This window comes from Rhodnius prolixus, unplaced genomic scaffold (assembly GCF_049639745.1).
Source record: "Rhodnius prolixus isolate KJV_2025 unplaced genomic scaffold, Rpr scaffold_5, whole genome shotgun sequence".
Classification (NCBI taxonomy): domain Eukaryota; kingdom Metazoa; phylum Arthropoda; class Insecta; order Hemiptera; family Reduviidae; genus Rhodnius; species Rhodnius prolixus.
This window is the reverse complement of record NW_027411624.1, coordinates 11,574,926-11,800,846: the sequence shown is the minus strand read 5'-3', so window position 1 is coordinate 11,800,846 and position 225,921 is coordinate 11,574,926. Positions and strand designations below refer to the sequence as shown.

The following is a 225,921-nucleotide window of genomic DNA, read 5'->3' as shown; positions in this document are numbered from 1 at the left end:
AACAGAATTTAAGGTTTTCATTCTAGACTAAACGACGGGTAAATAAAATGTTCCCTCTTAGTTTTTCTTTCTTCAATCAAATTTCTCAATTTTTAAAAAATGTTTTTGGCAGTAGAAACTTTTTGATTTTACTTATTATTTAATTCATTATGATGTTATAGATTATTATTATTTTTAATAGATTTATTGATTTTGAATTGAGTAATTTTTTTTTTTGAAAACTTTTATTAAAAATGTAATAAAAATCTGTAATAAATGCAATAATTGACACTACATTCAAATAAAATTAAGAAAATTCAAATTACAGGCATAAAAAATCAGGACATTTAAATTGGTAAAAACTGAAAAACTGCAGTAAAGAGCGATTTATCAACAAAGAAAATAACTAATCAGACATCATAGTTCACAGTCTTCGACTAGAACTAGGTATGTAGATTCATGTCTCTAATATCATGATTGACTTTTACGTTAGTTTTAATTATTTTTGCTGGCTCCGGCCTTACCATCTGGCAAGCATGGCACGCATTGACAAAGTTCTCTATTCAATTTCCACTTTCCCATAAAATTTTCGTTTCTTTTAATAAATTGATTAAAGATATCATTTCTGGCCTGATAGACTTGTACTGAAGAGTTCGATAGTACCTAGCTCTTTTTGTGATTTGAAACATTATCAACAATTGTTTAAAACTAATAAAAACAGAATATATGTCAAAACGATGATAAGATTTGCTTACTTGCTTACAACGTGCTTGCATGTCTGATCAAGTAATGAATGTTTACTATATCTTGGAGGTAGAGAATCCTTGATCTCCTAGTGCTACCCATTTTAAAATTTTAGGCTTGATGTAAAATAAAAATTAATCTAATTGATGAGGTGAATTTCCAAACAAAAGTTCAACATTCCCCACTTTATCATGGAATTTGATTCAACAAGACATGCCCTACTAAAAGTAGTCTAGATCAGAATAAGTTATAAATAAACCTTAAATGAACATATTAAATGATAATTTTCTTTCCAAACTAAACCGCCTATACATGCATTATTTCAACTGTTCACTAATATAATGCCCTTATTACAGCGATCATACGCCAGCCTGTACTTGCACTTTTAGGGAGCTTAATTTTATTGCTAATTTCAAAACCCTAAATAAATAAATACACTTAATTAAACCTCTGGTAGTCCACAATAAAAGCGTTTCACAACTCCAGAACGTTTCGTAGAACTACTCCTCTGCTCCTGCCAGCGCTCAACATCTGAGACTTCTTCAATATTATTATTATTTTATTATTATTATGCATTATTTATATTTTCTTTCATTATTATAGTTTTATTTATTATTATACAATGCAAAATCCTGAAACTAAATAGCTCCCGAATTGCCAGTAATAAGAAAGAAAATAGAAATATAACAAGGTGATAGATTCGTAAAAAGTAGTTGCAATTAAGAGCTAGTTTTAACAAAATTAAAAATGGAAATATTTGCAAATTGCAGAAACATAAATACGAAAAACTAAATGGTTTTAAAAGAGACAGATCTTAACAATTATTTAAATAAGGAATATTCAAAAATTTCCTCATTTATCTTTCATAAGGAGTTCACTAAAAACAATTGATAAATGGCGTAAATTTATGTGTTAGTTGGTCAAACCAGAAAGTTCTGCAGTGAGTGGGCGCTTATAAAATAAAATAAATTGGAAGAAAATATATTTTTCCTACAGAATACATATTTATGAAGTGTTTCAATTTTTAAAACAGTATTGGCAAAATCAAAGTAAGTAGTAACAAAAATGTGACTAGTAAATTTCTTCAGCGTTTTCGATTCCTATTCTGCTTATCGATTTCAAACTAGTGATAGGCTTTATCATATCAGAGTAAAAGGCGATTATTGTAAAAAAAGTATGTACTTTTTTTAATATCTTTTGAAAATTTGGATTTTATTAGGGTAATTTGTACTAAGACTACGGTTATTATTGGTTATGAGTTATTTTTTAAGTTAGTGATTGAAAGCGTATAAGATATACGCATATAATGCCCATAACAGTTCAACAAGTAGAAACGTATAACTACAAAAGCAAAGAAGATTTTCAAGAATACATTAAGGATAATCGTCGGCCTTTATTGATTCCAAATGTGGACATAGGTGAATGCTGTAAGAAATGGACCGTGGATTACTTGGCTAAGGTCTTGGGAAAGAACGAAGTTAGAGTCCATGTAAGCCCTGTTGGGCATATGAGTTTCTTGAACAAAAATTTTACATATAAAACATTACCTTTTGAAGAATTCATTAGAAGAGCTGCTGAAGAACGAAATACTAAGTGGTTCATTTGTGAAAATGAATGCTACTACCTTCGCTCTATAGGCTCAGATAAGCGAGGAAAAGACGTAGCAGACGTTAATAAACAGTTTCCTCAGATTTCTTCTGACATCAAATTTCCTAAATTGTTTGATGACGGAGACTTTTTTTCTAGTGTGTTTAGAATCGGGTCATGTGGTGTACAAATATGGACACATTATGATGTTATGGATAATATGTTAATACAGATTGTAGGTGAGAAAAGAGTAGTTCTGTTTAGTCCAAGTGATACTCAACATATGTATCTAAACGGTGATAAATCTGAAGTAATTGACATTGATAATCCTGATCCAAAACAATTTCCAGATTTTCTCAAAGCAATTCAATATGAATGCATCCTTAAACCTGGTGATGTATTATATATTCCTGCACTTTGGCACCATAATACTGTTGCAAAATCGTTTGGAATTGGTGTTAATGTTTTCTGGAAGAATCTCCCACATGAACTCTATGACAAGACGGATGTTTATGGAAATAAAGATCTTGTACCAGCAGCAAAGGTATTAAATATAATAAATAGGAACATATTACAATTTTACTTATTACTAAATTAAAAATTTGTTTCCCAGTTTCACTCTTAGTCTCTATCTTTTTCTTATTTTAGTTTTCAACCTAGCGATCTAAATCTGAAAGCTTATGAGTATTAAAAGACGTACTTCTAATATTATGTTTTATGTTAATTTAGATTTTGATTATCATCCCAATAGGTAGATTAACCAGTTTCTGTAGCCCTGGGATGTTCATCCCCGATATCTTCCCGTCCTCATGAAGGCATTTCATCCACTAGTAATCTATATGAGGTTTACTAGTCTATTTGCAAGAACCAAAAACTAACAACAGCTGTAATTCGAAAATTCTTATTATCTGTCTTAAAAATTCGTTTTTACCATTTATGGAAAGGAGCAACATCTGAAACAATTACAAGATAGTTCTTACGGACAAAAGAAACCATCCATTGAAAACACTCTTGTTGCCCCTTGTTGCACGTTTCAGTTGCCAGTGTACCTCTTACCCTGCTTCTTGCTGTGTCCTCTATTAGTATTGATTTGCTGAGAGAGATCTATGATCTCAAATCAAGTCCGCCTAGAGTTGAATTATTGTATTTAAGAGTAACCTTTGTCATGTTTGTGAACTCGTGTTTTTAACTCGTTTAATAATGGTAGAAAGTGAGATTAATGCCTTGCAGAACAGCAGAAAGTGAAAGATTTGGATGGAGTGCTTTTGCTGAAGGGCATGTTTGAGTGCAATGTGTTGTATGTGTGCGGGTGGACATGAAGGTTTCGTTTTTAAAATTGGAGGAAGTGATATTCATCTTTCCCATTTAGACCGGGCTGGTAGCTTCTTGTCTGTTGTTGATGATTCCATCAGAGGAGATGACGTAGTTTTGATGATTTTTTTTTGTTTACTTAAGTGTGACTTTTCTTGGCCAACATCTTTCCTTCGTTCCTGTTTTCATCTTTTAAGTATCTGTGGATTTCCAATGAGATACTGAAGAGAATGCAAATCTACTCTCTTTGCGTTTCTCCATATTGCCGCTCAGCTGATCATGTTAATTACAATGCACCAAACGATTCTAAAAGCTTCAAAGTGCGGTTTTGAAAAGTTCAGCAAAGTACGTTATGAAAATATTTGTTAAGAAAGTTGTAGTAACTTACAATGTATTATTCGGATACACCCTATAATATTTATGAATTAATAACAAAACTGTAATAATGTTCTTAATAATAATTTTTTTTTTTTCAGGCATTAACAGAAATTAATAAAGCTGTAATTTCTTTAAAATCGTTGCCACCTGTTTACAAAGAATTTTATATTCAACGTGCTATATCGGTTCTAGAGAGAGCTAAGCAATAAATTCTATATATTGCGTAATTAAATGTATGTTTAAAAAACAAAAGACGCTTCCAAAATTCATACACTCAGGGAGTTTAAAAAATCGTGAAACTGTTATAAAAGTATTAAATATGATGTATAGGCGATAAGTAATGTTAGTTTAAATAAAAATGTACTTTTGTTTAAGAGGAAGTCGCTGAGAGAGTAGTTAATGCGATTTTCTAATTATACTGGCGTTATCAATATAAAAGTCTATGTCGTAAACGTTTTGGTATTGGAAGAAATAATTAATAATCGTTAGTGTGGAAGTACTAGCAATAATCCATTGTTGTGAAACAGTACTTAAATAATACTCAAACACTTGCCCTCAAATTAGCTACTGAAATTTGGAACAGGAGTGACTTAAAATTGAGCTTTAAAATTGATATTTTTATTTAAGAAAATAAATGTAAATAATTTTTCGAAAACCTAAAAATATTTAATGGAAAACTTTTTTCTAACATCATACTTAACAAATAAAGAATTAATTAAAGAGGATGTATTTCTAATCTTCACAGATATCTTTCGAGAATAAATCATTTTTAAATTATAATTAAAGAGGGCAAATTACATTGTGGGGACATAGCTTTTATTAGAATTTTATTCTTGTATTGATTTAATCTGTTCAAAAATATGTATAAAAGAAATTATTTACTCCAAGAATTACAGATAATCTTTTGTTTCCGAGTTCAAAATCATTACGAAATAACATAATTTAATAAATTTTACAAGGGATTTATCTTCCACCTTCTGATTATTAAACTTATTCCTAATTTTGTTAATGTATGTGTTTGTTAACTGTTAAAAAAGAATAAACAGAGAATTTTCTTCCAAATTACAATAAGATTTTTTGTTACCTTAAGTTGCCATCTTTTTTTTAAATGAATATTCGTGATTCGTGTTTATTTTAAGCGAACAAAATTAAATGAGAAATATATGTTTTTAATTATATTTTATTGAAAAAGCTGTTTGTTATAGTATAAACAATTATAGAAGTTTATTATGGACAGACCTACATACAGAATTATTGAGAAATACGTGAAAATGAAACTTGTTCTGGGTGTTGATAGCTTAAATGACTATGACTCAATCAGTTATCTTCATGAATGTCGTTAAGTCACTCAATCGGTATCTCGCAAACTTACATAAGATTACATCTTAACTTAAATGTGTATGGAGGAATAATTTCCACTAGAAAATTTTTCTACTCCTGAGAAAAACAAAAGTCCAATCTTTCACTGAAATTTATATCAACATATGGTACTCTAATTGAGTGCACTTCGTAGCTCAATAGCCCGAAAAAAAAATTAAATAAATAAAAGTCATCTTACTTTAGGAGCCAGCCAATTTAGAGTAGCCGGAAATTAACATAAGTACAGGCACCCTTCAACCCCAGGCATTGCATCCCATCTTTTGAGCCTAAACCCTTTGTAGAGAAAATTCTCTCTAAGAGGAGACCAAGTACTAACTCTGGCGGGTAATCTTCCAGATCTGAGGCAAGCGAAGATTCGTCAGAGCAATTATAACAGGAAGGCTTAGTTCTATGATTCCTGGAAACCTCCCAGAAACTGAGATTTTATACAGAATTGTCAATAACTACAAAATCTAGTGACAAAGAGAACATTACTGCTGCATCGGCTTGCCAAAAACTGGTTAAATTAGATTCTCAAATTTTTAAAATACTTTATTTGTGGGTACTAGCGATTTGGCTGTTCTGCTTAAATCACTTGTTCAGCGAGACCTCTCTCCTTCAATGATAGTACACCCTCTTTCCAAAACAGTTGTACATTAAGTTAAAACGATGGACCTATCTTTGACACTTATCCACAGAAGAAATAGTTAGCTCTACAAGATCAGCGAATAGGGGAAAGAGAATTCAGAAGTACGAGTTTATTCAGATTGAAAAAACAAAAATTTAGAAACAATATTTTGTTAACAATGTAACCAAAAAGCTGATACTTGAATTCATATTTCACACAACATGTCATGAAACTGATTTAAATTGTCCAGCTGATTTTAATTAATCATCATGGACAGTAATACTTTCTCTAGAATTGGTCTTTATACTCAAAAATTTCTATCATAAAAGAAGAAAAAATAAGGAATATAATAAACATTAATTAGCAAGTCGAAAATCGGCTCTCTGGCAGAAATCAGAGTTCACAACGCAATACATAGTTGGAAATATTGTTGATTTGCTGCACATTCGCCTTGGCACGTAACAAAAATGCTCTTCCGTCTTAGCATTTTTCTCTTTCTTTAGATGGTACCAACTTTTGATTTGTTCATCTGGATCATAAAAGTAAGAACCACTAATAATCTTACATCCTAAGTTGTAATAACTTATTTTTTTGAAAAAAAAAATAGTTTAATTCTTTATAGTGAGATGGAAATCGAGAAAGAGACCAAAAAAAGTGTGTCGGAATGAAGAAAGAGAGGTTGCTCGAAGCGCAGTAGAGATATGCTTTCTGTACTTGAAAACTAATCAGTTTTGTATGGGATTTGCACCTTGGCACATGCATGATTGTGAGGGCGGCCGTGAATGAATAGGTCTTTTTACGTTATAACATAAAATCAATATATGCGTAAGAACTCAATTGAGTTCTTGACTGAGCATCTAAACAAATAAACAAATATTAAAATAAAATATATTTTAAATTAGAACTAGATTTACAAGAGAAAACTGCCAATTTGCAGCCAGGAGATGTAATTTGGTTAAATAAGGAGTTTCCGATTTCCAAAAAAATCTCTTCCAATATATATATATTACATCCATATTTTTATAAAAATACATAAGATTAATTTTTCAAAACACACTTGGGTACAATAACTTGTGTGCTTATTATAGAATATTCTCCAGAAAAAACTAAAAGATCCTCAATTATAATTGAGCAGTGGATTCGATAATTTATTTTTTTAGTTTACTCATACATGATTTTTTCCTGACAAAAACAATATAGTATTATAATTAAAAGGATTTGTTTTGCAAAAAAAAAAAAAAAAAAATACAAAAAATAAAAAGAAAAAGTCAACGGGTGGGCGGTCAACAGTTAGAATGTAGAGTGTATATACGGATGAGGCCACCTGCTGTACTTAGTACAGCTCATGGCCAAATCGAGACACGCGATCACAAATAATATTTCCAAATTAATATTTCCAACATTCTTTTAGAAATAATTTTTTTAGAAGATAGCAAAGTTTTTTAATAACTAATTTTACAAAACCAAATAGATACAAGCAAACCCCCAGCTACCATTGCAAACAATCACACGATTTGCATGGTACAATACATAGAAATACTGAAAGGTTAAATATTTTACTAACGTTAAAATAAAAAAAAAATCTATTATTCAGCTTATACTGTTAGTTGGCTGACTTGGGTAGTTGTTTTGACATTGGTAGCCAGGTCTACGGTTTCGGGTTTAGACGCTGTTTTGGTTGAAGTTCTGACTTCATTAATTAAACTGGCATTAATGGTTGAGATTTAGGAGCAGATATTTCAGGTGATGTTGATGATTAATTAGAAGCTAATGTTGCTGTTTGAGGCTCAGCTGGAGCTATTTTGCCTGATGTTTTGACAACAGATGAAGTTTAACGAGCAGCAGAAGATTCTTCAGTAGAAAGTTTTTCATCGGAAGGCTGGGCTGGGTTTACAGGTTGAGGAATAACTGAAGAAATTTCAGTTTTGAGAATGGAAGCTTGTGCTGACGAAGCTGATGGAGGTACTTCAGTGGACGTCTTTCGACTGGTAGGTTGTAACAAGGTTGCTGAAGATACAAGAATATAAGCCTGTTCTGGACTAGGACATCCAACAAGAGTTTGTTCGTCCATAGTATATCCTCCACTACTAAGCAACTGGGAAAGGCGAGTAAAACAACCCACAACGTTATTCTGAAAGAATACATTTTTTTTAAACTTTACTTTCAAATTTAAAGGAAAAGAAGACAACATTTACATAGTCGGCATATAATTCACAATCATGATACATTATAGACATTATACCCAGATATTTCTAGAATTTTCAGCATTATCTGCAGTGACCTCCAGATCTATCCTTGTTTAGGCTACATCAAGAAAGAACCCCCAACCTAACCTATACACCAAAGTCTCCCCATTATGTACAAAACCTAGATTGTATTGATTTATTATCAATTTCTCAAAGACAACAATTTCAACTACAAGTGTTCTTATAGTCCAATTCGAATTGCCCGGTTACAAAATTAAAAATTAAACAAATTTAATGAAGCTTGCTTAGAAATCTGGATCATTTATGACAATTTTCATCTAGGTCTCTCTAACATTTATTATATTATCATGAAAACCGACGCTGTAAACATTTTAAAACCCTAATCTTCAGTTCAATCTTTCTGAAGATAGCTGGGCTTTATCATGGTCAATGTTCACTAAAACTGTTTATAGTGCTTCCTAAAACTGTTAGGCTATCTTTTTATTATTAAATCTTAGGTCATTATCATCACAATCATTTCATCAAAGATCCGCTTCAGCGGATATGACGGAAAGTAGCATCAATTACAGAAGAATTTTTACAAATACGACTTGATACTACAAATACAAAGGGGGGAAAAAAGTAATAGCAATCATATTCTTTTTTAACTCAGCTTAACATCGTCTCCAGGATAATAAGTTTCTGAATAATACATTCGTCGTTATTACGTTATATCTCGTAACTACAAATTTTATTTTATTTTTGAAACTCGTAAAGAGCAGAGATCTCTTAACGAGCGACTACTATTCATTTTTTATCAGAAGTTTTAAAATTTAATATTTTTTCAAATATTTACCTTGATTGGACGATAAAGTATGAACTCCGTATCTCTGTTGGCAAGATAAAGTTGCATGGTAGCTTGCAAACCTGGCAGTCTGGATTTAATGCTATTTATGGCCGTCTGCACCAACGAAGAAAGAACTTCTGGTTTTGCCCAAACTTGTTCCTTTAACGTTTCTTTAGGTTTCCACTCTTCACTCTGATTGTAATCAAATTTATTATTCACGTTAGCAATTTAACCTTCTCTTACTACAATCACTATTATGCTCACAGTTAATTTTTTTAATTAAGATATTTTTATTTATTTTGCTAGTCTTAACATTATAAACAGAAGTTTGTGAACCTAATCAAGAGCTAAAACAAATTCATCTATTAGGTTTCTGAGTTTTTAAGTTATGAAGTTAAAACAATAGGCATTCCCTGTTCCTTGTTACATTACAAAATGCCCCTCAATTGAAAAAAAAACTCTCCAGGCAGGAAGTAGTTCTATTTAGTTTTCAATCAAAAAGTGCAATTTAGCTACTCTTTGCTAGGATACTACTCTAACAATGCCGGATGGGAACTGCGATTGAAGGACTAAGGAAACACGTACATAGCATGGACCTTACAATTGCCAATATATATATACTCGTATTTGGTACGAAAGAAGAGGAAACATCACTGCAAGAATTGTGTTAGTAAGAAGGGCTTGAATGGCTAAAAGTGCGACGGAAAAAACTAATGATTTCATTTCTTACGAAATTTACTAGACTCCTAAACTTTATCAAATGTTATGACTGGAGAAGGATTAACTAAAATAAATTCAGTTTCTTCTCATTGGCAATTTAAACAATCGTTTCCTGTCTCGAAAAGATTTCTGAAATTTTTTGGCATATACTATGAATTAAAAAATTGCATACATTTACGATTGTGTTGATTATTAAACAGTTACGTCATTGTCTAGAAAAATTAATGTCAAAATTCAAATAGGCCAAGAAATTAAAAATATTGTTTAGGGAATAATTTGATTTTTTTTTGTTTCGCAAATAATTTTTAGAATGCGAACGACCTGAGCAAAAGTTGGATTAGGAAATGAGCAGAGGACATTAGGTAAACAACGTCGGCAATGTAGCCATCTCCATCTTTGCGAATCAATTCCAAGTTGCTGAGTAGTACTAAAAAAACAATTAGTTAAAAATACCTTTTCTAAAGTTGGTAAAAAGTTAGGCAACAAGTGATGAGTTGCATGAAGTATAAATGCTTCGCACGATGCCTTAAGACCCCTGTCTACATCCTTTCTTGAATCTAACCATTGTTCACGTACTTCAAGAGAACCCTCAAGTAAGAACTCAAGTATTGCATTATTTGAACTTAGAGAAAACAGACGAGTGCGCTTATTTAACAGCTGGAATGCTAAAAAAGAAAAGAAAAAGTTTGACAAATAAAGTAGCAAATAAAAAAACCTCAAATGTTAATAAAATTAAATTTAAAAACAAGTCCTTACCAGCATTTTTCATTTTAGAGAAATCTAATGCCATCTCCTTGACAGTGAAATCAACTTGAAATGGAGCTATCTGTTCTCTAAGAATGAGTAAGTGCTTAATTTGAAACATTTCACCATCCAACGGGGACTGAAATTAAAATAACATTGACTGATCTAGAAAAAAACTGAACTATACTTTTTAAAAGCAACTAACAAACATTTTTACAGATGAAGTTACCACCTTAGTGCTGGATATAATAGTGGATGCATGCTTTACACTTTCCATACAAAGAGTTAGCGCTTCTTGTGAAATGCCTTGAAATGTGGGTCTCTCTACACATCTGTATAATCGGCTAAGACACAATAACGTTCTTCTAACTGGTGGATACCACATCCCATGTAAATCCGCCGGAGAACCTTAAAATTTAAATAAATTTGTGTAAGAAAAATGAATTTTCTGTAATTTCCTCTTTCTTACTAAGATTGCCTTTGTCTCTGAAACATCCCAGTGGAATACAAATACATAGACAATTATTACAGAGCATTTATACAGAGGCAGATATCTAATTGAATCACAGTTCAATTTTCTTTTTTTTAAATTAAAAGTCTGAAGATTATCGACTATTAAATTTTTTTTTATAACTAGATTGGGTCAATCAATAGTAATTGATCAACTTCATTTACAGCTGCTCAAATAAATTTATAAAAGGAGAGGTAAGGGCACAAATCTTAATAATATTTTAAAGGTGAAGGGATTTCTCATTGGTAGCGCGGCAAACCAGCAAGCTTGATATCCCAAGTATTTTAATCCATCTCTTAGAAGCATTTACAGTTCACTGTTCGGTGTTCGACATGTTTTCTGTAGTGAAAACACTATCCTGAAGCTTTATCTAAGATATTACTTAATTATTAAGATATTAAAACTCAGTTAAACTTACTTGTAGGTGGTGGGGGAGGGCTAGTGAATTTGGCCACTTCTTGAGACGTTCGAGAACTTCCTACGGAAGTTAAAGAAGATCTAGAATCAGACCTAGTGAGCGCGGATACCTCTTGTTCATGCAAAGACTGAGCTATACTCTGAAAAATCAAATATGTGATAGCCCAATCATACATCCTATGTCTATATATAATTTGAATTATACATATTTTAATTCAAAATAAATAAGTGTATTTTAAAAAAATCTAAGTGGCCTTATCTAAGGTAGATTTTATGTAGTGCAAAACAATTTAATATTACACACAAATATTTATTATTATCATATTACCTGCATCATGTGCAATTTTTCTGGATACGCAAGATCTCCTGGCGAAGGTTTATATTCTGCCACATCACTTCGTAAGTACATATGTGCTCTGAACACTAATCTTTCTTGAACATCTTCTAAAAGTTGTTCGGCTACGGTTCCAAATGCACCTAATGCCTCTCCTAGAACACAGAGCAGAGCAGAGAAAAGAAATTCTTTAGCAGAGTATTTTTTTGGTGATACTCAGGAGTACCAATTAATTTCCAGATTTCTTTTTAAATTTTGAAGTGTTGAAATATCACTTACATAAACTGCAGAATATTTTGAATCCTTGTACGTTATATTAAAATCTTTAATTTTAGTTTGATTAAAATCTAAATGTAAAACTCAATAAATACTTTGTATAAATTAATGAAGAAACTCACTGTTGTTATTAACCTGTTCTTGGATCATTTCAAGTTTAAGAATTGAACACAGTTCTGCTAAAGTTTCAAGATGTTTCATATGAATTACAAGTGGTCTTGTCGTGTCATAAAGGCTCGTACATAAAGTCTCCAAGTATTTACTGTGAAGTTTAGCATAAAAATAATGAATATGTACACAAATATAATATAAAACAAATTCTTTTTAATTGATATTCAAAATAATTTGCTTCAAATGCGATTATGAAAGTTAATTGTCACTAGAAAAAACAGAACTTCCTCCCAAAATTGAAGTAGGATTAGGATTAGTTGAACTTGGTGATGTTAGTTGTGGCGGTTATGAGGTCTTATAAAAGGAAGTTTTGACGAGAATTGGTGGACAGCATATTTTGGCCCTGAAGCGCAGAAGAGGAGAAAATAATTTGAAAAGAATGTGATTGTGGGAAATAACTACAAAAACTCGATACAGTTTTCACTAACTTAAATATGTCGGTTTGGGTAGAGAAAAACTGTTTGTAAAGCCTGTGTTCATCTAAGGATAGGTGAACTAAAAATGCGCAAGCTGATCGCATTAGAGAACAATGGTCCAAAGCTGTAGTAATTCCGCTAGCAGAAGTAGGTACAAGGCTTTCCATTGTTTTGGTAACACTTGGCCCAATTAATGATTGCCTTACACTCACATATGTTTCTTGGCATTCCGTTAATATACTTTCATACCTGTAAAAATGAAAGTTAAAATGAGTAAATTGAAGATTAAAAAAAACTTCCTTTAGAAAATGAACCAAAAAAATACCCACATGAGTGATGAGGAAATTCTAGCTTCAAGGATAGCAATAAGAGGTTGAAGATTATAACGAGCAACTTGGAATTTCGCATAATGGCTAGCAGAATTGGCTGAAGCATGCGCTGCAGCCAATGTCAATCCTGAGGCTATATAGTTCCGCACGAGGCTTAATAGTCGTCGTAAACACTGTTCAAAGCGAGATAAATAGCTGTAGCTTTCCTTAAAAGTACTCTGAAATCATTTAACAGTAAAGATGAAACATTATATCGTGCTTTTATTTCAAGCACATAAATAATTCTTATTCTCATTAAATTCAAACACAATAAAATCAATTTATTTCAATTCCTTTTTATGATAAGGATTAAACTTACATGAGATCGATGATAATTTATATGTTCATTAAGTTGGTCAAAAACCGATTCTAAGTTTGAACTGTGAACATTCAACGAGGAATTATCTAAAGATTGAGTAAACCTATCCAACGATTTAAAATGATTTAGCCTTTCTTTAATATCATCTCTAACGTTTATTAACTTCATCTGCAAATAGAACAGCAAATAGAAAAGAATGTAATTATAAGAAAATATAAATCATCATCGTAACAATACTTACTTGATCTGCTAAGAGTTCTTCACTAACTTGATGAAGTGAATTTGTCTTATTTGAGACTTTTTGATATTCTTGTCCTAAATCTTTCAGATGTTTTAAACATATTTCTACCTAAAACACCGTATAAAAATACAGATTTTTTAAAAGATATAAAATTAATTCCTGAAATGATAAATTAATTACCTGAATTAAAAGACCTCCACATTCTTCTTTCTGACTTTCTAAATGTTTCAGATATTTCTTATAATGATCATCTTCCCGATCCAGCCATTCACTCTCTTTTTGGGCGTACCATTGTAAGAACTAACAATAAAAACATTCAGTAAATTTTATACGATTATTTAAAGATAAGGCAAGTTTGCACAAACAAAATATTTAATTCCCAACTAACCTCCCTGGAGTTATTTACTTTTGCTGGAATTTCTTGAATATTTTCACAAGTAATTCCTTCTTCAGATTTGGTAACAGGAAGCTAAAAATTAAGTAAAAATAAAATGTAAAATTAATAGAAAAAACAAAACCAGTGCAACAATTAATTGTGACATACTTTATAGAATGGTCCTATCTCTTTGATTTCTTGACATAAATCAAGGACAATATTCCTTTGTGAATTAGTTAAAGGAGCTAGAGGTTCAACTGGGCGCTCCCAATTAAAAATCAAATTATTATTTGATACTTCCCTAGTACTTCCATCACTCATGTTCAAAGGAGTAATTAAACTTATCACTATCAGTTTGATTTGAAGTAACCTCCACTTCTGTTATGTAGGCTCAGTGTTGCCAGTTACATTCATGCCGACGTGTGAAGTTTTTATAAAATTGTGATTAGTTCGAAGCAATTGATTTGATAAATAAATTCGGATTTCTTTAAAGTCCACTTATTAAATAAAATTAAACTGTAATTCTTGTTAATAAAAGATTCCAGTTTTTGATAAAGAACATCCACCAAAACATTTATCTAAACTTGAACTTTGCTAGCATATTCAAAAAGAAGTATTTCTACTTAAAGTACATACAATCTCTTGAAATTGAATCGGCTCCTAATTTAAAATATTTTCTCAATTAACTTTGACTCTCTGAAAGTTGAATCGGCCATAAATCCATAATAATTACTCAAATATTATTTGTGTGGAGAGGAATGAAACATTAAAGAAAAGATCAACAATTTCTACAAAAAAAAAAGGCGATCTTTTTATTTAAGAAAATTTGATCTAAAGATGACTAATCGTTTCACATGAATTGAAGTAGGAAGTAATGAAATTATTTTTTTTTACGGAGCCGCTTTCAGATCTGTTACCATTAAGATTATAAATACATTAGAAATTTGTTTTGGCAATTTGAAAATAAGTCCTCTATAAATTTAAGAAGATAAGATTCTAATCTGGTTTGGCAAAAAAAGCCTCCTTTACAAGTCACTACTTCGAGGCTCTGGATGTTGTCTGGGCTGAGTCTATGCTTACAATTGCTCGCAGTTTGACGCTCCTTCTAGGATTATCGAGTAATAGTAATGATGTCCAGCAATTGTGATGGTTTACTTATACATGTCAAAAAGACTGTCTTCGTGTTTTAATTAAAGGTGAACCTTTGTGGACAGGAATGATAGTCTATTCCAGAAGCACCTTTTATTAATAAAATAAAAACTAAAAAAAAGATCAAGAAAGGAAAACAAAATAATGAGGTCAATTTAAAGTTTCAACTTTTTACGTTAAAAATAAAGGCATCAGCTGAATTGGGTTTCGAGAAATTCGAAATACCCTGCATGAAATTCACATTTCAGCTTACGCGCCTGTTGTACGAACTCAGAATTTCAGTTCTCTTTTTAAAATTAATTACTCTAAAAATGGTAATCTAATGCCTTTTATTCAGAAGTGCTTTTATTAGAATTTATCTATGAATATGTTTTACATAAATAAATAGCTCTACTTTCGTACCATATTTAGAGAAAATCGTAACAAATCGCTACAGATAGTTACCAAACCTGAAAGTTTTGAGAAGCACGGTATTTCTAGTTTTTGAGAGATGTTTTATTCATGCATTTTATTACCAAAACCCACTTTTTTTTTGGATTATTGCACCTCAAAACATGATTTTCTGAACAAACTCGGGATAAAAATTGCATATGTTCGCAACACATTCTAAAACGAAGTGTAAGGAGAGTCCGCTTTCGAAAAAAGAGAGTAGAGTATTATTTAAATTTTATATATTTCCATCTATATTTACAAAAAAAAAAAAAAAAAATCATAGTTAAAAAAATAATATATAATAAAGTTTACCAAGAAATATTTTAACCAAATAATACTAACCATATTTCAAATATAATAAGTCATTTCTTCTTAAAAAAATTCCTAATTGATTGTTGTTTATTTTTTGGTGGAGTCTTTTTGGGTGATGATTTTTTATTATTGGATGGAGTCTTTTTGGGTGATTTTTTATTATTGGATAGAGTCTTTTTGGGTGATGATTTTTTCATAACATTATTTTTATTATTTTCCGCTTTTTGATCATCTTTTGAATTTCTATTATCATTTGTTTCAGGTTTATTAGTGTTTGTTTCTGATTTGTTGTCCTTAGTTTCTTTTTTATTTTCACTTGGAGCTTCATCATCAGTGCAGCTTTCGAATACATCTTCTTTTATAGTCACTGAAATTTTTTTTTTAGTTTAAGTATAAACTGTTGAACGTAAAATGAAAAATGCAAACTGATGATTATATTGAATGAATAATTACTTACAAATAAATCCGTCTTTATCTGTGAATGTCCTATCGACTTGCTTCTTCACTCTTTTTCTACCTTTTTCTACTGGTGTGGGAGGTATTATTTCGTCTTCACTCTCAACAAGTGCTGGTATAGGTTCTGGTTCTGGAGATGGTGATCTTTCTTCATCAAATTCTATTTTTGAAATAGGACAAAAGCTAAAATTAACATAGAAAACCTTTTTTTAAAAAAATTCATAAGGATTATGTCGCCTTGAATCTGTGCGTTATGTACTTTGCAAAGCATATCTGTAAAATTATGTACAGATTAGCGGTACTGAGGAATTCAAGGGAAACTCAATTAAATCGTGCAATAAGTGCTTTAGACAACTGTATTGGCTTGCTCATACACAAGACTCAAGCCTTCAGACGAAACCATTACTACAAAAATAGCGAGTCAAACTGTCAGCCCTCGAAGTGTTTTCTACAATCTCACAATATCCTAACTTAAAATTCGTAGCTTTATTTATTAGAACAAATACCTTCAACACAGGAGTAAATAAAGAATAATTAACGAAGTTAAAGTTAACAATGAGTTTTTTTTTAGTCATGAAATAAAACTTGTGTCAATTCATTTAAGTATTCTACAATTAATTTGATGTTCGCAATTCATCCTTTTGTGGCAGATTTCCATGAATTAGACTCCTAAATAAATATACTATGTCAAAAAAATGCATAATCTAATATCTAAGTCTTAGTTTTGGCCTATTAATTGTTCAAAGGATGTAATTTTAAAAGAATCATGTTTAATCACATTTATCACAAGAATTCCCATTGTTTGTCAATTGAGGCATTTAATCTTTATTTAATAACTTCATTAAATATTTGAATAAGATCCCAAAATAATAAATCCCATAAGAAAAATCTACTTTCGCACACAAATTATAACATCGCCCAATCTTTCAAAAATGCAATGCCGTGAAAAAATAAAAAAAAATAACGTAATTTATTTATAGGGCTATATATTAGTAGGCTAGGAGTCCACAGCAACCCATCTGTCGCCCATGTTCTATGAATTTAGACAACCTGCCTGGAAATATCTTTACAGACTTTTACTATTAATATTATTATTTTTACAGTTGAACTACCTCCGTATTAAAACTCACTTTTTAAATTATTATTCCAAATTACTGAGTATAAAACTACAATATAATACACGAGTACTCACCACTGCTGCTGCTCTCTGAATCACTAGCAACCATTATTCTTTTCCTTCTTTTATTGGCAGATTCATATTCTTTATCGTGTTTCTTTCTTTTCTTGGTATTCTCTCTCTTTTTGGAAACAGGGGTCAGCTTTATAATGCCGTCGTCTTCCTATAATATACAAAAACAAAGCTCAGTTAGTAGTAATGCGAACCTCACGCCGACTACAGATTGCCGTCAGTTAGGTCAGCAGCAATTGTACCACTCACTATGGACGTGACTGGCTTTTTTTTTTGGCAAAGACCTACTATCACGCTCGCCAAAGGATAACAATGTGGCTGGCAATGGTGGTCAACCAATCTGACCTTTGTTTGCCAGTTAGGACTGTTGGAAGGAGATATTACCGATGCTGTCTGTAGCCAAAATTTGGGAAAAGCAAGATTCTAGGGAACAGTCAGGATGAAACTAGCGTAGATTCGGTCAAATAAAAAACCGAGATGAGAAAGAGATAATCGGGCAAAACAGTGCGTTCAGAGGATAGATATTGAGAAAATTGAAGTTGTACTGGATTACAGCGACTCCATTGTAGCATAGAAGAGGCAAGTGCTATACTTTTAAAAGATAAAGTGCGAAGAATAAGTAACTTGTCATTGTCTCACTGAACTTGTGCTACTATTCGCAGAGAAGAGGATCCACTCGAAAGGAAACACAATTTACTATGTGGAACTCTAAGCACCAAAAAGCTGAAGTTCAAACATGAGTCCTGCTTGATTTGGATCAATTAGACGGCAAGCTTTACATTACACATAGATTCGTTTTTTGTTATTCACTTATTCAGCATTGAAATTTTTGAAAAATAATAGAATAATAGCACTTGCAAACTAAGGCTCTATCCTTGCGTTGTAGGAGAGCGAGGTATCGTGCGTGAAACCAAAAGGTTACTCATGCAATCCAGCTAAAGTGGCAATGGAAATAGAAAGGAAAAATGACAAAAACGCTAATGACCGCTGAAATAGATTCCCTACCAAAATAATTATTAATAATAGCTCGGAATCCTCCGTGAAGTAAAAAAAAGATCGGGTACCCACGTCCTCAGATGCAGAAACGCCTTAATTAAAAAAAATATCAAATTTAATAAATGAATTCTCATACATACTTGTGAATTATCTTTATCATCACTACTTAATCTTTTGTTGTTTGTGCCCAAAATATTTTCCTTAGCTTCCTCTATTTCTTTGTCTACGACCACATCTTTAGGTGATTGTTTTTTTGAAATAGCTGCCGACGCTGCTTGTTTATTAAAAAACATCCCAATACTTTGACACTTATTTGGAGCATTTTTCTGAGTAAAAATTTCAATTAAACAATTTAAAAGGGGCAAAAATTATAAAAAGAAATGGGACAAAATAAGTTAATACTTACGATTTTTTTATTTTTAGCTCCTTGTTTTACAGGGCTGTTTTTCGTATTTTTAACAGGGGAAATGTTCTGTTGTACAACTGCTGCACTTTTCTTAAAATAAATTACAGAATTTAAGTAATAGTTTAGCTTTATTCGACTAATCACAAAATATTTTACTCGGATCATATTGTCAAAACTGCAATAGGTAATAAATCTGATTATCTTACTTCCTGTAATGGTTTTGTACTTTCTAGCTTTGATTCCGTGTTCTTCTGAAAGTTACTAGTGTTAACCGTCTTCTCTAACTTATTTTGCGTGCCCTATAAATAATATTCAAAAAAACTGAATTAAATACGAATATTAGATAAAATAAGTGAAGGGTACAGAACTTTAAAGTAATTAAGGACAAAAATAAATTGAACTTAAATAAAATACACTACAATTTTATGTTGTCCTTTTGAACTGGTATCATTTACTGAATCTGCTGGAACGATTGAATCTTCAGATTTTCTTTGTTTTTTAACTATATCTCCTACATTCTTTTGAATTGAACATAATCTAAAAATTGCATGAGTTCAATTAAAAACACTCTTTTTAAGAATTTGTAAAAAAAAAATAATCTATTTTCGGACGATATTTTATTGAAAGAGAAACCAGACTGATAAGTGTTCAATATAATAATTTTTTTATTGTTAACCAAATTTTAAGTTAACTACGAAGATTTTATAAAATAAGAACTATTATTTTAGAAGGGAAATGTTTACAAAAAAGCGTGAAGTAAAGTTTTAAGAAACTGTATATGTCTACTTGTAGATTCATTCATGCAAGTTTTTTAAGTTTCTGACTGGTTTCGGCTATTTAACACATGCAAGCTACGACGAATAAAATCGACGATATTATCCACTACTGTTGGCAAAATTACATATCACTAATAACATTCAATTAATAATCTCTCAGCACTTACTTTCTATCCTCCTCAGTCAATTCATAAGTACAATCCGCATTATACAAGTCTTTAGTATCAAAATTATTATTTCTCTGGACACTATATACATGTTCACAGCTCACTTTTTTAAGAGATTGTTTAACTGAATCTAGATGCGCTTTATTCACTAAACAGAATTTCTTTCCAGATTCACATTTTTCTTCCCCAGAAATAAGATAGGTCACTAAAAGCTTTTTGTCATATTCTTTCTTTGTAGTAAAAGCGTGCAATAATCTGAAAAACTAATACTGTTGTAGAAAAATATATAGTAAATTGTTCTGTATGTTTATTTTAAACTATACGTACTGCTTTGCCGTATTAATGTGGACTTTAAGAGCTTTAGAAAGCCATTTGTAAGTGACCTGTAACATCATATTTAATTTTTTAAGTTTAGAAGGTGTGTAATATATAATTTGTTAAATAATGAATTAAATAATTACAATTTTATCTTCAACTAAAACAAAATCTTCAATTGATTGGAGATGATCTTCTAAAACTCCGTTCATTTTAAAAAGCCCAGAATAATATTAGAATTGAGTCAACTTAATAAACAATGCAAACTTAACTTTTCAAAACACCTCCCATTGAGCCACAACCACAACACAGTTTCCCTCCTAATGATAATATTCTGCTAGTGTTTCATGCGGTACGTACTTTAAGTAAAACAGCTGTTTATGAATAGGCCGCCATATTTTAAGTACTTCCATCATTATTCCTGTGTTGTTTAAAACACAATTGACAGAGAATATTCGATAAATTATTGGTTGTTAAATAAAACTATTCCTGTGGTATACATTAATTAGGATATAAAGAAATTTTCTAGGTAAGTTTTATCATATGGAGGCGCGTATTTCAGAGCACTAATGATCCGGTCGGTGTGAAAGCAAGCAGCGTGAAAGTCAGCAATCGTGTGTTGGCCTCTGTGCCATTCACCGTTGGTGTAGTTCTGAAACAATTTTTTTAAATTTTTTTTATTTCAAGTGTAGATTTCTAAGCCATTAAACATAAAAATTTAAAATGGCAAGAGGGCAGCAGAAAATTCAATCACAAGCGAAAGCCGCAGAAAGAGCTGCTAAACAGAAAAAACAGCAGGGACATAACGCTAATTCGCAGAAGAAAGCTGCACAAAAGGCTCTAGTTTTCGCTTGTGCCGTTTGCAAGGTAAATTGTTAAAATTATTATTTAATTTTAAAGATATTTATTAAATTGACTTTACAGTAACCATTTTAAGTTATAACGTTTTCATATTTCTAATGGTAATTGCATCCCATTCGAGTATTTTAACCACATTGTAATTTGATATTCCATTTAATTGCAATGTTCCAATAAAGTATCGCGATATTCCAAATGTCACAATGAGCCATTCATTGATATTTAAATATTAATTCGAACAAAAAGTTCTCTGATTTCTGGGTGTTACCATTAATTTTAAAAGTGAATGCGAAAATTAATCCATTCATTATCCATTTTATCACTATTTCATTTTCCTGATCCACGCTCCATTACCCTCTCATACGCAAAAACTTAAAAACTATTATCTATATCTATTAGTCGTAAGTTCACTAATGAGGGAAGTATTCGTTAACTACTGATAACAGAAAATCCGGAAAGATATTTTAGTTTACCTGCACAGAAATTAGAGAAATACATTAATTCGCTTGTATTTTAAAAATTGAAAAAGTTATTGTCTGATTAAAAACATATGTTGAACAAGTTTTGTTTAAATTGTTTTTTCTCTTTCTCTTTTTATTCAAGTGTAAGAAATCCCCCACTTAAATTTACTCATCTTCAACCATATGATCCCCTCGGCACTTTTTCTGATTCTGTACACTTCAATCAGCCTAGAGGTTTTTGATAGTGTTTTGTTTTTAACAATATTACTTAACGATTTGGTAGCTATTTTTATTTACTCTTACCCTTCGGACCAGTGAAAGTAGTGCAATCGTGACAAATTTTCCAGATAGAGTTTAACTTTGTATGAGTGAAGATGTATGCTAGCACAAAAACGAGATAATGCAGGGAGTTCATTTTGTTCGTTTAAGTGTTCCATTCGATTTTCATTTTACTAAGTAAATAATTTTTTATACGTTCTTGTGCAAAAAAAGAAAAAAAAAATCAGCATCCTATATGCAGAGGCAAATCTCTTTCTCCTGCTATTTTCCAAAGATTTAACGCCCAGGAATTTCGCCGAGAAAAAAAGTAACTTTAGATTGCTCGGGCCAAATAAGCAAAATAAAAAGTCGTGTCGAATGATAAGTGGAGAAACATTTCTTTATTCATTCGTGCTATTTCCTCACTTAAATTTCATTAACCTTGCGAAGGACGTAGCTTTAAGAAACGATCTTGAACTAGTAGTTCGTATTTCTCTGTCTCCTGATTCGTGCTTCCTTTATTTTGGGTGAAGAAATGTAAATAGGGAAGTTTCCAGTCCCATTTTCTCCCCTATCTCCGTAAGTGAGATAAGAAGGGAGCTGGTTCTTCAAAGAGGATAAAAAAGTAATGGGTCCTTCTTTGTGCTGAATTAATCTCAATGAGACAGTAATTCTTTCAGTGCATTGTTATAAATTATGGCTACCGATGTATTTTGAGAAGGTGGAAAAGGGTCTTTCTTTATTAAAATAATATTTGGTATTCAAACTTCTGCTGTTAATTTTCTTGAAAATTTGTTGAGTCCAATTTTTCTCTTTACTCAGAAATTTAATATATCCGACAATTCCTCTCCTTACCTGTCACCTACTTTTCTAGAATCACTTAATAAAATAAATACTTGAAAGGTGCCGCCGAATCTCGTCTAGGATGTGTCCAGATTTTCTCAACGAATTGCAGTTTTCAAGATATTCATATTCACTTACACTTTTGCTTTGAGGTTACCCACCAGAAAATATTCACCTCTTTGAATACGAATAATTAAATGATTAGGATACAATGTGGGTCTCCATAGAGGTGAAGTACCAACAGATATTTTTAGAAGGGTCTTTATGTAACCCGATACCTCAGATGACTAATATATTCTCATTTTTTCAATGTTCTTAATCAAGCGGTTTTAAGTGTTTATTTAGAAACAATTGTTTAAATTATTTTCTTTTTTGTTGCAGGCGCAAATGCCAGATCCAAAAACGTATAAACAACATTTTGAAAATAAACATCCAAAAAATCCAATGCCCAAGGAACTTGAAAATGAAATTGCTGAATGACTCTTAAAAATCGCCTATTTTTCCGTTCCATTTTTTTGGCAATATAATGATATATTCCTTAATAGCATTTCCTCTGCAGATGTTTTTAAAAGAGCAAATTTATGACCTTAACATTTTATTTTTTCTATTTTTTTTATAAATATAAAAAAATAGATTTTTTTTTTATGTAATATTGTTTTTGAATTACGTTTTATTTTTTGTTCGTTTGAAGAAACTATGTAATTCATTGTTCAATTAAAGTGTACAATGAATTTATAAGGATGTGTTCATTCCAGTTACTAAGAAAAAAAAAAAAAAATCATAAGAAAAGTGTTGCGTTGATTCTCTTTCATTAGCAGTACGTTTTTTGTTTTAATTCTATTTTCTTGAATAGAATTATTATTTTTATTATTACAATTTGTTGGTTCTTTTATTTATTGAATGCACATCAAATTTTTTGAAACTTTTATAAGTCATATATTTTCGCGCACATAAAGAGTAATCCATTAAAAACCTTCCAGAAAAAATTCCTGATCTGGTATTTTGCATATTTTGTACTTTAGAAAATGTTAATTACGTTTGTTTATAATTTTTTCAATTGTAATTTAGTAAAAATAAATAAATCAATCAATTTTCCAACATAATTGTAAAAGTTCGGATTTTTTTTTATCAATGAGACAATTGTGAAAACTTACGAGGTTGTTGACAAAAGTTGTGCATTCCCATTTTGAAATACCCGTTTCTATTTTTTTTTTTTGCTATCATTTTCTTTGTTTAAATTGAGATAGATTTTTTTTATAAATATATTTAATTTCAGTGATTATGAATCTACGAGTAGTTTTTAGGGAATTTTCAGAATTTATCATCATCTTACACTTTTTAATACTTGATATATATAAATCTAGATTTTTATGGCCTAATTAATTCATTTTGAACAGATCCAGTAAATACCATGCAGTATTGTAAATATCCTTAACATATATTAATTACTGTATAAATAAATATGTACTATAAATAATTATTGCTTCTTTATTATGACCTTTTTTTTTCGTTAGTGTGAAGACCGATTTGACAGACATTTAGGTAAGTAGATTAATGATGTATTTTACCCTATTGACATATTAATTGAAATTGATTAAAATAATTAATTAATATCAATAAATATTCTGATCCTTTATACTGTTGAGTCTCAAAGAGGAATTCGCCTAAGGGGAGATTCTGCCTTTTAAGACAAATAAAAAGTAAGTTTAGTTAAAAATTAGTTTGGTTAAAACCTTTAAATAAGCATACATTGAGTGTTGTATGTATTTATTGACAATATTAAATTAAATTTTCAACGTAATTACATTGAAAGATGAAATTTAGAATTAAGACAATACTTTATTACTCCAAATATAATTAAACGTTTTCTCAGGTTTCTTTACAAACATGGCCACAATAAAAGAATTAAGTATGTATGAAATTAAAATACACAATATACAATTAATAAATTAAAAAAAATCACACACGTTTCTCTTGATTGAAAGAAAATTTAATATTCTATCTTTTAGAAGAGCGCGGGGACAATTTTTTCTTACCAAAAACCCCTTCCTCCTATCAAAAATAGATCACAGTAAAATTTATGGAGGATTTCATGGCCTTTACTCAAGTATGGTAAATAAAAAATATTAATTCTACTTAAAGTAATAATAAAATAAAAAATACAATAATAAGATTATTGCCTTGATCATGTGGCTAGTCCTTCAATTCTATGCATTTTCAAAAAAAATTGGTAAGTTTGCAGAAAATGGAGAAGTAACCACATCGGCAGTAAGGTAGACACTTAAACGTTTGAAACGGACATTATAGTAGTACATGCTATCCTAGACAATTTTTAATATAATGATCACAGTTCAAACGTCTCTTACATACAAAATTGGGGTTAACCCCTTTGTGCTATCTTAATTTTTTTTTTCTTAATCAATTTTTTCTTGCCATTTTAAGAACAATTTCACATGAATTTTCAAAAAAAATTAAAGTAAAAATAGGAAAACAAATTAGAACCGGAATAAATAATTTAGTGCGAGACGAGGCAGCTGTCAAAAATTTTAAAGGTAGATTTTTAACTTCGTAGACTGTTTGTTACTCATTTATAATTTCATTGTCGACCCTGCTATTTCTAACACCAGATTTTCCTGTCCACGGGTATACATCGGGGCAAGGTTGGCATGTTCTCATATATCTTACTCCAGATTTGTGCCATAGGTTACAAACTTTTGGATTGTTGCATTTCTTCGGCCTCTCGTTCTGAAAATTAAAAAAAATATATATAAAGAGTAATAAAGTTATGAAGAGTACATATTCAAGTTTACGCAAAAAAGTGTAACGAATTTTTATCCAATAAGTGCGTTTGAGAAAAAGTAAAGAACAAATGTTCTTTATATCAGACAAATTCTTAGCTATTATCATATCTTTTTTGAGTTTATTTCAGTCATTACATACTTGTGAAATAAAAGTTTATTCTGCAATGCTTAATTTTTATAAGAGATTCAAAAAAATAGACCTTAAGATTTTATGTCTAGGAAGTCATTAAAAAAATACTATCTACCAAGGCATACAAGCAATAAGTTTGTTTACTTATATTTGTTTAAAAGTTTATAATTTATTGCAGCAAAAAGATAATGTAATTGTTAAAATACAAGAAGTACGTAGAATCGAATAAAATCAGAGATCAAATTTAACTGAAACAAACGCTATTCGGTTTTTTATTTATAAATCAATTAATTCTTCGGAGGAAGTAATAATATACTTAAAACAAAGAAAGGTAACAAAAAAATTGTACTCACTTGATAATTACACTGGAATGGTGCGAAATTATTAAGCCTTGAAATGGGTGTTGGGTCACGGATCCATTGAATTGCTTGCCAGTTTGTTACGAGCCAAACTTCAGGCATTTTATTAATTGTATCCAGAAAAGCGATAAACCCTTCCTTATGGTGAGGCTGTGTAAACCAAGCAGCATGGTAGAACAAACCAAATGGTGATCTAGAAGAAGAAATAATTTATTGCGATTAATTGTGTAAATAGTAAAAATTATTTCTAATTTAGAAATAATAATAAGCCAATAAATGGCAAAACAAGGCATTTTTTAACTTTAACAGAGACAACATTTTTCTTTAATATACTGTTACACTGTGTATTAAACTGAACTTTGTAATCTGTAATTATCACATAATCTTGAAACGGTACTTAAAATAATTATACTTAAAAAAAGAATTCTCGAAGGCATTGCTAAACTGATGAAAAAAACGATACAGATAAGAATTATGGCTTGAAAATAAAACGTTTAAGACTATTATTGAAGTAATGAAGTTTCAAATCCGCTAAAAAAATGTCAGAAATGTGTTAAATAACATATCTCCGATCACCCACATACTTTAGTAATATTTTTTCAATGAGATTGATGAAAAAGGTTTAGGTTGAGAATAGTTGATTTGAAGTACAAACAGTTTTTCCATTAAAACTTTATTATTTATACATACCGGCAGAAAAATTATAGGTTTTCTTACCTATTGGTTGTAAAGTGCCTCTCAAAGTTTTTGATTAACATTTTGTATACTCCTTCTGAAGTTGGAGGATTAGAACAGGCATCTCCCATTGAGCATCTTCCGCCATTTAAATCTTGCCACATTACCATAGGCATTTCCCAGACACCTGCCAAAAGATAATTACAAAATTAATTTTTATCTAGAGAATCATATTCTATGACTTAGACGAGAATTTGTGAGTCAGTCTTCAGCTTATTAAATATATTTAAAATATTTACCTGGATAAGATCTAGTCGGACATGGAGGTATCATACAATCATGAAATAGTTTATAGTCAAGAGTGTAGGGCCACGATGGCGGGCGATTTTCATAAACAGGCATTGAAGAATCGTAAGTGAAATTTGAATCATACAACATCTTAAACATTTTATTTCCCCCAATCTGAAAAAAAAGAGGAAGTATGATACCATGTCAGGTATTTTGGAATGGAAGTATATTTTTTTTTAATGAAACATTTACTGTTGATGGTAGCCTACCCAAAAGCTCTTAAACATATGTAGGTGGGGTCCCAAAGGAGTGCGAAAGCATGCAGGATTCAGAATTTTTTTATAAAAATGTTAGCATATCTACGGCAGTGGATATCAAGATAGGTATTAGATTTACCGAGTTTGGGATCGTTGCTCATTATGTCTGTACTGAATTACACTAATTTAAATGGCACGGTCATGTAACGAACGTAGAAGACAGAAGACCGAGAAAGAAAATGAAAGTGGAGCATAGAAGGAAGCATATCGCGAGAAATCGGATAGTTTTTCTAGAGAGGCATTTTAAAAAATAAGCACCGAGATGTGCTAATGAGAGTAAACTGATGATAAAAAGAAAAGCAACTGAAATTTTAATTTTCTATTTTTTAAGGCGTCCAACATCTTAAGTATGCGGAGCTTTTTTTCAGTGCACTGCCGGCCATCGGACAGTGAAAATAAATATTTAAAATTTTAAATGTTTTTTTATTTTAAGTTAAACTATAGAATAATGCTTACAGCAAGGAAAGGGGCTCTCATTCCTCTAACGTCTTCCATACGAACTCCACCATAAGCTGCAATAATCTCTCTTTGTCCAGCAATTTCCCTAGTCCATTTCCTCTGGGTGAATTGTTCTCCAAAACTGTGTCTAATTACATAAGTATTAAGTGACAAACACAATAGATAAAAATAAATAGGAAAAGAAGTAGAAAAAATTATTTTTATAATTCAGTACCTCGCAGGTACACAACACTAAGTTCATTTTTTCAAAATTAATTTTTTTAATGTTTCTAATACAATATTTCTTTTTTTATTACCCAACCATCACTTATGGTGCATCTATGTTACTTATTATCGACCAAAGATTTAAGCAAAATAACTCCCGTGTGCTTATAGGTAAGAAAAAACCTCGAAAAAACTCTTTCAGTTGCTCTCTTGTAAAAAATTTAAAATTGGACATAGTGTTGTGTACCTCCGGGGTACTGAATTATTTTCAATTATTTCAAAGAAACTAAGATGGACAAAATATTTCTTATTTGAATAACATCAATTTCTTACGACACAGAATGTGAGGCTATTTCATGGCCAGCTGAGTAGAGATTTTGAACCTGGCTATAATCCGTCCACTCGTGGGATACATAAAATGTAGCAGATATTGGACATCCATTAGGATTTGTTCGTCCTTTTTCAAAAAGATCAGCATAGAGACCTTTGTTTAAATCATTGACAGAGTCATCGAATGTCAACAGAACAATCTGAGGTGTTTCTTCGAGTCTAAGATCACCTAAAAATTAAAAAAGAAAAGAAAAGTTGTTCTCATCATTAACGCGTATTAATATTTAAGAAAACAGCATCTTTCTTATTCTAGCATAAAAGTATAACAAACTCAATTATCTGCAATTTCTGTATACTGTAAGTAATACAGCCTTTATAGAAGCTTTTCGGACGTGTATACATATTTGTAATTATGTTTTTCAACTGGAAAATGATTAGAAAGTGTGACACTCTTTTGCAAGAAATTTTCAAGACTAACACGTCACAAGATTAATCCAGATGCGCGTATTACTTGCGTTTTATTTTTTCAGAAACATTTGCTTGAGATAATTACAAAGCAAAAACAAAAAAAATTAATAATTTCTCAATAATTTAATAATTTATGAGAAGTCAAAGGAATTATATTACTACTGCTTTAATTCATGATGTTAATTAGACTAAAAAATAAATTGTTCCTTGTATAAACACACAAATCAATGAAAAGGAGCTTTAAACCAAGGCACTCTCGGGTCAGATATTTCTTTGGCTAACAAGTGAAATGTCGAAGTTACAAAGAACACTAAATTAAGTGTTTTCTTTATGGACACTAATGCTTTTATGGCAAAAAGGCAAAGAGTCAGCTAGAGTTGCTCTTGGTTTGTGTCTTGCTTCACTGAAAAATTCTGCCTAAAAGCTGCACTAGCACAGTTAAACGACAATAAATACTAGAATTATTGGTTACATAAATCAGGTCAGAAAAAGACGATTAACAGGCCTATTCCAATAAAAAAAATGCTTAAAATGATACTTCACAAATAATTTCTTTCACAAATGTTTAAACACTGAAAGTTTTGTGCAATTACTTTTTATATCGGTTTATAACTTGTTCATATTTTGGAAAGAAAATTGAAAACTGAAAATTGTTTTTTATTAAAAAGAAACCTCTCATTGGGTTCTAACTTAATATATTCAACCAACCCATTATTAGTATTAAATTTTACCTGGAATATCTTTTCCACCACAGCTACAATCAGGAAGTAAACAAACATCTTTTCTACATTTTGCCGCTGTTTTGTCGACTTGAGGAGTTGGGTAAACATTTTCAGACCTGTAGATAAAAATTTAGACTGTAAATAATTTTTATATCATTTCACGCATGTACTTTAGTTAAGATTTATTAGCGAGGGGATCGTGAACGATTGAATTAATCTGAAAGACCATATTATTAAGAAGTGGACCAAGTAGTAACAATAAAAAAAGCTTGGTTACCACCAAGTACACGTTCTATCATTGAGAAAAACTTCATGAACAAAAGTAATCTTTTAAATTTAAAGAAATTCTATTTTATTTATAATAATTATTTATCAATATTACTTTTTTTAAATATATATGTATACTATGATCATTTCTCTACTTATTAATTAATATTTGAAGGTTTAATTTCTCTAATATATATTTTTTTCTTCATTGCTCAGTAAATGGTTTAAATCTCTAGAGGTGACTAGAGTTATAAAAAGTACTATCAAAAGATGGAAAGATTTGTTTACCTTCTTGGTGGGTACTTATAGATGTCTATGAATTCTGCTGCTTTCCCAACTACTGTTGTCGAAGGTTTAAGGGTAGGCCTGTTTCGTCTATAAAATTATAATTTCTTCGCTTGTATTTTTTTTTTTTTTTTAAAAAAGAAGAAAGTCTTTCAATTAAAAATAAAAAAGATCTTACGGTGCAGTGGGGGTTCCTCTGTTTGGCGGTTCAGCTTCGTTCGGTGATATGGTGTAGGTTTGACTGCCTCTGTGTCTTGAATTCGTTCTGCAAATCAGTTACATTTGCATTGGACAAATGGATGAAAGAATAGTCATTTCAATAACATATACTACGAACATGCATGATCAGCAAGCACACAATGATTGAACAAAAGCTTAAAGCATTACATGATCAGTTTAGCATTATTCTGTTAATAGCCATGCATCATATAGAGTGGTTAAGGTAGTAGATGGTTATTGGAAGCACATGCCACATTTGTCGGCCTTGTTTTTTTTCTTTTTTATCAAAATAAAAAAGAAAACCCTGCTTAAAAAAAAAAAAATCCTATTAAAATGTGGATATTTTGATCATGCAACATTTTCTGAAAGTGGAAGCAATGGCAGTGAAGTGACAACAAGGTGATTTCAGATATAAAAATTATTCCCTACCTGGTTATACCAGGGGTCGACTGGGTGTCAAATGTTGTTGGTCGGACCCTGTTTGTAAAAATCAATCAATTATTATGATGCTCTTCGGTGATATGTATTGGTTTAATTTAAATTAAATAAATTATAAAGAAAGATACAAAAAAAAAAGACTGTACATATATGCATACCTCTGTGATTTATCATCGCTAACTGGATCACTTTTAATAATTGTTTGCGGAGTGTCTAGTGTCTTACGTTGATCGGTGTAGGTGCGTGCGTGTGGGGCAGAAAGCTGAATGCTAGAAGTGGTGACAGGAAAGATTGCATTCTGATTTGTCACTTGTTCATTTAGGAATAGTTCACTTCTGAGTGTACTGTTTCTGCTAATGTACTTTTTAGGAGGTTTAGTGTCTGTAAAAGCGCTTGTTCTGGAAGTCGTGCGATCATTGTCGACAACAATTCTAAACCACTGATCACCTTTCTCATTACCACGAGAAGCTTCTAGGGCAGACTGCCTAGATGGAATTCTCTGGAATGCATCATCATTATCATTGGTCAATCGGATTACCTGCGGTCGTCTGTAAAATTCTTCTCTTTGATATTCACCTTTTCTTCTAAATTCTTCAACATTTCTAACTAGAGATTCTCCTCTAAGCTGAGAGTTCTGTCTAGTTCTTTTTGCTTCTTCCGTTTGCCTTCTTCTTGCTTCTTCTGCAGCTCTTCTTTCTGCTTCAATTAATTCTAATCTTCTAGATCTTTCTTCTTCTTTTTGCTTTCTCACAACCTCTTCTTTGGCTTTTCTTAACGCTTCTTCAATTTGCCTCTGTCTAGCTTCTACTCTAGCTTTCCACTCTGCTTCTTCAATCTGCTTCTTCCGAGCTTCTTCTTTGGCTTTCCTTTCTTCTTCTTCAAGCTGTCTTCGTCTGGCTTCTTCTGCAACCTTTCTTTCAGCTTCTTCAATTTCTTTTCTACGGGCTAATTCTTTGGCTTCCCTTTCTTCTTCTTCTATTTGTTTTCTTCTTGCTTCCTCTTTGGCTTTTCTTTCTGCTTCTTCTACTTGTTTTCTTCTTGCTTCTTCTTTGGCTTTTCTTTCCGCTTCTTCAATTTGTTTTCTCCGTGCTTCTTCTTTGGCTTTCCTTTCTGCCGCTTCAAGTTGTCTCCTTCTCGCTTCTTCTTTGGATTTCCTATCTGCTTCTTCTAATTGTCTCCTTCTAGCTTCTTCTTTGGCAATTCTCTCTTCTTCTTCCTTCTGTTTACGCCTCGCTTCTTCCCGCGAATTTCTTGCAGCTGCTTCAATTTGCACTCTTTTTGCTTCATCTCTTGCTCTTTTTTCAGCTTCTAATCTTGTGATTCGCTGATTTTTATCACTATTTACAAATCTGTTTTCTTGATCTTTAATATGTTGAAGATATTGAAGTTTTATCCTTCTTTCTAATTCTTCATTAGCTTTATAACTTACTGTACTTTGTTCATTTGTGATTCTTTTTGAATTATCATCTCTAGATTTTGGTTGCAACGGCCCTAAACGAGAAGTATATATAAGTTTTTGATCTATTTCATCATCTTCATCTATTTCATAAGGATTTTCTTGGTACTTGGTCGATCCTCTCAATTCTCCTCTTGATCGGAAAGGTCGTCTATCTTGTGATCTGTCAATAAGCCATCTACGATCTGGCAACGCTTCTGATGCTCTAATTGGGGTTGGTTTATCAGTTGCTTCAGTTATAGTCTGTGGTAGGACTCTAATGCGCATTGGACTTGGTGATATGTTCAAGGTCAATAAATCTTCCCTTGACTCTTGGGCGAATTGTCTCTGTGTACTTAGAGTTGTAGATTCAGGCAGTCTAAAAGGAGATGGTGTCTGTATTAATCGTTCAGCAGTTGGATCAAGAGTGTCTGTAGTTGTTGTTGAGGAAGCAGTAGTAGTAACTGTTTCAGTGTCTATTCTTGTTTCTGTTTCAGATGCTGAGGGGGAATCCTGTTGTGAAAAACCGGCCGACAGTTGGACTATACGGCTTCTATTGCTTCCATCACTCGCCTTCACCCCGGATCTGTATGCAAGTATTTACATAGAATTGGGAGTTACAATAATCATTATTTTTTCCTTCATGGGATTATTGTAAGTAGGTAAACAAGAAGCCAACATAGATATAAAAGGGCCACAAAGCCGACAAAACATAATTATAAACAAATATTTTACCACCATTACCTCACATGCAGGTGTGTCTGTAACACCTTTAGGGGGACATTAAATTGGTGATTGACTATACAAGTGTGAGTAAAGGGAACACAAGTGCAATATTTATTTCACTTTTGGTTTTTGTCTTTTTTTCAAAATCAGTCAATTTAAATTTTGAAAACATATACGATTCAGCTAGAACATACTGAAATTACATAATATATATAATCAGGTACCTGGTAGATGGCTTCGTTTGGATTGTCTGCCTATACGGTAGATCATCATTGGTCTGTAAAATGACCTCAATTGTTAGAATTTTATAATATTTATGATAAAAGTTAATTTTTATTTACTGGTACAACTTAAAGACTTCTACCCTATGATTACGAGAGGATTCTATCGGTAAACGATCATTGAGATATCAGCCAACGAGAACAATTGGCTCGATGGTTTAGAATATAGTTTGAAGTTCCAACTTTGGTATGGGTATTAGTTTGACCAATTATTGTTTGATTATTAGAAAGAACATTCAAACAAAGAAAATAAAACCTTTTATAATAATAAATGAAAGAAATGAATCCTCAAATAAGCGTAAATATTTTTATATTATTTACTTTAAAATATAAAATAAACGTTAACAACCAATAATCCGAAAAACTAATCTATAGCTAAATTTAAGTTGAAACAATAATAATCAAAAACTTTATGGAAGAATTTTACGCAATTTATCATAAATCAGATCGTTGCCTCTATAGATAAGTGGTTAAATTTAAAAATACGAGATTCAGAAAGAAGAGGTAACGATTTTAACATAGATGCCAAAAAAATATGGAGATAAGTGCTAGAGCAATGGTTGAGTCTCTGTTATATGGCCATTTAACCTGGAACCAGAACAAAGTGTGTGGATTTTGAGACGTTTTATCAATTGGGTTATACGTAGGTGATAGGCAGAGCAAAATTCAGTGTGCGGTATTTTATTTTTATGACGGGTAACAGAAATTAAGAATTATTTAAAAAACCATGCCCTCTTTTGGTGTCCCTTTTAAATGACATCACTCGAAAGATTCTTTGTAAAACCTTCAATTTAAGGGTGGAGTACACCATAAAAAACAAAAAATAACGCATGTAAACTGTGCTGCATAATCACCACCAAAAATAATTTAAATAATAATGGTACTTAGATCGTATTTTTATTTTAGTAAAACTAAAATATTAAATATTATTCAATAAATATCTTTGAAGAACGGTAAAAAAAATCGAGTAAGCAGCAAATGTACAATTCGCGAAAATTATCTAAGTGCTTAAAACGATTTTATGTATATTAAATTTTAGTTTATTTTCTTCAGTCTGAATAAAATGGATGCTGCCCACAATCCAACAGCAAACTGTCGTTTTGTCAAATGAAAATGACCAAATAATTCTAACAAAGAATTAAGAAGAAGACACTAAAATATTCAACACAACCTTAAAAAATGTGTACTAAGAAGTTTTTTAATAAAATAAACAGTTATCTCTGACAGTTTTTTAATCAAATCGAATAGATTAAATTATTGCGAAACAGGACCTATTAAAATTATCATTACTCTATTTTATCTAAAACAATATCTTTTTCTTGCAAGAATTAACTTTTATAAACAAATCAAAGATTCAAAAAAAATAAAATAATAGAAATATCACTTACCTGAATACTATAGGTATCATATTCTTGAGGTGTCACCGACTGATACAAATCTTGTGCCTGAGTATTGTATTTTGATTTTGAAAATGTTGAACCTCTCTGAAGTGGCTCCTGTTGTACTATTTCTATTTGTGGTTTCTTCTCTTTGTATGTTGGAGTGCGATAATTTGTTTGAGTGTTGTACTGATTAAAATCACCTGCATTTAAATAGGTTTTAAAAGGATTAGATTTTTTAAAAAAAATGAATTCAATTATGATTATTGTGATTAAAAATTAATCTAGGAATTAATTATTTTATGGAACATTTCTTTAGGAGTTCTATAGAAAATAAAACTGGACTAATCGTAACCAATAATTAAATAATTCGATTTAAATTTTGGCTTTTCACTTTCTCTTCGGCAACATTTGGATGTGGATATAGGCTTTTAGGTCAAATTTTCTGTATTGAGCTTTTATCAGGAACAGTTTGAGAAAGTATTTTGAGATGAAAAACATTTCTTTCTGAGTAGAATGTCTCTCTTACATAACCTTTCAGTTAAAAGAAGGAAGACAGCTGAAGTATTTGGGTGTAAGTTTATTCATATTTTGGCCAATTTAGCCTTTTAATGGTTTACAAGAATTGTGAAACAGTATTTAAGGAAGTGGAAACTCACCAATTTCCTTGTAAAGTTCGTCATCGTACAGACTATAGAATGGCGAGTCGTACTGTGAAGGTACATATCTCGATGTGTTGTATCCCCTAGATGGAACAGTATTCTGCTGCTGGTCAACATACGATTGTTGTGCCGGTGTTACACTTGCCCTATAAATTTTACTTGGTAGAATCTAAAATTCTTAAGAATTTTAAGGATTTTTAAGAAAATCCTTTTGTCAGCACAGTCTTACCTCAATCTAGTCAGCGTCCTCTGAGTATGTGCCTTGTCTTTATATTCCTGTCTCAGATCAGTCTCCCCTGGCTTGTTCAGTCTTTGTCTCAGTTTTTTCCTTAAATCTGGTGGGGAAGGTGATGTAGTAAAAGGAGTTGGTTGGGAAGTGTTAGGAGTTATTGTATGTCTATAGTTTATTGGGAAATGTGTCGATTTATGATTAATTAATGGACGAATATTCTGCGATTGCGCACGTTCTGTTGTACTTACATGTTCTGAATATGGTTTTCTTGTAGTTATTGTATCATAACAACGTTTTCTAGGTGGACATCTTGTAACCAGACCAGAAGAATGGAATATTAATTGCGGGGTAGTTTGATCAACAACTATGCGCAATTTAGGCTTTTGAGTACTTTGAGTTTGTGTACTCTGATTAGACGAATCTTCTTCTTTTTTTTCTTCTTCTTTTAGTTCTTCCTCCTCCTCAGTTTCATCATCCTCTAAAGAATCTTCAAGATCTTCTTCACTATCGTAATAATCTTCTTCACTTTCATCTTCATACTCTTCGTTGTCTAATTCTTGCAGCCTTTTTGGCACTTTAGGTGGAAGAAGAAGAGATCTGTTGTCGTAATCTTCATAATCATCATAGTAATCTTCATCACTTGCCTTATTAGATGCTGGTGTGATTGCACTTGTTGTAATTGTACTTTTTGGTGCGGTAGATGATGTAGTTTGTTGATTTGAATGGTAAGGATTTTTGGTAACTGCATAATTAGCATGATACAAGTGAGAAGATCTCGTTGTAGGATTTCTTTCAGTAGTTATGGTTGGGTCGATAGCCATATTTCTTAAATCCGCTAAAAATCTATCAAAATTAAAATCATGATTCGCGAATGGATTATGATCTTCATATGTTGAATCACTGTAGAAGCTTTCAGGTGGTTCTAGAATTTTTGATGAAGGTTCATCTGAAATAGATTTACTTTCTTTACGTTCGGTGGTTTGTTTGGAAGTGCTCTTTTCATCTTCGCTGCCTCGGTAATCCTCGCTTTTTGCTTCTTCATTTTCAACCGTTTTTCCCTCATTTTTGTCTTCTTCTTCCTCTTCTTCATCATCGTCCTCTTCCTCAGCACCATTGTTGCTTTCATCTTTCTGAACTTCATTTTTTTCTTCGCTAGAATGTTTGCTGGAACTTTCTGGAAGCTTTCCTTGAATACTTCTATTACTCGCTGGGTTACGGCTAGTTGTTACTTGATATTTTGGCGAAGCTGTGAAGTAAATATGACCTGGCCTTTTTCTATAAATTATCCGAGGTCTACTTGTTGTTGAAAAACGTTTCTGATACTCCAACTGTTGTAAAGTGGCAGTAGAAGGTGACGGTTTGGGTATATGAAGTTGGTGATTAATGGTTCTTGCATCTGATGGGTTAAATTTAAATTTAACAGGCTGCTGTGGTCGCCTATGATATATCGGTGCATGTTGTATAGTCGGTGGTTGAACAATAGGAGTTGGTGGTGGTACAGGAAGTCTATACAGGACTTTAGGCTGATATGAGGACCAGGACAGCGGTTGTCCATCGAACTTCGGCTGTCGAGAATCTTGATACTGGCTATAATCCCAAACATTCCATCAAAAAGATAATTAACTATTTATTCTTTTTTGATTTCAGGATTATTTACAATGGACGTAAAATAATAGTGTAAAACACAAAAAGGCTTTTCGAAGACTGCAGATACCGGAAATTAGCATTTTGGTTTTGTTAGTAATATATTTATTTACATGTTGTTAGTTTTTTGATGCTTATTTACAAATTTAGCCTCAATTTTGTGCCACCATCATAACCTTAAAGAAATTTTAGTTTTTATTTTTGCTACGTTGAATACTGGAATCCATTAAATCGAAATATGGCGTGTTATGTATATTCTAGGTGGCGACAAGACACTCATAAATATCCAAATCCATAAAATGTAATTTGAAATTAATAATAACTGAGAATAACATTCGATGTGTTTTGTTTTTTCTTGAAATTCTTTTTCTATGTTATATCACAAATATAGGATTTTTCTATCTGGAAAGGCGATGATGATGACGATTATATATTTATTTTTGCTTAAAGTTTGGGGAAATAAATCGTGCCCATTTTATTTACATAGTGAAAATCGGCGGGGGTTCAAGGATGGAATTATTGGCAAACATTTCATTCTCTGTTAGTTATATGATCGGCATGTTAAGTGCGTAAAACTTCGCGTACATCGCATCATTTTTCTTTTCGTCAAAAGTACCTCAGTAAGGTGTGACGTTTCTTTCTCGGGCCGTTTGTCAGAAAGTTGTGATCAGATTTGTCCAGTCTGATGTCTCCAGACGTCCATCTGCCCAAGTGTCAGCGTACACACACATACAGTAATATTTTTAAAATGCAACTCATTATAAGCTACAATTTTTTGTGGATTCTCTTAGAATGTTGTTCATAATATCATGTATATTAATATTTTTTTTGAAGAAATATATATGAAATTATTAATCAACATTTGGAGATTACTTAAAAGTTTTTTGCTTCAAAAATCAAAAACATTTACCTCGTATACTGTTGCTGAGTTCCAAAGGAGATTACGGATAGCTTTTCTCTTCCTCCAGTTGGTACCTGAAACATCTCAATATAAAAAATGCATCTATTCAGCTTACTCAAGGTTATCAGGGTTGGCAGAAGCATGTTCGAATTTTGTTTTAAACCAAAAGTTATGTGAGAAAGAATATTACTTTATTTTCTCTCACTGATATAACAGAATGAACAGTATAGTTCAAACAGAAGTCATTGGAAGATTAAACTCGAAATAACGATTAAACAACAATTTTGGGCGACACCTTAAAACTCAGGTGTAATCAGATCAATATCCGTCAATGTGAGATAACGGTACTAAACGGAAATTGCAGCTTTTTAAAAGATTTTCTAGTGTCTTTTTTATGAGTGTGTGATATATATATATATAGAGAGAGAAAGAGAGAGAGAGAGAGAGAATTAGAATGTACGGATAAATTTCAGGCTCGAGTCTGGACTTATTATTGGCAATTATTAGTTATAATGAGTCAGTCCTAATATTGTTATTTTTCTCTTTGCTTTCTTATTTCTTTGTTTAAGTAGGCATCAATGCTTCTTTATTCATCACTATAAGAGTAATTTACAATGAAACATACTAATGTATATACTATATGTGATGTTTTCTTATTTTATCTTTGTAGGGCAAATAAAGAAATTATTTTAAAAAGTAGTTGTTCCAAAGAATCTAAGTTAATCACGAAGTCTTAAAGAAAAATATTAATAATATATAAATAATAGATAAAATAAAAAATAGTGTTAGCCAACCCTGATATTTATCGATTAAATATAATGTGCTACTAATTTCTCCTTTCAAAATGGTTGTTCAGCTAAAAGCCAGAACAGACTAAAACTAAAAATAATATTTCATAAATAAAATTAAAGCGTCACCATTACATCAACTAACTGACAGTATATTTTGAATGAATGATCATTTTGAATGGACCAGAGGTTGAGTACCATGCTGACTTTATGTGGCCTTTTTATAGGGTAAGTCATACCCTGAAAACATCATCTTCAGATGGCTGTCCAACTGATGGTATGTCTAATACCTGTGTAGACTGGACCGGACGAAAGAGAACTCATCTGGTTGAGATGCAATCGCTAGTTTTGGCTGATACTCTGGTCATGGTTACCAGAAGAGACCCAAAACAATAGGCGGGCATAATAAATCTTTTTTGGCTGCGATGCTTGGTTGGAACAATGCCTGGGAAACAGAACCTCTCGCGTATCGAAATGTCTCAATATTTTAATTTTATATTTTTCTGATAATAATGGAATGATGAGGATATTTTCTAGAATCAATTAATGGGTGTGAAATAATTAAGAGAGAAATAATGGAGAAAAGCCACTGAAGAAAAGCAAGGTGTGACGTTTCTTTCTCGGGCCGTTTGTCAGAAAGTTGTGATCAGATTTGTCCAGTCTGATGTCTCCAGACGTCCATCTGCCAAGTGTCAGCGTACACTTACATACAGTAATATTTTTAAAATGCAACTCATTATAAGCTACAATTCCATGCACTTCACAGACTAATTCCAAATACGACACGAAAATGGCGACTCTTTAATTTTATTCTTTAAACAATTGTTTACTAATTTTTTCTTGAAGGATCTATCCTTTACTTCTTAATTTTAGAAATAAATTGATGAATAAAAGTTGTATAAACGTTGATATTTCTCTCTGAATTTTGAGGATTTCTTTTTTTCTCAAACTGTACGAATAATTAAATACCGGAATAGCATTGGAATGAGTAGAAATGGCATCTCTGTCGCTAGCTACTTGTCCAATGGTGGAAGGTTGTCCTCTATACACCCTCTGTTGTCTATCTGATTCCAGTTCTTCTGCAGGTCCCAATTGTTCTTCTTCCGTATAAAGATCATGCTAATAAGAAAAACAATAATATATTAAAAAACGATGCAGAAACACAAAACAAAGAAATGAATAGATAAAAGTGTGAGAATATTCCAAATATATATTTTGCAGTTAACAGAAAAAAATTTCAATTATTATACAATAATGTTTTCCCAAAATATTCTGTTATACAAATGAATGTTAAACAAATGAACCTTACGCTCACCAGTCAATAGATTGATCTGCCAAGTTATCATCTTGAAATAAAGAACTTAAATTATTTCTATTTTATAAATGTTATTTATTGCTATATCCAAACACAAAAATTGTTTAAATGTAAAAAATCTATAAAATAATAAGAAAGAAAGCGTTTATACATGGGTCTCACACAATAAATAGCTAGTATGTATAATAGTATACCATATTGCCAACTCAACGTAGCATCCCATTTATTTATGAAAAACTAGAAAACTTTAGCTCTGTTAACGAACTAAAAAATTCCACCAACCGCTATATAACTGCAAGTGGTATGTGCATTACCTTAGTTGCAACTGGTTCTCTCTGTTGTTGCAATAGTCTAGAGGACTGTCCTCTAGATCTGATCTCTGGTTCACGTTGTTGTACTTGTTGCTGTTGAACCTGCTGCTGTTGTTGAACTTGAGCTGTTGTTCCCGGGGCACAGCCAACATTTCTCGGCCAGTCGCAGGTCTGTAATTCATGGCTGAAACATTGTTTTATTCCTTTAATTAGAACAAAAAAGAAAGAATAAAACAAAAAAATAGTGTATACAAATTTGATTAAGTATAATCAAATTATTCTTACAGTTAATACGTGTGTCTCACGCAAACTGAGCCAAAAAGTCATCAGTCTCATAAAATAAGTAATTAATAAAATACAAATCTTAAATATTTTCTTATGAAATGTTTACTTCATTTGAAATACAGCCCTAGTTTAGATTTGTTTGCAATCGCACTGAATGTATTACACTTAAAATAAATGTTTGGAGATTGAAACGTCTCTAATGCAAATTACTTCGAATAATTTGTTTTATGAGTCTGTTTTTGGCTTTGTTTACATTGCACTGAACAAAATTTAACAAGAAATAACTTATTACTAACTTAATTATTGTCTTTTGGTGTAACATGAACAAGAGAGAGAATACCATTTATACACCACAAACTTTGATATACAAAAACATACCTATACATCAATCCTCCAGTACAGGACTCAAGAAGTGCACCGCCAAAAACGCACACATAATACTGTGTACAATCTGTCGGATGTGCATAATACCCAAACTCTTCTGGGCAATCGAAATCTATAGCTTGTGTAGGAGCTGGTGGCGGAGCTCTACTGCGTCTGGAGCTATCTCTTGCACTCTCTGCACCTGCAACTGAATATTTCAAAAAAATTCAGTATAAATTTACACTATTTTCGCTGTAAATAAATAATTTATTGAGTAATCAATTTTTTTTTCAAACGAGTCGATAAGATTACCTCTAAGGATGTGAGGTATATTAATAAAGCTTAACGCACTATCATGATTAAAAACATCATGCGATAAACGATGATAGTGCCAGATATGTATGTATTATTCGTCCAATGATAAACATGTCAGACAACATACGAGTACCTACCTGGTATACAAATTCTGATTTTGCAAATTCATCTTTCTACCTACTTTTTTTTTTATAAATAATTTTAAACACAAAGGAAGAAACTCAGTGCAAAAAAATTGAGGATTGTTTACATTAACCTAATCGGTAACCAAACCACAGAAGGTTAAAAAGAAAGTAACCTGTTGAAACAGAACTTGCCTTAAATATCTCCTTAACAAAAACTTACAGTTTAAAAAGTTAAGTATAAGGGTTGATTAAACGCCAAAAGGTACACAAATCAGCAAGTACCCAACATTTCATTCAAGCTTAGTTGATATAATTTAAGTAATTTTGCTGCATTAACTTTTCCTTCACATTTTTTAGAATTTATTAGATGTCACAGACCCTTATGCTGGCCAGTTCGTTTATAATATTATTTGGTTATAATTATGATAAAATGTATATTATATCTTCGTTTTTAAATAGGTACTTTATTTTAACTCTATTCCAAATTATTCTTCTGATTTATCTTTAATATGCCCTTTATTCTGAAGTTGCCACATCTTATACATGCATGTTAAAGTAGAAAAAGACAAAGTTAGAGTCGGCTACTGTTTAAATTTGAATCACGGAGGATTTAAAACAATATTTCAGTCTTGAATTCGTCTTACCGAAATATTCGTGAGCACAAATAACACACAGTTAATAACAAGTAGATTATTCAACAACAATTATTCATTTCTCAATTGTAATTTAATTTAGTCCCCCTAATTTTACTTATAGTAAAATACTGGAATAATTAGCTGTCCTAAAAATATGCATATCTTATTCATTTTACATTACATGTATACAACATTGTGGGATGAATACCTAGATTGAGAATGTAATTGAAGAAAACTATATTATTTGCGATAAAGCCAGATAATTATTACCTATTATTATAAACGTTTGACTACTACATAAAATGACAATTACTTTAATCGAAGAATAAACTTAAACAGACGATTTTTATTAAAAATAAAATAATCGAAATCATTGATGTATGTTGGTGTAGGCATTTTTTTAAAAAAGTTTTTAAATTTTGTAGCCTCGTAATTTTTTTAATTTTTTATACCGTTTTCTTTTTAACATGTAATTGATTATTATAGATTAATAGATATTAAAGTCAATCTACAGTGCTACTTGAACAAATATTTTGTAGATGAAAATGGCCAGCATAAGGGTCTGTGACATCTAATAAATTCTAAAAAATGTGAAGGAAAAGTTAATGCAGCAAAATTACTTAAATTATATCAACTAAGCTTGAATGAAATGTTGGGTACTTGCTGATTTGTGTACCTTTTGGCGTTTAATCAACCCTTATACTTAACTTTTTAAACTGTAAGTTTTTGTTAAGGAGATTTTTGTACCTTTTGGATAGATTTTCCTTTTTGTCTATTTGGAATGTTACATATCTGCTTTACAGATTTTTTTAAAATTTGGAATAAGCAATTCTATCATTATAACCTGATAAGGTGTTAAGTAGGAACCGTAACTACCACTGGAGAGATCTTTTTAAAGAATGATTATAGTTGCGGTCCCCAAACCATCCTCAATAACAATTTTTTTGAGAAAGCCTTTTTATATAAAATAGGAAGGTATTTGTACGTAAAAAGCAAATTTAAACTGCGATTTCAGGCCTTCCTTTTAAGAGGAGTAAGAAAAATAAACGGGCGATTACAGTACTTCTCCCTAAAAGGCAAAGATTTTGAATCGAACAACAATTCATTAATGTAAATAGGTTCACCCATTGATAATTTTAACGATTGCAGTACTTCCTCTTAGTAGGTGTAAGAGCATGATGGCACTTCACAGCCATGTAGAGGAGCTTTAATCACTTCTTCGTGCTAAATTTTATCAAAATCGGACAAAGCGTTATAGAAATATTGGTAATAATAGTTTTAGAAACGGCTTTACTTGGGTGGGGCAAACTCCCCTCCATATGAGGCATAGCGACGAGACTTTTAAAGTGCAAATCTGTACAAAATTTCGATTCGAATGACACTTCATTCATGAAAATCAGTTCACGTGTCGATAATTTGAAACGATTGCTATACTTCCCCTTAACTAGTGTAAGAGCAGATCGTCGCTTTAATGTTACGTAGGGGAGCCCTAACCCTATCATCCTACCAAATTTTATCAAAATCGGGCTAAGATTTACAGAGTAATTAGTAATAATAATTTTGGAGGGGGCCTTACATTAAGGGGGCTAACTCCTCTCTTGTTTAATGTACAGCGTCGAGACCCCCAAAAGGCACATCTACATAAAATTCCGAATCGAATGACACCTCATTCATGAAAATCGGTTCGCGCGTTTAGGCGCTACGCAGTTTACAAAAAAGGTAACAACAACAACAACAACAAGAAGAAGAAGAAGAAGAACAACAACAACAATTTCTGAAAAAGCCGTTTTTGCTCATTTTCAGCAACTTTTTTCTCGAAACCTATAAGATCTGGGTTGTTGCAAAAAAATTACAGTCATAAAGGAGGGTTTGCCCTTTATTTTAAAGAAAATTTGGGAATTTTATCTTTAGTAGAAAAAGAGAAAAAAATTGTCAAAGTTGGGTGTTTTTCAACGTTACGCTTTTTCGTGCAGTTTTTGACGATCAACCCTTATACAACTGTCCTACCGGACAGTTTTAATAACAACGCAATAAACATTTGATGAGAAACACATGTGTAAATTAAAGCAGCTACTCCTTATTCTGTCAGTAACACACTCTTTAAACTTTTCACTTAATACATATTTAAGTACGAATTAGTTGCTAGTTTTGGTTTAAGGTTGAACTGAAGTTCTTGGAGGAGTGACAGGGAAATTATAGGTGATAATATTTTTGGGTAGTTAAACTACACTTGTAGAAAGAGCTTCAAAGTTTTTGGCGAACTTGCATGTCCTTGCTCAGAAGGTGACTGAAATGCATTGAAAACTACAAAAGGATGAATTAGGTAAGACAATAAGGCTTTTTTAATTTAAGTGATTGCCGTCACTCAATTTTTTAAAAGAGAGATTGTGGAAGTATTAAAATGACGAAGAATATTTTAAAATGAATGACTAAAAAATTAGGCAGGAATGTAAGAAATGTATTCTAGTATGAGTTTGAGTTAATGGGCGTACAACTCAAAAATCGAATTACAATGAATTCTTAAGTAACTTAATTTCTTCCAGTTGAACATTCCAATCAAACTATCCGTAAATTTTACATTACGCAGGTTTAGCATTGAACTACAGTGACATTTCATTTTACCAGACATCTTATCCGCCAATTTAAGAGATCTCTAATTTAAAATACCAAAACGAAGAGCTACTGTTAATTAACTATACCTCAAATTCATTTATAACTTCAAATAAGGAATAAGAACTGCACTAACGAAATTCCATACACTTAATAAGAAACAATACCTTAGTTACATAAAAGTTTGCTAGTCACGTTAATTAAGCCACTTTCAAAAGTAATCTATTATAGTGCAGAACTGACTCAATGAATGTCAGATCTTTGCAAAAATAATTTTTAAATGTCAATCAATGACTGTACTAGCTAGTCATTATATTTTACCCGTTAATTTGATTACATTCTCTAACCAGTTAATGATGAGGAAGTAATGCACTCACTCTGCAGACAAATTTTTGTGTACTGATTATTGGCAAGGAAAGGTACTTATTTTTCATGGACGCGAAAAGTGGTTTTTAGCAATGTGATCTCAAAATTACAAAATTGTAGGAAGATCGATCTTGATACGCGGGAGTCGTAAGAAGAGCTGGCTGAGCCCTAGATAAAAAAAGAAGTAAAAATTGCTGAGATGTTTGAATTTAAGATTAGTCATTCGATAATATACCTGCCTTTGCACTGAACCTAAACTATGAGTAAAAAGAGTTATTTTACTCAGAAGACATTCATAAAACTCAAGATTCAAACCCAGCAATACTTGGCCTGCAGTCAAGGCGAATGAAGCATATGTTAAACCGTTGAGCTGATAGTCCCTAGAATTTTAAAACAACATTCTTAGAGTTCCAGTTTTAAATGAAATCGGTCCTTTTGAAGTAATTATAGAATAAATTTCCAAGGAACTTGCCATTTTAGTACTAAAGCTGCTAAACATGTGTGTGAAGTAGCAGCCATTTGCAAATAAAATTAGAAAATGGTGGATTGAACAACATATCAAATTTTCCTTAAATTATTTTTCAATAAAATTAAGCTATTTCTAACTTTTTCCCCTCTAGGCAACATTAAAAGCATAAATAATTTATGTAAATAATTATTTTCGGTGTTTTAGGGAAGAAAATTTTCAATAACTTAATTCGATAATTCGTGAAATACTTATGGGGTAAAAATGAATTAGAAAAATTTTAATAGCATTTTTCATATAAATAATGAGAAATAAAGAATTGATCAATTAAGTGGCGTAGGCGGTCTGTTGGACCAATAAGAGGGCTGGTAGTTACACCTCCATCAAATAGGACACGCCCTGACTAATGAGAACATATGTACATTTTGCTAGTAAACAAACTGGCTGTTTTGGTATTTTCATTTTTATTACTCGTATATGCAAAATGGAGGTAGCACAATATTTGTATTTAGTTTAGCTAAACTTAAAGTTTAGTTTATTTAGAGTTAAAGCGTATTTATTATAAATGGCGCACAATCTCCATCGCATAGAATATTCTCATTCTAATCGTAAATTATTTTACGTTCAGAGCGTAGAAACGTTTGGTTGCTGAACTCTTAAAACGCTTCTTAATTCCACTGATTGTTATTGCATTTTTTTTTAACCATTATTAAACAACAAAACAGTTTTAGGTCTAAAAATATAAGTGTATTTCTCTTAAAATTGTTAGAAAATTTCAATATATTACGTAAAAGGACCCGTCACTAATAAGGAAGAGGTACTTTTTATTTATTTATTAAACTCCAGCGGCACGTTGTGACTGCAGGGTGAACATGAACATACGAAAGAAATGGCAACAGATGGTAAGTATTATGCTGACAGAGTAATATGTGTTTAGCGTGATGTCTCGCAGTCTTGCTAACTTTTGTTATTGTTAAAGAAGATAGACAAAAAATCAAGATTAAGGAAAGAAATAGCCAAGTCGTGGGAACATGTCTCCGCCATAACAATGACGTAATTTTTAAACAAATTTACAAAATTAATAATAAAAAAAAAATGGTAGTATAGTTACGGAACAAATATTGTCAGATAAGATTTGATGGATCTTGTGTGTGGTCTACCAGTATTTTTTGTTTTATGTGTTGCGAATTTTAGTACATTTTTTCCAACAAGAATTATATTCAATGAACAGTGTACGAACATAATATGACACAACATTTTTACACATCCGATCATCATATTTAAAATTTCTTTCAGGATCTACTAGTGGCTCTCTAGAATATCATTAATTGAAGTCCGTAAAATGTGCTGTGTAAACAAACAATTAACTGGGTTTTATTGAGGATACACTAGCAATTATTTTAATGCCTTGTTCTTTTATTGAAATAAAATCATATTTGATGTGAACATTCACACGTCTTTCTGTTACGTTCATGAGTTAAGAGAAAATTTAGAAGACATTATTTTAGAAAACAATGTCACGAAAATGAAAAAGAACATTTTCTAAAAATAACTTCCTTGATGAAGGGCACCTCAAAACGGATATTTCGGGTCAAAACACAAAGCCTATTAAGATGATAATACTATCCTCTTACATACTAAGGTAAGAGTAAATATTGTAGGTAAATTTAACTGCATTCAAGAACAAAAAGTAAAATAAAAATAATAAAGCCAGAATGAAAGAACCGAACATTGCACGAAGAATGAAAACATGAATGAATTTAACATGCAAAAAAATCAGAAAAAACAACTTACCCATTATACAAAAGGACAGCTTTTCTTATAATAATTGTTCAATTAGGTCTTTTATATCAATCATTTACGGTGAACTATGAACGTTAAATACAGCAGAAAAAACACCAATAACATTAAGTCAATTTATACAGTGCATTTTGCTTGGATAAAACTTAAACAAATAACAACTTGTAAATAAGGTACTTCATTACTTAAAAGTCTAAAAAAAGAACCTTCTAATAGTTTAGTTCACATAAATATCAACAGATGTCGCAAACAGCCACTTGCATTGTGCTGCTATCTTTAGAACAATTATAGCACTAGTACTAAAAATACTGTCACTTATATGACTTTGAGCAGACCAATTTATTTAATAATTTATTTATGTTCCAGACACTTGTTTCATTATGAGGAAATTATTTTTCCAAATAATTAGAAGGTTTACAGACTGCTCAATGATTTTTTTTTTTTTTGGAATGTGTAACGTTTATATAATAACGTTAAAAAATAATGTTTAATATTGAGTTCAACTAACATAGGTTTTTACGAACAGTTTGTCTAATGACATGAAATTGTGCGAACCTAAATTTGATTGAATTGATGATATGTGCTACTCAAATATACACGGCTAAAGGATGTCTATGTCAGTTGGATGATCATCTAACTTGGTCCCTGACTACTTATAGCTTTAAGTTAAGACAAAGATCTCTTAGAATAAAGTGGCCAGAACTTAAATGTTTTTTTTTTTTAATTAACCTTTTGACTCTTATTAAATAATAATTCTATTCGAAAGATGTATAAAGCTTTTTCAAATTGTGAACTTTCATAATGAATTATATTAGAAAAATGCATACTTAATAATTTCGTTTAAAATGAATAATTAAAAAAAAAATCAATGACCTAATGATAAATTGCTTGCATCATCTAGTAATTATAAATACTATCAATCATTTACACACAAACATGACCAACACAGCGTAGAGACCAGGTCATCTTCAGGACTTTGGATCAGTTTACAAAAATTATATACGAGTACTTTAGATTTGTAGTTAGGAATTTTTATGACTGGAATCGGCAATCATTTTTCCCCTTTTTTTTGATCATTAATTGAATCACCAAAGCTAAAAACAATATTCCTTTTTGTACTCAACCAATACACCTACAGTGACCACTTTTTTTCTAGCAAAATTGTTTCAAGGCAGACCAGAGGAGGGTGCTTAGATATAGGGCTTGACTCTACTGTGTTATTTCGGTGCAATGTACAGTTGCACAAAGTGCTAATAAGAATGCATATGTTTTAAAATTCGTAGATGGGTAGAAACTTTGTGATTGTTATAATAAAAGATTGTGTAAATATTCAAAAGTTCACATCCTCTCCCAAAATATGCAATATATATATTGATGCTATTAATACTTTGCAAGATATTGTTACTGCTCCGTTATTGAATAAATAATTTCTTATTAAAGAAACATATATATATATATATACTTTTAAATGGAGAGGAAAGTTGCACTGGACGGCCTTGCAGCCTGTTCTACATCTGGTTGGTTCAGTTAATTTGTGAAATAAAAAAAATTGTTAAAAAGAAAGGAAAATAAAAAAAAAAGACATTATACGTTTGAAAAATAAATCGTTGCGACGTACCGGATTATACAATATACCAACAAATTTTTGTGGATAAAAAAGTTGTCAGAAAAAGTGAAAAAATAATTGTATGTGAACAAAAACTTGACTTTTTTCCGAAAATTCTAACCATTATTTATTTTTTTAAATTCCGCATTTTTGAAACTAATAACTCATTTCAGATAATATAAACTTTTTAAAAGCATATAGATTATGCTGTAATAAACTTTTTAAAAAAGCTTTCGCAGATCTGTAATTTTACTAGGTCTTTATGAAAGAGTTTGTTTTACTAGTTACTAAAATCAAAAGAGATAACCACTTCATGCTGGAATGTTCTGTCTATAATACGTTAAGAACGGAGATTCTTAAGCAGAACTAAGCTCAAATAGCTCTGTGCTATTCACTAATTTATTTAATACTGACACCAAAGAAAAATTAAACAATTTAATATATTTCATTTCTGGTGCTCTAGATGAGAGATACAAAATTTGTAGGAATTATAATTAACATCTGCAAGTAAATTCACCTAATTACACCGCCGAATATGTTAGTCTCAAACAATATTTCAGTTGTCATTAATTCTGTTAGTTATTAAGATGTAATTTTATGAGGGTTTAATTTTGTTTATCTTACTCTTATACTTCTTTGTTTTTTTCTAAGTTGGGAAGAAATGGGTAAAGTCTATTTCTTCTCAAAAATGTTATTATTAGCAGAGGCCAAACTGTTGCTATAGAAATGTATATTTTTTTTATAAGCAATAATACAGATAATAAATAATTTTACTAGATCTAGACAATTTATAAACTCGGAAGTATGAATTCAACCTGTTGGCGTACTTTTGAACATATTTTCAGTATATTGACTTTGAACCTCTTTAAAACAAAAACCATGCGGATACTGAATTTCAAGCGTTCAGACTAAGCGTTTTTTTTTCTATCTTTTCACCTTCTAATACAAGAAACTATGACTTAGGGTACGTTTACAACGGAGCTGTGAGTATAGATGATAGCTGATAGAGTAAAATATAATCGCTGATTAGTGTGCACAACGGAGCTGTGATACACGCAACATGTCCGAGTAGTGAAGAAGAGTTTTTATGTTCAGCAGCAACAAAATGGAATATTTTAAAGAAAAAACGCTTTAGAAAATATCATGTTCATCCCATAAATAAAAAACGAAGTACTTTGGGCGAATTTCACTATTTATATAAGGAACTTAGAAATTATCCGGATCGTTTTTTTGAATATGTGAGGATGGGTCCACCCACATTCGACTATATTTTAGAAAAAATAAGGTCAAAATTAGGAAAACTTTGGAAAAATTGCCATGGAAATCCTATAACCATAGAAGAAAAACTAGTGATTACTCTTAGGTAATGATTTTATTGAAAAAAAAAAACAACAAATAAATACACATGAAAATAAATGTAAGCACGATTTAAAAAACAAAATATTGTTTAAAAGTAAATAATAAAATAACCAAAAATAATGAGTAAAGACAGCACTAAATAATTTTTCGACGTCCATTTTGAAGCTCCGATACTGGAGTTCAGCTAGCAGAAAAATGAAAAATTCAATTCTATCATCTATGCTCGTTTATAGCAGTGAGTATGAGCCACTAGTCGAAGCTTCGTTGTGCACGCTCACATAAGAATGTACTAGGTTATTCTGTAAGCGCTGATGCATCACTCCTATCATCTCCGCTATCATCTATGCTCACAGCTCCGTTGTAAACGTACCCTTAGTCAGTTTATATTTTAAGATTCTTAGAGTTAAAAGAAATGGTAATTTGTACTGATGCTTATGACTATAAAGATGCAATTACAAGCTTTTGCGTTGTTGGCACACTCATAGCATTCCACCTTAGTTCATAACGGTTTGTTTTTGCTTGCTATCTTCTATCTCTCTCTGTTCGCTCAGAAAACAATTTGGCAACTATGACATGCTTTGGAATTAACAGTTATCGTAGTTATTTTATGCATCGACTGTTTTCGACTGCAACAATTATATCCTTACTTGGTTACTTTACATTGTTGGGAATTTTTAGAATCTATCTTTTGCTGATTTCATTCGTCATATCTTGCAAGTTTATTGTATCTCTGACCGTTTTCGGATTTTAATCCATAATCATTATGGATTAATCAGTTTCGTGTAGAGAATTGACTTTATGTTGCCTCAACGCACTGCACTTGCTAACGCAGCTTGTACTTGACTTTCGACCCAACAGTTTCCCCTCCTTACCACAAACATATAGGACTTTTATTCTCTCCACAGTAACAATACTAACCAGTTGACCTATATTATGAATACTTCATAGATAATTAAATTCATTGAATGTATAAAATGTGAGATGGAAAAAGTTGAAGTCGAATTCTTGGAACTAAATTGATTTAATCAGCCCTTGATGGTAGATGTAAGTTTGAAACCGGTCAAAGTTACAATAAATATGCGTGCTACAACGCCAAAAAAGATCAGCGATATTACTCAACACTGCGGGCTTAACCGAATTTATGTTTATGGAGTGATGAAACGCCGCTTTTTGAGGCCTTTTGGAAAACTCCATTATGGTAGAGAAAAAAAAGGAATTGAGGCACCTCTTGTCAGTAAAAGTAAAGTAATCGCCTATTTTTTCAGGCGGGGCTTAACGTCCAACTACCATTTAGGTGTCGTGGACGGAGGCGACTAGCAAACATACTTTATTGTAAATTTCTTTGATTAACCATTAAATAAAAATCCAAGGCCTAAGACTGGGGGAATCGAACCCAGTACCACAATACATATTAGCTTTATAGGTCTCGCCTCTAACCGCTCAGCTAACGTGGTGCCTCACTTCTTATCAGTATATAACTCCCTTTAAAATACTTGTCTATGTTCTTCAGTCAAATATTCACTTCAGTTTGCCATTTTCTCATCCATCATTACCACATCCACTACATTCTTCTCTAGTAAGAATCCGGTTCTTGTATCCAGAGAGTGTATCCAATCTATTGAGACATAACACAAGAAGATCCTTTAATAATGTGAATTATATTTTAATTATCTTTTGGCACTAATAATCTATAATTAAACTGTTCCTCTTTTTTATGACGTTTCAATAAAATTGTTCATGACTTTCTAAATGATGAATTTAAATTCAAATGAAAGACAAGAGCTAATGGAGAAATTTTATACATTTAAAATCCATTTTTTTTTTTCTACGTAACCGGAAGTAGTAGGTAAGTATAAATTATTTTAAAATGTAATAAGATTTATTACATGGTTACTTTTACATATTCATAGTTTAATCTGTTACATTTAAATTTAATGAAAGACTTGATCGTGAGTCACGCATAGATTTGCGCGCAGGTTTTTATAGTTAGATTATAAACTATATAATATATAAGCTGTATAGTACATAAACGGTATAATGGTAATATATAAACTGTAAGGTGGAGAAAGTTTAGATTAGTTTTAATGAAGAAATAAATAATTATTGCCCGATTTTCAAGAGTTAGAAATAACCTTGGTTGATTTTTGTTTTTTAAAACTGACAAACAATTCATAAGAACTTATTTAATTCTCCCTTTTACCCAGAGAATGTCGTGGAGTCAAAGAAGTATTAAGGTTATTTATTTATTTATTTATTTGAACTTAAAACCATTCAGGTATTGTGACTTCTGACTAAAGCTTTTTTTGATGATGTCCTACGTCATTACCACTTAACAGAAACTTTGCAGTTTAGAAATAAAAATTGAATAAATGACACAAGGTACACAAAAATCGGCTAGTACCTAACTTTACATTCATATTTCAGACATTTAGAAACGTTCGAAAAAGCTTATAAGTTAAATTCAAATTTTATAATAATTGAAATATTTTTTAAGTAATTTTACAGCACTAAATTTTCATTAATATTTTTAAGAATTTATTTCATGAAAAAGATCTTTATACTGGCCATTTTCAATGAAGAGTAGTAATCATCAATTAACTTTGATGGTTTAATAGGAGGTACCAAACGATGAAACACGAATTTAAAACACGTTCTCTGCATTTACTGCAAATATTAAGAAATTACCGTACATTAACGAAATTATTTCTAATCTTTAAGCTATAATCAACCCTGTATCTAACTTTTTAAACTTTAAATTATTGTTAAGAAGATTTCTGTACATCTTGGATAGATTTTTTATCCTTATAGTTCTTTAGCTGAAAAATTATATACATCTAATGATATTTAATATAAATATTTGGATATCAGGAATAATTAGGGCTAACATTGGCCAGGAATGAACAGAAAGAATATTTTAATTAATGCCCTGTGTTCCATACAAACCAAACACATATTAATTGAAATGAATTTATTCGATTTATACGAGTAAAAGGTAAAAATCTAAAGATGCAATAGTTTAGGGAGATATTAACTGCTAAACTCTTCATAGTTTCAAAATACCATAAATTTAGGTTTTAATATCTTTCACCGAATTCATCAGATTTACTACGAAATCTTAAACACTTATAGACTTAGCTAGTCCGTATGCACAAGTAAGATGAATTTTAACGATGAATTAGTTTAGGTGAAAATAGTAGTTTAAATTTTAACAATTCCAGTAATGATTTAGTTTTGCTTTTTACATTCTTCATTATTTATGAAATATTTATTAATTTAGAGAATGTTAACATTTTTTTAGGGCCTTATTACTCTCTGAATAAAGTGGTTGATAATGACCGTCAAACTAGACAGACTATTAGCCAACAGAAAGTTGAAATGAAAAAACAAAAAAGCAATAAGAGTCAAAGCGAACTTAAAACAAGAAATTACGTAATATTTAAAATATTTTTTGTTGTAATTTCGTTATTTCCTTATTTGTGTTAAAATAACGAATGCCTTTTTTTTATTTTTTTGAAGATCTTCTTCTCCAATTACAGTGAAATCTCCCATCATCTGAGAACAATTTAAAACGTGAAAATATTGCCTCCTTGATCACATGATGTTATCTAACTAATTTCTTCCCCTGTTTTCTTACTAAATGACCAAAAATATTAAGAAAGAAGGCCGGAAATAAGGTAATATTTAAGCGAAGTAGTAAATATGAAGGATCTGGAGATTATATTACCTGAAGACTCGCTGATATTACGGTACAATGAAGCATCCGTCTTTGATTTAGAGAAATAAGCGAAGCTGCCCTTGGTCTAATCGTTTCCTACACCTTTTGTCCCATTCATTCAATAAACAAAAAAATCCTTTCTTAATGATCTATGACTAATCGAACACAGACATTTTTTGTTTTAAAGCAAACAATAGAAAGGGGAGCAACAAGATAATAAATCGCCCACCATTATAAAAGCCTCACACACAGTTGATGCTAGAAAATCAATTTAAAAAACTTAAGAGAAAAATGTTAGCCATAAAAAAATAATTTACATGCGAGATTGAAGTAGCTATAAGCAAAAAAAGTATCTAAAATAAAAATTGAATTGAAATGAATGAGGCTGGGTAGAGATGGACGTATTTTTTCCACTTCAATTCTAAAGTTTTTCGCAATATTTTCGACCTCTAATATTGACGAGCCTCAATGTAAATTACCGCCCAAATAAAAAGGTCTGCAGTATTGTTAGGAGCAGGGCGCCACGGTAGCCGAGCGGTTAGAGGCGAGACCAGTAAAGCTAATATGTATTGTCGTGCTGGATTCGATTCTCGGTCTTGGGCCTTGGATTTTATTCAATGTTTAATAAAAGAAATTTACAGTAAAGTATGTTTGCTAGTCGCCTCCGTCCACGACACCTAATTGGAAGTTGGACGTTAAGTCCCGCCTGAAAAAATAGGCGATTACTACTTTACTAATATTGTTAGGAGCTTTTAGTACGAACAAAACAGAACTGATTACCATGGTAGCTCTAAAATTTATTTCGGTAATTTCAAAATTCGACCCCCTCCCCACTGGAACGTGAGCGTGTTTGATTCAGAGCCTATAAAGCGGTTATAATTGCAGGCTATTTCTGGTTGGATTTGAACCCCCCTAGCTAAATAGAATAATTTATTTGAATAATTAACTAATATTAATTAGAATAATTAATAGAATAATTTATTTGAATAATTAACTAATATTAATTAGAATAATTAATAGAATAATTTATTTGAATAATTAACTAATATTAATTAGAATAATTAATAGAATAATTTATTTGAATAATTAACTAATATTAATTAGAATAATTAATAGAATAATTTATTTGAATAATTAACTAATATTAATTAGAATAATTAATAGAATGATTTATTTGAATAATTAACTAATATTAATTTGAATAATTAATAGAATAATTTATTTGAATAATTAACTAATATTAATTAGAATAATTAATAGAATAATTTATTTGAATAATTAACTAATATTAATTAGAATAATTAATAGAATAATTTATTTGAATAATTAACTAATATTAATTAGAATAATTAATAGAATAATTTATTTGAATAATTAACTAATATTAATTAGAATAATTAATAGAATAATTTATTTGAATAATTAACTAATATTAATTAGAATAATTAATAGAATAATTTATTTGAATACAGTCGAGCCTCCCGTAAAAAGCACTCTCACTAGCGGCCACCTCCATTTACGAACAGTTTTTGGATTTCCTCGTTTTACCCCTATAACACTTACTATATAAAAGAACCTCCGTCTAACGGACACTCTACATAACGACCGCGGACATTGAGATTTTGGGTAACAGATTATATGTTTCACCTCCCACCAACGACCACCTTATTATTAAAAGTTTGTTTGACGCGGTGATCAAAAGAATTATCCCCTCCCAAGTTTTTCTGGTGTTTCCTAAAGTTTCCTATATAAGCTCATACATCTAGTACCATTTTAATCATTTTTCAATATTACTTTGGGCGAACAATATGTCTCTCAAACGAAAGTGATTAACTCTAGAAGAGAAAATAAATGTTTTGGAAGATTTTGCAAAAACGAAATCGAGAAATGTAATTATTTACGAGTACAAATTTAAGTAAATATCATTCGCTAATATGATTGTGAATAAAGAAAGAAACTGTATTTCCCCAAAGAACTCTCTGCAGACGGCTCAGTCAAGGAGGTGTGGTGTTCAAGGACATTAACCGTTAGAGGTCCACTTTTCTCGGAGATCTACACCTTTTTATGTTACTTTTTATCACCATTTTTTGTTTCCTTAAATATAAAAAAATATATTTCACATTTTTTTTAAATTTTAAACTTTGTAATTGTCCTATTATAATCTTATAGATCTATATAAAGATATCCTAACATTATATAATGGATAATTACAGCTAAACACATGAAGGTGTCGACTATTTAGAATAGAAAGCAAGGTCATTTTGGGTCTAGCTGTAACCATTCACAACTGTTTGTGGTGTAGTTTAGTTTTTTTTAAACATTCTGGTTTTGAACTAACTAAGCACCGCCTAGAAAAAATAGGCGATTACCTTACTATATACTTTACTTTTAGTTATCATCTGAGTAAATTAATTTTGGTCGAGTAAATTTTACTTACTAAATCTTTGTTTATTGGACATTAGTTAATATTATGTATAACCATTCCAAAAATGTACTAATCAAAACTCAAGATTCCTCAAAAAAGAAATCTAATCAAAGTCGGGTCAATAACTGGTACCATCTTCTTTCACTTAATATTCCTCAGAAGAGCCTCAGAACTGAAGAGCAGTTCCTTTCAGCAGTCTTTGTCTTGTATCCAGATTGAATCCGGAAGCGACTTTCCAAAGTCTAGCCCAATTTCTCAATTCTTGCTCTCACAAGAGCTGCATTTCCTTGCTATTTTGGCCGCTAGGTCTAGGAAATCAGTGTTTCGTGCATCTTCCTTGTACTATCTCTATCATGGAGTACATCCTGACTAATTTAACCAGATTTGCTCAAGCTAATAATTAAGCTTAGATAATAAATAATTAGAACGTACAATACAGTTTCTCTATCAAACTAAAATTTTAACTTTCTCTTGGATTTTAGAGTAATTTTACTTTATTCAGTTAATTACGATATCAGCTGGCTGGAAGTCTTGACAATCTTACAAGAATTAATTAGAATAAAAGAGATTTAGTTTGTAAATTCTCTGCTTTTACTTTTACCCGAAGGTCTTATTTAATAAGTCGTAAAGGAGAACTACTTCAGAAGCTGTCTGGGTGACCTAAAGTATTGAGTTGCACGCTTGAGGGTGGTACCTATAGAAAGGAGCAGTGAAAGGCAAAAAAGTTTCATTTATCGATTATTTTTATTATTTTTTATCCACGCCCACTAAACCTAATTTATTTTAAAATTAAATTAAAGCAAAAAATAATAATGTAATTAATTAAAACTGTTCCTAATTTCTCTTAAATAATATTGTTTGTCTCATTTGGTGGATGCTCAAGGTTGCATTTTATTGCGAATTTCGTTAATGAAGGCGAAGAATATCTTTGAATAATCATCTTTACTTCATACAAAGAATGTTTTTTATGATTGGGACGAATTCCTATAACAGTCTCACATTCTAAATTGGGACTTCCCAACCTAATTAGCAATTCCTTTAGCACCGATTTTATACTTTTTGGACTAACTACTTTTTTTAAGCTTGAATAACCAAAATTTTATATTATCTCAGAGATTTACCAGATATAAAAATGTCGATCGAGAATCATTACATTACTTTTATGATTTTAAAAATAGTGAGGGAATAATGGCAAAACTAAGATTGATCTGATTTCATCCAGGATAGATTAACTTAGAAACAGCAAAGAAATATTGCGTCCGAAGTTACCTTTGTCGTTTCACTCTTTAAAAAATGCTTATTAAGACTTTGTTAAGTTCTTTTCTAAGTATATCTTGATGGGATGAAAAATTATTGCCAGTTTCAGTCATTATAAACTTTATTATGCCAAGCTATCGACCTAGGGACTAGGTCATCTTCAGGGCTAATTTACAATATACTGTTTTACATCATTAGAGGGTTGGTGCGTCTTCTGTCTTGTCTGTTCATGGACTGATGATATCTTGATGGAAAAAACGATTACTGTAAATAGTGATATTAACGCTTGGTGTCTCTAGTGATTTTAATTTAACAAAGAGATAAAGAGATTAGAGAATGAAGACTCGGAGAAGCGTTAGATGGATTCAGTTGGGTGTCTCTAGGATTAATGGAACATAATAGGAGTTGGGCAGTTCCTGTGTATAGGATACTGTTGAAAATTTTGGTAGATGTGCTGATTTGGTACTCCTGCCATTTACTATACTACTTGACCGCAGATCGAAACTCAAACTATCTACAAGACTAAGGGCTCAACAAAATATTCAAATTACAAGCGGATACAAACACTACAATCCGAAATCTTACGAAAAATCCTTAATGCACTAAAATGCATATCAAACCTTACCATTCACACCAACCTTCACAACCCTTTTGACCTTCAACGATATAATTAAGTCTCGCTATCGCTAATTTCACGACCTACTAGCTCTCCCATCCTAATCCTCTTGAGCAAAAGCTCTCCTCTTCTCACCTTCCAGACAATCCTCTTCGTCGTTTAAAGTGGAATTGACTTAGAGACGTCTTAGTTTAAGTGAATATAAAGTAAATCAAGAGTATCAACACGATTACTCAAACGAGTCAACGAAGAACAAGTGAAATGAACCAAATTACATCAATTTTTGTTACAACTTTTGTTGCAGTTATGAAAAGTACTGCAAAAAAGTGATTTAGTTGATCTTTACGGACTGAAGCTAATTATTATTCAGCCAAAATTCGTATTAAACTAGGAAATGCTGAAAACTATTCGCAAATCCATAGTACTTGGCCAGTCTGTAGACAATATATGGATTTCAGAACAATATGGACTTTAATATGTTTCCGTATTTTAATTACATTATGGGTGTAGTTTTAGAATTCCAATAAAATTAAATAATCATTTCCTACTTTTAGATGATCTCATTTTTCCCTTTCACTCGAATATAGGCTTAATTTCATCTGACAGGCTTTAAAAAGGTACGTTTTTTAAAATGTATTTTTTTAATGCATACAAATTAGTTATGTAAAATAAATAAAATTAATTCGTGTATAGGCGCAATATTTTATCTTGTTATGATATAGTTTTATGTAATACCGCACAATTTTAACTTGAAATTAGAACAGTAGAGATATTTATGGAAAGTAAATTCTCAGATCACATTATGACAGGTTGAACCATATTAACTAGGTGAACAGATTTGGCTAGTCATTTGTGAATACAAAACACAGTTGGTAATATGTTTTATTTACATTATTAAATACATTTTTCTAAATATATTCTTTGTTAACAATTTCAGAAGTTTATTTATTTAGATCTAAAGTGGTAATTGTAAGTAATCAATTTATTTTTGAACGCAATTTCGTTTCTTAAATTTGTGAATCTGGTGGTAGCTCTAATAATAATGATGATTAACTAGGCTATAGCCTTCAAGGCTTAGCCTTACCCAAACCGTTTTTTATAAAAAAAAAAACCTGTTAAACCAGTTTTTCTAAAAAATAGTTCGTTTCTTTTTTAATATACCGTTTTTCAACCCACAAATACAGCTTTTGTCGTTACATAAATTCTGAATAGTGAGCTCTAGAATAAACGAAGTACAAACGTTCAGCAACTATACGAGGGTCGTTTGAAAAGTCCGTGCAAAAATAAAAACTACTTAATTTTTTGGGGTAAACCTGTTTTAATTTTCAACATAGTCTCCTTTTAGGCTTATACACTTCGTCCAACGCTGCTCTAGTTTGTTGATCCCTTCCGAATAATAGGATTTGTCCAAGTCAGAAAAATAGCCATTCGTTTCTGCAATCACCTCCTCGTTTGAATAAAATCTTTTTCCCGCCAGCCATTTCTTCATATTGGGGAACAAATAGTAGTCCGAGGGAGCCAAATAGGGGGGATGTGAAACGAGTTAGAACCCTATTTCCATTAATTTTGCGACCACAACTGCTGAGGTGTGAGCTGGTGCGTTGTCTTGATGGAAAAGGACTTTTTTGTGGGCCAATCGTGGGCGTTTTTCTTGCAGCTCGGTTTTCAAACGGTCCAATAACGATGAATAATATGCACCTGTAATAGTTTTACCCTTTTCCAGATAGTCGATGAGGATTATTCCTTGCGAATCCCAAAAGACAGTCGCCATAATCTTTCCGGTCGAAGGAACGGTCTTCGCCTTTTTTGGCGCAGATTCCCCCTTGGTAACCATTTGTTTAGATTGTTCTTTGGTCTCAGGAGTGTAGTGATGTATCCATGTTTCATCCACAGTGACGAAACGACGCTTAAAGTCCTGCGGATTCTTCTGGAACAGCTGCAAACCGTCCTTGCAACACTTCACACGATTTCGTTTTTGGTCAAGCGTGAGCAATCGCTGCACCCATCTTGCGGATAGCTTTGTCATGTCCAAATGTTGATGCAAAATATTATGTACCCGTTCATTCGAGATGCCCACAGCACTAGCAATCTCACGCACCTTCACTCTTCTGTCATCCATCACCATATAATGGATTTTATCAATGATTTCTGGAGTAGTAACCTCAACAGGGCGTCCAGAACGTTCAGCGTCACTTGTGCCCATATGGCCACTCCGAAAATTTTGAAACCACTTATAAACTGTTCTAATCGAAGGTGCAGAGTCACCATAATGTTTATCAAGCTTCTCTTTAGTCTCCTGAGGCGTTTTGCCTTTCATAAGGAGTGTTTAATCAACACACGAAATTCTTTTTCATCCATTTTTTGAAAATCACTCGACTTCCTCGATTCAAACGAATGCCAAACACAAAGAAATAGACCGATCTGGCTGAAACTTGGTGTGTGTTCTTCCAAGAGATGCTACTAACTAAACATAACCTCGATACGCGCCAGTAGTGCTATCTCTCTGACTTTGCACGGACTTTTCAAACGACCCTCGTACATCAAAGTTAATGTGCCATTCTCAGCCACCTGGACATATGCATTTCAGCACTCTTGTGGAATAACTGCTCAAAGAATATCCTTCGGAAGTGTTTAGAAAAAGGTAAAGACTTCCCTGTAGAACATTTCGCGTCTATTTTGTGTAAAAAAAAATCTTGATTTGATTGTGCACACAAAATACGGCTCTAATAAAGAGTGCAAGGCGGTAAAACCAGACCTACCCTCTGATCTCCAAGAAAATTTCCGCTGCATCAAATAAGAATCATCCATTCTGCACAAGTGCTGGATGATCACAAATTATCGATAAGTACTAGGTACTGCCAGCTGCAGATTAGGAATCATGGCAGTTTAATCTCCTAAAATTTCCAATTTTTTGTTCAACAAATATTTTAATTGATAGCTAAAAAAAAAGGTAAATCTTCTGCAAATACTAATAACACTCAAAAATGTTAATTAATATTCCTTGGTAATAAGTACAAGGATACCTTATCTTGGAAGTTCCAATTACTAGATGCATGCATAATTAAGAAAAAATGATTTCTTATCCTTGGCAATATGCGCATTCAACTAGATAACTTAGATAAATGATTGGCGACTAAATTTAAAATAAATAAATAGCACGAAATAATAAGCGACGGCGAAGGTTATGACCGACCGGGGGGCATGAACTGTGACCGCTGTTTCCGATCTTACAGAGAGCAGGCCCAAGAATATATATATATATATATATAAATTTTTCCTTCTAAAGAATCCTCCTTTAAAAGGATTTGTTATTTAATTAATATAATAGCAGCCGCTGTGGACTATAACACCGGATTACCTTCAATTCGGCCATTCTCCTCCGGACAAGTTGTTTTTCTTTGCTAAATCCACGCCCACTTATATCTTAGTGGACTCAATATTATTAACTAGATGCGATTTCTCATATTTAAACTAATATTATATAAATCAATATTATTTTTTTTTTGTATTTGAATAGGTTTCTCCCATTTTAGAAAAATATTATTGTTACTATATGCAGTTTTCTTAATAAAAGTAAAGTCACAGCCAAATTTTTTAGGCGAGGCTTAATGTCCAACTAACAATTAGGTTTCTTGGACGAGGGCTTAAGTTCATACTTCACTATTAATATTTTTTTCTAACAAATAAAAAGTAGCCTTACGTGGGATTCGAACCTGGGATCTCCTGCTTACAAATCAATACTCTACAGCCATTAGACCGATTTCCAGCTCGTTAGTTTTGTTATTAGCATTACTTCATTCAAGGCTCATCAAGAACTGAGATCATTGGCGTCCGTAGCATTTTAGAGTGCACTACTGGCATCTGGACAAGGTTCTCTCGTTAAACACTGTCTATCACAGGACGGAGTGCTGTAAGAAGCTTCTAGCAAAGTCGTGTGTTATTCACATCAAAATGAAATACTATATCCGGGCTTGGGATTTTTGTCCTCAGGTACTTTTCAGTTATTGTTTGTAATAAAAATAGTAAGGGGTTAGCTCAGTGATTAGCGTACTGGATAGTTCTACACGGAGATTCTGGCTTCGAACTGATCCTTAGATGTTTCTTTTCCTAGAAGCTTCTTACAACACACCGTCCGGTGTTGTCTGTCAAGAATTCTGTCTGGAGGCTGGCGTTGCATTCCAGGAGCCAACTGACCTAAGATGTAGTCGTGCCTTAAATAAAAATAATCAAAAGAAGGAACGATCCTAAAGCTCCTTTAGGCTATTCGAAATAATTGTTACAAATCTTGATCTTGTTATTACCTAATAATGTATACTATTATTTTTTTAAAAAAACCTAATAGAATTTTAAAATTCCAAAGGCTAACTTGCAGAGCCAAGCCAGGGGGCAGCCTAACGAGTTCAGCAGGCAGTTGAGAAATAATTACAAAGATTTAGACTTCCAATAACAATTGGTATACATAACAGTTGTCCCGTATAAACACCTTGTTAAATAAAATAAACGTCAAGTTACTGGAACTGGTAAAATAACAAACCGCAGTAGTTATTTACCAGTAGAACATTATTTATCTTGAAAGTAGAACAGTATATTGGTATATTAGCCTGCCAACTGGGCTGGGCTGAACAGTACACATGTGTTTTTAACTTCGTAACCAGTCCGTTATGGCGGTTGAATTTAGAATGGAACTCGAAGTAGCATTTATTAGAACGCTTGTGCACACACTGAAATGAATTTCAAGAATATAAACTAACGTAATTGTTACTTAAAGTCTACACACAAAGCAATTACATGTGTAGCCTCACCTACTCTAAATGTTACACTTTACTTCCCAATCGTGATTATCTAATTTTTTTTACTGATTTTATTTTTTTTAATAAAATATACAATTTATCCAGATCCTCCTTAATTGTTAAACCTAATTACTAAGCAGTTTAGCTAGAGACTGCAGTGGATTAATTAGCTATGTCTAAAACATTAAGTTCGAATGTCGAAATGCGAGAGAACTAACAGAAAATTCTGTTATCCCGAAATCTGTTTAAGTGAATGGACATAGATGGTACCAAATTTTAGATATCTCGTTTTCACCATTAAAAGTGATCTCCAGAGTACTTAAAAAACGATAAAATCTGTAGGGAAGTTGTCCTAGAATCCCACAGGATGTACACCTAACTCCTTAATAGCATCTACCTACAGTTTTTGACTGATCTGAATGGAAATAGGTTTTACCATCCAAATCTTACAATGTAACTTTTTGACTGGAATCTCAAAAGCAAACAATTGCTATAATCTTGGCACCTGCTCACGCTAAAATTACTAATTTTTTATTTCAATAAAGAGGCGGTTCACAAAGATGAGAGAACTGCTGCAGAAGCTGCACCATATTAAAAGCTATAATTCCCTAATTTCCTTTCGCTTATATTAAAACTAGAAATAATTATTTTTGACCTCAAGAATTTAAATTGAAATTAATTATAGGTTTGACAGAATATTGTGACTAATTTATGTTTTAAATGATAAGTAGGTAATTACTTAAAATATATTTAAGAATAATGATTAAAAGACCTACTAGAAATATCATCTTGAAATTGTGACTGTAATTGGTTCTAATTTCTCTTTTTGGTTTATATATATATATATATATATATATATATATATTTGATTATATAACTTTTTATTTTATATCATTCTTATTTTATTACAGGTAGTTTTAATTTATAAAAATAATAAAAAACAAAATTATAATTATTTAGCAATTACTCGCAGCAAAGTTGTCTCGAGAACCGTGTGTATAACTGAACAAAAGAAGGGACAGTTAGAGAAGGCGAGGTATGGCCTTCGCCCAAGGACGTCTACAACCACTTGGCTGAACTTATTCTGTTAGTTTTTATACTTATTTTCCTTTCCCAACTTTTTTTGAGTTTGCAGCAAAAGGGGCTAAAAGGTAATTTTTGTAATAGAAGTAAATTGTATATTCAGTTAGACAAAAAACTTTGTCGCTACATGGTGTACATTATTTAGGTACTGTATTTCTCCATTTTCTTTCATTCTGCTCGAGAAAAATCCATTTTGAGGTCGACTTTTTCCAAAAAAGTGTTTTTTTTTTTTTTTACAAATTGGTCTCTCAATGAACCACCGTAACTAAAAATTGCAAAAAGAGTATTTTCTCAAAAATGGCTTCAATTCTTCTAAAAACTTGAGCGTAATATTGCTCATCTACAGATCTAGGACTTTTATTTCTTCTTCTTCTTCCCATGGTGCTACAGTCCTATAGGAGGATCTGGACCTAATTCAAGAGTGGAGTGCCACTCTTCCCTGTCTTCGGCTTTTAGGCGCCATCTTCTAACACCCACCTTTCGCAGATCTCTTTCTGCGTCATCCAACCATCTTATCCGGGGACGACCTCTACGTTTTCTCGGAACTCGATGATGGGGCATCCGTTCAACATAGCCGAGAGCCACCTCAGCCTGCCTTTTTTTTGATACAAGAAACTGCGTCCGAGTTCTCCGTATAGTTTCTTGAGTTTTTCATTCTTTCGGAGCCTCCATTCACCATCAATGTACACCAGGCCATAGATTTTGCCCAACACATTTATTTGAAAACTTCTTTTTTCTAGGATTTATCTATCCTGATTGAGGTCTGTAAACTGTTCGTAAGAATAAGCTATGAAGATTGGGTGTCTAATTCCTAGTTTGAAAATTTAATACAAATAAAAGATATGATTGAAACTGGCAATAATCTTTCTTCCCTACGATTTCATGAATCAGTCACCAAATAAGATGAACACTACAATGAAAGTCTTCTATTCATCTTTCTTGTGGCTTTATCCTTAAAAGACATTATCTGACCTAAATGCAGTGCTGATGTCCGGACCAGCTTTCTCGTTTCTTTATTGAGAATTGAAGATATCGTACACAAGTCTTCAGTAATGGAAGAGAAAAGACTAACTTCGCTTCTGCAGACCTTAAACTTGAATTTAATAGTAAAATTGGGCACGAAAATTCCTAAAGAATGCGTCTTGTAGATCACCTGAATCTAAAATTGTGAACTGACGTGTTACTACTGTCTTTACCTCAGTATTTCAGCAAAAAGTCCATTGATCATGAGTTCCGCTAGGAATCTATCAATCAAATTAATCAATCTATTGGGTTTTCCTATTGGCCTTCATCTAGAGGCAGTTGAGGTTGTTTCCGCCTACTATATTTTGCCCTTTCCTACAACTATAAAGGCTTCTTGCAACAGTGAGCTTTACTCACGTTAGTAAGTGATATTTGGTGTTGCTATCTCATTAAAAAATAGAATCAAAACACCGGAAATCGTAGTTTTGTAGTAAAAATTGATTCATTATCAAACAAAGCAGCCCAGCTCCAATTAAAGCTTGTAGCTAAAAATAAAACATGAAAATCCAATTCACTTTTTATAAAAACCAGTTTAGTTTCACTTTAAAGATAATGGCGTAATTTTTAAAATGTAGGCCTTAAAAATTGCAAATAAATTGAACTGTTTTTTATAGCGCTAGTTCAGTTTTTATTACCTAATAATCCATTTACTTAAACTCAGTATCGTTCCTATTTTAGAATATGCCGAAGCGGTACATACATACAAGTATACGAGGGTCGTTTGAAAAGTCCGTGCAAAAATAAAAACTACTTAATTTTTGGGGGTAAACCTTTTTTATTTTTCAACATAGTCTTCTTTTAGGCTTATACACTTCGTCCAACGCTGCTCTAGTTTGTTGATCCCTTCCGAATAATAGGATTTGTCCAAGTCTGAAAAATAGCCATTCGTTTCTGCAATCACCTCCTCGTTTGAATAAAATCTTTTTCCCGCCAGCGTTTTTCTTGCAGCTCGGTTTTCAAACGGTCCAATAACCATGAATAATATGCACCTGTAATAGTTTTACCCTTTTCCAGATAGTCGATGAGGATTATTCCTTGCGAATCCCAAAAGACAGTCGCCATAATCTTTCCGGCCGAAGGAACGGTCTTCGCCTTTTTTGGCGCAGATTCCCCCTTGGTAACCTATGGTTTAGATTGTTCTTTGGTCTCAGGAGTGTAGTGATGTATCCATGTTTCATCCACAGTGACGAAACGACGCTTAAAGTCCTGCGGATTCTTCTGGAACAGCTGCAAACCGTCCTTGCAACACTTCACACGATTTCGTTTTTGGTCAAGCGTGAGCAATCGCGGCACCCATCTTGCGGATAGCTTTGTCATGTCCAAATGTTGATGCAAAATATTATGTACCCGTTCATTCGAGATGCCCACAGCACTAGCAATCTCACACACATTCACTCTTCTGTCATCCATCACCATATCATGGATTTTATCAATGATTTCTGGCGTAGTAACCTCAACAGGGCGTCCAGAACGTTCAGCGTCACTTGTGCCCATATGGCCACTCCGAAAATTTTGAAACCACTTATAAACTGTTCTAATCGAAGGTGCAGAGTCACCATAATGTTTATCAAGCTTCTCTTTAGTCTCCTGAGGCGTTTTGCCTTTCATAAAGTAGTGTTTAATCAACACACGAAATTCTTTTTCGTCCATTTTTTGAAAATCACTCGCCTTCCTCGATTCAAACGAATACCAAACACAAAGAAATAGACCGATCTGGCTGAAACTTGGTGTGTGTTCTTCCAAGAGATGCTACTAACTAAACATAACCTCGATACGCGCCAGTAGTGCTATCTCTCTGACTTTGCACGGACTTTTCAAACGACCCTCGTATGTCGTAATTGGCGGATACTGAAATTGTGATATTCATTTGTACTTCTGTTTATTTAAGCTGGACATAATGAGACACTTAGTAGCTTATAAAGTGTGTTTTATTTAGTAAACCTCTTTCATTAAACTAATCTTATAAAGAATGACACAATTTAGGGAGCACACTTTCCAGGGACGATGTAAATAGCTAATGATTAACCAAGACAGGAATTGTTAACTGACTCTGCGAACGCTGGAAAATCATTCTTTACGAAATGAACAAGACAACTAGGGGTGCAGAACTTTTTGAAGTTTGGGGGGCCAGAATTTGTACACATGCGTTGAGATTGGTAGTTCAATGCTGGATAAGGTTCAATCCGAGCAATAATGAACGATTCGAATAGCTTATCTTATGGGGAGGAAAGAACGCTAAATTCTTCCGTGCACCTATTTTAAACAAATTTATTCAACATTTGATTGATTGCAATCTTAAAAAAGATTACCTATTCGGAGGTGACTGGATTAAGCCTACGCGAATAAAATAACCGCACAATATTACTGTCCAGAGGGAATTTAGGGAAAAACTCTGACGTATAGCCTAGGCAGAATTCTCTAAAAAATGCACGCCCTTTGAATGCATCTCACTAGTGGTGCATTTTATACTCAACATCAAATTTGCAGCCACAATCATTGCTTTTCACTAAGAGCTAAAGTACAACTGTTCTCTGCTAAAGGAGGAAGTTAAGTCAATAAACAAACAAAAAAAACAGTAAAAACAATAATGGCGTACTAGCAAAATGAAGACTTGAAAGGTCACCACATAAGTAACCATCAAAGTATTTGGTTGATTTCGTCATTGGCTCGTACAACAGAGAGAGATATACTCGTAGTAATGTACAGTTTTTAATTTTACTATAATGTTCATTGCAAAACCTAGCATCTTCTGTACGACCTTTGCCAACATAACGAACTATTCAACTCTGGATCTGTTCTACCACTGCAATTTCAAACCAAACATTCAAAAACAAAAATAACGAAGTAACCAGGAGGGAATGTGGGTTATTATTACGTATGTACATCTGCCCTCACTCTCTGTTCGCGAAAACGAAGAGGAAAACAAGGCTAATTGTTTGATTACGGTCCATTCACGTTTCTAATATTACGTTCTGGAGATTGTAGATTTTTTTTTATTTTATTTTGACTTTTAGATAATGAAGCTCTGTTGTAAAAGCATGGAATAGCTAATACAAAGTTATATACACAAACTTTAAATAACCAATAATAATTTAAATATAAGTTTACCAGCAGAGAATAAAATCCTGCCAATTTTATTTAATGCCAAGTTACTGTATCGAATTCAATAAATCGCCTTAAAAGCTGGTCATTAAGTCGTATTATTCGTTTGGAATTAAACATAAAGGGGAATTAGAAAATTAGGCTATACATGGCCATGAATATCTATGCAAAAAACCATCCATACAAAACACTTCAACACGAACTAGGCTATATTAACTCCTATAGGACTGTAGCACCATGGGAAGAAGTAGAAGAAGAAATAAAAGTCCTAGATCTGTAGATGAGCAATATTACGCTCAAGTTTTTAGAAGAATTGAAGCCATTTTTGAGAAAATACTCTTTTTGCAATTTTGAGTTACGGTGGTTCATTGAGAGACCAATGAAAATAGAAAAAGTTTTTATAAATGAAATAGCGCTTAGGCGAGAGAGATCGAGGCAATATCGTACACACAATACCCAGTTTCTGGTAACTACTGAAGACGAGTATACAAGTGGCCTAGGGCCTTTCCTGTGGGAGCCTGTGGGCTTGTATAAACGCGCTGACTTAGTTCCAGCGACGTTTTAGAAGCTAATATATCGGCCACTCTCAGTGGAATTCCAGAATGATCCGGTTTTAAAAAAGACGAAGTAGGAATTCCCAAAATATATTCTTATTCTGATGAGAAATACCCAAAAATGTTTGCTGTACAAATATTATGTTATTTTGGGAGTACGTCCTTGTGTGAGCAACTATTTCCGTCTATGAAATTAAATAAAACGGCATACAGATCAAGAATGACTGGATAAACATCTAACTGCTTTACTGAAGATTGCCTATTCTCAGTCTCTTAATCCTGATATTGGAACACTAGGAAAAATTTGTAAATATGTTGCAGGACAATAGTTTAGCTAGTACACAAGGTTATTCAGTTGATAATTGGAGAATGTCAATGCATATATCTCACTTTTTTACTTGAATTTTACCGCGTTTATTCATTATTTTTAAAAAGTATTCGGTAATTTTAATTAGACTTGGACTTTTTATTTTAGTGCGTAGTTTTTCCCCCCCATAAACGCCTAGATACACAATGAGAGAAATGATGAGATGAGAGAGCTCAGAAAACAAACATCTGTGCTATATTTATCTACGTACCAATTTTTAGATTCGCACCAATTCGGCCTGATTAGTTAATCAAACAGCATCACGCCCAAAATACACTCACCTGTAACAAGAAAACAAAAGAAGCAATTGTTATCTGTTTTTCCTTAAAACTGGAAATATTTAGACAATATTTTTATCAAAATAATAGCTATTTTCTAACAGAAAAATTTGCGGAAAAACTATTAAACAGACCAATTTCATTAAATTACAATTACGAATAGCGTTTTACGCGAAATCATGTGAATTAGTTCATTAATAAACAATTTCGTATATTATTCTAATTCTCAGGAAGGAACTGGAGAAAGTTTGGATTAGATTAAAATGCAACCAACAATACACCGTATGAATGCATGTATAGCAGATAATTATTAATATATGAAACTTGTTTTTATATAAAATATGTTAACCTTATTTTAATAAATAACGCTTGTTCTCATTAAATAAGTACCTAACTTGATCAGTAGCCCTACTACAATTTCCTAGGTTTTGAAATTGTAAGTTTCCAGTAAACTTTGAATTTTTTAAAATATGTTGATCAACAATTTACAGTTCGTAGGATATTTGAGAAGATACCCTTCCATCCAAAGAAGTCCTTAATTGAATTTGCTCTCAAAATTTTTTTAAAATACAAGTTGTAGACCTACTTTGAGTGCAATGAGTGTTCAAAGTTAAAAGAAAATTGTAGGAGGCATTTTCCAGTAAATTTAAAGAAAAAAAAAAATTAAGGAAAAATCCATTGTGTGAAGTGATACTTTCAGGTTTTTGACCGTGACTTCCTTTTGGGTCCCTTAAATGTAACCAAATACTCGTAAAGTATAAAGTTTGTGCTACCAGAGCTACCATTTTGTTTGGTAGTCATATTCAGACTATTTTCTTGACGAACTGTCCACTGCAAAGAAAAAAACATGCTGAAAAGCGAAAATGATTGACTTCAAGAAAGCAAATGGCACCTAGATTCACAAATTTTGCCAATTACATCCCTAATATTTATTTCAAAACATTTAAATCTATAATATTTCAGTAACTTATAACCTGTTTGTTTGATATAATAACAATTTAATGTCTATTTAGTCTAAAAGTAGTCGGCCTAAGTGGCTAAGAAAGGTATTTACTTTCTCAAAAAGCCTGTAGTGCAAAGATTACGGTTATGGCAACACAAACTATGGAGGAAAACTACTGAACATAGATTTCAATAAAGAAAGGTGCGTGAGTCGAGAATAGTAACTAAGAAAACGAGTATAATTTACCCATATTCTTTGCACATTATCATTATTATTAGAGAGCTTGTAGGAAAGTTAGCCGATATTTTTTAGCACTTATTATAAAGATAGAAATAAAGATCAGCTAGAAGAATGCCGTTCTAAAATATGACTAGATAATGGATTTTATTGCATCTTTTAAGTACAGTTATTCCAAATGAATTGTCACGATCTTAAGTTCTTTATATTAATTCAATATAGTGTATTTCCCATTTATCGTTTCCTATACTATTGTACAACAATTGTATAACGTTGAATGCAGTTTTTATTTAATAGTTGCATAATAATTACGTTGTTAAATAGATAATAGAAATATTATTTATTTATTCAGTATTTAGCTGAAGGGCTTTATTTATCTATCTAGTACATTAGTAAAAGTTCAATTAATGAGACTTCATTGCGGGGGTGTATAAAGATCTAATGTCTGATTAACTTTCTACGTTCAGGTGTATGAAACATGATAAGTCATCTTAATATGAAACAAGAATTCGATGTATTAACTCATAAGACTATTTTAGTTCTAATTAACTTTCTTTTTCTTTAATTCTAACATCGGCAAACAAAAGTTAAACCCTGCTAGAGGTTATTTATGATAGTTAATTTAATTGAATCGATATTCAGGCAGAGGCTTGAAAAGCCGTACTCACATTATCTTTTCAAGTGACAATATCAAGAGAAACGAAGTGATGAAAACCATACTTGCCTTGGGTATACCTAAGAACCTGTATCGGCTGATAAAAATGTCAGCAGCTAATCTAGCGGCGTCTATCTGTCTGAAAAAGGTACTCTAGATGGAGGCTTAAAACAGGGACAACTGGAGGAACAGTCTTTTACGCTTAGAGACAAACTTTCTTTGAAAAAAAAAAAAAGAAGTCTTTACAAATATAAAAACAGCCATAGATTAGGCAGTATTCTTCATATTTCTAGTTAGTTCTGGACTGTACCGTCAAAGCATAAAATCCAAGCTATGGAGCGGAAGGTACGAAAGAAAGATAGAGGAATAAATATAAGGTACATGAAGGTAACTCTAGACCTTACAAGTCAAAAGCCCTGTGGAAAGAACGTTGCAACCAACCAGTTAAATTTGTTTTGGCGACGTACCATGAACTCAGGATATAACAAAGTTATAAGATTACGGTAACAGGTACAGGTAAAGTAAGTAACTACCTATTAGGCCCCACAACAGCCGAGTGGTTATAGGCTAGACCCGCAAAGAAAAGATGTATTGCTGGTTAGTAGGTTCAATTCCAGGTTTAGGCTTTGGATGCTATTTAATGGTTAATAAAAGAACTTAATAGCAAAGTTAGTTTGTTAATTGCCTCTGTTACTTGGCAGTTGGACGTAAAGTTCACCCGAAAAAATATGCATTACTCTACTTTTAGTACTTTTAATCGCCTATTTTTTCAGGCAGGTATTATTGTCCAACTGCCAAATTAGGAATTTTACTGGGGGATATCCTGCTTACTTCATCCCGTCTGATTTGGACTACATATGAATGACGACAGATCTTTATTTGGAAACGTTCAGGTAGCACTCGTCACCATAAAACTCGAAAATTTAAATAAAATTAAGGTCCAAGACCCTAAACAAAATTTGAACCTTTCGTTTGATTTGATTATTGCAAATTTTGTATTATATTAGCACAATACTTCATCTAATAATTACTAAATGCACTTTGCACAGAGTTCGTTCAACTATATTCGATAAAAACTTGGCATTTAAAAATGAGAGAGAAATATTATGTAATATTTAAAACTTAGATGTAACTTTGTTTGAAACTTCGCTGGAAGAACTGTGCAAAAGCTTCTTGATAGAAAACAAAATCCTTGTATATCAAAGTTTTCACAATATCAGGTTTGTAATGTAATTGAATGTTAATTTTGCAAAAAAAATATACGTATAATTTGGTTGCGTAAACAATAAGTCGGATTAGGAAGAATATCTAATCGACCTTTATTCACATTCAAATTTAAATCTATCTAATCGATTCTGTTGTTTAAATTAATAATACATATTTCGTTACAGAGTTTATTTAGGAGGCATTTTCTTTTATTTTCTAATATTTTTTTTTCTCCAGATAATTTAAAAAAATACTGCGTCCTTCCAAAATGAACAGGAAGTCGAATTTTCATGGAATATAAAGTGAACTGTTCATCAAAAAGTTCCTAATATCCTGAATCAAAAGAACCATATTTAAAAGATGTTGATGCGCCTTAAATAAACAAACTAAAAACAAAGAAATGTAAGTTCCTCTACAATTTCTTAATATAATAAACGATTTTTTGTTAATTCAATTTTATTTATGTGATATTGTTCTATAAAAATTTAAGTGCATTGTTGTGTACCCAATGGGTAACATTTAAACTTCGCGATTTATATCATCGAACAGTACACTAGTTGCAGAAATATATAACTGTACAGTTTAAATGTCAAATATTTGTTCCATTTTATTAGCAATATTTTCCGTTATTTACTCTGATATCTGATCGTTTTATTTTACAAACGGCAAATAATAATTCGCTATTTCACAGCTATTGGCCAATCAGGTGTGAAATGTGGAACTCTAATACAGCACAGTATTCTCATTATATTAGCTCATTGTTTCGTCACAGCGATCATAATCATTGTCTACTTACTGATGAAGAAGTTAACGAGCTTAACTCAATAATTCTTAACCTAGGTTTAGGTAGTGCTTTTTTTCCAGTAGAAAGCACAAATACATTCCTATTTCAATACTAAATTTAAAGATAGAAATCTAAAGTGGAATCTTTTCCCAAAAAGTGATAGGCGATTCAGGGTAAGAATAGAACAAACGAAAACAAAGTGGAAGGTATCTTCCTTAACCCAGGTACTGCAGATTATGTACGTACTACTGCTGGTCTTGGGAATTGTGTAGGGTTTGTGATTCGAGGTTCAGCAGTTCACCTCTCAGCTTATACATCCTCCGTACGGTAGCGATATCGTTTTGTGCTTCTACCAGTCAGTCCTGCACACCTAAACCCCCCCGCAATGAAGGAGCTTGTAAATAGTATACCGGTGGAAAGCCTGCACACTTTCATTCTGCTTTAAGAGAAAAATTTTCTTGAAATGAGAAATTACAGAAGAAGATTCTCTGGTTCCTACCAGGCAGAATTCAGTATAACTGAAATCTGCGTAGCCAACTCACTCCACAACAATATGCGCGGTACCCTCGACTGGCCTATACGTAACATTTTTATTAACGATAGGCTATTTATCCTAAAGTGTAAAAAAAGAGATGCGTTCAAGATGCCAGTACGTTGATCCAATAATCTGTCCTAAAGAGAATTGGGTTTCTTGGCTCCAGCTATCACCAAATATTATGTTAGGCGCCACGATAGCCGAGAGGTTTTAGGCTAGACCCGCAGAGCTAAGAGGTATTGTTGGTTTAGTAGGTTCGATTCCGTAATATGAAAAATTTAAAGTAATGTATGTCAGGCGGTTATAGGCTAGACCCGCACAGCTAAGATGCATTGTTGGTTTAGTGGTTCGGTTCTACAGGTCTAGGCCTTGGATTTTATTTAATATGAGAACTTTATAGTTAAGTTTATTTGCTAATCGCCTCTGTCCGCTACATCTAAATTTATGTAGTTGAACGTAAAGTCCACCTCGAAAAAATAGGCATTACTTTACTTTTTTAAATATTACATATACAGGGTGTTCATTTTAAGACGGCTCAAATGCATTTCATGCTTAAGCGGTTGATCTGAGCAAAAAATGGTAGAGGAAAAATTTGTTGCCCGTCACCTATAGTTTCAGAATATTTGGCTTGATTTTAGATTCCTGCCCGCATACGCGGCTGACGCGCGACCAAAAGTGAGGGTTCGCAGTATTAATAAATACCAAATTTTGAAATGGCCTAGCACCTTTAATTTTGAAGATATCGAATTGCATTTTCCGGTTTCTTTCATAACTTTTTATACTCTTTAAAACTGTGTATATGAAAATGGGGGTCAACTGCTAACCCTCACTTTTGGTCGCGCGTCAGTCTCGTATGCGGGCAGGAATCTGAAATCAAGTCACATATTCTGTAACTAGAGGTGACGGACAACAAATTTTTCCTCTACCATTTTTTGCTCAGATTAACCGTTTAAACATGAAATGCATTTGAGCCGTTTTAAAATGAACACCCTGTATATGCATATTGATCTTAGCCTAAAGTAAGTAAAAATATCATCAGAAATATGTACCAGTAAGGATGTTAAGTAATGAACAATAACCGAATTATTTACTAATAATTACAAGATTTGCTGTTATTCAAGCAAATCAACTAAGAAATCATGTTACGTCAAAGTAGTGACGGTTACAGCAATATCTTTTTAAAACTGGATTGCTCAAGTTTCTTCGGTCTATTTATAATTAATTTTTTATTTTGAGGTAACTCTAAGAGAATTTATTGGCCAAAAGTATTTAGGTATTTTTATTTGTAATATTTGCTAATTAGTTAATTATGATTAATACTTAATTATAAGTAATGCATCTTATTATTAGATATCTTCATTTTAGCACATAATTATTAATGTACTTTTATCCAAAAATGAAAGATGGATGCTTTAAGATCCATCAAGTCAACCATTTTCCCGGGAAATGAGCCGAAATAAAAGTTTTTATTTATTTATTTATCAGTAATTTTGAATTAGTTTTCAAATGCGAAAGAAATTTTGAGGTCGACTGAAGAGGGTGACGCGTGAGTTGATAAGTTTTCTTAGATCTGATAATTGGAAGTAGTGAATTCGATAAAAGTGGAATGCTGAGTTTAACCCCACAAACAACGAGTTTTAATTTTCGCAAAAAAAGATACTTTTTGAAAACTGGAAAAGAATTGTTGACCCCATACAATGAGATTATACAATAATACGTGCTTTTTTTCTTGTTTTCAATAAAATAACTTCTGAGAGTTAATTAATTTATATAACGTACATAATAATAGTATTGTAGAAGTTAGAAAAACAAAGGTTATATAAGGCTAGAAAAATAGATAAGTAAAACTAGTTCATCAGGGTTATCCTGTACTTTTGTCTAGATCACATAGAGAACGTCTCTTCTATAAATTAGTATATACCAGAAGTGCCACTGCCTCACTTATATTGTGCTCGCTACAAGATTTCGAAAAGTTACAAAGGAAAAAGATTTGAAATATATTGATGAACTCATTTTGAGCAGGTTCAATGTTGTCACCACGGCAACAGGCAGGAAATCGCTAAATATTTAAATCTTGCTACCATCTCAGGTACTTTCTGGTACCAAAAATAATTTTTAGCAAATGGGTATCGGGAACAAGAAGTTCCAATGTTCTAAAATCAAGGGTCTTCCGCAGTGGAACAGTTTCACATGTTGTTAGAATATTAACCATTTATGGAAAGTACCAGTACCTTTTGAAACAATACCTATTTCATAGAAATATCACAACAATCCGTGACCATACTTTTATGGTTGGGGCTATAATAAAATTGAGCTTCATTAAATTTATATTATAACCAGTTTTTTATGAAAACAATAGCCTTGTTGTAATAATGTCAAATTACTAGTTCTGTATGCGCGCGCATGATAAAATAATCTAAAAACAAAGTAGTATGTTACCGCATAGTCTATGGTTTCTTTATTTATTCAATTATCTGGCTGAAATTGAAATTATGCAAGCTCTGGCTGATCATTATAGTCAATTTCATTTCAGATTATAGTAATGGCTTTTCATTTAATTTTTATTATTATTAAATTTTCGTAATTTTGTAATTAAGTAGCACTATCGCATAAATTCTATGAAAGAATTGAAATAAACTCCTACGTACTACAAGTCTCAACAATATCACTTGTGTCTTAGGATTTTGGAATAAAACAACTAGGACCTTTAAGAGACCAGATCTTAAAGACCTACAACATCCGACTCCAGAAAACTGCCATCAAATCTGTATAAAGTAAAGTAAAGTAATCGCCTATTTTTTTCAGGCGAGGCTTAACGTCCAACTACCAATTAGGTGTCGTGGACGGAGGCGACTAGCAAACATACTTTACTGTAAATTTCTTTTGTTAACCATTAAATAAAAATCCAAGGCCTAAGACCGGGAGAATCGAACCCAGTACCACAATACATATTAGCTTCGCAGGTCTCGCCTCCTCTAACCGCTCGGCGCCTTCAAATCTGTATATGCATTCTTTAAAGCTAACCGCGACTAGAAATACGTGCACCAAAAAACTGAACGCCATCAGCAGCTTCATGGTGGAGAGAAGTACCTAAATAAGCCAATCTAATTATTGCTGATTACCAGCAATTTTTCCAGCATCCAACTAGAAAGTCATCATTTTAAATATATTGTAATTTATTAATTATTTAAATGATAATTACGCTCACAAAAAAACAAAAAACAAAAAAAATGCAGAAAGGCCCTTAAAGTTCAAGATATATATTATCTTGGATGTGATAATTATTTATTATTCTTAATTAAGAAAACCGAAGACAGTGAATTGCAATTTTTTGACTTAAAAAATACAACCAAAAAACAAAGTTCTTTCCTACTTATTATGGCAGACACAAAACTTGTAATGTGAAAGTGATATCTTTGTTCTAACGAATATTTATCTTGTTGTTAAGAGTCACGTTAGAAAAGAAATACTAGTATCACTCATTTCTTACACACCAACACAAATACTGGAACAGTTACTGGAATACATAACAGGGTATATACTCGTATATCTCTCTGTAACTGGAGAATTCGAACTTTCTGACCAATTAGAGATTGTTTTTCTACTAACAATGCGAAAAAAAAAAAATATAAACAAAACAGGAACCCAACGTCTCGCAAAAGATTGGCCCATGAATTATTAGATGAAGAAACTTGCAGCTTTTAGAATTGTCTATAGTAATTCGATATCCATTGCAATAATAAGTAGAGAATTAAACTATGGTAATAGGAATGGTATTAGTAAGTTTTATTTTCAACAGCTTAGTAAGGAAAGAATTAATTGGCTTGTCACATTTAAGATTTCGGGTATTGACCAGTTTTCTGGTCTCCTGAGTCCCGATAAGCAGTATTTAGAAAAATTATCTGCCAGTGCCTGTATGTGAACAATCAAGCACAAAAAGGAAACCCACAGATAGCTTAATCGTTAATTTTCATTTGGGTTTTCCAACTGGAAGTCACACTTTACCAAGGGGGTTTTCGTGTATCCTTGAGTTTAAATCCTGTGGCTGAAATATATAGATCTACTTATAGCATTACTGGAATTCCAAATTTGGTAGAAACAGATTAACAGAAATTGCAAGAAAAACAGTATTTTGTTTTGTTTTTCGGATATTTGTAAATTGCGGATCGAGTTTCTGTATGGGAGCCACTACTTCTTTGGAAACCATAATGGTAGAAGTTTACCTAGTAATGTAAAGATTAGCACTGAACTGTTGAAGGCATGGTGGCTAGATGAGTTAAAGTTAGGCATAGAGTTTAGGAGGTAAAGGCTGAAAAATGTAATGCCCAGAATATGTTAGATCATTCTGGATGCTATAGGAAAAAAAAAAAAAAAAATGAACACCAGAGTATTGAAGGGGCTAAGTAAACCAGAAAGGAGGACACCAAGAATATCCAGGGTGGTAACAGGAAGTAAAGGAGATGCAGCATTTCGAAAGATGCTGTGAGCAATTTGTTATTGGCCTGTACCAAGTGTAAATCTGGAGGCTAGAGATGGAGATGTAACCGTGAAAAAGGCTAGATCAAAATTGACTGGAACTACCCATTTTTTGGTTCGGATTCCACAGATAAAAGATCAGGACATCCTTAGAATGGAAGATGCTCCAAGAGTCCGAGAAATATTGGGACTGAAATGAGATGCTTTCTACAGCAGGCCCTCTTGTGGCCTATGTGTTACTTCCAAATTGAGGTCCCCAATTCTAGATCAGATTGGAGTCACTACCAGAACGCAGAAGAAAACCTTCTAAGAGAGCAATAATTACATAAATATAAATTAATTATGTTGTAAAAAGTAAAGTAATCGCTTATTTTTTCAGGCGGAGGCTTAACGTCCAACTACCAGGTGTTGTGGACGGAGGCGGAAGCTCATAATACTTTACTAATAAACCATTTTATTCTAACAAATAAAAAATAGTCATACGCGGGATTCGAACTGGGGATCTCCCAATTACAAAGCCACGCACTTGACCACTAGACCAACACCAGCCCCAAATTATGTTGTTAAATTCTGTAATATTATTCTTAACAAAACTAAACTAAAACGACTTCATTTCTGCGGTAATATGTGGTTTGTGAGGCAAGATTTGGTTATTGGGTAATGGATAGAATTTTATGCATATATCTATTTCCACACTAATTAAAAATTCATCTGTTTTTTTTACTAAACGTCCAACTGTCATCGTTTATCTTTTTTTGGAATGAAATATTCCTTACTGTAATATGACAAATTTCAACATGGCGTAAAGATATGTTGGAAGAAATAGTACGATAGAATTTCAATTATAAAAATACAGTTAGCCACACAATTGCTTCATAATTTGCTCTGATAAGTTTGTGCAAAGTTATATATGTTTTCATTTTTATATGTTGGTTACATAAAACATAAGGTAGCAGTAAAAATTTTATTGAATTTTAAAAATGGCATTTCTTTGGATTTTTTTTAAAGAAATAGGCAACTGCCAGAACGCAACATCAATCATTCAATTGATTAAAAAATAAGAAAACAACAGCGTGAATATTGGCATACTTGGCAAAATTTTGAAAATTATCCTAAACTAAAGAACATCAATTTGAGAAAATTGCAGAAAACTGAGAATATAATTCAGTTTAATAGTTTTTTTTTCCTTGAAATTCTGAATTTTGGCTCCTAAATTGAATTTTATTAATACGAGTATTAATGACAGGAAGTCAATGTACTGAAATTATTATTTAGAGGAGTACGAGCTTCTTCTTTCAAAGTACCTTCCCCCCCTCAAAATGAATGTAAACGGGAAAGTATTTTTTAAAAAAATGATACTTATAAACGTGGATTATGTAGAAAAAGTTTAATCATTTCAATCATTAGAGCCAATTTCAAAGGAAATGCTCCTTAAAACCGCTAATGGCTGATTTTTTTTCCCACATTGTACTTACAGCTAACATACATACTAAACGCTGAATAAATGGATAAAATTTTTCATGAATAAATCTCATCAAAATTTCAGCTATTCTAGAGAGTAAAGTATTTTTTATTTATTTTATTTTTTTGGCGCATCAACAGCTGAGGTTATTAGCGCCCGGAGCTTTTTCCAGTGCACTGCCGGCCTCCGGACAGTGTTCTCTCGTTACAGGCAACACTGTCCATCACCGGACAGTGGGCTGTAAGAAGCTCCTAGGAAGAGAAAATCTAAGGGTCAGCTGCTGGATTCGAACCCGGGACCTCCGCGTGGGAGTCCAGTATGCTAACCTCATAGCTAATCCCTTCCCTAGAGTAAAGTAATCACCTATTTTTTTCAGGCGGGGCTTAACGTCCAACTACCAATTAGGTGTCGTGGACGGAGGCGACTAGCAAACATACTTAATGTTAATTCCTTTAATTAACTATTAAATAAAATCCAAGGCCTAAGTCCGGGAATCGAACCTAGTACCACAATACATATTAGCTTCGCAGGGTCTCGCCTCTAACCGCTCGGCTACCATGGCGCCCTATTCTAGGGAGATTGCATAATAAAATTTCCTGGATAAATTAATCTTATTATGTATTTGTAATTAACATTTAGCTGGTATGTAGTAGTATTGTAGATAAGATTTTAATCTTCATCTTATCTTTAGAAATAACGAGATTGTTTACAACCGAGTATTGTTGTTTTACCAACATCATTTTAACCTTGTAGAGAGTGTTGTGAACAGCATACTTAAACAGTTGCATAGTAACATCATTTGATAAACTGTCATTTAGACTCCCCATTATTTGTTCAATTGACACGAATTTTTTTTGGCCACAATTAAGTGTAATTTTTATTTAGTTTTCCTAATTCCCATTGAATCCAGAAATCTATCCTACGCAATCTATTGATAAATTTTTGTAAACATATTTACATTCTTTATCTCACTTTTTTTTAAAAGAGACAATTCGAACGACTCAGCTATCCTAGAATCACTCTTAATTAATTTAGAAAAAAAATTTAGGATCATTTTTTTGGGGTAAATTTTGATAAAACCAACTTTTTTTAAAAAAATGTTAAACTTTCTCGTTTAAATTTTGATAAAGAAAGCATGGTTTCAAAGCATGAATTCGAGTCAGCTGAGGAATCAGACTTACTGGTTAGTCCTCTTTCTTTTCTTTTGATCGATAATACCAAATCGATTTCTGAAAGGAAGTTATTTTCAGGTTTGAAGAAAAGCGAGTTGGCCCGTAGTTCCATTGAATATTTCGATTAATTTCTATCGATTAGAACAATCTGATATAACCATTAATACTTAAATATATATTAATTAATTCTATAAATAATAAATTTACATCTTCTACTGACTTAATATCAACTTTTATACTGGATTAAGAAGAACCGACCACGTCAGTAAATCATTCCAGGTATTTATGTAACAATTTTTAATCGTGTACTAGTATTTATTGTATTTAAGTTGTTGCATGGCTCACATTTATAAAACACGTGCGCGCAAGATTTGCAATAATGGTAGTTACTTTAAAAGGAATGGAATGGTACAGATAAACTGAGGCTGGAAGATGTAATCATTTAGATTTATGGCTTATAATGCACAACGGGCTTCGTCAAATTAAATTGTTTTGTTTTCCACCCTGAATGAATTATTTAAATGATAATTGTTTAGAAATAATTAATAGATTCTCTTGACAACAAAAGATCAAGATATTTGCCGCCTACTGTAGACATTTATTATTAAAATTATTCTTAAACTAAGAAGTTGAAGATTTTTTTTAAAAGTTGGTATATTTAACAGAGTGTCTTTAAATCAGTCATAAAGTACGGCAACCAGCAATACACGCGATCATTTCATGTTTGCCTAAATCATATAAATGTAATGACGTATTTCCTTTATCATAAACTTGGTGTGAACACAATAATACGACTCTCTGTTACGTAATTAAAACTTACTAAAATATTAGAGTTTGTAAATGATCAGATAGTTGCTTTCAATTTTATATATTATTATAAAAAGATTCTGCTGCAGAAGTAAATAATTCGTATTTACTTAGTTTTTCATCCGACACTAGTTTTACTGTATATCTACTCCTGAAAATAAATTCTCGAATTAGTGCTGCACGAGACCGAGACGAGGCGAGACTTAATACAAATCTCGCCTCGGTCTCGTATGACAAGTGTCTCGTCTCGGTCTCGTCGAGATATCTCGGTTTTTGATTTTTTTTTAAATATTAAAAATGAAAAAAAAAATGAACCCAACTTCTGAGGTAATCAAAATGAATAAAAAAACGACGAGATGTATATAATGTCTCGGTCTCGGTTGCTCAAGTCTCGTCTTGAGATTTGTCTCGATTCTCGTGCAGCATTATTTCGAATCCTTTTCCCACCGCAGTGGACATCTTCTAAGTGTCCTTTTATTGGTAATTGGAAGTATAGAAATCGAGATATTATTTTTTCTTATTCAAGTTTTCCCTTAATTTGAGGATATCATTTTACTGTTACGGATAAGAACATTATTATTATTCAATTTATTAATATGCTGTACCAATATTGGATAGAAAAGATGAGCTAGCACCAAGAGCACCTTGAAATAAGATAAAATGTAGTTCAAATTTGGAAAAATCATCGCCGAATTTTCTCCTTCCTGGCAACATCATCATGTAAAAGTTTTATACTCATAATAATTTTGAAGAGAGCTTGAATAATCCTAAATTATTAGAAAAAAAATAAAATTGGATTGCACGGATTTTTAGAGCTTAGTGTCCATTCAGCTTCATAATGGCGGTCAGTGATAGAGCATAAAGGAGGATAGTGATCAAACTATGTTTGATAGTTAATATCTCTATCATCTCTTAACATCTTTTTTTGGTAAATATTGGGCAACCTTTAGGGCATTCAGCTATCCTCAAAGATTGCTTAATTAGTGAGTGTGTAGGGTATACGATGTTCAAATTATCTTTCAGAAAACTGTACTCGCAGATTGTCACAGTACTAATATATGTTAGAAGATTGGTAAGTGGATAAAATTCTCTAAATAATAAACCTAATATCTCTGAAGGAGCCAAGAAAGACAGTTACTTATTAAAAAAAAGAGACTACAAGCGATAAACATCGAAATTAATTAATCCAACTAAATGACAACATACAAATAATTACTCTGATGCAATTACATTTCATACATAATTCATACTAGAATTTAATAAGTATGAAATTGCCAAACTAAGTCTTCATACTGTTTTACGCAACTTTATGAAAGTTACAATTATCCTGGAATATATCCTGTAAGTATAAACTAGTTTGAATCCTCTTACTATTATATTCAAGGTTTCATATCATAATTTTTTCCCAAAAAGTTCTTTATTTATTTGCTAAATACAATCTACAGAATCTAAAGCTCTCAACTTCCTTTTTTTTACTTGGAAACTTTAAATTTGGGTAATTTGTAATTAATCTCTTGAAGACAGACTCCTAAGGACTATATAATTCACATTTATAGAAGATTTTTGCTTAATTATTAGTTTTACTTGTCAAAACATCTTTATTTTTTTGCCTCAAGTTGACTTTCTGACCTTTTTTTTTCCAAAAACCGAGTGACGGCCTTAACCAGCTGTCTAAAATGTTCATCTGTCTTTAATTTAACAGCAATCATACTTTATTACATGTTATCTGTTTGAATATTTGGCCTTTTTATTAGTGTATAAAAATGTCGTGAATGTATGAAGATGCATCATTCTATCAGATAAGAGGGTGGGAGAAATCTTTGTAGTGAAAATGCCATAGCTGTTGCTTCAGAGCAGAGATATTTATGCACTTTCAAAAAAAATTATAGGAAAGGAATCCACATTAACTTCTGCACGCTCCTAACCAGCAACATGTGCGGATAATTAGAGGATAGCGAGAATAACAAAGAAAAAATTATTATTATTCGAGATGCCCTACGGCACAGAATCTAGATCCCTAACCTACCTAATAGGAAACCTTAACTCTCACATTGTATCTTTAGACTGGTTTATCTTGAATCTACCATTGCTCTTTATACTAGTAGGTTCTTAAATCCATCAGAGACAGGTTTATAAAAAACTTGTCCCTCTGTGTTACCTCCTCCACTTCAAATACCCTCAATCTGTATTCAAATAAAGTGACTCTGGACTCTGTTACATTCTTCATCAACACATGTTGACACTCCACATGTTGAACAAGTGGCAAGCCACCAGTGGTTATGTCCAGTAATAAATTTGATGACCTCGGAATAATCCAGAGGCTTAACATTCTTTATAAAAATTCTTCGATTGAGAGCAAGAATTTAGTTGGGGCCAACTCATGACAATGTCTTGTACTTAATTAAGTTCTATACGAGACGTCACCAAAAGATGCACCAGAAGATTATTGCATTTTTAGCTAACAGTTTCAAGAGAATTACTTGTTACTAATTAAACAGAAATTGCTGAATAAAAGCAGGTATAATTCTAATGATATTACGTCACATTTGCCCGCGTATTTTTTTAAATTTATTTTTTTTAGGCAAGAAACTTTAACCTCTGACCTGGACGTAGCAAAAGGTACAATATTGGCTTCTTTTTCTTTCTTATTTCTTCGCTTTTTACTCTTTCAAAGCTTCAATATTCGTGCTGGACCTTCTCCTGCAATCCATCTTGACGAAGAAGCTTTTTTCCTAAAGCCTTATTCAAAATTCAAGTCTCAGCAGCATATAGTACACTTTTTGTACCAAGCTACTAATGTACACAGAGAAATATGCCCTCTTTCGACGCCGATAATCTCCGCGAAAAGGACGAGTTCTATTGTTTCGTCGTTATGACCACGGAAATCACCTGGATCGATGCTAAGTCCCATATATTGCGCCACTTCACACCTAGATTAGATAAGATTAGATTAGACTAGGGCGGCCTCAAGGCCTACGCCACTGCGACCCCTTTGGATCTATTGTGGCTCCCCTCACTTTAAAGCTCACCCTCCAGACCTGTCCTTTTAATCAGACTCTTAATGCTGCAGAGTGACTCTTGAGTAAAGCTCACAGGCCTTGGTTTTTCCTCCCCGAGAAGTAACATCCATAGCCACACGAGCCCCTCACACTGACACAACCCGTGCAGTGCCGTTTCCTCCTCTTCCTGACAGAACCTACAGAGGCTATCATCTGCCAGGCCCATGCGATGCATGTGTTTTCTGAGTCTGCAGTGGCCAGTTAATAGGCCTACAATCATCCTTATAGCCCCACGGCCTTGACGGATTAATTCTGCAGTCAGCCTCGGCGAATAGCCTTTAGTAAACTCCTTCGCCTGTCTCTGCCCAGTGGTGGCAAACCACCACTCCTGAGACCTACTCTGCACCCATAAGTTAATGGTCGCAGTCGTAACACACTTCGGAACCCCAAAACAGGGTTCCGGGCCAACGAAGTGTCCCGCAGAGCCTTCCCTGGCCAATAAATCTGCCGCTTCGTTTCCCTTATGTCCTGAATGACCAGGTACCCAGACCAGAAAGACCTTATTTTGGTCACTAATTTCCTTCAGGGCACCCAGACAGTCCCAAACCAGCCTTGAGTTGACCTGGGAGGAACTAATAGCTCGTAGTAATAGCCTGACTATCCGAGAAAATTACGACCTTAGAATCAATAATTCTTCGCCCGTTAATCTCGGCAGCACAGAACCTAATTGCAGCTAGCTCAGCCTGAAAAACTGTAGCTACTTTCCCTAGGCTAACCGAAAAGCTACATTTCGGCTTCACCCCGTACACTCCCGCTCCCACAACCTCCTCCATCTTGGAGCCATCAGTGTACCACATCGAATCTCCCACCACTGGGGTTCCCACTTCACACCTAAAGCCTTCTTTATTGTTAAAATAAAAATAATGAGCAAATCTCTAAAGAAAAGTACCACATAATCGTTGATACGCTGAAGAGAAATCTACTCGCATTCCATTCATATATTTAAATTTATTCATTATTTAATCATTCAAAATTTCATAAGAAATAATTGAAGGCTGTCTCCATTTTTAGTTGATGATAACTCTTAATATTTACGAATTAATGTGCTGCATTATCGCAGCAAATATTTACAGAAAAGATACGATATCACATGACTAACCCAGGAGCTTTGTAGCTTTTATTAAACAATATGATAACAAGACCGTTAGGTCCAGCTTGCAATTTAATGTGGACAAAAAATTAAAATCCAACACCTGATGCGACACCTAACGGGTCTCTGGATATTGTAAACACAACACTGACAGTCTAGACTTTGTTTAAACAGCTAACCTAGAAACGCATGAACTGTTAAGACAAATGTAATGTACACCCCTTTGAGTGGGTCAACATAAATAATAGTGTTAAAGAAATAATAATTCGAACAAAACTCTTTACAGCGTGGAAATAGTATTTAGTTACAAGGTGAAGGTGTGTTAGTGGCTTGATATGTAAATGTGCGTGTGTATTTACTTTTGTCCTTTAACGAAAACATTGAAACAAACCGAATATATAGGTCAATGGAATCAAAATAAGAAAAGTAACTTTAAAAGAATAAGTAGATAAAGAAGAAAAGATTCTGCGTACGTCACTCTTCTAACATTACGTGCTAGTTATTCATCTCGCCAAAAATAAATTGTTAATTCTACAGTAAGGTTACATAATTTTTACTACAAGTCCTTCGAAGTACGTTATTTTGAATTATTTTTTTTACATTTCTTAAAGCCTTTTTACTTTTCAGGCGAACGTATCGCGTGCTGTCAGGCTCATTTTACATTCTAAAACATACTAAAATGTAAACTTAAAGAAAAATTTTGTTTTAATAATGAAAGTGAGAAAAAAATTAACTAAAACAAGACGAAAATAGGGTTACTAACATTACGAAACCCTGGTTTAAAGAAGATAAAGAAGAAGAGGTTGTTAGACATTACTTTTTGATCATTTCTTTATTTCAATACTATTTGTGCACCACGTTCTTACTGAATTAATTTTGTTGGAAACAATATTCTATCTAAGCAAGATACCTTGTGCAAGATGTAGTATCTGTTTGGAATAAATCATCTACAGATGAAGATCAGTAATTTTACTGAATTAGGTTATGTAAGTTATTTACCATAATTATAGACTTAGATTACTCGGCTCTTACTCAAGGAATGTTAGATAAAGTTTTTGAATTAGATGAAGGAATAGAAAGAGAGAGTAAAAAATTTATCTGAATTTTGTTATTTGAATAAAAAATATTCTAAAGCTAAAATATTATTATTTTTAAATAAAAGATAACAAAGAAATGGATGTAAAAAAGCCCTAGATCAACTGGCTCGGCACAACAAACTCCGATTGGAATGGGTGCCGGGCCATGTGGGGATCAAGGGAAACGAAATAGCTGATCAGTTGGCCAGGAATGGAGCTAATACTCCCTTCACTGGTCCGGAACCAATCCTGGGGATCACTAGGGGTGCAGTTCGTGAGGCTCTCGGAGACTGGATCTGGAGAGAACACGAAAAGTACTGGGTGATGCTTCCAGGGGTCAAACACAGCAAGAGGGTTATGCTCTTGTTGTGCAAACAAAGAACTAAAGTGACTCTAGGTTTAGGCAGGAATCAGATTACTCTGATTACAGGCCTACTCACGGGGCACGGAAGGTTCAGAAAGCACCTGCACAAGATAGAGCTTATTAGCTCGGAACCTTTGTGCAGATTGTGCCAGGAAGAGGAGGAAACGGCCTCTCACCTGTTTTTCGATTGCGCTGCAATTGAGAGACTGCGCTATGACATCTTTGGAACCTTGAGGCCAAAGGAGATAACAGCGCAGAAGGAACTAGTAGGGAAAGCTCTCGACCTTCTTAGGAGGGGAGGTTTCACCTACTAGGTTTAAGGGGAAGGCACAATAAGCCTCGTGTGGCTGCAGTGCCGTGGGGATAGGGTCCCGCCCCGTCTTTTCAAAATCTAAAAAAATCTAAGAAATGGAATCCCTGGATTATGGCTGAAATGGTTCAAGTGATACACTGTAGATTTGCTTGTCTCCAGAAGGATCTGGAGAAGAAAGTAGCAGAGCTATTTGTCTGTAGAGCTACTACCACTGTAGAGGACAACTCTGTAGAGGATACACTTAGAATCTTTCGTGAATTTGTAGTTTCACAATTGGGAAATTCAAAAGTTAGAAAAAGTGGATGTGAAAGGTTTAATGGGTTAAGGCCAGGAGAATAATGAGAAGATGCCGAAGAATCAGAGGATATAAGGAAGCCAACACACCCCCAGCTTGGGAAACTCAATCGCATTCAGGCATTGCATTCGCTCGCTAAGGATTCATTCTTATACTCTCTTAACGGACGTTACTCTACTCGTCATTCAGTTCGGCAAATCTTTTAGAAATAGTTACCACAAGTTTAGTTATTGTAATTTACTTTTAGTAAATTTGATCTTTAATTCCATTTGGCCCTTCAGCCTTCTTAATCAAATCCGCTCGTGCTTATAAATTAAAAGCTACTTAAATCTTCTTTACGTCTCTGTACAGATCGACATCAACCTCACCTACAGCTAACAACACAACTTCAATCATCAACTTACAAATGGTCTATTGGGATCCTCATCATTATCCGTAACTTAGCAATCCAATAACGAGTATCTTGGCCTGCTCAAGAATATCACTTCATTTATCCACATCCAAAGCAGTGCTTTGCGGCCAATTTCTGTAGCAAAGGGCGGCTCTGATATCGCTGCTCCAATTATCTACCAAATTTGACTCTCATCCGTCCAACTCTACAGGAACCTTTCGACCTTCTAGGTATAACTATTCTTCATTCTGAAGTTTAAACATTTAGTGAAAAGTTTTTAAATTAAATCATAAAGACGAGTATGGATTTGGCACCAGCTTGTGCCTAAATTTTAGGTTCTTTTAGTGCATTTAAGGAATAGTAACCAATCATTTACAGCTGTCAGGTTATAGTATTTGAAACTTCCACGATGTTTTAGACAATTATCACGACAATAAAAAGCTATAAATGTTCATAAAATTCTGATCTTAATTGTTTTATTAGCTCTGTGAGAAGGCTACAGGTGAAACCAATGCTAATTAAGTGGGACACAGACAAACTACCACATAACATCCTCCAGTGTTTTCGTAATCTTAAGCACAGATCCTGTTTATTGCAAAAAAACAAAATTTAGGTCAACACAATGTTGTGAATGGATTATTTATTTTGGATTCTGGTTTGAGAAGACATGGATTTATTCATAATTTATTACCAGTGAAATCTAAACATCCGGCGGAAATACGAAAGTTATATATCTAAAAAAAAAAAAACTTCGTTTCTCACCTTTCATTTATTATTCAATTTCGTAACGTTTTTCCTGATGCTTGTAATGAGACTTAGAACTTAAATTTATGCATGTAACACTTTTATTACATCAGTGATTTTAATTTAATGATAGAAAATCACTGCAACAACTTGTTTTCATTTTGCTTTTAAGATGTAGTTTAAGTATTCATTTACAATCATGTCTTAAATATCTACTCAATCTACACGCCCAAATTACAGTAGGGTCAATTACAGCAGATCTCGGCTATAATTGACCGTATTAATGTCCATTAAACTAAGATGAGTTCATCAGTGTATCGATTAAGCTCGTTATTTTCAAGTTCCTATCGATGTTCACTTATACCATTGCTGGATTGCTGATACAAAACAATTTGTTCAACACTAAGCGAGTTCTCTTAATAAGCGGATTATAATGATTAAGAATTGGGTTTCTTGGCTTCCAGCTATCACCGAATATGATGTTAGTCACCACGATAACCGAGCGGTTAGAGACGAGACCCGATAATATGTATTGTGGTACTGGTTTCGATTCCTGGTATCTAGGTCTTGGATTTTATTTAATGGTTAATTAAAGAAATTTATAGTAAAGTATGTTTGCTAGTTGCATCCACGTCACCTAATTGGTAGTTGGAGGTAAAACCCGCCTGAATAAAATGGGCAATTTCATACTTACTAACTTATTAAGTTAAATTGTTTTATGATTAATAGGAAATGATTTTGGGGAATATTGAGGTGCTGTCAATAAATTCACTAACAAATTTTGTTTATTCATACCAAAGTTTCGGGTAAATATAATTACCTTCTTCAGGGTATTGTAAAATTTGTGGAGTTTAATGTTGAGCTACATCATCGCAACTGTTTAACACTAAACTCCACAAATTTTACAATACCCTGAAGAAGGTAATTATATTTACCCGAAACTTTGGTATGAATAAACAAAATTGGTTTGTGAATTTATTGACAGCACCTCAATATTCCCCAAAATCATCAATTATCAAAACCAAAACTAGTTATGATTAATAGGGAAGTTTCTAGTACTAGTAAATTATTACGTTTTTTTATAAAAAAAACTTTTTTGCTTACCGTCAATAACCCCAAATTTTATATTGTATTTAGAGACTGGTGTGGACTTGTTGGAGGTGTTTACCCTGAGACTGCATTTCAGATATTGTCTAAAAGTTTTGAATCTACCTGAGTACCGTCTTCCTAGAATACTAGCATTGGAAGTAATTAAACGTAAAGTATTCTGGTTTGAACACTGGATCAATCTTTTTGACAAATATTCTACTGGTTTCTTCCCCTCAGTTGAGAATATGCATCTATGGAGTGGTCAGTTGCATGTTCTGTTGGATACTGTTAGGCTGGCGCATCGGGAGGAGTGTGTAGAAAAAGCCAGATCGTCGACAAAGTTTTTGTTCTATAAAAAATTAAACTTCTCGTTAAATCTTTTTTCTTTTGAGCGAGATTCCCAGGCCAACTCTTACCCATTAAAAGATCTTTGCTGGTTTTTTTTAAATTGAGAGGAGAGTTGTTGTTTTTAAACTGTACTCCTTGGGTCGAAAGGCAAATTGAACTCTGCTCTTTATGTAATTTGAAAGTTAGGGTGGATATTATGCATTTTTTGGCAGTGTGTCTCATACTGTCAGAATTTCGAACAAGGTATCTGGGTGCGTCTACCTTTTCTGAGGCTGAGATGGTCACTTTACTAAACTCTTTTAATAAAAATTTAATTATATTTGCTAGTCGTGCAAGGCAGTACCGATATTTCCTTGTCCAAGAATTTAATTATTGAATTGCTGGAATATTGCATATTTCTGTTTTTTCTTGTTTTATTTTATATCACTTCATTGCAGTTAAATTATTTTATTTTATTTTTTTGGCACTTTTTGATTTTAAGTATTCTTATCTTGTTTTATTTGTTAATAAGTATATATATATTTGATATTTTGTGTAACCCCAACCTCCGGCTGACGGAATTTATTCCAAGCCGTACATACTTTGTATTCAAGAATTTTTGTTCATTTTCTTTTCTATTTCAATAAATATTATTATTATTATTATAGGGAAGTTTCTAGTACTAGTAAATACTTGTATTTTACCAAGATTTGATTGAAAATGAGGTTGAACGTCTGAAATGTTGGATAAACTCATCAATCTATCAAGTTTGCTACCAATTATTCCGAACGATAAGAGCTAGCAACTACTTGGCTTAAGAACATAAGTTATTTCTTCGTATTGATTGAACTGCATTTTTGTTAAAACATTCTTCGGCCGTTGAACTAGGCATTTCACCAGTTTAGAATCAAATTAGATTGATTAGAATCAAATTTCTGACTGAATTACCCAATTTAATGAAAATTCGGCTGACAAAGAGGTGCCATTTAGCTAAATAGAATTTTCCGTATTCTAAAATTTCGATTATAGCGATTACAAACATGTAAATCTACGGCTTCTTTTTAAGAAATTTTTCCCCAAAATTCGATTGAGGCCACTTTTGAGATAGAATCGATGAATAGTTCTCTTTTATCCAGTTTTATTTCAAGAGAATCACGTTCATGTTTTTAAACCAAAATATTATTGTTTTTCCTTCATCTGAAATATTTATTAAAGACGCCATTACCTTTTATTCAGCTTAAATAACAAAAAAATCTTATTTATTCTGTGCAATATTATTGAATACAAAGGCAGGGTTTTATTCTATAATTCCATATCTGTTATGTTAATGGTGACCTTTTTTTACCGGTTTTGTAACATTATCTTTTTCTTTTGACTTTAAAACCTTGAACAAAAGAGAGGTAAAATTTTAGGCGGTACATTGGCATTGACCCCAGATAGAATTTTGTAATCTTTACAGAGGGATATGATCATTGAATATTTATTTAATACTAATTTTCGTAACATAATCTGAGCAAATAATCTATATCTGTGAGAAATGAGATTAAACTAGGCTAACAGGGTACGAATTTGGACCTGAGGCCTCACAATAACAACCTTTAGGTCATATCCTTGATACCCAAAATAATAATCATATAATAATAATGCAAAAGTGCAAGAGGCTAAAACTGTATATTTCGATTGCATCCCACCAGACTGAAATTTATCGATCTAAATACGGTAATTTGATACTTCACTTAACGTCCAATCGCCTAATTAGTTACCATGGACGAAAGCGGAAACAAATAATTCAATTCTCATTTTCTGATTGAACATACTAGTGATTCAGCCTTCAAGTATCTCCGCGGTTCCAATTAAACAGACTTGATGGGGACTTTTTTTTTGTTTTTGTCTTTTTTTTGGCATTGGCTTTCGCCATACAGCCAGCATCGTCTATGTATACAGCCAGCATCGTCTAAGTCAGTGGTGGGCAAACTTTTTTAATGGGGGGCCACAAAGTTTAAGAATTTCTAGAGGAGGGCCAGAATTATAGAAAAAATGCATTTTGTGTTAAAGCTTTTAATCATAATATTATAAAAACATTACAGCATTACACACTTGTGTAACTACGCGGCTAGTTTAGCTTCACCTTTAGGTTATACATCTATTATTCTACTAAGTAGAATCTACTTTATACTTCTCGACCGTCAAAACGTAATTATAGCGGGCCATATACTATCCATGTCAATGGACCCTCGGCGGGCCGGATTAAATACTTTCGCGAGCCGTACTTTCCCCATCACTGGTCTAGGTGCTTATCACTAGAATATCACTCACACTCCATTCTTACTTATAAATACATTCGCTTCACACATTCATCCCACAACTATTTACATAAACTACAACTAATGGATGGATCAGTACTCTATATTCATGCCATCCTTATAGCTTAACCGAAATTAAAATCACCGTAATTCTTCTCTAATCATTTTCTTCCATTCATTCTAATCGGCTATAACTTTTAAATACATTCATATTTCTTCGCTAGCTCTGCTATAGATTTAAGCACATAGATGTTGGTGGAGAATATTATCTCTTCGTAGCGAAATGGTGCATCTAAATACCTGTATATGTCGTCAAACATTCGTTTCCTTTCTACTACATAACGTGGACATATCATTATTATGTTTGAAATCCTCCTCCTCATTGCAATCTACGCAAAGAGGAGATGACCTTTTGTTGATCCTGTGTAGATGGGGAATTAAAATTCACATTAACTATTTATTCGGTACTTCTATAGTAAAAACTCGCATTTGAAACCCCCCAAAAAAGGAACGAGACTTATTAAAATATTTTATTGATTAAGACGATCACGATCACCATAGCATCCATGATTTGCATTCAACATTCAATATTAAAAATGGAGGAAAAACTACTACCGGGTCTCCCTTGCAATAAATATTGTAATTATCTAAATTTTTCTGTTAAAATTCTCTTTGATATCACTGAACATTTTAGAGAGAGTGTGAAAAAATCAAAGAACTTACATTTCTATAAAACCGCAATTATGGAATAGAAATTCTATAACAGTAATTTAACACTGTTAACTAAAAAAAACAGGAAATGAAATCTTTGATAAAAACTTTTGTTAAGAAACAATTACGTAAAAATAAAGCAAAGAAGAAAGTTAAGTAGATGATTAAGTTTTTAAAGGGCATGAAAGACTGCGTTTGATTTGAAGATAAATGTCATTCTCAGACATTTTAAACTGTAAACTTTGATGAGAGAAAAAAAAAACTGCACAAATATACCAAAAGTAATACTAAACCTAAAATATAAGTTTTTATTGGTTGAGAAACGTGAATTTATCTAGGATAGAAGTACTAGTAAAATTGGCCAATTTTAGAGCTTGCGCGATAAGTTTAAACACAAATTGCTCACAAATAAGTAGTTAATATAAGAGATTGCAGGGACCGGTCTTTCCTAGTTTAACAATTTGCAAAAACATTACCTGTAACTTTACAGGAATGCGATCTGTACAGAGATATTGACTGAGATCAGCGTTTCTACTAAGGAAACTGTGTTGTTAGCTGTAGATGAGATTGATGTTTATATAATGAAATCGTTTTAAGATCGATTAGTATGCAGTGTATTTAAAACTCGATATAAGTAGACGAGTAGCCTCGACAAAACTGACTTTTTAAATATTTTTAATTAACAAATAAAGTGTTTATTTCTTAATTTTTCTATATGTATTAAAAAAAATCTGAGAAAACTCCGCAATATGAATATATAGGTTTCTTGTCCGTAAATTGTTAAACTTAGGATTCAATATTGGCGAGGAATCGGTCAAATAAAAAACAACTCGTCTTTTTGCCAACGTTTCGACAAATATATTGACCTCGTCAGGGCCTGAATATTACAAATACACGAATACAAACAATTCAGTAACACAGAAAATCAGTAAAAAATCAGTAATACAAAAATAAAATAAACAAATATAATACAATAAATTCTTTATAATTATTGAAAACTTACGTGGCTATGCGGGTTGGTTGAGTTACAGAAACTAAGAGCCAGAACTGGAGAACAGGTTATATACAGATATAGCGGGACTTAATCGGGAATTTTGGTAATGACAATGGGGCAGACACAATAGAGTAATTACAATGTTCAATTTTGACAATAAAATAGATATTGGGAAATTTCTTTTAATACAAAAAGCCGGTTGTAGCAGTTGGCTAAATTCGACGTCTAAATTTTATCATTAAAAAATAAAAAGATATCTAACTTCTGTACTTGATTATTGCTGTGTTTTGTTAGATTTGCTAATCATTTGGTTATGTTATTTAAATCATAAGGGTTTTTGGTTTTTCCGGCTTTTTGTATTAAAGGAAATTTCCCAATATCTATTTTATTGTCGAAATTGAACATTGTAATTACTCTATTGTGTCTGTCCCATTGTCATTGCCAAAATTCCCGTGTAAGTCCCGCTCTATCTGTATATAACCTGTTCTCCAGTTCTGGCTCTTAGTTTCTGTAACTCAACCAACCCGCATAGCCACGTAAGTTTTCAATAATTATAAAGAATTTATTGTATTTTTATATTACTGTTTTTTTTTACTGATTTTCTGTGTTACTGAATTGTTTGTATTCGTGTATTTATAATATTCAGGCCCTGAAGAGGACAATATATTTGTCGAAACGTTTGCAAAAAGACGAGTTTGTTTCTTTATTTGAACGATTCCTCGCCAATCTTGAATCCTAAGTTTAAACTTTGCAATATTATAGTTACGCCATACTGCAATCGGACAGACAAGTTGATGGAGTGTTTAAAACAAAAAAAAAATCGGGTCATCGTGAGTTTGAAAAAATATCGTGTTGTCGTTTTCATGGCGTTAGATTCATTGAAAGTTCAACTAGACTATTTGCTAAGTAAATGTTTCCCTAGCCATTATTTTCTTATTTCTCGTAGTATTATGGCCAGTTTGACATTTTAATTGAGAGATTGTTGAAATTATAGTATTTTTTTTTTTTTATTAAAAAAAAAGCTTCTTTTTTTTCAGAGGAGCAATTCAAACCACCAAACCAATCACTAGGGAAGCCAAAATTGGAATGGCAAACACAAATTCTTTATAAAGAAAGAAATATTTAAAAAAATATGTTTAAATTGTCCTATCTGGTCGATTCTTATACAGCAATAAAAAATAAATTCTTAGACCTAGACAAAACTTGATGATTATAGATAGAAGTAATTACAGCAATGAAAATGGAAGCAGTAAGTTGGGTTAAGTTCTTTGTTTTACCTTCACTATTGTGCAACATTTAGTAACAATTTGTCGTAAAGTAAGCGAGTAACTAATAACATAATACCTTCCATCAGTTACTGAACTGTCAGTTAAAGTATCGAACTTAGCCCGTTTATCTGTATTAAAAGTATACAGGGTGACCAGAGTTATATGCTCCACCCACTTTTTTTTTTAAACGGCGGGAAATTTCGAAAAAATAAAAAACACGTGTTTAATCATTTTTGGTCTAGTTTATTTTCAGTGATTGATCCATTTTTTGAAACCCCTGTATCTCGAGATACAGCATCCAACTTTTGTTTTTCAAATGGAACGTTACATTTTTTGTTGCATATTTTTATAGTATTTGGGCTCCTAAAAAAAAAAAAAAAAAAAAAAGAAATCGGTTAGGTTTTTCAAAAGTTATGGTAATTTAAAATATGAAAAACAAACAGTTTACTGTCAAAATTACGTAATTTTTTTTAAAGAATCTGTTCAAACTGGGTACAATCAACGGCTAGGCAAGCCAAAACTCTGGACTCCCACGCTTTGCTTGTAGCAGCACTTATGGTGGCGAAGTCAAGATCTAGGCAGGCTAGAGTTATTGGACGTTCAGGTTGTTTTTTTTCTACAAACGTTTGGTGTGGAGTTTTAGGAAATCAACTAATCGGCCCATACTTCTACAGAGAGAACTTAACTGGTGCAAGGTATCTAACTTTTTTTTTGAGAGACATTTTGCCAGTTCTGCTTGAAGATGTTCAACGTGAAGAATCTACAACGTCGGCTAGATATCTATTTTCAACAAAATGGTTGCCCGGCACATAATGCGAGAGTGGTTCGAGGTTACCTGGACAGAAATTTCCATGAAAAGTGCTTAAGGACTCATTGTCCCATCCAATGGTCACCTCGATCTCCGGACTTAACCCAAATGGACTATTTTTTGTGGGGATACCTAAAAAATAAAGTATTCTTAATCCCGTGGCTTCAGTCGATGATCTGAAACGACGAATAACTCTAGCCTACCTAGATCTTGACTTCGCCACCATAAGTGCTGCTACAAGCAAAGCGTGGGAGTCAGAGTTTTGGCTTGCCTATCCATTGATTGTGCCCAGTTTGAACAGATTCTTTAAAAAAAAAATAACGTAATTTTGACTATAAACTGAAATTTGTTTTCCATATTTTAAATTACCATAACTTTTGAAAACCGATTTCAAAAAAATTTGTTTTTTGTTTTTTTAGGAGCACAAATACTATAAAAATATGCAACAAAAATTATAACGTTCCATTTGAAAAACAAAAGTTGGATGCTGTATCTCGAGATTCAGGGGTTTAAAAAAATGGGTCCATCACTGAAAATAAACTAGACCAAAAATGATTAAATACGTGTTTTTTATTTTTTCGAAATTTCCCGCCGTTAAAAAAAAAGTGGGTGGAGCATATAACTTTGGTCACCCTGTATATTGAGGATATGTATATATAAGAATATGTGTTTTTGAAAGTAAAACGAAGTATATAATACATTATAATGTATATTATACCTTTACACGCATTTACAAAGGATTTAAAAAACAAAAACTTCAAAATGTTGTGAAACAACGAAAGGTAATTGCCTTAATATTTGAAAAATCTTTCATTCTTTATTTCTACTTCCTTCCGTAGGACTTTTCAAACACTTTTCCGTTTTTTAAATTTGTTTTCTAATAAACCTTACAGGTTAAAAATTAAAGTGTTACCCAAAAAATGTAGGTTAACCTACTAAAACGAACACAAACCAAAAAAGAACTACGTATTGTAAGCTTTCGTGGTTATCAAGGAAATAAGAAAATGTTGTAACTTTAATCGTTTGTTAAATTACTATTATTTGTTAATCACTTTTGTTTTTCCATAGATTGGGGGAAAAAAAGATAAAAACTATAAACAAAAAAGATGTTATTGTGTTTCTGTAATTTTGTACATAAATCTTGTTAAAGAGTTGATTAAAGTCTTTTTTAGCTTTGTCACGTCTGCGGGTGTTTCTCAGCAGATCTTTACTTTCTCCAAAACTAAACAATGGAAAGTATATTTTGTAATGACAAATATTTGAGGTTAATTTTGTCTTTGGAAGTACAACGTCAAAGGCTAGGATTGTTATTTTATATCTATTTTACTGACGCTTTATTGCTTCAAAAGTAACTCTGATGATATTGCATTCACTTAACACAAAATGATGCACATCTACCCTCAGATTGGGGAAGCTATCCCCATCTGGTTGACTACTCTAGTAAGGAATTCGCGTGGCTTTTTTTTTAATCGCCTGCAAGAGTTATGTGGGCTGGAGAACAGCTAACGGACAATAGGATTAGAGTAACATTACAGAGATTGGTGCGGGTTTTTAAAACAAAAAAAACAGGATCAGGCAATAAGGTTGACGAAAGGGTCTTCAAGTTCTCTGAGAACGATTAAATTGGAATCATAGAAGAGAAGATTTAGGATTAAAATGATTGCAGTTTTTGGAAGTTTTAAAGTTTGGTTGAACCCTAAAATATAATCCGTATGCCCAGATATGGAATTGTACTTAATACTTTTTCTGTACAGCGAGAGCATGGATCTATTGTCAATTATTCTTCTGAATAATCCGAAACGTCATTTGAGTTCAATTCTAATTTAGTATTCTGTCTATGAATAGAGCAATGTAGAGGCAACCTTAGTCGATGGGATAAGAGTTACAACTGTAATAAATGTTTTCTAGGAATGTGAAATGGGTTTAGAGGTTTTGGTGTGCGACTGTTGCGATTTACGTGAAGTGAAAAGCATTGCCGTGTCGTCTTCACTTCAATGATGGATCCGGATATCCGCTGTGTAAAAGTAATGCATAAAAAATCCTCCAAATTAATTGACTACACTACTACCTCCAAAAAAAACACTTATTTCTCCCTTAGTCCGAAAATGGAAAAGTAGCTTAATCATACGCCATTTATGGTTGAAACATGACGCAGTCAAATTGAATTAAAAGCAAAAATAAAGAAAAGAAAGTTTGGCTAAATTTAGCTCCAATGCTCATTACTTTCAAAATAATTTTTGCAATAATTTTAATATACTTTATTCTAGAACACTACGTAAACACAAATTTCACCAAATATTCGCCAAAATTAATATCAATTCTAAAAAACTTCTAACTCAGCTAGAAAAATAAAGAAACGTATAATGGTAGCTTTGGCGGTGTGGTACAAATCGTACTAGTAGCCTGAAATCACTTAAGGCCATTCACTCCTAAAGATATGCATCATATTTACTAGTTTTACATAATTCTAGTTGCCTCCTTTAGAAGCAAAAAAATATTCTTTAAAGATTCTTCGCTGTCAGGTAGAATCTAATCTTATGCAAATGAGATGAATTCACTAAGCAGGGCATCACTAAAACTTAGGACCTATAAAATATAGGATAATTTTTAAATATGTCTTATTAGAAAGTGTTCTATAATCTAGATTTTTTTTTTTTTAATATACGTGAGACTGGCAATTTTTTTTTTACATGTGCATCTAAAATATAAATCTAAATTTATTAAAGATCTATTTAGAGTCTTACATATATAAATATATTTGGAAAATTACTTAAATAAGCTTAGTATTAAGAATTTATACATCCATCCCTCGATATAATTTAGTGAGATTAAGAAAGACAAATTAAGTTTTGTGCAGAATTCGGGAATGTTAAATATCTGTAAAGTTAAGCTACTAATAAGCACTAAGCTCCACCAACAGACTAACATTGTAACTTTTTACATATTATATATTTTAAAAAAAAATGTTTAGAGAGAGATTTTGGAGGATAAGATTTAGCTCTAAATTAGAAAGATGTATTTTTGAAAACAAATAAAAACATTCTTTAATAAAAAGTGAAAAAAGGAAGCATTTAATTAGGACTTCATTAATATTGGGATAATTAGTGAGTCCTGATCCCCAAGGCAGCACATCCAAAAGGCTTATTTGTACCATCCTCTAAGCATTCTAATAGGAAAGTAATCCTCAAATCATCCACTAAGTAATCTAGTCTGTGCCAAACCTTTGCAGATCTTCTGGAAGATGATTGAAACAGGATTACTGGCGAGGAAAACCAGGGTTTTCCTGGTGGGCTCCTAGCTAGACAATCACTTCCTGTAAACTAACTACCAGGAGTATTGCAAGAACGTTGCTAAGGCATTTAGCGAAAAACCTTAAAAAAAGAGAGGAAACCATAAGCATCTACAAAAAACTCGTCTTGTTTAAAAGAGTAGCTCTCCAAAAAAAAAGCAATTTTTTAGCAAAAGGTTTAAAATATAAACGAAAGAGCATTTTTGAGTAAGTCCCATAAAACAGGAGGAACCAAAAAACCAAAACCAAAACTTCATATCGAAAGAAAAAAAGGTTCATAAACAAAATATCAGTTTTGGAATTTACTTTTTCATTTTGAATTTAAGGTGAATATTCAATTAAAAAAAAAAAAAAAAAAATGGATGCAAACTCAATGCCTTCTTCTCTTTCAGAAGTGAGAGTAAATTCAAACTAGACAAAAATAATTATCTGTATTTAGTGAATAGATTTATAGTAAGTTTTAGAAGTAATGCAATATCTTTTAGTTTAAACTAAATGAAGAAATAGTCTGTTAATGACCGCGCGCTCTGACTGCAGATTGGTAACATTGACCTGATAAACTCGGCCGGCCTCCCTCTGCTTACTTAATCTTTCAAACCGCTCCCTCCAGTCTCCGGCACTTTCACTGGACCACCAAGTCTCCCCCACAAGTTGCATTTTATAAAAAAAAACATACACATTTTTTAGTGCTTCTCTAAAAAAAAAAAAAAACGAATCCAATTTTGACATTATTTTATTGGAACAAAATGAAGCTTGAAGCTACAAATTAATTCTTATTTGATGTTAATGATGGTCTTTTAAGTGAGAGGCAGTTTTATGCAATTGTACCAAAATTTTAATGTCTTAGATAACCCTATTAGATGCCACTATTAGCCAAAACGGAAGTTATAATTAACCTAATCACTTAGGCGCCACGGTAGCAGAGTTGTAAGAAGCAGTATTGTTGGTTAGTAGTTTCGATTCCCAGGTTTAGATCTTCAATGGATTATAAAAGAAATTTATAGTAAAGTACGAGGTGTGGCTATTAAATAACGAGACTGATGCTGCTACAGAAGAACTATGCATGCGCCAAATCTTAACGACCGACAGCTGTGCAGCGTAAAGCCTTCTCTTTCGATTGCAGCGTCTCACGAGTTTGTAGAGAAATCTGTCTGACCGGAACCGTCGTTTGTGTAAGAGGTGTTAGTTTTGTTTTGCCGAAAACATCGATACTACACAAGTAGTAGAGCAACGAATTGTCGTGAAATTTCACATCAAAATTTGGTAAAACCGCTACTGAAACTTATCTTTTATTAAATGAAATTTATGGCGATGAATGTTAATTAAGTGCGCGAGTTTTTGATTGGCTCAAGCGTTTCCAAGATGGCCGAAAAGATGTCGGAGATGATGACTGCCCGGGTCGCCCTTCCACGTCCAAAAACAGGATGAAAATATCGATTATAATTAATCAACATTACTACCTGGTGAGGTGCTCGCTCAACTCCGTGAAAGAGTAAGGAAAAAAACGACCCGATTTGTGTGAAGAACACGTCACGGAGTTCCACCATCAAGACAACGCGCCGGCTCACACTGCACTGTCTGTCACAAGACGTTTCTAGCCAAGTACAACATCCCAGTTTTTTAGGCCATCCGCCTTATTCGCCTGACCTGGCCTCATGTGACTTTTATCTGTTCCCCAAAGTCAAAGTCTGCATTAAAAGGAACAAGATTTCAGTCCGTTGAAGCTGTGAAAGGAAAAGCGGCACGCGTCATGCAGGAGCTCACAGAAAAAGACTTTCAGCATGTTTCGAACAATGGTAAATTCGCATGGAGCGTTGTAGGGATAGTGGAGGGGTGTATATTGAAGGTGATAATAACTAAATATGTATAAATTTAAAATAAAATGTTTTACCGCAATAGAAAACAAATATTAGAATTTAAATTTATTCTAGGAACGTTTTTGTTAAATATTGAACGCCATTTCAATATTTCTTCTTTTTTTTCCCCGCTTACGTCTGTGGAACATATAGGAACAAATGGAACAAATTGTGTTCAATATCGGCTTACAACGAAAGCAAGTTCCGCTCAAGGGGCGAGGGACAATTCTCCATTTTTCCAAACTGACATGTAGATAGATATTCATTGTTAGACTAGATATTATTATGATTATTTTATTGTTTAGGTAAAGAGAGACAAATCTTTCCACTCAATGGCTAAACGTCAGTCTGTTCACCGCACAGAAAGTAGAAAAAACAAACAGGAAACAGTAACAAATATTAAATAAATAAAATTGTATTAGTGAATATAAATTATAGTGTTTCAATCTCGCTTAACTTCCTTTTTACACAATGATCGCGCTTTATTTGTTAATAACGGATTAAATATTGACTAAAAGTTCAGTTGACGACGACAGCAAATAAAAGTGGGTTAAAACAAGTGGGTGAGGTTTTAACCAGAATCAAAACACACCCACTGAGAGAGATAGTGTACGTTAGAGAGAGAGAGATGAGAGAACTCAGAAAACACACAGCTGTACTATATCTATCTACGTACCAATTTTTAGATTCACACAAACTCGGCCTGATTAGTACAGCATAACACCAAAATACACTCACCTGTAACAAGAAAACAAAACAAACAATTATTATCTGTTCACCTGAAAATGTTATGTATAATTTTTATTAAAAATATTATGTGTTTTGACTAGAAATTTTAGTAAAAAGTAATTTAAGAAATATTTACAGGATTTAATATTTCAAATTACTAAAATGAATGAAAAGAAATGTAATTGCATTACATTCTCCCTAAGGCGAAATATCTTTCCATCCGTTTACCTAAATTACAATCCTCTTACTGCAACAGATTGTGGTTAGTATCTAGGAGTCTTCATGGACAAAGGCCCTAAACTTGGAATCCACAAACTATACTGAAACGAAAAGAACTAAGCAGACGATTCAACCTTCTCTTCTACGATATACTTCTTGACAAGCCAGGGATCTCCAAACTGTTTACACAGGGGGGCCAGTTCGCTGTCCCTCAGACCGTCGGGGGGCCGGACTATAAAAAAAGACTATGAACAAATCCCTTTGCACACTGCACTTATCTTATTTTAAAGTAAAAAAACAAAAGAAAACGAGAACAAATAGAATATTTAAAATAAAGAACAAGTAAATTTAAGTCAACAATGTCCGGTTCCATATTTGTCACTGCTAGCCATAAACAAGTGACGCAAGTGTGCATCAGTTAATCTAGGATCTGGTTGGAGATTCCTCATCTGGAAAAAAGATGCGGATGCATCCTGTGCTCCTCTCACTGACCACCAAATGAAAGAGGCGCCCCCTTCCAGAAGTGCGGCGGGGGCCGTATAAATGGCCTCAATCCGCGGGCCGTAGTTTGTGGAGCCCTGATCTAAAGCTTTCATTGAACAATAAAAAACTTATCTACACCATATACTGTAATCTGCCTGGACTTACTGAATGGAACTTTGGGGCTCAGCCAAAGCTTCTAATATCTACAAAATCCAATCTTACCAATCAAAAACACTCCATCGAATCGCTAAAGCTCCTCAATTTGTTTTTAAATCTATCCTTTCACCGAGAACTCCTTGTTCCCTAAGTTTCTAAAGCTACAAGAACCCGCTTTCCTCAGTTTCCTCACATCCTCTAGTTTCCCAATTGTTATATCACCAGGAAAACCTCTAAGACGGTTGAAACGATGGTGGCAACGTGATCTTATTGAAGTAAGTGACAAGGCACAATAGTGAAATGCTCTTCTTTTGGAATTTCACCATCGGATGACTTCTCTCCTCATGCTACTCACGAATTTTTACATATGTTGTATCTGCTTCACTTGTTACAGAAATTTACTGCAGTAAATGAAGAAATATTGAAATAAAGAAAGTACTGAAATCAATAAATTCAAGGCGCTGAAGTCGCCGAGAGTCTAAGATCTTAGAATTGCGGAACTGGGTTTGATTCTAAATCTTGACCTTGCATTTTATTTAAATGAGAAATTAACAATAAAAGGATGTTAGCAATATCCCCATCCGCCCACGACACCGGATCGTAGTAGGACGTAAAAGTCTTGTCTAAAAAAAACAAAAAAAAAAAAAAACTAGCAATTACTTTACGTAAATATTCTTATCGTTATATTCATTGAACGATAGCATTGTAATCAGATAAGAGATGTATTGGAGGTTGCTTAATCTACCCACAGAATTTGCAGGTTCCATGTTATTCCAGACCCACAGTTGTTTTTTACAGGTTTACTCTTAATTAGACAAAAGCCTCTAAAGGAAACCTGACAAACTAGTGATTTACCAACATATGTTTGCTCGGTTAACAGAGTCCGTTCATAGACAAGGCACCCTCCATAAGAAAATGGTGTAATCAGCTAATAAGCAAGCAAGCAAGTTTAGACGTTATTTAATATTATTAATTCATTTTCTAAATGTAACATATTACTTTATTTTTTTTTTAAGGGGCGTCAACATCTGAAGTTATTGGCACCCAGTGCTTTTTCCAGGGCACTGCCAGCCACTGGACAGTGTTCTCTCATTATAGACAACACTGTCGAAAATGTGGTTAGGCCTTTAGTATTGGTTAACATAAAAAACTGTTCTATCACGGAACAGTGAGCTGTACGAAGCTCCTAGGAAGAGAAAAATCTAAGGATCCAGCAGCTGGATTCGAACCAAGGATCTCCGCGATGGAACCCAGTGTTCGCTAACCACTCATCTAATCTTTTCCCTTAAAGTCTCTATCATCTTATCTAATACCCAGATCTTATTAAGCGACTCAACTTATTGCTTTTTTTCAAAGATAGCTTCAAAAATAATTATGATTAACTTGAAACCATTAGTTATTGTTCCCATGGTGATTATATGTGTTGAAACATGATCATCTAATTCTCGGCTTGTCAGTATTTACATCGTACCACAAATATGATGTATACATACATAAGTATATATATATTTTTTTTATTATTAAACACTTTCTCCAAACGTAAATGCTATATATATATTACATTACTTAACTAGTACATATTGTGGTTAAACCAGACAACACATCGTCAGTTATAGTGAAACTCTGCAACGTTTCACTAACCAACAGGTTGGTTACCCTGTTAGTTTCTTCGTTCACAGAATAGCGAGACACAAAACAATTGAAGTTGTGCACGTTCTAAGGTCACGTAACTTGGTGACAAATTTTTGTAGTCTCCTGTCTAAACAGTTTGTCGACTAAACAACACTTGGCTGGCTCGTCCTTCTGTGGTCAAATCTTTATACACCTTTCATTGATTGTCCGTTATTTAGAGGGTTAAGTGAAAACTGACAATTGATTGTGGGTAACATCCGTTTTACAGTTTTTACGTGTTTGTAAAGTTTTTATTAGCACGCAACAGTAAGAATTGTTCATATTGTGACAAACCTTTTTTCACAATAAATTAAATAATATTTTTCTTGAATCGATACAATCTTTTGATCGCACATTGCTTTTACAAGAATCTTTTACTTAATTAAGAATTGAGATATTTCTGTTACAAATTAAGTATTATTGTGGCTTGCATTAGGCGCCACGGGTAGCCGAGAGGGGTAGGCAAGACCCGCAAAGCTGAGATGTATTGCTGGTTTAGTGGGTTCGATTTCCTTGCCTAGGCCTTGGCCATTTATTTAATGTTTAATACGAGAAATTTTGAAGTTAAGTATATTCGCTAGTCGCTTCCGTTCATGACACCAAATTTGGAAGATGGACGTTCATCGTTTTTTGGTGACTGATTCATCATTTCAGATGGAAGAACGCCAATTTCATTCATTATTCTAGGGACTAGGTCATCTTCAGGGCTTACTTTTAATTATAATACTTTTTCCACATTGTTAATTGTAAAGTTCGTGTGTCTTCTGTCCTGCCTGCCGTACAGGATCTGTTACTATTCTTAAGATTACAATAAAACATTTTTACAGAAAAGTTACTGTAGAATATAATCTACTGCTAGAGTCCACCTGGTGCACTGAATGGGTAAACTGTAGAAATCTTTAAGAATAGCGCCATTTTCTTTTTTTTGGAATGACTTTTGACTGATAATTTCCGTTTTTCTTTCCTTAACAGCTCCTGAGTCTGAACTTTTCTGGAAAAATGATCCTTAGTGACTATTAAAGACCGAAGAACATTCTATTTCGTAAGGCACAATTTGCAATTTTACTCCTATAAATGTAATTGGCGTGGTAAATACACTTAGTAATGGATGATATAAAATATCCACCACACAGGAGACATGCAATAAAATCACTTGACTGCAACGGAGAAGTGCAACTAAAGGGTGAGAAAAGTGAAGTGCATTTAAATGATGCAATTCCCTTGACCTATGTATAAAATATTATTTATGGGGCAGCATAACTATTAAGAAAAATCCATCCACGTTTCACCTATATATTTTTATAGAAATATTATTTTGTACTTATTTATCTTGTAAGTCCCTTACAGCTTCAACCAGTTCATAATAAAAAATCATTCCCTTGAGGCCAATAATTTCCTTTCTCTTCATTTAAACAAACCCACAGACCAGCCTTGATCTTTCACAACCTTGCACGCTATTTAAATTTTTGCAGTCCAGAATTCTTGGCATTTGTCATAGCCCTAGTGGTAAAAGGTCAATCTAAATGTGACAACTGGGAATCGTCTCGACTTTTCTGTAGCATGACTTATCTGCTGATCTAAAAAAAGATATTTTGTATTTTTACAGCAATTATTCAGGCAGTAATATGTTCTATTTTTGAGGGGACGCGTCTTTAAATCTAATTAAAGAAAACAAACGCCAACTTGATTCTGGATTTTGAGTTTAAAAAGGAAACGCACCTTTTCAGTTCCACTGAATCCAAAAAAAAGAGCTTTTTAAACATTTGGCCTGATCAGCGTACGTCTTTAGGTAAACTTTAGATCAATAGAATGGAAAATTATTTACCGATCTTTCCCATCAGATTTTGATTCGTTTTTCTGCTTTTGAGATAGCCAAAAGTACTCGTAAATCCATTGAGAATTATTAAGGAGAATGCATTAAATTTGGAAGATGTAAGTATCTCAATTATTTGAACATAAATTGGAAATTTGAGGAATAAAAAAGAACTTTACCTCAAACGAATTTCATCAGATTTTGAGTATTGTTTAATATTGAATTGCTATCAATATTGCCGCACTCATAATGAGATCGCAAATTGCAAATTTATTTCGCAGGCCATGAATTTGCGTTGTTACAACTTTCGAAGTCGGTAAAATCTCCTCCTCTCCTCCAAAAGTGGCAGAGTAATTTCTTTCGAATACCACTTTATTTTTTTTCTTAACTCTTTTTGGAAGAAAATTTCCATTTGGACAAACTCGTGATGTTTTTTACCAATGATAATTACATTACACTATATTATATAAAAAAAACAACTCATTAAAATAATTAGCAGGACGAAATTCATGATAATTGTTAAAATAAGATAAAACACGGAAGACGTAGGATTGCTTTGGATCTCCTTTAGTTCAAACGATTTGTATCTTAATCTAAAATACATACGGCTATATTTAAATCTATATATTTGTATAGATTACAGAATCTAAGTAATCAGGTAATTAAGAAAAAGATTACGTAAAGAAAATAAATGTTAAGTTCAGTAACAAATAAAACTAATTATTATTAAAATGGAGCAAAAGATGTCTTAACTGGCCAAATTCATTTAATTCTTTTATTTTCCTGAACTAAGTTTCTGTTCCAGAAAAAAATGTGCGGGTTTTACGAATAACTAACGATTAGGTGTTGTGGACGGAGGCGGCTAGCCAACCTACTTCGCTGTGAAATTCTCATATTAACCATTAACTTAAATTTAAAGCCTAGAAAACGGGAATCGAACCTAGTACCACAAGTACATATTACCGTTGCGGGCCTCACCTCTAACCACTCGGCTATCGTGGCGTCTTTGAAAAAATTAATTGCCAGGGATAAGGCGAATGAAGTGAATTCTAAGTTGTGACGAAATATATTCATAACAAGGAAAATATTTTATAAATAACATCAGGTTTTATCCAAAAGTAAGGGTTAAATAAATAGCCTCTCGCAAGAACTCGTGAATTCACTTACATACGGGCTCCAAACAGAATTTACATCTGCATCTTGGGGGAAAAAAATGGGACTCTGCTGACGACAGTACTTCGAATCTCTTTCTCCTTGTCGGGAAAGAAAGAATCTTTGAGCTAAGAAATTTCACTGCCTAAGGGCAATCCTTTTGAGAAGGATACACGCCTTCAAAGCATGACTGGCTCAGGAACCGCTACGCAGGAAATGTTGCCTACATGAGGATAAAGAAGGTCAGTCCCAGCTCTTTGAGGTAATAACTGTCCTAAGCTCGCAAACAAAGCATAATGTTGGTAGATTCTGTGAGAAAATGGAAGAGTCTCAAAAAATTGAATGTGATGTCATTATTCAAAAGATTGAAATTCTTGATATTTAACAGGACTTTTAGGAAGGTAAACTTTAATTAGAAGCACTTAGATTTCTCAGAGATTTTAATTGAAAAAGATTTTGTAGAAGGTGAATGTATCGGATTCAACCTGGAGATACGAGTACAATAGATCGGAATTGTAGCAGGGTTCTAGGCCCCTTAAAGAGAAATGTTCAATAAAATGATCTGTTCGACATCTTAATTTAGTTGCTGGTTTATAATTTGGCAAGTTTATCTATCACTTGAGGAAAACATCTGCTATTTAAAGTTATTAATCTGATAAATACAAATTTAAAGTTGAATTAACTTTCTAAAAAATTCTCTTGTATAGGTTGATTTTTCTAACTGAACACACAATATCAAATTTTGCTTAGGCCTCACTATTTAGAACTACATCAATAACTATTTTTACTAGAATTTTGTTTAACATTACTTTAAATTAATAGCAGATAATAAGTATTGAAATTATAACCAACTTGTAAAGAGATAAACAAGAAATATTCTGGAGTGAACTAACCATAAAGAAGGCACTTTCATTTTTATGTTCCACTGATTACTAAATCTACAGTGAAAATTAATTATTATCTTTACGTTTGGCTTTTCCTTTCTTACGTTTCATGGTCAGCCATACTTGTTTTCTTAAACGAGATATCTTCCTGAATTTATTCAATACAAATTCCTATTTTCTATTTTTTTTTTAAATCAGTGGTATAGAAACTGGGTTTAATTTTGACAATTCAAACAGGTTGAAGTAGTAACTATTTCCGTGAAAAACAAATGTAGAAGAAAATGATGCTGCTGATAAGCTACTCATTTATCTAAAAGATTATTGCCAAATCCAGTCATAGTTTTTTTAAAATTTATTTGTTGCGAAGCTTTTAATTTAGGGGATCCGGATTGGAAAATCTAGGTCCTTAAAAATCAGGACAGGTTTTTCTAATTAAAGGGTTAGGGCGTCCCTCAAAGTAGAAAAAAAAAATAGAACAGAAAATAAAGTGTGGGTCTTTTTACAAGCAGCTACCGCATTTACAAAAACGTACTCCAGGGTGTGTGCTGTGGTTAGAGAAGGTCCCATTCTAAGAGCGTTACCCAGGACATTGAAACTTCTGGAGAAGATAAGAAAAATCTGGAGTAAAAAGGTTTTGGGTGAGTTTCATTCACAATTCATTAATTAGAAGGTAATTAAAAATAAATCTTCATCTATTAAGACATCAAATTAAGTACGAACATATTAGAGATTGGTCAACATTACTAAGAAAGGAAACAGCTAAGGAGCATATGTATCTCTTAGATTACATAATAACCGAGTAATATGCGACCTTGATGCTTCTTTTTACTATTACTATGACGGTGCACATTTTTTTTTTAAAAAAAAAGAATTTAACTAAAAACTCTTCGATCAAAATTGTGGTACAACCTTCTTGTGACGTCACTTCCTTTTAACACAACCGCTCTGTCAGTCTGTGGTTCTATAAGGAAAGCTTAATGGCATTGTCCAATTGGATTTACACTTTGAATCTCAATATATCATTCAATAACTAAACAATCAATCAAAGTTTAATCGAAATACTCCTTTCATCTTCAGACTGCTGAGACCTTAATAAGTTGGTACGTAATACATTGTCGATTAAGGAGAAAGGAGATCTCTTTTTGTCTTCTTAAGAAATCTAATCAGATCTAACTTTTTAACCCAAAAATGAAAGTTTGGGATCCCTGAATGTGATAAGTATACCAGAAAATGGAAAATCATTGAGACCATAAACTTTTATATTTCATTTCGATAGATCGATTGTTTCCGGTACTAAGGTGGTGGCCCCCATCTTCATCAACATGTTTATCAGTTTTTATTGATTTTTCTTTAAAATTAATACTTGAGGAAACAATTTCTCAGGTAAAGGCTCCATTACTTATATTGGAAACAGTTGCAATTGGTTTTTAGAGTTTAAAATGGCTACTCAGTATTGTGCCACCCACAGAGAGGCCTCTTCAGAACTTTTTCTTGACTATAACCAACCAAAATACCAAAAAGTAACGCTGGATTTATTATTGCAAAATACATTTTTTCCAGTTTTGAAAATTTTCTCGAACGCTATTATTCTTTTCTCAATTTTCTAATGTTTTTAGAGAGTTTATTTTTAACTTCATTAATCGTTAGTTAAACAGATTAACTATTCGTGTAATTAGTAGTTTATCATTATTATTCTTTTTGCAAGTTATGCTTCATTTAGAATATTATAATGAAGTTGAAACGTTTAGAAACTTACAACTACAACTTCAGGCTTTTAAAAAAAATCTGCATTTCAAATTTAGATGTTGAATCTTGCTCCACCGACGGTCTATGAGCATGATTGGTGTCTCTAAAGAGATGACTATTTTATTTTGATATTATTTTGTGTTAATTAAAACTTTCTGGTAGGACGGCTGTATAAGGGTTGATCGTAAAAAAGTGCACGAAAAAGCGTAAAAACACAAACTTAGACAATTTATTTCTCTTTTACTAAAAAAGTTGAAATTCCCAAATTTTCTTTATAATTAAGGGCATATCTTAGTTTATAACTCTATTTTTTTTTTTTTTTTGTAATAACATAGAATAATTAGTTTTCGAGAAAAACGATGCCAAAAATGAGCGAAAACAGCATTGTACTTGTTATTGTTGTTACCTTTTTGGGAAACAACGTACCGCCTAAACGCGTGGCCCGAATAAAGATGTGGATTTCTAGAAGATGTGGCTTTTGAGGGTCTCGATACTTACATTATAAGGGAGAGGAGTTAGCCCCATTTATTTAAGGCCCCCTCTAAAACAATAATTTACTAATAACTCTGCAAATATTAGCTCGCTTTTGATAAATTCGTTCAAATTTTAAACCTTTATATCTCTTTTCGTATTGTTCAGATTTCAATGAATTCTTTACCGAATTGTAGAGAAAAGTTATCTTTATAACTAGTATAAATTGCAATGTTCCAGTTATAATAGGTCATGAGATATCAGGGTTAAATTTTGGTGGTTTAAATTTCGTTCAAATTTCAAAAGTTTATATCTCTTCTCTTGTTGTACAGATTTTAATGAACTCTTTACGAAATTGTAGAGAAAAGTTAGCTCTGTAACTGGTATAAATTTCATTGTTTTAGAGATAACAGTTAAAGAGATTAGAAGACTGAAGTTTGGTGGTTTTTAAACTCTCATCGAAAGCCTGGGTATCTACTAGAATGTGGAGGAGGTTGTAAGCTCCCTAGGGGAATGTTGATGGCTTACTAGCCCAAGAACGATTAGCCCAACTTGCTGGCCTCTTTCTTTTCCTGAAGATCCCCATTGGATATTGGATTATTAACAGGTGGGAGATAGATGAATCCTTTCCAGAACTATCTCGAATTCGCTTAATATGAAGGAACTATTCTCAGAATAACTGGAAAGGAGTTTGGAGAGAGAAAGGTAGCAGGGAGCGGTTATCCCTGTCTATCAGCGCAGTCCAAGCTGTTCTTAGACATCCTTAGAGAGCATAGATAAACTGTCATTATTGGAAGTGCAAGGTAGTGTCTCATACCCGCACCAGTGGTGCAGCTGTCGGCAAAATGCCGCAAAATCTTGTTTAAAAAAACATCAAGAATAAAAAAACCCTGCAATTAACATCGAAAGAGTTCGTCGAAATTTTTCTCTTCAAATATAACTGAAACAAAACAGTTATCAATCAGAGACTAAAGGTGGACAACTTCTCTGGCCGTTCCACAATACTCGTTTACCTTGCCGTTTTTTCCTCAAATTCCCAGCTGATCACACACTCCCTGAGTGGACAACTAGACTCTGCCATAAAAATTCCATTCTCTAAGAGAGGGGAGTATTTATGTTACTGGAGTTACGACTAATATGGCACGTGCTTGAACATGTCAATTAAGAAATCTCTAACGTGACCGATCGATTTCCTTTTAATACAGTATCGATTAAATTCAATGATTTTTTTTACCAAACGGGGTTTTTAAAAAAAAATTAGTGTGAAATTCGCACACAACTTTGGCCCTACCCTAGCTTTTTAAATTTATCTTAAAACTAGAAGCGAAACTATAAATATAGACATACGATATACTCGTATATAAATACTCGTATATATTATAGTGTGCGAATTATATCTTTCAATACAGCTACGATTTATAACAGGTTTACGCTGTTAGATAGCACCCAGTTCTTCTCAGCCTTGGGATTTGTACGGCAATCAAAGATAATCCAAACCCTTAGATTATCCAGAACTCTTCACCCCATCACTCCTCCAAAAAAAACTGTTCCACATTAATGTTTTAAACAAAAACTGCAACGTAACGGTTGTATAAAAGTAGCAGCAATGATTTTTTTTTGGCATTGGCTTCCGCCATACAGCCGGCATCGTCTAGGTTCTTATCACTAGAATATCACTCACTCTCCATTCTTACTTATAAATACATTCGCTTCACACATTCATCCCTCTACTATATACAACTATTTACATAAACTACAGCATAAACAGATGGATCATTACTCTATATTCCTGCCATCCTTATAGCTTAACCGAAATTAAAATCACGTAATCCTTCTCTAATCATTTCCTTGCATTCATTCTAATCGGCTATAACTTTTAAATACATTCAAATTTTATTGCTAGTTCAGCTGTAGACTTAAGCACATAGATTGTCTTCATAGCGAAATGGTGCGTCTAAATACCTGTATATGTCGTCAAACATTCGTTTCCTTTCTACCACATAACGTGGACATATTATTATTATATGTTTGAAATCCTCCTACTCATTGCAATCTACACAAAGAGGAGAGAGGACCTTTTTGTTGATCCTGTGAAGATACGATCCGCAAACCGCGTGGTTCGCTCTCTCAGCCTGCTTATTGTCGTAACAACCCATTTATTAGTGACAGTTCCCTTAAACCATGGTTGTCTAGTTAACTGATCTGCCATAGTTTTATAGAATCTTCCTTTATTACCGTTACTGTAATCTGTCTGCCATTTCTGTAGTACTGCTTTTGCAATTATACACTTGGTATCGGTGTTTGGTAATTTATAATTAGCCATTTCCCCCACTATTGGTGGCTTCCTTTGCAAGTTTATCAATAATTTCATTTTCTTTTATGCCACAATGATATCTCTATAGAACATCACAATACTATCATTATTTGTATAATAAAACCTCGAATTATAGCCAAGATAAAAGCAGAGTTGGTAAGAAATTCTGTGTAAACTTGTTAGCCATGTTATTGTCAGCTAACTGTTTACTTTTAGTGGGAGTAGATAGAGAAGCAAACTCACATTTCTCTTCTACAGTGCTCCCTAAATATTATGACTAAAGAAGCTCCCCTAAGAGGATTCTAGGTGTGGTATATTTACCTCCACCACCTAGGAAACTACCTAGCCCTTCAAGGAAGCCACCATCAAAGCGGCTAGCCTACAGTTCAGGGCTAACTACTCCCTGGTGCAACTCACGTCACTTCCCCAAAGTTGGCTCGATTTTCAGAGGGCGGCTTTTTCAGATTCAGACCTTCCAAGGAAGTACTAGATTACTTGCTGATTACCTACGTCCTCTTTTCTCTTCAGTTATTACAAAGGATTCCACCCCAAATTAGGAAGTTTGGAGTAATTTAGGGAATGTGTTCACCTCTACAATTCTTGCTCCATAAAATAATCCCTGGATAAGCAACTCAGCTTGGCGTTATCCAAGCGTTCAAGGAGCCAACAGATTGGCGAAAAAATTCTTCCTTACGACAGGAAGTTACCCATTTTCTTCAGAAACCAAATTTAAATTCTGAAGTACATCAAACTGTTTAAACTACTAATTATGTTACTGTCACTTTAAAAAAAAGAAGACTTGGAAAATCAGGAAATGAAAGTAAAAGTAACTTTTTTGAAGAAATCTTAAAAGAAAATAATAATTTATTAAAGAGCTTTCCTTTCATTAAAGAGCTATTTCCGGAATTTGGAAATTCTTCTCTTTTTTTTCACTCAGAAGATAACAAATACACAAAACTTTTATCAAAATTGCGATACTTCTCTCATATTGTAAGGGAAAGCGCATATTTTATTATTGAACGAAAAATCTAGCGCTAGCTGATAATATACGTAGGCGTAACAATTTGCTCACATTTAACCGCTGTGGAATACCTTGACAAAGAATTGTGAAAGGCGTACCTTGGTTACTTGCCAGATATTGCCTGTAGTTTAAGAATGGATTACTAATATGTTCATTGTTGAATGATTTCTTAGATATGTGTAAGTTTTTTGTAAGTAAAAATCTTTCTATTTATTACTATTTCTTTCAAAAGTAACTACCAAAACCATTTTAATGTACACAGTTGGCCAATTTTACTGAATTATTGCAGAACATTTTTAATTTACTCATTAGCTCTTTGCGGATTCTCAAAATGACAGGTACACCCACATTTTTGTTTTTAAAGTATTTAATCTACTTTTAGTTTAAATTAAACATTTTTAGTTCACCATATTTAGTTTGTGTTAATAACAGATCATTTTAACTAAAAATACTGTTGTATTTTTCGTAATTGTTTTAAAAATAGTTTGCCTTTTAATTACTTAATTTAATAATTAGATAATTACTATTTTAATTATATGGATAATAGTTATAGATAGGACAAGGTGAAATTATAACTTTCTTTTTGTTTGTGCTTGTTTTTTATTATTTTATTCCGAATATAAGAAGCGCCATGCTAATGGAAACCCTCAAAAAGTTTAAAGAGACGATAAAATCCTTAAAGAAGTGGCTAAGTCCACTTTTCCTGTTCAAACATGCTTAAATTTCTTTTCAAAACTGGCTTACACTACTCATGCGTACAGAATACAGCAAAGAATATTAAAAACTCCGCTAGAAATTAGTGGACTTAATAATTACACTGGCGGATATTAAAATAAAGTTTGGGACCTATTCTTTGAGTTTGGCTTCATGTACCGAATAGGTGTCAAGGACGCATGCGGATAGCGGACGTACATTATTATTATAAGTTCTCTAATACATTAAAATGAAGATCCAAGATCGGGGACTCGGATCTAACTGCTAAGCTATAGTGATGTCTGAATGATCAAGAAGGCATTCTTAAATTGTTAAAAATAGAAGACATGTCTGGACCATAATGTCCTGTCTAAATTGATTCTCTGATCTTAAAAAGTCATTCAATTTATTTATTATTACTAAACCACCTTGAGGATGTTTAAACTAGTTCCAAAAAATTTACAAATATATATACAAACAGCTGTACGCTGTTAGTGTGTAAATGCTGTGAAGACATCCTGTCGCAAAGGTAAACTTGTCGTACCCCACCCCACTTCCTCACCAGTCTCCCTCAATCCCTCCTCTATTTATTCTACAACGCCTAAGACTGAAGAAGAACGACCTGGCTACCACATACTGGTCTAGAGATGTTGATTTACATTTCTTAGAGGTTTCTGTTCAAGGACTTTTTGTGTCCAGATTGAAATGCCACTTGTTTTTTGATTTCCATTATTTTCTTTGTGTCCTAATCAGATGAAATGAGCAAAATAACCATGTTTTAAGGAATAATGGGGAAATATCGTTTCTGGGATTTACCGTTTTTCAGTTTATGGTTGATTGGTACTTGCAGACTGATAGACAGACAGCTCACTTGAGGAGTTATTAAGACTGCGCCTCAAATCGAGAGAATCAAATGTTGGAATATCTAATCTAATCTTGCATACAGCCAGACGGATTCTTGTATGCTACAAGAAAGTCTATCACTCTCTCTCTCTGTCTCACACTCATGCCCTCTCTTTCTACTCCCCGTACAAGATTATGGATGATGGCCTGAGGGAGTTAGGCCTCATGCAATGGTAGTCCCATATGTATCAGGATGTAAGGAATACTTCTGGAGCTCTTTATTCCTTCTACTGAAATATTTCGTCCGTGTATTTCTTTACATCCCTTCTGAGTTACCCATTATAGTGAATTTTAATACATTTAACTTTTTATTCTAATAAAATACTGATTATTCCCCTGCTGAACATAAATAACATCACATCATATTGAATGTAATTTCATCTCAGAAATATGGAAATTAACTCAAAATTAATGAATTTTAAGTTTCAACGCGAAAAGATAAGAAACTAACCAACCCTACAAAACTTCTCACGAGAACCACTAGACAAACGACCAAAACTCAATTAAAAATAACTAAAGACTCGCATCAACTATTACTGCATTCTATTCAGTCATATGGCATCGACTAGAACGTTCCAACTATCCACGCATCCCATAATTGCAGACAAAAATACTTCGGACAATTCTTAACGCTCCGTTACATGAATCTAAACCTCGCAAGCCTCAAAATGTCCTCAAAATCCATTTCGTCAAAGAGATCTTGCCCGGACTACGTTTTCTCAAATTTCATTCCTCTACAACAGCTCATTCTAATCTTTTAAATCAATTTAGCACTCATTATAAATACATTTATAACGTAACTTATATAATTTTGATAGATTCCACATTAACTGAAGAATGATAAACATATGGTATTAATACTTTTACTTCAATTATCTATACTTTCTTTATATTTAATTTAATTACGCGGATAAGAAGTGGAATAAAGCCCATATTATTCAATCAGGGAAATAAGGAAGTCTAAGATGTAATTAACAGTTTTAGATAACTATCTACATATGGAAACTAATTCCATTTCTTGTACAAATTGTGGTTAATTAAGATATTTATTAGATATTGGTAATAAATTTATAATTAGAGAATGTTATTAATATTTTAATTTATTGTCAATATTAATGAACAAAATGGCTATGAACGTACACGGAAAACATGGCCAAACGTTCTAACAAGACAAGGCTCCCAATCGCCTTTTACGAGTTCTGAACTCTTGAGCGGGTCAGGTCCATTCAAGAAGAAGCAAAAGGAGGTGAAAAGGTTCTGCGAGCCATGCACTGGCCCGCACATCTGAGGTTGGCGATAGATCTCCTAGGAATCAGACTTGGCAATTATAACCGGAATTATAGGACTTAAACGGGCTATAGTCTGAGTAATTCACAAGATGATGAGGTTTCCTCAATGGGGATTGTAATCTCAATCGGGAATGTGATAGACCTGCAGCTTCTATGAAGGTGATGGGGGAAACACCATTACAACTCTTAATTTAATGCCATCGTTAGATTCTAGATTCCTAGATAGATTCTTGAAGTATAGGAGGAAATATATACGGGTGATCCATTTAAAACGCAACAGTTGCTAATAACTTTTTAGGAAAAAAAGTTATCCGAAAAACCCAATCCAAAAATAACATTTTTTGCAGATAGTGGACTTCCAAAAACGTGTATTTCTGGTGGAAAATTAATATTGAAAACCGATCACGTATAGATAAAATTGTAACTTTGATCTTAAATATCTCGACAAATATTAGGGGTATCGAAACAAGGTCAATGTCTTTTTTTCACTACTTTTTATGTAGTTTTCATAATTATTGTCAAAACCAGTGGTCCTTATGAAACCTCAATCAGTTTTTTGGCCGTAACTAAGCAAAAAATGAAGATACAGAATCGGGGGTGGAAAATTTGAAAACTAGACCAAAAAATATGTAGTTTATTTAATGGGTTTATCCGGATTTCCGCTTTCCAAAAAAGTTATTAGCGATTGCGTTTTTAAATGGATCATCCTGCATATATATTTTGTTTTAAGGCGCGTCCACATCTGGAGGTTATTGGCGCCCAGAGCTCGTTTCGTCAATAAGACTGTTCATCACCGGACAGTGAGCTATAAGAAGCTACTAGGCAGAGTAAAATCTAAAGGGCCAGCAGCTGGATTCGAACCCGTGATCTCCGCATTAGAATCCAGTGTACGCTAACCACGCAGCTAATCCCCTTCCTTTTTCTTTGTAATGTATGAATGTTTAATGTTTTTTGAGACTTTTGTTTGATATTATCTGAACAAATGGGGCTTTAAACAATAACTTCTCCGTTTTTTTAAAAACAAAAACCATGAATTAAGTAGCCCTAGTTACTATTTCGTATATTTGAAGTAAAATAAATAAATAATGTACCATAGAACATCCACTAATTTGCCAATAATTTATTTAAATAGAAAAAAAACCTCTTTGGATTAACATTAAAAGCGTGTTAGTTGTAGCACGTGAAGTCAAAGGTTAAATGTGTCAGCTGGACCTTTTGCCACATGCTATACCAGCCCTCAAGTGTTAGCCAATCATGTATCTCCTAATTTAACATTTCAAATGATAATGGTAGGTCTTTATTTTGAAGACTTATATTCAAGGCTGTTCTCTTGAATCAACGTAAACATTTTCTTTAGCACTGCATGGAATTATTTAATGAATTTATTGCTTGATCAAATTAATGCGAATAAAATTGGTAAATTACAGGTGAACAAAGGTAAATATATATCATTTCTTATAAAAATAATACCTAAATGGTTAAAGATTTTGAATCAATTTTTCACATTAAATTTTCTCAATGATTTTGCTTTATTTTTTTGAAACGACCACTGGACCAAATAATCGACTAAATTAAGGATTTTAAGTCTCTTAACAGCTTTTAACCCTTTTTTTTCACTTTCTGTTCTTTGTTTGACTTTCACAAATAAGATTTGTTATGTGAAATATAATGTTGACTAAACCGATTACGCAGATAACATTATAAATAATTACAAATATTAAAAGTAGCTTTTATAAAAAGTGAAACTTTTTGTTTTTTTCTAAGCGATGTGGCCCTCAGCAAAGCAATGTTGACCATTATCCAGCTTTCAGGATATTGCATTCATCAAGGAGATTAATTTGAATAATTTTTAGACAGGCACAGAACATCCACGTCATTAGAGGAATTAAAATTTGAGTGGTCATGGTTAGAGAGAGATAAAATTTTTTTTTATGGTTGGAGACCTTTTATTTCTGAACTACTAAATAAAAATAATGTTATTATAGGATAAAAAAATAATTGCCATTTCAGTCGTGATACATTTATTGTGCCGAGCTTTCGACCTAGGGACTAGGTCATCTTCAGGGCTAGTTTACAAAGTAATATTTTTACATTACAGGGTTGGTGTGTCTTCTGTCTTCTCTGTTCATGGACTGAGTGTCTGTCTTCTGTCTTCTCTGTTCATGGACTGAGTGTCTGTCTTCTGTCATGTCTGTTCATGGACTGAGTGAACTTTGTAAACTAGCCCTGAAGATGACCTAGTCCCTAGGTCGAAAGCTCGGCAGAATAAATGTATCACGACTGCAATGGCAATTATTTTTTCATCCTATTGAAACTATGAATCAGTCACCAAAAAGAATAAACAATAATGTTATTATATTGATTTAAATTTATCCAGAATCCAGGAGCGTTCCCAGTTTAACAAGTTTCCGGTACAACATAGCAGAAATAACAATTTGAATCTCAATTTCACGTAAATTGATCGCGTCCACATAAATTGTATGCACCAGATAAATTTCCAAATATTATATTTTATATTTAACAGTTTTGATAGAGCATGGGGTCTGTATTCCAGATACTGTTTCTTAAATAAGCTCATTTTGCCAACCCTTAGTAGTTCTAGCTAACTAGAAAAAGCACTCCTTATTTTATTAGCTTCTTTGAGGACCCTGTTACTGAAGAAGGTACATTGTACCAAATATGAATATATATAGGTTTCGTGACCGTAAATTGTTAAACTTAGGATTCAAGATTGACAAGGAATCGGTCAAATAAAAAACAAACTCGTCTTTTTGCCAACGTTTCGACAAATATATTGTCCTCTTCAGGGCATGGCTATGCGGGTTGGCCACGCCCTGAAGAGGGCAATATATTTGTCGAAACGTTGGCAAAAAGATGAGTGGTTTTATTTGACCGATTCCTCGCCAATCTTGAATCCAAAGTACGTTGTGCCGTTGTTATAAGTTAAAGCACCTGCTTATCCTAAAATCAGTAACCTATCCACTTGATTAATACTAATATTAATATATTATAATACTAATATATTATTATTATAATTCTATATTAATTAATACGAATACTAATACTTCTAATAAAAAAATTAACAATAAAGAAGAGATTATTCCTCCCACAATAATAATAATTAATGCTAAAGAGTTATTTTTTGTTTATAACGTTTATTAAAAAAAAAATCATTAAAATTTAATTATATTATTATAATTACAATGAATACATTAAAAGTAAATATTCAAAATGATAAAAAATTCTATCATGAAATGGGAACTCCGAATGTAGAGCTATCACAAAGCTAATCCTACCAAAATTTTCAAAATCCACCATAATTTAACTTGAAGTTTAACAAGTTGTAAATAAATTTGGAAGGGGGGAAAAAATTGGACCATCTGTCTTTGCAAAACTGATTGGCTAATATCAAATATGGGCGCCAATCAAAGATGTAAAAAAACAAAAATAATTTACAATAAAGAAGAGATTATCTCCCTCCACAAAAAATGACATGAAAACTGAGGCTAGATGACCAACATTTTGCACCATAATGGCGAAGCCCATCAACAGAGCAAAATGAAAAGAACTTCCAAATATAGTTCTGATGAAATTACAAAAGAAAAAAAATCAAAAATTAAAAAAAAAAAACTGGTTTGCTTTTGGGACAGAGATAAGTGATCTGTAGACGTACTTATTTGGAGTAAGGTCGTGATTTTTAGAAAAAAAAAAAACATTTTTGGAGAAATGTCACTTAAAACAAGAATCTACCGATATTTCGAGTGCGATCTCAAGATTCTCAAATTTACCTATTGAACTCAAACGCTTAATATATGTTGTACAGTACTATTCTCAAACCTATGTGGACTTACGGACTAGAGCTGTGGGGTTCAGCCAAACCTACAAACATACGTACTGTACCAGACATTTCAGTCAAAACTACTGCCGACAGATAGTTGACGCTCCTTTCTACGGTGACTAACCTTACTCTTCTCCACGACCTCAACATTCCCTTCATATACCAACTTGCCAAGACTAAATACCAAAAATTCCATACTACTCTCTCGACTAGCTCTAATCCTCTTGTACTGTCTCTCGCTTCCTCTGAAATCCCTAATACTCCTCGCCGACTGAATCGCCAGTGGCCCTGCAACTTCCTTGTTGGCTAAAGACCTAAACGCCATTATTCTCCTGTCTCTCCTCTCTCCTCCTCACATTCTCCTCTTCACATTCTCCTCTCTCCTATAGAGAGTGCTACCTCTGGGTAGTTTCTCTCCTCCTGCTCTCCTCCCGCACCAGTTCATCATATTCTCTCCTCACGTTCTCCTCTCTCCTATAGAGAGTGCTATCGCTGGGTAGTTTCTCTCCTCCTGCTCTTCTCCCGCACCAGTTCATCATATTCTCTCCTCACATTCTCCTCTCTCCTACAGAGAGTGCTACCGCTGGGTAGTTTCTCTCCTCCTGCACCAATTCATCGCTCTCTCCATATTTACTGATTGAATACAATGTATACAGATTGTAAATTAAAAATAAATTAAAAGAAAAAAAGATTCTCAAATAATTAGTTTTCAATGCTTGTAAGATATCTAAGTGCGAGGCAAAACCGCTAATATTATCGCTTCACCAACTATAAAGTGCCCATTTTAATTCGTCAATAATCTTAGAAGTCAGCATCCCAGCAAATATTACTTAGAGTAATGTCTTAACCGTTTAATATGCTAGTAATTGTTTATTCATATATTTTAAACAAAAAAAGAAAACAGATAAAGAGAGAAGTAATGGGAGAAGGAAATTGAACGTGCAGAAACAACTTAAACACTATTGTATTGTTTTATAATCTGCAACTACTTGCACAATAAACAGTTTTTCACACCAAACTTGAAGACGTGGGAACTAAACAATACTAGTAGTGTAGTATAAAGTTAGTGGGTCCAAAATCATGGCGGAAAATGTATTCAAAAATGTCCGAATAAGTCCTTGACGTATCACGCCAAGGACGAAGAGAGTCCTGTATCTTGTATTTACTTAGTTTTTGAAGTAAAAGTGATTCGTTCTTTTTTATTTTTTGTAAACCAATATTTAGGTAGAGCTGGTAATCCATTGTAATTGCATGAGTGCTTAACGAAGGCAGTTAGTGAGAGCTATTCCTTTATAATTATTAAATGAATTTTAGACGAAATTTGCTTCATAAGAGCTTCTATTTAGCTTTCAGGTTGTGTTTAGCTTTCAAGCTAATAGAACTCAAATTGAAATTTCTTCACTTAAAAAAAATATTTAGTGCAAAAACTCTCACGACTTGTCATCCCTCTTTAATTCACAAACAGCAGTTGTTGTGAGTGACTGAAAATTTACGTCTAAAAGCGTATGCCTTCTAGAGAATCGACACGAAATCTGATAACGCTAAATCCAAAATTATCAACTGTTTTTTTTAAAATGATCCCTATGGCTGCTGAAATTCTTTTTTAATTATTTATTTTGTAATTTACAATCTGTATAAATATATACAATAAGTAAATAGGAGGTGAATAAGATGAACTGGTGCGGGAAGAGCAGGAGGAGAGGAGCTAAGTCAGAGGAGGCGAGAGACTGTACTAGAGGATTTGAGTTAGTAGAGAGAGCAGTATGGAATTTTCGGTATTTAGTCTTGGCGAGTTGGTCTATGAAGGGAATGTTGAGGTCAGTGTGAAGGGTGAGGTTAGTCACCGTAGAAAGGAGCGTCAGCTATCTGTCGGCAGTAGTTTTGCCTGAAATGTTTGTACTGTCCGTATGTTTTGTAGGTTTGGCTGAACCCCATAGCTCTAGTCCTGTAAGTCCACATAGGTTTGAGAATAGTACTGTATATTAATCGTTTGAGTTCAATGGGTAATTTGGAATGGGCTGAAATTCTAAAATTTTTAGACGATAGAACTTAAGGTGTAGTATTTATTGCTGTACTTAACGCTGATTTTACCGATCTTAGCAACTTAGTGTTTTTCTTTTTAAATATATGTTCCTGACCGTTTTTGAATTAAATATCAGGCGCCACGGTAGCCGAGCGGTCAGAGGCCGAGACCTGTAAAGCTAATATGTATTGTTGGTTAGTGGGTTCGATTCCCCCGGTCTTGGGCCTTGGATTTTAATGGTTAATAAAAGAAATTTACAGTAAAGTATACTTGCTAGTCGCCTCCGTCCACGACACCTAATTGGTATAGTTGGACATTCATCCGTCATCAAAAGTTGAAAATTATCAGTTTATTGCAGAGAATTTGACTTCTACTAAGTTTTCATCTCTTGCTGATACTTGCTTAGTCTCATTTTTCCTTCCCTTTAAGCAAGTTTTCCTTTTTGATATACTTGGTTAACAATTTGTTCGCAGGTCCTCAAAAGTTGAATTTGTTTTTTAAACTAAAATTTAACGCCATTATACAATTTTACTCTTATCAGAATTTAGAGAAAGAGAAAGGGTCGAATCCGTTATTGTTTTTGCCAAAAAGTAAATAAGCAATAATAAACACTATTATATAATTTTCTAATAATGTCTTTAGATAAAAAATCCTTAATTTATATGTTAAAAATTCTAAAGAACTAACCAACGATGCCTCGTATCCGTTCTTAACTGATCGTATCTTCGTTCTGAGCTAACGTATCTTCGTTCTGAGCTGATCACTTACTAAACCAAGGACTATCTACCTACAGATTCCACTACTATTAACGAAAATCCAATTTCAAAACAATTTTACCCAACTCTTATCATATAATAATAAAAAAAAACCATCAACTTCCGGCCATTCAGTTAACCACATAGTCCTTGGCACCTTTGTGCGGTGCGAACGATTTACTACCCTGCTTTCACCAAACTTATTTCAAATAACTGGAGATGATCAGTGAAATATTGATTAAGTTTGATGATGTGGTCCAATAATTCAATCAATCAATAATGGTGTTTAGAAAAGTGAAATTTATCTACTTTCATTGATTTGTAGGTGATCAATAATAGGTATTATATCCTGTTCCAGCTGACAGTGTTCCTATATAAAAAATTCCTACCTTGAAAATAGTCATAAGGACAAATCTTACTCATTAAATTCGGCTGGATAACCTTCTATAATTTATTTAAATATTAATTTGGCATTGTAAAACTGCATATTTCAAAATAAATATCCGACGGACAAAACTGTTCAACCTGTTTGATTTCCTGCAATTTTTATTCTCCTTGAGATTTTTTGTCTTTTTTCTTTTAGCAAAAACTAATTTTTGGGAGAAGTGTAATTCCTGATCGATCATATCTTTCCCAAAATACTCGTCATAAGAAGAAAATTAGGAAAACGATTTGTTTTTGAGTGCTCAGATAAATGTGAATAGTATATCTAAAGTTCATATTTTGTTAATGAAAATTAAATTTAGATTAATTTTGACACTTAGACGATAGGCTGTCTCTCTCTAATTAATAATTCTATTTTGAAACCCATCTGGGCGTATGGAATAGAGCTGTGGGGTTCAACGAAACGCTCCAATCTCCAAAGGATTCAGTCTCTATAATCTAAAATACTTCGAACTATAGTAAACTATAGTATTTTATGTCTCCAACCTGACTATACACACTGACCTTAACATTCTTTTTTGTCACCGAAGTTGCTAAAAAACGATACAGAAAACTCCACTTCAGCCTGCAATCTCATTTAAATCCTCTAGCTCAAAATCATTCTTCAAGAACTCTTCCTGACAACCCGACAAGACCGTCTTAAGAGGCCCATTGGCCTCGAGATCTCCTCTCTAGTGAAGAGAGTGACTAACAGTCTAATGTTTCGGAATGTTATGTACCACTGGGGTAACTTCTCCACTCGTTTGCTTCATTTGTTATTCTGTTATTGTTACTTATAGCACCAACGCGCTGATTGTTGCACAAATAAACACTTTAAAAAAAAGATGAGTGTTGAACAGTACCAAAGGATGCACAATTTTAAACCGTGTTTAGGTCTGCATTGCTGGATAATATTATTGACTATCCTTCAAGAGAACTCTTAAATCAGTGAAATCAACAAATTGCAATACAAATCTGCATCATTAAACAAAATGATCAAGTTGTCAATTAAATGTTTAAATAAAGAAAGTTTCTTTTTGTCTAAAGTGAAAAGAAATGACTATAATTGCGAATAATTGTTGTTAATTTTGCCTTAAAATCCTTTATTTTCAACCAGCTCTTTCAACCTAGCCTCTATTCTTCTAACGAATTTAAAAAACTGCGAAAGTCAGGAATCCCCGCCACTGACATCAATAACAATATTAATTCTGTTAACTGCATTTTCTGTTCAACTGCTGACCATATTAAGTACTGCAACTCCTGCACTATAGGTGAATCAAAACAACACCAACACTAACTCGACACAGTTAATCCAAAAAACTGACACAGATGCACTCATAAAACATGCCTCCTAGAATCAATCTTTTCCGGAAGCTGTCCAAATCCATCTCCACTCTGCCACCATTAATTTCAAATAAAGAAAGGCCAGGAAGTCATCAAATTCTCACACAATAATATCTTCCCTCCTCCTCATCAAAACTCTCTAATTCTGATTTTCTGTCACAGACTATATCGTGTACCTGCAATAACGCTGATCTTATCCGTTGCAGTATGCATTCAATGAATAGAAAGGCAAACATATTTAGCGAAGACGATGCTGCTTAATGAAGAAAATTAAAACTTTTTTTAAGTGTTAGTTTGCAATATTGCGAAGAGTGGCAGTCAGATGTTCGATTAATATTTACATAATCATAATCTTGAAGGTCTTAGTTACTCGAAGAAAGTTCTTTTAAAGAACAGCATTTTCTGTGATTCGAGTTTTTTACTTTCGGAAAGTGTACAACCATCAGAAATATTCTCTCGGATGAAGAAACGTTATGTCAATAGTTGCGTGAACTGGACTAGGTTAGTAGTAAAGTTAAAAAATGGCCACATAAGTGTAAGCAACGTACACCGCTCTGGTGTTGCCCGTGATCCGATTTTCTGTGATTTTTGTGGAGGAGCAACGCACTGCCATCAGCCTATACTATTTAAAGGCATGGTTGAAAACTAAGACAAACCCGAGGCTGATGAGGAAATGTTATCCAGTATGGCAGAGGGAAAGGCGTGCTTCTTCTTCAAGTAAACGCTCGACATAATACAACATAACTGACTTCTGGAAACTATTGACAAATAGTGTGTTGGTAGCACCTACGCCATCCTCCTTACAGCCCTGACCTTACTACTTTAGATTTTTATCTGATTGGTTCGAAGAAAGAAGCTTTGTGTGGCATCAGGTTCAACGGCAACGAAGAGGTAAACAAAGAAAGTACAAAGCTTCCGGATCAAGATGAAGAATTCTTCACTGAGGGCGTAAGAAGACTCGCAAGAAAATGGGAGAACCATTATTGATGTACATCTAATTGTCTGTTTACTTATTGGATGACCCTCGTATTCTTGACCGGTTTTGGAACTTCAGCCATTAGCAGAGGTAGTTGAATCAGTTTGGTATCGAAGATTCGACTTCGAGAATTAGATTTCACTTATGTTTGCTTCTCACATAACTGTTTATTTTGTATTAGCTTCATTTGCGATACGTGAAGATCACCAGAAGTGTTCGAAACGTCGAACAGTTTTCTGATTAAATAAAATTATGTTCTTTTAGCTCCAGCCAGCCAACAATCCACATCCTAACAACGGCTAACCTAAAGTTATGAATAAATTAATTTAAAAAAAAACCTAATAGTTTGATTATAAAATTGAGAAAGTAGTTATTTATTTAAAACTGGTCCAGATCGTGAAACAGTTCTAAATAATGGCCGACCCGTGTTGATATAAGTGTATGCATTGTAAATAAAGTCACACCAGTTGTTGAGCAAGAACGCTAACTCCCAGGAGGTTTTTTTTTTAATACTATGTGAACTTTTAGTGGACCCCATATGTGGGTCACTTAGAGCTAAAGCTAAGGCAACTGCAGCAAGAAATACAACGCAGGTAAAAATATTGCCTTACAAAACTAAAGCAAAAAAATAAGGCAGGTCTTAGTGACTTTCTTGCAACAGTCTGGAAGGTTACTTGATCTGACCGATACATTGTGGGAGTTTTGCAATATTAAGTTTCCTTATTTTTTTATTTTTTTATTTAAGATGATCACCATTTTTGTCCTTCATTTGATGGAATTTTAATATAAAAACTTTCAATATTTGATTATTATTAGCCAAGCAAAATATAGATATTGAAAATAACATTTATTTTATTTTTTTCCAATTTAATGCACGTTTACATCTGAGGTCTTTGGCGCCTGGATTCTTTTTTCAGTGCACTGCCGGCCTCCGAACACTATCCCATCGTTGGAGGCAACACTATTCATCACTGGGCAGTAAGCTGTAAGAAGCTCTTAGGGAACAGTGATCTCCGCGAAGGTATTTTCATACTATTAAACAATAATTAACCCATCTTGTTGATCGTTAAAGCGAGTAGGAAGAAGACGTACAGGTATCGTCTCAAACTTTTACCGGAAATGAATGATTCGAAACTTTTTAGAAATTTCTTTCTCTGAAAGGCTAATTTAATAGAGACTTATACTATTAATTAGAATTGAAGAACTTCAAAAATTGTCAAATTTAAATAAAAACTAGGAGATGGTGGAGATGTCGTGAGTCTCTAGATATAGACAACACTGCCTATCGTAGTAAACTGTACGAGGGTCGTTTGAAAAGTCCGTGCAAAAATAAAAACTACTTAATTTTTTGGGGTAAACCTTTTTTATTTTTCAACATAGTCTCCTTTTAGGCTTATACACTTCGTCCAACGCTGCTCTAGTTTGTTGATCCCTTCCGATTTGTCCAAGTCTGAAAAATAGCCATTCGTTTCTGCAATCACCTCCTCGTTTGAATAAAATCTTTTTCACGCCAGCCATTTCTTTATATTGGGGAACAAATAGTAGTCCGAGGGAGCCAAGTCTGGAGAATATGGGGGGGATGTGAAACGAGTTGGAACCCTATTTCCATTAATTTTGCGACCACAACTGCTGAGGTGTGAGCTGGTGCGTTGTCGTGATGGAAAAGGACTTTTTTGTGGGCCAATCGTGGGCGTTTTTCTTGCAGCTCGGTTTTCAAACGGTCCAATAACGATGAATAATATGCACCTGTAATAGTTTTACCCTTTTCCAGATAGTCGATGAGGATTATTCCTTGCGAATCCCAAAAGACAGTCGCCATAATCTTTCCGGCCGAAGGAACGGTCTTCGCCTTTTTTGGCGCAGATTCCCCCTTGGTAACCCATTGTTTAGATTGTTCTTTGGTCTCAGGAGTGTAGTGATGTATCCATGTTTCATCCACAGTGACGAAACGACGCTTAAAGTCCTGCGGATTCTTCTGGAACAGCTGCAAACCGTTCTTGCAACACTTCACACGATTTCGTTTTTGGTCAAGCGTGAGCAATCGCGGCACCCATCTTGCGGATAGCTTTGTCATGTCCAAATGTTGATGCAAAATATTATGTATCCGTTCATTCGAGATGCCCACAGCACTAGCAATCTCACGCACCTTCACTCTTCTGTCATCCATCACCATATATCATGGATTTTATCAATGATTTCTGGCGTAGTAACCTCAACAGGGCGTCCAGAACGTTCAGCGTCACTTGTGCCCATATGGCCACTCCGAAAATTTTGAAACCACTTACAAACTGTTCTAATCGAAGGTGCAGAGTCACCATAATGTTTATCAAGCTTCTCTTTAGTCTCCTGAGGCGTTTTGCCTTTCATAAAGTAGTGTTTAATCAACACACGAAATTCTTTTTCGTCCATTTTTTGAAAATCACTCGACTTCCTCGATTCAAACGAATGCCAAACACAAAGAAATAGACCGATCTGGCTGAAACTTGGTGTGTGTTCTTCCAAGAGATGCTACTAACTAAACATAACCTCGATACGCGCCAGTAGTGCTATCTCTCTGACTTTGCACGGACTTTTCAAACGACCCTCGTAAGTGGCTGCTGGGAAGAAGAAATCTAAGGGCCAACAGCTGGATTCAAAACCGGAATCTCTGCAATGGAATCCAAGGAAAAGTTTTTCCAATTATCTGTGCTTTTCTTTTAGTCCCGACCAAAAATAAAGTGAATGTAGTGAATGTTTCAAAATTTGTATTAAGGATGTCTAGTGGAATTTGAGTGGTGTAAATTTCAAAGTGTTTTCCTAAAGGAAACATTACATAGTATCCCTGTTGTTGGTACACTATGTAAAAGCTAATTTTCTGCATTAACATAAAAGAAAATCAGAACCATTGCGATATGTCGTGGAAGCTAATAGAGACGACTTTTTTTCCCCCCAAAGTTACAACTGAGATAAAGCGTTAACAAAATTAACACTGTCTTTAGTAAAAGCTTCTGCATCGTTGCTTTCAGAAATATCGGCTAGGACACTTTGATCTTGGATTATAGTCCGCCCACGTTGACCTGCGGTAATCGTAGGACTAAAGTTTAAGGACTATCGTCGATGCTGACCGATATAAAACAGTTTAGAGGATCGTGGAAGAAATTAAGCCTTCTAGTATAGTGAGTTAGTTTTACGAGGGTCGTTTGAAAAGTCCGTGCAAAGTCAGAGAGATAGCACCACTGGCGCGTATCGAGGTTATGTTTAGTTAGTAGCATCTCTTGGAAGAACACACACCAAGTTTCAGCCAGATCGGTTTATTTCTTTGTGTTTGGCATTCGTTTGAATCGAGGAAGTCGAGTGATTTTCAAAAAATGGACGAAAAAGAATTTCGTGTGTTGATTAAACACTACTTTATGAAAGGCAAAACGCCTCAGGAGACTAAAGAGAAGCTTGATAAACATTATGGTGACTCTGCACCTTCGATTAGAACAGTTTATAAGTGGTTTCAAAATTTTCGGAGTGGCCATATGGGCAAAAGTGACGCTGAACGTTCTGGACGCCCTGTTGAGGTTACTACTCCAGAAATCATTGATAAAATCCATGATATGGTGATGGATGACAGGAGAGTGAAGGTGCGTGAGATTGCTAGTGCTGTGGGCATCTCGAATGAACGGGTACATAATATTTTGCATCAACATTTGGACATGACAAAGCTATCCGCAAGATGGGTGCCGCGATTGTTCACGCTTGACCAAAAACGAAATCGTGTGAAGTGTTGCAAGGACGGTTTGCAGCTGTTCCAGAAGAATCTGCAGGACTTTAAGCGTCGTTTCGTCACTGTGGATGAAACATGGATACATAACTACACTCCTGAGACCAAAGAACAATTTAAACCTAGAGGTCCAAGGGGGAATCTGCGCCAAAAAAGGCGAAGACCGTTCCTTCGGCCGGAAAGATTATGGCGACTGTCTTTTGGGATTCGCAAGGAATAATCCTCATCGACTATCTGGAAAAGGGTAAAACTATTACAGGTGCATATTATTCATCGTTATTGGACCGTTTGAAAACCGAGCTGCAAGAAAAACGCCCACGATTGGCCCACAAAAAAGTCCTTTTCCATCACGACAACGCACCAGCTCACACCTCAGCAGTTGTGGTCGCAAAATTAATGGAAATAGGGTTCCAACTCGTTTCACATCCCCCCCATATTCTCCAGACTTGGCTCCCTCGGACTACTATTTGTTCCCCAATATAAAGAAATGGCTGGCGTGAAAAAGATTTTATTCAAACGAGGAGGTGATTGCAGAAACGAATGGCTATTTTTCAGACTTGGACAAATCGGAAGGGATCAACAAACTAGAGCAGCGTTGGACGAAGTGTATAAGCCTAAAAGGAGACTATGTTGAAAAATAAAAAAGGTTTACCCCAAAAAATTAAGTAGTTTTTATTTTTGCACGGACTTTTCAAACGACCCTCGTAAATCCTTTGGAAAAAACAGAAAAAAAAAAAAAAAATTAAAATTGTAACAATTGCTATTTAATGATTTAGTCAGCCGTATTATTTTTCGCATTCGACGGACTATATTTAGTAGATGTTTCCTGAAGGTCAGTGTGCCTAAAAACCACTCCCACTTTCGATTAGGAGCGATCTCCAGATCTTGCAGCAAGTTTTATAACACAATTATATAATCTGTGTATTGCGTTATTATTTAAAACAACAGATAAAAGAAAAATAAATTCACCAAGTTTTAATCTTTTTTATTTATTATTTAAAAGGAAATATTGAATAATGGAGCGTAATAATTAAAGTTATTTTTAAGCATTTCAAAATAGAAAGGATATCTTTTTAATCTTTCTCTCCTTTATTTTTGACAGATTTTAATAAAGCTGTTACGTCACAGAAAAAGAACGTTTTGAAATAGCTTTTTTTTCACGATTTTTACTGTTGTATTTGAAGTAATAAACAATTTACCATTTTTAACAATTGATAATTACTATTTATCGTTTCATTTAAGTCCCACCTTATTTCCGACTGAAATGAAACGTAGTAAAATTAGGATCTTTTTCAGGATCACATGTTTACTTGTACAATAAATATAGGCCTGCAGAGGTAGGATATGGGAACAAATATTTGGGTTTATGGAACCCAAAGGTAATCTAACATCTGACCTAACATCACAGCTTGCACTCTACGACAGCTACTTAGACCAAGTATTATCTACAGTATTTTAGTAGAACTATTTCAAATACCTACAAAGTAGATAAATAGAGAATTGCAGCATATTCTAAGGGAAGAGATTTAGTTTAGTGATAAATGCAACGGACTCCAATGCAAAGATCCCAGTTTCGAATCCAGCTGCATAGACTTAGGAGTCTCTCACAGCTCACATTCCGGTGATGTACAGTAATGTCTGTTACGAGAGAATAATGTCCTTGCGGCAAACATTGTCCTGGAAAAAGCTCCGGGCGCTAATGATCTCAGATGTTGATGCGCCTTAAATTATTTAAAAAAAAAATGTCCCACAGCCACTCAGGATTTCAAAATGCTCAAAAAGGTTTCTCATTTTCTTGGATTTCTTTTTCAGGATCTACTTATTTCTACTGCCGAATTACTGGTACAACTACATTTTTACTTGTACAATAAATACAGGCCTTCAAAGTTAGGATAAGGATACAAATATTTGGGTTTATTGAACCCAAAGGTAATCTAACACAGCTTGTATTCTAGGACAGCTACTTAGACTAGTAAGAAGTATAGCTACCTAAAACAAAATACTCTTGTAAAGATTTGTTTAAGTTTGGTACCAAAAAGTATGGAGTCGAACTAGAGACAAATCCATCTACCCTTTAATAGTTGTTTGGCTTGACGTGGATTTTTTTTTATAGACATTGCTAAACCCTTTGATGAATTGTCCTAAATTCTGGCCGCGTACTACCCTAAAGAATAAATACCAGCAAGTTCTTGTATTTACTTTATTTTTCGCATTGATTTAACATTCTTTAATAAAGTATTCTAAAAGATTGTGAATATTTAATTTCATTTATGTCAAACTAGATGGAACATCAATTATTTTTAGAGAAACCAAAACTAAGAAGACAGCGTCAGAAAATGATTAATTTTTCCCATGAATATATACGTAGTGAAAGTAATTGTATTATATAGATATATATATATATAATCAACCGTATAAATTTAGTTTTATATATATATATTAAAGGCCGCCATATTAGTTAGATCATTTTATAAGTTCTTTAATTTTAATTTCTTTTCACAAAACTTTCCATTAGTTTGCTGATCAGTCGGGAATAACTGCGACAAATATTATATTACATGTTGAGAATATAATTAAGTCCGCAGTACTGGATAATATGGATTGATTTCTTCCTGTACGCTTAACAGATTAAACTATCTCTGATCATGGATTGAAGTCCGAAATCAGTTAGTGATGCAATAAACATCTGTGCTACGAAAGATAAAAGTCAACGATGTTATATTAAAAGATATCTCTGAATAAATTATTCAAATAGGGGATAATTTTTATTTTTAGAAAAGATACCTCTAAAATTTTCAACTATCATAGTTTACACTTTTGAAACCATAATCATAAATATAACTACAATCATAAAATTTAATTCAAAAAAAGAAGTCTCTAAGTTACTACGAGTTCTACAACCTGAGGAATCATGATTACGTGTACGTGTAATCTTGAAAGAGATAAAATTTATCTGAATGATTTCTTAATAATAATTTGTGATTATTCCACACCCGAGGGTTACGCGATTATAACAGGCATTATACTGTTGGGCATGCCTTTAATTATGGCGGAAAAATGTGGAATAAAACAAAGAAGTAAAGCGAATTAATAGCCTATTTCTTTTCAGGCAGGACGTAAAGTCCAGCTACCAATTAGGTGTCGTGATCGGGGGCGGAAGCTCATACATTACTATAAACAATTTTTACTAACAAATAAAGGAGTAGTCATACGCGGGATTCGAACTGGGGATCTCCCACTTACAAAGCCACGTAGCCATTAAACCAACATTTGTCCCAAAAATGGGGAACATGTTTTTAAAGTTAACCTCAGAACCAAGACCATTTACGGAGCTTGCTGAAACACTAAGTCCCTCCAAAAAAAAGTAGTCTTTTATGTATTCCCAAATTGCTAATTTGCGTGGTAGTTTCTTGCTGAATGCGAAGCTCTAACAGAGCCCACAAAATGAGAGGCATCAATCAGTGTTCTGATGGAACACCTCCTCACCTGATTGTTTGATGTTTGAATCTTTGTTTTACTATAAGTACGGATCAAAGAGATGCCAAATAAGAATGCTGGACTTTGTTCGTTATTTGTATAAATAGACCAGTGCGTGGCAGGGCAGGTGATGCCTGTCCTCAAGTTAACTCCCTGATCTCTTACAGAGAAAGAGATTTACTTTGGGCCAAACCCTGAGTCAGCACCAACTCACAGCAACAGGTCTATCCTTGGGAGATACTCTTTCTTTTTTGGGGAGGCAGCTGCAGTAGAGAACAATCTTCAAGAAATGGATTTTATCCCCAAAATTAACAGTCCTAACCTGCATCTACTATTCATATAACCTACGTCTACTGTTACGATTATCATTTTGCTTGTAACAGCTTATCGATTTAATAACCACTCAAGCTTCAAAATAAATAATATTTATCGAAATCATCTCTCTCTAAATAATAATTAATATAAAATATTTCATTAAATTATTTTCCTAAATCACTTTGTAATCACTTTATTTTCATTTCTGGCAAATAGTTTCAAGATTTTATCATGAACACTCGAAACAGGTGTAGCGAATAAACAAAACCGCAGGTCGAACGGAGGAAGAAAAATAACAAAATTTAAAAAATATTGCCTAGGCCAATGAAATTACACTTAATTAAATTGTTTAGCTAAATAAGAAAATAAAATATCTATAGATAATTATAGATTAATCATAGAAGAAAATAGTAAAGACATTAAAGTGTACGTATATGTAAATAATAATAAAATTTGGTATTTCTGAAATTGTGTTTTTTGATTAACGTTTATTAAAAAAAAAGATAATCACGAGAAATTCCAAATCGTTTTTTAATAATACCAAAAATTATTTTTGATTAAATTCCACCAATTCATTTTTTGGAATCAAGCGTTTGTTATTACACAAGATCTACCTCATAAATATGGTAATTAGCGAACTCCTAAAGTAGACCCAGAAAAGCTATGTTAATCGATAATCCATTAACCAAAAGTGTATCTTCGCAGAACGGAAGTTTACGGCTCCAATGATTTTTTTTCTCGTTTAGTCCGGAAGTAAACATTATGAGGTTTCCTTAATGCGATAAAGTAGCAATTGTTGATCGATTGTGGTGAAAGACCTGAATCTGGGTTTAATTTTGTAGGATTTGAATTCTTTTGATTCCGCAATAGATTGAAGAGAACAGAACTGAACAGACGCTGTCGGCAACTTAAAAGACTCTTAGACGATAGATCTACACTCTCTCTAGACAACAAAAGACTGATGCATGAACTGGACTTATCGAATGAGGCTATGTGGTTCAACCAAACCCAACAATCTCCAAAGAATTCAGTCTCTACAAGACTAAAATACTTCGAACCACAGTAAACGTTTATTTCTACGTCTCTAACCGGACTAAACATCTTGATCTTAACATTCCTTTTATCACCCAAGTCGCCAAAACACGATACAGGAAACTCTACTTCAATCTGCAATCACACCTCTTGCTCAAAATCTTTCTTTTGAACCCAACAAGACGCCTTAAAAGGCACTGGCCACTAGGATCTCCTCTCTGAAGAAAGTTTAGACTCATAGTTTTGGAGTTTAACCATTCTCCACTCGTTTGTATCAACCAGTCAATTCTAACGCAGTTACTTATAGCGCCAATGCGCTGTGTTTGTAGCACCAATAAACGATGGGAAGAAAAAGATTTTATTTAAACTTGAAGAATAAAGGAACGAAAACTCAAATAGATGTTCGCAAAAAAGAAAGAGAGACCCATTTTCGAGTACAAGAAAACCAAAAAACGCAAATTCTAAACAGGATGAATGCAATAGAGGATACCTGAAATTTACTAGCGAACGTTTAAAATTGACGGAGAATAAGTTGCGTGTTCACATCAACCATCGTAAGAAAGGCATGATTAATCAGGAAACTTATTGACCCATTATTGATTGATTTGTATTAAATGATCAATACTTAATATGGAGGGGAAGGCAAATCCTCCATCAGTTGTCGTGTTAATACCTCCTACATTTCGCCATTTTTCCTTTTTCTTTCTTTTCCTACAGTGGTTAACCTATATTTTGTTGATGGTAATAACTGCAATACTAAATGTACAGACATAACAATTTACGAGTAAATACCCCCCGAGAACAACAAACTGACAATACAGTATTATTTAATAGAAAGGAAGGAAGGCAACGTAAAGAAAAGATAGATCGTGAGATATTTGCATGCATACTGTCAGTGACCTGCATGACCCGCTTTGAAATGGCAAGAACTGGAAGGCACATTTCTTAGTATGGTATTCATTAATTTTGGTAAGGGTCAACCAGCTGCTTTAATTTGTAGTGAGTAACAAGAGGTTAAAGTTCTTGTTTTCATTCTAAGAGTACAGATTTAAATTGAATCCGAGTATTGTAGGTTCTCCTTAGTTCCCCTTAATTTGGAAACTTACAGCGAAATCAAGAAAAGCCTCAACCACCCTTTTCTGCCACAGGATAAATCATTCTCCCTACTCTTTTCTCTGAAAATTATTAGAATAACTTTTTCCTTAAAACGAATTCTGCTCCAAAATAATAACCATAGAACTAGCCCCTTAATAATATTTTGTGGCGCTACAGTCGGCGTAAGTAAAATGGATTTTTTTTTTAATTTTTAAATTTTTAGCGATAAAAATTCAGTGCCTTCAAAGGTGCCACCTCAGATATAGAGAGCAGTAGATAACCTCCTGGCTGACTTGGCTTGCGAGCCAGAGGAGGCACCTTTGAAGGCACAGTACATGCTTAACAAGTTGAGCAAAGTGCATTATTTGATAAATTAAGGAATAAGTTTGATCCTTTACATGAAAGATATTGATCACTTAAATATGTGGCAGGAGGTTTCCAATTTCTTTGGTAATTAAACGCAACTCTCCCAAAATTACCAAATAATTATTAAACCTTCTTGTTTGTAACAGATGTAAAATGAATTTTTAGCCATTTTGTGTATGCTTGAGAACATCTAAAGCTCTTAACATTTGATTTTTCTTAGAAAAATCACTTGGAAAACGACTTATTTCCCGATATTTAGAAAAATACTAGCTTTACTGCCTTGGCAATATTTTGTGTTGAAAGGGGATGAAAAAATACATAAAAATGACCTATCGCGTGCTCTTCTTTCTCTTTGATAACAAGTTAAAAAATTGAAATATGATTAATAAATATCAGATTTTGAAATGGCCTAGCACCTTTAATTTTAAAGATATCGAATTGCGGTTTCCGGTTTCATTCATAACTTTGTATACTCTTTAAAACTGTGTATATGAAAATGGGGGTCAACTGCGAACCCTCACTTTTGGTCGCGCGTCAGCCGCGTGTGCGGGAAGGAATCTAAAATCAAGTCACATATTCTGAAACTAGAGGTGACGGACAACAAATTTTTCCTCTACCATTTTTCGCTCAGATTAACCTTTTAAGCATGAAATGCATTTGAGCCGTCTCAAAGTAAACACCCTGTATACATAAAATTGTAAAATTAAATAACTGGACACTCTCATGGCTATGTCTTACTATGATTTCCAAGGTTCAAACTTATAGTATATCAGGTAGGGAGTTTGGCTCAAGGGTTAGCGTACTGGATTCCATCGAATTTCTGTAAAATTTAAGAGGTTACGAAGCTGGAATCAAAACAGTAAAGATTAGAAATGTTGGAGGGATTAAGAGTGAGAGAATCCGCCAAGGCCGTGGGGCTATCAGGATGATTGTAGGTCTATTAACTGGCCACTGCAGACTCAGAAAACACATGCATGCATGGGCCTGGCAGATGATAGCCTTTGTAGGTTCTGTCAGGAAGAGGAGGAAACAGCACTGCACGTGTTGTGCCAGTGTGAGGGGCTTGTTTGGCTAAGGATGTTACTTCTCGGGGAGGAAAAACCAAGGCCTGTGAGCTTTACCCAAGAGTCGCTCTCCAGCATTAAGAGTCTAATTAAAAGGACAGGTCTGGAGGGTGAGCTTTAAAGTTAGGGGAGCCACAATAGACCCAAAGGGGTCGCAGTGGCGTAGGCCCTGAGGCCACCCAAATTTAATCTAATCTAATCTAAGAGTGAGAGAAAAAAAAGCAAAAAGTATTTTTTTCCTTAATTTTTAAGGCGCGTCAACATCTTAGATCTTTGGCGCCCGAAGTTGTTTTTAGCCGCACTGCCGGTTTCTGGACTGTATCCTCTAGCTATAGACTACACTGTACAGTGAGCTGTAAGAAGCTAACTAGGAAGAGGAAATCTCTTTCCGAGTATTCGGACTCGGTATCCCCTCCAGTACGTTAATCACTTCCCTGATTATTTATAAAATAAATTTATTTAATTTAATGGTGATAGAAAATAAAATCTATTGAAAACCTATAGATTCTTTGATGGTTGCATGAAAGATTTCCAGTCTTTGGAACAGATAAATACCGTTTCCTTCCTAGGTTACATTTACCTACCACATTGTCCGCACATTCTACCATTCAAAAGTGAATTTCTTACAGTTATACAATCACAATAAAACTAACTGGTGTTATAAAAGAAAGTACACTATGGTGTTCGCTCAATGTAATACCAAGTAATCTATTTTTATCTTCTTAAAGAAAGAACAATTAAACTTTACTAATTATTAAATCGAAAATCTGCACAATTACAACATCCTCTCTTAATAGAATAAGGAAAAGTAAAATTTGAAAAATGTGATCAATAACTTCCGTTTCACGATATTCTTCAAATATGAAAGTTGAAATGGGTTGTTGCGACAATAAGCAGGCTGAGAGCGAACCACGCGGTGTGCGGATCTTATCTTCACAAGATAAACAAAAGATCCTCTCCTCTTTGCATAGATTGCAATGAGGAGGAGGATTTCAAATATATAATAATGATATGTCCACGTTATGTTGTAGAAAGGAAACGAATGTTGACGACATAATACAGGTATTTAGATGCACCATTTCGCTACAAAGACATAATATTCTCCTCCAACATCTGTAGCAGAGCTAGCAAAGAAATATGAGTGTATTTAAAACTTATAACCGATTAGAATGAATGGAAGAAAATGATTAGAGAAGGATTACATGATTTTAATTTCGGTGAAGCTATAAGGATGGCAGGAATATGGAGTACTGATCCATCCATTAGTTATAAGGTTTATGTAAATAGTTGTGTATAGTAGAGGGATGAATGTATGAGGCGAATGTATTTATAAGTAAGAATGGAGAGTGATATTCTAGTGATAAGCACCTAGACGATGCTGGCTGTATGGCGGAAGCCAATGCCAAAAAAAAAAAAGAAAAAAGAAGTTTGTTATATATTTAATTATAATTAATAATTAACGGAAGGTAATTCCGTTAATTGTAGTAAATGGAGCTTTAGAAGGATGACCATCAATCCCTTCTACCCACCCTCCCAAAGTTTTTCCAAAAAAATGTTTATAACAAAAACTATAGAACTGTTTGTGCCCTATAAGTGTTGTGTAGCAAGTTCCAAATAAACACAGTAGTAACTTATAAGAAAATTTGTAAAATAGATTCTGTAAAATTGTATTTCCGGTAGCCCAATTTGCTAAAAAATATAGAATTTTTGTTTCACAATTGATCCTAATTAATGTTTAGTTGGGGTTAGGTCCATTATATTGCAGCGAACTGGCATTCTACGAGATTGACCGTCCACCCCCTCCCCCAAAAGAGCCCTTAATCGAATTATTACAGAAAAATGTTTCCTATAAAAGTTATAGAACTATTTGTGAGCTATAATTATACCAAGTTTCAAGGAAATCGGATAAGTGGTTTTTGAAAAAAAAGTTAAAAAAGTGGAAAATCCATTCAGTAAAGTGGTACTTCTGGTGCACCTATTTTGACCAAAAATTAACTGTGGCTTCCTCTGGTAGCACCTGAATGAAATATCAAATTTGAAGTTTCTACGATATTCCGTTCCCGAGATATAGCGGATAAACTCAGTGCAGATTAGTAAAGTTAGTATAAACCTAAGCCATCAAAGACCGATGGGTTAGAGAACAGTAAATTAGTAGGAAAAAGTAGTAGATTTCTAAGAATTACTGGATCTGTAACCCATCCAGCCTTAGCCGTGTTTTTTAATATCATATTTCTCTCATTTCTCTTTAACAAGCCGGACACGATCGGTTTTTGTCGGCAATTTTCGGCCCAATTGACCATGATTTTATTTCCAATTTTATATTTAACATCTAATATGCACACTCACACGACTTTTTTTTGTTTACTATGTTAGTTTTTTTTTTAAAAAAAATAAAGAAGTTTGTGTCAAATAGTTGATGCAGTTACATTTTCTTAGCTTTTCTCGTGTTAGTTTATTTTTAATAAAGCACTACTTCGCTGGTTAGCTTTACAATGAAAGCTCTTAACATTTATTTTTGAAGGATCTTTTTCAAGGATTAGTAATAATTTTATTCTTTCTATGGACTATGATTAGCCTCAATTTCATGCGTTTATAGCCACAGACAGCCTTTTTTTTTTACGGCCGTCTAATTGCAAGTAATCACCACGTTTATTTAGAAGATAGAGAAAAATAATATCTTTATTTTGATAAAACGTATGGACTTTTTTCAAACAAACTTCAAGAATAATAAAGATACAAAAGGATAAAGGATAAATATACTGTAAAGGAGTTACATAAATAAGTAAATAAAAAATATATATATACACACACACATGGACGTACGAATCACTCTCATAAAAGTTGATCGTAAGTCCTTGATCTTTATTTAACGCTAGTCGACATTTTGTGTTCCGATATATTTTTTTTTTGGTTTCACCGCTAGAGATCCTGTCTCTCAGCACGCACCCTCAAGGTTATCTCTAACGGTTTTTTTTTTCTCTTCTCCTTCTTTAAATCTTTTTGTTGTTAAGTTTATTGGCATTTATTATTATTATTTTTATTCCAGATCATCTCTTCTTTTTTGTTTGTTTTGTTTTTGCCATATTCTTTTTGAATTTTTAAAGTTTATTATTAAAAAATTGATGTTATTTTCAAAATGTTTGTGATCTTTGGATGAAGTTAAGGCGATATTGGAAGTGGAATTACTGTTCTCTGAGTGACCTCTAAGTTTTTTATGTAAAAACTCCGATTGTGACATTTATGTAATTTAAAAAATCGCCGTTCCCCCCACTCCCCCAGAAAAACAGAACAAGATTGAGAGTTGCTAATTTGTCAAAAAGTCCTCAGACAGGCGCTGAGGAGTTCTACTTGTCATATGCATCGGTTGGCGGATGGATTGGAACCCTAAGATGTGAATGAGTGATCCACTTCCTCTAGACACGATCCACCTAGCTTAACCACTACACAGTACAAGTAGTCCAGGGATGTTCAATCATATCCTTATCAATAAACTATCGGCACAGTATCCGGATCACAATTTCTTTTTACAAACGTCAACTTTTTTTACTCAATTTGTTCACGTTTCGAAAACAAGGAGGCTGATTTCGATTTTAAAATCATTTTTTTAAAATAAGAACCAGTTGTGCAGATCTGTTCTGGGCTTCATGTGCCGCAGAAGTGTTAATATTAATTCCAAAAGTAAAATATATAATACTCGTATATTAATTTTTTGGTTTTTTTTTTAATGATTTAAGGCGCGTCAACATCTAAGATTATTGGCGTCCGGAGCTTTTTCCAGTGCACTGCCGGCCTCCGGACAGTGTTCTCTCTTGTTACAGACAACACTGTCCATTACCAGGACAGTGAGCTGTAAGAAGCTCCTAGGAAGAGAAAATCTAAAGGTCAGCAGCTGGATTCGAACCCGGGACCTCCGCGAGGGAGTCCAGTATGCTAACCGCATAGCTAATCCCCTCCCTTTCGTACATTAATATTAGAAGAAATTATAACTTTGTATTATCTTTTGGTGACCGTAAACTATTAATATTTAGGATTCAAATAGCGAGATTCGGTCAAAATAAAACAAACAACAAGTCAGTCTATACAGCCAACGTTTCAACAAATTTATTGTCTTTCTCAAGGCCTGGATATTACAAATATATAACACAAAATTAGACTATTGAAAAACCGGAATAAAAATACATAACATCTTATTAGAATAGAATAGAATAGAATAGAAAGCTTTATTACACATTTTACAAAAAGAGAAAATTACATATAAATAATAAACTAATAGCTATTGCTAGGCATGGTTGTATACCGTCAGCCTAGAGTTCATCTTAAAACTTGAGAAAACAAAAAAAATAACTTACTTGCTAATGCAAAACAAAGCAGAAGTAAACAAGTCCTGTTGTAAAGCGAGCGGACATATGTACATAATATTTTGAATTAAAAAACAAAAGCAAAAACAAGATTCTAGGTATTGTATTCACTTATAAGGAACATCCTGTACTTATAAGCCGAAACATGAAAGCAAAACAAATTTGTCCAATTTCCACTATTCAGTAAATTAATAATTTCTGCCTGGCTTAGTGCCTTCTTCCCCAGCCACCTAATTCTATATTCCTGTAAAACAGGGCATTTCCCTAAATAATGGCACATGTCCTCACGTTCTCCTAAGTTACAGAGGGTACATGACCACTGTTCCTCCGAACGCATTACATTATAATTTAAGTTAACTAGCTGCCCTCTTAGCTTGAAAATGACCTTCATAAGACCGGAACTGTTAGTATCGGATATGTAGTGACTCTCTCCAAGATCAGCAACCAGATGTTTATACAACGAATGGAAGCTCGAATATTGCCCTTTTGATATCATGTTTTCCTTAAATTTACTTTTAAAACTGGCCACTACAGTTTCTGGATTAACACCTACATAATCCAAGCTAATGTTTAGGTTACCAAATAACTCTAAGTTTTCTTTGTGCCAATATATTCTATTCTTTATAACTTCCTCAGCTAATGCTTTGGGCAGTCTCCCTTCTGGCAAGGCTAAAACTTTCTTTATGTAATTCAAATGTAAATTTAACGTGTAACAAAAAATTGGATAAAAATTTGATTCCAGATATAAAATGTAATGAGGCGCATATATACCTTGCGCAGTGGCAATATCGTAACCAATGAAGGTCTCCTGAGGTGCGATTATTGCTAGTTGAAAACTTTTACCATAACATCTTATTAAAAACCACTATAAGAAATGATATCTATTCGTTAGAACTTACATGGTTACGTAAGTTGGTTAAGCCTAACTAAAAAGACAATAAATTTGTCGAAACGTTGGCTGTATAGACTGACTTGTTGTTTGTTTTATTTTGACCGAATCCTCGCTCATAAATATTAGAAGTTATTACATAGATACATGAGTGAACTCTACATTTATTAATAACGAAAATATGCCGGCCAAAAATAAGAGTAAAACAATTTAAACACTCTTTAACAAAAACTTACAGTTTAAAATGTTAAGTATAAGGGTTGATTAAACGCCAAAAGGTACACAAATCAGCAAGCACCCAACATTTCATTAATTCTTCATTAATATTTAAGTAATTTTACTGCATTAATTTTCATTAATATTTTTTAGAATTTATTAGATGTCACAGACCCTTATGCTGGCCATTTTCGTCTACAAAATATTTGTTCAAGTAGCACTGTAGATTGACTGTAATATCTAGTTATTTATAATAATCAAACTATTAAATACAGGTTAAAAAGAAAAACGTTATAAAAAATAAAAAAAAATTATGAGGCTAAAAAATTCAAAACTTTTTTTTATAAAAAAAAATGTAATATGTAATATAAAGTAAATAAGATATGTATATTTTTAGGACAGCTAATTATTCCAGTATTTTACTATAAGTAAAATTAGGGGGACTAAATTAAATTACAATTGAGAAATCAATAATTGTTGTTGAATAATCTACTTGTTATTAACTGTGTGTTATTTGTGCTCACGAATATTTCGGTAAGACGAATTCAAGACAGTAGCCTACTCTAACTTTGTCTTTTTCTACTTTAACATGCATGTACATATGTGTGATTTATCATAATTATAACAAAAAAATATAAATGAAGTGGCCAGCATAAGGGTCTGTGACATCTAATAAATTCTAAAAAATATTAATGAAAATTAATGCAGTAAAATTACTTAAATATTAATGAAGAATTAATGAAATGTTGGGTGCTTGCTGATTTGTGTACCTTTTGGCGTTTAATCAACCCTTATACTTAACATTTTAAACTGTAAGTTTTTGTTAAAGAGATTTTTGTACCTTTTGGATAGATTTTCCTTTTTGTCTATTTTACAAAGTTACATATCTGCTTTACAGAATTTTTTAAATTTGGAATAAGCAATTCTATCATTATAACCTGATAAGATGGTAAGTCGGAACCGTAACTACCACTAGAGAGATCTTTTTAAAGAATGATTATCGTTAAGGTCCCCCAAACCATCCTCAGTAACAACTTTTTTTGAAAAAGCGTTTTGAATAAAATAGGAAGGTATTTGTGCGTAAATAGCAAAATTAAACTGCGATTTCATTACTTCCTTTTAAGAGGAGTAAGAAAAATAAACTGCGATTGCAGTACTTCTAGGCAAAGAGGCAAAGATTTTTTAATCGAACGACAATTCATTGATTTAAATCGGTTCACTCATTGATAATTTAAACGATTGCAGTACTTCCTCTTAGTAGGTGCAAGAGCATCAGCAATGTAGAGGAGCTTTAACCACTTATTCGAGCTGAATTTTATCAAAATCGGACTAAGCGTTATAGAAATATTGGTAATAATAGTTTTAGAAAGGGCCTTATTTGGGTGGGGCAAACTCCCCTCCTTATGAGGCACGGCGTCGAGACCTTTATAGTGCAAATCTGTACAAAATTTCGATTCGAATGACATTTCATTCATGAAAATCGGTTCACGTGTCGATAATTTGAAACGATTCCTATACTTCCCCTTAACAAGTGTAAGAGCTGATTGCCGCTTTAATGTTACGTAGGGGAGCCCTAACCCTATCATCCTACCAAATTTTATCAAAATCGGGCTAAGATTTACAGAGTAATTAGTAATAATAATTTTGGAGGGGGCCTTACATAAAGGGGGCTAACTCCTCTCCCATTCGATGTACAGGATCGAGACCCTCAAAAGGCACATCTACATAAAATTCCGAATCGAATGACACCTCATTCATGAAAATCGGTTCACGCGTTTAGGCGCTACGTTGTTTACAAAAAAGGTAACAAGAAGAAGAAGAACAACAACAACAACAACAACAAGAACAAGAACAAGAACATTTTTTGAAAAAGCCGTTTTTGCTCATTTTCAGCAACTTTTTTCTCGAAACCTATTAGATCTGGGTGGTTGCAAAAAAATTACAGCTATAAAGGAGGGTTTGCCCTATATTTTAAAGAAAATTTGGGAATTTTATCTTTTATAGAAAAAGAGAAAAAAATTGTCAAAGTTGGGTGTTTTTCAACGTTACGCTTTTTCGTGCAGTTTTTGACGATCAACCCTTATACAACTGTCCTACCGGACAGTTTTAATTAATAAAGCAAAACTATAAACTTGTAACAAAGATTTTCAAAAATTTAAACAGCTTAATAATGATTTGATAAAGTCCATAATATGAGACCGCTTCGGCGGTACACATAACTAATTTTCAACTCTTATTTATATAAAACAAAGAAGAAATGGAAAACATTAGTTCAATTCCATTAAATTAACCGAAAAAAATAAAACCTCTTTGGTAGTTGATTTTCTAATTTAGGACATAATGGAACATTTCCAAATTTTATTAAACCATTAAAGAGTTAGAAGAAAGTGAAATCAAAGTCATAAAGAAATGATGATATGAAAGGAAAGTCAAAGAAGATGTCTCTATTTAGCGATAGTTTCAAAGAAAGTTATCCATAAGATGGGTGATTCGACGGTTATCCTAGACAATTCGAATGATAATACATTTCTTAATAGACAAAATTTCATCTGAAAAAAAAGCTATTTGCTTGGATATTTCTTTATCAATAGGATAATTTAATTTTTAACCTAATTTGGGCAACTATTTATTCAATCAACTAACTATTGAACTAAAACCAAAAAATAACTACAACTATCTTTATTGCAGTAAACTAATTGAATTATCTATTATTTAAACGCCAATTTCTATTTTCTATTTGTAGGTCTGTAGAGGTGTTGATTTGGTAATAATTAGCGGCTATTCAATTATTAACTTCCTCTTACTCTAGTAAGTGAAAGTACTGTAATCGTCCCGGCTTTTTGGTTTTGAGTTTCCACTGAAAATATCCATTTTTTTGGATTACCATGAGTCAGAAAATGCGGTTTTTCATGAAATAGTGGTACAAGTGTTGGTTGGTCTATTTCCAAATTCACCATAACACAAATAAAGAAAACAAAGAAGTTTTTCATATTTTGGTTAGACGCATGTTGATGACGCCACAATGAGATTTTGATTAAGATCGGTAAACCCGGAAATACCTTCTTTTCCTGTTTTTACATAGGCTCAAAACGATTCTCTTTAATACGGAAGCAGTACGGTAGCCGAGAAGTTATAGGCTAGACCCGCAAAGCTGAGATGTATTGTTAGTTTAGTAGGTTCGATTGCCCTAGTCTAGGTCTTGGTTTTTATTTAATGGTTAATATGAAAACTTTTATAGTTAAATAAGTTCGCTAGTCGCTTCCGTCCGCAGCACCTAATTTGTCAGAAGGACGTAAAGTGAAGAGGAGAATATGAGTGGGAGAGAGGAGAGATTTAGTTCTTCAGACTGTAAGGAAGTCGCGGGGCCAATGGCGATTCAGCCGTCGAGGAGTATTGTTAGGGATGTCAGAGGAGGCGAGAGACTATACAAGAGGATTTGAGCAAGTAGAGAGAGCAGTATGGAATTTTTGATATTTTAGTCTTGGCGAGTTGGTTGTACGAATGGGATGTTGACGTCGTCGTGAAAAGTGAGGTTAGTCACCGTAGAAAGGAGCGTCAGCGATTTTTTATTGAAATGTTTGTACTATCCGATGTTTGTAAGTTTGGCTGAACCCCACAGCTCTAGTCCGTAAGTCCACCATAGGTTTGAGCATAGTGTTGTATATTAAACGTTTGAGTTCTATAGGCAATTTGGAGCGTCGTCCCAAGTAGTCTGTAAAGCAGTTTCGCACGTTTCGTCATTGCTTGTCTTTTAAGTCTAGTGTGTGGGTTCCAAATGAGTCTTTTGTCTATGTAGAGCCCAAGGTAGCGCACCCAGATCTGTACAAGAAAGTGGATTGCTGTTGAAGAGGACAGGTAGACAGGGGCCCCGCCGGAGAGTAAACGTGGCATGCTGGCATTTCTGTGGGTTCATTTTAAATCCGCCACTTCTTGGCCCAGGATTCTATTTTATGTAAGAGTGTCTGTAATTTGTATGAAGCTGATGTAGGATGTGTACTTGTGGCTAGTATGGTTGTGTCGTCTGCACATGTACAGAGTAGTGTAGAAGGTTATATCCATGCTTTATAAAATTAATGTCGAACCACCAACTTTTGTCTTTACAATACACTCAAAAACATTTTCTATGAAAAAGAAAAATCCATTCAAATGCTACAAAACCAGATTGTGTGTAAAGCAGACTTGCGAAATCCATGCGATAACATCTATTTACCCACATACAGAAGACTTTGTCGGCCGAAAGAGGAATGTAACAAATTAATAAACCTATTTATTTAGATCTAAATACATAAAAGAAAATTTTTGTTTTTTTTTTAAACTTTTCCAGCTACTGAAGAGATCATATTGAACAAATTGACTGGGAATTCTCACACGATAAGTTGTTCAAAGAGTTGCTTAACAATTTAGTGTGCTAACAATAAAATATTCTACAGCAAAAAAAGTACAACAAAATTGGCACATATATATTAGCTACATTTTCGCAATTTGCACTAGTTCACAGCTATAGATTTTACGATCACCTGAGGTCACCAAAACCTGTAGTCCATGTATATATATATACTTGAGTAGTGGCAAAAATAAATTAGCCGGAATAAATCGATATTTTACATTCGGTGGCTTAATGTGAGAATCGATTTTTTGTTTGTTTGTGTATGCATTTTAGTTGAAACAGTAGCTTTAGAAATAAATCAATAAAAAAGTAATAAAATAATTGAAAGGGTAACAATTTGAAAGATATTTTAGATGAAATTTCTGTTTTAGAGACAAAATACATTATTTCAACTTTGTGATGTCGTTTTACTGATTAAAGGAGCAGAAGAATACCGAATGGCGGAGCTGCTCAATTATGTTGAGCTGTACGAATTACAAATAATCAATCCGATAGAGAATGAATTTGCGATTCTTAAGGCTGTGGTAACTTTCTTAAGGCTGGTGAATAATGGAATAGCAGTGATCGCACGAAGTCTCTCGTATCCTTTTTCCCCTTCCCAACAAAAACAAAACTGAAATGTACGTACCAAGTTTCACTTTATATTCAGTTCAATGGCTTCAAATACTGAAACTTACTCACCTAGAACAAGAAAAAAAGGAACAAAATTAATGTAATGAATGAATAAAATTGCAATAGTTAAATACAAGGTATACGGTTAGCTGTGTGTTTAGCGTATTGGGTTCCCACCAGGAGATCTCGGGTTCGATTCCAGCATTGATGGCTCTTTAGGTTTTCTCTTTTTTAGGAGCTTCATACAAATTTAATGTCTGGAGATGAACCAGTATTGTTTCAAGGACCCTAGGTTGTTTGACGTAGCACAAAATAAACACAAAAATGAAGTAAAATAGGTAGAACAACTTCCTAAGACAGAAACTTGGCGATGAAGTCTCAGAGGATATCAATAACTGTTAAGAATTTCGGTTGAAAAATATACAGCGTGTACACGCAGGAGAGGTCGAAACTTCAGGAGGTGATTCAGCAGCTTAAATGCAACAAAAAATATTCTATTCACTTTGGCCCGATTCTCAATAGTGTCCAAGATATTTGCATTTTTAACTTTTCCATCGATATTCGCGTTTTTCACCAAAAAAACGGCCGTAGCTTTTCTATCCTTTACCCTGCAACAAATCTGCTTATTCCAAACGAAAGAGCATTAAATTTCCTTTAAATCTACTTAATCCAGAGCCTCAAAACGTTTATTATAAATCATGAAATTTTTACTTTAATGTCTAAAAAATTCGTTCTCGATGATTTCTGTTAAAATTTTCAACTGTATTTTTTCAATGATTAATGAATCAAGGAATCACATAATTTCAGAAAAAGTTGCACATTTATTGAGCTTCAAGACCATATGGATTTTTTTGGTTTTTAATAAAACCCTACCCCGAACAGAGGGATGTAAATGCAGAAAACTGGGAAATTTCGTAACCGACTTTTCACTGATATCAAATTTACTTAAATGTCAATTTTTGGAGGAGGAACAAAAAGAAAAGTAACCATTTTAGTTTTGAACAATTATTATTTAATAAAACGGAAGTAAAAAATACAGTAGCAATAAAGGAAATTAGTAATAAAATACAATAGGTAGGTGCCTACAGTCTGGTGAAGTTTACTGAGACAGCGTGGAAGTACAGATGTTCTCTGGAGCAGGAATTTAATTATTGGATAATAGATTATATGTTAAATATATAATTATTTTTTTATTTTTTGTTCGTTCGTTTGTTTTTTTGTTCGTTTGTTGTCAAGTAAAATATTGTAAGAAGACAACTCACTCAGACAGTCATGGACCAGTGAGGTAAGTCTAAAATAAAGAATGTACGAGTATTTTGTATTTCATTTGTTTTGTAAGAGACCAATTGTCCGTAAGGGCGAATTATTTTCTCGTTGGAATCCAGCATACGCTGTGCACTGACCTAATCCCTTCTCTATCTGATCTCTTTATGTAAATATCAACTATTTAAAAAAGTGTCCTCTTCATTAAATTACCAGCTACAAAAATAGGAAAGATGTTAAAGAAAGGATTAAACTTTGGTTTAAAACATGAATTTCACTTAGTTTAAAATAAACTTTTAACTAGTTTAAGTAGTAAGCTAATCTACAGTCAAACTTCAATTATAATCTTAATAAGTCTAACCTTAACACGCCTCTCTTTCTCTACTAAGCAAGTAAACCCATGTGTGAATATAAAATAAGACAGCCGGTGAAGTCTTTTTTTACTTATTACGATAAGTTACACACAGTCCATGCCCATTAATAGCCACGCCTCTAGGTCACGTTCTATTAACTGAAAGGTGAAAGGGAGGTCTTATATAGTAAGGTTAGAAAGGTTATAGGTTTCTGGAATAACATAGTGGTTATTGATGAATTAAATAATTATATGATGGTCTTTTTTTCTCTCTCTATAAAATGGTGGTTATTCTATAGTTTATGTAGATATCATCTTTCCATTTAATAAAACTGAGGAACTTAAGCTCTTTAATATTAGTACATATTATGTAAATTTAACTATATGAGTTCAAGGTCTTATAGGATTGCTTGCCTAATCGTGTTACCGTCTTACATTAAATTACTTTAAAGTCGAGAGTATGGACAGACAGGTTAGTGATTACATGATATTATTTTGTGGAATAATAATTTGACTTTTTTTTTTATCTTTATTTGTATGAATAAACAAAGAGCCAACCTCTGTGACAAAGCTAAAAAGTGAAATTAATCATGAAAGACGATCTCGTAATAATGTAATCGTTTACAATCGCGTCACAAAAGTAAATGATCCTTTACTTCCGTTTTTCTCTATTAAGTCCACGACTAAGTGAAAACTAACTAATAATAATTATTATTAAAAATTATTTCCCGTATTCTTATCTATATTAAGAAAAAAGGGTAATAATTATAATTAAAAAAAAATACAAAGGGAAGGGATAAGTTCAATGCTTAATGCCCTGACACGGAGCTCCTGGCCCCAATCTAGCCGACAGATTTTCTTGCCCTAAGATTTTATTACAGTTCACAGTCCGGTGATGGCCAGTGTAGATCTTAAACGAGAGAATACTGCCCTGAGAAGACCCGACAGTCTACCCTGAAGACCAGGCATCAGTTGACGCGCCTTAAATACAAAAAAAGGAATATGAAATCAAACTATATTTCTTATCAGATTGGTAACAATCAATTCTACAGCTTCTGGCATATTTAAAGGAACAATGTGGGAATCAATAAAGATAATAGTGGGGAGTATCTGATGATAATTATTTGTATTTATTAAGAAATATTCCCGCTGTTCTGCAGGGACTCTAAACTGTCCCCAGAGAATAAACTCCTGCTGTACAAGGTAGTGGTTAGGCCCATGTTACTTTATGCTTGTCCCTCTTGGAGTTTGGCATGTCGATCCAACATCGCCTCGCTACAGATCCTACAAAATAAATTCCTCAGGCTTGTGACAACTTCCCCCCGCTACACGCGTATTGTAGACTTACACTCTAACACCAACATGGACTATGTAGAGAACTACATCAAGAACCTCGCTACTGGTTTTTTCAGCAAGTGTGAATCCAGTCACAACCACCTATGCAGACTTATAGGGGACTATAGTTTGGACACGGTGCACAGGCACAGAAGAGTTAGGGACTCCCTGAAATAAAACTTTCCTTGGAGGCTGAGGGTTTTTCATAGTTTTTCCCCTCATTATTTACTTATACTTTTATGTTTTTATTTATTTTGTAGCAATAGATATTTTGGAGGTTATAGTTTTTATTGCTGGAACTCCTTATGTACATATGTATATACTTAAATGTTAAATAAAGTTTATTCATTCATTCATTCATATTAAGAAATATGTATCGACCAAAAAATGAACATATTTGGGTAGTCTGTCTCCAAAATACTGCCGGAAAATTGTATGCGCATGTATATTAGCCTAAAAATCTAATATTTAACTATAGGCTGAATTATTTGTTAAATCCTCGGCCAATGACATATTCCCTATACATACTCTTGAACTTGATTTATTAAAAAAAGATGTTATATTTCTTTTTATCAGATGAATTACTAATTGGACGAAGTTTAATTTTACAAATCAGGACTCCTGATAACTGTTCTATTATTGAACCAGAATTACTTTAAATATGAATTAATTAAATATGTATTTACTACAAAACTAAACGATGTTACAGATTTATCGTAGAGTGAAAATAAATACGGATACTGTATTGCCTTAATACAGTGACCTACAATGCAGTAAATATATCAGGGTTAGATTCTACAACCTGTAATGTATCTGTATTCCCCTTACATTGAATAAAAATATAGTCTGTAACTTTCTTCGTATTAGTGAGAGTTCTCCTCCTTTCTATTTGTGTATTATATATAATCAGATCATAAATGAAAAGTATTGTTTTTAAGCAATCATCAACTTTAGTTTTAAGTCGAAGCCTCAATGGAGGCCCTCAATCTAGTATTTTCTAGTTTGAGTGGCAAAACCAAAGGTGCTCTATCCGCCCTACTGGTGAGCGACCTGAGTAGTGCAGTTAACGTTGAACTCTTGCAGAGAGTAAATGCATGTCTTGTTTTGGCTTCCAACCAATGTTGGAAATGCTTTTAGCTTATGGACTTCTTCAGCTTGTAGTTATCAAAGAGAGTTTCCTGAAGATGGTGCTATCTAAGGGTTAAAAATAGTTTCAACCGCATTTCTTTAAATTTAAGAGAATATTCGCTGAACAGTTTTTAACCTACATTCGTTTTTTTCTGAAAACCATTTTTAACCTCAAAACATTAAGGACAAAGATTGCGGGAAGAGAAGGGAGTATATGGCGCTGGAAATGAAGATATTTCAGACACCAGCTCCATTTTTTCTGTCCAATCCTAGCCCAATCCAAGGAGTAATACAACTCAAGACAAGAGATTATTAAGCTCAGGATTGCTTGGATCGAAAACGAAGCCTCTGAGCCATTGGGCTCTGCCCTCCGAATAAGAGTTGGCTCGATTATACGAGTTTGGTTGACCGTGAAAGTCTTTGTAAATATCGGATGATGAAGGTGGATATAAACTGTCTTGAAAAGGAAGCAGATTAAGGCTTAAGAGAGTGGTTATCCAAATCTGCTGGCTCTATAAATGTATAAATATAAAAAGCCTGGTACAGGAGTGGAATTCGAGTATGTTCTCCTTTGAGGGGGAAAAAAAAGTAAAGTAATTGCCTATTTTTTCAGGCGGGGCTTAACGTCCAACTACCAATTAGGTATCGTAGACGCAGACGATTAGCAAACATACTTTACTGTAAATTTCTTTCATTAACCATTAAATAAAATCCAAGGCCTAAGACCTGGAATAGAACCCAGTACCACAATACATATTAGCTTTACAGGTCTCGCCTCTGACCGCTCGGCTGCCTTGGAGGAAATTAGAGTGATCTGTCTGCTCCTCTTTTCTCCTTTGGATATCCCAAAAGTTTGGAACGATCCTGCTCCAATACTGGAGAGGTCTTGAGCAGAGACACACCACTATGATTATATCTGAATACCAGCTTCCTCCTCTAAAGAGAAAGGTTCACTTTAATCTGGCAGAACATCATCTTAAGAGGATTATAAGAGCATCAGGAGCGTGACATGAATGGTGAGCCTTTACGCTTTCTGGAGAGGCTGAGCAGTTCACCAAGATCAGCAAGTGTTATTATTATTGCAGATTCTGCGAGGAGAAGGCGAGAAACTGAAATATGTCTTCTAACCCACTGCGATGCCATTATCCAAGGAAGATTTTGGTATCTGGCGAAATTAACAGGTACTTCCAAACAAAGTATTTTTCATTATAATCAACCCTAAGTAAGGCTTAGGTGTTCATTGAAGGCCACACTTAGAAAGAAATCGCAGTTTGTAGAAGAACGTGAGCGAAAGAACCGCATGACCGTTCACACGAGACTTTTTTATTCTTTCACAAATATCTCACCCCAACTGTTATTACTACATATGATATTTAGGTACACTTTAATGTTAACTCTATAAGGAGATATATCGCTTAAATCACATAGTAATGACGTGTGTCCAATGGGCTTGGTAGAGGTTTTATACATATATGAATTTCCGCTATTACCTACCATTACTACCACAGTTTTCAGGACATATTTTACTATTTCCGGTGAGTTCAGTACTTTTCATAAAAAGTTACGTCATTATATTTTTTATTTATTTATTTGACAATAATTTAGTTTTTTTTTTCTTCTGCCACTTTCTGTGCAATTGACCATTCCTTTTTCTTACAAGGTATCTCCATTTCTTATGTAATTTTACGATTACAATTTTGTAATTTTGGAGATTGATAATGATCCTCAACGTGTTTGATAAAAGTCTCATAGAAGATAATGACTAAAATTTGGGACTCCCAGGAGAAAAAAAAAAAAAAATGCAATGATGGGAGCGAATGAAAATGCTCATTATTGGGGGAAAACATTATAAAAAAATAAATAACTTTTCCGCAAAAAAAGGGAAAATTTGGCGCGAACAATCACATGACTGTATCCTCTATTCTCAAATTTCCCACTCAAAAATTTTTTTTTTCAAACTTCGAAAGTATTTGAGTCGTATATAATTCTTATCGCTTTTGAAAGAATCTGGTTAGTAGCCTGAACGATAGATAACCGATTCCTCAAGTAGCCGAAAGCATTGTGCTGTAATTTTCAGCAATGTTTATTTTTGGAAACGTTTTTCAAATTACTAGTCACTACAATAATAATAATAATAATATTTATAAACTGTACATATGTACACGAATTTGAAATAATACAGAAATTGAGGTTTCAAGCTTAGCGCCTATATACACTCATCAAATTATATTTAGTTCAGATTAAAGGAAACATATTTACATATTAAGGAAAATTTTTTAAAAAAACCTTAGCTTGATATACAGGCAGTTGTTTCAAAATATGCTTTAAGCGTTTATATTTATATTTTTTATAACCAAGAGAGTTTATATTGTAGTTAACAATGGCTACTATGTGAGGGTACGGGCTAATGTAACAAGTGGAGACGAATTTTTCTAGGAGACAGTAAACAGTAGTGGAGATGCTAGGAACGTCAATTACTGCGTGCATATAGTCTATGGACGTCCATCTGAGAAATGAACTAGTCAATCTCAGGCATTTATTTTGCACTCTGTATTTTATTGTGATTGGTTATGCAAGTTTGAGACCAGATAGGGGCTGCATACAGGAGTAACTAGTCACTAGAGAAAATTAGAAATATGGATATTTTCACTTATTATCATTATTTAAGAGGCTTAATATCTAAGATTAAATTTTCAAAATGCTAGCAGAAGTCTAACAAACCATTAATGGCCAACCATTAACGTGACCGCAACTCGTTAGTAGGCTATGTGGCGACGAACGTCCGCCTTTGCTGAACTTTGTTAGTATAAAGCTTCTAATCAAAGGATTAATCACGCTTAAAGCCTATAAACTCCATTTTATAAAATGAATGAGCAAGCAATGAAATGGAGGAAGATATCAATCCACCGACTGGCTCGCCTTCCCAATTTGATCTGTATAATATCGGCCTACAACTAAAAGACACTGCTCCAAATTGAGTTTAGGTGTTGTTCAATATGGGTGCACTTTGTCAAAAAGTTGCACTTGATCTACAACTTGACACGCAACAGTATTGGGAAATTTAGCTACTTGATCCCCACTACAATTACTGCGTGATTATAAATTTTTTTGAGTGCTAATAATGTGGGATATTTCAGCAAATGTTTAAGCGAGCACTTTGCGAATCAAACTTTTGTTTTTTGTCTAACAGAGAACAAAGCGATCTCTGACAATGCTGAGCTATTCGTAAAAAGACTATCCACAATACAGAAGATTCTAAAAAAAAGGCATACCATCGAATTTTTGTAATGAAACTACTGTATAACTGAGATGTCACTCTGACAGTTCTACAAATTTTAAATCCCCACCAGTTATCTAAAATAAACTTTTACTTAATCATTATTTTGTTTTTGTTTTTATAAACTATATAATTAAATTTTCAAAATGACGTGTATCCTGTATTTAATAGTAATAATAATTCTAGAATATAAACTTTCCAAAACTATTTTTTACTAAATAAAAAGTAATTTCAAATATATATGTGTATATAAACATTATTTACATTAAATTCTCTACAAAATAGTGATGACAGGGTGGAGTTTTGAAGTCGGAGTGTCTGTCAGTCGGTGATGATAAAAAAGATTTAGCTCTTTCCCGATTGACCTACATTACTAAGTTTGATTTCTCTTTCAGTTGTCTAGTGGTGAAAGACATGTACCATTCATATGGACCGGTTTTCTGTTCTTTAGCTATAAATGCATATTCATTAGTAATACTAATAATATCTATTAGTACAAAATTTGACTCTCGATTTTATCTCTTTAATATTTAAATTTATTTATACTTCAATTTCTTTTTAGTTAGCATCAATTATATTTTTCTCTTTTTTTAAAATAAACTTTTTAAAAGTTAATCAAGATTGAAAATAAATCACCCGAGCGTTGGTATCGGGAACTTCTAGCTATACTTCACGTCATCTAGCTCAGAGTTCACCAAACTTTGCTGCACAGTGTGCCGGATAACTGACAAAAGTGATGAGCGCTGGCCGCATAATCATTATGCAAAATACGAGTACTTGCAAGCCAGAACGATAGCTCTAAAAAAAAAGAAAAAAAAAAGACGAAAAACTAAGTTCAAATAATCATCAGCTTCATACAAGTTACAGTTACACTTAAAATGAACCCACAGAAATGGCAGCATGCCACGATTATTCTTCGGTGGGGCTCCTATCCACCTGTCCTCTTCAACAGCAAAATCCTCTTCCTTGTACAGATCTGCGTGCGCTACCTTGGGCTCTACATAGACAAACGACTCAAGTGGTACCCACAACACTAGACTTAAAAGACAAGCAATGACAAAACGTGCGCAATTGCTTTACAGACTACTTGGGACGACGCTCCCAAATTACCCACTGAACTCAAACGTTTAATATACAACACTATCCTCAAACCTATGTGGACTTACGGACTAGAGCTGTGGGGTTCAGCCAAACCTACAAAACATACGGACAGTACAAGACATTTCAGTCAAAATTTCTCCGACAGATAGCTGACGCTCCTTTCTACGGTGACTAACCTCACTCTTCACAACGACCTCAACATCCCATTCGTACAACCAACTCGCCAAGACTAAATACCAAAAATTCCATACTGCTCTCTCGGCTAGCTCAAATCCTCTTGTACAGTCTCCCTAACAATACTCCTCGACGACTGAATCGCCAGTGGCCCCGCGACTTCCTTGTAGTCTGAAGACCTAAATGTCATTATTCTCCTATAGAGAGTGCTACCGCTGGGTAATTTCTCTCCCGCGATCAGTTCATCATACTCCTCACATTGTATACATAAATACATATTGTAAATTGCTAAATAAATTTAGAAAAAAAGAGAAAGGTATAGGTATTAACTTATCCTAAAAAGAAATAAATTTTCCGCTCGTCAGAGAAACCGCTTCTTAGAAAATTAACCTAAGTGCACTTAGTCCAGTTCCCAAGATAAAGTGCACTAGATAAATCTGAGTAAGCAATAGCAGTTATTCTATTTTATTTTTTGTTCTTCTTTCTTAAATGTTAAGATGTCTATCACCAGCAGTCATCAAACCTAGCACTAGTTTATTTTTATAAAAATTTCTACCTTCACTAAAGTCCGAAAGTAACGACAAACTACTTTTACTTACCAAGAACAATTTCAGATCAATCTTATTGCCGGGAAAAGAAAATAATAATTTGCTGTATCAACTTTCAGATTTATTAACAAATCCGATTAGACGAAATTTTCTAACTATTTTAATGAACACGTAAAAATGAATAATAAAAGAATCTTAGTAACAAAAAATTGGAACACGTAATAAATACGTAATATGAACATATATAGAAATATAGAAAAAAATTGCATAATGCATATAATGTAGGAATATCAGGGGTACGTAAATTTTATCATAAACTTACTAATATTTATTGTAAAACATCGCATATGTAACCTCTTTTATTCATATTATTGCATCATGTTTTAGTTTCGAATAGTAAATATTAAGTTCGTTTATTCCAAATCTAACATAATGTTTTATAATGAAGGTATTGTTCTCCATATTATGATGGATGGTTAAAGAATGATATACGTAAGTCCACATAGGAAAGTTAATATACCAAATGATTTTTTTCATGATCTGCATATGATATCCTATTAGATTAGATTAAATTAGGGCGGCCTCAAGGCCTACACCACCGCGACCCCTTTGTATCTATTGTGGGTCCCCGACTTTAGAGCTCACCCTCCAGACCCGTCCGCTTAAACAGACACTTAATTCTGGAGAGCGGCTCCCTGGGTAAAGCTCTCAGGTTTTGGTTTTTCCTCTCCGAGAAGTAACATCCTTAGCCATACAAGCCCCTCACACTGACACAACACGTGCAGTACCGTTTCCTTCTCTTCCTGACAGAGCCTACAGAGGCTATCATCTGCCAGGCCCATGTGTTTTCTGAGATGATAACCTATAGGCGTGACTGAAACCCAAGAGTCACGAAAAAAGAGTGTCCTTTATGACGTTCAGCTTCTAAAGTTGTGAGATGAAAAAACTGTATTGAACGTGTTTACCGGCGCAGGCTTCTTCTACTTCTTCTTCTTTCCTGGCATTACAGAACCTTGAAGGACCTAGCCTCCTCAATTATATTCCTCCACTTCTCTCTTTCTGTCACTGAGCCACCCGTCTCTACCATCGTATTCCTAATAACCTGAGTTCCTGTTCCACCTTATCTGGCCACCGTTTTTTCTGGACTTCCTCTACTTCTTTCTCCTCTTTGATGTCCAGTAAACAACATGCTTTTTTAGGTACTTTACTTTTTAGAGTTGAGAAATTTCCGAAAAATACATTTAGTTCAGATCTGGAAGCAGATTTTGGTCCAGTTGATCCGCTGCTACTTTAAAATCAAGATACGCAAATATTAAAAAGAATTTCACTATTTTTGTTTTGTTTTTTCGGTTTGCTTGTTTTCTATTTTTGTAACCTGCGTCATATAATATCAGTCTGAAGGTCTGAAGTCCTGATTTCTTATTTTTAATTACTTTCAGCTTTTATTAGCAATAATGGCGGTTAAATTTATGTGCTTTTTTGTCCAACTGTTTATTGTACAAAATTTTAGATAGCACAATAAAACACGTTATACTTTCTTTTAACCATGAACAACATTAAGAAAACGTTAGCGGCTTTAAGGTTGTAATAATTTACTTGGTAAGAGCAGTTGAGTACGTGCTTCCCTAAGTAATACTTTAATCTCCATGGACTTGCAAATGGAAAGTAATCAACCATAAAACCAAAAAAAGAAGACGAAGAAGAAGGAATAAAAACTTTTACTTTAACAATCATTTTGTAAAACTTAGTAGAAGTTTATTTTTTTTTTGTTTTCGTAAATGAAAATCAATATTCCATCGATTATGACAATCGCCAAAAAATAAAAACAAATTATTTACTATTTTGAATATAATTGCAGTAAACAGGAAAATGTAATAATAGAAAATATCTAACAGGCTGTGGGAGATAGTAGATAGATGGAGTGAAATCCTTATACAAAATGGAGACACCTATCTCCGGCTAGATCATAATGTGGGACACGATTACTCCTGGATGCTGTACAACAGGTTACTCCTGACGCTGTACAACAACAGGTTACACGTAGCGCACACATCGGATTCCTGCTGAGTCAGTTTATCTCTTCTTTCTTTTAATCGTTTTTATAAAGAAATCAAAACTTTTCTATTGCAATTTAAATATCTAACATTTCTTCGATAATTCCGGTTTATTTTCTATTGATAAGAGTTCAAAGTTAAAAAAAAGTATGATATCTCTTTTTATAATTTTGATAAGTACGTATCAAATCGCAGCTTCGATGGAAATGTTGCAAGAAGTCACGATTTTTCGAACAATCCTAAGAATTAGAAAAACAAATTAATTCTCAAGAGGACAATATCTGATCTAAACCTCCTAGTTGGGGCACCCCCCCTAGTGACTACTTCTAGGAGCAAGCCATCACAGAGAGACTGTATGAGAATTTGTTCCATAGCCAGGTTCAGGTAACCTGTTATCTCATGCCTCTCCATCAGGCTGAGAGATGAGCAATTGGAGTAGGTCTCAGATCACTGAAGATGTTTAAAGGTCGGGAAGATAGCGTATAGAGTGTGACACTTTAGAATGTTACTTCGCCTCGGAGTAAGCACTCTTTTCTAGTTAAAGGGGAAACTTAGAAGAGAATTTGACCTGTTAGAAAGCAGAGGCGAGGACGCAACTTACCACGGAGGAGGACAATCAAGGATAATAAAATTAATTATTTAAAACCAAGGAAGTCCTGGGGTTTTTGGGGATATGGCCACGAACTAAAGACAGAAATCACTGGAATAATTGAATGCTTCTGTCTATTGGTGGAGAGGCAGGGTTAAGTGTAATGAGGTGAGATTAAATTAGATTACGACTCAGCACTGTAGATTGAAGCAGGTAATGCTACAGTTTCAAGCGAGTAGAGGAATGTAGGAGGCGACTCACTGGTGAAGCAATATGAAGTTCTACTGGGTACCAAAGAATATCTAGACTAAAGGCAATAAAGAGAACGAACGAACTTGTTACAGGTAGAATCATCGACACCATACTGAGTTCCTGAACAACCAATTTTAAAAAAGCAATTTTGCGACAGAGAACTCAAGAAAAAAAAAACCATTTAGACAGGGCAGGGAGAGACGAGAAGTTCCTTGTCTATCTAAGAAGTTCTCAATTTCGAGTTAGTGTTGGAATGCGATGAGAGGAGTCGGCAAACCGTGTCTTACAATTAAGGACAGTACGCCTATTTCGCTAATACTAGGTTTAGTTGATTCAGGAGATGATTGCTCTCAAGGGATTGGTATAGGAGATTTGGAACTCAGGATATCTTACAGCAAAATGGAGGAAGTTGCTTTTTTGGATAAGGATTTTTGAAAGAAGTTGGAGAAGGAAGGAGTTGAGCCTAAATGGTTTCAGTTGTCGGTTAGCTAACCCAATAATAATAGTTCACAAAAAAAATAATTTTTTTGTAATTCTCCTTCATAGCCTACGCGAAGCTCAAAATTAGAATGAGTATAAGTGCCACTTTGAAATAAATAATTTATTATTTAAAATATATAAAAATTACATTTATTAGGCAAGAAAACTTGAAAGTAAAAGAAAACTAATGTGACATTTTTTTCAAAAATTGAAATCGATTAACCTAAATGAGTACTGTACGTTCTTAGTTCGAACAATCTTGCCCCCAAGAAAAGAGCCACAAGTGACAAAGCAATAACAAAAATAAACTTTCATTAATCTTAAAAAAAATCCACAATAATATTATGAAAGGCCATGGACATTTAACCTTTCGATTACAAAACGTATTTTATTATTCTCGCATTCCTTTAGGTTCGAAATTTTATTAAATTATTTACTAAAGATGATAGTGATAGAATGCAGTAAAATGTCATCATCAATTGCCACAATATTTTTAATAATAATACTTTTCACTTGCAATGGTATTTCTGACAATAATAATAATAATAATTTGTCAAATATTCAGTACTTATTTGACAGATTAGTAAATCGGTCAGTCCTCAGTGATGAGGATTTAATTGCCAGAGACTGGAGAAAGTCTTTTCTTGGAGGCCAAATTATAACTTTAGGTAATCGGGTATCATTGGTGCCCTTCTTTCAGGGCAACGTAAGGATGGGGAGATATTCTGATTATATTTTGTGTGAATCACAAAAGATGTTCTGGAAACGATAGAGAAAAAAAAGAAAATATGAATTATGTCAGAGACTTGGTCCATGAAACTGTGTAGATGATACTGATTCTGGAATAGAGAAAGAGAAAATATAAAGGCTGGTAGCTGGATTCGAACCCGGTAACTTCGGAAAACATAAATGAAGTCGAAATCTCTACTCCAAACTAATTCATCTACCTCTCATCATGGATGGAAGTCCAACATTGTTAACAGTAAATACAGCAAGTACTACCAATCTTGATGGGTAATGATATTCAGTGTGTAAGTCAGAAGTTTGCAGGTGTCTTGCTGGCACAATTGGCCTCAGCAAGAGAAAAAGAAAAAATTATTTGAGACGTTAATGTTCTCAGCAATAATTGAAGCGTCGAAAACAAAAATATATGTATTTTTCAGTTCAATAATTTACGAATACAATTTAGAAAAACAAAAAAAATTGTTATTTTTTGCTGAGCACTGAGAGCAACAAACGGCGGACAAAATAAAAAAAAAGAAAACAACTCCGTTCGCGACAACTGAGTGGAACGCAGTTCATTGTTGACGTCGAAGTTGCTTAAACTAATGTAGTTGCACAACGCTATCTACAGTTCCATTGCTATTTACTGGGTTAAGTGGTCTGCAGGCTTGAGAAATTAGCCGAGGTCTTGGACAGTTAACAAAAAACAAATGGATTTCTATCTCCTTCTGTGTACAAAGATTTAGGATGAAGTAAAAAATTCAAACTAAGATACAGTTTTTCTTTTGCTTAACTGAAAACTGTTCGAAATAAGGTAGTCCAACTTCGCTTTTATGAAGTGGCTGTCACTCCGTTAATGAATGACATGACTCTGTCCCAATTCCCTTCAATTTCTTGGCTGCTCCACCAAATCTGACATTTAAGTTCTTTTCCTTGTTTTGAAGCCACTGATTTATGTTATCCGACAGCTGTTTACTGCTCGTTATGTAGTCCGCTGACTCCAAGCGATCCTTTTTTGTATTTTTTAAAAAAAGGAACCCGATTTTGGATCATTTAAAAAAAGCCTTGGACCCAATGCAGCTAATACGCCCCTTATCATTTTAAGCTTCTCTCATCTTGTGGCAACTCGAGCTGGGTCCAATTCAACACCTTGCTTGACCAAGGCAGGATGAAGCCTAGATCATAACTAATTTTTCCCCCAAATTCTAAAATAAACTTAGCCTAGAAATCATCCTAGTAGGGTTAAATGCAGCTACTACAAATATTCTTTTTAATTACAAAATCCAAGTCAGATTTAAGTATATATTATAAGACCATTACTTTTTTTTGCACGCAGTTAATCTAACAATAAACCAAAGTAAGGGGAAGAGATTAGTTCAGTGGTTAGCTTTCTGGATGATCCAGGCTCGAAACCAGCTGCTAGCCCTTTGTTTGTTCTGTTCCTAGAAACGTTTACAGCTCCCTGATGTATATTCTTTAACAAGAGTGATCTGTCCGAAAGCTGGCTGTACATTAAAAAAAAAAACACGACGCTAATGCTCAGATCTTGGTGCACCTTAAAATAAAAAAATATAAAACTAAATAAATATATAACTAAACGGAAGTAACACTTTAAAAAGGAAACTCCAAAAAAAAATATTATTTTCGAGCAATGTTTCAAATAAAAGTATTTGCCAACGTTAGCGGATAAACTTAAAAAAATAAATAAAAATCAGAGCTATTAGCAACTAATTTTGTTAGTAATAAAAATTTAAATAATCAGAGGTAATAAACAGGTGTAAATGTTAGGAAAAGAAATGGTTTATCAGTTTAAAAGTGAAAGAATCTTTCATTGACTTCTCTAACGGCATTAGAAATATCGCATCTACTTCCTGAATTTTCTCCGATCATTATCAAACTATCGAGCCTTTACTAATGGCATTTCGCTAATGTATTGTGATTGTTTTAAAAACTGTATGCTAATAGCATTCTGTCTAGAAAAATATTACAATTACCTAAGTCCTAAATAGAACAATTCTATTTTTCTAGCTACAAGTTCTGTTAGCTTTTCTATGACTAGCGATGACTAAGTTTTTCCTTTCAATTCCAGAAAAATGATTCTTTTAAGAAGAATCTAGAAAAGTCTAGGATTAACTTTAAGAACTTGCTTATAGCATGTATAAGAATTTAAAGAAAATAGAACTATATATATCGTCGTTGTCAAACCAACATCTGCTACGTGCACTTTTTGGAGATTTCGACATTTTGACTAGTTTGCTAACCAAATTCTCGTATAAAAAGACTGCTATATGACTCTAAGCAATATACGGTGCACTGTGGTCGCTAAATAAGCTATGTGCATCAGCCAGAATATTGTCAGAATAAAAACTAACGTAATCAAATAAGTTTACAAGCATCTAACCACCAATTTACAGTCTATCAGAGCTGGTGATCTCACTGTGAATGATATCAGAGGATGTTTATACAGGCCTAATAGTGGAAATGTGCTTCAAACTTCGGCCATCCACATGATCATATAATACTTCTTCAACGAAGTCGTCTTCTCGAGAGTATCCTGAACCTTCAACATTGTATGACGGCCCAATGGCAATAACTCGATCGTCGTGGAGGACGATCTGGAATGGTTTTGGAGGCGAGATTTTGAACAAGAAGATTTGTACAGAATGGAAGAGAGTCAAAGAATTTTCTATATTTAGATTTAGATCTCGTCAGTTACGTATGAGATTTTGAGATCGTTATGGAGGGTAGAGTTAGAGACATGAAATGGAGAATTAGTAATCTGACGGAGTATATTGGATTGGAAGGACTAGATCTTTTTTGAATTAGAAAGTTTGGCTGAACCCCACAGTTCGAGTCCATAAGTCCAGATCGGTTTGAGTACGCTCTTGTATATAGTCGTTTATATTCCAGTGATAGTTTTGATTATCTGCCAATCAATCGTAGTAGTAATTTGTTTCGTCGGTTGAGTTCAAGTCTTTTCAGTTTAGTGTGCGGATTCCACGTTAGTCTTTCGTCGATGTACATCCCAAGGTAGCGAACTAAATTAGCTGAAGGAAGAGGAATTGAGTTGAAACTTATAGAGGGACAAGAATTACGACGCAGAGTAAAAGTTATCTGTTCGCACTTTTGAGTACTGAATTTGACTCTCCACTTTTTGGCCCAGGGTTCTAGTTTGTGTAGATGAGAGGAGGCTGAAGTGGCGTCTGAGTTAGAAGAGAGAATAGCAGTATCGTCAGCGTAAGTGCAGAGCAGTGTGTTTGAGTCAGTTGGTCGGTCAGATGTGTACACAGTATAGAGAAGCGGTCCGAGAATACTTCCTTGAGGTACACCAGCCCGTGCCAGGGAGTAGTCGGAAGAGGCAGATCCACAACTTATCTTAAAGAAGCGGTCGGTAAGAAATGATAGTATAATCAAGTTGATGGAAGAGCACTCTTTAACTTCCATAATAGTCCTGGGTGCCAGACTCGATCAAAGGCCTGAGCCACGTCGAGAAAGGCCCCACAGCAATATTGTTTCCGCTCCAGAGAGGAAGCAATGGCGTCTACTACTCTGTGACACTGGTAAATTAGACATGTTTTTTTTAACTAATACCTACTATTTGCCAATAATTGACCATTTTTAATCAGCTATGTGCACAAATTACTCTATTTTGGTAACAATAAATAAATTATTACCTTTGAATACCTAAAAATCGAATAAAACAAGGAATAACAAATATAACTTTCATTTTACTGGAGAACATTTTTATTCAATATCTCAAAGTTATACTTTTTGCAAATAGCAGATATTGCTTTGACAACGACGCTACTTAGTATGTGCCAAAAATTGAAATAACATAAAAATTCGACTAAGTGAAGAGGTAATCATGGTTGTCAGATGTTAAAGTGGACTTTATTGCCAGGTTTTGCTGAGTGGAGCTCTACCGGAACTCTAAATTTGGTCTTCCTTTTGCGATTTAAAGATGACATACGTATTCTGTTAATTACAATAATAAGTTGTGGAAAATATTGGTAATTGAAAACTGAAATTCTCAAAAATACCTGTGAAAACCATTCTTCCAGAGGTAGAGTACTAAGAATAAATTAATTCTCATTAAAAACAAATTAATGCGATATTGTTCATAAGAAAAAATGAAAATTGCAAGAAGTGGCCCAATAGGGAAGGAATGTTGCAGCAGATTGGTACAAGAACCAGGAGTGCAAAAAGGGAAAAGCTGCAGAAAAGGGCTACTGCACAGGAGTTCAGTAGGCTACAGCCAGGGAGTAGGGACTCTCATCCCAGGCAGCATCCCCACCACGACCATCGGCTTCACTCATGCTCACATGTGAGCACTACTATGGCAACCGGAGTACGCCAGACCGTCCGGCGCCAGAAGATAAAATACTTATTTATTTCCTACATCACACATGTTTTGTTTACACTTAACTGAATAAGTAAAGGAAAAATTACAAAAAAATACTAATTAAAGGTACACGCACGCTACATGGGACTGCTATCGCGTCATACGTGTAACTTGTGAACTGATATAACGCATAGCAGGCCACATATGTAACAGGCTGGTAGAAATCTGTAGGAGCTTCAGGAGTGTTGGCTGAAACAGTTCCATATATATATAGATATACACACACACACACACACACATACACATAGTCCGCACCCTTCCGACATACAACACCACCACACATACACATCACTAGCGCCACAACACATGTTCCAACTGTACTATACTAGCCAAACATACGCACCACGCACAGGAAGACCTGCATACTCGTACATATGCGCACACAATGTGAAAAGGTGGGGCTCTACCCCCTCCACAACCACTTTCTTTCCTTTATAAAAGCTCTTGATGATGTACCATACAACGAAATGCTTTCAATTTCAGTTTGTGATCACTATTTGTTTTTCGATTTTAACGGGTGCAATGATGTTTTTTAGAACGTTCATTTTTTTTTTTATTTATTTATATTTTTTTAAATGATCAGGAATCAAGAGTTTTTCTCCCACCACTTATTGAAATAATCAATTCCATTATTATTATTTTGGGTTGCCTTGTTAAATGAATCCAAAATTGCCTCCATAATGGTACTCCCCTCTTCTAAATAACATTGCCCGCAATTACCGAAAAACACAAATGAAATTTGTAAGATTAGATTAGATTATCGGGGTGGGAACTATGCCCCAAGGCACCGCAGCCAAAAGAGACTTATAGTGCCTTCTCCTTTTTGGATCTAGTAGACGAAAACTCCCCTATGAAAGAGGTTGAGAACATTCCCTATTAGTTCTTTTTGCGCTACTATCTCCTTTGGTCTCAAAGATCCAAAGGTTTTGTGGCGCAATCGAACAGCCAGTGAGAGGCGGTTTCCTCCTCATCCTGTCACAATCTGCACAACAGTTCCCTCCGTGTTCAGATGACTATAACCCTACGTGTACTGTGTAAATGTATTAGGGGTGTAACAATATATATTGCTCATGTTCATGTTGTTAGGCTGGGATACCCGCAGAGACGCCAAGTACCCTGGAAGAAGTGGCTAATCCACTTCCCCATACGGGAATGAAATTTGTTAAAAAATATTATTATTTTCAAAATATAAGCAGAATATACGATATAAGTTTTAAACTCAATATGTTAGCGAAAATAAAATCATTTATGGACCCTTCCAAACAGCACTACAAAAATGGCAGACAGATTACAGTAATGGTAATAAAGGGAGATTCTATAAAACTATGTGTAGATCAGTTACCTAGACAACAATGTTTTTAAGGGAACTGTCACTAATAAATGGGTTGTTACGACAATAAGCACGCTGAAAGCGAACCATGCGGTGCGCGGATCGTATCTACACAGGATCAACAAAAGGTCCTCTCCTCTTTGCGTAGATTGCAATGAGGAGGAGGATTTCAAACATATAATAATGATATGTCCACGTTATGTGGTAGAAAGGAAACGAATGTTTGACGACATATTACAGGTATTTAGATACACCATTTCGCTACAAAGACATAATATTCTCCACCAACATCAATGTGCTTAAGTCTATAGCAGAGCTAGCAAGGAAACATGAATGTATTTAAAAGTTATAGAATGAATGCAAGAAAATGATTAGAGAAGGATTACGGTGATTTTAATTTCGGTTAAGCTATAAGGATGGCAGGAATATACAGTACTGATCCATTCATTAAGTGTAGTATATGTAAATAGTTGGATATAGTAGAGGGATGAATGTGTGAAGCGAATGTATTTATAAGTAGGAATGGTGAGTGAGTGATATTCTAGTGATAAGCACCTAGACGATGCTGGCTGTATAGCAGAAGCCAGTGCCAAAAAAAGAAAAAAAAAAAATGGACCCTTCTACCGGAAGTAAAGGAAAGCCTATGAGATGATCCTTGCAAGCCCTCAAACAAGGAATCCAGTACGCTAATCACTGAACTAATCCCTAAGATGGTGATAAATTTTTCTCTAAAAAGTATTAAAACTACACTGTCCTCTCAATTTCTGACAACACTATCCATCACCGGAGAATCTTAGCTGCAAGAAGCTCCTAAGAAGAGAAGAATCTCAGGGGCCAGCAGCTGGATTCGAACCTAGAATCTCCGCATGGGAATCCATGGTATGCTCATCATCACAGAGCCTAATTCTTTCCTTATAATGATGATAAATTATAGTCTCTAACAATTTTAATACTAATAATAAATTAATATTGATTTATGAATACTAATCTAAATATTACGTAATATTTCTTTTAAGACTTTGTTGTTATTGTATCTTGTGGGACATTTCACAGAAAGTGAACATTAGGACAATATCCCGGTTCCTTGGGAATTATGGAAATTTGGAGATAACTACCTTCCTCCCTCACTTCCATGGATTCCTCCCCTCTTCTAAATAAATTCCGTTTGTTCCACTATTTTACACAATATTGGAGGTTATTGGCTGGACCTCGTCTAATCAACAAAATGAATATATAAGCTAATTTCATTCCCACAATAATATGATAATAAACATTTATTTTCCTTACAACATCACGGCTTTTTTTGTTTTGCTTTTATCTTAAATTTGCTCCCTCCATCCAATTCTCCTGGTAATTATTGTGATGTGATTATTATCGTACAAGAAGATGTCCTTCGAATTGATTGAAGTTTTTCTATTTTTTTCTTTTAAACTAACCAATCATGGACGGAAGCGCTGGTACCTTTCTCTCCAATTTTGGTTTTTAAATAATTACTTTCCATCTTATTTGTTTTTTCATAGCTCAGCATGGACCTTCTAAATCATTACTGTATTTTTATACTTCGTTAATAACTTCTTATACAGTCAGGCTCAGAGTTTTTACAGTACACCATGAACTATCTCGCTCTATACACCTGACCATTCTGTTAGCCACAATTCCACTCCCTTCATTGTCAGGACACTTCTGGAGATTCCCAGCTAGATTGTAGATTGTATTAGAAGGGCGGTTCCACCAAAAAGGGGAAGGAACGCAGGCAATCCAAAATGTCCATTGTTTCCCGCCCACCCCTCATCTCATGAGAGATACCGGGGCTACAAGACCAACAAATCGGGTTAAGAGTTTCCGGATAGCAGTACAATAAACCAATAAAGTAGCAACAGGACACTAGGGAGCATGGCGATTCAATCGCCCAGTGCACCTGAATAAACCTAGAAAGTTGCGGTAAAGATTACCAGATGCCACAATCTCCGGTAGGGAAACATTTAACCCCTCCGAAGACGAGAAATCTAGTTTCAGAATAAACGGGGCACACCTCTACAAAGTGCCGCACAGTCTCATTGGACTCAACCGCAGCCAGCGCAAATTGGCGAGACTGGGTAAGGCCACATTTAAAAAAGATGGTACGCTAAATTCGCATGTCCACTCAACCAACCTGAACCCAACTGGTGGATCTGGGACACAATAAAAATGCGTTCTACAAAAGATAAAATCAAAGATATTATCCAGCCCTGCGGAAATAACTCCATTTTCCAACTATAGCCGTTTTTGACAGGCCCAGCTAACTCTTCTTCTTCCGCGCGGGACCTTCTTCTAGCCACTTTTATGGTGGCTCTTTTAGGTATCCGGGTACACTTTATTCTATTTAAGTGCTTAAACCATCTTAGCTGTCCTTTCTTAATTATGCTTTATTTTTATAGTGATACAAATGTTGGCGTTCTTTTTTCCTCTATAGGTGGCCACTTTTAAAGGAATTAATTGTTTGTAGGATTGATATTGTTTCTGAAATTTGTAGCTCCCAAGTTGTAAAGTATTCTTTGGTATAGGTGAATGGAAAAACTTGAAAGGAGTCTGTTGACTCCTTAATCTTCCTAAATTCCTATACATATCGATTTATTACTTCAGAAAATGGAGTTATTTCCGCAGGGCTGGATAATATCTTTGATTTTATCTTTTGTAGAACGCATTTTTATTGTGTCCCAAACCTGGACTTTCTTCGATCTTGAATAGCAGATTAATCAGTATGGTACACTGTAGAGCCAGGGGGTGTCAAACTCAATTAAAACCACGGGCCACTTGGTGCAACAGCCAAGATTCACGCGGGCCACAACATATTTGCAAAATTTTTCCTAGTTTTCCAATATCCTGGATTCAGAGACTGAGAATAGACAATCTTCAGTAAGGCGGATAGATGTTTATCCAGTCAATCTTGATCTTTACGCCGTTTTATTTAATTTCATGGAGGGAAATAGTTGCCCACTCAAGAACGTACTCTAAAAACAACACGAAATTTGTACAGCAAACATTTTTGGGTATTTAAAACCGAATCATTCTGTAATTCCACTAAGAGCGGCGTCTGCTTTTGGCTTTCAAACGTCCCTAGAACTAAGTCGGCGCGTTCATACAAACCCACAGCTCCCACAGGAAAGACCCCGGGCCACATGCATCCTGGTCTTCAGTAGTTAACGGAAACTGGGAATTGTGTGTACGATATTGTCTGGAGCTCCCCCCCAAAGCGCTATTTCCTTCATAAAAACTTTTTCTATTTTCATTTCTAATTTCAGTACATCGGTGGGCCCCAAGAAATTGAACCTCGAGGGCCGCCAGTTTCTCACCCCTGCTGTTGGGAATGCGACTTCACTTCTGTTTCTGTCTCGCACTATACTTGCTGACTAGAAATATTCCTTAGTTGGAGGTGAGTGATAAGAATGAAGAGCGAGATGTCTTTTAAGGATCTAATTGTAACCTCCCACACCGAAATCGACGGCTCATAAGCAAGCCTAAAGATATCTGAACTCTGTTCAGCTCTTCACAAGAGCGTACACCTATCTCTGAGAATAGAGCAGTAAACCGAGCACCAACAGGACTTCTAAGCCTTCAAAAGCCATCAAAGACCCCGATCAGTTCACTAACTTCACTTTTACTCCCTCGCCTCTGGATAAGCAGGTCTGCATACTCGTAGTATCACTTATATGAAGGCCTAATCAAGCAAACAACTATCTTTTGAGCATACGCATCTTATAGCCCATGATTTAGGTGAAAACCAACTGCGTCATTGTTTGTGATTTTTGTTTTAAAATAAAGCAAAGTCACATAGTTTCACTAACACTGCTCACTATAATTAATAACCGTCACAAAACTAGAAGAAAACATCGCAAGTTCACTAGTTACATTAGTTTATATTGTTTCAATACACATGATTTCTCATGACTACCTTTCACTACATCTATTATTTCCAAATATTTCTTGTTTTACCTCCTTTAGGTTATATGTTTCCCGGAAATATAATTATTATGTATCTGGGTTGAATAAATTTACTGAATAGATCATTTATTGATGAGAACTAATAAAGATAGATTTTTTTTTGGTATTAAAACTGTCCGGTAGGACAGTTGTATAAGAGTTGATCGTCAAAAAGTTCATGAAAAAACGTAACGTTGAAAAACAACTTTGACAATTTTTTTCTCTTTTACTATAATCGATAAAATTCCCAAATTTTCTTTATAATAAAGGGCAAATCCTCCTTTAGAACTGTATTTTTTTTTTTTTTTTTTTTTTTTTTTTGCAACAACCCAGATCTGATAGATTTTGAGAAAAAAGTTGCTGAAAATGAGCAAAAACAGCATTTTCAAAAAGTTGTTCTTGTTCTTCTTCTTGTTGCCTTTTTTGTAAACTGCTGTGTAAGTGTAGAACCCGCCCACTGAATGTCAATGCACCTCCCATTTTATTGTAACCTTCCTCAAAATCAAGATGTACCCACAATTAAAGTTTAAGTCTGGTATAAACCACTCACATGACGTTTTCGTCACTCAATTAATGTACTTTATCTTTTTTGTTTTGTTTTATTATTTATTTTAAGAAGCGTCAACATCTGAGGTCTTTACTAAAAGAAGCATTTTTTTTCCTTGCTCTGCCACCCTCAGATCAGTTTTCTGTCGATGCAGACAACACTGTTGAACCGCTGGATGAGTAAATCTAAGGGAGACTAGCGGCTGGTTTCGAACCCTGGGGACCCACTGAGCTAAACCTTTCCCTTTCTCCGGTTTAACCTTAGATTACCATAAATGTTTATCAATTAAAGTTTGCAGGAAGTAGAGTATAATCATTAGAAGTGTGATTGGAAATCTGTAAAGTATATTTTGCATTGATACAGTTTCTATTTTAGAGGGATGTTCAACCCCAGAACTGTGCATTTTAAGGGGAAATGTATCAAATAAAAGTTTTAGTAGTACATGTATGCAATCCTATGGAATTTAAAGAAAATGCATCATTAAAATTGCACTTCTGATTGACGGTTATGACGAAAAGAAGATAATTAGCAATTCACCGTCTTTGGGTTATGCTGCTTAGACAAACGCACATACAAAACCAATATGTAAAAATTATTTATGTCGGATAATTCAGTTTAAAAAACAGAGTCTTTGCCTGATCGCAATTCCTTATTCTAGCAGTAAAATAATGTTTTTTTTTAAATGCAATAAACATACCCATTTTCTGTACATTGTGATTCTCATTTAAGTAATCCAAAAATAAACTTAGTGCATCCAAAAATTACTCACCTGTAACAAAGAAAAGAAATATATTAATATTATTAAACTTAAAAGAATTCAAATCTAATGAACCAATCTGAATTATGTTATATCATTTTATTGTTCTAAACGATAATGTTTTAAATATTAAAAAAAAAAAACAAATTGTCTTATCAGTATACATATTTGTAAACAATACTGAATAGTATAATACAGTATGCATACTGTTTGATGTATTCATGAGTGAATGTAAAGAACAAACGAACAAGAAAAAAACCTTACTCAGCTGGTGGTTACATCATAGGATATCGGAAATGTCGCTATAGTTGGTGGAAGGAAGTATAGTTTAAACCACAGCCAACCAGTTCCACTTTCTATTAGTTTTGCTCTAGAAATATTATTATTTATACATGAAAATAGAATTTTTTTTTTTTTTTTTTTATCACTTTTCATAGCTAAAAGTATTCAATCTATGTGGCCATTTGTATAAAAATTGTCACAGATAAGTGCATTAAATACAGGAATACGCGCTATTACGAAGGTTGGCTGAAAAGTAATGCACACATGCTAGGAGATGGGGAAAGAAAAGAGTTATCAAGTTCGGACAGAAAGTATATTAAAGTGCAATTCTTAAGCTTCACAATTATGTATTACTTTTCAATGTAGTCACCATTAACGCTAGTACATTTCTCCCAACGTGAAACAATTTTTCCATTCCGTCACTGAAGATTCTTTTGACTTTTCTTGAATCCTGGAATTGACAGCTGCCTTCATCTCATCGTCTGAGGAGTAGTGATTACTCTTGAGGTCTCTCTTGAGTAGAGGAAACAAATAAAAATCGCAGGGAGCATGATCCGAGGAATAAGGAGGGTTCAAACTTCAGTTTTTCCAGAGCCTCTGCAGTTTCGCGCGAGGTGTGAGCACGAGCGTTGTCATTTTGCAAGATTATTGGTGCCAAGCTGGCCTCTAACACGACAAACTCGACGTCAGAGGTTTCTTAGAGTCTGTACATACCGAGAAGAATTTACCGTTACCCCTCTGGATCCAGGAAAATCGGTCACATAAACTTGGTGAGCATCCCAAAACACAGTCAGAGGAATTGTTTTGAACTTTTATGGCCGAGGTGAAGACGCATGTCGATATTCAATGCACTGCCTTTTCTCTTCTGGGTCGTAATGATGGACCCAAGATTCGTCCCCTGTCACAATATTCAAAAAGAAAGTCCGATAACAGTACGCTGTTTATCTCGCAGTGACATAGTACCAGTACACGTGTCCATACTACACTGGCTGAACGCAGTGAGTTCAAACTGTACATACGTAATAAGGAGAAATGTGACTTCCAAATGCCACCTCACGCGCTTTTTGAAGCTCTTCGTTCGTGCTCGACAAGCATGTGTGCATTACTTTTCAGCCAACCTCGTATGTTCAAGTTTTATGATTGTTTATTAACTAAGAGACCCTTCTTTTCCTGGAAGTTTTCCTACAAACCAATTAGGCACCAGGATTCCGCGAGATTCGTATGTTTCTCAGTTAAAAAGGAACTAGCATGAAAAACATTTTATCTTGATGAAATTTAACTGATTTTTTTGCGAGTAATTAATAATCATGTAAAGATGAATGAAACAACACCAGTTCATTGAAACCACAAACGAAACTTACTGGCCCTTCACCCCAGGAGAAGCCCTTAATTAACATTACTGCTCCCTAACGACAATAATCTTAACTAACACTTGCTCTCAATCAAAAAATAAGTCGGTTAACGTCTGTTAATTTTCATTGTTGTTTTTTGAGAAGAGATTTAACATTTTAATTACACAATGCTTTCTACTATTTTTTTTAATTACATTAGACGTAATCATTAAAATTTACATACAATGTAGTTGTTTGTTAAGGCGGAAAACAGTTATGTATAATATGTAAATGAAAAATCATTTTTGGAAACTGTTGCAGTTCTGTGACTTTGCGACGGCCTTTTTTTTTTTTTTTTGGTTTTTCTATTACAAAATAAACTCTGCCAGGAATCCGTGCATCCGTTTCGAAATAATGAGGATCCATAATCTGTATTTTCGAAACATCTTTTTTTATTTTTTTTGTTGATTTGGTTTTAAAATTGTTTTTTATGAGTCAGTTGCAGTTCTAGTTTTTTTTTGGACTATTTTCTGATACTGCAGGTTAAAATAGAGTTTTCTAGGTGTTATTTTATTTCAAAAACCGGCTCTGAGAGGATGTGGGAGGCAGTTTTAGCTGGTGGTAATAGATGTGATTGGGCTCTAGTTCCTATTATTTATTTACGAGTATTTATTTTTTTACAAACACATATCCGGGGTTAAAAAATTTAAACCTCTTTAAGATCAAGTCTTTATAAGCAATAAATATAAAATATTATTTGTCTTTAGAAAAGATCTCCGATTAAGGTCAGGCGAAAAAAAAATGGTATTCGAGGGAAATTATACAGAAACTAGCCTCCAGCTATAACTTAGAAAGATTCTAAAATTGTTCCAATTTTTTTTTTTAATTTTCATTTATCCTTTTAATGAAATTTACTCGTACACCTGGTACCTACAGGGTACAATAAGTAAATGTGATAAGTGTATAAATAAATAACGTTTCAGACGTGAATAACGTCAACCAAGTGATGGCCGCCATTAGTCACCCAGTTGGTCATGGGGCCAACGGCGCCTCAATCCGTCTTCGAGGATTGGAGGGTAGCGTAGTTGAAGATAAGTTTGCAGCTAAAGGGTTGGGATGAAATGAGAGTTTTTGATGAAAATTTTTATATCGAATTTTGGCAAGTTCGGTGATCGAGTGGAATTTGGAGATCTGTATGTGTTGTGTGGTTGCTAACATAGAATGGAGCGTCTACTATGCGGCGGAGTATTTTGGATTGGAGTGTTTGTAGTCTATTGATGTTGGATTTTTTAGCTGTCCCGTAAAGTTCGAGTCCGTAAGTCCATATTGGCGGTGAGAAGAGCTGTATAGAGTCGACAGTTTGTTCTGTAGTGAGAGTTTTGAGCGTTTGTCGAGTAGTCTGGCTAGAAGTATTGTATCGTTTGTTTAGTTCGGTACGTTCAAGTCTCGTATAGGGGTTCCAGGTAAGTCTCTTGTCTAGGTACATTCCAAGGTACCGCACATGGTCGGCTGGTGGGATAGGTGTGTGATGTAAGAAGACAGGTGGTAGAGTTTGACGTTTGAGTGTGAAGACTCTGTATTTAGACTTAGTTAGGTTAATTTTTATACGCCAGTTTTCCAACCAAGGTTCTATTGAGTGAAGATGGGACTGTAGTGAGCGTACTGCGAGGATAGGGTCAGAGTGTGTGGAGAGAATGGCAGTGTCGTTAGCGAAGGTGTAAATAGAGGTATTAAGGTTAGAAGGTAAGTCGGCAGTGTAGATTGTGTAAAGTAGAGGAGCTAAGACACTTCCCTATGCCAAAAATTTTAAATTGAATTTCAGACATTTTACATTTTGAAGAATTTAAATTTATCTTCAGATAAATTATTGTTTATTAACTCATTTTTAATGTGTTTCTTGGATTTAGGGTATGACAGTTAAGAAATACTTTGAAAGGTCCAGTCGAATTATAGAAAAGTTACCATTTTAAGATGTCCTCAAGAATATAATACTTCATCCTACACGGTGTCGTTTGTCGAAGATAAATTGCTCTAGAGATCGTGAGGTGAAAGGTATTCTAGCTCAGGAACAGCTGTTCATCATTCTTGTAGGTTTCCGCCCCCCCCCCTATGGTTGCATAATTTCCAAAATTGGGGCGATTGTCCATTTGTCCAAAAGTCTTCGAAACAAATTTGATAATTTGCAATATTTTGTTTCTGGTTAATTACAGTGCTAAGTAGTGGATGTTGTAATGGAAGCTATCGTATAGTGATTTGGCCACTCGCTGTTCAATTTATCCCCACAGACAAAAGATGGACGTTGCACAATTTAAAGAAACTGGAAGACCATAAAATTTTTTTTAATTCCCATTTTATTGGGTTTGCGCAAATATTTATTCGGAATCTAGCTGAGGGCGCGCAGATCATTAGTTTTTTCGCTCAATTAGCATTATTATTGTTACGTCATCATTAGTTTGAACTTTAAATGGCACGAATGTATTTATGGCGACCCTAATTTTCTTTTTGCCGTAGTTTATATATTTAATTTTTTTTAAAACTTAGAATTTTCCGCTAAAGAAAATAGCTTTAATATTTTCTTTTCCTAGGCGTCAGTTTGCACTATTAGCCAGAAAATTATTTTCATAGGTCCTAAAGTTTATTAAGGGTAGCCTTAAGACTGTGGATGAAGTGGACCAGTTCATCGAAAGCTTTTCTATTTTTTAGAATTCTAGGGTGTGTTATGTTTGCCGGCAATTGATTTTTTAAATATTTAAAAAGCTGGTTTCTGCTGAATGCGACGTCATGACAATGTGCTCCATGACTTCTGGACAGTCACCAGTTGTACAAATGAAGATGGGATGCCTCTTTATCTATTTTATGCAGATATTTCTTACATACGTAATGGTCACTTCGCAGTCTATTGACCAAGATCTATGGAAGTCTATGGAACCAAGGTTTATTACCTACTTTGGGGGCTAGCGAAGCAGCTTTGATAGATATATGTTCACTATATTTAAGTGATACTGTTGAAGAAAGCATGACGTCATAGCTACCCTAGATCATCCATAAATTCAGTGTTCTAAACCATGAAAAACATCCAAAAATAAAACATCCATTTCTGAAATATTTCGACTTCCTGACTGTTTACTTTAACTTAACATTAGAAAAGATGCAGCTACCGATTGTTAACCAGAGAAAACAAATCGTCAAATAGAATAATATCTTCAAACTTAAAAGAAAAAAATGGAGGGAGTACAACAGGAAGTCTGGCCAGTGTTCTAACTAAGCCTGAACACCTTGGAGGTGACAAGTCTGAAAGCTGATTTGATATTTCCGAAGCGGTTCATATTTATTGCCCGGATCTACTCCGTTCAGTTTTTATGTTCTCCCCACTCTTGTCTCCATGGATCAAAATCCTGCTGAACTCAAATTTTATTGATAACAATAAAACTATGATGGGAAATTGATACAATAACTTTGTTTTTACTTAAGGCGCATCCAAATTTGAGGTTATTGGCTCCCGGAGCATTTTTCTCTTATCTCAACTTTCTCAATCATTTAAGATATATTATTTCATCATTATTTATTAATATTCATTTTTATACTTGGTGTTTGTTTTATTAAATATGATGTCAATATTTTCTTTCGCAACTATAATTATTAATGCAACTATTGGCAAAGTATAATTCAATGATCTTGGCAACTTTGCGGTTATTCCTGACTAACACAACACGAATAACAAAGTACACTGTCAGTCCCACAGTTAACCACCGCTATAGGGATGATTTTGTACAACTGTCTGGGTTTAGCGAAACTATAAGAAAAGTCCTAGTTCTTCAATTAACATACTTAACCTAAATTTACATCCTGAATCCTCAACTTTACCCTCCGTTCTGAATCCTCCACAAAGACCTGAATATTTTCCTACAACCAAAGTTCTGATACAAATATTTCCATAAATATCTTTGGTTTTAACCGTCTTAGAACGCCTGTTTATTGTATCCTGGCTGGTTTCAGACTTTATTCCATCATCAGAGGTAGATTAAATCTGTTTGTTGTACAGATTTCGACTTCATCTCGCACTATACTCAGTCAGCAAATTATAGTGCGAGTCAGCGAGTTATAATGTCTCTACAAGACAATAAATACTAATAGACATGCTTGTTACGTCGGATAAAAATCAAAGATATATCTGGCGCTGCCAAACTAACCATATTTCATAAATCACCCCCCAACCCAAATCCACACAATCCCCTTAAATCCTAGGAGTTCCTACAAGTTGGCGCCAATGACTTCGAGATCTTCTCGATTGATAATTGACATCGTACTATTCCGACTACTCCTTCATGTTGTAGCTGTCAGTGATGCAGTACATGATCATATTTACTGCTTGTCTATATTATACAGGTGTAAACTTTAAAATAAAGATGGTTTTTTGATTCACTATCTTTTCTTTTTCCTTTAATTCGACACAATGCACTTCAGAATAAAGTATGAAAGTGAAATTATGTAATTGTTCTTAGTTCTTGCAACATTAAAGAACAGAACCATAGACCACCTGTTTACAGGAAGTCGATAACCTGTAATTATTGTTTACTTTTTTAAATGTTAAATAAAAGCGTTAATCTTATGAAATTGATCTTTTCGTTTTTGACCTAATATCCAATATGGTAACGAACACCACTAATAATAATAGGTACGTGCTTCTATTATTTTCTTATTAGAGTTTTTACTACGTGATTTCATTAATTGTTGAATCAAAATGAAAGATAATTTGGTATTAAATATTTCTTAGAAATTCATTCAGTGCTTTTGAAAACTTCATCCTATCTTTCATAATCTGATGCAGCCAAACTTAACACGTCTTTTAGATTCACTAGTGAAATAGTCGTGACAAGGTCATAAGTAAAAGTTCAAACAAAAGTGAATCTGTTTTAAAAGTGTTACAACTGTTTATCTAACGGCCCCCTCAACTAGATCGGTTCTTCCTAGTTGTCGTACTCATTGTGGTTACTTTGAAAGTTCTACTTGAGCAGTAAAGCAGTGTTTGGCACTATTTATTGTCACCAGATTTTTTGAAGAACTAGAAGGACTGTTTTAACACTTGATTGAATTCAAAATTAGCTCTTCATGAGCATTTGAAGTGTAGACTAGGATCGTCTAGAACTGGTACTGTGGATTTTAGACGTTCTTTCCAAATTTTCATATTGTCTTGTCGACGTGAAGCAAGCTAATTACCAAACTTCACCAAAATATTATAGTCTGCCCAAGATCTTCTTTCTTTTCTGAACATTCCACTAACTTTCAGCCTTCATTTGCATAGACAGCATTATCTTAAATACTCAAAGTCTATCTAGGATGGATACGTTGTACACCGAACTCTCACTGCCTCTTTCTGAAGAAATCTTATTCCTTTTTGAAAGTTACACGCAACATTTTCTATTTTCCAGCGCATCGATGTCTATGGTCATTAGCGCCAACTACACATTTTCTCTTTTCTTATTCAAGGGCCACTAGAGCCTAGTGATGGTATTTATTGTCCTATTTGGCTACACACGTATCTTGCCTAGCAAGGCAGGGTGGAGCCTAGGTTATCGAATAAGACCGCACTGCCTTCTTACATCATTGATTTGGCCGACGGGGAGGGGGGAATGTGATTCTGTTGATTGTACTATTCCTTACTTTAAAAAGCTGACATTTTGTAACTTTTAAAAAAATGAAAAGTAAACCGAGTTTTGCATTATCTTAAGTTCATAAACATATTTATAACCATAACGATGGCACTGCACGTGTTGTGTCAGTGTGTGGGGCTCGTGAGGCTAAAGATGTCACTTCTCGGGGAGGAAAAACCAAGGCCTGTGAGCTTTACCCAAGAGTCGCTCCCCAGTATTAAGAGTCTGATTAAAAGGACAGGTCTGGAGGGTGAGCTTTAGTGTGAGGCGAGCCACAATAGATCCAAAGGGGGCAGTGGCGTAGACCTTGAGGCCGCCCTAGTCTAATCTAATCTAATCTAACCATAACGACTGAATCCAACTCATGTAAATAGTAGTCTATCATCCTAAGGATGCTATTTTCATAAAATCTAACTTAAATGTGCAGTACTTTAAACAAATGTTCCTGCACATTCTAAAAATGATAAAAGCAATATTCACATAATATTCACATAAAAGCAATGAACGGGTACATAATATTTTGCATCAACATTTGGACATGATAAAGCTATCCGCAAGATGGGTGCCGCGATTGCTCACGCTTGACCAAAAACGAAATCGTGTGAAGTGTTGCAAGGACGGTTTGCAGCTGTTCCAGAAGAATCTGCAGGACTTTAAGCGTCGTTTCGTCACTGTGGATGAAACATGGATACATCACTACACTCCTGACACCAAAGAACAATCTAAACAATGGGTTACCAAGAGGGAATCTGCGCCAAAAAAGGTGAAGACCGTTCCTTCGGCCGGAAAGATTATGGCGACTGTCTTTTGGGATTCGCAAGGAATAATCCTCATCGACTATCTGGAAAAGGGTAAAACTATTACAGGTGCATATTATTCATCGTTATTGGACCGTTTGAAAAACCCAGCTGCAAGAAAAACGCCCACGATTGGCCCACAAAAAAGTCCTTTTCCATCACGACAACGCACCAGCTCACACCTCAGCAGTTGTGGTCGCAAAATAAATGGAAATAGGGTTCCAACTCGTTTCACATCCCCCCTATTCTCCAGACTTGGCTCCCTCGGACTACTATTTGTTCCCCAATATGAAGAAATGGCTGGCGGGAAAAAGATTTTATTCAAACGAGGAGGTGATTGCAGAAACGAATGGCTATTTTTCAGACTTGGACAAATCCTATTATCCGGAAGGGAACAACAAACTAGAGCAGCGTTGGACGAAGTGTATAAGCCTAAAAGGAGACTATGTTGAAAAATAAAAAAGGTTTACCCCCAAAAATTAACTAGTTTTTATTTTTGCACGGACTTTTCAAACGACCCTCGTATAAAGAAGCCAACTTTCTTCGAATGAGAGAGCGACTATTGGAAAAATAAATAAATAAAATGAAATTTTAATGCAATACAGTCTTGGTTCATAATTTCATTTAATATATTTATTTAATATCGGGTAATAGAACGTTTAAGAAAAAATTCGAGTTTCGTTAGGAATATTTTGTTATTTTGGCTCCAGGTTTAGGTTGTACAATCATTCCGCTCCATTAGGTTGTATTATTAATATTTACCTAAATAGCAGTAAATTATAATAGTAATTTTAAAAATAATAGTAATAGTAAATAGCATAGATCTTTATGTCAACCAAAAATTATTTTTTTTGTAAGTTTGGGACCCGGTGATTGACATCAAATTTTCGGGTGTACCCAGTGTTTGACATGGGGTTGGACTAGTGATTGGCAAACAAGTTTATTCATGAAACTACATTAGGTATGCATTCAAAATACCTAAATCACTTTTCACAATTGGTTTTTAAATTGGCATACCTAAATTTTCAACGTTACGCTTTTTCATGCAGTTTTTGACGATCAACCCTTATGCCACTGTCCTACCAGAGAGTTTTAATTACGTCCAAATCTTCTAGGACATCTGCAATTCCTTCTTCAATCAAGTATCGAGAGACTTCATTATATCAAGCGTTCAAACTAGTATTGGCTCGAGAAACAGTGAGGTTTTCGTTTATCCTTGTCGCAATGATAGGATGACGGTTCCGGAATCCTTTGTACCAAGATTTGTACCTGGTAGGTTGTTATTGAAAGTATTAGGTCTATCTAGTCATTTAATAAGTAACCGTACACTTATCAGCACTTGGCTTTTAGTGATGGGGAACCCAGTAGAACCGTAGCGGAAGACCACGCTCAATTATACGCCCATACACCACTACTACGTTTCTCCATTAAGACTTTTTAGGCTAATTATTCTTTTCTAAAATGTACCCTATAATTTTTTCACTATTCTTTCCTCCACAGGTATTTATGTATATTTTTTTCCATTTTTTAAAGAAATTTTCAAAATATTGACTCTCAGTGATGATCTTATATTACGTTAGGCTGACAACTCAGATTGTCATGCTTTCAGTTTTAGCCTAAACCATGGTAATTATTTGTCTTCAACCATCGGACTAGTCATGCTGATAGAAATGGATGTTTAAAACTTTCATTTTAGCCTACAACACAATGAGAGTTCTAATAAACTAGACCTATTATCTACACTGTCTTGTAAGTTCATTTTTTCTCTTCTTTATCTTGCGTTAAAATGCGTAGAATTATAAAAAATAATAAGTGAAATGATTTATTGCAGATTTACAATTTATTTATTTTCTTCGTATTCCCTCCGACATGATTATGATATCTCTGAGGCTAACAGGACGAGCTAAACTATCCCTTCTGTAAGGAGCCTAGTGATGCTGTGAAGTATTTGAACTTAACGCAAACGTTGTCTGATACTCCAAACATTCACGTGCTATAATAGCAATATTTTAATCTTAAGCATAACAATTTGGGTTAAGCAAATACTCAGGTTAACTGCAGTTTACGTAAACAAAAGGATTACATATTTACACTCAAATCACTACAAAGTGAGTACTTCACGGACGGCTGCATTCTAAGTAAGAACTTGACGCCAAGGGGAAGATAGGAATTCATCTTAAGTGTTTGCAGAGAGTATAACTCATTGTCTCCTTTAACGTGAGAGATGAAAAATACGATGAAAACGGCGTTGGATGCGCCTTTATAGCTTTGGTGCTTCATTCAGCTATCAGTTATCGGGAAGACAATCAAGGATTATCTCATTAAGAGCTCTATAACATTCAGTTGAGCTCATAATAAAATTGAGCCCCAAATGGGTAATGTAGTCTTATTTCTATTTTCCAAAAAACAAATTTTACAAGAAATAAAAAGAGGTTTCGAGAGTTCAAGCACTTTGATGGCTCCAGTATTCGGTTACATGGTTTGAACTTAAGGTGGTTCTTTAGTGGTTTGGACTTCCAGGATGCTTGGTTATAACTGAATGAGTACGAGAATTGGAAAAATAACAGGGTGATTATAAAGTGGTGAGAAAATTTTCGGATAGTAAGGATGAGGGAGCTCCCAGGAGGAGACTCGATAGCCTTGCCGGGAAGAAGAATGAAATCTTCTTAATACTTGGACATATCGGCAAGGAAAACTTGAGAATGTGGACGAGCTGGCGAGGGTATCATGCCCTTTTTTGGGGGGGATCCGAACCAGTGGGGGAGCATGAAGGTTTTTGTAAAGCACTGGAGTGTCCTTTGTGGATATATCTATGTGGGTTAGAGAAACGGGGCCACCATCTTGTATCTGTTTAATACATCCAGAGTGTTTGTTTTGCCTTAAGAAGGTTTATTAGTAATCGAGAGATAGAAATGCTTTGGAGATACGAAGCTCAAAAATATCTTACAATACTGTAAAGCGGATGAAGCCCTTAGGGAGAGGGTTTTTTAGGGTAATGGAAATATAAGGGTCCCATTAGGCTGAGATAACGCGCCGTGGCACCCAAATCAGAGACAATTCAGCCCAATTCAGAAAGCACATGCTAAGTTTTAGCCAAATTTTAAGGGAAATATTTGTATAAATTTTAAAAGCGCATATCCAAATTCCAATTTATAAATCAGATTTCTGCATTGATGAGAACTTATTTCCGCATTGCCAACCGTTTTCGAAAACGATTTGAATTTAAAATAAAATCATTACAATAATTACTCCTGATTTAGCAACTATTATATCAGTGTTTTATTGCTGCCATAATTTACATTAAAAATAATTAGTGAAACGTGATCCGAATTTAAATTTAAATTAACAGACTCACTTATCTATGACTTCAAAAATCTTGTCTCACCTTACACTTATCAATGAAATTATTCAATACTAGTTCGCTAATAAGATTTCGGTTGTCATTCCAGAATCTTATTGTTCGCGTGATGAGATACCAGTGAAAGTGTTACAGACAGAAGTCTTACAGGTAATGTTAATGCAGCTAATGTTGTTCGTATTGTACGTTGTACAGCTTCACCTACATAACGCTTGTAATTTCATGTATTTAACGTTTGTAGTACGTGCTTAAATGAAACGGTAAAAAAACTAGAACTGTCAAAAATTATTTTATTTAATGGGATTGTGACCAGATTTTTTATTTTTGGTACGTGCCATTTTGTGTCTATTATTATCGGCACGGATTCTTTCATAATGTTGGGGATTAAAAAAACAAAATGGAGTGAACACGATTTGGCATTACTATAAATTTCAAGATTCTGGATTAGATTGGATTCGGGTTAAACATAAAGCCTAAGCTATCCATATGGGTTTTTCTTCTCCGTAAAGCCGAACTCAGAGCCATATAAAGCCTTGGCATCGTCTCAACTCGTAATTCGGAGGAGCTATTGCTATTATGCAGATTTTTGATCGTATTTTTCAATGGAAACTTACTTTTTGGGGACCTCTGGGTTTGAATTTTTTTTTTCCACAAATTGTTCTGTGTTAGTGTGAGTAAATAGGAGTAAATCAACCGAAACGATCACACTGAATCAAAGTTTCAGTATTCAGGGCTGATAATATACGAGGGTCGTTTGAAAAGTCCGTGCAAAAATAAAAACTACTTAATTTTTTGGGGTAAACCTTTTTTATTTTTCAACATAGTCTCCTTTTAGGCTTATACACTTCGTCCAACGCTGCTCTAGTTTGTTGACCCCTTCCGAATAATAGGATTTGTCCAAGTCCGAAAAATAGCCATTCGTTTCTGCAGTCACCTCCTCGTTTGAATAAAATCTTTTTCACGCCAGCCATTTCTTCATATTGGGGAACAAATAGTAGTCCGAGGGAGCCAAGTCTGGAGAATAGGGGGGATGTGAAACGAGTTGGAACCCTATTTCCATTAATTTTGCGACAACTGCTGAGGTTGGTGAGCTGGTGCGTTGTCGTGATGGAAAAGGACTTTTTTGTGGGCCAATCGTGGGCGTTTTTCTTGCAGCTGGGTTTTTCAAACGGTCCAATAACGATGAATAATATGCACCTGTAATAGTTTTACCCTTTTCCAGATAGTCGATGAGGATTATTCCTTGCGAATCCCAAAAGACAGTCGCCATAATCTTTCCGGCCGAAGGAACGGTCTTCGCCTTTTTTGGCGCAGATTCCCCTTTGGTAACCCATTGTTTAGATTGTTCTTTGGATTGTTTAGATTGTTCTACTCGTATGTATAAATACATATAATGAATCTCATGAAAGCAAAAAATTTTTCAAATTAAGTTTCATCTAATGGGGCAGTCTTAGCTTGGAGTTGTCATTAATTTTCAGTAAAATAAATTTTTATTTTTTATTTAAACTCTAAGCAGACGAAACGCTCAGTCATTTAACTACACATATAATAGAACTTTCACTACTAAAATGCATTCTGCATCTTTTACTATCTTTTCAGTATTGTTGACGAAGTGCAATAAGTATTTCATAAAAATATACTATGTTTGTTGATGACAGTAACATAAACGTTGATTTTTTTATATATGTATTTACAAAATTTCTGTAATTAATTATGGTTTTCTGATAAAATGGTCTTTGATACCCAAGTTTGAAATTTTTAAACTCAATATTCCTTACGTAGTATCAAAAATCCGGGTGTTCCATTCCCAGAAGTTGTTAGAGCACACTTTTTGTTTAATATAAGACCTAGAGAAGTGGGATTTACTTTCAAATATTTTGATTTAACAACCTGAAATTTGTTTAAGTACTACTGGGTGAAAAAGTAGGTTCATATTGTTTCCTTTAGGCTTTAATAAATAAGAAATAGTGGTTTTCTCGTCAAATATTAGAAATTTATAAACCTCCCTATCATTTATTGCTTGAAATCATATAATTTAAGAAAATGGAGATTATTTATTGTTCAAGATTAGAGGGAATCGTTAACCTCCACTAATGACAGTTAAACAAAAAAGAGTTCAATGTGTCATTTAAAATGTAGGATCTATTCTCTTTTTTGAAATTTATACAACACAATGGAAAATTAAAGCATCTAAATATTACAAACCAGAGAGAAGAAAACTTAATTTATCTCCTTTTCTAGACAATATTAGATCGCGAGTTGAAAAATTGAAATTCTCATTCACATTTCTCGTAGAACATTATCAGTGACAAAACAGTATAAATAATCTACATATCATTATCATATATCATAATTTACAAATACACAACCTGCATAAACAGGAATTTCCGTCAATCCGAGACCGGAAGCAAAAAAAAAACCTAACTTTCTCTCTTTTTGCAAATCTCAATTCGAATGGCAAGCTTTTCCCCTAATAAGTAATGCCTTTTCTTTTTATAGCAATACGATTGTCCTTAGCATTAATGCTAGCAAGTTAGCAAGAAAAGCGTTAGAGTAGATTATTGCGGAAAGGAAAGTGATAATATATTTTTCCGGAACCTTTATTTCAGTTAAAAAAAAACCCTTAGAGGTTACGCCAAATAGGGCACGTATTATCTTCTTGTAAAACATTTAATCTACGTTTTATCCATGCTCTTGTTGAGTTTTTAATGTTCTAGTTGACTTATTTGTACATTAAGACAGTTTTTTTTTGTAATTATTAACTAAAAATATTCAAATCTAGCAGTTATTTTTTAATTGATATTATATCAAAATCTTTAACTTCTTATACCAGGTGACAATTAACTTATGGGTGCAGAGTAGGGCTCAGGAGTAGAGACAGGCGAAGGAGTTCATCAGAGGCTATTCGCCAAGGCTGACCGCAGAATTAATCCGTCAAGGCCGTGGAGCTATAAGGATAATTGTAGGCCAATTAACTGGCCACTGCAGGCTCAGGAAACACATGCATCGCATGGGCCTGGCAGATGATAGCCTTTGTAGGTTCTGTCAAGAAGAAGAGGAAACGGCACTGCACGTGTTGTGTCAGTGTGAGGGGCTTGTATGGCTAAGGATGTTACTTCTTGGGGAGGAAAAACTAAGGCCTGTGAGCTTTACCAAGGAGCCACTCTCCAGAATTAAGAGTCTGATTAAGCGGACTGGTCTGGAGGGTGAGCTCTAAAGTCGGGGAGCCACAATAGATCCATAGGGGTCGCGGTGGCGTAGGCCTTGAGGCCGCCCTAATTTAATCTATTCTATTCTACCAGGTGACAAGAAGATAGATAGCATGTTTATCCTTAAGTTTTGTGCTTACCACAACGCTTCTCGACAACAACATTTAGCGCTTACTACATATTTGATTTTTGAATTAATTAGTTTTCAATAAAATAGTTCCCACTTTAAAGTACAGCAAAATTGATAACTGGAGTTCTCTAAAACTGTCATAGTTACGAACAGAATCCATTTCGCGTCTAACCTTAATTTTATGATCATTTCTGGGCAAGTTTTACGGTAAAAAATTAAGCAAAAACACTTACTGTATTTAAGCGAAAATGAAACACGCACAAAAAAACCTTCCCGACAAAGTGGTTATCACTTTTAACATTGTAGTTAATTTAAATTACCTATTTGTTTAACGAGTAGTTTGTCCGCAAATTCGATATAAGCTGAAAGAAGCTCCTAGGAAGAGAGAAAATCTAAGCGCCAGCGGCTGGATTCGAACCCAGGATCTCTGCGTATCACCTTCAATATACACCCCTCCCCTATCACTACAACGCTCCATGCGAATTTGCCATTGTTCGAAACAGTGCTGGAAGTCTTTTTCTGTGAGCTCCTGCATGACACGTGCCGCTTTTTCTTTCACAACTTCAACGGACTGAAATCGTGTTCCTTTTAATGCAGATTTGACTTTGAGGAACAGATAAAAGTCACATGGGGGGCCAGGTCAGGCGAATAAGGCGGATGGCCTAAAACTGGGATGTGGTTGACTTGGCTAGAAACGTCCTGGACAGACAATGCAGTGTGAGCCGGCGCGTTCTCTTGATGGAGAACCCATGACTTGTTCTTTCACAAATCGGGTCGTTTTTTTCCTTACTCTTTCACGGAGTTAAGCAAGCACCTCACCAGGTAGTAATTGATTAATTATAATCGATATTTTCATCCGTTTTGGACGTGGAAGGACGACCTGGGCCGGTCATCATCTCCGATGTCTTCTCGTTCATCTTGGAAACGCTTGAACCTCTCAAAAACTCGCACACGTGATAAACATTCATCACCATAAACTTCTTTTAATAAAACATAAGTTTCAGTAGCGGTTTTACCCAAGTTTTGATGTGAAATTTCACGATAATTCGTTGCTCTACTACATGTGTAGTATCATGTTTTCGGCAAAACGAAACTAACACCTCTTACACAAACGACGGTTCCGGTCAGACTGATTTCTCTACAAACACGTGAGACGCTGAAATCGAAAGAGAAGGCTTTACGCTGTACAGCTGTCGGTCGTTAGGATTTGGCGCATGCATAATTCTTCTGTAGTAGCATCAGTCTCGATATTTAATAGCCACACCTCGTATACGCTAACTACTGAAGTCGTGGGAGTGGTCGCAGTATTAATTGATTATAAGTGTATTTTTAATTAAATAGAGATTAGTATTTTATGTTTTAATGTAAACATAGAGCCTAATGAGCTGATAATGTAATTATTTAAAGCACTCCATCATCTGAGTAATTAGAGGTTATATATACATCTACTTTCTATCTCTCACAGTCAGTTTGAAAGACTTCAGTTTTAGTTTCAGTAAAAATATATTAAATACAATACAAGGTGTATTATAAATATTGTGTCAATTAAAAGTGATTAATGTCATGGACTGACGAGACATCTTCAGCAGAGGAGCTTAACGTCCGAATTGAGAATCTGTTTAACTATTCATATCAATTTATTTTAACGTGGCATCGGTCATTATCTGTATAATTAATTTTCTTCTTAATTATTACAATTTAGATTGTTAATAACAGAGGGAGAGAGCGCACAATAGATGCAATCCTGATCTTAGGATTGTAATCCTTTAAACGTTTGCCAAATCTAGATAATCACCTCAACTTAGTCTCAATCAAATCTAGAATCAAAGTCAGCCAATTTTACAGATTTCTAAACATGATGAGTGTTCAGAAATAACAGTTACCTCAAGGTGGTACCACAATAGTTATTTTAGGTAAACGATAAAGTTGGCTTTGCAGTTACTGCCTCAAGATATATGAGCAAAGATGGCCACACACTTATTGGTTCAGAAAAAAGTTTTTTGTGGTAGAATCTAGCTTCAAAAAAGAAATCAAGTCAGTATTACTCTGATTTAAACTTGGCAGACGATTGCGCTGCAATCGCTATGAAAATTTTGGAACTTTGAGACCAAAGGAGAAGGAGGAAAGTCCTCAACCTTCTTAGTAGGGGAGGTTTCGTCTACTAGATCCAAAAAAAGGGGAAGACACAATAACTCTCTCGTAGATGCGGTGCCGTAGGGCATAGGTCCCTTCCCTTTTCTAATTCTATTCTAGACATAACCGATAAAGGGACTGGTTAAAGCAAACGCCGGCTGAATTTCTGAAGAACATTTTATTCTCAGAGGAGGATATATCCTATAGAAGTCAAGTCTAATTGGCTCCTGTATTATCTGTGGAGGAAACGGATGAGTTTCCAATATTCCATGATGGACCTTCTGAGAAAACTTAGGATATATCCTTTCTGGAAAAGGTCCTTACAACCTAGGATTCTCAGAGAAATATCTCAGTAAGGATGAGCGGCAACAGTGGAAGTATAGCTCACAATATCCCCGTTTTGGTTTATAAGACCATTCTCATACAAATAAACACCACCCAAACAACCGAATAGGTAACTACACATGCTTGGAAAAACAAAAAAACTACATAAGAAATACATTTCATTATTTCTTATGTAACTTCACAACTACTAAAGCAATCTCCCAGAAAATCTATCAATTTAACGTTGTAATTATTTTGCACGTTTCAGCAATTTTAATTAACGTTAGATAATTAAAATGATTATTTTAAGTTGATTCTCATTAAGTTAAATATTAACAGACAGAAGCTGTGAAATAGCAACAAGCAATAACATTCCTGTTATTAAAAAAAATTATTGAACACTTTTAAGGTTTGTTAATACAATCAATCGTATGCAAATGATTAAGTTTGGCGGTTGATTGTTTTTTTCAGACAAAACTAACTTTCAGGTAATTTTTAAAGATTAATTATTTTCTTTTTTTAATTTGGAAAAAGAAAATAATTATTTTTAAACATTTCAATTTAGATTTTTCTCACGCATTATTGCTTTTTCCTGATCTGGAGTAAGAGTCTATAAATGGAATGGTATAATTATACTTAGACAGGCTCAATAGGCCCTATTTCAACACCAATCTATTGTAAAATCCCAGGATTGAGGCTAGGATAAGGTTTCTATTCCTGTTCTCGCATCAACCTTCAAATTCGCTTTTAATGACTGTTAGGAAACAAAAACTTATCTGTACCCTGAAATCTGCAATCCTCAGAAAATTGCGCATCTTAAAACATTAAATTAGTAAGCTGGTCATGTTCAAAACTAAATTGATAATGAAACCGATTATATTTAACCTTTATAATCTTTACAATTATTATTATTATTATGGAAAACAAAAGACTAATTTATACTTCTATTTTGAAACCCATCTGGGCGTATGGAATAGAGCTGTGGGGTTGAACCAAACGCTCCAATCTTCAAAGGATTCAATCTCTTCAATCTAAAATACTTCGAACTATTGTAAACGCTCCATTTTATGTCTCCAACCTGGACTATACACACTGACCTTAACATTCCTTTTGTCACACAAGTAGCTAAAACAAGATACAGAAAACTACACTTCAACCTGCAATCTTATATGAATTCTCTAGCTCAAAATCTTGCTTCAAGAACTCTTCCAGATAACCCGGACAAGAAGCCTTAAGAGACAGTGGCCTCATGATCTCCTCCCTAGTGAAGAGAGTCACTAACCATATAATGTTTTGGAGTGTTACAACTGGATAACTTCTCCACTCGTTTGTATCTACCATTCACTTCTATCATTGTTACTTATAGTGCCAACGCGCTGATTGTAGCACAAATTTACGCAAAAAAAAATTATTATCATTTTTAAATCAAGAAAATGGATTTTACGGGATGCAGGGAAGCTGTAAGCTTAGAATTTTTAAAATAGTTATAAAAAAAAAAGAATATATAAAATGGAAAAATATTTCTTCAAGATCACAATACCAAAATACGCTTCATACTCGTATGTTGGTCTACTTAATTACAAAATTGACAAAGTATTAAATGCAGACCGGATTTTACTTAATACTTTAATAAATATTGGTGACGAAATCGAAAAAAAAGGAAGAGAAAAGCAAAACCGTTCTCAAAGAAATCAAATAACCTTTATTAACCACAAACATACGTTGCAAACTGGTTGTGAACAGATCATATGCCCTTTTAGTAATCTTGATTTCAAAAAGAAAAAACAACGTAATGCAAACCAAACATTGGCCAGTGTCAATAATAATTAATTTCCTCAACTCAATGGAAGCAAGGAAATCCAAATTGATTACAGAATGTAATGGATTTTGTTGGCCAAAACGTTTTGATCGAATATTAGTGCGGGTGTGAAGAAGAGGATTGGATTATAGAATTGATGATCATCAGGATTTCACCTTGTATCAGCGGAGATTACAATAAGATCAAAGATTATGCCGGCTCACACACTTTCCATTATTATCATCATCCATCATCTTTCTGCAAAATCATCTTCTTTTTTATTTATATTCGTTTTTGTGAACAAATATGTGTTCATATTTATGTTTTCTGATCTGAATAATGGTGAATATCAAATCACGTCTCAGATTATGGAAAAAAAGTATCGTAACGGATTAAAAATTCTATAAACGATTGATCAAAAACCTTTTTGTTTGGTTGCACAATGTAAATACCAATAGCAAACTGGATTATATCTAATCTTTAAGCAACAATAGTTTCAAATTTCACTAGTTAAAAAAAAATTCTTATATCTTAATTCGAGTCAGAGCCCACAATTGCCAGATAAAGAAGAGGGCAGAAAAAGTGGGGCTGCAACGAGGCAACTTTGTTTCCTGGCTGGACAGTATGTATAAGACATTTGGAAGGAAGATTACCTATATATTTCTCTGGATGGGATTCACCTAAGAGACTGATGGGAGCGGAAGGAATCGGAAGAGCCCAGGATAGAATCCGGCTTCCAGCCTCTTAAGAGGAGTTTCTTACAGCTCACTGTCCGTAACAAGAGAACACTGTCCAGGCGTCAACAGCGCACTGAAAAAAGCTCCGGGCTTGAATCATCAAAATAAATAAAAGAGTTTTGGTTAATAGCACACCTAGGCCAACTTAAAATATATTTGGGGAAAGAATTATATTATTATTAAATTTTTATTCACCAGTTTCGGTTTGGCCGATTTCAGAATTTCATCCATTATCAGACGTAGATGAATCAATTTGGGGTAGAAATTATGTGTTACCGTACACTGTGCGGACCTAACCACATTTCAATTATTATTTTAATCTAAGTTCACTGCCACCTGGAACCTTTTTCCAGCCTCCAGTTGGACTCGAGTCCAAGGAATACCAGGCGGACTAATCTTTGTGCTAATCACTTCACCCCAGAGAAGTTCTTTTCAACTTAGAGGTCACTGAAGAAACGGGGTCTAATATTTGATGGAGATTCTAAGATGATTTACAGAAAACCTTCTCACTGACTATGATGCCATTATCTAAGGAAGATTTTTATACTCCTGGGAAATAGAGAATGATTTTTCTAGCTTTGCTCATTTGTCATCATCACAGAAGTTGCGTATTCTTCAATTGAGAAAAAAGATACTTGCCAATTATCCACCCCAAGTTGTATTTGCAGGAGAGAAATTAATAAAGTAGGCAAGCTAATAAATTGTATTCTTGGCTTTAGAATTCAAGAATAATGCTGAACCCAGGTACTTGGCAGAGGGTAGTAACTCTCCATAGTGCCCTTTCAGATTTCAGGTACGAACTCCATGGAGATGAATTTCTTTATCCACCATTATGCAGTTTCTATCTCATTATAAACCTCAACCGGAGTTTTTCCCTTCCAAACGAGATAACGGATGACGCCGCGTATTTCGCACTTGGCGGGAGATTGGATTGACATTTTTCACGAAACCTATTGTTGCGACGACAGTTCTCAACGTACTGACCTCGAACTGGTCTCGTTGCGGAGGGGAGGAATCAGGCTACACGGCAGTGTAGCCAACATGTCGAAAAAAAAATGTGAGAGCCTCAGTACACTTACTTTCTGGACATGCCTCGTATTTTGGAATTAAAGGGGTAGTGTAGGGTCTAGCCTGGTACACTTTCAGGCTGTTCCAATAGATCTAGAAGGCCCCGATAAGGAAAAAAGTTCTTGAATTTCCTAGATTTCCCAAAACTCGCCACACTATACACTTGACTTCTGACGGAATAAAATCAAAACAGGACTTTAAAAGAAGTATAATTTGAACATAAATTAAATAATTATAGTTACGTTCGTTAAAAAAAAAATATCCTCGCAAATTACAAATTAAATTAAATAATTACTTTCACTGCCTTTGCTATTAAAGAAGTCATATATTTAATTAATTACAAATAAATAAATAAATAATATTAATACAGGAAGAAAACTGTCTTTGAAACAGAGAATATTAAAGCTCATAATTTAATAGAAGTTTTACTAAATAGGAATATTTCTATATAAATCAGGTTTACAATCACTTATCCGGGCATCCGGAACAGATTTACCACACTGGAGGTAATTATCCATTTGGAAAGTGAAGCAGGAGGATTCTTTGATAGAAAGAAAGTTTTACCGGACAGCGCATCATTCCTCTCGTAAACGTGGTTTGGTTTTGTTGGTGTTTTTTTTGCATTCGCTAATTATTAATTTGATGATTTAATTTGTTTTTTTTAGTGATTTGCAAAGAATTTATTCTTGAATACTGAAGCCTGGAACGTAATTTATTAGTTTGCGTAACTTACTGAAATCGATACAGGAAGTACGACTTGGGTAGGAGCGTTTGCTCGCAATTATTTTTATTTTTTTAAAGTCTTCTTCCTCAATGGAAGAATATCTCTTTTCTGAAGATGACAAATTAGTGATGCTATCAGTTTTGTAGAATCATCATCCAGCTTGACATTGTTGAGTTTTTAAGATTTTAAATTCTACTTTGCGATGCTGGACTTGTAAGTTCAGACATATATTTACCAATCAAACGCGATAACTAAAATTTTTCAGGGCTAGCTTTACTGTCCACCAACTACCACACAAATTAGATGTCGTGGACGAAAGCGATTAGAAAACATACTTTACTTCAAAAGTTGTCATATTAAACATTAAATAAAATCCAAGGGCTAGACCGGGGGAATCGAACTCATTAAACCAACAATACATCTTAGCATTGCGGGCCTTGCCTATAACCGCTCGGCTATCGTGGCACCTTGTTACACACTTTTTTAAAAAACTGTGTGACCGGCTAGGGGAGAGAGAGATCCCTCTCTCTTAAGGGACGGTATCCTTGCAGGCGCCAGATAGCCGAAGCTATCAGATACGAGATCGCTAACCAGCCTCAAATAGAAAAATTCCCTTAAGGGTGCCTCTGGCAGGATAGCTTACTGGTGAGAGAAGGGAGGGTCCTGTAGACAATCACCTGGGGCGATAGGGAGTAAAATAAAATTCTCTCTGGTGCTTAGAACCAACAACAAAATACCTTTACTTAAGAAAAGATCGATACAGAAAGGAAAATTACACTAAATACAAAATAATAATAAGGAAAATATAAGACTCACAGACGATAACATATGCGGGCACTGGCCAGGCCGAGCGTACGGTAGAGAATGAAACTTTTTTTTGGAATGTTAGCTGTAAATAGCACATCGGTCTTGCAGTTTAAAGGTCAAATTTATATTATGCAGCAGGCTCCTGCCCTCTATGACTAGTTTTCGGTTACAACTGCAAGTTTTAAAATCTGATATTCTTTAATTAAAATATTAGTGATGAAGGAAGAACAAAAATATAAAATCGCTATCGTCAAAATTGGTCGCGATTACACCAAAATTAATTATTTTAAAAATTAATGGATTTGGCTTTATATGAATTGCTATAAAAAAATTTTTGAAGGATTTTTTTGATTGCCTAAGGCCATAAGATTATTAAGCCCTTGCCAATTTCAGAATTGTACCCAGTCTTTAGACAACTCTTTATGGGGAATTTAAGAGTTTAAATTTAGAGATATACATATTAATTTATATCTGTTATCTTGTGAAAGATAAAACAGGAAATCTCGTCCTTTTCTGAATTTATAGAAATTTAAAATTCTTTATTCATGGCTGTTTTATTTATAATGTTCATGAATTTAAATTCAAATTAAAAAATTAGTATTATCAAAAAGAATTTAGTAAAAGTCAGTTACACTCGAAACTTTATCATACAAAATCATGAAAATCAGATAGATCTAGCTAAGAAACTTTTGCTGATCTTGAAGATGTCTCCCCTCTACCTTTCATAGATAACATACACAGCAAATGTTTTGACCTTTTTTAAAGTTCTTTCGTCATATAATAAAATGATGATACAAGTTGTGTGTGTTATTTAGAAATGACGTGAGTTTCACCTCTAGCCAATGTGTATATATATATATATATTCCAAATGAATACTTACATAGAAATGTCTATAAAAATGACAATATTATATAAATAATTTTTATTATCGCAATACTTAAATATTTTATGAAGTGGGAATTTTATATAATAATAATTATAAAAATAAAAAATTCAATAGAAAATATTTTAAAAAAAATTAATGATTTGATTTTATTTTAAGCATTGTACATAATACTAAGTATCGCAAATGTGCCCAATTTCGGAAATCGAATCAGGTTGGTTAGTTCACAGAAAATCGATTCTCGCCGGTGTTTCTTAAGCTAAATATTTCATCGATTTGTTTAATTGCAACAGTAAAATTAAGAACAAGCAAAGATGATAACATGAATCAACATTTAAAGAAGATATCCAGAGAAAGCAACTTTATAGCATTTGAAATTAGTCCAGATGATCACGTCGATAATGGCCAAAGAGAGTATTGCGTAACGTTAGGCTTGAAAGATGTAAAAGGATTGCGAAGATAAGATAAGGAGTTGGCAGGGAATCATGGATAGCGGAATTTGATTAGATCGGAAACGAAGGGAATGGTTAGATCATTATGTTGGGTTTTGTACTGTACCCATTGACAGACAGACAAATATATAAAAAGATAGTTGAATAGATAAAGAGAGATATAATGAAAGAGTGAGAGAGAGATCAGTTTCGAGACTTCAAAACAAGAGTTTCTGGTTAAAATCCAAATTTGAAACTTCCTTTTTTTGTACGAGTGACAAGAAAAAAAAAATTAAATAATTTGAAATAAATAATGCTTTAATGTGCGTGCCAATCACAGTAGTTTCGTAACTAGGTAATTACGCAGATAATTAAGCTTTGAATTTCGAAACAAGTCTCAGAAAGGATAAAAATTGATTCTTGCGCTAGTTTTGCACTCTTACTTCACACGTACACTTTGTTTAAAGTAAAATCTGTTTAAGGATAGAAGTGGGATAAGGCCTTGCATATGGTCTGCTAATTGATTTTTCAGATTTTTAAAGAACACATGTTGCTTTAGTTGCAAAAAAATTACCAAATTCTGAATTTGGGGGTGATTGTGGGTCCCCCTCATTAAAATGCAATCCCTGCGTCTTATACGTTTTTTTATCACCAATACAAACTCATTAACCATTAAATCCCAAGTAATAAATCCTTCTCTTTAATTCTATAACCGAAAATATAACTACTATATCCATAATTACATTACTATAACTAAATTTGGGAAAGAAGTGTACTCTGTGAGAAATATTCCTTGGACCACCGATTAAAAACCCTAACCCAGCATTTATTCTAACATTCTCGCTCATAAATATAATCATACTGAATTAGAATTAGCTTTTAGTGAACATAAAATACTATTTAGGATTCGAACAGCAAGGAATCGGTCCAGAATAAAAAAACGCACAACTCTTTGTTTTTAACCATTGTTTTGACAAAATTGTCTTCTTCAAGACCTGGATATTACCAATACATAAAGCAACAATTAGAATATTGAAACACAGAAAAAGCAAGTACAATTTCTTATTAAAAAACTATTATAAATGATATCAATTACAATTATTAGAACTTAGTTGGCTATGCTTGGAACAACAGATTGTAGAACATGTATATTTACATGGGGAATTTCGGTAATGACTAGACAGTACTATAAAGTGACGAGGCAAATACAATAGAACAATAACAATGTTTGTTTTGCCAAAAAGACTAGACCAGATATTGGAAAATTCTCTAAATACATCAATGACAACCAAAAAAGTAACACTTATTTAATTAACCAGTTAAGCGTGGAATTTAGTTTTAACGACCCCCCACAGTGTGCGGAATTAAAATCAGACAATGACGTGGTATACACGTCGAACGCAGCAGGGCAAAACAACCAAAAGTTTACAACGTCCGTAATAGTCACTGCAAGGCGACTTTTTCTGCAATCTCTCTGGGGGCTTAAGATTACAGAGCATTCTGTGTTCATTCAAAAATCTTGCACCCTCTTCACGTATGCATTGCTCTAGTTAACTAGGGACGCAAGAGCTATTACAACGTAGAAAAGAGCTCTGAATTCTTGAGCAAAATGAAATCATGCTCGTACTGAGATCTGAATCTCTATCTAAGGTAAAAAATGGCATTGCACAAGGGTTGAGAGCATCTATTTGTGTGCCTAATTCCCCAATCTCTAATGCGGAGACCAATCACCTACCAACCACTTATCTTTTGGCTGGCTCCCACCGCAGTTCTATTGGTAAGATAAAGGAAACATGCCACCAAATAATATTCTTATTGTATTTTATTAAAATTTCGAGTTTTTATAGTTAATGGCAATTTTATATTTTTCACACGCTTAACTGGTTAATGGAGAATAGATACAAACCTAATAATCAATATATAAATTCTGTACAGCAATAAATGTTAAGCTATTGACTGCGAAAATCCATTATCATTAATTGGAAAATTTGTATTTCTTAATGATACAAGTTGTAGCATGTGGCTAAATTTGAGGTGTCTGTCCTACAGTTGACTGTATTGTTACAGTTTTAATATGAGGCACATTTCAAGAAGATTCTGTTTGTTACAGTATATTCCCCTGGCTAGTGTGATCACTAGGGAACGGATTCGTATGTATTTACATATTTTTTTCTAGGCAATTTACAGACGTTTTTCAACTAGAAGTATTCATACTGACACTTTTTAAGCCGTTTGAGTCTACTTTTATTTCACATATTTCCACATATTTGGATGTTATCGCATATTTATACATATTTGATTAAAATAAATAAATATTTCTACATATTTAATCAAAATATGTACATATTTTTCATTTTGGGCATATTTTCATAATTGGGAGGTGGTTGACAGGAACTGTGAACCACAGACTGTAGGGCTGTGAATCACAGTGGGCAATGGTTGTTGTAATTTACACAGAATGCTGCTAATCAGTGACAGGCACTTGTTAGTTCTTTGAAGTTGTCTGTTCTTTCAGCTCGTTCGTTGAAGTGTCCAATTCATTTCGTTCGGTCGCTTAGTGTATTCTTTTTTGGGTGAAATGCCACGAACATCGGCCTCAAACAAACAACTGGTTGCTATCTTCGCAAGTTTCCAGCAGAACTTTTTCCTGGGAGTAAGGGAGATCTGATCAGATCAAAACTGGTAGAAGTACTGAGCAAGAACAAAGGGTGGGAGACCATCTGAAAGATTTCTGATATTATCAGTGGAACAGAAGTCACCTCAGAACATCGTGTACCCTTTACAACCAACGAGATAACTTCTTTCAGCAAGGCACCTATAACATCTGTAGATGTTGAACGATCTTTTAGTCGTTACAAGTCCATCTTACGCCCAGATCGTCGTCACTTTACGTTCCAACATTTGAAATTTCATGTGGTTGCAAACAATTTCGAAGAGAGAAGTTTTCAAAATTGAAAATTTAACACATCTTTTTATAAATAGTAAAAATGTTCTTTGTTGTATAAATCATTATAACTTGTAAAAACAAATTATTTTGTTCCTAATAAATTATTATAAATTGTAAAAATGTTCTTTTTTTGTATAAATAATTATAAATTGCCCCCCCCCAAAAAAAATCCATTTTCATAAAAAAAAATGTCCATTTTACTTAAATATTTTAAGAAAATCACATATTTTCCACATAATTGACGAAAATAAATGCATATTTTAATTAAATATTTGGCATTTTTAAATACATAAAAATCCGTTCCTTAGCTGATCACATTTTGGAAGTTATCACAAACGTCGGCAAAAAAAGACGGAGTTGTTGTTTTATTCTGAACCGATTCCTCACTATTTGAATCCCTAAATACAATCACACCAATAAATGCAATCATTAATCTTTTGTGCCTAACCTAGTTTCATTTGTACTAAATTGAAATTGCTCTAATAAATATTGATTGCTCTATACATTAATAAATTTCAAAAGAACTAGATAATTTACAATATAATAGTGAACCATTCTTTAGATAATAGAATTAATTACATAATGTCCATTATGAATACCGTTTAAATATAATTTATTCATATATTTTCAATACGGGATGGTGTATTGTAAAAGAAATAATTAATTACTAATATTAAATATCCAAAGCACACACCCACTATAATTTATTGGAATAACAAATTTTATAATTTGCATTTAGAATGGCTATCTAATTTAGATGTAATTATAATGTCTTGACCTTCTAATTGCTAGTGAAGGAGGATTCTGAGTTATTGATTATTTTGCTAATAATTACTACGGTAATCCAATTAGTAATCTTGATTAGTAAGAAGACCTTTAAACTTTAAGCCACGATAGACTGACAGTAACAAAAGAGACTGATTGTTTAGAAAGATGAGTTATGAAAGCGTTAAAGAGGGAATGTTGTAATATCATGATCGGATCAAACGTATGTATTAAATAGATGAGTAGCGTTAGTATAAGATATGTTATTAAGTAATAAGATATGTATAATATTAAAAATTGTTAAAGGATTGATTGCAATTCAACACCTTATTATTTTTTTGAAGTCTGACTATTTTATGTTTGTCTTCATATATACATTATGACTAAGGACAAAATAATACACTTTTGTTTGAATAATTTTGCTCTGCAATTCATCAGCAATGATCTGCATCAGCAGATATTGCATAACATGGAAAATTGCAAGTGATAACAGCAAAACTGCAGCCAGTTTTGCAAACGTAGACCCGTGCTATGGAAAAAGGCAATCCGCATTTTAGAAGTAGTTAATTGAGGTTTTCACCAAAATCCCAAGAAGAAAGAAAATACCAGAAGTACAATTTTAAAGAAAAGCTTTTCCAGTAATTTACTATGAATTAGCCAAACGGATTCATTTGGAGCTGATCTAATGGCGTGCTAAAGCTTAAATGTCAATTTGGCTTTGTATTTTTCTCAATTAATAGTTTGGTTCAAAGGGAATGTGTCGCAGCATTCTATCAACATTATTATTAAATTGATCTCTTTTTTTCTTTTTATTAAGAAATTCTAAGTTACAATAAAATTCAATTATATCCGTAAATTATGGTAAGAAAAAGTCATGTGAGTGTCCATACGAGATTCTTTTCATGAGAAAGTAAAGTGAAACTGTTGAATATTGGCGAAAACGAGCTTAAATTATAAAAATTTCTTGATAATTGAGAAATAATTTTTTTTTCGAATAATTTGTAAGCATTTTTTCTCAATATCTCTGTAAGATTAAAATTATTACTAAAATAACAAAAAAAAGTTAATAAAATATGAGAAAATAATAAGAGATTTAGACAAAATAGGAGAAAAGTATTGAAACACCATAGTTAATACGCTTTGACCAGCCCTGACTCGCTATCATTGGACGGGGCGTGACTACACTAGAGGTAGGCATGACCCGCCCACCGTCTATAACCGTACTGCATTGTGATTGGCCAATACTTTGAACTCAATTATTTCAATGAAATAATTAATTTAAAAATTTTTTTCCAACATTTCTCCCATAGGTATTTGATAAACTTTCGATTAAAGCAATAAAAAAAATTTCTCATTAAAAATACGATAAATAATATTTCTTTTGGAATGATACTTCCTGTTTTACTCAATTATCGTTAACAGAAACAAAAAACTTCAGAAATTGTTCTGTTTACTCATGAAATAGATAATAGAGAAATAGGCTTGTTAGCCGCCATTACTTAGGCTGTAAGCTCACTGTACACTCCATCCGGTGGAGAACTCTAGCGGCTATTTCTGTAAACATAAATGCAGTTCCTACGTCACATTTAACAATGTTGACGTCTTACTAGACTTATATAGGACTAACTTACAATCACATTTAACCAAGTTAACGGCTCACTAGACCTATGTAGGTTTATATTACACTTTTATTTAACCATATTGACGACTCTCTAGACTAGACCATTTAGACCACCTTAATTTAACCATGTTAGAGACACACTAAACCTACATAAGTACATCCACCTTGTACTCACATTTATCCATGTTGACGACTCACTAGACTTATATAGAACTATCTTACACTCACATTTAACCATGTTGACGACTCACGAGACTTATATAGGTCTACCTTATACACACATTTAACCAAGTTAACTTCTCATTAGACTTATATAGCACTACCTTACACTCACATTTAACAATGTTGGTCACTCACTAGACTTATTTAGAACTATCTTACACTCACATTTAACCATGTTGACGACTCACTAGACTTATATAGGTCTACCTTAAACTCACATTTAACCAAGTTAACTTCTCACTAGACTTATATAGCACTGCCTTACACTCACATTTAACCATGTTGGTAACTCATTAGACTTATACAGATCCATCTTACACTCACATTTAACCATGTTGACGACTCACTAGACGTATACAGATCCACCTTACCCTCACATTTAACCAAGTTAAAGACTCACTAGACTTATAAAGGTCTACCTTATACTCACATTTAACTCACTAGAGTGACTCACTAGACCTATATATATCCACCTTTTACTCACATTTAACCATGTTGACGACTCACTAGACTTATACAGATCCACCTTACAATCACATTTCATTTATTTTTTACCGCATTACTTGTGACCTATTTATGTATTAGTCTATTAGATATTTCAAAAGTTGTTTCTAATTCTCCAAGCACTTTCACAATTAACGGCTCTCGTATTGATAAAATGAAGGTGCCGAGTTTGAGAACAGTGATAATATTGATGGTGATTAGGTAACAGCTGGACAGAATGAAGGTGCATTGGCCTGATTCTGGATGAACTAATAGCAAAGTTCTGGTTATTAAAATCTAATGTCTAAAATTTTGATTAAATTAAACAATTTAATCGTCAATTCAATCAATTAATTTAATAAATTAATATTGATTAAAATTAAATTTTGTTTCAATTCAATTAGACTTTAATTGACTAAACTTGTGCTAATCTATGTATCCAATAAAAATAATAAAAAGAAGGAAAGTAGGTAGAATTGTAATCTACAGATCGTCAGAATGTACGAATAAATCTTTAGAAACGAAGCCGATTATATCGTGTTAATAAATGGCTATTCAATATATGAATCGCTTAAGTTTGTGATATTTATGATATTTTTATGACCACTTTGGTAACATTTAGTAATAAAAATACTCACAGAATAAATCTGCACAAGATAATACAGTTCCCTTACCTGTAACAAAAGGAAAATTATTAATTAGAATATTGAAGAAAAATTAGATACCAAAAAGAATTTACAGTACAATAATTTGTAAAACTATAAATGTTAATTTTTAGTACAGCCTGATAGCAGTTCGCATATGAAGCCCCGGCAGCCCTTAGGGACATTAGAATTTCAAAATAAACACTGGAAACTTTTTTCACAGCAGTTCCCCAAATGATTTCCTTTTTTTTTTTCTAAAACTTCACCAACAGTTTCTAGAATCTTTTTGTAAAAACTACTTACACACCTTTTAAATTTTCTTCGTAAAATTTATTCATATGAAAATTGCCAAGCGCTTTTTTCCGAACGTTCACTTCTAAACTGTAGTTTTATAACCTATTAAGTCATACTGTTAATGGAAATTAAAATTTCCCTAAAATCCCGAATATAATTTGTAACTTGCCAAATTTAATTCATGAACATCTCAGTTAGAGAAAACCGTAAGAATGTTTAGTTGCCATCAGATTATTATTATCTCGTTCTTTGTCATACTGGTGAGTAAGAACATGGACGTAGTAGGAAGGGAAGGATTTACCTATAAGATTACGCAAGGGACGGAACAATAAACTTCCTCCCTGCCTTGGGGAATGAGATCAGCTCATTGTCCCAATTCTGACCAAGCAGTGAGTTTGGTAATACAGATATCTGGGAAAAAAAGAAAATTTAGCGTAGAATTTGGCATAGAGAGAACTGGCAGTCCTGGAACAAAGTGATCCAATTTGCAAAGTATCAGCCATTTATGCGAGAGTTTTTGATGAAATGGATTTTAGAACCTGTTAGATACTGGATATTGTGTAAGTGTAATTAGATTTGATTATCATTCACTAGATAATGCGTTTGCCTTTTAGTTCCAAAGTGGTTCAATTACAAGAATTTACTCAAAAGAAAATATAAAATATTAAGGCAGAAGAAATGGTAGGATCTTGACCGAGTCTGGTTACACAATAGATTGTATGAGTAATGCTGTGCAATTAAATCTAAATAGTCGTACCAGTTCCAGTTATGTTAGGTCATTGAACAAATTATATTTTTCTTCTTATTATACGGACATCTTTTAATTCTTAATTGAAACTTTTAGTAAATAATAACATGTTTTCATAGGAAAGGAGTGTCCAGTCTATCTTATAAATGTGTTTTTTTTTGTTAAGCAGATCAAGTCACCTGTTGAGTCTAACACACCTTTATAAACACCTTTACAACTTTTCCTTTTAAATTATTGCTCTACTCTCCGGTCATCATCATCATCATCATCATAACTCGAAGTAAATAACATTCCCGTCTTATGTGATCACCACCCACACATTTACTTTCTTTTCTTTTAAAAACAAACATTATATCAAAGCCTAAGTAAAAGTATGCGATCAAGGTATAACACGGAGATAATGCAAAAACCTTGAATAAAATAAAAAATCTCTTTGCCCTAGAAAAATCTTCTACAATAATTGTTTTCTTTATTGTTATAGTCTGAGCAGAATACTGATGCGCAATAATAATTATATTAAAACAAACATTCTGCGTGCAAGAATTATTTTAAGCTCACTTTCTTCGTTAATTAAAAGATTTCGCTTTTTGTAATAATATACCGCTAAATTAACTATTATAATTTAATATTGTTAATTTTTATTGTTAGTTTAATTTGCAGTTTACCGAAAAAAAAGATGTATTCTTACGTTTGCAAATATATAAAAGCTTTATTCACTGGATCTTTGAAGAAAAATACGATTTGCTGCATGGATTTACGGGCTAGAAGGAGTGGAGTTCCGCTAAGTATTCCAATCTTTACCAAATCCAATCCTTACAATCCAAAATTCTTGGAAAAATCACCAATTCTCATTATTATATCTCCAAATAATACCCAGCATAATCTTTTAAGAATTTTGAGAATCGGTTAATAAAATTTTGAAGACAATTTTTTTTTTAAATTTTATTTTAAACGCTACAAAACTTCTCGCCAGACTTCTTTCACAAACGTTCGAAACTTAACCTACATAACAAAAGACTTTTATACCTGTTGTTACGGCGACCTATTTGGTCATACGGCATCGAAGTATGGGGGACCGACTAAACGTTCCAACTCACTACGCCTCCCAGACTTTACAGTCAAAAAATACTTCGAAATCTTCTTAACGCTCCGTTCTATGTATCTAACCTCACTATCCATAATGACCTCAAAATCCCTTTCATTACAGATCTTGCTAAAAACTCGTTTTCTTAAAATTTCATTCCTCTACAGCAGCTCACCCTAACCCTCTCATAGAACACCTATCTTCCTCCACATTACCAGGTAATCCTCTAAGGAGATTGAAGAGAAAATGGCCTCGTGATCTTCTCTTATCGTGGGAGCAAAGCACGTTACTGGAGTGACACGACTGGGTGCCTTCTCCACTCTTGATTTTCTTTTATTTATTTTTATCAGGTACCACATTTGCTTGTTGCAACTACCGTTGCAGTTGTAAATTCCAATAAAAGATTTTTTAAAAAATTTATGCCGACGTTTCGGCCAATTTATTGCTTTCATCAGGGTAATACAAATTTTTATTTTGTCGGTATAAAATAAAAAGAATTTATTTACAAAATTTTATTGACCGATTCTCAAAATTCCAAAGATAAATCTTATTAACAACTGTCGAAAAGCAAATCCATCATTCCTACATAATGATTGAGATCTGATAAAATTTGAAAGCTATCACAGATCCCAGAACTCCTAATCATATCATCACAATCCTCTTGTACGAGTACAACAGCTTTCAAACATAACCTTACCCGAAATACTCCTCTTAGCCAGTGTAAAGTAGTAAAGTAAAGTAATCACCTATTTTTTTCAGGCGGGGCTTAACGTCCAAATATCAATTAGGTGTCGTGGACGGGGGCGACTAGCAAACATACTTTACTGTAAATTTCTTTTATTAACCATTAAATAAAATCCAAGGCCTAAGACCGGGGAATCGAACCCAGTACCACAATACATATTAGCTTCGCAGGTCTCCTTAGCCAGTGTTCCGCAACTTAATTGGCTTCGCGTATCTCGTCCCAAGAATGAGTGCCTTAAGTCTCGCGGGACCACTTCTCATAAAAAGTCTTTGATAAAAGTTATTTTAAAACAATTTGTTTTTGTTTGATATAAGAATTCCAAGTAAAGTAAAGAAAAATTTATTATTTGCCATTTTAATGTTTTTTTTTTTGTATTTTGTGATTTAAAATCATAAGAAATATGTAATTATTATTACTCAATAAATATCAATTACAAAGATTTAATCGTTTATTAAATGTCTATATGATAAAATAGTAATAACACTTTGGAATGACGAAGATAGTGTTTTAATGGAATTCTTAATAGTAATAGTGCTACAGGTGTCTTCAAAGTAATTTCCGTTTTGCGGCCTATCGTATGTACAATATATGAAAATATAAGGACTCCGTTTGAGGTGAATGAAACATTCACTTTGAGTTAGATACTGGACATCAAGATTTGTCTCACAAGTCAAATGGGAATAAAGTTCAAGCTTAAATTCCAGCTTCGGCTCTTATCACAATATCTTCAACTGATAAGAAAATGATCAAATTTTGGATTCAACTCTTCTTGACACTGAACGAAACTAAATCTCAAAATATTACCTTCACTCTTCGACGCATCACTCTTCCTCGTGTCTTTTACAATCTAATTCCTTTACCAGCTGTCAACGTAGTCCGCTACCTTGGGCTTTACCTTGACAGAAGACTCACATGGAACCCTCATACTCGACAAGAGAACAGAACTCAATAGACGCTTCCGACAACTGAAAAGACTACTCGACAACAGATCAAAACTCACTCTGGACAACACAAGACTTATATATGTAAGTATACTAAAGCCAGTCTGGGCTTATGGCATCGAACTGTGGGGTTCAACCAAAACGCTCAAATCTGCAAAGGATCCAGTCCTTGCAATCTAAAATTCTTCGCTCTATAGTAAACGCTCCTTTCTACGTCACCAATCAAACCATTCACACAGATTTGAACATTCCTTTCGTCACACAAGTTGCAGCAAAAACACGTTACAGAAATTTCCATCTTAACATTCAAACACATCACAATCCCCTACTACAACATCTATCAAGAACATTTCCAGACAACACTTCCAGACGTCTTAAAAGACAGTGGCCTCGCGATCTCCTCTCTGATGAAGAGAGTCAGTAGAAAGTAAATTGTTTTTGGAGTGTTACCACTGGGTAACTTCTCCACTCTGTTATTCTGTTATTTATTGTTATCATTGTTGCTTATAACGCAAAATGTGTTGATTGTAACTAAATAAATGATTAAAAAAAAAAACTCTTCTAGAGATTCAATTGACATAGAATCACATAGAATTTAATTAATCAACTCAAAATGCCAAAAACCACTTTCCCCCATACAAAATAAAATAAAAAGTATTGAAATTAAATTCTTTCGATTATTATATGAAATTAAATAAAAATCTTAGTACCAGTTTTGGGAAAAACAATCAATTTTTGGCCAATGTCAGACAAACGAAAAATGCCACTTTTACTGGGGGGAAAAAAAATTAGAAGGATGAAGGAGTCTATCTATTCTAAATTGCTGTTTCTGTGTAAAGTACAACCTCAGCAATCTTAATTTGAATAAAATATTAAGCAAATTTCCAAATTTACAGGAAATTCGACAACAGGAGCTACCTCACATCTTTATTTATTGTAAAATGATTCCTACGAATCTTTTAAATCTTTTTACACTAAATTACTAAACGCATATTTTACCAAGCGAGCTGTATGACCAAGTACGCAATTAGATAATTTAGAAGGAGACGACTAGCGAACATACTTTACCACAAAGTTTTGTCATTAAACAACTAAATATTTAAGAGCTAGACCAGGGAATTGAACCCACTAAACCAACAATACATCTCAGCTTGGCGGGCCTCACTACTGTGGCGCCTTAACACCATTACATTTCATGCAATTAGATGCTATAATTTTAATTTAAATAATTCTCTTTAAACTATTATTTATTATAGCAGTCTCACAATCTACAGAAATATAAGAATATTAAATATAATTTTATATTCACAGATTGTTTTGAAATTTAATTTTAAGGTGTGATTAAGTAAGTCCCAAGAGACGTAATTCTTTCAACAATCGTGCATTACTTGATTGCGCAAATTCTTTGGAATAGCCTTGAAAACTCATATAAGAGAATTTACATATTAGTATCTGTCAAGAAAATTGTACGTCTCTAAAAAATTGTTTTAACCACCATATTTTATTAATTATCATTAAAATTATTATTTATTAAGATCTCTTCTTTCTCGACAGTGGGGGCTTGGGTGCTGCAGGGAAGTATACTTGGCCCCGTCCTCTACACAGTATACACATCAGACATACCTGTACAACCCTCTACACTACTCTGTACATATGCAGACGACACACCCATACTAGCTACAAGTACACATCCTTCATCAGCTGCATACAAGTTACAGGACACACTTACATAAAATAGAATCCTGGGCAAAGAAGTGGCGGATTAAAATGAACCCACAGAAATGCCACGTTTACTCTCTGGCGGGGCTCCACCTGTCCTCTTCAACAGCAATCCTCTTCCTTGTACAGATCTGGTGCGCTACCTTGGGCTCTACATAGACAAACGACTCACGTGGAACCCACATACTAGACTTAAAAGACAAGCAATGACGAAACGTGCGAAACTGCTTTACAGACTACTTGGGACGACGCTCCAAATTACCTATTGAACTCAAACGATTACTATACAATACTATCCTGAAACCTATGTGAACTTACGGACTAGAGCTGTGGGGTTCAGCCAAACCTACAAACATACGAACAGTACAAACATTTCAGTCAAAACCACTGCCAACAGATAGCTGACGCTCCTTTCTACGGTGACTAACCTCACTCTTCACCACGACCTCAACATTCCCTTTATAGACCAACTCGCTAAGAAATACCAAAAATTCCATATTGCTCTCTCGACTAGCTCTAATCCTCTTGTACTGTCTCTCGCTTCCTCTGACATCCCTAATACTCCTCGCCGACTGAATCGCCAGTGGCCCCGCGACTTCTTTGTAGGCTGAAGACCTAAACGCCATTATTCTCCTATCTCTCTTCTCTCCTCTTCACATTCTCTCTCTCCTATAGAGAGTGCTACCGCTGGGTAGCTTCTCTCCTCCTGCTCTCCTCCCGCAACAGTTCACCACTCTCTCCATATTTACTTATTGTATACAACTGTATGCAGATTGTAAATTACAAAATAAATAAAAAAAAAAATCATTTATTAAGAAAAATATCCAAATTTACGTATATCTTTTTTTAGTACACGACAAATGAAGTAAACATTATTTGGTGAAATTTTGAAAGTAAAAATAGAATTACATGGAGATGAGCAGTGTGTTACTGCGCAATCTCATTTCACTGTTGATGATCAGAAAGTTTGTTTATAAAGACAGTCTTACCGGTTTTCTTTTATATTTGCCCAAAATTTTATAACGATAACACAATATCCGGTCATAATTTTTTTGAATCCTGTTTTGATTTTGATAAAATGTTAACGTGTATCGTGTATTTGGGGGGAGGGGGAAGAGAAATATTATATAATCATGTATCGGTAATGCAATTTCTATCAGGCCTTGAAAATTTTCATGGGCATGAATAATAATTGAAGTTTATTTCTACCTTCTGCCAAGTTTGTAGCAATCAGAAATTATGTTTTCACTTTTTTATGCAATTTGTAAAATCAGCTGGCTGGGGAGGTGAAATAATTGCATGACTTTTTTGCAATTTATATTTTTTACCGCAATTTATGTGATATAAACAAAAAATTTAATTCAGTTAAGGAGTGATTCCGTTCAATTCCAGATTAGCAAATTCTCTGTTGATCTTGCTAATCACAATCTGACCAATCAGCCACTCCTTTCTTATTCAGGGCTCCTCAAAACCATTACCGTTAATATCAATTTGGAATATCAGGACGATTGATGTACTGCCACTTACAAGGAATAAGAGAAAGTATATTTTGAACCCAATAGCCTTCCTTTTCAGTAAAATTTTGTCCTTTTTTCGCAATTTTCCTTGAAATTCAGGAACAAAAAAGTTAAAATTCTTTAGTGAATAAAAAAAAATAGAGAACAGAATAATTTTAATGTATTATAAGCCATATTATATATCGTAATATTAAATTAAAGTGATATTTCATAATCTCTATTATTGTTCCAATATTAAGGAGGTGGCATAACTGCGCCAATTTACATACAACAATGAAGTATTATTAACTTCCTCTTTTATGAATTAAATTTTTTTTTTTCACATAAGCAAACAAAAAGAGATAATGTATGATAGAGAACGTAAATATGTATTATACAAAGGAAGATAGTATAACTTCTGAATCAAGTAACTATTCCTGAACTATAAAAGCTAACATTGAACTCGGCCGAGAAAAATAAAGAAATTAATATTTCAAACATCTTTACTAATTTTTTAATTTTATTTTTATTTTCTTATCCTCTTATAGCTAAACGAGCTCTACAAACACACATCAACCACTTATAGGACTGGCTTTACAAATGGCGAATCAAAACTAACGTTACGAAATCAAAATTTATAATTATTTACTCTTAGACGGAAAATCCTACCTCCCCATTTCATGAACCAAACTTCTGTACCAACCTTGGACTGTACCTAGACAAATGGTTGACATGGAATCCTCATACTAGACTGAAAAGACAAGAAACTAACCAACGCTACAAAACTTCTCGCCAGACTACTTTGACAAACGTTCGAATCTTAACCTACATAACAAAAGACTCTTATATCTACTGTTACTGCGACCTATTTGGTCTTACGGCATCGAAGTATGGGGGATAGATTAGACCGTTCCAACTCACTACGCCTCCAGACATTACAGTCAAAAAATACTACGTAAACTTCTTAACGCTCCGTTCTATGTATCCATAATAACCTCAAAACCCCTTTCATTACAGATCTTGCTAACACTCGTTTTCTTAAAATTTCATTCCTCTACAGCAGCTCATCCTAACCCTTAGAACATCTATCTTTCTCCAGGTAATCCTCTAAGGAGATTGAAGAGAAGATGGTCTCTCGTGATCTACTCTTATCGTGAGAGCAGTATAGCAAGAGCACGTTACTGAAAGTGACACCACTGGGTGCCTTCTCCACTCGTGATTTTCACGTAATTTTCTTTATCAGGTACCACATTTGCTTGTTGCAACAATCGTTGCTGTTGTAAATTCCAATAAAAGATTTAAAAAAAAATAATAATTTTTTTGTTAGCTAACTTTGAATGAACACATTTTTAACACGAATTTATTAATGAAATGGTCTTTCAGGCTCGACCGGAAATATAAAGATCCAGAAAAATATTTGAATTTTATGATATTTTTTAACAGAAAAATCGTTCATTGCAAAAAGCTGTTCTTAAGAGCAATAGTTTCAAGCATAGATTGAAATATCAGTTAAAATATTAATGTCGTAGATTTTATCCGTCATAACCATCCACATGATTGTATCTCTGATTGGTTTCGGATTCTCGGCCAACACTAGAGGTAGATTAATCAATTTGCTGTAGAGAATTCGAAATAATTAAGACTTAGGTTTGCTAAAAATCGATTGGCATGAATGAACATGAATGTTCAGTTATTGGGATTTTTTGTTTTTTTCTTCAATAAAACTTCCAGAGAAGGGATTAGCTCAGTGATTAGTGTGCTGAATTCCAACGCGGAGATCCTGAGTTTGAATTCAGCTGCTGACAGTGTTGTCTGTAACGAAAGAATACTGCTCGGAGCCAGTAAGTTTTAAATTCTAGGAAACCTAAAAATTGGGAATAATATCATCCATCCAAGTATTTACGAGATAACCTATTTAAGATATCCCTAATTTCTTGAACCAACGAATGCAATCCTCGTCGCCCAAACGCAGTATTGAAGCTACTAAAAACGACTCTTGGGAATCTAACAGTAAGAGAGAGCCGTAAGAATCAGACATGTGCTTTGTTCTGATTAGTGCATGAAGTTGGACATAATGTATGTACGAGAATTTAGAATATATTACCAGAGCGGTTGAATATTTACATTAGCAACGTGTCGCCCCTAGCTCGGGGAGGGGACCTTACTTTCACTTTAACCTGGCGACTGTCGAATGAATTAGGTTTTCCGTTGCAAACATATGATTTTTTTTTTTGTTTCTTTCTATCTTGTCCAAGTGCGGACCAACTGGTGTATAAATTATGGGACTAGTATTTAAATAAGCCAATCACGTCTGGTTGAAAGTATATCCGCGTTACTGGAATTGTGCAATAAGTGAATAATGAACAACTAGTCCAACAGAGTGTGCTCTAGATTCAGTTTACTTTTTGTCACTGGACGGCTGTGGCAGGGAAGTAAGGGAACATTCTCTCACCGGCTACAAAATCCCTCCATTGTTCCTCTTTGTACGTAATGAATCGTCCAGTTTCACTTTCAATTGATTCCTTTCAAATATATATATATATATATATATATATATATATAAAATGAGGACACTTCCTCATATTCATTCGCTGCATTTATTAATGAATCAATATTTTCCCATCGTAGATTAAACACCTGATCGTAGCTTCAATGTTCTTTCTTCATGAATGAACTATTGATTTCTGTAAAGTATATTTATTACCGCAAGATAATATTACTGTTTAAGTAAGTTATTCATAAATAAATCGTCTATTTTTATTGTCTATTGTTGGTTTAACTTCCAACTTCCTAATTAGGTATCGGTGGACTGGAGTGGAAGCAAAATACTTTACTTATAAACAATTTTGTCTAACAAATAAAAAGTCAACAAATGCCCCGGAAAAAAACTATTAATGTGAGGAATTTGTTGACCCAGTGGTCAGGAGCGTGGCTATGTAAATGGGTGATACCCAGTTCGATTTTTATTAGTTAGACAAAATTGTTTATAGTTAAGTATGTTGCTTCCGCTCCTGTCCACGATACCTAATTGGATAGTTGGACGTTATTCTTCATCGTGTGTTAATAATACTCAGCTTTTGTCAAGAAAGTATGCGTTATGCTTTACAAAGTTCTTATTTCGGACAGAAAGGTTTTTAGATGTGGCTTAATACAGTCAGACATCTTTAATGCATTACATGGACGGGTCCAAGCTGCAGGAAGTGAAGGTTGCCAAAGTGCAGGTATCTAATGTTTAGAAAATCGCATCGAAATCATAGACTGATTTAGATTAGATTAGATTGCTTTAGACGGGCGGTTCCATCAGAAAGAGGAAGGAACGCAGGCAATCCAAAATGCCCATTGTTCCCCGTCCACCCCTCATCTCCAGAGAGATACCGGGGCTTCAAGACCAACAAATCCGGGTAAAGGTGCCAGATGCCAATATAATAAACTAATAAAGTAGTAACAGGAAACTAGAGAGCATGACGACTCAATCGCCCAGTTCACTGAATAAACCTAGAGAGTTCGTTAAGATTACCAGATGCCCCAATCTCCGGTAGGGAAACATTTTTCCCTGTCGAAGACGAGGAATCTAGATTTAGAATAAACTGTACACACCTCAACAAAGTGCCGCGCAGTTTCATCGGACTCACAGACAGATTTGGAGCTAGTTGCAATATTTAATTGTGATTTTGGGGACAACTCATTCCAAAAAAGCTTCCCCATTTTCTCGACCAGTCCAGGCGGTCTAATGATTCGCTACAAAGTTTGGCTGAAGGCTAAGGTCTAGGACGACTTGGAGTAAAGTTCTTTCTCGTTTAGATACACGGATATTCGGAGTGTAAAGAGCATGAGGCAGCAGATTGCCTGATATCAGCGTTGCTAATCATTGTCAGCCCATTTCTTGCTAACAAGCGTCCATGATGTGGCGCTTTGTACAAATAAAATTATTATCTTTGCAAAAAAAATACAAAATCTGTGTTAAATTTTCCCCATATTTGGTATCATAATAACAAAATTTAATCAAACTAATTATTGGATAATTCTTCACCGTTAACTATTAAAAGCAACGAAACGATAAAAATACTGAAGTCTACTAAAGTCTTAATATGGAGTTTGAACCAAACCTCTTCTAAGCATTACATTTACGTTCTGACTAATCGCTCTTAACATTAATTATGGTGACATCGAGTCACTTTCTATATTCCTAAAATCGATATTATTTTTTAAAACCTCAAATTTTATTTAAATAAAAGCAATTTTAACAAATATGTATCTAAAAACATTCTTTGAAAAATCCAATAATTTTTTTACATAAATGTAGAAAGGTCACGTAAAAAGGAAGTTTAAATCTTATATCCGGTTTAGGTGTCATTATCATATCTTTACAAAAACTTATGGACAAATTAGCCTATCTTACTTTTTTTTAAAGGTGCCACAGGAAAATCTAACAGCCAATAGAAAGAGAGATTTCCGCTTGGAGAATCAAGCAATTCAGAGGTTGTACAAATATTGTCAGAATTGTTTAATGAAGGAAATAACATAGATTTTTCATACTTCTTCCTTGCACCTTCTAAAAATAAAAATTCACTTAAATTCACCCTTTACAAAAAATACTACAACAGAAAACAGGAAGCGATCACAACGTAACCTCTTAAAACGTGTAAGAGAAAGCAAAAAATTATGTAAATAATAAAACACGGCAAAATAAACAAACAGATTAACGGGAACATTCCCGCTTTAAACGTAAATAGCCGAAGAAAAGCGAAACTAGCCGATGCCCATTAACCTGGAATTGACCACTTTCGCCTGATTTCGATTTCCTTAATAAAAGCGAAAAGTAACTTAGTATTAAGTATAGTTCTCTCTTTCTCTGAAGACAGTAAATTATTAGTTTATTTCATAATACTATAAGTTTGTCTTTATTCTTCTTCAGATAATTTATTATTATTGTCATATTAATCATTGTCAAAATTTTGGCAGACGGCGTAGGTGTTAAAAGGGAACAAAAGGTGTGATAAAACTGTTACTGTCAATCTAGAATCTGATTATTTAATATATAAATACTGTTATTGATGAACTTGGCTTAAAGATCAAAATTTAGTGCAGTAAATCTTCGCGTTAACCCATGGGCGTATATTTTGCTATAACTTACAAGTTAAGACTTTCATACTTTTTTGCTCAATCTTGCATAATATCAAAAATTTACTCTAATCCACAATTATATAATAGTATTCTTAACACTAAGAATTGACATATCGGGACTAAATACTTATACGAATCAACTTAAGAGAGTTGCCCAACATTACAAAATTTTTTAAGGGAAAAAAGGTTCTAAACCTGAATAGATATATAATGCAAGATAAAAGCTCATTAACAGTCATTTAAGAAGTAGTCGTATTTCCGATTTGGTGGTTTTTGGCAAAGCCAAAAGATTTTAGTTGTGCCTTTATCTGCCGTGAATGGCAGAATTACGGTAAAGAAAGGTTTCTGCTACATTTGGAAGACTGTTTTTTTTTTTTTTCTATACTTCGAGGATCGTTTCGTGTTCAAACCGTTGGAGAAAATAGACTGATCAATTCTTCAAAGGATTTAGAAGTATCTCAGCTTAATAACACGAACTTCACCACGTACTTCAATTGAAAAATGAAGCCTAGTCCGGGATAGTAGCACAAGTCTTTGGAATATAAGCACTCTTACTTGTCGCAAGACCTATTCTAGACGGTCAAAACCACATAATCGGATTTTGGTAATTTAAAGCAAAAATAAAAATAAAAAATACTGGTTATCTGCAAAAATCCCGGACGTGCTTAGTAAAATTTTGAAAATATTATTAGATCCGCAGTGCTTAGTTGACAATATCGTCCAGTTTCACTTTCAATTGATTCCTTTCAAATATATATATATATATATATATATATATATATAAAATGAGGACACTTCCTCATATTCATTCGCTGCATTTATTAATGAATCAATATTTTCCCATCGTAGATTAAACACCTGATCGTAGCTTCAATGTTCTTTCTTCATGAATGAACTATTGATTTCTGTAAAGTATATTTATTACCGCAAGATAATATTACTGTTTAAGTAAGTTATTCATAAATAAATCGTCTATTTTTATTGTCTATTGTTGGTTTAACTTCCAACTTCCTAATTAGGTATCGGTGGACTGGAGTGGAAGCAAAATACTTTACTTATAAACAATTTTGTCTAACAAATAAAAAGTCAACAAATGCCCCGGAAAAAAACTATTAATGTGAGGAATTTGTTGACCCAGTGGTCAGGAGCGTGGCTATGTAAATGGGTGATACCCAGTTCGATTTTTATTAGTTAGACAAAATTGTTTATAGTTAAGTATGTTGCTTCCGCTCCTGTCCACGATACCTAATTGGATAGTTGGACGTTATTCTTCATCGTGTGTTAATAATACTCAGCTTTTGTCAAGAAAGTATGCGTTATGCTTTACAAAGTTCTTATTTCGGACAGAAAGGTTTTTAGATGTGGCTTAATACAGTCAGACATCTTTAATGCATTACATGGACGGGTCCAAGCTGCAGGAAGTGAAGGTTGCCAAAGTGCAGGTATCTAATGTTTAGAAAATCGCATCGAAATCATAGACTGATTTAGATTAGATTAGATTGCTTTAGACGGGCGGTTCCATCAGAAAGAGGAAGGAACGCAGGCAATATATAGTGTAGTGTGAGATGGAAATATAAAAGAAGACCAAATCTCTACACCATTAAACTGTTTATTTTACCTCTGATGGTGGATGAAACACCTAAAGAGGTCAGTGATATACAAAATGAAGCTAATATCTAATTAATAATTAACTTTTTTGATTTAAGGCTTAGTATCTTTCAATTTAAGGAAGGACTTATTCAGCTGATTGCTGAAATTAGAGAGAATTTAATGCACTGATAAGAAAGTAGGTTTTCCCTGTGATTATCTTAGAAAATATAAAAATCTAATTGATGTGTGAAGGATGGTTTCAAATATTACCTAAATCGGTACTCTATTACTCGGATAGGGATAAAGATAATCCCGGTTTCAATTTCGTACGACTATTTTTAATTATTACTTGGTTAGACATTATTTATCGAAGGATTAAAACCTAACAGAATAATATAAATTAAACACATACCAAAATAGCTGCAGACGATGAAGAGCAGACACGGAAGGAAGTTCCTCATGTCCACCAGAGTATCGTCCGGGGAAAGCAAACAAAAGATAAAGATTGCTACTAATGGCTCCGCAAAATAAAAGTATTATTTGAACAAATAAACAAATAAACAAAAACCACACTTATTCAAAAAACTACAATGTTATCGGTAGCCCCAGGAATCACTGACTGACAGAGAACTCCGACGAGATTACCAAGGGAGTAAAAGAGTGATTGCGGAGGGGTTGCTCCCACCAGGACAGTATCACACTAGCTTCAGTTCACCACCACTTGCAGTTCCTAATACAGTGGGGAGTTAATACTGTTTTAAGTAATGGTGAGAAGAGAGGTGGAGTACCGCTTTACTGAACTTGGCCACCTTCGTTTCATTTCGAAAAGGCGGGGCTATACACTATTTCACTAATCAATGATAGATTTAATATATAAAGGTTTTAAGTTCAATTAAAATGAAATTGAGGATAAAGGTTAACACTATATTATAGATCAGGGATGGCAAACCTTTTTGAGACGTGGGTCAAATTTTGTTCATTTTTTCTTTTTTAGTACTAGCTCTTGGGTCACTAATGCCCATTTGCACAAGAGTTAAGTTTAAAAAGTTTTAAACTGAATGTTTTAAAAAGTAAACATCTTTAAAATTCAGTTGGCTTAACAGGTAAAACGGGACCAAACAAGTGCTTTTTACAAACATAACTGAACAAAACCTTACAAAAGTGTGTTTTATTTGAAGAAAAATCTAAATATGGTTATTTACTTTGGGTTGCCGATTTTTTTTAACAAACAAAATATGAGTAAAATTATACATTTTATTTGATATTTTGTAAACACTTTTGCTTTACTTCAAATACTACAAAAGCATTTGTCGTCATTTGCGTTTTAGAACTGTAATGATCAAACTAAAGGTTATAAATAGCATTTAAATTGCTTTTGTGTCAATGCGTGATTGGAAAAAATACAGATAGAATATAAATTATCCACACAATTAGAAAATCTAAATCAACCCGCGTAAACAAACAAATGGTTGCCTAGCAATTGTGGGTCAGTGAAAAAGCTTGCGCGGTTCAGTGTCTGACCCGCGGGTCATAGGGCCATCACTGTTATAGATAGATAATAATGGTTGTTGGCTGTATGTAAGTAATCTTTCAGATAATCAATCTAATTATAATTAAGGAGTTATTGATTTGTCGTTTTGTTTTCTTTGACGAAAATTAACTCAAAATTACTACTCTCAAAAAGGAGTACTACTTAATTTTTCCTTTCTAAGTTCGCTTAATAAGAAAAGGAGTTATCCTGACCAAAACCTACTCGCCACTTTGAAAATCCGTATAATCCGGTTTCTAGTCGCCACGGTAGCCGAGCGGTTAAGAGGCGAGACCTGTAAAGATAATAATGTATGGTGGTACTGGGTTCGATTCCCCCAGTCTTAGGCCTTGGATTTTATTTAATGGTTAATAAAAGAAATTTACAGTAAAGTATGTTTGCTAAACGCCTCCCTCCACGACAGTTAATTGATAGTTGGGAAGTAAAGCCCGCCTGAAAAAAATAGGCAATTACTTTACTTTACTTAATCCGGTTTTTGTGCAATGATCCGAAAAGGTGTATATCTGGGGAAAACCAATATAGAAATCGGTACGATTGCAATTTGTCCTCTTAAAAAAGGGCTAGAGAAGTAAGAACTATAGTCCGGGATTTGTATGTGGTATGGGTTGGGTAAAAAAAAATGGTTAAACATTCAGATTCTACAGGGATTCGTCAGAAAGACTACGCCCCTGCCACTCTCAGAGGCTTTATTGTGGCTCTTACAGTTCAGAGCATCTCTTCCGCTCCAGAACTTAGGAAGTCTGATGAGTCTTTAGGCAGCCGAACCCTGAGCCAAATAACTAGTCCCCCCTTCCCACTGACACAATACACAGTGATGTTTTATCTTCTTCCTGACAGAACCAGCACAGGCTGTCCTCTGTCAGGCTAATACGATGCATGTGTTTATTAAATCTACAATGGCCGGTGAAAAGGCACGCAATCATCTTAATGGACGCCCGGCTTGGCTAGAGTAATGCCTCGTTAAATTTAAGCTAATAAACTTTTACGCCTGGCCAAACTTTTCCGTCACTTCTCCAACTTAATTCACCCATTCTTGATGGATCCATTAAGCTAGCCGAGTGCAATTCCTAAAGTATTTTTTATTTTAAATTTAAACTGCCTAATAAATATTAAATGGCTCGAGCAAGAATTACAAAAAAAAATTTAATTTTTTTTTTTTTTTAATTTGTTTATTTATTTTGCAACTATAATAGATATAACAAGCAAAAGGGATGAGAGCAAGGAAATGGCGCAAATACACGTGCACGCACATATATGCACTTACATACACGCGCGCGCACATGCAAGTGCGCCAAGAGGCGTGAGTGGAGTGAACGACGACCATCCAGTGATGGAAGCCGTTAGTTCGCCTGATTGGCAAGCTTACACAGCAACCATCCTAGGAGGTCGGCGTTGTGTTGAGATGGTCGCGTGGCCACTGCCGCTTTAGTCTGCGATGAGGATTAGAAGGAAGTGTTGTGGTAGACATGTTGTGGATAAGAGGGTTGTAATGACTGTGTAGATTTGAGTGGAGTTTTGTGTAGCGAGATTGTGCTATTTCAGAAACGAGAGGAATATTGAGATCAGTGTGTATTGTATGATTGGAGACGTAGAAAGGAGCGTTAACTATTGTTCTCAGGATTTTTGATTGTAAGGTCTGAAGTCGGTTGATGTTCGATTTTTTGGCACTTCCGTAGAGTTGTATTCCGTACGTCCATATTGGGGCAAGTAGAGCGGTATATAAAGATCGTTTGTTCGTCTGGGTCAGTTTTGATCGTTTGTCGAGTAGCCTTTTCAACATTTTATATCGGAGATTGAGGTCAATTTGTTTGAGTCTCGTGTGTGGGTTCCACGTCAGTCGTTTGTCAAGATGTAGTCCGAGATATCGTACTTGGTTAGTCGTTGGTATAGAAGTATTGTGGAAGGAGAGAGGAGGGAGAGTTTTCTTGTTTAGAGTGAATACTATGTATTTAGATTTTAATTCATTCACTTTGATTCTCCACTTTTGCAGCCAAGGCTCGAGAAGATTTAGGTGAGTTTGGAGAGCACGGCATGCTATTACAGGATCTAGATGAGGAGAAAGGATTGCAGTGTCGTCGGCGAATGCGAAAGTAATTGTAGTCGGGTGAGTTGGTAAGTCGGCAGTATAGAGGATATAAAGTAAGGGGGCTAGAATGCTTCCTTGAGGAACTCCAGCAAGTATTGGAAGGATAAGAGAAGAAGAAGAACCTTGTTTAACTTGGAAGAAACGGTCGGAGAGATAAGACTTAAGAATGAGATAAAAGGTAGAAGACAGTAGGCGTTTGAGTTTATAAAGCAGCCCTGCGTGCCATACCCGGTCGAATGCCTGAGATATGTCAAGGAAGACACCCGGGCAATACTGCTTTAATTCAAGGGAAGTAGCGATTACATCAACTACTCGATGTGCTTGGAGAACAGTCGAGTGGCAACTCCGAAAACCGAACTGATGGTCAGGAATGATATTTAAAGGGGCTATTTCAGTTTGGAGGCGGAGTAGTAGAAGTTTTTCGATAAATTTAAAATTTAAATATATTCTTTAATTGAAGAAGCGTCAACATCTGAGGTTATTGGCGCTCCGGAGCTGTTTTCCAGAACACAACCCCACCTCTCTCTTTGTAGACAACACTGTCCTATACCGGAAACTGACGTATAAGAAGCAAAAACCTAAGACCACCAGCAGGATTTCAGTACGCTAACCATTGATCTAATTTCCTTTAATATTTAAAAATGTTATTTTATAAAAAGTTTATCGTTTTAGGTTTCGCATTTTGTACTTTATCAAAATATTTCGATTGCGATTTCTAAAAAAAGTTTATTGTTTTAAACAGACAAAAAATTTCATTATTTTTATTTTTATCGATTTTGAATACAGATTTACTAAAATAAAAGATTTTTCGAGAGGAAGCCCTCTCCTTAAAATTAATTTCTAACAAAAGAATTTCAAAGAGAATTGAGAGTACTTTTTGTTAGTTAGAGTGTGCAAGAAAAGTGAACTGGAATTGGAAAACAGATTCACATTTCTTCTAATCGAGAATTATGGGAACACATTTAGGATTCAATAACATAAAGTGGATCTGCCATACAATTCCATGGTATGGCATTTTTCACCCCCAATAGAAAGCCTCTGGTAAACCTTCAATGTTATGGCTGAAATGTTATTACTAAGTTCTGTGATAAGTACTTGAGCAATGTCTGAATTATTCCAACAATAAGATTCTATTTTCCACCTCCAATGAAATTAGAAAAAGCTATAGTACATTAGGGCATCTCTAGTTGGCTAACAATCACATACTGCCCTCTGATTAGATATTAGACAGCCAATCATAGTAATCCTCTATTTGAACTTTTGTACCAGTATATCTTGACAGGTTTAAAGGTTTATATTTAAGTTCAGTTTATTACGTCACTTCGGTTTATATCCTTTATGTGAAGACAGTTGAACAAAGTAAGAACTACGTAACTTTCATTTCTGAAGGTTTCCACTTCACAAAGTGCAGCTGACATTGAAATGGCCATATTATCATTTAGTGTGTACGTACGAGTATATACCACTATATCCCTTTCATTTTGTTACTTTCTTAAATCTATCTGCCGTCATAGTCGTTCATTACCAAATAAACTTCAAATAATTTATTTAAAAGCACCATTTATGTAGAAAATTATAGAGTCTTATAATATATTAAAAGATCTATTCTAGAAACTTTATTAAAAAAAACAAAAAATAGATCCCAAAATAATAAATCGATTACAGCACTGAACCGGAAAATTAAAGAAAAATTTAGGCAACTGTCAAATGAAGAAAAGGAAATGAAGTCTGCATGGAGGTTACCACAAAAATTATTAAACGGAAAACCAGGAAGCGCAAGAATTCGAGGGTAACCTCGGCTTAGACGGTTGGCTGAAGTAGAAGAATGACCTCCGTCGGATTGGAGTGAGCAGATGGCGCTTTAAAGCTGCAGACCAGAACGAAGGAGAAAAACTAACGAGTGTTGCACCGAATATTAAGTAATTAGAAACTCTAACAGAAGTAACTGTAACAATAGAAACTTAAAAGATGAATTAAATATTTGGAATAATCTATAATAATTATTGCTGACCATCAGAGTTCGAGTCCGTAGATGCACTTAGGTTTCATTATGGAGTTCTATAATAGCTTCTTTTTTTAACATTGAATATGTTTTATGGGTGGGTAATTTGGTAAAAAAAGGTATCGTATCTACATGAAATGTCACTGGTTAATGTGATGGAGAAATATCAGGTAGTTTTTAACTGAAAATGTTTTATACCAGGCCAAATTGGTGAAAAAACGGTCTACAAAACTGTCATAACAGGTCTTGGGGGCGTTGTTTGGGTAGTTTTTGGTGTAATGAAATCAATAAAAGAAGTATTATTTATTTATGGTTCCATAATTCATGAAAAAATTCAATGCTTCGACATTTTCGTCAAAAAATCGGTATCTTCTAGTTCTGTCAGTAAAATTTAGTTCAGATGGTCTTCAAATAAGTTTGTAAAAATGTTTGATAAGTTGTTTTATGTATTGCCTTTTTAAGACTAGCGTTGTTAAGTCCATGTTAATCGTAGGATAGCCCCCAAGGTAGCCCACTTTAGACAGAGCTATCTTTCAGAAGGGGCTTTACAAAGAGGATATTTTTGAAGTCGTTGCAAAAACCACTGAAACTAAAGTCTTTTTTTAAAAAATACTACAGGGTTCTTGGGCAAGATGGAGCACCTGCCCTGAAGGTGGCTTTGTTAATGGTAGATCCCCAGTTCGAATCTCGCGGTTTTTTATTTTATTACAACAAAAAAAATGTTATAGTAAAGTTTGAGCTTCCGCCCCCAGTCCACGACATCTAATCTGTAGTTGGACGTAAAGCCCCGCCTTAAAAAAAAAGGACAATTATTTTACTTTGTCGTCATTTTTCCTGTTTTCCTTAATTCTTTAAGGATTTTAATAGCCATCCATTTTTCCCATCATCGTCAAGGTAAAAATCCAAAACTATAAGGAATTAAGGAAGGAAAAGGAACATGAATTGGATAATATTGAGAGCTTTAGAGGTCGTTGAGTCCTTATTACAGCAATTGGGGAGTTCTCCGCTATGAACGGGTGGAGTTTTGTCAAGGTATAACCCAAGGTAATGAACTTAGACCAGCTAAAAGTACGTATTTTTTTTTGTATGTATGTTACATAATTTTATATCTTCGTTACAAGTTCTGGTAAAAGATGAAAGAACACTGCGCAGAAAATGAACTCAAGTTAGTCCGATGCTCTTCTCCATAAGCCCCCCAAAGATATTGTAACCGGAACCAACATATCTTTAGAAATTTGGCAAAATTTCTATTATGCAATATAAGAATTAAATAAATCGCACAAAGAGAAATTCCTGTTTCAAATCAAGATTTTTTACAAAATATTTAGCAATAGAATAATAATAAATAGAAAAATGTAGAATGGACAAATATTTACTAGCTCCTTCTATTAGACAAATAAGCACTTTCAGTCTTAAATTGAAAAAAGAAAACATTGGGCAACTCTTGTGATAAAAGATCTAATATTTGATCTTGTATACAATTATTCTAAACTATAACAAAGAAAAAGAAAAACACTTTGGACAAAAGAATTTAATTATGTCAATGCCATAAGTATTGGTGGTACTTGTGACACCCAGACAATCACATTCACCGGATGTAACTGTAACACCCACAAAATTCTCCGGTGGTTTGTCTATAGAACAGAAGACGGAATGTAAAATAGTTTACGATTTCATAAAATTAAGGAACCTTGGCCGAATCATTTAAAATATTTTATCAAAGTTTTCGTAAGTATAATGAATTATTACAACATCCTTACAAGGAAAATGGTTTTATTAATAATAATAATAATTACGAGGTGTGTTCAAAAAGTAACGGGAATTTTCGTTTTTTGAAAAAAATATTTATTTATTCATCTACATTAATATTGTCGCCTTCAAAGTAGTCCTCTTCGCATACAATACACTTGTGCCAGCGCTTTTTCCAATCCTCGAAACACTTCTGAAACTCGATCTTTGTGATAGCTTTCAGCTCTTTCAGCGATTCGCTTTTAATGTCATCTATGCTTGTAAAACGACGGCCTTTTAATGTTCTCTTTATGTTTGGAAATAGAAAAAAGTCACATGGAGCCATGTCTGGCGAATATGGAGGCTGGGGCATCGTTAAAGTTTTGTTTTTGGCCAAAAATTCACGAACAAGCAATGAAGTGTGAGCAGGTGCATTATCGTGGTGCAAAATCCATGAATTGTTATGCCACAAATGCGGGCGTTTTTTTCGGATTGCTTCACGCAAACGGCGTTGAACTTGTAGGTAGTACTCCTTATTGATTGTTTGACCTTGTGGCAAGAATTCATGATGCACTATGCCATTAAAATCGAAGAACACAGTGAGCATAACCTTCACATTCGACCGCACTTGTCGAGCCTTTTTCGGTCTTGGCGATCCAGAATGCCTCCACTGGGACGATTGAGCCTTAGTTTCGACATCATATCCGTAAACCCATGTTTCGTCACCTGTTATAACACGTTTCAGTAGATCCGCATCGTTGTCGACTTCATTGAGTGACTCTTGAGCAACTTCCATTCTCCGCTGTTTTTGTTCGAAATTCAACAATTATGGAACAAATTTTGCTGCCACACGTTTCATACCCAAAACATCCGAAAAAATTTCATGGCATGAGCCAATTGATATGGCAACATCATCAGCGACTTCTCTGATTGTGATTCGGCGATCGTTCATAACCATTTCTTTCACTTTTTTCACGTTTTCATCGGTTGTTGATGTGCTTGGACGTCCAGGTCGTTCGTCATCTTCAACGTTTTCGCGGCCATCTTGGAAACGCTTATACCACTCGTAAATCCTTGTTTTACTCATAGCAGACTCACCATATGCCTTTATTAACATTTCACACACTTTATTTCATTTTTTACGCAAAATTTAATACAAATTCTTTGATCCATTTTTTTTAACAAACAAAAATCGCCAAGCTCGAAAAACACGTCTAACCTTAACGGCTGCCACTTAAGAAGTAAACAATGAATATTACTGAAAATTTTATCGTACTTCAGGGGCATGTGACCCAACATAATAAAAAAAAATTTTTTTACAATCAGACTCTCCAAACCCGCGAAATTTAAAAATTCCCGTTACTTTTTGAACACACCTCGTATAATAAGTATAAGCCTAGGAGCTTCTTACAGCTCACTGTCCGGTGATGGACAGTGTTGTCTGTACGAGAGAACACTATCCGGAGGCCGGCTGTGCACTGAAAACAGCTTCGAGCGCCAATAACCTTAGATGTTGAGGCGCCTTAAATAATTAAAAAAATAAAAAATAAGTATAATTATTGATATTACAACTTGATTTTAATAAAGTTTCAAAGCCAATGGACTAATAATGAATGAATTGCCAGACTTTGCACTAAAATTTCCAATATCTTTTGTCGTACATATAATAAAATATCAAATGACTACGATATGGCGTCTACAAATTTTTTTCAGATTTACCACTATTTTAGGTCTGTTAAAGAAATAATATTCTTGAGGTAATCTAGATTCTAGATTAAAACGATGTAGCCTTTTTTCTCATATGTAAATATTCAAACGCTCTTGATAAACTATGAGTTTATATTTCAAAGCAAAAAACTAAAAGAATTTGGCTCTTTTGAAATACAAAACAAATAAAATAGCAGTGTTAATGGCTCCATGTTTTTAGTATTAGATTAGTAGTTAATAATTATTTTAATTTTATGATTTTTAATTGATTGTCAATTACTAGGTAATTAATTTTTACATGTTTTGTGTGTGGGTGAGGCGCCACGATAGCCGAGCGAGGCCAGCAAAGTTAAGATCAATTTTTGGTTAGTGGGTTTCCAGTTTCCGGTGATGGAAGTTTGTCTGTAAGGAAGGAAATACTGTTCAGAGGCCGGCAGTGTATTAAAAAAAAGCTCCGGAAGACCTTTT

General features: G+C 33.7%; 5 protein-coding genes, 2 long non-coding RNA genes and 1 pseudogene across 12 annotated transcripts; 5 read left to right on the top strand and 3 right to left on the bottom strand.

The window, feature by feature from the left end:
* The first annotated feature begins 1,827 nt into the window (after nt 1-1,827).
* LOC141457818 (tRNA wybutosine-synthesizing protein 5-like) lies at nt 1,828-5,064 on the top strand. 2 transcript variants are annotated; one of them, XM_074135101.1, is made up of 3 exons: nt 1,828-2,549; nt 2,661-2,854; nt 4,098-5,064. In XM_074135101.1, exons 1-3 carry the CDS (start codon nt 2,030-2,032, stop codon nt 4,206-4,208), a joined length of 825 nt encoding a protein of 274 aa, XP_073991202.1. In that variant the 5' UTR covers nt 1,828-2,029; the 3' UTR covers nt 4,209-5,064. The 2 variants fall into 2 exon arrangements, with proteins under 2 accessions (XP_073991202.1, XP_073991200.1); XM_074135099.1 differs by having other exon boundaries at nt 1,829-2,854.
* A 1,519-nt stretch (nt 5,065-6,583) lies between these two features.
* On the bottom strand, nt 6,584-15,969 carry Cog3 (conserved oligomeric Golgi complex subunit 3). Of its 3 annotated transcripts, none has more exons than XM_074135096.1 (15): nt 14,081-14,306; nt 13,925-14,005; nt 13,717-13,836; nt 13,537-13,644; nt 13,296-13,463; nt 12,938-13,155; nt 12,621-12,857; nt 12,144-12,283; nt 11,740-11,900; nt 11,413-11,551; nt 10,716-10,891; nt 10,496-10,622; nt 10,193-10,404; nt 9,029-9,211; nt 6,584-6,843 (listed from the first exon to the last, which is right to left on the bottom strand). In XM_074135096.1, exons 1-15 carry the CDS (start codon nt 14,231-14,233, stop codon nt 6,820-6,822), a joined length of 2,247 nt encoding a protein of 748 aa, XP_073991197.1. In that variant the 5' UTR covers nt 14,234-14,306; the 3' UTR covers nt 6,584-6,819. The 3 variants fall into 3 exon arrangements, with proteins under 3 accessions (XP_073991197.1, XP_073991196.1, XP_073991195.1); XM_074135095.1 differs by lacking the exons at nt 6,584-6,843; nt 14,081-14,306 and adding exons at nt 6,861-8,117; nt 15,836-15,969; XM_074135094.1 differs by lacking the exon at nt 6,584-6,843 and adding an exon at nt 6,861-8,117 and having other exon boundaries at nt 14,081-14,305.
* On the bottom strand, nt 15,716-20,467 carry LOC141457816 (uncharacterized). Its single transcript, XM_074135097.1, has 10 exons — nt 20,257-20,467; nt 20,123-20,178; nt 19,796-20,050; nt 19,272-19,389; nt 19,059-19,151; nt 18,853-18,942; nt 18,587-18,772; nt 17,454-17,601; nt 16,263-16,421; nt 15,716-16,172 (listed from the first exon to the last, which is right to left on the bottom strand). The coding sequence occupies exons 1-10, from the start codon at nt 20,320-20,322 to the stop codon at nt 15,856-15,858; spliced, it is 1,488 nt and encodes a 495-aa protein (XP_073991198.1). The 5' UTR covers nt 20,323-20,467; the 3' UTR covers nt 15,716-15,855.
* A 29-nt stretch (nt 20,468-20,496) lies between these two features.
* Nucleotides 20,497-24,007, top strand: LOC141457820 (zinc finger protein 706-like). Of its 2 annotated transcripts, none has more exons than XM_074135104.1 (3): nt 20,497-20,639; nt 20,803-20,977; nt 22,912-24,007. In XM_074135104.1, exons 2-3 carry the CDS (start codon nt 20,834-20,836, stop codon nt 23,008-23,010), a joined length of 243 nt encoding a protein of 80 aa, XP_073991205.1. In that variant the 5' UTR covers nt 20,497-20,639; nt 20,803-20,833; the 3' UTR covers nt 23,011-24,007. The 2 variants fall into 2 exon arrangements, with proteins under 2 accessions (XP_073991205.1, XP_073991204.1); XM_074135103.1 differs by having other exon boundaries at nt 20,499-20,639; nt 20,798-20,977.
* A 273-nt stretch (nt 24,008-24,280) lies between these two features.
* On the bottom strand, nt 24,281-217,040 carry Cda5 (Chitin deacetylase-like 5). 2 transcript variants are annotated; one of them, XM_074135087.1, is made up of 19 exons: nt 216,794-217,040; nt 40,830-41,022; nt 40,170-40,350; nt 39,510-39,659; nt 37,762-37,826; nt 34,973-35,121; nt 34,323-34,516; nt 32,878-32,930; nt 30,651-32,513; nt 30,484-30,531; nt 30,014-30,100; nt 29,839-29,925; nt 29,293-29,399; nt 28,097-28,322; nt 27,557-27,686; nt 26,795-26,957; nt 26,538-26,682; nt 25,815-26,013; nt 24,281-25,275 (listed from the first exon to the last, which is right to left on the bottom strand). In XM_074135087.1, exons 1-19 carry the CDS (start codon nt 216,840-216,842, stop codon nt 25,111-25,113), a joined length of 4,254 nt encoding a protein of 1,417 aa, XP_073991188.1. In that variant the 5' UTR covers nt 216,843-217,040; the 3' UTR covers nt 24,281-25,110. The 2 variants fall into 2 exon arrangements, with proteins under 2 accessions (XP_073991188.1, XP_073991189.1); XM_074135088.1 differs by lacking the exon at nt 216,794-217,040 and adding an exon at nt 47,126-47,284.
* Nucleotides 43,928-47,134, top strand: LOC141457826 (uncharacterized). The gene is made up of 4 exons (XR_012460576.1): nt 43,928-44,212; nt 46,057-46,233; nt 46,311-46,384; nt 46,628-47,134. It is a non-coding gene; the product is annotated as an uncharacterized lncRNA (long non-coding RNA).
* LOC141458239 (uncharacterized) lies at nt 72,575-87,071 on the top strand. Its single transcript, XR_012460829.1, has 3 exons — nt 72,575-72,749; nt 80,855-81,055; nt 86,360-87,071. It is a non-coding gene; the product is annotated as an uncharacterized lncRNA (long non-coding RNA).
* Nucleotides 142,687-142,811, top strand: LOC141459029 (U4 spliceosomal RNA; annotated as a pseudogene).
* Nucleotides 217,041-225,921: the final 8,881 nt, after the last annotated feature.

Excerpts from the sequence above, each read along its gene's own strand:
- LOC141457818 (XM_074135099.1), top strand. The coding sequence starts at position 2,030 with ATGCCCATAACAGTTCAACAAGTAGAAACGTATAACTACAAAAGCAAA. Across the intron at positions 2,855-4,097 it reads ATCTTGTACCAGCAGCAAAG|GCATTAACAGAAATTAATAA; the intron begins GTATTAAATATA and ends TTTTTTTTTCAG.
- Cog3 (XM_074135094.1), bottom strand. The coding sequence starts at position 14,233 with ATGAGTGATGGAAGTACTAGGGAAGTATCAAATAATAATTTGATTTTT. Across the intron at positions 12,284-12,620 it reads ACCCAAACCGACATATTTAA|TAAATACTTGGAGACTTTAT; the intron begins GTTAGTGAAAAC and ends TAAACTTCACAG. Across the intron at positions 10,623-10,715 it reads CTATTATATCCAGCACTAAG|TCCCCGTTGGATGGTGAAAT; the intron begins GTGGTAACTTCA and ends TTTTAATTTCAG.
- LOC141457816 (XM_074135097.1), bottom strand. The coding sequence starts at position 20,322 with ATGAACGGAGTTTTAGAAGATCATCTCCAATCAATTGAAGATTTTGTT. Across the intron at positions 19,390-19,795 it reads TTGACTGAGGAGGATAGAAA|ATTATGTTCAATTCAAAAGA; the intron begins GTAAGTGCTGAG and ends TGCAATTTTTAG. Across the intron at positions 16,422-17,453 it reads TTCAGAGAGCAGCAGCAGTG|AATTTGATGAAGAAAGATCA; the intron begins GTGAGTACTCGT and ends TTTCAAAAATAG.
- LOC141457820 (XM_074135104.1), top strand. The coding sequence starts at position 20,834 with ATGGCAAGAGGGCAGCAGAAAATTCAATCACAAGCGAAAGCCGCAGAA. Across the intron at positions 20,978-22,911 it reads TCGCTTGTGCCGTTTGCAAG|GCGCAAATGCCAGATCCAAA; the intron begins GTAAATTGTTAA and ends TTTTTGTTGCAG.
- Cda5 (XM_074135087.1), bottom strand. The coding sequence starts at position 216,842 with ATGAGGAACTTCCTTCCGTGTCTGCTCTTCATCGTCTGCAGCTATTTT. Across the intron at positions 35,122-37,761 it reads ACTCAGCAACAGTATACGAG|GGCAAGTGTAACACCGGCAC; the intron begins GTAAATGTTTTT and ends TAAAATTTATAG. Across the intron at positions 26,958-27,556 it reads TGAGAGCCCCTTTCCTTGCT|ATTGGGGGAAATAAAATGTT; the intron begins GTAAGCATTATT and ends CTTTTTTTTCAG.